The sequence below is a fragment of the Peromyscus leucopus genome, chromosome 3 (genome assembly GCF_004664715.2).
Source record: "Peromyscus leucopus breed LL Stock chromosome 3, UCI_PerLeu_2.1, whole genome shotgun sequence".
In the NCBI taxonomy this organism is placed as follows: Eukaryota; Metazoa; Chordata; class Mammalia; order Rodentia; family Cricetidae; genus Peromyscus; species Peromyscus leucopus.
The window spans coordinates 34,749,963-34,987,869 of record NC_051065.1 but is presented as its reverse complement, the minus strand read 5'-3'; the positions used below and the strand labels follow the sequence as shown (position 1 = coordinate 34,987,869).

The 237,907-nt window shown below is 37.7% G+C and overlaps 1 protein-coding gene across 1 annotated transcript; it reads right to left on the bottom strand.

Moving 5' to 3' along the window:
- Window positions 1-62,778: 62,778 nt before the first annotated feature.
- Window positions 62,779-218,331, bottom strand: Sema3c (semaphorin 3C). The gene is made up of 18 exons (XM_028891324.2): window positions 218,009-218,331; window positions 215,954-216,094; window positions 142,348-142,508; window positions 141,229-141,291; window positions 131,577-131,696; window positions 124,079-124,169; window positions 121,815-121,934; window positions 119,637-119,779; window positions 118,317-118,431; window positions 116,765-116,834; window positions 114,220-114,364; window positions 103,827-104,049; window positions 83,530-83,618; window positions 80,354-80,395; window positions 76,609-76,766; window positions 70,851-70,918; window positions 68,570-68,700; window positions 62,779-65,405 (listed from the first exon to the last, which is right to left on the bottom strand). The coding sequence occupies exons 2-18, from the start codon at window positions 216,054-216,056 to the stop codon at window positions 64,992-64,994; spliced, it is 2,256 nt and encodes a 751-aa protein (XP_028747157.1). The 5' UTR covers window positions 216,057-216,094; window positions 218,009-218,331; the 3' UTR covers window positions 62,779-64,991.
- Between the last annotated feature and the right edge of the window lie 19,576 nt (window positions 218,332-237,907).

Sequence of the window (237,907 nt, the reverse complement as noted above, 5' to 3'; positions counted from 1 at the left end):
AACTCCAGAGAGGCTAGCTAACAGGGAAAGACCCTGAGAGAGACACATGGATGACCCCGTGAAGGAGAGTTGGATGGGATCTGCATGAGTGGACTGTGTGTGTGTGGGGGGTGCCCGAGGGCAAGGATTGGGGGATGAGAGCATGGGGAGGTGGGGGGGTCAGGCTGGAGCAGGGATGGGGTGGGAGGGCAGGGAGGAAGATACCAGGATAGATGAGGACATCTTGGGAGTGGGGGGAGGCAAGGTGCTGGGGAGGCTCTCAGGAATCCACGAGTTTGACCCCACCTTGGTCTGCTGGCAGTGGTCTGGAGGGTGCCTAGGCTAGTCTACTCTGGTGACCAGCCTGGCAGATAACCTAGCTGTCATCATAGAGCCTTTGTCCAGTGACAGATGGAGGCTGATACAGAGATCCACGGCCAGGCACCAGGCTGAGTTCCGGGAATCCAATTGATGAGAGAGAGGAGAGATACTGCAGGCAAGGGACATAGAGATCATGATGGGAGGATGTGCAGAGATGACCAGCCACACTAGTGGAAGCCCATGAACTGTGGACTGGTGGCTGTGGAGCCCCCATGGGACTGTACTAGGCCCTCTGGCCACGGAAGACAGTTGTTTGGCTCGAGCTGTTTGGGGGACACCCAGGCAGGGGATTCAGGATCTGTCCCTGGTGCATGGGCAGGCTTTTGGGAATCAGGTGCCTGTGGTGTGACACCTTGCACATCCCTGGACCTGCCTAGGCTCAGTGAGCCGGGCTCTGCTGACTCCCCATGGGAGACCTCGATTTAGGGGATGTGGGGTGGCCTGGGAAAGAGGGCTGGCGGGTGGGAGGAGGGGGGGGACTGTGGATAGCGCTAGGAGTGAGTAGAAAGTTTCTTAATAAAGAAAGAACGAAAGAAAGACCACCACTGTATTATCAAAGTTGTGGATATTACTCATTAAAGATAAGCTAGCAGGATACAAAATGAGTGCACAAAAGGATGAAAGATATTTTCAATAAGTATATTAAACAAAAAGAAATAAATTGTTATTTTGCTTGTCTAGTAACTTAATTTTCATGTGTAATCTAGGTATGGTTGTAAAAAAAAAATAAAGGATGAATGAAATGAGGGGGCGGGAAAACACGTCATGTTCCTCCAGAAGACCTGGGCTTGGTTCCCAGCACCTACATATTTTCTTACAACTTTATAAAACTCCTGTTATAGTAGATGAAATACTCTCTTCTCTCCTCTGCAGACTCCTGTATGCATGTGGTGAACTCATGCAAATAGATAGACATGGATTTGAAAAAGATCGAGAAAGAGTATATGAGAGGATTTAAGGGAGAAAGGAGAATGGGAAAATGATGTGATTATACTGTAAATATCAAAAATAAAAGAAACAAATAAATAAATAAATGGCAAAATTTAAAGATGTTTTAAAATAATAACCGCAGATGCAAGTTTTCAGGTTAATTTTTTAAATTCTACTTAAAAACTCAAATTAAGCTAGCACCTTTTAGGAAGAATGTCTCATATCTCTGAGGATACTCAAAGCATAAAGTTCAGGATCTCTTCTTTTAATTTGGATAGAAAATAATAACTCTTAAGATATTGACAAAAGCACCTTCACCAGAGTTTAGGAAAAGATGAGCTCATGGCACATGGCTGCAGGGTTGATGGGTGATGACTGGATCTCCCAGGGAATGGGAGATAGAAGAGATTTCATGACTGGACCGAGAGCAGGTGGCGATGGCAACATGAGGTAGCAGGGTGCAATGGGAGAGTACTGAAAAAGACTATTGGAAAGGGGGTGGCATTTCAGGGTCAAGTAAAAGCCTGGTGCAGGAGAATCTCCCATGAATCTACAAGGATGACCCCAGCTAAGAGTCCTAGCAACAGCAGATACATAGCCTGAACTGACCATCTCCTGTGACCAGATTGGTGCCTAGCCCAATTGTCATCAGAGAGGTTTCAGCCAGCAACTGATGGAAACAGATGGGAAGACCCACAGTGGAGTTCAGGGAAATCATGCAGAAAAGGAGAAAGGACTGTTGGAACCAGAGGGGTCAAAGACTCCAAAAGAAAACTCACAGAATCTACTAACCTGGACTCATTGGTGTTTACAGGCACTGAACCAACAACCAGGAAGTCTGCATGGGACTGACCTAGGCACTCTGCATATATGTGACAGTTGTGTAGCTCTGTCCTCATGTGTGACTCCTAACAGTGGTGATAGGGGCTGTCACCAACTCTTTTACTGGCTTTTGGGATCCTTTCCTCATACTAGGTCACCTTGCCCTGCCTTAATACATGGGGAGGTGTTTAGTCCTACTGCAACTTGATATTCCATGTTTTATTGACATGCATGAAAGACCTGTCCATTCATAAACAGAAATGGAGGAAGAATGGATCCCTATCCCCTGGTTGGAAGCAGAGCAGGGTGGAGGAAGGACTGGGAGGAGAGGAGGGAGTAGAAACTGCTGCCAGGATGTAAAATAAATAAATAAACAAATTTATTAAAAAAGATAAAGATGCATTGAATAGAAAAGAAAGAACAGTTCATTACCCACATCCCTTTATCTTCACATCCAGTGAGACTAGCCTGGAAAGAGAGAATTTTAACCTGTGTGAGAGAGAAACATGAGCTTTAGACTTTGCTGTAGACTTTAACATCAGATGTGCCACAATAAATCTAACATTGAGAGAACCCTACCTCCCATATCCCTATGCTGATACAGTCTCCAAGAATAATCAGTGACCAGTCAGGCACCCAAATCCATCAAGGTGAACTCCTCTACAGCCTGTATCAATACTAGGAAAGCATAGTGGCTTTAGACTTCAGGAGAAACTCGGGGATTGGTGATTTCCATGGCTGTGAACTTCAGACATGTCCCAGTGTGCTCTTGCCAGTGATCACACAGGCCTTCTCTGCAGTTTTATGGGGCTGAAGCATCTAGGAACACTGAAACAGGCAAAGTGGCCCAAATATAGGTAGTCAGCTCTGCACTGATTCTTGGGACAGCATTTAATGACATTTTTACACAGAGGAAGTCTATAAAGAATAGAAAGAGTGCTTCCTCAGGTGTGCAAACATTAATGTAGGATCATAACCTTAAAACTGGTAGGAATAAGACCAGATTGCTTGGTAAGAATTCAAAATAACTGACCTACAGATGTTGTAGCAACTTAAAAATGTAGGGAAACAATTGAACTCAATAAGAAAAAACTATGTGAACAGACAAAAATATTGACAGAGATTGAAATATCAATAACATTACAAAATTCTTGGAGCTAAAAAATAGAACATATTAAAATTTTCATTCAAATGCATCAAGATCAGACTTGCTAAGGCTAAAAAGAAATATAAAATCTCAGTTACAAGTTATTAGAAAATACAAAACTTTTTCTACACTGAGGGGTTCTACTTCTGTGAATCAAAAATATGAAAGGAAATATAATACCTATATTGAAAATACACATATTTTTATTATTATACCTTAAACAATGCAATAACTATATCTTATATAATAAGTATTCTAAAAGTACCTTACAATCTATGAAAAGAAGTGATTAGCTTATAAGCAGATGACAAGCAATTTTACATAAGGGATTTAAGCACCTGCAGATTTGGTATCACATGAAGTCCCAAAATCTGTACACATATATATGAAGAACCCTCCAATCTAATTAAACAAAAAGAAAATATTAAAAATCCATGAAGGAAATGAAGGTATTTAAGATAATAGATAAATAAGAAAATACATTCTCAAATCAAATTTAAAAAAGAGAAAATTAAAGGGATAGTACACTTGCTTAAAGAAACAGTAACATAAAGCATTTTAAACAACTCAGACCTTAGAAGCTGGCAGGCTAGCCTTAAATCTTTACCTCTCCTCCATTCTTCCAAATCCAATCCCAGTCTAATCCCTAGATCTGTAACAGACCTTTTAGTTAACACTTTCTACCCCCATTCCCAGAGCACTAAGCAGATCCCAGTGGAACATCCTGTTTTCTTCCCACCTGTGGACACTCTCAAAATCCAGCCTCCTAGCCCATCCCCATCCTCTCAGCCACCAATACCTAGAAACACATTTTCCCTGGAATCCTCAGAGGCCACATCCATCAGCTTCCATGAAGAATTTCCTACCAGCCTACACATAGCCACTATATATACACAGTAAGCCACGGAGTAGGAGTAAGATTTACAGAAGTAAGAGAAAAGGAAAAGCCCAGAGTCAAAAGGTAAAGAGGATAATTTAAGGAAAGCTGGCAAGAAACAAGCCAAGCTGAGGTGAAGCATTTATAAGCAAGAACAAGCTTCCATGTAATGTATTTGGGAGCTGGGTGGCGGGCCGCTCAAAAGAGCCAAAACAAACAACAACTTTTTGGCATAGTGCCCGAGAAAGCTTTAAAAAAAATGACTCCTTTAAGAGTTTCTGTAGGTTTTCTGTGGGCCTCTTTAGCTCTTTGTTTCTTCCTTTTCTCATGTGGTCTTCATCTACCATGGTCTCCTATTCCTTGTTCTCCCTCTCTTTTCTTGATCCAGCTAGGATCTCCCGCTCTCTTTCCCTCAACCCTCGCCCTTCATTGCTCCCACTCATGTCCAGGCTGTTCATGTAGATCTCATCCATTTCTCTGTGTCTTTCTTGGGGTCCCGTTTTCCAGGTAGCCTCACTGGTGATGTGAGTAGCAGTCCAGTCATCCTTGTTCCACATCTAGCATCTTCCTATGAGTGAGTACATACCATATTTGTCTTTACCCCCACAAAAGACTGCTGGCAATGGTCGAGAGACAGCCGGGACTGACCTACTCTGGTGATGGAATGGCCAAACACCCTAATAGTTGTGCCATAAACCCCATCCCAGGACTGAGAAATCTGGATGCAGACATTCATGGCTAGGCCCCTGGTGGAGCGCTGGGAGTCTAATTAGTGAGAAAGAAGAGGGTTTATATGAACGAGAATTGTTGAAACCAAGGTTAAATAAAGCATAGGGAAAATAACCAAATGAATGGAAACACATGAACTATGAACCAAAGGCTGAGGGGCCCCCAACTGGATCAGGCCCTCTGAATAGGTGAGAAAGTCGATTGGCTTGATCTGTTTGGGAGACATCTAGGCAGTGGTACCAGGTCCTGGGCTCGTTGCATGAGTTAGCTGTTTGAAACCTGGGACTTATGCAGGGACTCTTGGCTCAATCTGGGAGGAGGGGACTGGACCCGCCTGGACTGAGTCTATCAGGTTGATCCCAGTCCTTGGGGGAGACCTTAATCTGGAGGGGGTGGTAATGGGGGGGTGCTGGGGGAAGAGGAGGGGGGCAGGAAGGGAGAGAACAAGGGAATCTGTGGCTATTATGTAGAACTGAATAGTATTGTAAAAAAAATAAATAAAATAAAATAAAGTGAATCTGCAAGCATAAAAAAAAAAAGAGTTTCTGTAAGACATTTCTGCCAGACAATGAGCCCTTGAGCAGCTAGTAAATTAAGCAGGAACAAAAAAGTAAGTGAAAACACCTGCCACAGTGCAAGCATTGGCATTCCAGAACTCTAAGAAGATTGAATGCAGTTCTTAGTTATGAACCTCCAATTGTGCCATGAGGTTTTAGGCTTGACTTTCATGACCCAAGAAGTGGGTGGAGTATCCACGTATAGGTTAACAATTTAAAGGTTTGCTCACATGGTCAAAGAAAATAAAGACTAAAAGATATGCAGTAAAAGAGGTTCAGATGGAAAAAAAAAAAAAACTCTAAACATGTTCCAGTGTGTTTTACAATGTATGTAGGCTTAAGAAAGAAAGAATATGGGTATACACAGTCATAGAAAGAAAGAAATAGTTTAAAAATAAAGTATTTAATGAGAGAGTAAAGGAAATATAAAAGGCAAATGCTACATAAGATGGGAAACACAAAGGGAGTCTGCATCCTGTATAGTATTATGCTGATTTTGAATGTTTTGATTGTTAATAAGCAAACAACAGCTGCTAAAAGACATGGGATTGAAACAGGGACTGATGAAATAAACTAACCTATATACTTTAGGAATGCCTTAAGTTTAAAAAAGTAAAAAAAAAAAAAAAAACATATTTGTCAAATGGAAGTCAAAAATGTTTTTGAGTTTTGTTCCCACAGGATACAAGAGGTTGTGAATGCCTTCAGGAATAATATGGATCAGGTTTGCTCAGGGTAGACCTCCTGAACCTTGATAGGTATATCTATCAATAAAGGTTACAGCTGGTCTTTCCAGGACTTTTTCATTATCTCAAAATTTTTTCAGAGACCCCTAAAGATGCCTCTGCCCATAGCCAGCAGGATATAGTTTAGAGAAAATTATGCCCACATTCCCAAGAGTTGGAGGGTGGTGGTTTTTGGTTATTTGGTGGGTTATGAATGTTTGTTATCATTTAGGGGAATATAGAATATTGATACAAATTTAAAGTTATTTTTGTTACACTGTATATATGTTTCACACTTTTTAAAAGGATTTTTGTATATTGATAAATTTTAAGATTGTTTTTGTTACAATATATTGTGTGTATGTTTGTATTTTTGTTACAATATATTGTGTGTATGTTTGTATTTTGACATCATGGAATTTGCAGACAGAGGTATTGTGACTATGCAGTTCATTTGTAAATGTAGGGTAAAGTTCTAATTTTTGAAAGCTATTATTATAAATTATATGGAATAATCAGGAACATAGGTTAGTAGTCAGTCATGATTGTTATAACAATCAAAATTGTAGATATGTTAGGTGTGCTTTCCAGATCATATAGATAGATATTTTAGGTAGATGGACTCAAACCTTTCAAAGACCTACAGAATATGGCATTTAAAATTTACCTCAAGACTCAGCTATATCAATATTGGACATATACCCAAAGTATGCTGAATAATACCACAAGGACACTTGTTCACCTATGTTCCTAGAAACATTATATGTAATAGCCAGAAACTGGAAACAATCTAAATGGCCTTCAACTGAAGAATGGATAAAGAAAATGTGATACATTTATAAAATGGAGCTATTACTCAGCTGAAAAAAAAAATGACATCATGAAATTTGAAAAAAAAAATTGATGAAAATAGGAAAAAAACATCCTGAGTAAAGTAATAAAGGTGCAGAAAGAAAAACATGATACGTATTCACTTATAAGTTGATATTAGGTATAAAATAAAGGGTAACCAGCTACATCTCATGGAAGCAGATGCAGAGATCCACAGCCAAGTATTGGGCTGAGCTCCAGGAGACCTGTTGTAGAGAGAGAGAAGGGATTGTATGAGCCAGGGAAGGCAGGGTCATTATGGTGGGGTGGGGATGGGGGTGGGGACACAGATACAACTGACCTGAGCTTGTGGATGCTCATGGACTCTAGACTAACAGCTAGATAGCCAGTGTGGGACTTACCTAGACCCCCTCAATATATGTGACAGTTGTGTTGCCTGGTCTGTTTGTGGGGCTCCAAGCTGTGGGATTAAGACCTGTCCCTAGAACTTGAGCTGGCTTTTTGGAACCTATTCTCTGTGTTGTATTGCATTGCCCAGATTTGATTCAGAGTGGAGCTTGGTCCTAGCTCAACTTGATGTGCCAATGCTTTGTTGAGGCCCATGGGAGGCCTGCCACTTTCTGAATGGAGACAGAGAAGGAGTGGATGGGGGGAAGTTGGGGGTGGGGACCAGAGGAGAGGAGGGAAGGGATACTGTGGTTAGGATGTAAAATAAATAAAAAAATTTTAATTAAAAAATTGAAACAACAACAACAACAAAAAAAAACAAAGAGATTAACCAGAGCAAAGAACATATGCAGTAAATAATCCAGAAATAGCAGAGAGTTTACATACTCAAGAAAAGAACAATTCACTACTGAATGAAAATGGGTCAAGACAGAAATTAAGAAAAGGATAAAGGCTTTCTAGAATTGAATAAAAATGAAAACACAACATGCTCAAACTTGTCAGACACAATGGAGACAGTAGTAAGAGGCAAGTTCATAACATGATGTGCCTTTCTTAAAATAATGGGAGAGATTTCATTATAATAATTTATCTATATGCCCGAAAGTTCTAAAACAAAAAGAAGAAATCACATCCAAAGGAAGCATAGATTGCAAGAAATAATCAAACTCAGTACTGAAATCAATAAAATAGAAACAAAAAACAAATAACCCAAAAACCAGTACAAAAAAATCAAGGAAACAAAAAGTTGGTTCTTTGAGAACATTACTAAGATTGACAAAACCTTATCCAAACTAACTAAAATGTGGAGAGAAAATATCCAAATAAACAAAACTAGAAATGAAAACAGAAACGTAACAATAGACAGTGAGGAAATCTAGGGATCATAAGGACATATTTTAAAAATCTGTACTCCACAAGAGTGGAAAATCTAAAAGAAATGGATGATTTTCTCAATATATATCATTTAGTAAAGTTGAACAAATGTGGTCAGATAAGCAATTTAAACACACCTAAAACCCCTAGTGAAATAGAATCAGTAATTAAAAGTCTCCCCACCAAAAAGGAAAAACAAACAAACAAACAAAACAAAACAAAACAAAACAAAACAACAACAACAAAAAAAAACAGCAGCCTGAGACCAGATGGTTTTATCACAGAATTCTACTTGACTTTCAAATTAAGAGTTAATCTCAATACCCCTCACATTCTTCATTAAAATAGGAACAAAAGGAACATTGCACAATTCAATTTACAAGACCAATGTTACCCTGACTGTTAGTATTCTGCTGCCGCTCCAGCTGCATGACTGCACATGCACAGTTCTGGAGCTAAGCAAGGGGTCTTGTGTCTTATGTAATCCGTGTGCTGAGTGATTGCACAAATGCATACAGTGTGGTCATGCAATCAGTGCATGCGTGGTGTAGCTCCATAAGACCACCTGCGCATGTGCATGGGAATCCTTAAAAAGCCGGACACTGACTCCTCTCTTTTTTCTCTGTTCTCTCCTCCCCCCTCTTTGTTCTCTGCACATACTTCTTGCCAGGCCTGGTCCTTTTGTCCCCACCCCAATAAAGCTCTGATATTGGGTTTTGTTGTGGCTTGTGACCTTTCTCGAACAGTAACCAGTGCCGCTTATCACTTTTAAAACAACATTGTGACGAGACAGGCTCTCTTGGTGCTCTGCATCTGGGTCTCTGCGTCCGGGACCCTGTACTGAGGTTTCTTGGACTGGCGCCTGCCTGCTCCGCTTTTTTCATTTGCTCAGCAGTCAGACCACCCCGCAAAACACACCTGCTAACCATATTGGTGAGTTTTCCTTTTCCAATCCCTCGCCATTTCCCATGACTGTATCCTGATACATATTCTTTGCCCCTGACCCCCAGGGGGTCCTCAGCTGTGTACCATGTCACATTCTCTCTTGACAAAGTATTGAATGATGTCTGAACTCCCGGGGAGTCCTCCAGTATGTGTGTCCCCCAGTCCTTGCCCCTCTTGTGAAGATGGGTGAGGTAACTTGTGCTGTTAATTTATGCCAGTCCACAGACTACCTATCCTCAGGGATGTTTGAGATGGGAGTCAGGCTCCTGTTTGTTATTTTAATTTTTTATTTTTTTCTCTCTGCTGCAGTCATGGGACATGAAGTCTTCCTCCTCTTGGTTCCGCCCCTCCTTTGAAAAATGCCTTAAATATCCCCAGATAGATACCAGTAAATTTGGCTGCATAATGACTGCTTCGACCCTAATATTTCACAGGAATTATCTAACTTCTGCCAGTGAATGGGCAAATGAAAAGAGTTACCTTATCCCCACACTTTTACCTAAGCTCTAAACCCTCCCTTTCTGATTCCCTCTCTCCTGCCCACTTGCATTCCTGAACCTAAGGAATCTCTGACTCCAACGAATCTTATCTTATCTATTCTCCACTCTGTTCTCCGGTACCAGGTGGGCCAGTAAGCACGGGCATGTCTGGAAGCAGGCTAGGATGCATGCAAATAAGTTTATGATCAGGACCCAGAGATCAGTTGACAGCCTGCCTCCTGGTGGGTCTTCCTAAAGCTCTCCTCAAACCATTGGGATCACAATAATCTGGATGGTTCTCTAGCCAGAGATCAGTTTATATCCTGCCTCCTGGCAGGCCTTTCTAAAGCTGTCCTCAAGCCAGCAAACTATCAAAAAAAAAAAAAAATTCAACCCATCTACTTCAAGATAAGTGCCAAACCAAAACTTTCCTGGTCTTGGGGCCCCCTCTACCACCCTGGGAAACCCCAAAAGGAAAAAATAAAAATAATAATAATTCTTTCTTCTAAACTTTTCTTCATCTCACCAGCATCCTGTCAGACACAAGCAGCCAGAGTGCCAAGCCAAGAAAGATGAACAGCTCCAAGGCAGCAGACGACAGTCCACCATCCCAGGAGACCTGTCTACCTCAAATGCCCCCTTCCCTGCCCCTGAGAGTCAACCGAAAACCACCAAGTCAGCTGAAAGCAGGTTTTTTCTGGGAGAAATGATGCCCCTATTCCTCTTCACCCACTTGTTTATAATAAGCAAAAAGTCAATGTTAGGATTCTGCCGCCACTCCAGCTGCATGACTGCACATAGTTCAGGAGCTAAGTAAGGGATCTTGCATCTTATGTCATCTGTGTGCTGCATGATTTCACAAATGCACGCAGAGCAGTCACACGATCAGCGCATGTGTGGTGTAGCTCCATAAGATCACCTACACATGTGCAGGGAAATCCTTCAAAAGCTGGACACAGACCCCTCTTCTCTCCTCTGTGTTCTCTCCTCCCCCCACCTCTCTGTCTCTCTCTCTCTCTCTCTCTCTCTCTCTCTCTCTCTCTCTCTCTCTCTGTCTGTCTCTCTCTCTCTCTCTCCCCTCTGGTCTCTGGTCTCTGCAATGCTTCTTCCCTGGCCTGGTTCTTTTGTCTCCCCCCAGTAAATCTCTGATACTGGGTTTTGTTGTGGCTTGTGACCTTTCTCAAATGGTAACCAGTGCCTGCTGCTTATCATTTTTAAAACAACTCAGATACACAAAACTCACAGAGACCCAACAAAGAAAGAGAATTATAGACAAATTTCTCTTGTGAATACATATGTAAAAATCTCAGGAAAATACTTGCAAACCAAATCCAAGAATACATAAAAAGATCATCTACCATGATAATATAGGCTTTATTCTGGAGATACAGGGATGATTTAACACATAAAAATCAATACATGTAATCTCCCATATAAACAAACTGAAGGACATAAATTACATGATCATTTCAATAAATGCAGAAAAGGTCTTTGGCAAAATCCAGTTTCCCTTCATGATGAAGTTCTGGAGAGATTAGGCATACAATGGGTATTCCTTGAAATAATAAAGCTAGTTTACAGTGAGCCCATAGCCAAATCTCTTAAAATGGGAGAAACTCAAAGCAATTCCGCTAAAATCAGGAACAAAACAAGGCTGTCTACTTTCTCCATATCTATTCAAGAAAGTTCTAGGAGTTCTAGATATAGCAATAAGACAACTGAAGGAGAACAAGGGGATGGAAATTGGAAAGGAAGTCAAAGTGTCCTTATTTGCAGATACTATGTTAATATACATAAGTGACCTTAAATATTCTGCTAGAGAGAAATCCTGCAGCTGATAAACACTTTCAGCAAAGTGTCTGGATACAAAATTGCTTCAGAAAAAAAAAATCAATAGCTCTCCTGTATACAAATGGCAAATGGACTGAAAAAAAAATCAGAGAAAAAAAACACCTTTTACAATAGCCTCAAATAATATAAAATATCTTGAGGTAACTCTAACAAAGCAAGTGAAAGACATATGTTATAAAAACTTCAAGTCATTGAAAAAAGAAATAGAAGAAGCTATCAGAAGATGGAAAAATCTCCCATGCTCATGGATTGGTAGGATTAACATAGTAAAACTGATCATCTTACTATAAGCAATCTACAGATTCAATACAATGCCCATCAAAATTCTAATGCAATTTTTTACAGACCTTAAAGGAACAATTCTCAATTTCAAATGGAAAGGCAAAAGTCCTCAGCATAGTTAAAACAATATTAAACAATAAAAGAACTGCTGGGGGTCTCACCATTCCAGATTTCAACTTGCAGTTTAAAGCTGTAATAATAAAAACAGCATGGTATTGGCATAAAAAATGGACTTGCTGATCAATGGAATCTAGTTGAAGACCCAGACATAAATCCAAACAGATACTGAGACATAATTTTTGAGAAAAAGAAGCCAGAGACACACATAGAAAAAAAGACAATATCTTCAACAAATGGTGCTGGTCTACTGGAAGCTTGCATATAGAAGAATGTAAATAATCCATACTTATCATCTGGCTTACAACTCAAATCCAAATGGAGCAAAGATCTCAACATAAAACTAGATACACCGAACCTCATTGAAAAGTAGAGAACAGCCTTGAACTCATTAGCATAGGAGATAAGTTCCTGACCAGAACACCAATAGCATAGACACTGAGATCAACAATTAATAAATGGGACCTCATAAAACTGAAAAGCTTCTATAAGGCAAAGGACACCATCAAAAGACAAAATGGTAGCCTACAAAAGGGGAAAAGATTTTTACCAACTCTGATAGAGGACTAATATCTAAAATATATAAAGAACTCAAGAAACTAGATATAAAAAAAACAAATGATCCAATTTTAAAAATGGGATATAGATCTGAACAGAGAATTCTCAATACAGGAATCTTGGGTGGGTGAGAAACATGTAAAGAAATGTTCTACATCCTTAGCAATCAGGAAATGCAAACAAAAACTACTTTGAGATTCCATAGTATACCTGTCAGACTGGCTAAGATCTGTAGCTGGAAGTTTTCTTTGGTCCTGCCTGGCTTCCATGGTCCAATGGTCCCATAGCTGCTCAGACCCAAATAAATATATAGAGGATTATATTATTTACAAATTATATGGTCTAATGGCTCAGGCTTCTCATTATCTAGGTTTTATATTTTAAATTAACCCATTTTTATAAATCTGTACTTTGCCACGTGGCTTGTGGCTTATCCATACCTTTACATCTTGTTTCTCATAGTGGCAGCTGACAGTATCTCTTTTATTCTGTCTTTTTTCTTCCTCTCTCTCTCTCTAGTTAGAATGTCCTGCCTAACCTTATTCTACCTCACCATTGGCCAAACAGCTTTATTTATCAACCAATCTGAGCAACACATATTCACGGCATACAAAATGACATCATCCATCCATCAGTAATACAAATGACAGCTCATGCTGACAAGGATGTGAAGGGAGACAATCTCCCATTGCTGACTGGAGTGCAAACTGAACAGCCTCTGTGGAAATCAGTATGACAGTTTCTCAGAAAGATGGCAATCAATCTAAATCAAGCTATACCACTCTTGGACAAATATTCCAAGGACTCTAAATCCCATCACAAGGACACTCACTCCACCATGTTCAGCTTTATTCATAATAGTCAGAAACTGGAAATAATGTAGATGTCTCTAAATAGAAGAACGGATAAAGAACGTGTGGTACATTTACACAATGGTGTGTTGCTCAGCTTTTAAAAGCAATGATATCATGACATTTGCAAATGAGTATAACGAGAAAAAAATCATCCTGAGTGAGGCAACCTAGACAAAGAAATGTAATGTGTTCACTTATAAGTGAATATTAGCCATTAAGTAAATGACAATCAAGCTACAACCCATAGACCCAGAGAGGTTAGATAAAGAGAAGAGATCTAGAGGGAATATAGGAAATCTCCTGGGGAAGTTGAAATACAATAGATTTTACAGGCAGACTAGGGACAGGTAGGAATGGGAGGAAGGGGTGAATTAGGTGAGGGGAGATGGGGTAAAGGGAGAAGTTTCAGGGAGAAACAGCTGGAACTGGGGAGCACTTGGAGGGTGTGGAAACCTAGTACATTGGAAACTTCCTAGAATTGATAAAGGTTATCCTAACGAGGACATCTAGTGATAGGGGATACAGAGTCTCAACTCACTATTCCTTGTAGCCAGGCAATGCTGTGGGATGATCCTTCTGTCCAGTGTGAATATCTATTTCTCTCATTGGTTGATAATAAAGCTGTTTTGGCCTATGTCAAGGCAGGATAAAGTTATGGAGAACAATCAAACTGAGGAATTAGAGGAAGAAAGACATGAGCCAGTCACCCAAGGAGTAAGATGCCAGAGGACCTGTAAAGCCACGACCACATAGCAATACATAGATTAACAGAAATGGGTTAATTTAAATGTAAGAACTAGTTAGTGATAAACCTGAGAAATTAGCCAAACATTTATAATCAATATAAGCCTCTGTGTGGTAATTTGGGAAGTGACTGTTGGGTATTTGGGAACAGGTTAGCAGGAGAGAAGGCTCTGTTTACATATGGCAACCCAACTCATGGCAGGAATTTCCACATAAAACTTGAGAAAGCTTAAAAACAGGATTCTAGACATGCAAAAATGGAGCCATGAGCAGCTTCATAGTTCATGTCTTTCATGCACGACATGGTACAGAGACATGCCTGGCCGTGGCAGGTAGACTTAAGGCACAGTGTGGCAGGCTTCCACACTTGTACAGAGAATCATCTCTCAGCTGCTGCCTGTGGGCTTGAGAGCTCCACCAGCATGCTGCACAGTGGATTTAAGGTTTTTCCTCAGACTGACAAAAAAAACGTCAAAGATACACAGTAAGGACAAATTCAGAAAAATGGTCTCTAAATGGGTCACAGCAAGTTTAAAAAATGTGCATAAGCTTAGGAGAGAGAAGAGAAAGGGTAGAAACAGTCATAGATTAAAAAAAGATTTAAAAATAATAAAGTAAAATGCTTAAAAAGGCATAGAGTAATGAAAAAAATATGGTAGGCCATGTAAAGATGGAAAATACACAGTCTGGAAACTATATTTTATTGTGTTTTCTTTAGAGTTTTTGACTGCTAATGGGAAAATGATAACTGCTGAGAGGCTTTTGATTGTGAAAATTACTAAATTAAACCAATCTATGTATTTTAAAATTATCTTGACTTCAAAATTTAAGTCAAAAGATATGTCACTTTGTGGGAGAGGTTGTGGTTTTGTTTCCATAAAAAAAATGAGAGGGTATGAATTCACTCTGGGTTAAGAAAAATCAGGTTTAATCAAGAAAGACCTTCCAAAAAATCTCCAAAAGGAACCAATGGCCCAGATGATCCATCATCCAGAACAGCTTCCAGGCTGCTGATTGAGACGATCCAGCCTCACAAAATACTCTAGTCAGGACTTGATCATAATCCTGGTTTTCTCAGGGTTCCTCAAAGTTTACCAGTGCCCTCAATCAGAAAGAAGTAGTTTAGAAACCTATGTCCACATTCCCAAAATATTGGTTATAAATGTTTGTTTTCATTTAAGGGGGGTTGGTTACAAATTGTTATTGGTCACAATCAATCTCTTTCTAAAAGCAGAAACAGGGATATGATATAGAAATGATGGATGAATGGAGTAGATTATTATGATGGGAAAAATGGTAGATTATTGAGTCTACTTCAATCTAAAAAAGCAACTGTTAATCTTACATATTTTACATTGGTATGGATTTTAGTTTATTGATATAAATTTAAAGTTATTTCTGTTATACTATATTATGTTTTTACTCTTGTTAAAGGTATTGTATTTATGCAGCTCAATTTAAAATGTAATGTATAATTAAGAAGTATAGATTAATAGTCATCTACACTAGTCAAACTTATAGTCATGTTAGTTAAGTTTCCTAAGTATAGAAAGATATATTTCAAATAGGTAGTCTTCAAACACTTCAAAGACTTATAGAATGTGGCATTTAAAATGTTTTAATGACTTAGACTTTTCATGGCAGAGACACATCTGCTCCTGGAATTAAAGAAACTCCACATGGAGTTTGTTTTCTTCAAGGCAAAAGATAGCCATATAGGTAAAGAAATTGCCCTTGCCTTGATTGCTGACAGTTTCTATCCAAACTGACCAGCCAAACTCAAGAAAAGTGACTGCTGAACTTTGCCAAGACAAAGTAGGACAGTCCTTCAAAATTACATGCTTCACAAAAAAAAGTCTATGGGCCAAAGATGGATGTCCCAATATTGCAGAAGAATCTTGGGTAACTATCTAGGCAGCCAGCTGTTTCTGTCATTTCTCACATTTTTTGGAAGTCTCTTGCCTGTACTTCCTGCTTATTCAGCTAATACTATTTTCTTCTCAGGTCTTTGATTGAGTTAAAGATTAAATAGTTATAATTATAGTTTTCCTTTGTTATAATAAAAGGTAAATTAGATTATGAAACTTTAGACTCACCAAAATAAGATAGCTAATTGAGTGTTATCTCTGATTTTGTCAAATACAAATGGACTAGATATTGTAACTATAACTCTTGATTGATAACTGTTTTGTTGTATGTAATTTTACTATGTTAAAGTTAAGACCCTCCTTTTTGATTAGACAGAAAGGAAGAAATGCTGTGGGATGATCCTTCTGTCCACTGTGAATATGTATTTCTCTCACTGGCTGATAATAAAGCTGTTTGGTCTGTGGCAAAGCAGGATAAAGTTAGGCAGAACATCCAAACTGAGGACTTGGAGGAAGAGGGGCGGAGTCAAGAGAGATAAAGTGAGGCTTCCAGAGGCAGGACCAGGATAAATTGTATTGAGTTGTTGGCCAAGGAGGGCCCTCGGAAATCCCAAAATAACCCAGGCTGTTGCTAAGATCAAAGTTTACTCTCTGAAATCTAATAGCAGGCCCCATTGCCGAGAACAACACTCACACAGCTCAATGTGCAGAAGTCACCTGGTATCTATCTGGAGCTCTCACCCCTATGTTCTAGTTTCTTTAGTGTAGGAAGGTATTCTGCAGGCTGTGGATAGAGAAACATGGGCACTAACACACCGACAAAACCTTTAACCTACAATCTGTCCTGCTTGCAAAATATGCTAGGTCAATGGTGGCACAGAAGTTGTGAGAGTGGCTACCAATGTCTGACTTGACCCAATGTCCACTCCATGAGAAGGAACTCATACCCAACACACTTGAGTAACCAAAAACCAGAGACTAGATAGCCCAGAGACATAAACAAACACTGCTGGCTAAAAAACAAAAAACAAACAAACAAACAAAAACTATGATTGATTTCTAATGAAATGCTGTTCTACTCAGATCAGTGCCTTATTCAGCCATCAGAAGTTTCATCCTGTAGCCTCTCTGCAGGGAACAGATACAGAGACCCACAGCCAGACATTATATGGAGAGAGAGTCTAAATTGGAGGTCTCCATTGAGTCCTTCCTCTCAGAACTCAAGGAATCCTGTTAAAGGGGAAGTGGAAAGATTCTAAGAGTCAGAGGGGATGGAGGACACCAAGGGAACAAGGCCTCTGAATCAACTAAGCAAGGCACATATGAGCTCACAGAGACTGAAGCAGCAAGCACAGGGCCTGCTTGCTGTGGAGGGGTCTGCTGCATGTGCTTTGAGTATATATTATAGCTATTAGCTTAGAATTTCTATGGGACTCCTGACTGTGAGAACAAGTGGGTCTCTAACTCTTGTGCCAGCTCTGGGAACTCTTTTCCTCCTGTTCACGTGTGTTCAACTCCTGAGTCCAACTTGTATATGATAATTTTTTCTTCATTGTACTCTATTTGATTTTGCATGTTGGGTTGTTATCTCTTAGAAGCCTATTCCTTTCTAATAAGAGATAGAAAAAAGTGAATCATAGGGGAGGGTAGATGGGGAGGGACTGGAGAAGTAGAGGGAACAGAAAGAATCTGAATATATTGTTTGTGAAAATTATCTATCTCCAATAAAAGAGAAAATTTTCAATCATAGAAGAAAAATGCATACTTACACTTAAATGGTAAAAAATATATTGACATTTTTCTAAGTTTTCCATAGGAAAAAATACAGTGAGGTAAGGCAGACATAATTGAGCTATAGGTCTGTTCAATAATATACATGTACACCTACATTCACACATTCACACAAATGTGAAATTTTCTGTAAAATTCACAGAAATTTTTCTGTAAACTATATAAGCTTAGAATACATTCCTGCATTTTCAGTACTCAATATTGGAAGCAGGAGAGTGATAAGTAGAAGGCCTGTTTGGACTAACAGTGAGACACTATCTCAAAAAATTAAATGAATAAAAGAAACACTTAAATATCCCATGCTTGATAATGTCTGTTTATTGTACTGGCAGGTAGAAGGTTTACAGAACATACTAAATTATTTTCCTAGTGAAAGTAAATGGTATTCAGAGAAGGTATTTGTATATTGGTGTTTGTTCATTAATTATGTTTTATTCCATACAAAAACAGTGTTTGCTCATAAATTAATTTGTGTTTTATTCTACACAAAACAGTATTGTATTCAATCAAGAGAAACTTTAAAAACAAAATCGCAATTATGTTTATCTATTAAATTTAGTTGCTGTTTATAAGTTGCCTAAAATTCAATCCCATCTGCAAATGGGCTTAGAAATTAGTAGCCTTTGAGAATAGGTCCATGCATATTGCTGCTTTACATGCATGGAGGATTAGAATTGCAGGCTATCTCTGAAGTCATCAGTACAAATACTGACTCCTTAAATTCAGATGAACTCATGTACAACTTCCTGCCCTTTAACTTGTGATGATCACTGTCTGAGCTGTGTCATACTCTTTCTGGCTAGAGTTCATTTTAGGAGTGTTCCAAGCACAGATCAGTGTTTTTGAATGAAGTCATGTGTACTTGGGATAATGAGGCCATTCTTGTGTGGCCTGCCTTTTTTAACTGAACTGCTGTCCACTGTCCTTTTCTTCTTCAGTGAACAAAATCTCTGGTCTTTGTTGTTGTTATTCATATATTATGGAATGAGCTTTGCTAATGACCTAAGAGTAAGTTACATTAACGTGTATCTAATAAACACAGTTATGTTTTGCAGGGTTTGGTTTTTTTTTTTTTTTTTAATTTTGGGGGGGGGTGCGGCTTCAAGATAACACAGTTTTCAAAATGTAAAGCATTGCTCTTATTAATGTGATCTTACCTGTTATTTGTTTTCACTTTTTATTGATTCTTTGTAGATTTCACATCATGCTTCCCCATCTTACTCATCTCTCTGTCCCCTCATCTCCACCCTCCGAACTCCCAACCTCCCACCAAAAAGCAAATCAAACTTTGAAAGTATAGCCAAAAGCCATAAAAACAAACAAACAAATCTTGGTATGGAAGCTGTAGTGTGACCCAGTGAGTCACACAGTAAACCCTTTAGTACACATATCTTTACTTCTAAGTGTCTGGCTTGAGACCTCTGGCTTCTGCTACACCCTAGGTCCCAGGCCCTCATGGGGACTCCTCCTGGACACCTTGGTGTTCCTCATGTCACAGAGATCCTACAGCTGTGGATCTGCAGGTCTGGCACCTCCTGTTATTGTTTTATAAATGCATTTGACCTCCAAGCATTTTGAAGTCGCTATTTTAATTTTATAATGTCTATTTAGGATTTATTTCCAGCTTCTTTCTCCACTGTTCTAAGACAGTCTTTAATGTCTTCTGCTTCCCTTGTGAAGGGAAACTGCTGTATAGCCAGGACAGGTATAAATATTTTGAGCTATTGTTGAATTATGTGAATTCTAGGATTGTAGCAGCCTCCAAATCTTCTGGGAACTTGTTAAAAATGCAGATGTTCAGGTCCTGTACCAATCCGAGCTAGTAGTATAGTGTAGTATATGACTGACTCACACATGCCAAAGGCCTTTAAAAAGTGAGGGTTGAGATCAGCTTGTGCTGGATTACCTGTTTCTGGTATTAACTTGATTTATGTTAAGAAAGACATAAGAGATCAAAGCTGGATAAGCATACTGAGCTGAAAGGAAATCCATCAGACTTGAGAATGTCACTATAAATATTCTGTTTGTCATTTACTCTGTTCAGCTGGTAAAATGATATTTGCAGGCATCAATAAAGCTAATCTAGATGGCAGACTGGAGGGTGGAATGGTACTAACTCTGTGTCCCTGGGTTTGCTAGAATGTGTTATGTGATTTGCTCGACAATGTGCATGACAAATAGTCATATTTACTGCACATAAAGTAGAGGGCAGGTGAGGAGGGGGTTATAGGCACTGAGGGTTGCTGAGACAGATCGTTTGGAAAGGAAAGATTACAGGATCCAGTAGTTTCATATAGAACATAGTATACAGAGCTTTAATGTAGGGAAACCTGGGCTGGATCACATAGTCACTGTATGTCTATACTAGAGGAGTGAGCAGGAAGGACAGAGAAAGAACAAGAAAAATACTGTGGTCTGCTGAGTTGTGTTGCACAGCAATGTGAACTTGAATGTGCACAGCTGAGCTTATCTGTATCACGGCTCAAGGTGTCAAGTTAAAAGCTGTAGCTTTTCTTCATTCTAAACAGCTGAGGACTAAGGCATTTGAGGAAAACTACGTCCATAAGACTGGGAGAGGGATGAGGTGTAGAAGGTAGTTCCACATATTCTCACTTCTGCAAAGTAAAGAAGATAATTTAATTTTTAGTGATTTCCATGCATATCAAAAAAATGGAACTAGACAGAAGAAAGTCTTACCTATCTCCTGATACACACTAGGAAACAGAATTATGAACACTTTTTTTTTTTTTGCTGGGATCTATTTGAAATGTTGGGACATAGCAATGTTACATATTTTCCCATAGATATCTCTGAAACACCTGAACAAGTTTCCAGCTTATAAGTTTGCATCCCTGTTCACCTAGTATACATGGACATTGTCTGGGAGAGTACAGGGGAATTTGAGGCAAAACTAAATGCTGTTAGAAATTTCTCATGTGAATAACCTCTTGTCAGAATATATAGTGCTCCTTTTGTGTATTATCTTTTCTGTTTTATTTAAGACAACTGTATTAATAAGAAGAGGCAATAGTAGATGAAAATGTGGAAAAAACGAGATAGGTTAACATGTGAGATGTCAAATACAGTTTTTTGTTAAAAACAGCCAGAGATAGAACAAGAAAATGAACATGAAACCTGAAATGTGCAGTATACCTGTATCCACATGTGTCAAGGATGTGCCACAATTGCCCCCTGCTGGTAACATGCACATTACAAACAAACATCAAATATGTTTGGTCCTGGGTTCTCTCCAGATGTGGCCAGATGTACCCGACTGTGCTATCTTTACTTAAACAGTATTTTCTACTTTTTATACTTACTTTCTCAAACCCAAACTCTTGTTTTAATATTCTTTAATTATAAGACAAATCCAATGAGATACACACACACACACACACACACACACACACACACACACACACACACACACACAAGCACAGTGATAGAGAGGTAGGGGATGTCTGTGCTCTGTCCCATATTTATAAACTACTTCGGTCCACCCTATCATCTCACTGAATCTTCTATGTTGATTAGAACATTGTTTTAATATTTGAGTTATTCTTTTCTGAAACCTCTGAAACTAATGGTATACCAGTAAGGTGCTATTGAATCAAGTTAATTTTGTACTCAATATTATGACACACATTGAGATTTAAAATAAGTTTCTCTTTACTCAGAGTAAATAAGCATGCAGAATATGAAGAAAATTCAATAAGTTGAGCAAAATGTAAGTGTCATATACAGGCAAAGGCTTGAATGTTGAATAAGATTTTGAAAAGGACTTTAGTTACTTACAAAAGATATGCAGATGCTACTGAAATATGTGTGGAGAAGGAGGTGTTAAATCAATCCACATGAATCTATTTAATGGGTAATAGGGATTTATTAAGATAAAAATTGAGGAAATTGACTTATAAATACAGAAACAAGTCATCCTCTATTCTGTTTGGGAGCAAATGCACCTGGCTGTCTGGTCATGCCAGGAAGAAGAAAGCATGTGACCCCCTCACTTTCCTTTTAAGAGGTCATGTACAACAGCAAGAAGCACCATCTCCTTCAGGCTGCATAGCCCAAGGTCATGGGCAGAGCAAATACCACTATATTTCCCCCTTTTGTCTAAACAAGAAGGTTCTAAATCTAATACAAACTATATACAATAAGAATGATTATCAAGTAATGTTCAGGAGAAACAAAGGGTAATAACATAAACAAAAATGGAACTACAACTAACAAGAACAGTGTCAAGTAAGAAATACACTAAATGTTTAGATCATAGGTAAATGGCAAATTACAAAAGTTACTCCAAATGCTGTCCTATCCAGAAAAATTTGAATCCATTACCTAGATTCAAATTAGCCTTATTAGTTCTTAGCTAAGATATGAGAGGGTTGTGACTATAACTATCTAGTCTTCAACCCCATCAAAGACCTGAGAAGGAAAATATTTCCTGAGTAAACAGAAAGTGCAAGTGAGCAATTTCCAAAAAATGCAAGAATTGACAGAGACAGCTGGCAGCCTGGACAGTCACCTAATGTTTCTCAGCTCCATTAGGTCATCCATTGTTGGCTTCAGGCCAGGATATCTGACAGACCATTTTCAGAAGCAGGAATTTTGAAAGACAGATTTACCTTGTTGTAGCAAGTTTCAGTAGTCGCCTTTCTCTGTGTCCTGTAGATTGTCTGGCAGCTTCTTCTGTGAAGCAGGAACCTGAAGGACCATCTCGCCTTATTTTGGCAAAGTTCAGTGGTCACCTTTCAATGGGTCCTGTATGTCCAGTTTATACAACATATTGTTCAGCAGTCTAGGAAAGAGCAATTTCTTGCCCAAATGACTAGCCTTTTCTACATTGTAAGCAAACTCCATAATGAGTTTCTTCAATGCCCATCATCCTTTTCAAAGCAATTGGTGCTACCAGGAACAGATGTGTCTCACTGTCCAGAAAAGTCTAAGTTATTAAAACATTTTAAATGCTATATTCTGTCTGTAGGTCTTTGAAGTGTTTGACCATTACCTATCCATCTGACATATATCTCTGCATATCTATAAAACCTAACAAACATGACTATAAGTTTGACTATTGTAGATAACTATTAATTTGTACTTCTTAACTATACATTACATTTTTAAATGAGCTACATAAATATAATATCATAAACAAGAGTATAAATATACATACAGTATAACAAAATTGACCTTAAATTTGTATCAATAGCCCAAAATCCTTAACAATGTAAAGTATTTGAGAGTAACAATTGTTTTTTTGGATTAAAGTAGATTCAATAATCTACATTTCTTTTATCATTTCTATATCATATCCCCCTTTTTTCTTTAGAGATTGAATATGACCATTAAACATTTTGTTTTTGTTTTTTAAGACAGGGTTCCTCTTTTTTGGAGCCTGTCCAGGAACTCACTTTGTAGACCAGACCAGCCTCAAACTCACAGAGATTTGCCTGTCTCTGCCTCCCCGAGTGCTGGGATTAAAGGCATGTGCCAACCACCACCCAGCTAACCATTTATAATCAACCCCCTTTAAATAAAAACAAACATTTATTGGTGGAAATATTAAGGCAACTCCACATAGTTAAAAGGAAGGTTTATTTGGGGGGGGGGGTAACTTACAAGTAAAGGGATAGGTTACAGGGTCTGGGAGAGTTGGAGTTCAGTCAAGCGGTGTTCTCTGGAGAACACTTCTCGGTCTAACATCCAGCATCCAAGATTACCAGGAACCAAGAGACCTGGCACATTTGGATCTTGGTCTTAAGGGCTCCCATCTCAGCCCCTCCCCAGGGGCAGGCCACAGGTAGGCATGACAGTTACCAGAAGCCTCAATGGTAGTACTTCCAGGTCAAAGCTGGAACAGCTACCCATTACAAACATTCAAAAAATATTTTGGGAATTTGGGTGTAGGTTCACATACTACTCCCTGCTAATTGGGAGTGCTGGCAATCCTGAGAACAAATTTGGGATTATGGTCAAGTCCTGATTGGAGTAGTCTGTGAGGCTGCATCATCTTAGCCAGTTGCCTTGAAGCTGTTCTGGATCACCTGGAGACCTCTCAGGGGGTCTTTCTTGATGGAACCATGTTAACCTGGAAGGAATCTGCAGCTTCTCTTCTACTGTGGAAACAAAACCAGGACCTTTTTTATAAAGCAACATATCCTTAGACCCAAATTTTGAAGTCAAGATACCTTTAAGATACATATGTTGGTTAACTTAGCAGCCCCTAAAGTCAAATGTCTCTTTGTAGTTAAAAAAAATCCCAAAGACAACACAATAATATACAGTATTCAAACTCTGTGTATTTTCCACCATTATGTGGCTTTTTTAATTACTTTATTTCTTCTTAAGGACTTTATCTACCCATTTCTTCCTTCTCTCAAGCCTACAAATATTTCTAAACACACTGTAACCCACTTAGAGTTTTTTTTTTTTTTTCATCTGATTTTGTTTTATTATGTATCTGTAATCATGGTCTGACCATTGCTTTAAACTGCAGCGTGGCTAGGACCAAAGCAGCAGTCCTGGCTGCTAGCTCTGCCCTGCTTAGCTTTCCAACACGGTGCAGGTACTAATGAGTCACGCTTACCTCCCCAATTCTGGGAAGCAATATTAAGTAGGATGTAGCTGTGTTTTTAAACCCCGAGGCTGTGTTCCCAATCCCACAGTTAGTGGCTGGAATAAGCCTCTTTGTACCAGGCCCCTGGGAGAGACTACGAAATCCACCAAGCTGCTTAGCTCATGGCGGCTGGTGGACAGTTCCACCTCATAGGCAGCTATTGGGAGACCTGTCTCTGCACTGCGGCTGGCATGAGATTGTGAGACTAGGAAGCCCAGTGTGGCTCCATTTCTGTGCATTCAGAATCTTTTTTAAGCTTTCTTTAAAAAGGTCTATGTAAATTAATGTTTGAAAGTGGATGGCAAATGTTAAGATCAATCCATGTGAGTCTATTTAATGGGTAATAGGGATTTACTAAGACATAAATTGAGGAAATACACTCACAAATACAGAACCAAGTGAACAGCTGAAGTCGTCCTCTGTTCTGTCTGGAAGGGAATGCACCTGGTCTGATCATGCCAGGAAGAAGGAAGAACATGACCCCTCTCTCTTTCCTTTTAAGAGGTCACATATGAAGGAGAGAGGCATTGCATTCTTCAGGCCCTATAGCCCAAGGTCACAGGCAGAGCAAATGCCAGTGAGGGGTGGGGGGCATGTCACAGAGATAATCAGGTGTATACAGGAAATGAGACAAAATCCTGGAGTCCTAAGGTAAAAGAAATATCTCCAAGAATGGCCATAGAATGCACAGAATAATGTTCAGTTTTAATCATTAGGAACAGTAAGTGGTGAAAACTTTATAATAAACAATTTAGCTCATTGTGACATTGGAAAATTTTATAGGCAAAATTCAGTGTTCAATGGATATTATGGGAGCTCTGACTTCTAAATATTAAAAGTACATTTAACTTAGTTTTATATGCATGCTAAGTAAGATATTTATCCCTATTGAAACATACTTTAGCTTCCCTAAATAGGAATCAGAGATGTTTTTCTTATCAAGAACCAGCTAGAAAAATATAGATTCTGATTATTTAACTTGTGCATGATTTTATGATGTCTAGCATATCAAAGGGTCCCTATGAAGTGTTTAGTATTTGAAATGTCTGTTGGCTCCTTATTCTCAACTTTCCCCTGTCACATCATTCATCACATCCCAATAGTGACTTTATGGTTTTCCTTCACACTAGATGCCACATTTCCTGAATCCTGAGCTATCATTTAGAAGACCATCACCAAATTTTCCTTAAAGTTCTTGCCATAACTTTGTGAAATTTTCTCTTACAACTCAAAAAGGTTTGTAATTATCAAATCTTCCTTTAAATTCTTCACTCTGTAGCCAACTTTAGTCACCATCTTATAATACTTCTATTAATCTATCCTGGCTTTCCAGAGCCATCACTGTGAGCCTCGGCTCGTAGGCTGGACACTTGATTTACAAAGAGAAGTTAGGAAACATTACTTACTATGGCAGAGACAGTGACGTTCCCTAAATGGCTGGTCTGCACCCATGTTGTTCAGATCTCAATAATTAGGATGAAAACTGCTATAGATTCTCACCATTTGTTTGAGGAAGGAAGTGTCATGCAGTTGTCCAATAATCCTTGGAAGCACGGAGAGGCTTTCAGACCCATGTCAACTGTTAGGACACCTGATAACAGCACAGAGGAGATGTGAAGCTGTAAGCAGCCTGCTTCCTTGATTGGCTGCAGAGAAACTTCAGGAATGTGACTGGAATGTCGAGGTTTTGTGAAGAAACATGATTGTAAATGTATATATTTTAAATAGCAGTTTAACAAATTGAAGATTCTCTCAAAGCCAAAAGCATTTCAGGTTGTCTGTTGAGATACCAATAGCTACAAAAATCCTGTTCTAGCCACACTTCCTGTAACACTATCACATCCATGTGTCTTGTAGCACACAATACACAATAGACAAGTTATGGAATCAAGCTTAGTTTTCATCACCAGAAGAATAGATAAAGAAAATATGACATATACTACATCTATTATCCTATGTGTATATATAAAATGGAGTTTTATTCAGGTATAAAGAATGAAATTATTCTGTTGGCAGAAAAGTAGATGTAACCATAGATACTCACAGCTGCTGGGAGATATCTTTCTATATGCTGTGAATATATGTTGTTCCCATTGATTAATAAATAAGCTGCTTTCACCTATGGCAAGGAAGCTTAGAGGCAAATGGGAAAGGAGAGAGACAGGAAAGAGAAAGGTGGAGTCTGAAGAGATGCTGTGAGCCGCAGCCAGGAGAAGCAAGATTTGAAAGTACCGATAAGCCACGGACCCACGTGGCAGTACATAGATTAATAGAAATGGGCTGAGTTAAGTTGTAAGAGCCAGCTAGTGAGAAGCCTAAGCCAATAGAATTGGTAATTAATATAAGCCTCAGTGTAATTATTTTATAAGCAGCTGCAGGAACACAGGACCTGTCAGTACTAGAGAAACTTCCAGCTACATACAGCTCCAAAGGATGATACCATCTTATGGCCTTCATGGGCACCTATACTCACAAACACACACACACACACACACACACACACACACACACACACATACACACACACACTTAAAATAAATAAAATAAATCTTTCCTTAAAGAAGAAAAATAGTATATTTTTCTCACTGATGAATCCATATATATATGTGTGTGTGTGTGTGTGTGTGTGTGTGTGTGTGTGTATGTATGTATGTCTCAGACACACAAACACACAAATGCATATATTCATATGTACACACATACAAAAGGGGTTTGGGCATATCGTCTGTGTTCTTTTCTCTCACACTTTCACTGACACAGTTCTCGTCAGACACTGGTAATGACTGCATAGTTTTCTCTCTGTACTGCATGCCACATTCCTGGATTTCACATCTATGGAAAGAGGAAGGGGTAGACACACAAGGGCAGATATGGTGAAATTACAGGAAACACTTGAAAATGAAAATGTCTTATGAAGCTCATCACTATGATCAGTGCATGCCAACAAAAATTACAAAAAATATAAAAGAACCAAGTGTTTGATATGTTGACATAACAAAATCCTTACATTTAAGAACTGAAGAGCCCACACATGCTGTTTCCTAGCATATTTAGCTGTATGATCACAGACACTTTGTGGAAAAATGTCATTATAATGTTTGGGAAAATTACACACTTTATAGAACTGTTGAGCATTCACCAGACAAAAAAAGCAAGATGGATGTTCTTGGACACCATAATTCTTAATTCAGTATTTTTTCAAATGTAAGTATGAAACACATTTTATCTCTAGCAGATGTCTGTAGTAGTGATTTATACAATCACTATTGTGCAAATATCAACACAGAGGGAATACAGCACTTCAGGACTTCTGTGTTACACCAGTCATGCATATTCTTCAGAGCTAACAGCACCACACAAAAAGTACAATATCTGAAAAAGTTACTTCAACTTTAACTTTCTGACTCATAGCAAAATTTTCTCATTACATACAAAATTGTGAAGTATAAAATGGCTTAGAAATGCAGAATGCTTTGGATATGTGCATACACTGACATATATATTTACATATGTATTGTGCAGAGATGTGTTTATATAAGAGAATAAAAGGCCTTGCTTCATTGAATGTTAGGTTTCTCATGTGAACATGTACATGTACAATCGTCTTATAAACCTAAAGGATTAAACAAAATTCAGTATCATTATTTGCCTTGTATCTATTTTGCAAGAAATTCCAATATCATCAAATCTGAGTTTTTTATTTTCCTTGAATTATAGTATGTGATATGAAATTTTTAAAACTGCAGTCATCACTAAATTATAATGGTATCTTGAGGTAGCTGAGACACTCCTTGTGTGGCTTTTGTAAGTATGTGCACTGTGGTAAGAAAGGTGGCCCTTTTATTTTAAAAGTTTCATTTCCAGACACCCATTGTGAACAATGAGGAATTTCAAGATTACTACAAACTGCAAATGTGTATTGCTCCATGAAAAGGACTTTGGAAATATAATAAAAGTTTCAGTTTGTTAGGGTTTGAAACTCTAATGTCTTCTTCAGGTTCCTGTTTAAAATACTTGGTCCCTAGCTGGTGGCTCTGTAAAAAGAAGTTCTGACATCTTTGAGAAGAAGAGCTAGTTGGAGGAATTGGGTCTTGGGGCTGGGTGTTTATAAGTATGTTTTCCCTAGCTCCGTCAAGTCTTGCTCTCTACTTTCTTTCTCACAATGAACTTCTCCATCACATCTTTCCCTTCATGATGGATGGAACCCTCTGAAACCGTGAGTTCAAACAAGTCTTTCCTCTTTTGAGTTTTCCATGTCTTATGTTTGGGTCAATAGCTATGGAAGTAACTGGTACACAGGTCTCATAGCAGGGAGATTATCCAGGACTGTTTAGGATGGCTAACCAGAAATTCTCAGTGTTCGTACGTACGTACACACACACACACACACACACACACACACACACACACACACGCACGCACTACATACATGCATACATGCATACATAAATAAATGTGTAGAGAAGAAAAAACAGAGTTACATGAAACTAGAGACCAAGTAGACTCTTGGGGACATCTGCATAATATTCCATTCAGCTGCCTCAGACTATACGCTCTTCTAAGTCTACAGAATGCTCTACAGAGTGTAACAAATTTTACATGGTAAAATTAAAATAATTTGCATATTTTACAGATAAAATAGGAATAAAAGGAATTCACAAAGGAATAAACTAGAAACTAATCACTATTGAGCCATGGAAGACAGCCAAACCAGTGGAATCAATGAACCACTGAATGATCAGTGAGCCAAGAGGAAAATTAACAAAAATGAAAACAGAAAAAAAAAAAAAACTCTCAACAGCAGCAACAACAACTCTCCAGTTAGATGAAAGTGAAAGCATAAATCATTAGTTACTGAACTATAATGAAAGCTATCCAGCCAGGCAGTGGTGGCATATGCCTTTAATCTCAGGACTTGGGAGGCAGAGGCAGGCGGATCTTTGTGAGTTCGAGGCCAGCCTGGTCTACAGAGCGAGTTCCAGGAAAGGTGCAAAGCTACACAGAGAAACCCTGTCTCGAAAAAAAACAAAAAGAAAAAAAATTAAAAACGTTAAAACAAATTATCAGATGAATCAACTCAAGGTTTTAGAAAAGCAAGAACAAGACAAATCCTAATTTAGCAGAACATAGAAACAATAATGGAACATAAGAGAGCAATAAAGTTAATCAGTAAAACAAGAATTTGAGTTTTTAAAAAAGATTGGACAAGGTCAGTCAGTGATGGCAATGCCTTTAATCCCAGAACTTGGGAGGCAGAGGCAAGTGGATCTCTGTGAGTCCAAGACCAGTCTGGTCTGCAAAACAAGATCCAGGACAGCCAGTGCTACACAGAGAAACTCTTTCTGGGAAAAAAAAGAAGAAGAAGGATTAGGAGGAAAAGGAGGAGGAGGAGAAGGAGAGGAGGAGGAGAAGGAGAATAATAATAATAAGATGATGATGATAATGATGATGACTGGGTAAGATGGACAAGCAACCAAACTAAGGAGAGGAAATGAAAGAGGAGGAATTGAGTGGGGGGTAGAAATATATATATAATTATTATTTTTATTATATTTATATATAAATATAAAAATAGAGGTTAGTGATACACCATTTGAAAATAGATACATAATAAACTATATTATCTAAAAGAAATTAATAAATTTCTAAACAAATAATGTAACAAGTTTGAACAAAGATGAAAACTTACTATACTGTAGACAAGTGGGTTTGAACACTAATGCAAGGATGATTTTGTTAATTTTTGGATGTTATTTGTCAATATTCCACTAGATGGCAGACAAAATCTAAGGTTAACTAGATGAGAAAGGAAAATGAAAAAAAAGCAAGTTATTTTATCTTCAGGACAGGCTTCTCCAACAAATTTATTCAATTTATTTACATAAATTCTAGCACTAATTGAACATATGTACATGAACTTCATAGAACGTACTTTGTTAACACCTTTTAATCAATTTCATGGCATGCCTTATATATGTAAACAGGAGGTTATTTGGTATACCTGATAAGGAATAAAATAAAACTTCTTGGGTACTGGTATAATGCCCTTCTCTCTCTTTCTTTTTTTCTTCAACACAGAATCTTACTATATTACTCTGATTGGCTTGGAACTCACTGTGTTGACCAATATGACCTCTCTAAGTTATAGTCATTTTTCTGCCTCTAGCTACCAAATACTATGATTATAGGTAGGCACCACCTCTTCCACCTTACATTTGAATTGCCATTGAAGGTCCCTAAAAATCTTTACCCAACTAAGTTCCCCTGGAATCTTTTAATCATCTGGAAAAATACATAAGATTTTTGTCTTTTGTTAATAAATGGAGAGAGTCAGGGAAGAAACAAACTGATAGGCGATTTTCAGAAAGAGTTGTAGCTAGAGTTTTCCTGCCTGGCTCACAGTCAGAACAAATCTCTGTCACCCGCCAGTCCCACAGCTGCTCAGACCCAACCAAGTAAACACAGAGACTTACATTGCTTACAAACTGTATGGCCGTGGCAGGCTTCTTGCTAACTGTTCTTATATCTTAAATTAATCCATTTCTATAAATCTATACCTTGCCACATGGCTCGTGGCTTACCGACATCTTCACATGCTGCTTGTCATGGCGGCGGCTGGCAGTGTCTTCCCCTCTCCTTCCTGTTCTCTCAATTCTTCTCTCTGTTAGTCCCGTCTATACTTTCTGCCTGGCCACTGGCCAGTGTTTTATTTATTGACCAATCAGAGCACATACAGACCATCCCACAGCAAAGAGTTGCCTCTAAGCAGGTTCCTAAGTATATAAAATTGGCTTTGGTGCCTCCAGCAGCACATCTTACATCTATAAGTAACTGCTCCATGGAGCAGAGACTTCTGGAGTTCAAATGAAGATCATCACCCAGACACCTAGCATCCTGTACACATTAGGACACTTCATATGGAAAACCTAGCAACTAATGATGGTTGATCTTGGCTAGACTGGGGAACATCTAGGTGATTAGGAAAGAACTTCTCTGGGTATGTCTGTGAGAATATTACCAAAGAGGATGAGATAAGATGGGGTGTACTTCCTCAATATATGTAGCACTGTCCCATAGGCTGTAAGAGAAAGGAGAGATAAGCCTATCCAGGCATTTTGTTTTGGCATCCAATCCACAGCATTAAAACAGCTCCTCTTTTCATTCATTCATCCACTGCACCAATGCTCTGCTGGAGCATCTAGAGACTGACTAGCTGAAACTGCGAGCACTTCTCAGCTGTTTCTGTCATGTATTTGGTCACAGCCGTAAGAAAGCTAACTAGCCTAGTATTTTATGTGAGAAACCCCAAAATTTAGAATGATAATGACAGGTCCTGCAAAACATGGTGCTAATGTTTAGATAGACAGCTTTTTTACCTTCATAGTTCTAGAATGAGTGGCAGCAGATTTGGCTGCATAGACGGAACAATGTGAAAGAGCTCAGGGGATATATACCTTTCCCCCATGGGAATGGGACAAGCGTTCCTCAAAAGTTCAAAGAAGAAGGAATGTCATCTGTTTTGTGCACTGACGAAGACTTCAGCTTCTTCAACACACCATGAAGAAGCAAACACATAAACCCGGGAGAGGGAGAGTAAGGACAAAATGGCAGCAGAAAAAGACACTCTTCCTGACACTAGAGCCAGAAGTGAATCATGCAGAAGGTGCAGTAGATGTCGTGAGGAATACAGCACTGGTGCTCTCTATAATTCAACAATGCTGCCATCACTTTCACTGTGTCTTATTAGATAAGCTTCCTTAAACCTCCTCTCCCAATTAACACCATGCAAACATATGCAGATGATTTCCCACAGGTGCATGTGGTGGCTTTAAAAGATGTACAAGTTTCCTGCTATGTCCATCCATGAAGAGTATGGTGATATTTTATTTGTGCTGAAATGTGGTGACATTTTATTTGTGCTTTAATAAATAAAGCTTGCCTGGAGATCAGAGGAAAAAGCAAGCCATTATAAGTAAACAATGGGGTCAGGCAGCGGTAGCACATGCCTTTAATCCTATCACTTGGCAGGCAGAGATCTCTCTGGATCGCTGTGAGTTCAAGGCCACACTAGAAACAGCCAGGTGTGGTGGTACACACCTTAAATTCCAACACTAGTTAACCATGAAGGTCTGGAGGTCTGTACAGACAGACAGGAAGTGACAGAGCTGGGCAGGAAGAGGAAGTGATGTAGTTGGACAGAGAGCAAATCAAATAGCAGAATAGCAAGGCATATAGGCATGGGTAGATAGGAAGTATCTCAAATTTGCAAGCTGTGGAGTTGGTGAGGTAAGGTTATTTTATGGCTGTTCCTATTCCTCAGAACTCTCTCAGGCTTTAAACCCTATATCTGGCTCCATGTTTTTTATTTAATAAGACTGTTTACAAATTCATCTACAGAAGGAATCATGGTTCTCCTTTCTGTATGAGTTGGCTTCAATGACTAATTTCTAGCTAATAGCATGTGCTGGAAATGATGCTGTTTCTCATGGGTAAGAAACTATAAAGTGGTTTTGTCTTCCTGTTTGTTGAAACATGCCATTCTGGACCATGAGGACCTCATGAGATCAGCTTGGATACACTGTGTAAATGACAACATAGAGAGAGGGAAGTAGCTATAAATTCCTGGCACAGCCATTCTCTAATGAAGAGGTAAATTCTCCATCTTCCTCAATGTGCAATGGAAAGGGGGCTTTTTTGATGGCTCTAGTCTCAACCATCATCCTGCTGTAACAGAGATATGAAGTAGTCAGCAAAACTGGGCAGACATGATCAAATGTCACAGACAGCCAAGCTTGAACAACTGCATTTATTCACTGTTCTGAAGGCTGGAGGCCTGAGTTTTCAAGGTATCAGCATAGTCACATTCTGCTGAGGACTGTTTCCTGAATTATAGTCATCTCCCTTCTTGTGGTAGCTTCACATGATAGGCAGTAGGCAAAGAATGTCTGGTGTTTCTTCATACAAACAGACTGAATCCGTTAGACTAGCTTCCAATCCTCAAGAATTCATCGCATCCTAATTCCTTCCCAAGGCCCCATGCCTATGTGCCATCACATTGGAATTTAAAGTTTCAACATAAGAATTGGGGGCACAGTAGTGATAGCTGACAGTGACTTGGGGTCATCTGACACAAGATTTGTGAGAAATAATAAATGGCTGTGGTTGTTTTGTTTTATGGATTAAACTGAGACATGATTAAATTTGAGACATGATTTAAAAAAACCAAACCTCAGGTGACTTCATTTCATATTTCAGGTTCCTGTTATTTCTTCAGAAATGAGTCGTCTGATTTGCCTGTCCCCATTTCTTCCAGAGAGATGTAAGGTAGACATTCCTTCTGTATCATTATTTCAAAGATTTTGCTTCAATGAAACATTTATCACATAAAAATACGGGTTATGTTCTCACTATAAAATGATCTCTGAAACATAACACCCTAGAAGTTCTTTTTCAAAAGTCTACTAAAAGTTTAAACATTTAAAACCTCTTATAGCATTCCCAACGAGCAGAGTTGTTAGTAAATGACATGGGGACACTTGTTTTAGGACTATAAATTGTACTAAATAAAAGTTTGCCTCTTATATTTATCACCCCATGATAGTATAAGTCAGCAAGAGAACACTATGACAGGAGAGAACACAAAGAAAATCTGATCTATGAGCCTCCATTAATCTGTAGACTTCACAGACATGCTTGGTTTGTATGTAATTATAGAATAGTTCAACAGAGCCACAGATGGTGATTAATACTGTAAACATTAAACAGAAGAGAGATTCCAAATGCACTCAATTAATCAAAGCACATTTATTGAGTATCTGCTGGGTCTGGATTCATCACATTTGCTGTGGAAGAAATAAGAGGCACATAATAATGCTTTCTAGGAAGCAGAGTACTAGGCAGTACGATAAGAAAATTACCTTCACATTAAGCAGTCATGGCTCGGGCCTTAAAATCCCAGCACTGGGGAGACAGAGGCAGGTAGATTTTTGTGAGTTTGAGGCCAGATTCATCCACAGGGCAAGTTCCAGGATAGCAGATACAGAAAGAATCTCTGTCTCAAAAAAAAAAAAAAAGAATTACCAAAGAAACTCTGGAGAGGCCATAAATAGTTGTTGTGTAATACTCCAACCATTCTTTCACTAGTGGTTGTCTTGGATGGTAAGAGGAGGAATGGGGAGACAGAATGCACAGTATCAGAATATAGGATGGAAAAATCTAGAACCTAATATGCAATCTGAGAACTATAGTGACTGATGTATGGATATTTTTTGCTAAGATTTTAGCTGCTCTTGCCTTTAACAAAATGGCAGCCATGTGAGCTAGTCAAGGAGTGGCTTGTTTCCTGTCTGCCTGCACTCTGTGGCATCGTGCCACATACCTTAAATAACATTCATTAACAAATACTTATAAAAGCTTGGCAATTATGATTGGGCAGTCATTGATAACTATGCCGACGTGAAATGCAAAGAGACTCTATTTTTACATCTTAATATAAGAATTATATACAAATAAGTATTCCCTGATTTTTGAACAAAAGTACCAGGTTGTTAAACTTATGAGGATTAACAGTAAACATTTATTTATTGATTTCCCTTTTTCGAATTTTCATTTAAAGGACATTTATATAATATTGCTCCTTGGTGTTTTTGAAGCTCTGACTTTTAACCTTTTCCCATTGGTCTATAGAAAAAACACTATATTAAGTTTGATTCGAGACATCAAGTAAATTATGAGTGAGAATTATTTTGTTTTCATTTTTACCTCAAGGCTCAACTTGGTAATTTCATTTGATGAAAATTTAAGGTTTTTTTCTTTCAAATAAAAGGAAGTTAATATAACGGCAGAAGTAGAAAGATACCTAGGGGGTGTGGCAGGACAAATAATTAGTTTAGCACATTTATCCAACTGCCCATCCTGTGTTTTCCTTTTTTTCTTGATAGGAGTGAATGAGTCCTTCACTTAGCCTGTGGTGAGGAAGATCAGTGCATGGAGTGCTCATTTCATGGGCATGCAAACAAAGGAAGAGGACATAGCAATATATCGTTACCTCCTATAACAAAGGCAGGATGGAAGCCTATGGGTCCAACCAATGGAAGAACCAAGAAGTAGAAAAACATAGCTACGGATGAAATCAAATCAGGGTCAGTTCTGGGAAGAATTAAAATCATATGCTGATTCACAGGACAGAGGATGATAATTCAGCCAAGCCAAGCTCATGTGCTCTAATGTTAAAGACAAACTGGAGACTGACCAGAGCTGGGCTGCTAGTAGGGAAAATGTGTGAACTGGGAAGGCACCAAGCTGTAGGCTAATGCCTGCTGGACTTTCTGAGGGCACTATGGAGATACAGGTTTTAAAAAGAAGATTGACACCATGAATAATATTTTAGAAATATTCTACTGTAAATAATTAAATGATGTTTTAACGAGTTTGACGTAAGAGACTAGCCATCTGAACTGCTATAGTGAAGTTTGAAATTGAGGTAAATTCTGTTCAAGAAATAGCAAGAAAATTGAGTTAAGATTTATAGAGATTTTTTTAAAGTAGACCTGTGTAAATTTATGAATAGACTGATATGCTAATCACTTACATAGCCATCATAGAAGTAAAACTAATTGGAAATGAATAACGTAGATGACCTATGCTTTTCCTTTGAAGTGCTGATATTTCTAAGGTGTATATAGAAGTTGTGATGAGAAGGGAGTAGAGAGGGGGAAGTAATGGGAAGTGGCCATGTTCACATAACTCATTAGATAGAGTAATTAAAGCCGTGGATTTGAATGAAATTACTCAAGACATGAGAATCAGTAAAATTATAAAGTAGTCTAAACAGAAATCTGAGGAGCACTGACTTTAACGATGGGCTGGAAGAGGAAGTACTCTGACAGAAACTGAAAGGAATGCTAGAACCACAGAAGCCAGGGAAAATGGCCTTTAGAAGGGAGGCTTGATGGTTAGCGGCCTCCATCCTTCGGGGGACATTTCTATTGTTCATATATATATAATATATATTACATATATATGTAATTCTCTCTTATATCCCATCCCTGCCACATGTTCTTCTCCCTTCTCTCCTCTCAGTCCCTCCCCCTACCACATCCCCCCTCCCCCATCTACTCCTCCTTTCTCTTCAGAAAACAGCAGACCTCCCAGGGATATCAACTCTGCATATATGTTATGGTTGTGTAGGTTGGTGTTCCTGTGGGACTACTAACAGTGGGAGCAGGGGTGTTTCTATTTTGACTGCTTTTGAGACCCTTCCCTCCTACTGGGTTGCCTTGTCCAGCCTTATATGAGAGGATGTGTCGATTTATTATAATTTGATGTGACGTTTGGTTGATATCCCTATGAGAGACCTGTAGTAGTCTGTGACAGTGGTAAGCAGAGGCAGAGGCCAAAGAATGATTGGAGTACTAAGTGTAGGAGAGAAAATACGTCATTCTTTCCAGATTTTGGATAAATCTCATCATATACACTAGTCAAAATTATCAGGTCTGCAGGATGGATCAGTGGGTATTTGTCCTTGCCCAACCAATTGAGTTTAATTCCTAGAACCTACATGGTGGAAGAAGACAACGAAATCCTGCAAGTTGTCTTCTGACCTCCACATGCTACATGCTGCACTAAAACACACACAAATAATATAATTTTTTTTTTTCCTTTAACAACTTCTTGCCGTCAAAATCTTAACCACAAGTACCTAGGATTTATGACAGTTCCTCTACTGCTACTCTTTCAATGCTGCCTAAGTGATGCATTGTACCAACATCCCTTGACAATTTTAGAAAGCTCATACATTCCAACTCACCATTAATGTCTCAGTGAGTACCCACATAAGATCTGGTCTCTTTCACCCCTGCCCAGTTATGTTAAAGTTCTAACATCTTTGCTTTTCTTCTTATTCAAAATCAAAGACCAGAATTTTCTGCTGTTTGAGGAATGGAGTTGCTTCAGTAGAAGAATGTCAAGAGCTTCGCTTTTGTCCCAGATAGGAATAATATAGGCTTGAACAATGTCTCCATCAATCTTTAGGAACTATTATCAAAATTTGATCTCAACTAGGTCCTGCCTATTATGGCATTTCAGACTTCAGTACTCTGAAAGCTTCTACCAGGAAGGCATTGTTTGTTTGTTTGTTTCCTTTTAATGATTTTCAAGACTTGTTTTCTAGATAGTTTGAGTTCTTTTTTATCATGCTGACATCAAAAGCCACACATATCTCCATAAGAACTGCCCTGGCAGCATATTCTTCCCATACCTACTCCTCTGCTAGATTTCCTGAAGATGCTGCATTACTATAAGAACTCTGCATAAGCTATCATCAAATTAAAGCTGGGAAGCAAATCTGCTTTTGATGAGATTGTGTAGACTCGGATGCCTGTCTGCCAAGGGTATTTCAACCAAATAATGTAAAAGAATACAAACAATAAACTTGGCTCAAAACAATCAGTCTGTTAGCAGATAACAGAATTTTGATACTCCAAGAAAAGGAAAAATGAGTTGAGCTGGAGGTTGTTAGAGAATCTCAGTTTCCTCAACAATTGTTTCAACTCCTTGACTGTAGACATTCCATGTAATTTTATATATAACTAGGCTAGCATGAATGCTCCTTACACCACATGAAATTGTTCTGGCTTGTCTATGTTGCTAGAATTGACATATTCTTGACATCTTTTTTGTGAATATCAGAACAATCTTGATCCAAAGTGCTTGCATTCAAACCCTATATCCATCTTTTGATAGATTTGTGAGAGTGGGAAAATAGATCAATCATTCTGTCTTCAGCTTGCACATCGCTAACATGTTGATACTCATGGAATCTGATCCATTGGGGTAAGATTTAGTGAGTTGACATTTCAAAATCTTAGACTGGGCATAGTACATAAAACCACATACTCTGCCTCACACATAGCACATAGTAAAACAGAGTGGAAGGAAGATTTCCAAACTCTTTTGTGAAGCTAAAGTTACACTGATATCAAAGCCAGACAGAGACACCACAAGAACAATCACTATGATGACCTTGAGACCAAGTGTTCCCAATAAAATGTTATGAGCAAAATCTAACACATCTAGAAGATCATATAACATGAACAACTTGGATACCAAAGCAAATCAGTCAACTACCAGCAGATTGATTGATAATCCCATATAATTGTATTTGACAAAATTTAGCAGTGTTTTAAGTAAAAACTTAGAGGGAAAAAAATCTTCAAACTCATAAAAGCCAGTTTTGCAAATCCCATAGTTAACATCATAGTCCATTATGATCAAACCACGTGAGTTTTTAATGGTTAATCGGATTTATTAATATATAAGTTGAGGAAATATACTCACTAATTCAGAACAGAGTAGACAGCTGAAGTTGTCCTCTGACCTGACTAAGAGAGAATCCATCTCACAGGCAGCAGGGAGAAAGGTCCTATGATCTTTCTCCCTTTCCTTATAAGAGATCACATACAATGGCAAGAAGCACCGCCTCCTTTGGGCCCTATAGCCCACAGTCATGGGCAGAGCAAATACCACTACATTAGTTGAATGGGGGAAATGCCTGAAAATATTCTTCTAAGATCTAGTAAAGGCAAAGATGTCTACTCTAGCTACTTTGTCAACATAATTATAATAAGCTCTGTAAAAAATGGAGATCAGGTAAGAGATAAAAGGCCTCCAAATCAGAAAAAAAAGTAAAATTATCCCAGTTAATATATTATGCAATCTCACACATCAAAAGCCTGAAGACCTCACCAAAAATGTTGGAACTAATCAATATATTCAATAAAGCTGAAGAATACAGAAATCACCATAAAAATCATTTATATTTCTCTTCTTAACCAAACTCATATAGGCAATTTAATGTATTTTATACATAGGCTTTAAAAATAGTTAAAATATTGTATACATTTGTGAATTACAGTGTGATATTTTGATATATATCCATTAAATCAAGCTATTGAATAGAGAGATCAAGCTAATTAAAATATTTCTCCCGCCGGGCGGTGGTGGCGCACGCCTTTAATCCCAGCACTCGGGAGGCAGAGCCAGGCGGATCTCTGTGAGTTCGAGGCCAGCCTGGGCTACCAAGTGAGCTCCAGGAAAGGCGCAAAACTACGCAGAGAAACCCTGTCTCAAAAAAACAAAAAAAAAAAAATATTTCTCCCAAGAGGAAATTAACATCTGCACCCTCATGTTCTTTCCCACACTATTTTAGAAGACAAGAAATACAAACAATATAAATGTTCTATCAACAAATACATAGAGAATATGGTATCAACCACAATAGAATTTTATTCTCTATAATTGAAGAGGTCCTGTCATTTGCAACAATATAGATATAGCTGAAAATCATCATGTTAAATAAAATGTGACATGTATAGAAGAGATTCATGGTCACATATATTATTTTTTCTACCTTGATCACAGTGAGGCTGAGAATAGAATTAATAATGGATGAAGAGACTAGGACTAGAGAAAGTTTGATCAATGCATGATAATAAAAAGGAAGACATTTTGGCATGCTATTGGATAACACGTGGATCAAATAATGACATAGTCATAGTCTATATTTCACGGTTATAGGAAATGGTTCTAAACGGAACCATTATCATAATAATAATTAATATTTGAAGAGTCAGACATGTTTAAAATGTTTTAAGCTTTAAATAATGAATACATGGATTAAAACATCACAAGATTCCTGTTAAGTGGGTGTAAATTCTGATGTTTCCAAGATGATTCCTTTGGGAGAACAGTAAAGTTAATTACATCCAATTTAATATTTTAGACAGTTAAAAGAATTGAATTTGAATTAAACATAAACAGTAATTTTGTTTTTTGCAATGTTGCTCACAAGAACAATGATAAGGAAATAACCTGAATACCTGGAGGTGTGAACAATACAACAGCTCTGGGCCTTACCAAAAGGACATACTGCCATTTGCAACATTGTAGACAAACCTGGAAGACATTGTCTTAAGTGAATAAGCCAAATGCTGTGATTTAACTCAGAGGTGCAATCTTAACAGTTGAGCACACAGAAGCAAAGAGAAGAGAAATTTTTACTCTAGGCAAAGAACTGGGATAAACAGGAATATTTTGAATAAAATGCACAACTTCAAAGCAATATAGGTTGATTTATGACAGTCAGTGATGCACAGCATCATGATCAATGCTAACACTATCCTGTGTCAGAAGCTCACTAAGTGTACTTCAAGGGACCTTCCTGGGGATAATTCACTTACTGCATAGTAACTTAATGTGTTACCAGTCTTAAACATCTTATTATTTTTAATTAAAATATTTTTAGATGATATAAATCACTTTAGTACCTCAGTTGGTATCAGTCACATGTATATTGCAGATTGCTGAGTCTAAATTCTTGAGGCAGAGTTTTCTATGTATTATTACCTGTGTTGCCCTGAACAATGTTATTTTAAAGTGACATTTTATTGATTTCAATTTCATCTCTATGAATAAAAGCCTACATAACATTGAAGAATTAGAACCAGGGGATGTTCCAACTGCATGCCAAAAAGAAGACAGAGCTCTGGGAAGTATTGCAACAACATGAGTGTACCATATGCACACAGTGGGATTTCTTGGTCAGAGCTGTAATATTCATGCTAATAGTAAACATTTCCAAATGCTGAAAGTGTGATAAATGCTGCTGTCATGCCTGTTATGAATTTATATTTATTACTATCAAGCAGCTCTGGCTCACATTTGAATTCTCCTTGACCTAACTGTCTTCTTCTCTGTGCATACGTGACTCAGCTTGATGCCTCAGGTCTCAAGGGATCCTTTGGATCTACTCTCTCAAGCTATCTGTGGTGCATTCAACACAGCACACACCTCATCATCGGGCACACCCACCTGAATCCTCTTTCCCCTGGCTGAACGTGATCGGGATCCTGCCAACCTCTTCATCATCTTCTTGAGTCACTATTCCTTGGTGGCCTTGCATCAGGCTAAGGGACTTGGAGAATTATAAGTCCAGTCCAGAATTCCTGCACACTTCTCACTGCCAACAGGGATTAACATCTGTTCTGGACAGGAAAACCTTTCAGCTTTTCTGAACTAAGGAGTGCAGTGGGCTAAGGGTGTCTGGGATGACAGCCATCACATCCCAAATCCCTAAGCTTTCTGTACACAGCCAGTACTTAGAATTCCTCATTCCTATCTCATTCTGTTGTACAAGATCACACCCTCATTCTTTCTCACTTTAGCCATTGCTCAGTGAGAATCACCCTAAATGAAACTCAAAGAGCTATCTTTCCATGGAATTAAGAAGCAAGGAACAGTATTTAAAGGTGATAAAGGAGCTTTCTTACTTGGCAAGGCTCATTTTATTTTGGCCATGAATGAAATTTAAATTGTTAAAGGCACTATGCTCTGTACCAGGCTTTTTCTTTTGGGCCCCCAACCAACTCTGCAGTCATGACATGGAGACTTACTATTAGTTTTGAATGCTTGGCCTACCTTAAGTTCATTACTGGCTATCTCTTTTAACTTAAATTAACCTGTTTCTCTTTATCTACATTTTACCTCATGCCCTATTATCTTTTCTTTCTGTATAACATACTTTCACTATATCTCATGCCTGTCTGTTGGGCAGCACCCTAGCTTCTTGCCCTCATTCTCTCTGCCTTCTTCTCTCCTTCTTCCCCTCACTGGAGCGTAGATTTCTCCTCCTATTTAATCTGTCTGCTTGCAAACCCCGCCTATCCTTTCCCTGCCTAGCTATTGGCCATTCAGCTTTTTATTATACAAATCAGTTGCCTTAGGCAGGCAAGGTAAAACAAATACAGTATGTCTTTACATAATTAAACAAGTGCAGCATAAACAAATGGAACACATCTTTGCCCAATTACTATAATATTCCACAGCAATTCTACTTATGGTCTGAGTACTATTTCCAAAGATAATTAATGGTAGTTATCAAAGAAAGAAGGAAAAAAGGGTTGGCCTTGGCTATGAAAATGCTGAAATATGCTGAATTGAGAGCATGGAATTGAATGTTATTTTGCTGCAAGATTCTTCTGCCATTAGTAAATGTCAGCATAGCTGGAAGATTTCCTGTGTCCTGCCTGGTCTGCAGCCACTCAGACCCCAATAAACACACAGAGGCTCATATTAATTACAAACTGTATGGCCTCTAGCTCAGGCTTATTACTGACTGGCTCTTACACTTAAATTAACCCATAATTCTTATTTTTGTTTAGCCATGTGGCTTGGTACCTTTTCTCAGTTCTGCCTTCACAGCTTGCTTCCTCTGTGTCTCGCTGGTGATTTATGACTCAGTCTTCCTCTTACCAAAATTCTCCTTGTTTGCTTTTCCAGCCTGTACTTGCTGCCTGGCTACTGGCCAATCAGCATTTTATTTATTAACCAATCAGAGCAACATATATTCACAGCATACAGAATGATACTGCACAACATATCAGTGTAGTATGCAGAAAATATTCCTCTAAGGACATTGCTACTGACAGGCTCACACAAGTCATATGCATGCATCAATTATGAAATTGCTGATCATTTGACTTGTATTAGTATGTGTATCTATCATCAGCCATATTTTGTACTGATTTCCTCATGGACTTAACTCAGCAGAATCTGTGTTTGATTGACTTAAGTTACAGGTTAATCAGCTGAATACACTAATATCAATTTCAACTCAGTTTCTTTATTCAGACTGAAAGCACAATTAACTTGTTTGCTTGACATAATCACTAAACAGCCCACATAATTGGAAAAGTTGCAAGGTAACAAACACCTGAGAAAGGTATAATTTCCTTTTAAAAAGAAAATTAAAAGCTGGTCTGATTACCTAGTGACCAAATTTTCTCTTTGTATTTCTACACTTAACAAAAACCTCAAGGAAGTATAAAAGTACAAGTTAAGAGTCTGGTGAATTCTGAGAATGACTCATTCTTGGAAGACACAAAAAGAAGAAAATTTCTACTGTCATACTGTAGTCAGAGGGGGAGGGCTGGCATGGAGAGCCAGAAAGTGATGTGTCCAGAAGTCTTCAGTGCTGTGCCCCAAAAGAATTCTGAGTGCTTTTATCTCTGCGTAGAAGGGCTTTGAGTTCTTAGAAAGGAGGAAACAGGAATGTGAGGACTGTGCACTATGGCAATACCAATATTGTGTTTAAACGATGTTGACAGAGATCTTATATAATGTGCATTAAAACACTACACTTAGATAGTAAGCTGTATTTTATAAAATATGTATAAAAATATATATAACTAGTGTTGTAGTTTGTGGCAGGAATGAGAATCACATCATGCAACAAAATTCACATAGGAGGTTTGTTAGAGGGAAGGGAGACAAGGGGGCACTCTGGGAGAAACAACAGAGAAAAGGGATGAGAGGTGGGTGGGGTGTGGTGGTATTCTAATTGTGCTGAAATGTGATTTTGATTGTATGTTAATAAATAAAGTTGCCCGGGGGTCAGAGCTATTAGAGCCATAGCAAGAGTGTGGCAGTGGTGGCACACGCCTTTAATCCCAACACTTGGTAGAAGAGCTAGGTAGATCTGTGTGTTCAGGGATACAGCCAGCATTGGAGACATATGCCTTTAAGACCTGGGGGGCTGTACATATAGACAGTGACGAGGCAGTCACGTGTTTGGGTTTACAACCAATGAGAAGGCAGAACAAAAAGACTATGAAAAGACATACACACAGGAAGTAGCTCTCTTTCGGGAAGCTAGGAGCATGCAGGAGGAAAGGTAAGATTTTAGCTCTGAGCTCTGACCTCTTGGCTTTCTCTTTTACATTGTTTCTGTGTTTCTTATTTAATAAGACAGTTGGTTACATCTACAATGGGGCCCACCTTTTATAAGGGAACATAGAACATGCACACAGGGACTACACAGGCGATGTAGGATCCTGAGCTGACCAGCATACCTGCCTGAATACTGAAGAGTGCATGCACATAGGGAGTACTCTTAGTGGCTGCAGCTGAGGACCCTGGGGGCAGGCCGTGTAATGCCTGACTGTTAGCAAGCATGTGATCACAGGGAGTGGCTGTAGTTGATGACATATTCTGCCAGGACCCTGAGAAGGTCAGCATAATGACTGAATGCTAACAATTAGTAAGATGGAAATTTGAATACAATTTTATAGTAAAATATTTGGGAAATAAACTACACTTAGTAAATAAAGATAACATGAGCCTGTAATGATCATGGTAAAGGGATTCATTTTATATGCACATATATTCATAATTTATATATTTATATATATATATATATATATATATATATATATATATATATATGGAGTGGGAAGAGCTCAAATGTCCATCAGTTAATAGGTGGAAAAACAACAAATGGTGGCATACCCATACAATAGGAATATTATAAAAATAAGAGAGGGATGAAGTAATGAATCCACTCTTACAGCATTCAGTATCTTTTGAGGTTATAAGAATGCACCAGATTGTGATGACGGTTGTAGAACTCTGGATGAGTGGATTGGGTAGTATACCTACAGTATATTGAAAAAGTCATGCATGTAGTGGAGTGTTCTTATGTCATAGGATCATTTTGAACAATTGTTATATGATGATTCAAATGTCTTTATGTGTATAGCAGCTGAAGGGCAAGTGCCGAGATATTTTAAACTAACTCTAAGTATTTTTCTTCACTTCTTCAGTCTTCAAATAATTCCAACTTTCCTTTGATAATCTTGGGAACCCCCCCCCCTCTCAATAAGTTCTATGACGATTTTGTTGACAGGAGCTGTACTTTGTTTTTGATATAGAACTATATGAAACAGTTTCTGCCATGCTAAAATTCTGCTGTTTTGAAAAATGTAAATTAGAAGATTTTTTTTTATTTCCTTATATTGGAAGTAACTCAATATGACAGCGTGCTGTAATTCACTCAAGTGATATCTGCCTAGAACTGTGGGCTGTGGTTTAGTATCAAAAATGAAGAAAACAGAGTAAGAAACCCATTTATGATGTCAAGGAATACAAGTCAGATTTCTGAATTTCAAAATCCCCACAAACAAGTTATAGCTCACTTAGTAACTAGAAGTTTTAGAAACTATTTTTTTTTTTAACACCACCGACAGTTTGGTTGGTGCTGGCCTGGCAGCCTCAACTCCTGCAGCGTTGTCCAAGAATAAGGATGAGGGTCCTTGTGGATAATGCTGGGACCCAAAACTGCAGCTTTGATCAAATAAGGTCTTCATCTGAAAAGTCTGCCACCTTCCAGGTGCCTATCATATCTCCAGGAACCAAGATGTCCCCTGCGAATGATTTTCCTCCCTTTCCCCTTTCTAGAAACTCCTTTCTCCTTCCTCCCACTATTATTCCTATCTAGTGTTCCAGCATGATTTCCTCAAAGAGTTGAGGCTTTCTTTCAGAAAACTAAAGCCAGACTTCTCCAAGGCAACATACCTTTGAATCAAGCTTTGCTAATCTCACCAGGTGACAGGGGACGCCATGGTTTAGGAGTGGGGAGATGCAGTGTATACAAATTAACTGTGTTTAATCCGTTCTACCCAGTTTGAATCTCTAACACCACACTCTTAATCCGTCTGTGGTTACATGAAACAAGCAGTGTTGTGCCATTTGCCGGGCTGACCACTCACATCCGTGATCTCCATGAGGAGGTGGCGCATCCTGCTGACGATGCTTAGCTGCTTAGTGGGCTCCTTTGCTGTGTTTTTCAGCCATGGTACCACTCTGAGCTATTTTCGCTTGTGCCAATGCTGCCCCATCGCACCCCACATGGTGCTTTCATTTTAGTCTTCTGGGCCACCAGGCTTCTTGTTGACAAACGTGCATCTCACACAGCACATTTCCCCAGTCTGGAATTTACTGGGTCTTTTTTGTATTGTTTGTTTGTTTATTACTGTTTTCCCATGGATCTGTTGCTTTTCTAGTTTATTTTTATTCTTTTAATTTATAGATTCTACGATAATAATGACTACCATACATGTTTGTAATTTCATCGTAGCTTCTTCAACATTGTAGCTACCATGCTAATTCTGATGTTTAAAACTAAAGATTATTAAATTATTGTTATTTAAATGAGATTATTTCTTTAGTCCACTTGCATACCAGCTGGTGTGTGTGTGTGTGTGTGTGTGTGTGTGTGTGTGTGTGTGTGTGTTCTTCCCTGTGTATGTCACGGAAGCAAAGAATGAATAAAATTTTTACCAAAAGAGAAGAAAAACTAAATCCTTCCTCTTGATAAATAGTTTTAACGTCTCAGAAAGCTCCAGTGAAATCCCTGAGTTAGTCTGCTTTGCTGTGAGGTAGAACATTTAATTCTTGTCCAGGCAGGAAACAGATGAGTCTGTATTTCAGAAGCTCTTTCTTTTTCTTCTCTTATTCTGTTTAAGCTAATGATGAACAAGTGATGTGTCTTCTAGTAAAAGCCGTTGGCTGTAAAGATGGAGACAGAAGAGGACCTTTTCTAGTAGCTCACCCATGTCGCCTTACCTTTTCCTTAGTCACCTGATGTGACACTTCCACACAAATAAGAACAAAGCAGGTAGCAGTGACCTCTCAAATGTCCAGAGGTAGCATTTTTTTTTTTTTTCAGATAACATATTCTGGGTACTAAGTATTCTTTTCTAAAACTTTAAGAAAAGCCAGAAGTTATACAGGAAACTGACAGTTTATTAGGCTCTCTGTTTTTTTGTTTGTTTGTTTTTGTATGGTTATTTGTTTGTTTTCTCGAAGCCAATCTTACAGATAAACTTCAGGGCTAAAACTGAGAGATGACATTTAAAAATACGATTGAAAAAAGAAGAACCAGAGAAAATTCAGAAAGAAAAAAAGAACAATGTAGAGTTGAAAAGAAGTGGCCGATATAAAAGCAAGGCAGGAAGAGGTCACTGATGCCCCCATGACTCAATTGCACCTGTGAGGAATCCTCTGCGCAGTGGGAGGGTGTGGATGCCCTGGAAGTCAAATCCATGTGAGCACATCACTCAGTTCACCTTAGTCTTCTTTTTCTTTTGGAAAAGGGTAAACCCCATGCTGGTGATCACCAAGTTTCCTTGTTACTGGGAACTCCATCAAAGGTCACATACTAAGCCAGGTGGCAGCTGGGCAGCTCCAGCAAATGTTTACATTCCAAACATACTCCAAAAGCACCCCATGGAGCTTGAACAGACTTCTGAATGTGCTCTTAAAAAAAAAAAAAGGAAAAGAAAAAATTTTAAATATGAACTGCTCTTTGGAATTGACTGAAGTGTTCTTTCATTCGTTTCTAAGAGAGTTCTGTCTGAAGGAGCCTTCTGGGAAATGTTCAGCTCACATTTTCCTGGGGTAGTGGTGTGGTGGTAACACTACTGCATGCTGAGTGTACAAACCAATGTACACGCTAAATCACTTTCAGCAGGGAGGAGACATAGTGTTGGGATGGATCCCATTTAATTAGTCTGTTATAGCTGAACTCCAGAGTGAATCAGGCTTAAGCCAACTCTTAACAAATACACCAGATTTTAGCATCTGGAAAGAAGGCCATCCAAAACAAATGATATGATCTACATAGAATGCAGCTCTGGTGGGGTCATCTGATCCTGAGCAGTGGCCTACCCTGGTTGTATAGGATGAACTTTTAACCCAAGAAATGACAATTTAGCAAACAACAGCTGTACAGCCCTTTGCCAATGGAACTATAAAAATTCAGATAAAATAATTTGTGTTTACAGAGGTATTAGCACTTCAGAAATGACTATTTCTTTCAGACTGAGAAAATGAGAAAACTTGGGGGCTTCTCTCCAGGAGATAAACTGTAGCTTAGAAGGACAAGTAGGATTATTATTTTTCCTACCCCGAATCAACTGCATTTTTTTCATTGTTTGTTCTCTCTTACATCTGAAAATTGCATGGTGGTACCACAAATTAAATTGTCCCCACCCCCATGGGGTCCTCCCCCACTGACTCAGTATGGGATTCCTCATTGCTGCCGCTCTGGGCACTTTCAGGTCCTCCTTGATTGAATCCACAGATTCAGTTGCAGCTCATGACATTTTGTTGTATGTCTCTTAATTACTTAATGTAGTCGCTACTGATCATGACAATATGTACAATAAAGGGGTGTTATAAATAGAGTGGGAATGAAATGTGCTAAGGCAATCTTTATAAAAGCTCCTTCACCTAAATGGGAGGCATCATCACAAATTCAGTTAGATGAAGAGTTTCAGCAAATGAGATGCATTATCTTAAAAGCCATTTAAATGATGATACATGTTATGGACAAAGTGACCAAATTAAAAAATACACACACACACACACACACACACACACACACACACACACACCTGGATGCTAAGGTTATCTGGGAAGTGCTGCTTTCTTGGCAGTACATTTGCTTTTTCAGGCAAGAATAGGAAAACACTGTCCAGTCACTAAGCATAGTGCCAAGAGTTCACATCAAGGACTTGTACTGTGTCCTCAGCATCCATGAAGCTTCTCTAAGTGTGGACACTGAATACTCCACAGCAGGGCATCAGTTCACCTGTGTCATCTGGCAACTCTCGACAAGTTTTAAGAGGGAATCAAATAAATTCTCTTGTTATTCTCTATTCTTTCATAGATTGAAGGTAATTTGGTGATTATTAATATTTTCATTTTCTTCTTTTTTTTCTCCCTCTTTTTGGCTCTTTCTATTTTTTGAGAAATTTTATGATATTTAAAAATCCTTGCAGCATCTGAAACTTACATATATTTTCATATTGATTCATCATTACATGCATATGTTCCCATCATACGCATATATGCATTTTCATTAGGAACTTTACCAATTATAAATGTACCTTATTTTTGTAGAACTACTAAGACTGAAAGTCCAGAGTTGAAATGCTGTGCTATATGCTATACAGGATCCCATGTATGTGTTTGTGAATATGTATGATTTCATACATACAAACATACATACATACACATACATACACATACACAATCAATATTTAGATAATGATATAACTTTGAAAACTGCAAAGGAGATCAAGACTTTATCATCAAAGGGTTAATGCTTTTCGGACTGTTATAATTACTTTCAAATCCAGTTAATATCTTTTTTTTTATGAATTTTATTTTTATTTTAGTAGAATTTTTTTTTTTTTTTTTTTTTTTTTTTTTTTTTTTTTTTTTTTTTTTTTTTTTTTTTTTTTTTTTTTTTTTTTTTTTCTTTTTTTTTTTTTTTTTTTTTTTTTTTTTTTTTTTTTTTTTTTTTTTTTTTTTTTTTTTTTTTTTTTTTTTTTTTTTTTTTTTTTTTTTTTTTTTTTTTTTTTTTTTTTTTTTTTTTTTTTTTTTTTTTTTTTTTTTTTTTTTTTTTTTTTTTTTTTTTTTTTTTTTTTTTTTTTTTTTTTTTTTTTTTTTTTTTTTTTTTTTTTTTTTTTTATTAATCACTTCAAAATAAAAAATAAAAAAAAAATCCAGTTAAATCATCTGTTCAAAAGAATAATATACTCTACTGTAGAAATATTTCATACTGATTTTGTGATACAGGAAGGGCTGTGTTTTTGAGAAGACTAAGTTATTTTCTCACCTGGAAACCAATTCAATTTGTTAATAAGGATGGAGTAAACTTGTCAAAGAAATTAGGCTTTGACTAGGAACTTAATACATGCTGAGGACATAGGCAAATGTGCTGTGGATATTGGTTTTTGGAAAGTTCAATTGTTTGTTAGATTCATGTAGATATGCTATTTTTCTTATTTATTCATCAAACTCATGAACTCTGAGATTACAAAACTACAACATTTCTTTAAAATTAAGCGAACTTGAACAATTCTCATGTGACACACGTAAACTACAAGCCCTATGCAAGTTGAATTACGCTGTTGAGTAGTTTCATCATTAAAAGTAGTGATGGACAAGTTCCTTTTTGCTGACCCACTGACATCTGTCATCCTGTATTCCACTTACAGTACATTGTAGGAGCTATAGAAAACAGGTTTCTCTCTGGCAAGGTCATTGCCCAGCCAATGGGAGCTGACTGGGTCACTGAAAATATCCAAATTACTTCCAAATGGAGGTGCTGACAGATACTGTTAATGAGCATAGTTTTGTCAGATTATTGATGACCTTTGACAACATCTTTCTTCTAGACTGCCAAGGTTAGTCTAATTTCTCTTTCTCTCTGACATCTAGGTGGTACCTGATACTTAACTGCACATTTGAAAGTAATCTGCTCACAGTGTCTGAAGATGAATTTGCAGAAGTGATAAAACGGATGGCATCATTACCCATCCATTAGCTAAGAAAATGTTTTATTTGCTTATCTCAGTACAGATCTGAGCCTGTATCTCTGGATAACTGTTACTGAGGAAGTAGCTGTGAGGGAGGTACATGAGTTTGGATGTTTGTAAGCATAGTCCAGAAGAAACAATTCTCTTTCATGTTCCTCAGTTTTCCAATTGTGCTTTGCCTCTGTTGACAAGTATAGAACGCAGGATATTACAGATCAATGCTACACATTTTTATTCTTTTTTTTTTTTTTTTTGAGGGGGGCGTTTCGAGACAGAGTTTCTCTGTGTAGCTTTGCTCCTTTACTGGAACTCCCTTTGGAGATCAGGCTGACCTCGAACTCACTGAGATCCGCCTGCCTCTGCCTCCCAAGTGTTGCCTGTGGTGGTCTTGGGCTATTGACAAAACTGCCAGGCATAGCTTTCAAAACCCCCTTAGAGCATAAACTCCAATGAACAGTGTCTGTGCTTTCCTAAAAACACCTGACTTTAAATTATATGAGAGCCATATATCAAAATACACACACACACACACACACACACACACACACACACACACATGCACACGCACACGCACACGCACACACACACACACAATAAAATAGCAAACAAACAAAAACAAGACACATGGATGGATGAAATGAAATAGAAGAGAAGCCATGTAGATAAACCCATGAGTAAGACACTGAAATATGCTTTGGAGAAGACAGTCTCCTTAGCAAGTGGTGTTTTAGAAACTGGATATTCACATACAGAAGACTGATACTCCATTCTTGTCTCTCACCCTGTACAAAATTTAACCATTAAATCAATCAATATAAAACTTGAAACTTTGAAATTACTATAAAACCTTCAAGATACAAGTCTAGGAAATTAGCTTTCTGAAAAGGACTCCAATGTCTAAGAAGATAATAGCAAAAAAATGACAAATGGTATTTCAAAAATTAAACATTTTCTGAACAGCAAAGATACACTTATCAGAGTGAAGAGCAAGTGTATAAAATGGAACAAACTTTAACAGATATACATAGAAATTGGGATTAATAATAATGTGTAGAATATATAATGTATTAAAAAAGTCAACTATCCTAAACCAAAATTATTATATCAGTAAATGGGTAAATGAAATAAGTAGGTTAATTCCTGAAAGACAGAGTAAAATTTGTCAATAAACCCATTAAGAAATTCACAGCTTTTTTAGCCAACAGGGAAAAACAAATCAAAACTGCACTGAAAGCCCTTTTCACCCTAGGCTGATGCTGCTGATAAGCATCATCGTCATCGTCATCATCATCATCATCAATAATAATAATAACAATGATAATAATAATAACTATAACAACAAGTGCTAGCAAGGTATCATGGAAAGATTTATCTTTAAACACTGTTGATGAGAATATAGATTAGTTCACCCACTAAGGAAATCAGTATAGAAATTTCTAAAATTAAAACTACCTCTTAAATCTAGTTTCAACACTTTGGGGATTATACCTAAAAGAATCAAAATTATACCACAGAGATCCATGCACATCTATGTTTAAGGCTTCAGTAAGCACAGTAAACAAATAATGGAGTTAACTTTCATGTCTACTGATATAGAATGTGCAAAGATAATGTGTACAAATAGAGCGAAGTTTTGTTCTGTCATTAAAAATGAAATTTGGAAGGAAATGAATAAATCACCCTGTTAATCAGACTCTTGAAGACCTAAGCGTGTATGCTCTCTCTATCATGTGGGATCTATTTAGACTATTTGGGAAGAAGCCAGGGGCCCAGCAAGTGGGGTATGAAGAGCAAGAGAAGGTAATGGGGGTGAATATGGTCAAAGTATATTATGTAATCATATGAAAATACTATAATGAGAATCCATAATATATTAATATGAATATATGATCATAAATAAAGCATTACAAAGATGCTACTAATTAGAATGTATGGCAATGTTCTGGTAGGAACATTAGTGGAAACTAAGTGCTGAAAACTTAACAGTTCAAAAATGATAGATTTGACATGAAATTATGTTCCTTAATTTTAACACTGGAATGTCAGCAGCTTTCTGGTTTAGGGTATTTTCCCATGCAGGTGTCTGACTGAGTTCTAGTTAAACGATGCTCTATCCCAAACTTCCCTCTTTGCCTAGATGGCTGACAGACTGAAGTGACGTGAAGGGAATGCTTGACTCTATCCTTAGCCTGATAGCTATTTAGTCCTCAAAGGAAATTCTGTGATCCCTGTCCCCTCTTCGACTTGATCGCTCCCCATTCCTCAGAGTCATTTCTAATTGTCTGCTCTGTCAGGATTTTTGTCTACCCTTTAGCTCTGTTCCAGACTAAGTTTTAAAGGTTCCTTCCCCACTATGTCACCACTTCAGACATGTAGACATTTAACTCAGAAGATCCAATACTTTATAAAACTTTATTCATAAAATAAGGTCAAAGACATTCATTCTATCAACCATTCTATTTTCAATTAAAACTTTGTACATCAGATGCAGTTTTGTGAAAAGTAGTTTTATAGAGTCAACATCTATACTGCCTTTCATCTGCAATGCAATATCTATTTGTAAAAGCTATTTGCTATAAAGAACCACAGATTTTTATAAAAGTCCTATGATATAATGTCTGCAGAAAAAAATCTGAAAGTGATTGAGACATAAATAAATGAAATAGAAACTTTGATACAACAGGCATAAAGCTGTTGAGAATGATGGTATTGTCACTATTCTTTGTATTTTGTAGTTTTCTTCAGTCTTTTTTTTTTTCTTTCTTTCTTGTAGACTCATCTCTTTTTCATAGAGGGCAACAGTCCATTCTCCAAGCTAGAAGGCAAATTGAGTTGTTTTATTCCTATGTCCATGTTAAGTTATTCTACAGTCGATGCTTTGGCCTTGGTCATGTAGGTGATATAATCATCATGAAGGCAAGCAAATGCTATCTTTGACAGTTCTGTCCCCAGAGAGAGAGAGAGAGAGCAATGAAAGAGATACCACAATAAAAGAAAACATCATGAAAATAGGGAGAAACAGGGTGCTATGGAATTTCCCAGGAATCCACAAGGATGACCCCACCTTAGACTACTAGCAATAGTTGAGAGGGTGCCTGAAGTGGCCTGCTCCAGTAATCACATTAGTGAATATCCTAACTGTCATTATAGAGTCATCCAGTCATCATAGGCATCCAGTGACTGATGGAATCAGATGCAGAGATCCATGGCTGGCACCAGGCCAAGCTCCAGAAGTCTAATTGATGAGAGAGAGGAGGGATTCTGTGAGCAAGGGACATCAAGATGGGAAAACATACAGAGACGGCCAGCCAAACTAGTGAAAACTCATGAACTGTGGACCAATAACTGTGGAGCCCCCATGGTACTGGACTAGACCCTCTGGATAGTCAAGACAGTTGTTTACCTTGAACTGTTTGCCCCTTCCCCAGGTAGTGGGATCAGGATTCATCCCTGGTGCAGGCTTTTTGGAACCCAGTGCCTATGACAGGACACCTTGGGTAGCCTTGGTGAAGGTGGGCAGAGGCGGGAGGGGGTGGGTAGTGGGGGTGGGGTTGGACCTGCTTCACCTGAATGTACCAGGCCTGCTGACTCCCCCTAGGAGACCTTGACTTGGAGGAGGTGGGAATGGGAGTGGATTGGTGGGGGAGGCTGGGGGTCAGGAGGAGGAGGAGAAAGGGATCTGTGGTTGGTATGTAAAATGAATAGAAAATTTCTTAATATTAAAAATTAAAAAACAAAACAAAACAATGCCACAATGGAAAAGAGAAAGAAAGAAAGCTTTGTCTCCTTATTCACAAATGTTCACAGTCCTACCCTTCAATTCAGATAATGTCCTGGTGAAAATGACTATATTTGGCAATGGGCATATCAAAATAATATTAATTTACTGAGTGATTGCTAAGAAAAGTAAGCAAATTTGAGTGTTTCGGCAAAATCGTTACTGTATGATATTCCAAGAGATGCCAGGACTTGAGTGACAAAGAGAATTCTATTTCTGTTCTCAGACATTGCTATTCAGGTTTGCAGAGAAATAAATGTATATCACTTTGCTGTGAAAGTGCAAGGAAGAAAAGAAAAAAGAGATGAACTTTGTCTCCTTGTGCAATTTCCCTTCATTCTCTCTATCACCAATTATAAAAGTAAGAGTCTTGTCACTTCAGGTTTGTCCTGAAGGTCAGCAGCTTGAGCATCTCAGAGGATGGTCAATGGCCTGAGCATCTCAGAGGATGGTCAATGGCCTGAGCATCTCAGAGGATGGTCAATGGCCTGAGCATCTCAGAGGATGGTCAATGGCCTGAGCATCTCAGAAGATGGTATTAGAAGTGGAGAATCTCCTTCAGAGTTTCAGAACTTTTGCATGAAATTCTACCTTTCAACAAAGCTCACAAGTAATTCATGGTTACACTCAGCTTTCAGAAGCAATATAATTAAGATAGATGGGAGAGGAGGTGGGAGAGGAAGAGATAGGGAAGAGTAAGGTGACATCACGTGTTTGATACACTGCCTTTTCTGCAAAGACAAGACAGAAAGGAGGACTCCCTTGGCTCTTTAAATGACTCTTCCAGATGACTTTTCTATCTCAAACAGCAGTGACTGCTCATCTCCCTCTTGGCATCAGTTAAAAATGAAGGTGATGCTGACAAGATAATCCTTAACTACTGGTGAGGAATCTAGAGAAAGTTACTAATTTGACCTGAAGACTGAGGCCCTTAAATTCTTCCCCAGATGTGCATCCATGATAAATAACATTCTCTTGTAACTTTGGCCTCTTTCACACTAAAGCCCATGTGTAGCTGAGCAAAGCAGAAGGAGACTGACAAAAAAAAAAAAAAAAAAATCTGGTCTAGTTATACAGGGCAACTGAACAGCTGCCAGACCATGAACTTGGAATTCCAGGAATTTAAGCCCTTTCTTAATATGATGCTGACAGCCCAGAAGAATAACTGTTTGGTCGTGTGTGTATATTTTCTGCTACATAACCATGTCTCTGGGTCACTCGTGTGTATGGAAAAAGCACTACATGGAGACATTGATGACCTGGCTTTGTTGCAAAATGTGTGGGCTCTTTCTATGCCTCAGCTTTAGCATCTGCATATTGCTCGCCCTTGACAGCTCTGGGGACCACCTTGGTTTTCCCACCTGCCCTCACACATCCCACTGCAGAGTATTCTGTTCTGTGAGAACCACTTAACTAAAAACAAATTGTTCCCTGGCCCCAGATGTTTTATCACATCCTGATAATGTATTTGCTTTGCCTTTATGGATTTTTTTAAAGAATTTTAAAGCCTTACATTAAATTTGTCTCAAAAATTTTCTCAAGTAAAATGTGTACAGATTTACAGATTTCCCAAATAAATGTGTAAGTGTAAACTTCATCTTATTTATTGATTTTCTTGTGACAAACTGATATTAAAAAATTTAAAAATTAGTTTTCCGTACTAGCAGTAGTCTAAGATCAAATGAGAAAATCATTATATACCAAGGTGAACTTATATAGATAGAAAAAGCCAGAAGTCCTCATTTATGCAAATCACACTGAGACTTCCTGTCTTATCACCAGCATTAAAGATTGCCAGAGTTAAGCCGGGCTTTGGTGTCACACGCCATTAATCCCAGCACTTGGGAGGCAGAGCCAGGCAGATCTCTGTGAATTCAAGACCAGCCTGATTTACAGAGCGAGTTCCAGCAGGACAGGCACCAAAACTACATAAAGAAACCCTGTCTCAAAAAACCAAAAAAAAAAAAAAAAAAAAAAGATTGCCAGAGTCTCAAGGGAATGAATGTAATAGTTATGCATAATGAAATAGATCACCAACATTTAGGATATTCTGCTCTTTCTCTTGTCAATTTGGCTTCTTAATATCTTTATGCTTCTGCACTTGTGAAATGCAAATAGTAGCAATAGCTCCTTACTTTTGAGCATGAGAACTAAACAAGATCATGGGATAGACTACAACCCCAGAAATCAATCAGATTTCTTATCATTTCTTACTTTTAAAACCTATTCCTTTAAAAATATTGTCAAAATTCTGCAAAATTCAAATGCATTCAACAATTATTCATTTAACCAAAATCTAACATTTGTGTTTTGGTAATATATGTACTAAAAGAATAGTTTCAGTGTGCCTGATGAATTGTTGGAAAAGTTAAACTGTTGTTATTAGCATTATTTCCACCATTGTGATTTCTTTATAATTTGGTCTTGAGGTCTTAAGATCACCAAACCCCAGAAAGCCCCTTTGGGAGAGACCAGGTCAGAGAAAGGTAGGATTTCTGCATGGAATGATTGCTGATGTGAGAGCCAATGAGATAGCAAAGCTCAACATGCTGGAACATAGGTAACCATTTACTTGTTTAACAGAGGTGGGATGTGAACAGAAGACCATGTGTAATCTTGCTGTGGTGTGTAGTTCAGCCAACCGGGAAGCGCTAGTGTTAGTTATGCCAGGGCGTTGCCCCTCCTGGCTGGTCGTTATGCCGCCCTCGTGGCTGGTCGCCGCCCGCAGCAACCATGCTGTCCAAGCAGCATGCTGATTAAAAGAATCATAGCCATGGTTACCTTTTTAAAGCTTTATTGGTGGGGGGAGGGAGAAAGAGAGAGAGAGAGAGAGAGAGAGAGAGAGAGAGAGAGAGAGAGAGAGAGAAGAGAGAGAGAGAGAGAGAAAGAGAGGAACAGAGACAGAGAGACACAAAAGGGGGGAGGGAGAGAGGGGAGCCGACGGGAGGAAGGAGCAGAGAGGAGAGGGGACAGAGAGAGCCCACAGAGGGCTCACCCTCTTTTTAGGCTGGGAAGCCGGCGAAGGCTGATGACATAATTAAGGATCAAATCCTTACAGCTAGAGCCCCTGGGCATACCGCTTTTGTTTACGTGAAGGATGTGTAAAGGGAAGGCATTCTTTAGATGACTCTGGTGTTGACCATCAAGTGTTACTGTTGCATGAGTCTGTGGAATATGTTGATTTTCACAGTGAAATGAATAACAAATAGACCATAGAGCACCAACCACCAAACAAGGTTCCACCAGGCCAAAGATGATATAAGTCATGAGGGGTTTCAGACAAACTGACAAGCCTAAAAGTGGATGCCATGGTAACTTTAGTAAATGAATGTATGATAAGATTACTAATCTTCATTGACCTCTTGGGCTCATTGACTCTTGTTTCTCCTAACTTATGTTCCAGCCTGGACAACAAGCAATTAATTCATCACTCATGGTAAATGTTTGCCTCTCATGTTTTTTTCTAAATATGAGTCTAGGACTTCCTACACTGATCAACTTTTCTTTAAAAAGTCATTTTTACTTCCCCCCTGTCTATACAGACTGTAATACCGTTCATGGTGCCAGCTCCTAGTTTTGGGTTGATGACAATGGAGGCTAACATCAAAAGGCAGGCAAACACGTATTTCTGCCGTTGGTTCTTTCTCATCCTCAGATTAAGTTTTTTCATCTCCAAGTGTTCATAACGATTCTGTCACAGAGAAGGAAAATAGATTTTTTTTCCAGCTTCTATCCTCAATGCCAACTACTGGTGCAAGCATCTCAAGGGAGTCTGGAAACCATTTTTCTAGAAATTGGTCCCCTTCATTGATGTGGTAAAGAAGAGTAGCCATTTGTGGAACAGGTGACAGTCCCTGCTTCAGTGCTGACCTCTGATCCTTAATTAAAGGTTGAGGTCCCAAATAAAGCATGTTGCTTTTCTATAAAGGGATATTTTACCCAAACTCCATTGTATTAATGTCCTTTCAGTTAGCTTCTTTCCAAATCCTAGAATAAAATGCATCCTTTCCCTGTAAATAATGTCAGGATTAAGTAATAGGATATTGAGGCATAAGTCCTTACTGTTCCAGCTTTGACCTTGAAGCACTGCTTGCAGTGAGATAGCAGATAACTGTCACACCTGCCCATGGCCTGCCCCTGGGGCATGGCCAATGCAAGACCAGTTAAGATCTGAGATGCCTACTTGTGGCCTCTCTTGGCTCCTCCTGATCCTGGATGCTGGATTGCAGACCAAGTCAGAGTTCTCCAGAAAACCACTGGACTGCACCTCATTTCTCCCAGATCCTGTAACCGATCCCTTATTGGCTGTAAGTTATCCTTGAAATAAACTTCTTTTAATTACCAGATAAACTATGTGGAATTACCTAGTTAATTGCTGCTATACCTTACAGTGAGTTGATGAGCTGATCTTCCCTACTGTATCTTCAGCGAGTGTTTATTTGGCCTGTTTCCCAGAGATGGGACCGCAGCCTTTGATGTTTAGAGCCACTGCACATGGGACACACCTGGTCTTAGACATTAATGTGCATACAGCAACATTGTTGTTTGGTTTTCCCATACTGAACCCTGAGACATTTATTCTTCTGGATATTATGGATAATAAATCCCCCTGAGAGTTTCTGCCTATCATAGTTCCAGGATCATGGCTAGAGCTCTCTTTACCTCTTTCTGATGCTGGTGTTTCCCCAGAGCAACTTCCTGATCCTCATGGGATGACATCAGTATATTTCACCCCTTCTCTCTATTTCAAAGACACATCCCAGAAGAGACTACTAGGATACTTTTTATCTTGGTATGGATGGAAGACAACACTTGGATGTGTCAACTGTCTTAGACCCTAGTTGGTTGTCCTGTTTTCTTTTTTTTTTTTTTCATTTCCACAGACCTCTAAACAGAGCCAGCTGTATATTCCATAGAGCATAAATCCTTCCTTGACTTTTGTAAGCTTAGAAACAAACATAGGTGGCTCATTGTGGTCACCTGACCCTGCTGGCTTGGCTGATTGACCTATGGAATGTGTCTTAGCCACAATTTTTTTTGTTTGTTTGTTTAAATGAAATCTTCTTGAATTGTCTCTAACTTACTAGTTTGCTCCTCTCTATGGAATGCCCCTTGATTTACACAGGATCCCCACACCTTCCTTTCTTTCCTTTAATACACTTAGCTTAACTTATGGGATACTTGCTTGCTTCACTGTCCACTTACTTCTGCCTGTGGAAAGCTTCACACCAACGGGGTTATTACTGTATTCTCTATTAGAAAGCACATGCTGCTGGGCAGTGGTGGTGGTGGTGGTGGTGCACGCCTTTAATCCCTGGAGAGGCAGGTGGATCTCTGTGAGTTTGAGGCCAGCCTGGTCTACAGAGTGAAATCCACGAAAGGCGCAAAGCTACAAAGAGAAGCCCTGTCTCCGGGGGAAAAAAAAAAAGGCCAAAACATATGATATTATTTTTATATCAGGTAACTACTACCCATTCTATGTGAATAATCTCAGTTAAGCTTGAGCACAGGACCATGGGATTCGTGTTTTGACAACTGTAGCTCTGCATAGTGAGTTAGAAAGACGGAGCCAGCCTAGGCATTTTTAGTTCCTCAAGTGTCTTTCTAATCAAATGACAAAGCCTGCCAGATACAAAACCGGAGCAAATAAGCTTGTTTTCTAATGAATATTGCTAAAGACAGAAGATGCTTAAGGGCTATAACCACACATTTCATTTTCCACATTTGTAAAACCAAAAAAAAAAAAAAAAAAAAACAAAAAACAACAAAACAAAAAAAACCTTTAAATGCATCAGACACATCTAAACACATCAAATATAAATTTGCCATTTATAGAACAGACTACTTATTGATATTTCAGGACATCTTGAGAAAGAAATAGACACTTATGCACATCATGAACTCCACATGGAAATGGGCACAGAAAGTATTCCATAAGTGGACATTAGTAAGAAGACTGGAAATTCTTAGGCTGCTGTAACTGCGGTCATAGTAAGATCTCCATCGTGGTGTTTAGATTCGTTACCTGGGTGAAGTCAGACTGATGCTGCAGGAGATCTAGGTAATTATAAGGACAAACCTTCATGAAGCTTTAGAATGGAGCACAGAACTGTGTCATCCTCAGCTGTGGGGCCTGAGGAGAGAGCTTAATGGTTCAAAGCACTCTTTGCTCTTCTAGAAAACTCTGGTTTGAATCCCAGAAACTGCAGGTTGGCTAACAACTGTCTGTATGTAACCCCAGTTTCATGGGATCAAATGGCCTATATCACACTCCTCATGTGCCAGGAATTCACATGTTGCACATACATACATTCAGGAGAAACACTCATCCAAAAACAATAATAATAAAATTAGGTCTAAAAAACATTCAATAATTTATTGAGAGTGCTTTTGAAACATTTCTAAGTGTAGAAGATGGAATAGAAATTTGAAGTAGAAACTGAAATTTATTCTGGAATAGTTAATAAATTAAATCTGGCTTGTCTGTGAATATAAGTACATAATACATAGATCCACATACCATATAAGCATATAAAGAAATCACTAGGACTGTCTGACGTTTGTGGGTCTCTGTTACATTGTGTTTCCTGTGGCCATTTTCCCTTGTCCATGAAACAAACTGTTGGCATCACATCATACCTATAACTGCCAGTTCCTATTGCTTCAAAACAAGTTACCTCATCAGTCTGCATTCTGTGCCCCCGTATGTGAGATGTGAATGCTTAGTAAAGAAGATTATGATTTATCCTCAAAATGAACACAAAGAAAGTTAGAAGGTGTAACTTGTTTGTCTCATTTCAAATTGTAGGAGTGAAATTATGACAAGACCTGAGAAAATAGAAGGTTTTTCATGTCACAAGCCATGGGGTCACATGCACACTGGAAGGTATCCAGAGAAGCAATGGTGGTGACTCATTTTCATAACAATTCATCAAATAGTCATTGTGTCTTGCCAAAATAATTCAGTTTTGATCTCATAAACTCTTTTGATGGCATTTTTGCATGGATAACTCAGAAGGAAAAAAAAAAACACTTGAAGAATAAAAACTTACTCTTTTTGTTCTTTGAGTAGAGAGGTAACCTTACATAGAATAAACAGTTTTAATGTGTTTATTATAATGTCATTCTTTAATAGCGTTTTATGTAAGGAACACTCAGGCATGGCAACATAATAGCCCTGAGAAATACACAATCCTAACTATTTGGAAAGTGGAATTTTATGAGGTGAATCAATAAATGCATTCGAGTCACTCGAAGGAAGACGACACTTGTTACATCATGAAGCTTGCTCTTCTGTCTCCCGATGCCTGTATGCAGAATGTTGTTGTGGATCCATGAAAACAGGACTGTACGTCAGAGGTCACCTATGTGACAACTTGCTGGTGGTGAAATTCACCAGTTGTCATACACTTGCTATGATTGGTTTTGTTTTTGCAGAAGGGTTTAGATTCCTGTGCAGAATTTTGTCATTTGAAAGGATGGTAGATAAACTCTTACAAAAAAAAATAATAAAACATTTTCCACAATGATCTTCTACTACTTTATTGTCATGCATAGAATTCAGCAAAACTCTGAATATTTAATAAAATGAACACTGTGGTTTACTTGGTCTGGTTATGTCTTCTTTTAAACTTCAGATTTTTAACAGACTTAAATACACGGCACAGCAAGACAGAAGAAAGCTGCGGTGGTCCTGTCACTCTGATGTGTCATGTGAGCTCATCTGTGGCTTCCTCCTCTCAAGTTTATAAAGGGCTCTCTCTACTTGGTTAGGTACCAGCTGATCCTTTGACCACAGGCTTCCTACCTGGATGACTGATGCTGAATTTGACAGAGAATACAGATGAAGGACTCCTTCCTACTCTAGAAAAGCTGGGCAATGTCATAACATTTTTGAACATGTGAATATATGATGTGTTCTGTCCAATGAAGAATATGAGGTAGAGAGAAATATAAAGTCTTTCCCAAAATAAAATCACAAACTTGGACTTAAATGTAGATAGAGTGAATCCAGTCATTTACATTTCCAAACTATAATTATTTAAAATTATAGACATGATATATTATGAATAACTTAGATAGGCATGGGTAAATGTAAAATACTGAGGCTAAAAATGTACTGATTTGCATATGCTAATGCGCTTATGTAAATATACATAGAAGGTAGTTGTTAGTAGATGGATTCAAGTTTGAACTTGAATGAATGCTACTAGTATAAGAGTTATATGTATTCTGGAATTCTTAAATTCTAAAATATTTAATGGTTTGTTTTCACAAAATCAGATAACAATTTTTAAATGATAATAACAATTCAGTAGTTTCTATCACATTAACACATACTATGCTAAAAAGAAAAGTGAAAGACATCCTCCAGGGAGTTCAATGTTTTATTTGCCAAATGATTTCTTCAACATCTAATTAAATTTTCATGTAACTACATTGAGTTTTCTTTCTCTAAACAGGGTGATCATTCACTGTAGTGACAGCTTCATCATGCTAAGTCTATTTACAAACCTACACTTTGAGGGGGAAAGTGCATACCTGGGTAATTTTATATACAATACAAATGAAAAACATGTTAAATCATCAAACTGCCCAAGCACATACAAAAACAAAAACAAAAACAAAAACAAACCAAAAAAAACAACTAGTCACCCATAGTCAATATGTATTAATTATGTTTTTTAGAAATACATATATTTTACATTTGGCAGGGTTATGTTGAAGAGTAATTTCTGTATCTTTAAAAGGAAAGAAATGAGCATGTAATTAAGGTAAAAACAGGAGGTATTAAATAAGACAAATAGTAGCATAGAATTAAACATCACCATTTAGCAGTTTGAAGTTATGTGGAGCAAGGGGACAGTGCTTTGGAAGTCATTTTACTTTAAATGTTCATACAATAGATGAATCACAAACACAGAGGACTGTGTTAGCACTGCATGTAAACACACTGTAATTTTTGCATGTATAAAAAAAATAAAATGTGACTGTTTTAAGCACGAAAACTATTTGCGCATGGGAACACTATCAATTATTGTAGCACATACACATTTGGAACAATAGTTTAAAAACAAAATTGGATGATATTTATGTGCTCTGCTTTAAATGTTTTCTATAACACTGAGGTGCCCTCTTAGAACATCAAAATTTACCATTACTTAACTAAACACATTTTCATCTTCTGGTAATGGATATAATCCCTCCGTCTTCCCTTCCCTCTTTTCCTCCTTCCTGACCTTCCTTCTTTCATGTCTGTCTATCCTTCTTTCCTGCCTGCTTCCCTTCCTCCCTCTCTCTTTTCCTTTCTTTACATTTAAGCCCAGGTCCTTGTGCATGCCAAACATGTAATCTACCACCAACTCACACCCTACACATGGTTTTCCTTCTGGAGTTTTGTTTAAAATTCTCAAAAAGGAAGCAGATCCCCCTTCATTACCTTGTTTATGACTGTTAAAAAGAGGTGTGTTTCAATAGTGTTGGGTACAATTTCTGTTTCTCTCTGGAAATATAAACGTATTAAAATAAGTTTAAATTTAAAAATTGAAGTTCTATCATTAAAAGAAGTATGAGGAAATTTCCCATAATTTATCCATTTAGTTTTTAAATTGGAGAAAATAATTTTAGTATACTTTTTTCACAAAACAATCCAAACATTTTGATAGCTGCACTCTGCATGGAGAAGTTGGATGTTTTAACAATGTTTCCTCCTTGTTTTGTTTGCCAAGCAGACTAGGAAATTTAAATCAAGCAGTAAATCAATTAAATAATGTAAGAGTATATGTAAGTCTATAATAACTTAAATAACTTCCAAAAAACAAAGTGCTTTTATTTGGAAGATGATAACCTAACAGTAGAAATATCAATGCCTTACTGAGACATCTCCCATCAAAGGCCTAGACAGCACAGGCTATTCATTTTGTCTTCCTGAAACAAGAGAACAGAGACTAATGGCAGATCTCAGTAACTGACACATATTATAATCTTAAACAAAGGAACAAGCAAGATCATAATTCACTGGAAGCATGTGAACTCATCACATTCTCTTTATGAGTCACACTTACTTTTAAGTAACATCTGGATGCTCCCTTCCCAGTCATTTGTCTAACCTACATGACTTTGGATGGTTATTCTGTCACAGGCATTTATATGACATTTACTATGTGAAAATTGTGAATTGGAATTCGTTTTCATGTAAATAAACCACTGACAATTAAAAAGATAAACCCCTAGAGCAGGGAAGGAACAGCACAGGGTAATTTATGGCCCTCGCTCAACTGAGGGTGTAACAGTTCTGCTTCTGTTGCTGCATTGATGCTGAAGAAAAGACACATAAAGATATAAATAAAATCTGGGATAAGTTAAATATTTCTATGCACCATGAGGACCATGACATGTCTAGTGCTAGTCTGTATCATACAAGAAGATGCATGCTCATTTAAGTTCATAGAGAACACACTTGAGAGCGAGTCTCCAGCTTTTGTTAGGAATTTCTCATGGGTAAAGCACAAGACTTTGCTCAGTAGTTGACCAGTGAAGACAGAGCATTTGTTACTGGAAGCAAAGCCCCACAGATGAGCATTTATGACTCTGGAAGCTGATTCCTCCTGTTCCTACTTTTCCTGCTGTTGATGAGAGCCTTCAGCTTGCCATAGTCCCCCCTCATCTTCTGTGGCTCTTCTCCCAGCTGCTGTTGCTGCCGGGTGTCTTTACAGTACTGGTTGATGAGCTGCATTTCAGAGTGGCTGAATGCCCCCAGGATGTCCTTTGGATGGAAGGGTAGAGCCCTCACAGAGCCAGCCCATGTCCATGGGGACCACTTGTCTGTCACAACGGCCACCATTTCTGAATCTAAAACTTTGAAGTTAATCTTGGCTATGGTCTGCTTGAAGCTGTTCTCAGTGGCAATGCAGTGGTAGAGCCCTTGGTCAGAATCCTGAACAGAGCGAATCAGTAGTCCTTGGGAAGTGGCTATAATTCGCTCATTGAGCTTAACCTAAGAGAGAAACACCATGAATGTCCCAAATGGAAGACTACAATTTCTAAAATAATACACTCAATATAAAAAAAAAAAAAAGTTGACTTTCACAACTAGGCAGAAGCATTGAGGATCTTCTGTCTCAGAGTATGCAACATTATGGTTAGTTTCACTATACACATACACTCTTTTGTCTACAATGTGCAATCTTGTCTCTTGAACTACCAAAAGAGATAATAAAGGTACCACTCACACAGGAAAATCTGAAGTGGGTTCCTGTGATGGCTAGTTTTATATCAAATTGACACAATCTATAGTTATCTGAAAGGAGAATTTGAGAAGATGCCTCCAGTCTCAATTGAGAAGATACCTCCATAAGATTCTGCTGTATATCATTTTCTTAATTAGTGATTGGCATGGGTGAGCCCTGCCCACTGTGGGTTGTACTGTCCTTGGGCTGATGGTCTATAGTTCTATAAGAAAGTAGGCTGAGGCAATCACAGAGCCTACATGGGTCTGTGATAGGCCCTCTGCATATATGTTGTGGTTGTTTTGCTTGAGGTTTTTGTGGGACTTCTAACAGTGTGAGTGGGGGTGTCTCTGACTCTTTTGCCTAGTATTGGTACCATTTTCCTCCTACTGGGTTGCCTCCTCCAGCCTTGATATAAGGATCTGTGCCTATTATTATTGCATCTTGATATACTATGTTCAGTTGATATAACTGGGAAGTCTGGTCTTTTCTGAAGAGAAACGCAGCAGCAGTGGACCTAGAAAGGAAACAAGTGGGGGGTGGTGGTGACTGGGAGGAGTGGAGGGAGGGGAGACCCCAGTCACAATGTATTGTATGAGAGAAGAATAAATAAACAGGGAAAATGCACCAAACTGAAGTGTTCACTCTTGGTTACATACTTTTATGAGATTTAAAAATAAAATAATACATAATCCCTGGTTAGAAAAGAAAGCTGGTTGAGCAAGCCAAGGGGAACAAGCCAGTAAGCAGCAACCATCAGCTTCTGCCTCCAGGCTTCTGCCCCGTTTGAGTTTCTGTCCTGACTTCTTTAAAGGACGAACAGCGATATGCGAGTGTAAGTCAAATAAACCCTGTGCTCCCCAAGTTGGTCATGGTGTTTTATCAAAGCAGCAGTAACCCTAACTAAGACAGTTCCCTTCAGACTAATGTAGTTTAACCCTACACAAACACAAGATTGGTAGTTATTTTGGCATCTGATAGGAAACAGTTTTATATTAATGAAATTCTTACATGATATCCATTAAGCCCTGAAATTATTTTAATTTTTATTTTTATGAAACTACTCACTTGTAAAAGCAGAAAACAACTATTATGGGGTTCATTTCTTTCTGTTTTTTAACAATAAGTATTCTCAACACAGGCACACACACACACACACACACACACAGAATTTTGAATGTTTTCACGGATCTTGTCCAACTATCACACTACAGGATGCCTAAAAATAAGTTTCAAGGACATTACCTTACAAGACTTTCAAGAAAATTTATCTCCACATGGTAATAGAAACATGTGGTAGTGTTTAGTCACTATAAGGCTTATAATACAAAATGACCAATTGCTGGGTATTGGCTACACACATGAGATCCATTTGTTTTACAATTAATTGACTTACAATAGTAGCTATTGTATTATCAATGAAGATACTGAGAAATCATGTGGTGGGAAGTGTTCTGGTATTTATAATCTGGATTATCTCTCTTTGAGTAAAAACAGAAACAGGATCAAAAGCAAGAAAGGTAATACATGTGAATATTTTTACATTATCAAAGTTCTGCACAAAAGTACATTTCATTGTTAATAAAATCCAAATCAAAGATTGTATTTAGATTTAAAATGTGTAATCTTGAGTGAGTTAATATTCATCATGTACCTACAGGTGCCAGGCAGCAGAGGTCAGAGTGACTTGGATTCTCAGAAACTGTAGGTACAGAGGTTTGTGAGCTTCCTGGTGTGGGTATAGGGAACCTGAAACTGGGTCCTTTACAAGATGCCCTGGTCAAAAATTTAAAACTATCAATGGATTCAGAGGAAATAGGGATCTCCAAATCTTACCTGTTCGTTCTATTCTTACTGCCACACAATTCAATCTCCACTTATGCAAATGGTCAACCTATGATTTAATGTTTGAGCCTCATGGAATTCAGTTACTAAAGACCACGTAACACATTCGAATAAGCAAGTGTGAGAGTTGGACCTGTTTTTTCCTATGGAGCCAAGGTCCCAGTCACTTTGATACAGTGTCTGTGTTCTACTGCTTTCAGTCATGTGCACTTGCCTAGCCTTGATTAACACTACACCCAAACAAAAGCTCCTGCAACAGAACCTACACAAACGCAGGGAGTGCATCCAGTTTCTGCTCGGCACCATCAAAACTGAAGGCATAGTAATGACATGCATTATAGAATTCGAGGTTGCTTGTATGTGCATGTGATTTTTTCTTCTCATTTGTCAGGACAGTGTGACATCAGCATTAGGGAATTCAGGATTTATAATATGTCACTCTCTGCCAATTTGCAATGCCACTCTTTCCAAACAGTTCTTTATAATCAATAAAATTTCAGAGTAAGAATGTATTTATTTGCAAGTCTAGGGGTCTTTTTCCTTAACAATAAATAAACCTAGTGGCCCCATAAGCAATTATTGCATAAATTACCTGAGTGACATACAAGGGTCATGAATGCTAATGCAATGGAAATATGACCACACAGCAGAAAAATGCTCCTTGCTACGAAGGAAGGGTTAGAGTTCAACATAATTTCTTTCTGAGGAAAACGGAATGTTTTTAAAGCTCCTTTTATCTTGTGAGTCACACAGAGGTGCTGTTGTATGCAGTCTTAGCTGCTGGCTTTGCAGGCATTTTTTTTCTTTCACAAGTGCCTCCTTACATCACGACTCCGACTCCGTCCAGCACATGAGCTCTTGTTACAAACACTAAGGCTACAGAGGTGCCGGGCAGAGCAGATTTCTCATTAATCCCCCAGCTTGAAGACAAAGGATTTTAAAGATGACGGCAATGACTTGGCATTGACCTAAAAGGATGTTTCTATGTCCTCTCTTCCCAGTCTCATCTGTGCCTCCCTAAGAACTGGGATTTAGCGCTCCTCCCAGAGTCCTGATGGACAGCTGGGAGGTGGGGCAGGCCACTCACCTCTTTCCTCCGGTCTTTATCTTTCTGCAGCAGCCACTTGATAGATGCCTGTGGAGATTTGGGGGCACACTCAAGAAAAGTGCTGTTATTTCTTACTCCGTACTGAACAATTTCAGCTGCATTTCTGTATGCTGAAAAGCAGAAATCAGAGGAATGCGAGAGAAGAGATTTAGAGAGTACTCCTCTACGTGAAAGCTTCTCTCTCTAAAATTGTGCTCAGTATGGCTGTCACCATACGGTAGTAGGTATAACTTACGGGTCTAGCCATTTTCTTTTAATGTAAAGTAAAAGAGACACTAAAAGTTACCTAAGGTTTTATTGGTACACATTTATTACTCTGCACTGAGGACTGTAACAACTTTAAATAATTATTATAACAGCTTTTTAGTTAGATTTTTCTCAGTTGCACAAAGTGTGGTCATGAGTCATGAATGACATAGATACAGGATTACATATCTGCACATACGTAACATGTGTAATCTATGAAGGCATACCCTGTAAATGCAGTGTGAAGTGCCAGACAAAATGGGAGCTCGGTTTATGCCATTCACGAAATCATACTCAGTGTGAAATGGAAGAAACACAAACAGAAAGCATGGGATGTCCACTGTATGATACAGTGATCGGAAGCCAGGCTTGGAGTCAAAGGGCCATGGGATAAATTAATGCACGTCCACACCACTGGCTGTGTAACGTGAGACAGGTTTCTTGAACCATCTCTGTTTTCCCTTAGTCATTTCTAAAGCATAGATTATAATATTTTTAAACTTTTAGATAAAAATTTTATGGAAAAGAAAGCACTTAGTGAAACCAGGCAGAGGTTAAAACGGGACCGGAAGGCTTTCTTCCTAAATCAGGGATAAAAATCGATGTTGTGACAGGTTTTAAACAGTGGATGAGGTCATCACAAGAAAGCCCTGGAGCTCAGACCCAAAGTCATCGCGATACTGGACATTACCTCCACTGATACTCTCCTCACCACCGTGACAAGGGGGTCAGAAACAGGAACTGACATAAAGTTGTATGAAAATGCCCCAGGAATAGCAAGTGACAAAGCAGATGAATTCCCTGAATTAGATGTATGAAACAACAAAACAAAACATCTACCGCGGAGTTGTATTTTGGTTACCATAATAAGGAACAAGAATGTCATTCTTTACTAAATGGAGGCCCAGGCTCCAATGGGTGGTAAATGTAACTAACACCTGCTCTAGCCTAGGTATAGTGAACATGGGGCTTGCTGCCTCATAGACCTGAGTGCTGTGGTTACTCTTCATTCCAGTTTTTTTTTTTTTTAATTTATAAACTTTATTTTATAAAAATTTGCACATAGTTTCATCTTTAAAATAATATGCCTGCAGCACCAGGTGAGTCAGGAGAAAGGGCTGTTTGAGGTGGAGGGAAGTGATCCATGAATAGCTTAACAACAAGGCATCTCTTTGTCAGGACAAAGAGGAAGGGGTTGGGTTAACTGTAAAACGGGGCAGGCCTGTAGTTGAGTCTCAGCCTGGATCTCTGAAGGATTATTCTCTGCATCTGTAGCACTGGGAGCAGTACATGCCTCTAGAAAGGGATGAGTTAGTAAACAAAATGTGCTAGGAACACATAATGAATTTTATAACTATGAGAAAATCACACTCACATTAAAGAGTAAAGGGACTCTGGCAGCAAGAGCAGCGCTATGCGGAGCATCACAGAGTCTGTGGGATCCCACCCCACACAGTCTACAAGAGTCCAATTCTAAAGAAAGCCGGCCGTTACTGGCAGGCACTAGGGGAAAGGAGATGCTTAGTAAGTGTTTAATAAACGCAGTGGCTATGTTTGGGAAGACAGTAAGGACCCTAAGGTACCTGGTTGATAGTCACACAGTGAGAATGTGCTGAACAGTACAGAGGCCATGGTTCAAAATCATTAAAACCATTAATATTTTCTCATGTATATTTTCTTCAGTAAAATAGTGTTTATTGTGTTATTTGTTAGTAAAGTTTAAAGTAAAACTTTTGCTTCAGAAAGAAATAAGCAACTAAGAGAATCTGTGTTTGCCATCTGTGTGAGGGACCTACTGGCTCACACACTGGCTGCCACGTACTCCAGAACATGTGGTTTTGTGGCTCTCCATAGTCACACAAAGAGCACTTAAGTTTAATCGCCAGTAACAAATATTTTACAAACTCATGATGACACGTTCTTAAGTGAGTGACTTGAGTGAAGATTCCTTATTAAAGGAGATGCAGAATGTTGGCGTTGTTCGGCATGACTAACACCTGCCCACTTCTGATACCTTTTAGATTGAACCCTCGGCATTGTGTCAGTGGGTTCCCGTGTCTCACGTCCTGCCTTCGGCTCCTCCTGCAAGTGCAGAAAAATATTAAAGGGATTTGACATTGCTGGCAGTTATGCTACATTAAAAAGCACCCCATTTTAAACTTTGCAGCATTTTGCTTGTCTAAGCTTTAATTTAGAAAGCGAATAGAGGAAGTCTCATTATTTCACGCAGCACTCTGACCATTCATGGTGCGTGAGTGACAGGTCAGGTGGAACCCAACCTTCCTCTACATCTAGTCAGTCCTCTCACTCTATCATCAGTGATGGACAGCCAAAAAATTACTATATGCATCACTCCCAAGTGGATGCTGGGTTGTCTAAATAACTCTATCAAATTTTATTTCACAGATATTAACCCAAAGTGTCTTAAAAATGAAAACTGCTAAATGGTAAACTCAACAGCATTTTCTTCTTTTAAAAGTTTTGTTTAAATAAATACATTTTTGTTTAAAAGTCAGTACTTTATAGATGTTTTAAACTATTTTGAAACAAATAGGATTGCTGAATATAAAGAAAAACAAACTCTTTACTTCAATGGGTATATATGTACAATGAATTCTAGAATGCTTATATGCACAATTTTTTTCTATATTTGCTATATTTTCCTCTTATGCAAGTACATATGTATAATATAGCATAATAGTATATTTACTGTTATATAGACATATATGAAAACTTTTAGAAAATGAGATATAAATATAATGATTATGCTATAGACAACAATATTTATATGCTAAAAATACTAATATTTATTTAATAACATCATTGAGCATATAGGATATAATAGTTTCTCAGTCCCCTAAAATACTTATTAGGAGACTCTTTAAGGTTTATTCATCTCCAAGTCAAATAGTTTTGTTGCTTGGAACATACTAATGGAAAAAGCATTTCAAAAATGAGTTAAAAACCTTTGTAAGTTGGAAAGTAGTTATATAAAACTTTATGGTATTTTCTCATTAGTGATTTCTCTTCTTGAGTCTCAGGTTCATGAGGGCTATTAATTTTGACTTCATGATGGAAAAGCGAACAGTTGGATGCATACAGCCACCCCTAAAAGTCATATGGACTTTAAATATTGATAATACACAGCTAAATGATTTATGAATGAGAATATCATTTAGTTGGATTAAGTGTTAAGCCCTAACATTTTATCCTGATGATAAAATATTGAGCAAAATGAGCAGAAATAAAAATGTACACAGTGATTATTAAACATACAAAACAATATTAATGTCAAAGTCACTCATGATTTAAAAATCTCATTTTAAATTATAAGAAGTGGTTAATACTTTATGTTAACAAGTATATTTATAGAAATATTGGCATATAAACTGCACCATTCAATTGTATATGTGTATAGTATCACACACACTCAGTCACTGTCATGGAAGGAAACACGATCAGTGTCCTGTTCTAGAGCAGCACCATGCCTACTTTTACTGCCATGTATTTGCATTATTTACTACTGTTAACCTTGTGAATGTATACTAAAACAGCACTTTGTGAGTGTTCTTAGGGTTGAGCTGGTCATTTTCAGCCTTCCAGACACTCAGTGTCACTCACAATGTCTAAATGTATTGTCCTGTAGTCAGGACTATGGGGTGCTACTTGTGTACAGTACATAACTTCTCAAGCTGGACAAAGCGAACTTGCCACATCAGCTTCCAGACATTCAAATAGAAAACCATGTTGTAGCTCTTTTTAAATGATGAGATCAGCGAGAGCCTTTGGTATGTGTCACTTTCCTTGAATGAATTCCTGGAGCATAACAGAACCATGCTGGTAGGCAGCGTGATATTATATTACATGTAGGATTTGGCTTTGGCTGACTTTGCTGATGTTTCATCATTATTCTCAATTCTTTTGGATAAACAATGAAATCATTTTCTACTTTCACAGAAAAGATATTTATAAAGCTTGAACTGATTATCCCATCTTCCATTTTCCAACTATCTGCCTGAATTCAGGATAAATAACATTAGGAACTACGTGGCAGTATTAATACTCACAAATATTTCATATACTTCAAAACGGTGAGAAAAAAGTGCTTATTGTTTACTATATACCAAGTTATTTAAAATGAAAGGAGCTATTTAATACTGTGTGAATATGTTGATTCTACTATTTTCTGGCTGTGACTCTACCTCTCTGCTTCCATACAAAGGGTATATTTTTGCTTTAATAAAAATGAATTCATCTATGTAGTATTTGCTACAAACAGATAATTCAAGGAAAATAAAACCAGATAATACTAAAAGTGAACACCGGTGGGGTGGTGGTGGCACACGCCTTTAATCCCAGCACTCAGAAAACAGAGCCAGGTGGGCCTTTGTGAGTTGGAGGCCAGCCTGAGCTACAGAGCAGAATCTAGGACAGGTACCAAAACTACACAGAGAAACCTGTCTACCACCCCCCCCCACAAAGTGAATGCTGAAAATATTACAGATGGTCTTTTACACCACTACCTTTTAGTCTCTATAAGCAATAAGTAAGGAAAACTGTATCAATTCATTCTGCAAACACATTTTACATTCTCCATAGCATGCTTGAGTTGGAAATAATTTGCAATATTTAAACAGTATAGATATTTTTGGTGGAACGTCTATTGCACTAGCCAAAAAGAAATATGACTAAGCTCATCCTCTCTTCTCTCTTTCTTTCTTTTTTTTTTTTTCTCTTCTCTTCTCTCTGTGTGTGTGTGTGTGTGTGTGTGTGTGTGTGTGTGTGTGTGTTGCATTTTATAAGTTTTCATGATAGAATTAAGACACTGGTAGTGATATTGAAAACAGTTATTTAAACAGGTGATTCTTAGATTTCCAGCCCAGCATGCATGTTTTAATGCTAGGCATGATATTGGAATAGTGAACAGATGCAAGATAGCATAACAACTTTGTTTCTAAAGAGCCATGACTAAATTCATACTTTGTGGTAGTAAAATAGTGATGTGTAACCCATGTTTTAATATGAATCTTAAAAATGTAACTGGATTTGTAATAGGTGAGACAGTATGTGAACATACTCAAAGACTTCTAAAATGTACAATTAATCTCAAATATGCTATGATACCCCACACGTGGGATGAAACTTTACTTGAGAAGCATTGCTTGTGTGAAAATGAAAACTCCTGTGGGCTACGACAGTCTTTGCAAGGAAGGGCTTCTGCCCTTCCATTCTTTCACATTTAAGCAAGGGTCGGATTTATCTACAGGATGTGGTGGTGTTCCATTTATAATTCCCACTTCACTTTGCTCTTTAGAAAGTATCATGTATCAGTTTTGTTCTTCACTAAATCTGGTTAAAAGACCAAGGACTCTAACCCTGCTTCTGGAGATGCCATATTTTGCTCTAGACCTTTGACTGGAAAAATGTATTATCTGGCAAATATTTAGCTGTGGAAACACTTTCAAAACACTACTTTTACTATATTTAGAACTACATGACAAACACTTTTGAAAAATCCAATAGTAGCTACAAAAATAAAATTTATTCATGATTACGTTTGAAATTGGCATCCCTCACCCTCTGTGTCCAGGTTCTAATCTCTTCAGCCAGTACAAATACAAACTACTATATGGGAATGAGCATTCAAAAGTGAGGGAAAACTGACAGACGTGAAGGAGCTCCTGCTCAACTCCTGTGACAAATGTGGGAGAATACTGAGTCTTGCAAAGTTGATGAAAGATTCCTGCTTCAAAGACGAGGAGTCCTACTCATACCTGGTGCTTGTAAAGAAGGGGGATCCAGTCCAGGCTATTCGCTCTACCCAGACTCAAGTTTCTTTCTCTACTCAACACACTGGCTGGAGTATCTCATAGCCATGCTTGGCTTAATGTCTTCTGTCTCCCTCGCACATGCTCCTTCTACAGGGCTCATTCTGAGACAATGATGCCTATGTGTTTCCTAGTGCTCTCGTCTTAAGAACTTGGGAATTTGTTTACTCCTCCAGTTCTCTAAGCTCCCACACCAAACACTTCAGCAGGGTATTCGACCACTCCTCTATATGACCTAGATTATAACCCCGTTCTGTATCCTTTGTCCTCCTACTCTGTTCAAACTCTTCCAATGCCAATGCTCCAATAGAATCAACACCCAGCCAGTGACCTTTTAGAACAAGAGTCAGATGACTTCCATTCTAAACAAAAAGAATGAGTGCTGACAAAATACAGATGAAGTCCTGCCTCATCCGGCTTTGGGCATTTACTTCTTTCTTTCTAGCCTTCCCTCTCCTTTCATAGGCACCAGCATGAGCTTTGGTGTTCTCTCTTGAATTTTCCACAGCACACTTCCAGAGCGCTGTTCCCCCAGACGGTGCCTTGGAGCTACGTTTTTCACATTTTTCGCCTGGTTCACTCTTCTATGCACACCATGACCCTCTTTGACCATCCGTTCAGCCTCTCAAAAGCTGCTTCCCAGGTATCGTAACCCTCTTTTCCCTTTCACACCCAGAGACCTTGTGAGTATTTGACATGTTCACAGGCTCTTTTAAGTGTTGTCTGTCTTCTCTCTTCCATGCGTTTTATACCCAAACACGAATTTCTACCTTTTGTTGTTGTCTTCCATATTTTATATCCATTTTCTATAACAATGCCTGGAAAGTTTTTGTCTCAAGATAAATATTTGTTGAATTAACAGACAATATGGTCAAGAATGACATGAAAATTCAATGGCATGGGTCCTGTAAAGCTTAAAAACCATGTATAACAGACTCAAAAGATTTTGTGTTTGTTTTTATTTAGTTGAAGTTTTTTATGTTTATTTGTTTGTTTTCTTGGATTGGGGGGCTTTGCTGTATTGAGGTTTTGTTTTTTGAGAAAGAACTTAAAGGTGGATAAGGAGGGGCCAAAGATCTGGAGGGGTTTGAAGGAGGGGAAGAATATGATCAAAATACATTAAATTTACAAATATAGTATAATATAAGTTTATTATATTATACAAATATAATGTAACTAAAAAAATTTTAAAAATCAGCCAATGCTTTCCTAGACAGTTCATTGGTTCTTAAGACTGGAATCATTTGCTTCCTCCACTGACCCTAATTTTTAATAGGTTTTGATGCTCTTATTCATCATAACCTATATCCAAAAATTATTGCAAATATCACTTCTGCTGCATATTCTTTGCTATCTCATCAGTATTTCCACTGGAAATCTTTTCCAAATTGCTTTGAACTATCTGGGATTAAGACACCCATACTTAGGCTGTGCATCCTCTCCAGCAACCATGCTTTCACTACCCAAACAGTAAGAAGCATGTCCAGCTAGGTTGTCAAAGCAAGCCAAGTGGGTATCTTTTCCTAGAACAATTTTCTTGTGGCAAGAATAATGTAGGTAGTTCTACTCAAAATAATAACTTTTGAAATTAATCTATTTTTGTTAACTATATGAAGGACAAAAACTTTGTTATAATTAAGCAATGTAGCAACACATAGCAGTATGGTGTTTAAGGCTATAGTGATACAGAGCCACACATTAGCTAAATTAGTTAAATGCTGCCTAGTACATTGGTGGGTCCTAGAGCATAAATTCTCCATGAAGAAGAGAACAAAACCTCACATCATGAAGTACGGTATCTTCTTTACTGAAAGGCAGTATGTACTGATCAACATGGCCTCATTTTGCATTGTCTTTTTAAACAAAAACAGCCATAGAACTGATTCACATCTGCACTGTCCTGTGAAGTCCATTTGGATTTTCACATGAAAGTTTGGTACTCACCGCTTCCCAGTGGGGTAGAACCTGGAGCAAGAGTGGCCATCCCAGGCACAGTATGGGTCCCTAGCCAGGCAACAGTCTGCACAGGCTGTGCCATAGATGTGGCAGCGATGCAGAGACACTTGGGAAACCCCCTCATTGGAGCTCACATACAACTGTTGCTATAAGGAGAATCATGATGATTTATTTCAGATGTGGAAGTTAAAAGACTTTCAGCAGGAACACATTATTCTGTATGGCTACAAACCCATGGATTCATTTAGAAACAGACTCAAAACAAGAAGCAAAGAGGGTATAAAGCCAAAATAAATAGAATTTTCCTACCATTAATATGCCTATAATATTACCACTTTCTACTAAAAATAACACCTCCCAGTGTACCATACAGAATGCTAATCTGTTTTAAACATTGGGACCCATTGTTCTCTCAGACTTGAGCTAATACATTACATATTTAAATCGTGATGTTTTCTTTTTTCTTTGACTTCTGTCTCTTAGCAAATCACAAGGAGGCTTTCATATTTTTCAAGTCCAGCAGCACAAGTCAATTTTGAAATAGAAGACATTTTGTTTGGAACAAAAAGTACTAGATAACCAGTAATAGTTAAAGTGAAAACAGGTGAACACGTGTCTTTGAAAGTTATTAAAGCTATTTTAAGATTATTTGAAAACTTCCTATGTTTATTTTTATATGTGAGTGTGTATTTGGACTTGTATGCGGTATATGTGGCACACACATATTTGTGTACGCTTGCGTACTCATGCAGAGGGCAGAGAGGATACTGGGTGGTTTTTTTTTTTTTTTTTTTTTTTTTTGAGACAGGGTTTCTATGTGTAGCTTTGCTCCTTTCCTGGAACTCACTTTGTAGCCCAGGCTGACCTCGAACTCACAGAGATCTGCCTACCTCTGCCTCCCAAGTGCTGGGATTAAAGGCGTGTGCCACCATCTCTTGGCAAGTTATTTTTATATGTGAGTGTGTATTTGGGCATTTGGGCTTGTGTGTGTGTGTGTGTGTGTGTGTGTGTGTGTGTGTGTGTGTGTGTGTGATGTGCATATTTGTATATGTGTTTGTGTATTCATGCAGAGGCCAGAGAGGACACTGGGCATTCTGTTCTACCCCACTCTGTTACTCAGCCTGGAGACATGCTGGCTCCTAGCAAGCCCTGGCCATCCTCCTCTTCCTATGTGGTAAGGTAATGCTCATGGCCATTCCTTGCTGTTTAATGTGGATGCTGTGATGCAAACTCAGGTCCACATGTCTGAATAACAAGTATTCCTATTCACTAGGCCATCTCACCAGGCCAAATAGAAGAGTTACATTTAAACATGCCTCAAAATGTCTTCTTTGTCTACCAGTCTTCATTACTCTAACAAAAAATAGAGTTGGTTTCCTTCCTTTATTTGTAAAACATAGAGAAAAATTTAAAAACACATTACTTTTTAATCATTTAAGAATTTTATGTAATGTATGAAGCACTGTGCTGTTGTGTTGTGTTGTGACCCAAATGTCCCAAACCTAATAAAATTCCCAGAATACATACTGGGAAAAGAATTGACAATGAATATGAATTAATTACAAGAGTAGATCAAAATATTGATGAACAAACTATTATGAATTCCAATAACATGAATTATATCTCAGTCAGTCTGTTATGTCTGTTATAGCTATTTTATTCAAGTCAATTGAATTTTAAGAAATTGTCTGAAACTGATTGATTACCATATAGACATTGAAATACTTTTAAAAACAATGGCATGTTCTGTGTTCTGTCAATTATTCTTCACTTGAGAACACCAGATGTAATCTCTTGCCATCTGGCCCTGTGGCACAGATCTGTGAATACAGTTTCTTAGGAGGCTAGAGCAGGAGAGTGACAAGTTCAAGGCTTGCCTGGGCTACAGGGTAACTTCTCCAGGCCACACTGCGCACTTACTGAACCTTTGTCACAAAATGAAAGTGGAAAAAGAAGACTGGGGATGTAGCTCTGTGGAAGAACATGCTTGGGATTCAGGAGGCCTCCAGGTACGTTCCCAGTAAGCAGTTATAGAATAACTAAGTACTTATTTAAAGGAAACAGGCAAATGACAGTGTCCATTTAATTACAAATATTTTAAGAAAAGAGTTTATTTGAGAAAAAAGCAAAAGGTAGTTTTATTCTAAATACTTTTTAATTTTTTAGTAATGTCAATAATTTTGCAATTGTGTACAAGAGTAAATTGAAAGAAATAAGGTAAAAAAAAAAGTGTGATTAAGTAATGTGAGTACTAGGAAAGGTATCAAATTCATGATATTTAAACACCCTCACAAATTGTAGTTTTCCCACCTTGGGAAGTAATGCAGTGTTTAGTGAAGCCAAAGCGTTCCATAAATCAAGTCACTAGTCCAGCTGGGATGCTCACTGTTTCACTGAAACCATTAAACTCTCTGCACTATAAGATGTTGACAACCAACATAACATATGACCTATGAATATGTTGAGACATACATTTTATATATGAGTACTATGACACAAAAAATGACTGTGAAGATTTCAAATCTTGCTTCTACATCATCTCTTTCCATTGAGCCACCGTAAACAGAAGGCTTCCCTGCCGGCTTCAAAGACAACTCTGACTTGAGATCAGCTCCATAGGACATTAGCAAAATGACTAATGACTTCTTGTTACTTGGGAAAATGTTTGCTATGCTCCATGCAAACATTTTTACAGATGAGATCTTTAACTCCAATATGTCATATTTATTTGTTCTCATAAAATTTGGTCAAGGGAAAAGATCCCAAGACTGACTATGAATACCACATCATGTCTATCTAGAACGTTTGAATGTGGCAAAGAGCACCACAATTATAAAATCAGTTGTTCAAACATCTAAAATCTTTAATCTCTCTTCCAAGAAAAACAGAATCCAGATTCTTACAGACAGCACTATCTTTTGCCATTTTATCCTAGGCAATTTACATACATTATTTGTGAGAAAGGCCCTGTTTCTAGATGTAGAAACTTAGGTCACAGAAATTAAACAACTTGCTTATAATTTATAGTCAAGTGGGGATTCAAATACATGTGAAGCTGATTCAATTTGACTCTAGGGAAGCAGCTTTTAGGGCTTTGATTTAAGATAATGCCTTTGGGAATTGGAGCAGGGTGCATCATAGACAGGAAAATTAGAATTGCTATCTCCTGCTCATGATCATTGACTACTTGCATGTTTTGGAAAAATTAAATTAGCTAGTGCTTGATAATCACTATCACTCAGTCCTTCCTCAAATCTGCATCCCATAGATAGGGCACACTAAGGGTTTTGTAGACATATATAAATCCTAGGAAATAGCATTGCATGATTATTTCAAAGACATGACAGGAAAGTGGAAGTGTGTGGATCACTCCTAGCTAGTAAGAAAGCCTTGATTTTACAGTAGCCCAAACATTATGCTAAGTTCTATCTTTAGAATGTTGATTTCTATTATAGTGGATCTCACATGCCATAATAGTTGAGGTTACGGCACATACAAATCACTGGAATGCCTTTCTGCGTATATGGTTTGCTCTGATTAACTTTTATGCAAAACAAACCTATTCCATTTTCACTAATAGAAAATGAGTCTATATCAAAGCAGAGATGATTCTGTATGATTACTTACCAAAATAAAACTAGTTTTTCAGAAGTTAAAAAAACATTTTCCTGATGGTAAGACATCTTAACATGCATAGAACATAAAAAATGGCTTAACTCTTATTAGTTCTTACCTTCTTGGATGAGATTTTCATTGTTGTTATAGGAACATGATTCTGAAAGATTAGAAAATGTACATTAGTTGCGATTTTTTTTTTTTTTTTTTTTTTTTTTTTTTTTTTTTTTGGAGACAGGGTTTTCTGTGTAGCTTTGCACCCTTCCTGGAATTCACTCTTTAGTCCAGGCTGGCCTCGAACTCACAGAGATTCACCTGCCTCTGCTTCCCAAGTGCTGGGATTAAAGCATGCCCAATCACCTCCTGCTGCTCATACGATCTTTAAAAGCAGTTTTGGATATAAAAATTCAAGCTTTGTATATAAACTCAAAATATCATATTTTTTTCTCTCAGTGCATAATCTCTTTGTAAAGTACCTTTCTTCTTTAGGACTAAGACTAGACTTGCTGTGTAACATGTGCTTAAAACTGAAAGAAGTACAATTGTACCACACACTTATCACAACAGGCATTAAAATGAACTGGCAAGTGAGATCATTGAAAGAAGTATTTGGGACATTGAGTTGAGGGTTGGATCTAAGTGTGCAAGTTGGGCGAGGTGTGATAGGGGAACTTTCACAACACAAAAAGTCTGCAGAAGTGATTACTGTCCACCTAACAAAGGTTGTTCAGGAAATGTATTAGACCAGACCGTGCTATTGAGTTCTCTCTGGTGAAGCAAAGACACATAGAGGTAGAAAGGGTCTTTTTTTTGTGAAAGAATTCACTGCAAAAGCAATCCTTCTGAAAGCCACTTGATAACTTTACTTCCTGAGTACCATCAATTAGTTTTAAACTTAAAATTAAGTTTCTGATAACCTGATAATGATCCATTAAGACTTAAATAATTTAAGTAGGAGCAAGCTCTCAAATTAAACTATTCCCACCATTATAGGTTTTTTGTTTTGATTGCATAGATTTGTAAGCATTTAAGATGAAAAAAATGGTGACATCACTCTCAGTTGCAATGATTTTTATTATCCTTTATTAATACACACACATACACATGTGCAACAGACGTGACAATTTACAGTCACTGAATTAACTACTAAAGTTGTATCTCAATTCAATTTAAGCTTACAGAAACTAGACACCTTCAGAACACAACCCTGAATATAGGATTAAAGGAAGAGATTCTGCTTCTGTGCTGGGTAATAACTCTGCCTATTCTTTTAAAAGCTACACTGATGTTTCTGCAGTATTTCCATATGGCATGTAATTAAGGAATTTTTCCTACTTAAATCCATTATTTCCTTACATGACCATCACAATATATCATACACACCCAATTATTTTTACCTCACCTCAAAATTGTGACACAAACACATGCCAAAGACAGTTACTGCACTTGGCCAGAGTGTCTTTTGACTCTACTATATCAACAAACATACAGACATCAGTAAGGAAGCTCAAACATCTTATGAATGATGTCCCCCACATACATTGTGTCTGGGTGTGTATTTTCACTGAGAATTTCTTCTCCTTGATGATACAACAGAGCAAGTCATGTAACAGCTCATACATAGTTCTCACTTGATCAGAAAAATGTGCATGTCTTTACAGATTTGCCATAACATATGTGTTTAGACTTGTGTCAAGCTCACTTCATTAAACATTTCTTGATAACCAAAAAGATACTTCAGTATTAGAAATGAAGTGTTTGCACTATATAACTTTTTGTTATCTTCAGGAACCACCAACTTGTTCCTAGTTGGTTGCATGAAGGAAAAAAAGCATAATATGTAATACAATTTTAGTTAATGCAGTGAAACATTCAACTTCTTTACAAAACCAAGCATGCAAAACCTGCTGGGATAGATAGAGTTAACATTTATTAGATGGGCATAATTTAATGTGTTAGTCACAAGGAACCTAGTGCAAATTAGAGTTAAGTATTTCAAGTGCTAACTTTAATAACACACTGGAAAGTAGCTGGTGTGCCTCTAACTTATATTAGACTCCATTCTTTGTTATATTTTTAATTTTAAAATTTAATCATGAAATCTATCAGCATTGTATCTTAAGCAATTAAATGCTTATGAAACCAAGTCTTAGTAAACCCAATAATGATCTTAATGAGACAATAGGTATCAAGTCAAGCAAGACAGCCAACTGGACCAAAAGTGTTCTGCTTCTGGGAGTTCTAAGTGCTACTGAGTAAAATCCTCAGTCAGTGGCAGGCTGTGTGCTCCAGGAGCCATTGTGTCTTAATTGGCTTAGCTGTAAATAATGGTCTATGAAAGGATTGAATCCAGGCCAAAGTTTCCTTGCAGCTCTTTTGCTGTGTTTCCCTTAGTTTCCAAATGCAGATAAGAAGGATAAGTGTATACAGCAATGGCCATGCTACAGAGAAACCAGCAAGGTAGGACTATCAGACCGGTTCTGCTGGTTTGCAGATACTTGAAGAAATGGCAGCTGAGCTTGGTTACCTCGGTCTATAAATGTGCAACACTTGGAAAATTGAGGTAGGAAGGTTCCAAGCTGGAGTTCAGACTAGAGTGGCACACTCTATCTAAAAGTAAAAAGAAGGAAAAGGCCTCTGGGCCTGTGTCCTGACTGGCAGAGATCTTAGAGAAGTGAAGTTCTTTGTGAATACCTTTTGCTTTTGTTTTGTTGTTTTTCTTTTTTTTCTTTTTTTTTTTTTTTGGATCCCAAAGACAAGGAGAATAATACAGTGAAATCTCAAGTAAGGACAGAACAGAAGGCTTCAAGCACTAAGAAGGAACATTTGTTTTATTTATCCAGAGTGGCACTTCCATGGAAAGCAATCAAACGAGAACAGTTTTTCTTGAAATGACTGCTTGCAAAAATATGAGGAAGCTTATCTGCAATCAGTAATGTGAAGGCACTCTGGTTGCAGTGGTTTGTGAAGGGAATGATAAAACCCTGTTCATGACAAACCCTAGACTTGGCCATAGGGGCTCATTTTTTAAAAATAATGATGACCAAAGTTCTTTGAATTGTGATGATAGCTGGAAAAAATTTTGAGCCTTTTATGTTAAGATAACTTGAAGTATAAGAAAATACTTCACAAAAATATTTGTTCTCTATTTCTCCTTTTATCTGATGCTTTCCTACTCTTAAAATTTATTGCATTTGTTTATTTAATCTTTTATTGGATATTTTTACTGGCTAGAGGAGTAAAGGAATGATGTCATCATGCATGTGTTGAGATGAAGAGCAGTAGTGGGCAAACCTGAAAGACTTGCAGCTCCTCCAGAATGAGCTCCCCGCTGGCAGAGCTGTTGCTGGGAAGGACAACCACCTTCTGCACCGTGCCCCGATCTAGATAGGAGAGAGACAAGGAGATGCTGTCAGAATGCTGCTAATGAAAGAGCTCAGTCCTCAGACAGATTAAATGTCAAGCAACTACTATTTGTAACACATTGAATTTATGTCTAATCCCATATGCTTATATTGAGAATATATTCAACTGAAAGGAAAATATGGCAATCTTATATTTTGTCTAGTGTTGAATCATAGCTGTCCAAGAAGGATATCCATGTGTCTTAAGTCAAAAGTATGAGTCAAGAAGCCACATTCACACATGTGTGGGTGCACAATTATAAATAAAATAAGTCTGTAAAATAAGTTGTGAGCCAAGTATATATTCTTGAAATATAATAGAAAGTATTAAGTTCGGTTGGCTATCATAATAGCATAAAGTCTCTAGTCTTGAAGAATATTGAGTTTAGCTAGGGTAAAATATCTCACTCCTATTACAATATACAGTCAAAATAAATAAAATACATAAATGAGAAACATAAATAAACTGGCTTATCTCAGGTATGGATACCGCTTTTAGAATAATCATAGTGATATGATTTTACTTATCATTTGGCAATGTTTCTTTGGATGTCCTTAAAATATAGGGAAAGGTTTTGAAACTACATGGTCCAAAGTAACGTAAAATAAAAATGTTCTTGTATCACCTAGCCATATTGAATAATAACAGTACATATTAAATAATAACAGTACATAAAATGTTTTTTAGGCTGAGATTATATAATTCAGACTGTTTTATAAAGTCATATAGACACTTTCATGAATATGATTATTTTGTTTTATCAATTACATGAATTATACATCTAAGAAAACTAGTTGAGATTTAAAAATGAGAAGATGAAAAGTAAGTTGCTCTTAAAAAAATAGGACTCCAAGAGTCATCTACCCAGCTACACAGCAAGCCATGGGGTAAGAGTAAGATTTACAGAAGTTAGAGAAAAGGAAAAACCCAGAGGTTAAAGGTAGTCAGAATAATTTGAGATAAGGAAAGCTGGCTAGAAACTAAGCCAAGGTAAGGCTGGGCATTCCCAGTTAAAAAAAATTCATAAGCTGGATTATAATATCAGGTTATAAATGCTCTCAGTTGTGACTATGAACTTACAATTTATAATAATTCACCATCATCAACAGATAAGATGGCTTTTTTTTTTTAATTTGGCTGAGAAATGTCTATAGGAAAAGTTGTGTAGAAGTGAACTGTGCTGAACTTTCTAACTAAGAACCATTTTGGTACTGATACTGCAAATTATAACCTCAGCATCTAAAACTGGTTGTCAGTCTACAACCAAGAGTCACTTGGACATAAAATATCCTACTCATGCTTACAATTCATATTTTATGAACCTTACCAAAAGATTCTCCAAAGTTCTTATTTTTAAAAAAATCATGGCTTATAAAATGGTACAAACTGACAGGATGATTTTAAAAAGAAAGAAAACTAAGGGACATCTAGAAGAGTGAGACCTGGGACTTGCTAAACAATTGCTAGACTGTGAGGATGCAGTGTGTGAGAATTTGACAATGGAAGTGTTTTAAGTCCATCCTGTGGATACAATTCTCTGCTTAAACAAGCTGAAACGTATGGTGCTTCCACAGCATTGAAGACTCCAGGTGTGATTTACAAACTAAAATGATTTTGCTTCTCAGAGAAGCCTCCTGAAAATCAGCCTAGGTGATGATTTGGATATTTTTGTTCTAGAGGATAAGATCAATAAAAATTTGCAATAAGAAACCTCTTAGAGAAGCTATACAAATATGTCATAAAGGAAAATGGATGAATGTTCCTCATTTATGAATGACAACACATCAAAATGATCAGTGGAGACATCTAGAGGAATATCACACAACCACAAATCCTAATCCGAGAACCTTGAGATTATGACAGTTTAGAGAAACATGTGTGGTGTTCTTCCTCCCCAATCCATCTCTCATGTGTGTCTCTGTGTGTCTATGCCTTTGTGTATGTGTATGTGTATATGTATGCCAATGCTGCTGTTGAATATGTGAGTCTCTGGTCCTAAAGGCTTAAAGAGACCAGTACAGGATGAGAGCATCCAATTTGACTGACATCATGTTATGATAAAGGTTATACACTTTTCTGGCTCCTTACTCTAGTGTATAAGGACTGTTTGCATCCTAACCTTTCTATGGCAGTATCCTCCATGAGCACAGGATGAGAAACTTTGGATACCACAGCACAAAGATAATTATATTAAAGTATAACTTGATTGCAATGTCTCTCAAAGATACAACTTAGCTCTGAAAAGTTCAAATAGTTGGTTATTTTAGCCATTCCATAATGCATATACATATCAAATTGCCATGTTGTTTACATATGCACAATACCTGTTTTTCAATATAAAAGAAAAATATTTGCATGTTCTCAGATAAGTCAGGTGCCTCTTAATTTCTTTTTCTAATGTGTTAACATACAATGACAGGAAAATTTTTTATGAATCATCAATCTCTTCAAAAAGGTTTATGATAGAGATACTGTATTTATTCACTGATAAAATATGAAGAACTACAAAATTAGCTGATAAAATATGGTGAAGAGCATGTATTTGACTCACTCAAAATAAAAAGTAGAATATCACTTGTCTTTTGCTTTTCTTATTTTATATTTTTAAATATTTATCAGGCACACATGGAAAATATTTTACAGTATATCAGGCTGTATAACTCACTATAAAATAAAGTAAATTTGGGTTATCTGCCATCCATTTGAACTCACTGACTTGGTAAAAATTTTTGAGGTTCTCCACTGAGTCAGACAGAGATGAAAAGAAAAATAGACATGATACCCAAGTGTTCAGTCTAGAATTTATGGGTTTTTAAGTCATGTGCTCGCATTAAAATGTTAGTCATTGTGAAGTATACATTCCAGAGCGGTCATAAAGCTCCCTAGTACTGACACACTCATAAAGCCATCTCTGTACCATTTTGTTTGAAGAAGATATCTTCCTTTTCGGGATGCTCAGAATGGTTTTCTTTAGAAGTATGCACTATTATAAATCCTCTCCACGGTTCTCTTGTCTTTGGAGAAGACCTACACTAGCCCTACAGTGAAGCAGTCTCCCCGTGCTTTCTGCAGCTCCACTTGGCTTCTGGGTAAACAGAGTCAATAACTATACTTTTGCGATGGGTATCAGTTGCTATAGCATATGTCAAATCATTTTCCCTTCTTATGTTAATAATATCAGCAGGCAGCTTTTGAAAACAAAGTCTCTCCATTCTCAGTCTACATAATAAAGGATGTCTCTGCTCTTCACCAACTCCACAAAAAATATCCCATAACATCATCAGAGAAGTGGGCAAAAATCAAGTCAGGGCCACAGCATGAGTCTCCTTCATCAGGGTATTAAACTCTTCCACAGAGCTGTGCTGAAGTCCTTCCAGCTACCATACCAGAAACTCCCTTGAAGAGGTAGCAACACAGAAGGAAGAGCTGGAAGATGCTGCAGTGAAGGTCTGCCTTCTAAATTCCCAAATGGAAGTCGTTTGGGAATTTAATAAGCCTGGGTAAGGTATATGGCCGCTTTTAGTTGAGTTTTGACTAAGAAACAGCAATATAGAAACCATTTAAAACAGTGTCTGGTCTGCTATGTAGGTTACCCTCGGCAGGTGAAGCCACTTTGCCTCCCTGTATCTCACCTACTAAACTTGGTCATCACTGAAGCAGCTCTCTTCTATTGAACCTCAACTTCTTCATCTAGATGGTATAGGTAATAGATCCCTGGATAAATGAAATCACTGATGATATGCATGAGTAACCAAGACAAATCTTAGAATTGATTTCTGAATGATGTAAATCTAGGTATAAAGATAACAGCAGAATGATCAATACACATTGATGATTTAATTTCCTTTGTTTATTAAATATCTAAAGAAACTTCCCTAAATAAGCATCCTTTCTGATTCTTATTTTAAACTATCTAGATTTTTTTGAGATGTAATATAAGTGATCACAGCAATCATTGTTCAAGTGCTCTTCTGTCCTTAACCTAGAGAGCAGCCTGCATGTATTGCACAGTAGGTGTTGGAGTTTAAAGCAAGTGATGAAGCATAGCTCATTACTCAGCAGGTCACTGGAGTCAGGATTGGTATTTATCCCCTGGTTGCATTTTAACTGGAGTCCTCAGGTTTCCCTGGAAACAAGCTGTGTTTCCCATTGGAACAGAGGCACACTGCCACCTTAATCAGATCCTGGCCCTTCCCTCTCAGTGGTTACTAACTCATGAAAGAATTCTAGTCAGGGTGGCTTCCTCCATGTGTCACCGACACAACCACAGAGGCACCTATGCTCTGGGAGGTGACAAGTTTGATTTAATGCCCTTTTATCGCCTCTTTAAAAGTCTTCATTTTTTTAAGGGACACTGAGTTCATTTTATACCATGCCCTACAAATTGTGCTCACAGTTGTGATCTGAGAGCATGCTAATCAATAATCATTCACATCAAGGAAGAAGCAGCCTTACTCACTTAAGAAAAGACACACAATCCCGAATCACATACTAATCTTTCTCCTTTTTTTCTTTTCAGCTCAGTGACCCAGGGTGTCAAACACTGCAGTGTAGTACATGACTTTAAGATAACTGTCATGTAAGTTCTAGTATTTATTTTTAAAGCCAAACATTACAAAACAATAAACAAATGTGTTAAATGCCCACATTCCCTCATTATATTTTTTAAGGTCAATTCATTTATGGAAGGAACAACAGGGTAAAGCCCAGCAAAAGCTGAAAATCACAGGCAAGTGGAGGCTTTGCAGACAGTAAGGAAATGTGATGAGGATTCCATCACCGGCAGTTTCAAAAGCCACTGGATCTAATTGAGTGGCTACGTCATAAAGCCAGGCTAAACACCCTTCCCCAGTGGAAGTCATCTTCCTGTTTGGTTAGCAAACCACTGCTGCTGTAGTCTTTTATTGCTACCTTTATAATTTGAAAATAAAATGGAAAAACAAGCAGCACTCTCACACACTCCTGGCAGATAACTGAACCACTGTGTTGTTGACATTCTCATTAGCCCCTGTCACAGGGCTGACTCTACCATATCCTCAGCCATAAGTAGCATCTTAAGTGTCTCCATTTAAGGGGACACACTTGGGGAGGCAGCACACGTCAAAGCTAAGTGCACGGTCTTCTCCAAAGTTTGCTGACTCGAGAGTTTATAAGGTCACATAACTGTGAATGTATTGAGTGCGCCTAAGTTAAAAAGGTTTCATTGGGAGAAGAACTTTTCAGAAAGCTAAAATACTCTGCATTGTAAGAAAAATAATTAAATAGGATTTGTTAGTTTTCAGTTCCACTTGCTGATAGCATTGAATTTTACCTGGTTCCTTAGTACCTCTAGTCATGTTCAGTTACATAAACTTTCAAGCACGTGGCCTTCAAAGTACCTCAGTCAAAGTCACCCATGAGTTTACCAAAAATTCAGATGTTGTTTCCCATGTTAAATCACAGAAGGAATTTTTAGAAGTATTGCTTATGTATTAAGCTTTACTGAGACACATACGCCTGCTCAAATATTTGAGACTCCCAAGTGACAAACAGTATAATTGTCATAAATGTATTCTTTGTAGTTGTCTATATTGATCATAGTAGGACCACCAAATCAATTTTGATATAGATTTGTGAAACTTTATTTCCATTTTTGTATAAATTAAGCTGAAATAACGCATTAGTAATTTATGTATGAAATAGCATATGTACTCTATAATACAAAAAAATTAGGTAAAAATTCTGTGAAAAATTGTAATCAATAAATTTCAGATACTTCAAAATCAGACAGACATATGACTTATGAAATTTCATAAGAATACTCAGTCTGCGAAGTTACTGTTTTTGATGGAAGTTGGAGGGAACATGACAGTAAGGAAAGAGGGATTGCAAATACTTTTGAAAGAAATATGAGGAAAATCTTTCTGGAAGGCACTTATGGCCATTGGACAATGGAATCAGGGATGCTGGAGAAGTTTCCCACAGTGAACAATGTAAGAATGGTAAACTATATGAAGAAATCTTTCTAACTAGCTAATTAGTTATGTGCATGTGTGAGCATTCAGCATGCACACTTGTCATGTGTGAGTGAGGAGGTCCGAAGACAACCTGCAGAAGGAGACTTTCTCTGATTATCATGTGCTTTATATGAATCTAACTTGGGTCCTCTGGCTTGGACACACATGCCTTTTCCTGCTGAATCATTTTGCCAGACACAGTGGCAACTCTTTTTGTACATCATATGGCACAGGATCCTCACATGCTAACCTTCAGGAACACTCTACTCCCTGCCTGGGGACAATTTCCTGAAAGAGGTTCTGGGAGTTCAAGTGCAGCATGGATGTCATATTGAGATGAGGAGCAGATAACAGAATTTGGAGCAGCAGAACAGGGGATAGGCTGTCCTTCAGGGTAGCTGGGCAAGATCTGGGTGGGATCAGATGAGTGGGAATGGGACTATGAGGCGAGTCAGGGGGATATATTGGAGGTTCTGCAGATGTTGGGAGAGAAGAAGGGAAGCAATGTTGTTGGAAGCCAAAATGTTAACCTCACTCAGATTTCACTAACACATTGAAAATTCTTGGTCTCCCCAAAGACTGAGGTTTATGTAGATCATATATTTGAATGTTAAGACCTTGTTTAGATCTAACCTTAAAAAAAAAAAAAAAAAAAAAAAAAAAAAAAAAAAAAAAAAAAAAAAAAAAAAAAACTAAACAGTAACCCTTAATAAGACTAAGGATAGAACTTGCAGCTGGTTTTCTACAAAACCTGGTTAGTTTACACAAAGCATATAAACCCAGCAACCAGAAGAGCAAGACCTACTGTGGTCAAAGTCAAAGCAATACCATGCTCCTCACAATAACGAGTTCTATTTAGGAGAAGGTACCAGATCCAAGGGTAAGACATGCTGACATGGGGTGCAGCCCATCAATTCCCCAGGCTAAGGAGAACAGTGCTAACAATGCCTAAGAAAGATTCTAGGGACCTCCTCGGACCATACTGAAGACATACCACACTATCTTCTCTTCCTGTTGTAGGGGCCATTAAACCCCGACTAAGTAAATGCACAAGCAACGGTACTTATTCAGGATTCAGCAACAGTAAAACATGATATGCAACCCTCGCCCCCGAGAAATAGTCAAACTTCTCTATTTGCAATAGCTGACCTTGTAAGACAAATTTGCATTTATAACACAACAACCAGCTTGTGAGTTGAGGATCACACACCATTTTTTGTTTGTTTGTTTGTTCGTTTGTTTTTCGAGACAGGGTTTCTCTGTGTAGCTTTGTGCCTTTCCTGGAACTCACTTGGTAGCCCAGGCTGGCCTCGAACTCGCAGAGATCTGCCTGGTTCTGCCTTCCAAGTGCTGGGATTAAAGGCGTGCTCCACCACCGCCCAGCCGCACACTCCATTTTTATTATGAGACCATTTGTTAACTCTATACACAGCCCTAAATTTCAAGCATTGTGATGTTTTTGTCTATTTAAAATATATCTCTTATGGTGATAAAATCTGTCCTTGAACCAATTTATTATAAAGCCTGACTTGTGTGGATATGAAGTTATTTACTTTGCTTGGGTCGAAGTGCTGTAGATATCATTCTATATAAATAAAACACTGATGGCCAGACAGGAAGTGTAGGCAGGACAAGGAGAGAGGAGAATTGGGGAAACAGGAAGAAAGAGGGAGAGACACTGCAGCCACCGCCAGAACAAGCAACATGTAAAGACGCCGGTAAGCCACCAGCCATGTGGCAAGGTATAGATTTATAGAAATGGGTTAATTTAAGATATAAGACCAGTTAGCAAGAAGCCTGCCACAGCCATACAGTTTATAAGTAATATAAGTGTTTGAGTGATTATTTTATACGTGGATTGTGGGACTGTGGGGCTTGGTGGAACGGAGAGAAGCCCTCCAGCAACATTGAAGATTTCTATGTAGAAAACAGTACTGTATGCTATTATGAGGTATGGTCAAGGCCTTGCAAGACATCTTATATATGAATACCTTGATATTTCCTCTTCAAAATTTTCTGAATTTTAAAGTACATTCTTAGGGAGTAGGGGTTTAAATAGATTACTAGTAGGCAAACATGTCAAGAGAGGGACCACACATAGGCAATAAAATAGTGCACTTTCCAGCTTCTGCCTCATAGTTCCAACCTGAGAAAAAGGCCTAAAGGTCTGGCAGGCTTTATCTCATGTCAGTAGTCCTTTCTTGCCAGTGGGCCAGTTTGCTAAGTTCAAGACTGGACCAGGTTATGCTTACCTCCAAATTATGACCCTCTCATCCTTCCTGTCTTGTTCAAACTGAACAACCCTAAGTTAGCGGGGAAAGACCCATGTAAAGAACCTTCAAACCTCCAGAAGAGTCCAGGGCTCAGGCTTCCCAGGGCTCCGTGTGCTTGAAAGGGCTTTTCTCTCTACGTGCTTGCTGCCTCTTTGTTTCTTCCTGTCTTTCTGGGCCTCTCTGCTTTTCTGACGCTGTCTGTCTGTCTGTTTGTCTGTCTCTCTCTGTGTATGTGTGTGTGTGTGTGTGTGTGTGTGTGTGTGTGTGTGTGTGTGTGTGTTTCCACAACCCTCATAAAAGCATTTCTTTATCAGCTGATTCTGTCTGCTGTGTCTGATACTTCCCCTGAGAGTTTCCCCGCCTTTTAATTCTTTAACTGGCAGAAAAGAAAAGCTAGATTGAGATGTCTAGATGTTAACAGTTTGGTTTGAAATAAGGGATGGTAAACTACAATTTATTTTTCTTCTTTTGTAAACAGTTCTTTACAATAAACATTTGCAACTTAAACAAAATTTTTAAAAAATTAAGAGATTGATTCAAGTAAAACTATAAAGTGAAATCATGTCATGTTTTAAAGTAAACAGTTTGTAAATCCCCAGAAGAAGAATGGCTTAAGGTACCCTGCTAATTAAGGACACCACAGTTGTGTTTCCTAACAGCAGTTGTTAGAAAGGATGCTTCCCACAATGGCGTCCTGTGATGAGCACAGCTCTACCCTGTAATGGTGTTTGCAGTAAGCACTGGGTGGTGAAAAGCTGCTTGCCCCAAGTAGCACAGTTAACAGCACATTCAGAACTGCTGCTCGGTAAATCATGTCCCTACACATGCAACTCAAAATTGTGACCCGTCAATTTGCCTTTGTCTATAAAATATGGATATTGCATTTTCCTTACACAGCTGACAGGCTGCTCAAGATCAAAGGAGACAAGCTGTGAACATTCCCTTTAAACTCGAGAGACTGTGTCTAACTGAGTTTACTTTCCTTGGCCACTTCTTCCTACTCTCCACGTGTTACAACACCACCCAAGCTTCTTATAAAACCAGCGCTTTGCTCTGTAATTTCCCAAATGCCACCACCAGCTCTAGCTGGGATTTATCACTAAAGTTATTCTCTCTCTCTCTCTCTCTCTCTCTCTCTCTCTCTCTCTCTCTCTCTCTCTCTCTCTCCCTCTTCTTCCCTTCTCTTTCTTTTCTTTGTTCTCTTCTCCTCTCTTGTCCTTCCTTTTATTTTCACATCTCTGCCCTTGCTTCCCTAGCCTCTTTTGCCTGGTGCTGAGCATCTATAACTCTAGCTTGGAGGTGAGGTGGGACAGATGGATTCTCAAAGCTCACAGGCCACATTCTAGCCATCTAGTAATTTTTTAATTCAGTGAGAGACTGTCTCACATAAAAAGTGTGATAGAGGACAACACATGACATCTACATCTGGTGCACACACATATATTTTACACACATATGTACACATTAAAAACAAAACAAAACAAAAAGCTTCAAGTTTGTAATCCAGCTGTACTATGTAGGGTTCTTCTGTTCTTGTTCAGAATGCAACAATAAATTTCAAACCCAGAGCTGTGCTCAGCCTTTCTACTATGCAGGGAAAGAACTACTCTTTTGAAACTAATGAATTGTATTATCATGAATGAACATCTTCTCCAGCATCATTTTCATCATATGATGAGCTCTTCTGCATTAGCTTTGACATTCAAATCATTTGGCCCAAATGGCTTGGAACATCCTTGTATCTGGATTTTCAGATAAGGAAGCTCATTCCCCTGTGGTCACATCCAGACCCACCATTCGCTTGTCCTTGTTGGCCTTTCCCTTCCCTCTGCATACATCTACACACATGGAGAGGATATGCTTTCCTCAATGCCACTAGTACATAGGAAGACAGTATAATGTGGGAAGCAGCACGTAACAAGGACATTCAAATATAATGATCTCGTCCGTTGCTTCTTCCTGCCTGCCCTGTCTTATTTTCATAAATTGTCCTCACTCTTATTAGAAAATACTTCTAATTTTCTTACTCATTCAAGGAACTCTCAGAGTTAAATCTTTATCATTCTAATTCCCTAGACTGGCCTCCTCACTGTCAAGGACTCACCTAACACACACTCGGCTAATGAGGCTCCTCTCTCTATCTCTAGCACAACACTCTCGACTGAAGGACATCTGTAGTAACACCCTCTTTGACTTATCCATCTGGAGAGTCCACCAAAACTTCAATCCAATGGGATACAGACTTTGGCTTCATTTCAATGCTGCTTCCAATGGCACTGCAATCCTAAATAAGCCATTTAGTTCATCACATTCTTAGTTCATTCACTTAGAAAGGGAATGAGAATTTCAATTTGTTGCCTCTGTGTTATTTTAATGAAACATTGAAATTTATATTATTTGCTAAATATAAATTAAGTACATATTATATTGTAAATTAAACTTTATATTTGCACTTTTGATGAAAACAGCCACTGTTTCAAAACAGATGCATAAAAGATCAAAGAAAAAGCATATTTTCTAATATTCATGTTAATACATATAAACCATGTGATATATTCATTCTAATATATATAAATCATATAATCAGTTATATATATATATATATATATATATATATATCATGATAACAGCAAATTTGTTATCACCTCATCTCTTTCTCTGTATAATTCTTGATTGAGATAATCCCTTTGAACCTTCAACGTTCAATTCCTATTTTATATGGGCATCATTTCCTGCCTTTGATACACAAACGCTATCTTTCTTTTGGCCATTTTAATGTACCTTCTTCGTTAATATCACAGGGTAGATGAGATGGCTGAGTGGGCAAGGGCAAGTGCCTACCTGAGCTCGTTTCCACGTGGTGCAAGAGACAACCTCCCAAATCTTTCCTCTGCCCTCCACATACATGCCATCTCATGAAAGCGCATGTATACATGCATGCATGCATTCAAAATAAACATTAAAACAAAACAAAAATGCTTTAAAGTGAATATAATTGTGGTTGTCATATTCTAAGTTAATTCCTAATAAGGCACAACAAGGAACATGTGACTTGCTTGTAGGCAATAGTGAAATGCAAGCTGATAGGACCTCAGTGTCATGGTTCAATCTGGTCTTACCAGATTGAGAAAGTGACTCTGCCAACCTTAGAGTAAGCAAGCATTGCGACGACAAGGCATTGCCGTTGCTGTGGTTTCTTACTGCAGTGCCCCTTGGCAATTGAGAAAGAAGAGTAGTCTGAAATGTGGTATCACCTTTATGCATTAGTTAGCACTGACTTTCCTTTCAGAGTGTAAAAACAGAGAATGTGATTGATAATTATTTTTAAGTTCTTTATATTTATCAATTAAGCCAGAACTCAAAAGCTGATTGAATTAGTTTTAAATTGCTACATAAATGTTAGTAATTTAGTGTTTTTGAAGAACACACATTGTTCCTCTTAGCATTGTGGGGACTAGAAATTCAACATGGGTCTCAGTATGCCAAAATCAATATTTTGAGCATGACAACGTATGTTCCAGGGAAAACTGGTTTTCTGTGGTTTAAAAATTTTAGAGACGTCTTATCTTCCTCCACATAGGATTGTTTTCTTCCATCTAAGGGACACCAGGGTGACATTCTGACATTGCTTTCACTGTCTCTCATCTTTCTGACTACAGCAAAGACAAACCGTCTTTTTCTTTTCTTTTTTAAGAGCTACATGTTTGTGTTGAGCACATCCACACAGTTCAGAAAAAAATGCCCCTTTCTCGAGGAGGTCAGGAACATTAAACACACCTGGGAGAGCCTTTTGCTAATTAAGTACTATATCTCCAGTTCCAGGAACTATGAGAAAGATATTTGAATGCTCAGTATTCTGCTACTACATCAGTGGAAAAGTAAACCAAGTATTACATGTTAAGAACACACTTGTCATGCCATATACTTAGCTCAGAAGTTCTGCCTTAAAACTTTTCTATTCAAATTTCTCCTGAGTTTCACATTCTAAATAAAACACTTCCTCTAATTTTCTAAAATTTAAGCTGTTCCCTGTGCAATTATTTTTTTTTTCTTCAGAGCTGGTCTCCACACAAACAGTTACCACAAACAGCCAGCTAGGGACCTATGGGGAGTCACAGGAGGCCCAGCCTGGGAGCAGGAGGCTGTGCATTCTTCTCTGAGGACAGGGGCTGCAAAGGCTGTCACCAGGAAGCTGGCAGTACTGGAAGAGCAAAACCCAGCACAGTGATTTCCACCCCACACTCAGCCAACAGACCTCAGCAATCAGCATCGGAAGGGGCAAAAACATCCTTCTAGTCCTATGAGAAGAGGACTGAACAAAGACACCCCAGAGATGGGGTTTGACTATAGCTGTCCTCCCACAAGTGAGAAAAATGTTGTGATAGAGTGGAAAGTGGGCCAACATTATGGAGCAAAGCACTCTGCCTCTTGCTGAGAGTACTACACACTTGCAGAGTTAGAAACCCTTCAGTGTATCAATCCGTTGTATAAAATCCATTTGAGTTAAACAAGGAGAAGCATATCAGGGTTTCCTATGTGTCTTGATAAATGTGTCAAACATTCTGGATACAGGTATAATTTCAATTCTAAAAAAAAATAATAAAATCTGTAAATTCCGAATTTTCTATATTCCAAAAACTCTGGTGAAGTCATTCCAAAAACTCAGGCAAAGCCCTACTTTCTTATGTATCCATCCCCTGTCACAAAAAAAAGGTGTACTTCCATGTCAGAATGTAATATAACTGGCAAGAAGGCATCAAACTCTCAGGTTAAATTTTAGAACAGTTAGTCTATACACAAAAATTCAGTCTGCTTCATGGAAAAGACTTTGGCATTTGTCTTTGTCTTCTCTGTCACCTTGTTAGATACATCTGCCTCACATGCAGGACTTGGTGACAATGTTTAGATGAGGTTAAGTGTGTGATATTGTTCACACAAAGGAATGCCAGAGCCAGTGTCCTGTCAACTCATCAAAACATCCGTTGGACATGTGTGAATAAAACATGTTGTTCAGAGTCAAATGGGAAATTGAAAATGAAATTAACTTCAGTATAAGGAAAATGTAAATGGCCTATGCTAAAAAAAAGTAGGAATTTGAAGAGAAATGTTTAGAATGTGAAATTGGTTTGCAGGTATCTGCATTCTGAATCTTTTATAGTCAATATAGAAATGACTTTACATGATCTAGAACGAGTGCTGGATAATACATGAAACCCATTCTCTCATTCACCCAAATAATTCCTTCAGAGCAGCTACTCCGAGTGACATATTAGTCCAGGAACCAGGTTTTCACTAATACCAGATCAAGTCTCCTGAACCCATGAGGCCCACCTTCTTGATGTTTTGGGTGAGACCAGTCTTTAGTACCTGAGCCATCTCTCCAGCACTATGGAGCGTTTTGTTTCTTTGTTGTTCTATTCTTCTCTGTATGTTATATCCTGACCTTAGTTTTCCTTCCCTACACTCCTCCTAGACCCTGGCCCTCCCTTGCTCCCCTCTCCCCCAGATCCACCCTTTGTTTCCCTTCAGAAAAAGAGCAGGCCTCCCAGGGATATCAACCAAAAACAGCATAACAAGTTACAATGAGACCAGGCACACACCCTCATATCAAGGCTGGAGGAGGCAACCCAGGAGGAGGGCAAGTTTCCCAAGAGCGTGCAAAAGAATCAGAGACATCCCCCACGGCCACTGTTAGGAATCTCACAAGAAAACCAGGCTAAACCACCACAGCACGTATGTAGAGGACCTAGCACAGACCCATGCAGAAAACCTAGCTCAGGCCCATACAGGGTCCTTCAGTCTCTGTGAGCTCCTTTGACTCAAGCTTAGTTAATTCTGTGGGCTGACCTCTTGTGGTGTCCTTGACTCCTTTGGCTCCTACAATCTTTCCTCTCCATTCTCCTCTGCATTGCCCAGGCCTGCCTAATGTTTGGGTGTGGGTCTCTGCATCTATTTCCATCAGCTGCTGGATGAAGCCTCTGACGAAGATTGTGCTAGGCTGTGGTCCATGAGTAGAGCAGAATTATCATATCATTTCATTGACTTTTGTTTGCTTGTTTGTTTGCTAGTCCTGTTTGATTCTACCCTAGATATCTAGTCTTTGGCTCTTGGCACTCCAGGCAGTGTCGGGGGTGGGCTCAATCTCTTGGCATGGGCATCAAATTGGACCAGCCATTGGTTGGCTACTCCTACACGTTCCGTGCCTCCATTACCCCAGCACATCTTGCAGGCAGGATAAATTGTAGGTTGAAGACTTTGTGGCTGGGTTGGTGTCCCTGTCCCACCACTGGAAGCCTTGCCTGGTTACAAAAGATGGCCAGTTCAGGAAGCCTACATACGTTCTTATAATTACTCATGAGGTTACTCAAAGACTATTATGAGGCTTAGATAAAATTACTCATGTACCCAGTAAAAGCAAGCATCATTGTAATAATAATAAGACATTTCAGAAATTTTAGTATTTATTTACTTACTGAAATACAATGATAAGCAATCTAAATGATAATTATATGAGACTTCTGCCTTTCAAAGAACATATTTCCAAGGAATCGCTTATTAGAAGATTTTCTATTTTTTGAGACAATTATTTTCAGAGATTAAAAATATATTTTAGTTTCAGTAAATTATCATTTTATGGTATAATTTATTTTCTATTATTTTAAATAGATGTATGTGTGTGTGTGTGTGAGAGAGAGAGAGAGAGAGAGAGAGAGAGAGAGAGAGAGAGAGAGAGAGAGAGGGAGAGAGAGAGAGAGAGAGAGAGAGAGAGAGAGAGAGAGAGAGAGAGAGTTATGAGGGTGTGTGCATGTATGTGGGCTTGCATGTGTATGAATGAGTGCTGGCAAGTATGCCCTGCTTCCTGTGTCAGTCAATAAACAAAACCACCTTCATTTAGACATTCTCTCTTCCTGTTCACTGCTGGTATGCTGTGCTAACTGGCCTACAGACTGCCAAGGAGTGCCATTATTCCACATCCTGTCTCCCCTTGCACCGGCTGGGATGACAAACACACATGCTACTGCCTCTGGCTTTTAAGTGGGTTCTGCAGATTCACACTCAAGTTGTCAGGTTTACATACTAAGTCTATACCCACTGCGTCAAGTCCGCATCTTACAAGGCGCAGTTCATGGGAGAGCACTTGTCTTTGGACAGAGGGTCATTTTCTGATTTCTCTTCATCACTCTCCTCTTCACTACTCTTCACATGATAAAGAAGCCATGGCAACACGGATTATCATCTTCCTCCCCTCAGCTCAGCCATGATTCTACTGTGTCCTATCAGTCCTGACTGCTGAGAAAATCCCTGCAGAACTGATGATAAACTTTCAGAAGTTTCAGATCCTGTCCTTGCAGGAAGTGACCCATACAGTCATAAAATCCAAGTGATTTTAAAGAGATTTGTTCTCCACTCCTAAATGAGGGAGAAATGTGTACATCATCCTTAGAGGATTTTTATGAGTAGTTCCCAAATGATGGTAGTCTTTTCCCAAATCAAACACATTTCTGCAGCTATCAAATTTTGCACAAGTATTTTAGAGAGTTCTTTAAAAACTCAGAATTCCTGGCACAGCAGCTCATTCAGGATGCCATTTCAAGAGCAGCAACTGCCAACACCTCTCGTTATGAAGGAAGCAGTTATTCTCCAGTGTTGCCAGACAGGCATTTTCAGGCTCTGCTCACACATGTGCACATACTTCAGAATTCTGCATACTGGGAAGACTTCCTGGAGCCAATACCCCGACTCTGTGCTCATCCAGTTAAACAGAAGCTAATTAGAAGCATGAAATGGTAGAGTCCATAAAAGAGTTGTGGTGGAGGACCACTCACACTGATCCTACCTTAAAAAACCACAATGCTATTAAATCATCCTAAATCTTTAACACCCATTCACAAGAACATTTACCCTTTCATCAAAAGTCACATGTAGTGCTAAAAATGTGGACTTGACATAATGTGTCTGAACCTTACCCAGACGCTAAAATATTTTCATAACTCCAGAAGCAAAGGGAAAAGAGGCTGCAATCTCTTGACTGTGTTACAGAGTCTGCTCTGGGCCAATGGCCTGGAGATAAGTGGTAGATGGCAAAGCTAAAAGAGAGATAGTAATCCCATGATAGCTTTTGCCTGCATGTTAAAACCTTCCTAAAGAATAAGAAAAAATTGAATATTGGTGATTAAAACAAATAGTTGATTTTATATACACACAAAATGAGGTTTTAAGGGGTAGTAGCAGGAATTATATGAAAATAATTAAGTAGACTTAGCTTAAATTTTAACAAAATAGCATGTAATATACAAAAGAAATTTTTATTTGGGGAAACATGAATACCTATACAGCCTCCATGGACTAGAAAACAGCTTCTTTATCTTTATGAAAATTCTGTATTTATCAACCTAAATAAGCAGAAGTAATCTTTCTGTAACTTTATGAAAATTCTGTATTTATCAGCCTAAATAAGCAGAAGTAATCTTTTTCTGTAAGAGACCAAGGAATCTCCATAGGCTTTGCTGGCTGAAGCGATGTCTGTCTGTCTGTCCCCTCCCTGTCTGACCCTCTTTATTCTCCCTTCCTACTCCCCTGTCTTGCCTTTCACTTACTTACTTATTATGCTTCCAACTTCATGGCACAAAAAGGAAAGCTTAATCTTAGCTTTTGTAATTTGGGCTGTAAGCTTTAGCCTTTAAATAATGAGCCACCTCTTCGGCCTGATAATTTACTTGGCTGTCTGGTGATCAGGTTGGAAGGTTAGATCATCAGCATCTAAGACTCAATTGAATTCTATAATGATAATGAGTTGCTATAATAACACTTTCATTCACAATATTCACATTGGGTAAACTTATATAATTACATAATATCATATTTGAATTCAAACGACCTGTCACACCATTTTCCTCTATGGAAACTTTCTTGACAACTGCTGCTTTCATTGAATTCCCTTGAAGGTTTCAAGATAGCAGAGAAGAAGGGAAGCCATGATAATAGCTTTCTCTGTTGTCACCATAATTGGTGAACCATTATTCATCCATGACAGTAGAAATACTCTCCTGTATTTAGAAATTTGTCAACATCTAAAAAAATTTGATACTCTCCCACTTACTTACAGAATTAGTCATGCATAGGACAATGGTGCATGATTCTCCCAAAAGCCATTTCAGAAAAAGTTAAATGGTGTTCTGATAATGATATACAGAGAATATCTTTTTTAAAGAAATTTCATTTTATATCAGTGTACTAGTTATTCCAGTTTCATGAATGTTGAAACATTTGTTCAGAAATTATAGTGCAGTCTAGTGGGACAATATGGACAAGGGTCAGTGGTTAAGTCAGTGACCATCTTTCCAGAAAGATGCTGTGGGCAGAGACCTTGCCACAACATGCACTTTCCTACTTGGACAGAATCCTTAAGACACTCCTGAGGTTTTGCAAGCAATCTTTAGTGAAGCCTCCACTACAATTAAAAGCCTTTGCCCAAAGACAGCTTTTGAAATGACACACATGTTTACATACACATACAAAAAATCCATGTCAAGGTGCCAAAACTTCTGTGGGAAGAAAAGCTGAAGCATCTTTGCAGGACTATGCTACTTGCTGTCTTCTACTTAAATAAACACTGCTTAACATTTTTAAAAGACTAAAATTCCACCCATGAAATCTACATATATTACATAGATTTCAAAAGAAAACAACCTCAAGTGACATCAACACCCAGCTTCTAAACAGGCTTCAAGTCAAGCAAGCAGAAAACAATCACCCAGCCAACATGAAACATTGAGAAAAGTAGGGCTCCAAATTGCCACTTTCTTTCAAGAAATACAGGGTTTTTTCAATGCAAACTCCATCTTGAGTATTCTGTTGATTTAAATACAACTCTTTGTAGTAGTTTAGGAATCATCTATGAAAGTATATGTACATGCAATTGAAGATTGTCTTTTGGGGGCATGCATGAATTAATTTTATTGCCTGGGTAACAGTGGATACACTCACGCTTTTCAGTTCAGCCTGACAAATATTTATTGGGCTATCAAAACCCTGTGATATGCCTATAGAGAAATTATAGACTACAAAGAGATCAAAGCATGAGAAGAATGTACCACAGTGAATACAATATGGGGGAGTGTATAAGTATTAGTTAGAAAGTTTTGGAAGAGTATAAATGGAGTTTGCACAACAGTGTTTGAAATGCTAATTCAACTATTGAGTTGCCAAGGATTAATGACACACTTTATAACTGTGTTTTCACATGATACATAATTAAAGCAAAACAAATAAACAAGGTGGTCAAAAGAATGTATATGAATAGGAGGACATGGAAAAAGCCTGCAGATATACCAACATACAGGAAGAATGAGGGGAAGAACTGTATGCCACATGGCTGAACCAACAGACAAAGAGAGATTCTGAAATGCCACATGATACAAGAGCAGGGAGGTAGTTTAGTGATTATAGGATGAGAACATTCAAGGCCCTGGTGAAATCTGCCATGAAATAGAATTGGCGGTGGGGGGAATACTCACTCATGTTCTGTGTGTGGCGAAGCTTCCTAAGTCAAAGTTGGTACAGGATAAAATGAAAGAAACCTAGGGATTAGGATTATAATTGGCAACAAACGTCCTGGAGGTGGCAGGATAGTTGAGATATAAGGAATGATTAGATCAGGAAGGAAGGATTTTATGCTTCAGAAGCCAGGCAAGTGAAGTGGGAGCAGGGAAATCCCAGGCTCTTCCAGGCATGCCAAAGAATACATTTTAGAAGATTCTCTGTCTCTAGGATTTCAAACAAAAATTATGTGTGAATGAAAGCTCCAGATCCGAGGTTTTAGCTGCAAGAAGGGATAAAATAAGAACTTCATGAGAAGAGCAGGGTGGAAGTTTTATTTAGCCAAGAAAAAGTAACCACATTTTGAAGCTGATTGAAATCTGAGTGCAACTCCTTCAACTCAGAGGACATATTCCACAACCACCACGTTTTACAATGGCTTTCGCAGGCCTGTTTTATATCTGTTTCCTTAATTAGAAGACACACTGTGTACTTCATGGAGTTGTTTTTACATTCTAGAAGGACAACTGATGAGATCTGTATCACTTCCTGCAAGGCAGTAAGTGTGTGGAATTTTTCCTGCTTGGGCAATATGGAGGAACCTAGCAGACACTGTGTAAATGGAGTCAAGCAAGAATGGAATTTGTAATCCTGTCTGCCCAGCAGGCCAAGGCTCCTTTCTCCCTTCTAGTGATTTGCAAACACAGAGTGCATTAGAAGCAGCAGAAGGGCTTGCTACAGTACAGATGGCTGGTTTTCAGATCTGGCATTCTTGGAGGAGGGCCTACAAATGTATTTCTAACAAGGTCTGGGTGATATTGATCTTGCTGGTCTGAGGACCACACTGTGAGAACCAGTGCTATAAAACACTTTAAACTCATTGTCCCCAGTAAGGCAAGTCTGTGGAAATAAGACTATTTTTTACTGAATTTCTGGTAAAAGAAATAGAAAATTTAGGAATTGCGGGCTCTATTAACATAGCAACTATGATATTTTCTAAATAGCTATTTATACTTAAGTCCACTTGCCAATGTTACAGAGAACATCTTATCTATCACTATCACTCTGGAATATTTAAAACTTCATTCTAACCCCCAATTTAGCTGATTAGTTTTCCTTTTCACTTTAATATGGATGAGGGACTGTTTTGGATGCTTTGAATATATGAACTTCTGTTGTTTCTCACAACCACATAAGTAATTTATTTTATTAAGTCTATTTACAGTAGTAAAATATGAGGCAAGGGAGGTTAAAGCTCCCACTAATAGCTAAACAAAAGGAAATGTTGGTATCCTTTTAGGCTCAATATTTTGGTTTTACCTTTCTACCTAAATTACCGAGCATTCTGTTACAGTACACCATGAGCATGGACACCTACCTGTTCCCAGAAACAGGACATGGTATCGCCCATCGGCAGCGCTCACCCGGTCCACAGCTATCTTTGTATACTTGTAGTCAGTGCCTATGCGGACGAGCAGGGGCCTTCTGTGGATGGGGTAGATGGAATTGTACATGAGAGGATGGTTCCTAATAAACGTGACAACATCATCGGGGAAGTCCTTGGTGGTCCTCATATTGGGTGTAAATGCCCCTCCTGGACACTGAAAAACAAAACGAAAAGAAAAGAAATTAATAAAATGCTTTCTTTGTCTTAATTATAATCATTTTCAAAACACTTAAAAAGTCAGTTTGTTGTAAGTACATTGGAGATCCAGTGAGAAGAAAATGAATATTCTGACACTATAGATAGAGATCACTATCTATAGAAAGTTAATACATGAGATGCATTTAATTGGATAATTGAAAGACATATCTCCTTATTCTAGAGTGTTTTCACAGAGAGGTTGATGTACCTTTGAACATGTTCCAACTTTTCCCTCTTCTCATCCATTTCCTATTCTGTACCAAGAAGTTTATTGCTAGCAAAAACACCCATGGACACAATTCAATGCTGCTATGGCTTTAAAACAAATGAGATGGCCATTATTATCACATTCAATTAGAATTCTAATTTAAAGAGTCTCTTCCCATATGACCTCCTTTTCCTGAAGTTGAAGCTCAGCTCAGTGTGGGGGTTAGCTCTGATAACTCTCCTCTGGAAGAGAGTTCTATCAAGTCCAATAGCTTTAGAGCAAAACACCAGCAGCTTAGGCTGGCTTACCAGCTCCTATCTGCAAAGTCAAACTTGTAGCTAGTGCTATCCCTGAGTGTCATCTTTAGGTTTTGGCATGTGCAGTGCCCATTTGATTTTCTCTGCTCCAGGCCCTGGCTTCCTGTTTCCTCATTCAGTTCTCAGTTGAAAAGTTACTTCCTCCAGTGTGATCACACCGGAAAACCTACACCTCTCCTCTGTCTCCTCAGCTGGGTTTCACTTCACAGCCCTTTATGAAATAGTACTTTACATACTGATTGCTTTCATCTTTACTGCATATCTGTTGCCTAGGTCATAATTGTGTTAGTAAGAATTGGATCTGCCGGGCAGGGCTGCAGTGGCGCACTCCTTTAATCCCAGCACTCAGGAAGCAGAGGCAGGCGGATCTCTATGAGTTGGAGGCCAGCCTGGGCTACCAAGTGAGTTCCAGGAAAGGCACAAAGCAACACAGAGAAACCCTGTCTCAAAAAACCAAAGAATTAGAACTTCCTATTTTGCCTATTATTTTATCATATAAGAAAACTGGCAGTAGTTGATGTCTGGTGAATGTAGTTATGGGAGTGATTATATTCTTCATTAGATGATTTGGCCTGAAATTTAGTGTAAGGACAGATGAAATAAGAGATTTGCTTCTGTCCTGAAGAGGAATAATTAGAGCCTCGAGATTTCAGGGCAGATAGAAAGTAACAATGACATGAGGAAAATAGACAACTACAAAGCTTCCACAGTTCTGGAAGGAGGACCAACAGAACTTCTGAGGAGGAAGGGTTACTCTGATACCCAGGACCAAAGTTCAGGTAAAACAGAACCGCTGAAGCTTGGAGCTCAAACTCACTCACTAATAGCACCTTAGTGTTAAGTTCTGTGAACCAAATGGTCTAATACGATATATCAGCATGCGCAAACAGTATGTGCCTAAATTTATTAAATACTTCATAACATTACTCTCCGAAACAAAAGTGAGTTTCATATTTTTCTTTAAATAAAATGCTTCTGCTTTAGTTTTTATTTAGACTTTCAGGGAGTTTTACATAAAACAAACGAAGCCAAATTGCTCTTTTTACCATCTAGGTAAGTGTGGTATGCTATAAGGACTGTGACCCACTAGGAAGTTATACTTCAATCAAGCTGATAGTGACCTCTCATAATCAACTCTTTATTCCCACAAGGAATATAGGGTGAACATTGTGAGATTTTAACAGAAGATAGAAATGGAGAATTTTGTGTGAAATCTGTCAAATCATTACTGTCAATTTTGTTAAGAAAGAGAAACGGCATTGGAAACCAAGCAAGATGTGTGGTGAATCCTTACTATATATAGCCAATGACATCAGTGCCTTTGGGTCAGCATGGACAAACATTTGCACAAACCTCTCAGCAGAACTCAAATGCAAACACATTATCATGAATGTAAGTTTTAGACTGAGACCAATTTAGTCAAGAACTTTTTTGTAACACACACACACAACACACACACACACACACACACACACACACACACAAATATAAGAAAAAAACAAGAACAATTAAATGACTGACGGAATAAATAATAAAACACAGCCTATCACTGCATATTCCCATGACTTGGGAATATGACTTCATTATAAGAAAAAGCATTATATTTAAATATTCCTGTTTATAAATTTCCCAAAATGAAGACCAAATGGGGACAAAGAATTTAATTTGTGGTTGTTCAAAGCTGACAGTTGTGTTCCATACTTCTTCAAAGTATGGGTTATGGGTGTTTTCAGCCCTCATTTTTCACACAAAGTGGAAAAAGCATGCTGCCCACTGAATGAAAATATGGAAAGAACAATGTAAGGGCAATTTCAGCAGCTCCAGACTCTCTGAAGACACCACTAATTATGGCTTGCCTTGGCGATCCATCTCCTTAAGTGTTTGTAAGCATTTTCGTTGGTACATTCTAAAGAAGTGCAAAGTTGACTTACATTACTAGGCAATTTGTATAATTCCTAGTCAGTTTAGTAGTTTGATGTGTGATTACCTTTAAAAATTATTTCTTTTATTTTTTGAGATTATAATATAATTACATAGTTCACTCCTCCCCCTTTCCTCCTTCAAACTCTCCCACATATTTCTTTTTGCTTTCTTTCAAATTCATGCCTTCTCATTAAATATTCTTTTATATATATGTATATATGTGATGACCTTATTAAATTATCAGAGCCCTATTTAGAAGTTTTACTTAAAGATGAAAATCTTAATGAAAGCTTTGTTAAAGCTGCTCAAAATCATGCTGGTTAAATACGTAACACAAACCAGTATTTTAAAAAATTATTATTATTATTACAATTATTATTGTGGTTGGTGGTGATATGCGAGAGTGTGTGTGTGTGTGTGTGTGTGTGTGTGTGTGTGTGTGTGTGTGTGTTGTTTAAGGACAGCTTTGTGGAGTCAGTTCTCTGTTTCCACTTTTACAAAGGTTCCAGGAATCGAATTCAGGTCATACGGCTTGCATAGCAAGTTCCTTTATCTGCTAAGCTATCTCGCCAGCCCCAAACTAGGGATCTTTACATTTCTTCCCTCAATAACTCCTCTCACACTTTTGTTATGTATGCACAATGTACTCCTACCTTAGAAATAAGTCTCCTCATATGGCATCATTTTCAAATTTAGAAAAGAAGTAATCCTGATTATGAATCATTCTGCTGATTCATGCCATAGGATTTGCAGTCAAGACAAACTGAGTTGGAAAAATGGTAACAAGATAAAATTTGACTTCCACCTCTCAATTCATACTGGTGATTTTCCTCATTGTAAACCTGGCAAGGGCATTTCGTGTGTGACAGCTCTCTCATCGTCATCTGGTACAGGGAAGCATGTATATTGGGACCTTGGGATAATATAAACCATATTTTATTCTACAAATTTCAGCAGTTCAAATTTCACTCTGAGGCCTTTTATCTCTTCAGAGTTGATTATTGTTCAGACAAATAGACACGTGTTCAAATTTAGCTATTTAATTAGACATAAGGGTCTGTAAATTAGACTGGAAACATTGCTGTAATATATACCAAACCACCTGTAGCTGGAGGGACCATAGAGCCTAAGGGGGAACCTCCTATTGTGATACTTTCCTAGAGCAACAGAATTTCTAACTGCACTGGAAATGTGTATCTTTATACCTATAGATAAATGTAGCTTTCACTTCTCATCAATGAAGCTTCTTTTTGTTGCAAATGGAGACTATTATAGAGAATCACAATTGGTTAAAATGCACATAGGCGGCTGTGGGGTATCCAATTGAAGTCAGTGTACAACTATCTACAATATAATCCCTACACCTAAGAATGGAAGAACAACCCTAGAAGAAGGGGTAAAAGTTTGTAAGAGTAAGAGAATGAGAACATGTTACTAGCTAGTGTCCCCTAGATATGACCAGATAACTACTCCATGGGATCTCAGCATAAAAAAGACCTGCCTAGGGCTAGAGAGATGGCTCAGAGGTTAAGAGCACTGGCTGCTCTTCCAGAGGGCTTGAGTTCAATTCCCACCAGTGACACGGTGGCTCACAACCATCAATAATGAGATCTGGTACAGGCAGAACACTGAATATATAATAAATTTTAGAAAAAAAGACCTGCCTATTGACTACCAGTTCACATGTCAACATGAATGTGGAAATTTTCACAAGGTCCCACCAGTAGAAGAAGAGCTCCCAAGAGTGAGAACCAGTTTTATCTAATTTTATCAGGCCCCTCCTAATAGGTCAGGCAATCCAATGTGGTCACCCCTAATCACATGTACACAAGAGCAACATTAAATAAACCCAGAAGTTGTGTATATATGTTTTATGTGTAATAATAATTATAAAAACAAGAATAATTACAGAAAAGGTGATGAATTTGAGAATGCTGGGGTATGGGAGAATTTGGAGGGATAAAAGAAGGGTGGAAATGATGTAAATACAAAAAGAAGATGGCATAATCACTATGCACCATCATAAAACATCGACATTCTGTAGGTTAATTTTATTATACAGATCATCATTAAATCATTTCAGTTAAACTCCTAAAAGATTTGTTTTCCCCAGTTACTTTATCCCACTCTTATGAAGCAGTGGTAAACACCCCTTTTTGAGACATTTTGACTGAAGTGCCAATGGAAAGGCTGGAAACAAAGACTGTCGTGGAAAAGGGAGATGAACAGTTGTGCCGCTAACTCCTGAGCTACGCTCACGTTCATAAGCACCACCACCTCTTATCTTCCTATGCTCTCCTCCCCAGAGCTGGGATGAAAGTCTTCAAAGTCAATACAGGTCTTAACTAATATGTGTATGTACCTCCTTTGAGCATTTATTTTATCCAAATACCATTTGATGAGTCCTGTAGTGAATATTACAATGAGAAATTACTGTGACTTTCTCGATACAAGCACACTAATAATGTAGATAAACATTCTGGTTTTGACAACAAAGTAATGACTGGAGACACACATAAAATATAAATGACAGAGCATGGTGCAGGACCGATTGTCATGCACGTGAAAGTGTCAGTATTTAAAAAAATGAACTTATAGGGCTGATGAGGGCTCAGCAGGTAAAGACATTTACTGTCAAACTTGATTACTTGAGTCCTATCACTGATACATACATACATACATGGTGGAAGGTGCAAATTGACGTCTACACACACACACACACACACACACACACACACACACACACCCTTCACTGAAATAAATGCACAAGAAACATTATAGGACTGAACAGGTAATATTAAGGAATATATATTTATAAATATATGCATGAAACAACAATTGGTGAAATAAGAGGCCATGAATTTGAAGGATGGTAGGGAGTGGTATGTGGGAGGTTTTGGAGGGAGTAGAGGGAAGGGAGAAATGTAATGAATTTATAATCTCAGAAATAAAGACAGAAAACAAACTCAGGAGAGCAGATGAACATGACTGCTAGGAGCTGTGCAGAAGAGCAGCAGAGGCTGTGCTCTTCAAGGAACTGCCTCCTTGCAATACTGGGGGATGCAGTGCTGATACACTTCGAAATGGGAGTTAAAAATGATCACTTTGTTGGTTCTGCTTCGGCAGCATGTGCAGGCTATACAAAAAGTCTACAGAAGCCTCACCCTTGCTGTGATAGGAGAAGGTGATTCATTAGCTCAGCCACAGAGAGCCTGCAGTCTCGCATGCCCTTTGCAACATCCCAAAGGTGTCTTGTTTCTTCCACAAACTGAGATGCTTATGGGAAAACATCATGACACACTTGGCCACCCTCCCAGCACCTACATGGACTCGCTGGTTGGGCTGTTTGCTAGCACAGCTCCGTCCGTACCCTGCTTCGAAGGAAGCACTACTGGGAACATGAGAATGAGGGTATAGGATTTCTGCCAGTGTCACTGATTTAAAAACACAGTTATATATTTATGAGGTTGACCCAGCAACCAGACTACTGTGTGGAGAAATAAAGAATGACAATCACAGTTGATCCCTGGTTGGGACGACTTCAGAGACAGAGGGAGCATTCTTGACCTAGAGGAAAAGCACTGTTGAGTTCACTTGGCTGCAGATCTGGCTGCAGAAGCAGGAAGCACAGGGTTGAGGCAGCCACTGGCAACTGAGCTAGAAAGCTGACTTCATGCTGTTTTGCTGGGCTCAGGGTGGAGTGACCAGATCTTTGGGTCATTCCTCCACCCTGCCTCGTTGATTCCCCAAGGATCACTCATCTGACAATTTCTGGATTTAAAGGAGCTGTTGTGGTCTCAATACCAGATGTAAGAAACCACATTATAGAAAAATGTCTTAAGTACTGACTACTCCCTTTTTGCACGGACTCTGTTCCAGATGTGTGTCACTAAGTCCTGGCTGATTCCACACTGTTTTAGGACAGAGGAAAATGCTTATTCTTAAGAGCTTTAAAAAAAATGGACTGTTAGCAGAATTTTCTAATTTAGCATTGGTTTATTTGTGGAAAAGGGTTGGTCTCTTCCCACAGTGTACACAATTATTGCTTTTCAGCAGAGTGGTTTTCTATGTTCTACTCAAAGCCCCGTGTCCATGTCAAGGTTACTTTTAAGGTGCTACTTGGGTGAAGAGCCATAGGTGGAATGAGGCTGATTTCAGCTGCAAAAATATCCCCACCATGGTTAATTTCACGTTACTGCTGGGATGTCTTTGGTTGAGAAAAGGCACCAATAATATACTCCAGGCAGGAGCAAGCTGGCTTCAGAGCCTTCTTCATGAGATTCTCAGGCTCCACTTGAACAAATGCAACTGTATGCTACAGGAGGGAGGATGCGGAACTTTTTGGAGTTTGCAAGCCAGTTGCCCCTGTACTATCTGTACGTACTGCAGAAAATATGCCAAACCACAACCACCTGTCACTCAATTAGGCCTACTTTTCCTCCTTTAAAAAAAAAGCCTAATTGACCTTTGAATCAGTTAGTAGTTAGGCTTCTGGACATGCATGAAGGAATTTGAGTGGAGTAAAGAGAGACTCTTCCTCACATGCAATTTTCTCAGCCTGCCCCTCCCTTCTCTGTCCCTAGGTAATCTGTGCTCCAAATCTACCATTGGATGTGAAGTACCCTGAGATGACTGTATCTGGTGATTGTTTTTCTTGGTTGTAAAAGCAATTACTCAGGGCTCTGCCCATGTTATCTTGAGCTGTGAGCATTAAGGAGGCACCATTTAAAAGGGACTTGTGGATTCTATGATCAAGTTAGTTGTTAGACATGATTAATTGTAACATTTTAACTACAGTGTTGTTAGGAATCAATAATAATTCTCATAGTTTTCAAAAGTAACTAAAAGTTATTTCTCCTATATAAAAATGTATCAATATTCAATCTTTAAGTTTCTTATCCAGAGAATCAAACACATCTTTTTTTAATTTTCAGGAGATAGAGAGTCCATTTATGCTTAGTGTATGATTAAAAAACCTTGATGGTAGAATAATTTAAGATGTTTAGAAAACAAAGGACTGGACAATATAATAAATACCCTGTAATGACATAAAAATAAAGTGAGCCAACATTAGAAATCTTCTGTGGGATTCACATCTTGAATACGGTTTATTAAGAATATTTGTATCCACTGGGAAGAGAGGGAGGAAGGATGGTAAGAGTCACTGTGGTCAAGGACACCAAAAGAACCTGGCCCACAGAATCAACTAAGCAGGACTCATAGGGGCTCACAGAGACTGAAGTGGCATTCAAGGAGTCTGCATGGGTCTGTGCTAGGTTCTTTGCATACATGCTGTGGTTGTATAGCTTGGTGTCTTTGTGGGACTCCCACTGTGGAAATAGGGGTGTCTTTGACTCTTTTGCCTGCTCCTTGGACCCTTTTCCTCCTACTGGATTGCCTCCTCCAGCCTTCATATGAGAGTTTGTGCCTGGTCTCATTGCAGCTCGTTATGCCAAGCTCAGCTGATATCCTTGGGAGACTTTTTTTTTTTTTTTTTCTGAAGGGAAACAGAAAAGGAGTTAATATGGAAGAAAGGGGTGATGGGGGACTGGGAGGAGTAGAAGCAGGGGATGCTGTGGTCAGGATGTATTATATGAGAGAAAAATAAAGAAAAAGAAAAAAAGAATATTTTTATCTGTGTTCATCAGAAGGAGCAGCCCACAAGTTTTGTTTCATTTTGTTGTGTTTTTGTCTGGAGTTAGCTTCAAGAGAATAACTGCTTTAGTGGAATTACTTTGGTAGTGTTCCTTATTTTATTTTAATTTTATGAACGGCTTGATCAGTACTCTCGCCAGCTCTTCTACACAAGTTTGGTAGATCAGAGCAGTGAACACATCTGGTCCTTCTCTCCTCAGGGAGATTTTTTTTTATTGCTGCTTTAGTCTCCTGTGTTAGGGCTGGTTTAAGCTGTTTGTGTTTTCTTCACTTAACTCTGGTAGATCATATATACTTAATAATTTATCAAATTCTTCTGGATTTATCAAGATTTCTGGGGTACAACAGTATTCTCTAATAAGTATGTGTATTTTATTGGTGTACTCTCTAATTTTATTATTTTGAGTCTTCCTTTTCTTTTTGTCAGCTAAGCTAGGAGTCAGTCAATCTCATGTATCTATTGACTGTATTCTGCTTGATTGATTGTATGTCTTGTTCTTTACATGTACGTTTCAATAATATCTGCCATGACGCTGGGTAGTGATGGTACACGCCTTTAATCTTAGCATTTGTGAGGCAAAGGCAGGTGGATCTCTGAGTTCGAGGTCAGCCTGGTCTATAGAGTGAGTTCCAGGACAGCCAGGACTGCACAGAGAAACCCTGTCTTGAAAATCAAAACAAAACAAAATAAAACAAAACCATATGTCCTGACCTTCCTTACCTTGACACCTGCCGTTTCTGAACTTGCCTTTGTCTTACTTTTCTAAGACGTTTAAGCACATTGTAGGTTATTTGAGGTATTTTGATATTTTATTCCATTTATTTTATTTGATCTGTCAGTGTTTTGCCCGCATGTATGTGTGTATGTGCAGCATGTGTGTGCTTAGTCCCTGCAAAGGCCACAAAAGGGCCTTGGAGCCCCTAGAACTGGAGGTATGGATGGTTGTGAACCTCCATGTGGGTGCTGACATCAAACCTGGGTCCCCTGAAAGAGCAACAAATGCTAGAAAGTGCTGAGCCTTATTTCCAGCCCATTTTTAGAAATTAGATTTATTAATTTTATTTTATATGTTTTACCTGTATGTGTGCATGTCTGTGCATATGTGCATACTTGGTATCTACAAAGGTAAGTAGAGGGAATTGGTATACTGGAACTGGAGTTATCGATGATTGCGAACCACCACATGGGTGCTGGGAACGGAACCTGGATCCTTTGGAAGAGCAAGAGGCGATCTTGACAACCAAGCCATCTCTCCATGTCCATTTTGACATTTTAATATAAACATTTATAGTCATAAATTTTCCTTTTAGAACTCACTAAGCAATACCCCCAAAGGTTCTGGAACGTTCTTTTTTCATTTTTATTAGGTTCAAGGATTTAAAAACTTTCCTCCCTAATATTTTCAATTAACTGCTGGTCATTCAAGCAGACACAGAAGTCAAAAAAGAAGTAACATGACTTATCCCTAAATTCATATTCATGTGAGTATCATGATATATGGTGAAATTTCTTAATGTAAAAATGTAAAGAAGTATTATTTAAAAAAAAAAAAAAAACAGCTAGCAGGCTGGGCTTTTGAAAATCAGAGACAGGTGGATCTCTCTGAGTTCAAGACCAGCCTGGTCTACTTAATGATTTCTGGCCAGGGATACATAGTAAAACCCTGTCAACAAAAGAAAGGAAAAGATGGAAGTGGGGTGGGGTAAGCACTAGTGTTAACATATTTAGTCTTTTTCTGAAATTTCAAAGTGAGAATTTTAAAATTGGGGGAAAGTCTACCATATTTAAGTAAGTTGTTTTGGAATTTCGATGAGATTTTGTTCATAACTGTAGCACTTATAAAATTGCATCTTCTATAACATACATGCTATATTAGCAAATCTCAAACCAGGCAAGGATTAAGCTAGATCCATGATGCTGAAAACTTATAATGAGCATACCCAGAGGACCATAGTTATATTTAATAAATGTAAATGTAACATTTGTTTAAATAAGATAAAAGTAAATTCCATGGATACTTACAGTTCCAGGTCGAGGATATGGAATTCTTCCTTGATAGGATATCAGCTGGTGATTGGGCCCTTCTTTGTGGGCAAAAGGCCCGTTGAATACAGTCTGTATATCAGATAAATGATACACACACACTGCAGATCCTTTAAAAACAGAGCTGAAAATGAAAACAAAGAATCTGTTTTACTTTTCTTAAAATATATTCCATTTGTGCTAGTGAGAATTTGAGCACTCTGGCTAGGGAAGCAGATCATCCAGCAGTGGAGATGTTTCTTCCTACAGCAGAAGGGAACCAAGGAGGAGATCAACAGCCAGATATGCAGAGTGAAAGACACTGCAGCATTCTGCCCTAATCCTAATCTGGATGTCTCCATCAAATCCACAGGCTAAGGGGATCCTGTGGAAGGTGAAAGAGGAGGCAGAAAGCTCGTAAGAGCCAGAGGTGAAGAAGAAGGCCAAGGAAACAAGGCCCACTAAATCAGCATTATCAAAGCACATATGAACTCACAGAGACTGAGTGAGGCACGGGTCTGCACCAGATGGGGACCAAGAGTTGAAAGAAGTAGACATCCATGCCTATCCCTAACCCAGAGGCAATCTCCAACTGATAACCACCTGCAAATGAAAATCTACTTTCCTCTAAGGGAGTCTCACTGGGAAAACAAACTACTCTCAAGGGCAGGCTGCATGGCAGCAGTAGACGCCAACAGAGGACAAACTCAAGGGCATCTTGGGAGTTTCCTTGTCTCAGAATGTTGTGCCAGGACTTCTCCTTCTAAAAACAAAATTTCTATATTTTTTTTCACTTTTATTTTTATTTACATATATATGTATATATTCTTTCTTTCTTCTTCTCTCTTTTCACCCTACGTTAGGGCTTCCAGCTTAATGTTTTTGTGGGATTCCTAAGGATGCAAATGAGTGGGTCGCTGGCTTTTGTGCCTTCTCTTGGGCTCTTTTCTTCAGTTTGTTTGTGTTGCCAATTCCGATGTGTTAGTTTCATTGTACCTTTATATTTTATATAATACATATAAAAATTATAATTATATAAAAATATATTTGTACCTATATTATATTTTATTATTATTCCTTAGGAGCCTGTTTGTTGTCTATTGAGAGACAGAGAGGGGATAGATCCATATGGGACAGGAGATGGGGAGGAACTGAGAGGGGTAGAGGAAGGGAAACCATAATCAGGATATATTATGTGAGAAAAAAAATCTATTTTCAATAAAAGGAAAAAAAACAAAAACATAAACAAAAAATATTAATTTTAATTCTAAACAACCATGAACAGAATTATGATTTTATTCTGAAATAATTTCCATTAATATGTGAACATCATGTCTTTTTATAATAATATTATCATAACTTCAGAGTTCTTCCATGATATTCTTATTAGCGACTGGAGAAATCTATTTTGCCATTGTTTATGTATTTTCTATTTTAATCATGCCATGAAAAATGATCCAGGCATGGAGAGAGAGCTCAATTGGAAAATGCTGACCTTGCCAGTATGAGGGCCTGAGTTCAGTCCCCAATATCCATGTAACAAAAAGCAACAAAAACAACAGATAATTAGTGAAGTATGGTAAGAACCCCACCAAGGGCGAGAGGAGAGGGGGAGACTGGTCTTGCCACCTAGCCTGCCTGGCCTCCTCAGTGAGCTGCAGGCCTCTGAAAGCCACCACCACACTGGGCATTTGCATAGGTGTCTGGGATCAAACTCAGGGCCTCATGCATGGACAACAAGATCTATTTCTCACTGAGGCATCTCCCCCGGCTCTTATGCCACATTTAAAACTCGCTTAGAAAAGAACGTTTTCAATCACTATTTTGCAGTTTTCTAATAACTGAAAAGAAACCAATACATCCTCCCTTTTGGTCCAGTAGACTTGGATGGAGTACGAGCTTGAATTCACAGTAACTCCAGTACAGAATTCATTGACAGAAATGTGCACAGAAACTTTCAAGTATCTGGGAAATGCACTGAAAAACACAATAAAGTTGCTGTTGGACTCCAAGAAAGGTTAGAAAATATTAAACCTATTTTGAAAGGCAAAAATAGAGTCATATTACAGAGTAACAGAATCAGTCCAATTTTTGTTAGCTTCTCATAGTCATCATGTTAGATTAGTGAAGAAGTGAAAGTTATTTAAAGCAGTTTTTTTTTAGTTTTAATAGTGCATACTTGTTATAAAATTTAAATAATTAAATATATACACTCCTATGACTTGTCTATGTATGCTTGTGCTACCACTGCCAAAAGGCAGGAGAGAAACATATTCATCATAACTAAAATCTTGCATTCTGATTTGATTAGAATCATTAGTCTTTACTTTTATTATTTAAACAAAATACTTCAAGCATTTTTACTTCTACAATTTAATTCACACTTTAGTTTCTCCTGGAGAACAACATGTAATTGTTTAAGATGTCTTTGTAAACTATTTTGGAAATATTTGCTGAGGTCAAATATATTTTAGTAATCTGGCAAAAGCAAATAAAATGGGAGCATTTGTTGTTAAGGGAAAAGCTGCAGCTGTTTAATAACTACCTGGACGTGGTGAAGATGCCGTACACAAGGGTTGTCCTCGGATTGTCAGTTTCTAGCAGAAACACATCCTCTAGAAAAAGGAAAAGCACATTCTTTTAAAGTTTCCAAAATTTTAACTGGTAATTTTGAATTGCCCTAAGACAATAATTTCAACTATGAAAAGTAGTCCTCAGGAAGGTATTACTGGAAAATTGCTCCAATTTGGTATAATGTGATGATAAGCATTTTGTAACTTAAATAAAATGTTAGCCTGGCACTGAGGATATTCATGAAGATTGGATCTCTATGTAAACAAAGGTGTGTGTATAAGCACTGAGTGGAAGACCCGGAGTGGGGATAATATAGACTAGAACTTTGAAAAGTCTGCCGAGAAGACAAAGCTTGACCATGGTGTTCATGGTAGGAATGCCACAGATATTTCCCTGTTGCTGGTTTCTATGTCTCCTCAAAATCCTCTATTGGTGATACATTAATTGTAATTTAAAAAATAATTCAGCTCTCAATTTCCTTTCAACCTATCATTTAAAGTTGTAATGTTGAAGAAAATTTTTCATATTGGGCCCTTCCTTCATAAAAAATATAAAACCTTATTTAGGCTTGTGGTCAAAATTTCTAAGACTACTTCACCTAACAATTCCTCTAACAACAAAACTTTAATGTATGTTATAAGACAGAGACAGATATATTTATAATACAGCAAATTAAAACATGAATCTTGAGTCGAAGAACCAAAGACCATCTGATAGAAAATGCCCTTTAAGGTGAGCAACAGCCTCCTTTGGATTTATAACTCTTAGAGTCAATATATTTTTGCGTTTTGTAATAGTTATGTGTTCTTTACCTCATTACATGCCTCAAAATCCAAGATAATGTCCAAAATGTTTCTAAATGGAGCTAAGTTACTGCAACATTATGATGTATAACAGAGTACTTCAACTACAGAAAACTATTCCTTGCTAGGCTATTAGTTATTATTTAATCTGGAAATCATAAGCCTCCTGTCATAGGAGGAACACTTAGTCTGAGTCATCAAAAAGAACTAAGCTAGGAGCATAACTCTTGCAATTTATAATTGAACATTTTTTCTTAAATTCTACTAAATATTCTATTTAATGCAATAGTTATATAAATATGTATGTATATATGTGTGTTCATATATACATTACTTTAAATCAAAATATATCAGAATTTTTTAAAAATTACATGATATTCTGATTTAGTTATGTAAATTTAAATTTATTTAGATCAGAATATTATAAATATATAATATATATAATAAATTCATTTATAAAGAATCAAACATACCATTATGTATATATAAATTACAGAAGTACTTCTACCCAACCCTCATTCATATCCTAGCATTTCAGTAGTGCATTCAACGATGAGAGAAATTACTAAAATATTTAAGGACACCGATGAGCAGTTCATGATTCCCCTCCAAGATGAAACAGCATTTAACCTGTTAATATCTAGAGAAGATGCATCCTCTCTGAGATTTTGTTAAACTACATGATCCTTAGAAACAATGCTCATTCTCACATCCACATACCTAATTCGTCAAAATGTGTCTCTGGGCCATCTTCATCTGTGACTGAGCACACAAGTCTTGCCTTCAAGAATGTGGTCCACTTGTTGACAAGACTACGTTGTCCACCAGTGTCATTCTGAAACCATTTTGTAAACACAATTCAGATGATTGAAGTAACAATTGTGTATAAAAAATTCAACTAGGACTTTGATTTTTAATTTATTGTTATCTAAAGATTAGAAAGGGTTATCATCAATTTTAAAAAAAGCCCCTGATCTATAGTATTTTGTGGTTGATCTTTCGCAGTATAACATCAACCAGAAGTGGACTACGTGGAAATATAATTATATGGCTCAATTTTTACAATATATAACACAAACATTTATATGTAGTGAATAAATAACTGTTTTCCTCTTGCCGAGGCAAGTATTCATTCTCTTAGATGTGAATGAATTTTGCTGCATATAGTTATGGCTTTCAGAGCTCACTGTGTCCAGCAAAATAGGTATATCCCACATTAGAAGGCTCTAGATAGTTCTATTTTTATCTCAAACTCCTAAGCATTTCCACTTTAATATTTAGTATTTTTGAGTGGATGGTTTATTACATACATTTTCCCAGACAATGCGCAGGGCATGGCATTTTGTTCTTTTGTAGAGTCTACTGATGACTTTTGTCCTCCTCTGTGTCCAACAGCCTTTGCTTTTCTCCTAGGTTTGCTATATTGACCCAAATTATTGAGAAATAGCTGAGTTCTAGTCAATACAATATTGCAATATTTGAAGATAAATAGACACTGGATACTTTAATAAATATATCTCACAAAGAAAATTTTCACAAATAAGCCAACAAAAGTCTACGAAGAGCCTACAGAAGATTGCATCATCAATTTTATTCAATGTTTTTATATGTACTACTAATACACTGACACCTTGTTCTTTAAAATTAGAATGGTAAAAGAATTTCTTAGTTTTCCACTATTGCATGAGGCTCCACCATAATTATGTTTTATTGAGATTCAGATGTATTTTATTTACAAGAATTATTTTGTTTTCTTTGGTAATTTACACTTGCCCATTTGTTTGAATGCAACACAGTAAATGGAATTGCAAAATTAGCCAAAACTAGTTCTATGTTTAAAAGAACACCCAAAATATTTCCCTGAATATTTTTACTGAAATGCAGTATAATTGTCTCATAAACTGTGAAATGCATGTTGTCCTAAAAATATTTTTTCTATATTTTATTCATTGATAATAGTAAATGATAAAAACCACAGAAGTACTGGAAAATACATTACATAATCTGAATTACTTTAACTAGAAATTCCAGTGCACTTACAGGACATATTCTGGCAATCATGGAATGGATCTGTTTCGTGCTCCTATTGTTGTCCGTCAGTTTTTCTTTGAAGAAGAAATACACCTTAGCGTCGTTTGGATCAGTGCCGTCTGGGATAACATGCGCATCCACAAACATAGGTTCTGCAAAAGAAATATGAAGACTATGTTCTCATGAAAAAAATCCACCTACCATTCTTTGAAATAGATGACAGATGCATTCCTTTCCCAACAGTGAATAATTCACTGTTCATAGGCAAAATTTTAAAAAGCAGTGGTTGTATACCAACATACCCCATGGAGAGTATCAAACAGAACAAATTATAGCTCTAGTGTGACAGACCAAAGCTTGTCTTTCTGAAGGACATTTAAGAAATATATGTAAAAATTCTTTGCATGTAAACGAGTTTTAATATTATTTTAGCAGTTATTTCCCATGGAATTTAATGCTTGTTTTTATGTTGGATTTTAAATGTGGTGTTTGCAATCAAGTGTATATAAGTCTAATTGATTGACACAGAATAAGAAGATGGGGTCCATTCCTAACCAAGAAGCTATCTTCATTGGATAAGTACTTGCAAATGAAAAATTAGTTTTCTTCAAGGAAGTCTCACTAGAGAAGTAAACCACTCTTAGGGGCAGGCCCTATGCCTAGCAGTCCATGGTCAAACAAAATGAACTCAGCAGCATCTTTGGAGGGTCTTTGTCTCCTAATATTAAGTCAAGGAGTTGTTTGTTTTTTGTTCTCTTTCAGGTCCTTTGCATATGTATCATGTCTTCTGGTTTCATATTTTTATGGGACTCCTCTGTGTGTGAATTTGTGTGTATCTGCCTCTATATGAGTTTCTTGTGCTTTTTCTTTGGTTCTTTTTCATGATTGGTTCTTTTGTCCTATTCCAATTTGTTCATCTTTCCTTTATCTTACAGTATTTTAGTTTATTACTGTTCCTTATAGACCTGTTTGTCTTCTTGCAAGAGACAAAAGGGTGTGGATCTGGATGGGAGAGGAGGTGGAAAGGATCTGGAGGAGTGGGGGAGGGCAAACTGCAATCAGAATATAGTGCATGAACAAAATCGATGTTCAGTAAAAGGAAAAAGAAGTAACTTTAAGCAGGAAAGAAGGAGGAGGGGGAGAAGAAGGAGGAAGACAAAGAGGAAGGCAAAGAGGAGAAGGAGGAGGGGGAGGAGGGTAAGGAGGAGGAGGAAGAAGGAGGCGGAAGGGGAGGGGAGAACAAACAGCGGCAGCTGTTGACGCGGTATTAAAACTCTGACTCTGTTTTCCCTTATAAAGTACAGCAAATGAAATGAAGAGGAAATGATTTAAGGAAAAAATGTAGTCAGTGTAGACACAGAGGGTTTCCTTATTTCAGGAACAAAACAACTTTTAAGAATATTCTGTTTCCAGATACACTGGTGGAATAATTTGAAGAAGCAAAATACAATCAATGCTTTCATATGTTAAATGCTTAATTGTGGTAATTCTTGCTAAACTGCATCATTAACTTAGGCGATTTAGAGTGAGCTTGCAAGTTTCCTGAGGGCAGAATGGCAAGTGCTTGTGGCTTCCTCCCCATCCACAAGTCAGAAACTGACTGGAATCCTAACAGTAAAATCAGCCTCCTTTCAGGGTGTGAATTCCTATGACCTTGAGAATTTGAAACATCAAGGATTATCATGAAGTCATAACACCTTCATACATTTAACATCAGTCAATTTTTGAAAAAGTAATATGTAGTATAATACAATTTCAGATCCTTAGTGTAAACAAACACAAAAAGTTTCTGTGTATGATCTATTTATTGTATTTTAAGTTGTGAATTTGGTAGAATTCTTCAATTTAGAAGTATGGAAATATAAAAGCAATTAAAAGAAGTAAAACCATATTTAATCAGAATATTTTGCCATTTAACAAGTGGAGGCATCCATGATGGGTACCACTTATATTTGTATATACCTAGTTCTATGACAATTATATCATCATTAATAAATCAAACAATTACAATAAGAATGATGGGCATTTATTTGTCTTAAATATTTGGCACATAGAGTATAGAATTATGACTACTCATGTCAAAGGCTGATACATTATTTTTTAACTACTTTCCCTATTATCAGCATAGAATTAAATTAGTTTATGGAAAAGAGATCAAAGGGGGAAATGCAATAAATATTTTCTTACCACTCAGCCATTTTGAATTGTGCTGATCAGTTCGGACTGCATTTCTCTTGGTTAAACTTCGAAAAATAGCAGCATCTGTTCCCATGAAATCTATGTACATTCCCGAGAATAGTTCCTCATCTATGAAAAAGGAACCATGGTCAGAGATACTCTAATGCCTTTTAAACTTATTTTAAAGTTCAAGGAGATTTAACCTAATACATCATCCCAATTATTTGGATTATTTGGGAAGAGGTTTGTAGTTATAAATTAGTTTCTGTTGCTCACCAAATTTACAAAGGACTAATTTTAATATGTTCAGATTGTGATGATTCTGTAGTTATAAAACCAAATCCAAGAACTATTTGTTCTAATTTTAGGAAGCAAGCAAGTAATAAACTTTGATTTAGTGTGATGTCATTCAACACACTGAATCTTGGTATTTTCATTCATAAATTATAAGAAATAAGCTATGATCCTAATAGTACTCATTATATATTAAACATTTAAGATTTTATCTAATAGGATGGACATACTACTATTATTATTTTTATTACTTGATGACATAGAAACTACATTGATGTGTAAACTAATCATTCAAACTCTACATTTGAATCTTTAGGGCTACAAGTTTCCTAATAACAAACACAGCCCACTTTTCCCACAGTAACTCTGTTGTAAAAGATAAAGTGACAGGAAAGAAACTATGTCGAAAATTAAACAAGTTGTCCAATTTGTCATAAGTGAACTATTTAAATATTTAACCTGTACGTGTGCATCTGCTCCATGAAATCTATGTATCTTTATAATAATATCTGCTGGACAGGGCAGACTGCAGATGAAACACCTCTAAAATGAGCTCATCAGGTTCTGAACTAGACCCCTATCAGTTAAAGAGCTGGTATGACAGACACAATTTCTCCTTCCCAGGAAGCACACAAAGCCCACAGCAACATTTAAGACAGTGATAACAAAGATAAGAATGAGTCATTTTTTAACAGTTCAGCTGTTTAAACATTTGTTTAAATATCTGTTGTGTACATACATGCATAGATTTGGTTATTAAAATCAATATGACACCTAATTATTCCACATGGCTCAATAGTCATAAAACCATGGATTATAAATCCTCATTGCCCAATATCATTGATGAGCACAGCTTTCAATTATATATATTTACAAGAAGCATGGACGAGTAAGACACTCAAGTTGACTTAGAGCTTTCTAACTCTATTGTACATCATAAAATCAATTATAGCTTAAACCTTATAAGAGCCTGCATATCAAACTGATTTCATTTCTTACTCCATATTCTGAGTGCTTCTAATAGCATATAGGAAAATTCCTACTTCATTTTGGATAAGTAATCAATTCTTAAATAATAACACCTTGGGAAGAATTTTAAGAGAGAAGTGTTTTCAAGAGAGTTTTATGGAAATAGAAATCTGTGTCTTTTACTTTATTCAAAAAATATTTTGCTAATCGTACTATCACACATTCAAAAAGCTTCAAGAACTCTGTGGGAAGTTCTTTAAAAGATAGCATCTGGGAGCCAGGCGGTGGTGGCACACAACTTTAATCCCAGCACTTGGGAGGCAGAGCCAGGCAGATCTCTGTGAGTTTGAGTCCAGCCTGGTCTACAGTGCGAGGGGCAGCACAGGCACCAAAACAACATGGAGAAACCCTGTCTTGGGAAAAGCAAAAAAGATAGCATCTGGGATATGGCTCAGAGGTTAGAAGAACTGGCTCTTCTTCCAGAGGTCCTGAGTTCAAATCCCAAGAACCACATGGTGGCTCACCACCATCTGTAATGAGAGATCTTGTGCCTTCTTCTGGCCTGCAGGGATACATGCAGGCAGAACACTGTATACATACTAAATAAATCTAAAAAAGATAGCATCTGACTTCTTCATAGTACCACAATGAGCACCCTAAACAGCAAATGACCATTGGACTTGCCAGTAGATCAGATGTTGTGACTGTGATGTAAAATACTGAGCTCTTCTAATTCATAATGTTTCTTGGCATTTCATTGCTACAAGTATTGAAATATCTGCATTATTTAGTGATCAAATAGAAATGGCTAACCCTTAGAAGACAGTGACCCACACAAACTATGAGAGGTAATTTTAGGGTTATAATTCTTTGGAAAGGAAAGAAAGTACACACTTACATAGAGTCATGATCTCATGGATATCTTTAAAATTTTTGATTACGTTAACTAATTTATAAGCGGTGTGGGTTCTTTATTATTTAGACCACCCCCCCTTTCATTTTCTACTTACTGATCATAACAGACACAGTGTTCACATTGGGGTTGAAGGAGCATCGTCCTTTTCCAGATTCACACTTAGAGTCAATCATGAAAACTTGGTCCTTTGTAGTAGAAAAATGTAAAAGATGATAATGATACAGTATAATATATACAATGAAATATAATTACAACTAATTTATTTAAAATGATTGTTATTGAACAAAACAGGATATCTTCATAAATACTTTCTACTCTTATATCTCCAATATGTATATTAAGATTCAGTTGTCCTATAAGAATAATTCATCGCCGGACGGTGGTGGCGCACGCCTTTAATCCCAGCACTCGGGAGGCAGAGGCAGGCGGATCTCTGTGAGTTCGAGGCCAGCCTGGCTACAAGTGAGCTCAGAAAGGCAAAAACACAAGAAAACCTGTCGAAAAAAAAAAAAAAAAAAAAAAAAAAAAAGAATAATTCATCTGTGAATTAGGCTCTAACTTCAGCCGAGCTAACTCTTATACCATTTTACAGTCCCAAGAACTGATCCAAGCATGAGTTCTCTTTAAATCACATCATCAAAAGTCGTTGGAAATCTAAAATCATACAATTAATTGGATGTGTTGCAGAACCTAGCAAAGAAGAAATAACAGTAGTGCACTAATGCATGCAATGACTACATGTTTCTAAAGGAAATTTTTTTTTTTTTTTTTTGGTTTTTCGAGACAGGGTTTCTCTGGTAGTTTTGCGCCTTTCCTGGAGCTCACTTGGTAGCCAGGCTGGCCTCGAACTCACAGCGATCCGCCTGGCTCTGCCTTCCGAGTGCTGGATTAAAGGCGTGCGCCACCACCGCCCGGCTTTTTTTTTTTTTTTTTTTTTTTTTTTGGGTAAAAGAAATTTTTAAAAAATTAAAATTCTATGTTACTACTTAATTTTTGTGTAACACATTGTACAAGTTTTAAAATATTAACTTATATTAAAATATCATCTGTTTGCCAGGTGGTGGTGGCGCACGCTTTGATCCCAGCACTTGGGAGGCAGAGCCAGGCAGACCTTTGTGAGTTCAAGGCCAGCCTGGTCTACAGAGCAAGATCCAGGAGAGGCACCAAAACTACATAGAAAATCCCTATCTCAAAAACAAAAAACAAAACAAAAAATTCATCTGTTTAATTATCTGTTCATTAAAATATATGGTCATCTCTGTGTACCTGAAGATTAACTAAACACTGATGATACAATAAACAAAAACTATAGAAAACAATAAATAAAATTACAGAAATCTTGGGCATTGAGTCATTTATATTCAAATGAGAAAGATGGAAACTAAAGAGAAGAAAATACAAATTTTGGTATTGTAAGATTCTGCTCAATGCTTAATAGAAAAAATATGCAGAGAGATGAAGTAGGAACAACTTGAGATTATGATGCAGTAAAATCAGTTGTGCTGAACTGGTGCTCAGTGAGCAGCATTAGGGGGTGATTTTACAAGTAGAGATACTGACATTTTTCATATATCAACTTAGTACAAACTATTACTAAATTACAAGGGCAAAAAATGAACACTTTTATGGATTACATCAGATGATGGAGAACTGTAATCATCAAGTTAAAGTTTGAAAACTATCCTGAATAAATATAGCATCTTAATATTTTTAATGTAGAGATAAAATAACCAGAACTCTGCTCCAGAAATGATTGATTATATTTCTGCTTTAGGAAGATTTGGAAAGGAATATATAAAATAACATACTTGACTCAAGAAAATAGGCTGTTCTTATTAAACCTATGTATACATACATACATATATATCATACACACATATATGTATATATATACATACATGCATACAAATACACACACATATATGTACATATATATACACATATACATATATATATATATGTATGTATGTATGGAGACAGAGAGAGATTGAATAAATTTACTTCTCTTGGGGTGATAATACTCCCAAAACAATCATAGACTATCTAACAAAGCCCCAATATGAGGAATTAGAAACAGTCTTTTGAGTCATTGGTCAGGAAGCTCCAAGACACTCCCCAAACAACATAGGCCATTGCTATTGCCCCTGGTTGCTTCTCAGAAGTTGGAGGTAAGCCTTTATTATTGAAGATACAACATGCTTAATTGACCCAAAAGCCTTCTCCCTAAGAACTTGCTTTCATAGAAAGTGATTTGCAAACTTCTAAGAGAGGAAAGCAATCATCAGTCCTAGATAGTTGTAATTCTTATGAACCATAACAATGACCATGGTTGCAAACATCCCTAAAGGTCAAATAGTGGCACTTATATCTTTGAGGTAATCAACAGCTGTATAATTGGACTCAATGTTAGCCATCTTAACATGAGGAAAATCATGCGTAGACAACTGCACATGGCTAGTGTGGTCATGGCTTTTAGAGGAGAGCCCATGACCCCACTTTCCTAACCCAGTATAATTCCTATCTGCATTCTAAGTACTTATCCTTATACCCATGGACAAGTGTGGGGCACACCCCTCATCAAAGAAGCAACTGTTTGCAGTAGAAGATCATTACAGAAAGTCACAACTAGTCACAAAGCACAGAGAACTGATCATGGCCTACAACATAGACCTACATATCATAGACCTACAATATAACTCCTGAATGAATAGTATGGAAGAGGGAGCAGAAAGATTATAAGGGCCAGAAGACTGGGAGCTCTGCTATGTTATTGTGACTCCTTGCTATGATAGACAAGCTTTACCCATCAAATATCTCCAACATAACTGCCTAACAATATATGAAAATTTCCAACAACAGCTGACTTTCCAATGTATATAGAATAAATTTCATAGGCCTCACCTTAAATGAAGAACTACAAGTGATTTACAGCTACTGAGAGATGGAGAACTTGTTTTTCCCTGACATGAGATCTTCTGATTGCTTATCTAATACCAAGTAGGAAGCCCTAGAAACATGTACATGCAAACAACACTGAAGGGACCCAGCAAGCTGCATATATGTGTTCATTCATTTATATGTATATGTAATAACAATAGTTAAAGAAGAGAGGTCCATAAATTTGAGAGGTAGTAGCAGAGCTGGACATGGGAGGAATATCAGGGAGAAGAGGAAGGGGAAAATCATGTAAGTATATCTTAGTATTGAAAGGTCTGGGTACTAGTTGACAATCATGTGACCTGTGATCTCAATGGTCATAGTGAAAGTAATTACAATATAAGAGAATTTGTCTGGTGATGATCAGAGTTTAGAGACCAGTGAGAAATGGCTGTGACTCAATAGAGAAGAAAAGTCACACGTAAAAAAATAAAAGTAGTCTGTTTTTGATAGATAAGTCTGATGTAGTGAAGTATATTACCAAGGCAATCATAGCTAAGTGGAGTTCAAAACAGAATCCAAAATTCAGCCTCCTGACACCTAGTACATCTGCTTTCCAAAGAAAATAATTATAAAGACGAAGGAAAAGAAGAAAATTTAATAATCTTGGTTGCAGTCCTAGAGCCAGGAACAGATTTCCCTAGATAAGCCCATGCTGGCACTGGAGGAATTGATGAAAATAGGTACCAGGTGTTCTCAACTGGCCCACTTCTCTGTTACTCAGCCTCCTCTTCTCTACGTGCTCTTAATCACAGTCTAGTTATAGTCAACACTGGAAACATGGTGAAAAATATTAATAATCTATTTCAAGCAGAAATAAGACTCCAACTTATTTCCTAAGAACTCAGCCCTATTTTTCCCCAGATCATCATTCTTCCTTCTTTTTTATCTTTTTCCTTGCGACTTTATAATATTAGACTCAATAGCTTCAATTTTAGTAACTTTTGAATGAGTTTTATTATGGCACTTCAGTACATACTTTGTCAACCCTGCTTTGACTCCCTTCACCTGTTCCCATGCCCCTCAGCCATGGGGCACTCTCTTCCCCTCCTGCTTTCTTTTCTCAGGTATTCCATTACCATCCATGTCTCTTTCCCCTCTCACGATCTATTTTCATTTTCAATACCCATTGGCCCCCAATGCATATAAAGTTTAAACTGTATGATCTGCATGTGAGATAAACCATGCCGCATTTGTGCCTCTTCCTTTGATTTCAAACTTAACCCGACTAGCTGCTTCAAGGTACTGCTGGTATGATTTTCCTACCACAGTGGACTATAACCTGAACTAAAAGATAACTAAACCCTTTCTCTATTAAGTTGTTTTGGTAGGGTATTTTTTTTTCACAGCAACAGAAAAGAAACTAAGATAGAGTCCTCTGGGTATATACCCAGAAGTAGAATAGCTGAGTCATAGGTAGCTCTACTTTTAGTGCTTTGAGAAACTTCCATGCTGATCTCTCCAAGTGGTTAAGCAAGTAGTGAGTAGGACTACATTTCCATCATGTCCTCACCAGTATTATTTCTAAGTACAGATAGCAACCTCCTGAGAAAGAAATTAGGAGAAATATCCCATTCACAAAAGCTTAAAACATATCTAAGGGATAAACTTAACCCTGGAGTTGAACAACCTCTACGATGAAGTCTGGGATACTGGGGAAAGAATTTGGCAAAGACACTCGGGAATGGGAAGACCTCATGTGCTCATCAACTAGCAGAATTAACAATGTTTAAATGGCTTTACATCTGAACATGGACTGCAAATTCAACAAAATTAAAAATCAAAATTTCAATGATGCATTTTGCTGAATTAGGAAAAATGAACTTAAAATTCCCATCGAAACCCAAAGGTCTTGAATAACCAGTGCAAACTTGAGCAGAATGAACAATGCTGGAGGCGCACAATTGCTGACATCCGCTTACTCGTGGAGTCACAGTGACAAATACAGAAACTTGAGTGTCAATGCGGTCGTTCATTAGTGTGAGCTACTGTGTGGAAGTAAAAGTTATGTTTAAAATGCTTAATAAAGTCTTGGAAGATGGGAGTGAAAGCTGTTAGGAAAAGTTAATCATCTGAATAGCAAGAGAAACATGAAAACTTACAGAACTAACATAACTTTAAGGTAAAGGAATAATTCTTTTAAAATGGAAATCAAAGGGAATGCAGAGACAGGGGATGGACCATATGAAACAGGAGATGGGTGGCTCTTGATCAGATAACTTATTGACAACAAAACAAAGCTACAAAAGGCTGCTGGAATGGAGTAACCATGTGGGATTTGCTTTGAGAGCACAGGAATCATGTGGACACCTGGGATGTTCACTGTCATCTGTGAGGATGATGACGAGTCAATGGGAGAGGCATCTGCTGATGAGTGGTGGATCGGGCCTTAAACATCATGGAGTTGTGTGGAAAGGTGATATAGGAGCAGTCCATGTAACCAATAGCAGACACAGTTGCCAAACTTTCCAGAGGTTACAGCAACACTACCCAAGCGCATTTTCCTGATGGTGTCTTCATCCCTGGGAATCGTGCTTTACTGATGCCACTCTGTGCTTTACCCAGAACAGAAGTTAGCAGATGGAAGATGGAGTACAGAAGAGAAGAGGTCAGATTTCAGTTTCATAAGTTTTGCTTTTCAGATGACCAGTATTGCAATGCTCTGCTAGTGCATTCACCCACACTCACATGTTAATGGAAGAGTGGTCAGGCTTCACAAAGGTGCGTGATGCTCAGACATGAAATATTCTCCTAGAACCAATGAATTTCTATGAAGGTACATGGTTGAAAATGAGACAATGTCTCAAAATAAAGCATTAAAAACTATGCCAACTCAACTGGCTCACATTTAATTTGCTTTTAAATTTAGGAAAAGGTTATGACTTAACAGTTGTAGGGTATCAGCAAAAGTCCTATGCTCTGGTCATTACAAAGTACAAATTTAGTGATAAAAGTAGAGTATTCTCTCAAAACAACACAGTTGCAATACACTGGCATTTCATGCTAAGGTGTCCTTTGTTTCCGACTAAAGGAATGGGAACATTTACATTGTGTTTTATATGCTGAGGATGTCTAAAATAATGTCGTTTAAAATCTTTGACCTAGATTGATTATCAAGATAAAGATAAACATTACAAATTATAATGCCTTCACACTTGAATTATTTGCTAAGATGTCCCCATGTTATGTAAAAGACTGAAATAATGGGAAGGCCGTATGGCTGTGAAAGATATCTTTTGAAGTGAAACTAGTGTGTTTTCAGTTTCCCAAGGTGATAAAAATTAGGTCATGCTAGTTTTCCAAAGGGGATAATTTTTAGAAAGACTTCCTGATTGAGGTTTGGAGAAATTAGTGGGTAACTTTGAAATGGGAAAGGGATTTTATTTGAAACCTGTCTTGCTGTTGTTGACCTGCACAGTGATGGTGTGGACTTCAGGACAGTGTCTGGCAGATTCCAGATGTCTACAGCATGAGTTTATTTAATCAATTGATCATAGGTGTGTGGTCCTAAGGCTCAGCTCAGCTCATCTGACGGCATTCTCTCTAAATACCAAACTTTCCCTTCAGAATGTTAATATTTCAGCAGCATTTTGAACCTCATTTAGAAAAAAGAAAAAAAAACTGAGGTCCAATGATAAGTATTTAGTTAATATTTAATGGCTTTTATTCATCTAACTATATATGTGTATATATAAATTATATGTATAAAATGCAATTCAATAAAATGGAGTACAGAAGAATCTTTGTCCAACTACATTAGCAGTAAAGTACATTGGCTCTTACTGAAGAAAATTTTATAAAGAATATTAATATAGATATTTATGGGTTTTCCCCATAATTCTGATCTTTAAAAGCCAATAAAGACATGACTTAAGAACTGGACTTTCTAAATTTAAGTTAAATAATGAACTAAAAGTAGTTTCAAATAATTCAGTTTCTAAAATAACCATATTAGGTGAAATGATGCAGGTGATTGAAAGAAAGAAAAATGGGAAAGGCTTCTTGGGTTTTCTGCACAGCATGAGCGTCAGCAGCTGTACTGGGATAACAGGGCAGTCTTTGATATCACATTTAAAACCCAGCCAGCCTTATGTTTGACTGTATAGCAGCTGGCTGTTTGACTAATGTTTAGCAAACACCATACCATAACAACTCATATCACTTCAAGCAATAACAGAGTAAGGTGAGAATGAACTAGCATAGGTAATGTTAGTTTTAAATGGAAGCATGGTTCGTCAATTTATAATTTTATTTCAACAAAATATTTCATAGCCTGCTTTAAACACATCTTAAAGTATATATGATATATTGAAATTAAAACCTAAGTAAGAATAAATACATATTTATGAAAGTAATTGTAAACATAGTATTTCTGTATTTTAGTGCTTTATATTTAATATAATTATAAATTTGCAGTTTTCCTTCATTTTACAACTTGTATGTTTAGAAACAAGTAAACATATGTTTAATTTGAAAGCGAAAAGAGTATAATTTAGCTTGCCTTGGCAGACAAAATCAAAATGAAATATATTCATGTGTTTATAAAAACATGAAAATATTTTACAGTTATTGCATTCCCAAGTTTGTAACTCTAAAATACCATCAAATTTCAGACACTAACACCCAAATGGACAAAGAAAACCAGTCAGACTTACCTCGGATCTCCTTCCCCTGTTCAAATACGTGCACACTGGACTGAAAGCTCCGCTGCCGCAGACATACAGGTGAGTACGGTTGAAGGCCTGAATAACACGGATGAAATTCCCACAGCCATGCTGGCAAAAGAAAGTAACAGTGAGGCCGTGTCCTAATGCCACCTCCAGCAACTCCAGCAATACCCTGAGATATCATGTGGGAGGTGAAAAGGTGGTGACATTTGCCCTTGCCCGTATCTTGGAGAAACTGTATACAACTTGTAAATGCCATCTGGAAACACTCACTTAACTTATGGAAATAGGAAATCAAATGTTGAAACTGGGCATCAGAAAAAATCCAGCTGTTCAGCAATACTTACAACACCGTTCCAGAAAGAGTGCCTCAACTGAGATTTGCCAAACATAATCCGGGTGATTTCAGAACTCTGGGCATTTTCAGTGAACAGAACAGACAAAACCTTCTATTCTTACAGAGTTCGGATTGGACAAACATTGCTGTTTCTATTTAATCTCTTGTAACTCTAAGACGTCATGAAAATGCTCTCAACACATCCATACACCCAATTTAGACATGTTGATTTGCACATTTTCTTTCTAACTTTTCATTGTTATTGTTAAGAGACATCATTGAAGATACAATGAGAGAACAGCTTGGTTTATTCCATTCATCTGTCTTGGGAACAAGCAGCCTACCTCGTGCATCAATTAAAATGATTTTTTTCTCATATGGAAATGTTTCATATGTTGTTTGAGTTTTGTTGTTAGTTTTCATGTGTATGTGTGGGCTTGTGCTTGTGTGTATACATGTCCACACATATGTGCTGGTGTATGGAGACTTGATATTGATGTCAGGAGTCTTCCGGACATCAGTCTCCACATTATTTACAGAGGCAAAGCCCTGCAATAGAAATCAGAATTCACTGATATAGATAAGCTATCTCGATCATCTGGGAGGTTCATGTCTACCATCTGAGCACTAAAATAACAAGTGGCCAGGTTTAAAGACCATGCATCCTAGCATTCACATGGCTTCTCTGTGTTTGAGTGCTGGTCCTCACACTTGCTGCTTGCATCAAAAGTGCTTTAACTGTTCAGCTATCATCCAAGCCAACCCTGTATAAGTTTTTATGTCCTGACCTTTAGAGCTTGTAAAACAAGCTTAATCTTTTATGTGATTGAGATCAGAAGTACAGTCATACAGAGTCCAGCTAGCACAGTGGATCAATGGTTAAAGTTGATTGTCACCAAGCCTGGAGACTGTTTCATCCCCAGAATCCACGGTTAAAAGAGAAAACACCTCTGAAAACTTGTTCTCAGACCTCTACTTGTGTATGCATGTGCTCACACAAGTACATACACACAATAAAAACAAAGAAATAAAAATGCAAAAAAGCAACAGACATACCACTAGTTGTCTGCTCTAGTTTATTTTTAAATATCACACACACACACAACACACACACACACACACACACACACACACACACACACACACACACACTATACATAAATGTTTGTGCTCATTACATTCCATGTTATCGTCAGTTCCCCATGGTAACCAGGGCTAGCCTATCCAACTGAGAGATGAAAGTCACCTTAGAATATCTGAATAGCTGCTGTTTCTGTGAAGAATGGTGGAATCGTTCTCTCTACCCAGGGTCCCCACCAAATTCATTTTTCATTTTTCCCAAACCTGTTTTTCACCTGGCTCCAGTTAAACTAAACAGGCCAGGGTGTCATTGCTGTACTTCTAAATTAACTGTGACCTTGCAGGAGTTTGTAAGTTCTCTGTGGCCGAGTTAATCGTCCCCAAACTCTACTGCTGGCATGCTCATTACTTTTGCTGATTATAAATTAATCAAGCCTGAGACAGAATGATGTTCCCTTATGAAGTCATTTTTCTCTCAAGGAATTTTATTGAAAATAAATTTATCATTTGAGGTGTAATTTGTCTAATAAAAGCTATAAACTATATCAAATTTAACAGTAGTGTCTCCCTGGATAGTCTATAATACACTTTTCTTTTTCATGGTTTCTAGGTATATTGCATATCTAGTATTTATGTTATTACAAAGTAGAATAAAATAAAATGCAAAAATAGGAGCTAAATTTTATTGAAAATTTTATATTATTTTATATATTCCATCATTTTTGTTTGATATTCATTTTTACTTGTCAGCAAATGTATATTTCTTTTTGTGATGGGAGTTTTAAGCAGATGTTTCTACTATGCATTGTTAATCAGTCTTTAATTCTAATGTCAAATTAATCCTTAAAGTCTAGACTATACACTTTATTTTAATGATCTTTGTTAAATATACAGTGTTGTGTTTTTAAAGGTGCCTGGAGATTAATTATAGCTAGAAGTGATAACATAATATCTTGGAGAAAATGCAGAACTGAAGGGTAGTGTGTATGTAACACATCTTTGCTAAGATTTGTGAGCAAACAGACCCACACTTACTTTTTTTCTCATTCATGATCAGCCATTCTGGAATTATGTACTAATTACCTTCTGATAAAACATGAACTCAATGCAAATTCAGAAAGAAAAGTTACATCTGCCTTATCTTGGGCTCTGTGGACAATTTACTCTGATAAATTATTGCTGTAGTTAAAGGAAAAAGTCAACATGTTACATATTTTCATATTGGAGATAAAGCTATCATTTTAAATATCTTCATATATCTATTTATTATGGATAATATTTTTGTTCTCTATGTGATAGAAGACATACAAATAACTGTTTTATATATTTGACCATTAATACCTCCTAAGATGCTCAGTTTAACTTTATAACTGATATGTGTTGAATACTCAGTGTATGATTCTTAATGACTTCACATGAATTTATTAATTGTGTCTTTTAGAAACTCAGTCCCCTTCAGAAAAATAAACATAGAGGCTCTTATTGTTTTTAATTTGCCTACATTCACACAGGTAACTACTATATAAGGAAGATTTCCAACCACATGTGTAATAATTAACCCATACTTTTCTGTACATTATCATATAACCATGCATTAAGAACCCATACTTTCCAGTAATTAATACTTATACAAATAGTATTTTTATGTTAGTAAGATTTTTCAGGCTTCTCCATCCATATATATACATATTGGAATATATAGGAATATATAGGATATATATATATATATATATATATATATATATATATATATATATATATTGCCTTAACTCTCACAGCAATGTGTCAAATTAAGTAGCTGAATTTCAGCTTAGTAATAAGGAAGTTTATCTCCAATACGGATAGTTTCCTACCTCAGACAGAAACTTCGGCCACTACCACTGTCTAGATTTCCTCTAGCATTTTAACTATCAGTAGACAATTCCTACCCTGTCGTACTCAGTACACCTCCCACCTCTTCCTCCACAGAACACAAAAGTGAAGCTGAACAGTTGAGTTCATCACTGCCCACCATTATCTTTGAGTTCTGCTTTTCCATTGCAGAGCATCAGTTTCTGACCTTATTATGTCTGATCTAAACTGTTGGGTAAATTCCTTGCAGCAAATGTTTGTTAAGGCACAGTTGGCAACACCTGAGTGCCTGGATAACTTTCTCCTTTCAAAGAAAGGAGAGGAGCATATGTATCAAGCTATGATAGGATTCATGAAGTCACCATAGGGTTATATACTCATATATACATACATGAACACATTCATACATGAACTCAGTATAACGCTTTAACAGAAGAAGTATAATTTCATCTGGGTCTTGCAGAATAATCTTGACAATAAAGATGCATAAAGAAAGAATTTTCCAAATAAAAATTACATAATCAGCAAACAAAGGTATGGGGCTGGGAAGACAGTGCCATGGCTTTTCCAGAAGACTTGAGTTTGGTTTCCAGTACCCGCACTGGGTGGCTCACAACTCACATCAACATAACCACACACTGACCTACACACATCCATATAATTAAAATTAAATAAAAAGAGAAAGAAACACAAGCACATGAGTCAGTGGGATTCTTCTTTTTTTTCTTGGAGTGAATGTCCTAGACTGGTGAGTGTAATACAGAATGCCGTATCATGAAACAGGAGGCGACTGGAGTTGGTCTGTCATCATGCTATCGCCATTGTTTCAAAGGCAGGAGAGATGCTGATGGGGATAAGGAATAAGCAAATATGCACTTCACAGAGCTCAGTGACTGGGATTCAAACCTGGGTTTCAGTTTTGCTGGATGTTATTAAGTCATCTATATAGGTTTTCTGTGATTCAAATTTTGCATTAGTCAAAGGGCAGTAATAACATTTGTTTTCAGCAATATATTAATAAAGCTGTAGGGAGACTTTGATTTGGGTAGGCCATCTGTCTTTCCCAGGTTAGTACTGGTCCTGTTCATAATACTAATGTGTAAAAGATTTGTTATTGGGGACTTTAGTAGAATAAATACCAAAGATGCCTTTTTAATTTTTTGAGACTATGATTACATTATTTCCTCCTTCCCTTTGTTCCCTTCAATCTTTCTGATACACCTCTACCTTCACTATCTTTCAAATTCATGAATTTTTTCTCTAATTGTTGTTATGAATGTGTGTGTATGCATGGGAGTGTGTGTATGTGTGTGTTTACTTGTATGTACATGTTTTTAAGATGGCCATTTGGTATTTAATAATCATGTGATGTGTTCTTTGGCTAGGGTTGTGATCTCAAGAGCATTCCCCTATCTGCATGAGTTGTTGGTCAAGGATGTCCAAGAGACTCCCAAAACATTGTGGGATATATATATATATATAATAATTTATATATATATAAATATTTCAGCCCACCATGGTATGGAAAACATGGAAGAGTGGCTTTGTGGTTGTGGGAGCTTGTAGACTCAAGTGTTCATACAGCAAGGACCAAGAATCAGAGAAGTCTAGAACCAAAGATGGGTACAGTTTTCAAAGGCAAGTTTCTAGTGACCTATTATGTCAGGTGGGCCCACCACCTAAAAGCATCATAACCTTCAAAATAATGGCACAAAAAATGAAGAGTGAGCCATCCAAACATAAGCTTGTTAAGGGTATTTTAGAGCCAGACCATAATGCCAGTAATGTTATCCTGGTTCTTTCCAGGTAATGAAAAGTATCACTTCCATCCTTAACCAATGAGAAGGCCATCATCTATGCTGAGCCAATTCAAGCACTGTGCCCACAGTCTCCAAGTTGTACGTTTAAATACACCTATCCGATTGCTTTATAAAGTTAACTTCTGTCAGTTAAAATATTAAAATAAAATAGCTTGTGTCCTCTTTAATTGAGCAGAAAAACATTGCTATATTTCCAACATGGTGATTTATTCTCAATAAAAGTAATTATTGTAGAAAATATTTACTACCGGTATAACATTTAAAATGCTACTGGATTTAACTCTCCTGCTCCTTGTCTTGGGAAAATGTCTCCTGTAGGACTGGAAGGCCTTCATGTTGCTCCTTTGCTGATGATAGCTTTGTGCCTCTGATCCAAGGGCAGAGATTAAGGGTGGGTGCCACCATGCTGTGCTTACATGGTGTTGGGACTGGACACAAAGGATGGCTTACATGCTAGGCATGCATTCATGAACTGAGCTACATTCCTATCCCCTCATTAAAAGATAGATTTACTTACAATTTTCTGTAGATTTCATTTACAAATGAAATTTCTGAAATACAAATTCTGGTTTCTTTCTGTTGTTATAATTGGATTTCTACTTCCACTTTCTGTTTTACTTAAGAGAAGATAATTTAAAAGAAAAAGAATAACAAGAATTTTTTCTGAAATATTTGCTAGAGACATTGTTAATCTAAGAGCCTTAGCAAACTCATCATCTTCCACGTCACATTGCCGGTGCCTAATAAACTCTGAACAGATTCCCTTGCTTAATTGCTTTCCTCGCTATTAAATCAGAACTTGTTTAAATTTGATGAAGCTTCTAGATACAAATCTGGTCATAGTGGATAATGACATTTGCCACACAGCATTTCCAATTAGTGCAGAGAGACACACAATTAAGAATCGATGAAATAAGTGGTAAGAACACACACAGAAGGGGCCCCAAGCCCAGGACTGGTGGGGAGGTCTTCCCAGAGAAGTAGCCAGTATATCATGACCAGAAAGGCTCAAAAGATGACTTAAAAACCAAAACTCCAAAGTAATTGGAGTTAATACTCAGATGCAGCATAAAAGATGGGGAAAAAAGAGGGTTCAGCTTATGTGAATCTTCCTATCGATATAAAACCTGGGGTAATGTTAACAGATCTGGCTAATATGGTTTCTGCCAAAACTATCACAGCAAGCTTTGCAAAGCATCCCAGTTCCACTGTTGTCCTTTGACTTGTGTCTTCTTAACCCCACTGCTCTCTCCTAGGAGACATGCAATGTCAGGATCTGGGACTCTGCCCTCCACCAGACAAAGGCCATGCCACTCACAACAGTAAAACTCGGGACAAGTTTCTTATTCTCCTTATGCGTTCAGTTTCTTAATCTTTAAATCACGGCTGTTTTCAATTTCTAGCTGGCATAGCTGCATAGCTTTCAAGATTAGAATGGAACACTTAGAACAGAGCCTGGTTTGTCCCACTACATTTGAATACTGTGTCACATAACTGTTACATATATGTCTCATGTTCTAGTCCTGGGAAGCGATTTACACATACTGCCTTCACCTAATGACATCTACGTTCATCACAGTCAGTGGTTTACACAACTTTAAAAAGTCAACAGGTGTGAATTGGGGGAAGATCTGTGGCAGGAGGGTGAATACAATCAGAATGTGTAAAGCTTGCAAAGGACTAGTAAAAAGTAGTCAGTTCCTATGTTTTAAAAAATGAAATGTTATGTTATTGAGTGGCAACTACTTCAATAGTGTGAAGACATGTGAAAACACTTGGTATCAATGAAAAGGAAAATAAAATATATTGTCTATAGAATGTTCAAAGATCCATTTCTCATTGGTTTGTTCCCACTGGCCCTTTCTCCTAAAGTCAGATTAACAGGATGTCTCTGTAAGGGCTTCACATGTAGGATAGAAACATATTTGTTAGGTAGTCTCTTCTACACAGATAGAGTAGGTAGTTGAAAGAATTTCATAGATTATTATTTCCCAGAACTCAACATTTTTATCTGGAAAAGCAAAGCCTGTCCCACTTAGTCATAAAAATGCATAGAACAGATCTCTTCATGGATGAGTTCTCAAGTGTGTAGCTATTGGCCATACAGAAGAATTAACAATGCCCATGGTTGATATTAGAGCATAATAACATTATGGGGAAATGTAAGCATGTATTGAAGATTTTATCCAATAAGTTTTAATTATCACAAGGCAAATAACAATAGGTTTCTATTTCACCAAAGAGAGACGGGGGGGGGGGTCAAGTGACTTGACTAGACACTTTAGAAGCACCAGGCTCACATTTTGGAAAGTGAATATGCAAACATATCTGCAAGCTGCATACTCTCCCTGTAGCAATTGCTGTGAATTAGAAATGCAAACCTTCCTGAACAAAGCACCAGGAAACTCATTGCCATGGGTATTATTGTGGGAAAAAGCAAGACATCATCAGACTTGCATCAGTGGGAAATGTCTTCATTAGGAGATGAAGGAGAATTATGAAATTCATGCCCAATTATTGAAAGAATAGCCTAAGGAAACCATCACTTTCCACAGCACTACTCCCCACGTTTTTCCTTGGAAGGCCATCAAAATGTAGATTTTTTTTTCTGAATTTCCACCCTCTAGATGTCCTTTAGATTGTAATTATGCTTTGTCATGTTTCTTTTCCCTCTTTTAAGTTCTGTTAACTGGATGAAATATAAAATTGAAAATTTAAGACTTAGAACTGAGTTACTCCTGGTAATGGTTTCCAAGAATGCTTGTGGAATAATACACAGAGATCTTTCCCTCTAGAACAGTGGTTGATAACCTTCCTAATACTGTGACCTTTTAATACAGTTCCGCATGTTGCAGTGACCCCAACCATAAAATTATTCACCTTACTACCTCATAATCATAATTTTGCAACTGTTATAAATCGTAATGTGAATATCTATGTTTTCCTGTGGACTTAGGTGACCTTTGTAAAATGTTTGTTGATCCCCAAAGGGGTGATGACCCACAGGTTGAAACTGCTGCTCTAGAGTCTTCTGTTGCCATGACTTTCCCCAGTGTGTATGGAAGTTTATATCTGAGACTGTCTTGAGAGACAGTCATACTGAAAAATTTCATTTCATTATGAATTAGTCTATCCATGACTAACTTGTCCCAGTGCCTCTCCAGATCATGTATTCTCACAGTTCTATATGGACATCAATCTTTTCAAACCTCTTGTTTCTACTGAAATGTGCTCAGTCAAATTTTTCTGAACATGAAGTTGAGGCTACTACTTCATATGATCTCCTCAAAGCTGGATGCATATGTGGAAACATACTAGATTTTCTACACAGTAACCATGTTTCTATTGCATTCCTTAATTTAAATCTATTTTCTTGCTCACTTAAAGCAAGTTAATTTTTTCAACTAGGTATGGTTAAGGAAAGCAAAATTAAGTCTGTGTTTACACAAATTATATCTTAGTAACTAGAATTACACTATGTATGCAATTGATGTTGAATGCTCTTTATGAAATGAATAATTGAAAGCAAGACAAGTGAACAGAGGAATCTTTTACTAAATTACTTGTGACAGTGCAGTTTGATATTTAGTTCCATTGTGATATTTTTCATGATTTGAGGCAAAAAATGATTGATGTATATGCATGATTGTGTTCATCAAAAATCAGCTCCATGCATTTCTTATGTAATATTAAAGGATGATTTAATGTCAATAACAGAAAGTCATTCATAGAAACCAGTGCAGGTTCCTTGCTTTACTCTTTCCACTGAAGTCCATTTAAGGGACTCCAATTTGCAAAAGTGTGGCACTTCACCTTTGTCTATTTGTATATCTGTTCTGATTGCAGTTTGTGACTATTTTAATTAGCAAATGTACTCTTCATCACTGTTGATTTATTTATCTGGAATGTGCAGGCTCATGACTATTTTTTCAACAAGAATTTTAGGAATTGTTCCCATGGTATCTGGGAGTTACTCCAGACACTCATATTATCATTATTTTAGCAGCCTGCTGAGAATTCTGCAGGTCGGAGTCACTTGGAACAAGGTTTATTGGTGAAATCAATCATGAAAAGTGTCTGTATTAAATAGTAAAAGCAAGGCAGGCAAGTTTAACCAGTCAGGAATTCTAAAGTTACATAAGGTCCGAGAATTCCAATCCATCACATATACCTGTCCTGCCAAGGATCTCCAACACCACTAATCCCAGTCTGCTCTCAAGCCACATACACATGACTAAGTAATTGGTGCATGTGTGTGTGTGTGTGTGTGTGTGTGTGTGTGTGTGTGTGTGTAGTATGAATGTGTGTGTGTGTGTGGGGTCCGTTTGTATGTATGTGATGTGTGTAAGTAGGATGCTGTGTGTATATGCATCATGTGTTTGTATGTGGTGTGTGTGTGTGTGTGTGTGTGTGTGTGTGTGTGTGTGGTATGAATGCTTGCGGGGATGGGTGCATTTTTCATGTATGTTATGTGTGTAAGTAGGGTGCTGTGTATATTTGTATAGTGTGTGTTTGTATGCGGTGGGTGTGTATGTGCTCTTCAACTACTTACTGTAGGGTCTTTGCCAGCCATTTTGCACTCTTCAACTTTGATTGTTGATGCTGGCCAGAAAACCTGCTCGGGAAGAAAAATGAAGTTTGTATAATCTCATTCAGGTACACAGCAACTCAATATTCTTCTTTTGCTTTTGACTACCTGATTTCTTTAAGGTGTTACTATGTTTGATTTTCAAAATTCTACTTTTACCTCCTGAATTCAAGTATTGGGCTATTGTGTTATTTTATCATTCACTTTTTGTTCATCCAATCAGTTTTTTCTTTAACAAATCCTGTTCAGTTGTTCAGTAACACACACAAATTTATAATTGTGTATTTAAAAGTCATTATAAAGATAAATGTACAGAACACAACACACATTTTATCCTTTGGACTTATACTCTTACCACCTGTTTATTTCATTATGAATTGTGTTTATGTGTCTATCTTAGTTGGATATTGTCTTTGGTAAACAACACAGCCAGACTGAGATTTACTTAAAGTGGGCCTCCATGTAACTCAACAATGTAACACATGAAATGAAACCAGTCTCCCTGAAGCACTGCTGGCATTCTAAGTCACTGCTGTTTTGGGTCACTTCTGGCAGAAAAGAACAGATTGTCAGCCTTTAATATAATAATGTAAAGTGTACTGCTTATAACAAACTTAGATCCTTAACACAGCTTTACTCTTTTACTCTATTGATACTTAATTTTGCTTTTTTACTGTAAAAGAATGATACATACAGGTTATGATTATTCAAATATCCATGCAGCTAATAGCCGTATTCCTCACACTCTGTAGATTACTTATAGAAGACATGGTTCATCTTACTTTTCTAACCAGGATTTTCATGGTAAACTTCCCCCACTCACTTCTTTTTCATTTCAATAGATGAGTATACAAGGATTGTTTTTTCGTTCATTTTCAGAGTTTCAATTGATTTTTAAAACTTTTGAAACCAAATAGGAGGAATTAGACTAAATATATTTTTCAGCTGTGAAGTAAAAAGTAACTTTTGTGTGTTTGTTTCCAGTATTTTCTGTTTTTCTATCCTATATATTTTATTTTCAGTGTATGAATTCTTTGAATACCTATAATGTCAAGGTTTCCCTCATGAAAGTGGCAAACTTACACTTAGAGGTTCTTGGCTGATGTTGTTGATGTTCAAGGACAAGATGTGGTCTTTGCTCCCCACATATATGCGGTCTTGGTCTTCATCCATTAGTAATATCCTGTAGTCTAACTGGTGGTGGGACAGACTGAAATATTCAGAGGTCTTGGTTTCTCGGAGCTCTGAAATAGTGAACAAGAAATGTTAAACAGAGTGGGTTGGTACTATAATTTCATGATTTTACAGAAAGATTTACCAAAAGAGCAAAACTAAAATTATAAACCTTTCTTCTATGATAATAATGTTTCCACAGTGCTTCTTATATCTTTAGTATAACCAACAGCTTAAACGTGAAGGTCCACTCAATAAAAGGAAACTCACACCTGGTACTGTGAACTTTGCTACCTACTTGTGGCTTCACAAGTTGCAGATTCTAGAGGAGAACCTACTAATGTCCTTTCCCTAAACTAATGCAATTTCTAACTGTATTGTAAGTACTTAGTATAGTCTCTCTCTCCTTTTCAAATAAGCCTTTGCAAGAGATAGAGACTACCACATAGATCCACAACTGGTCAAAATGCAGAGAGTAAGTGTCCATGGGGTGTCTAACTCTAATTAATACATCAGCAGTGCAACTTCTCAACCTAAGGCACAGAAAGCGTTAGAGAAGAGGAGGAAGGATGGCAGTACCCAGTGGATCAGGATGCCGGTTGCTAGACAGTGCAGCCTAGAGCAGGGAAAATGCACCCTTGAGCTCCCAACAGCGTAGCTGCCTGAACAGGAGTGGCAAAATGGAAACACTGACTGACTTTCCAACATGAACTGAGGAAACTACACAAAGTCCTGCTGCCAGATGAACAGCGACTGGTAGTCAATGGCCGCCAAGAAAGGAAGAGTCAATCTTCTCTAGGGACAAGCTCCCACACAGAGTGTCCAATACAAAGTAGTCATCCCTCCCTGGACATGTATATACAGGCAACGATAAACTCTATAGGTTATGTATATGTGTATGTGCACACATGCGTGCATGAGTGCATGCACATACCTGTGTATGTGCATGTGTTTGTGTATATATGTATATGTGTGTAGTTATATTAAAATATTAATTAAATATGATGAGACTATGAATTTAGAAGTAGAGGACATTGGAGGAGTTAGAGAGTGAGGGGGTAGGGAAAGAAGTGATGTAAATGAAATATTCATATATGAACTTCTTTAAAAATTAGATTTAAAAAATTAATCAATTTTAAAATAATGTTTGTTAAGATATATATTTAATTATTGGCTTTCTGTTGAAATGAATCAGAAAGTTAAAGTTCATGCTGACTTTATATGATTCAAAAATAATTCACAATTTCAGTAATCATAAATTTATTAATGAAAGTCATTAGCCAGTACAGTGAGTAGAAAGAGAAATCAATGGTATGGAGACTGTCTTCTTGTCAATGTCTTATTCTCAGAGTTAGTACATTCACCATTTTAGGATCATCTCCAAATAACTCTAAACCACTGATACATTTCCTCTATGTAATTTCCACTACCTTAATATGCTTTGCTTCAAGTCACCTGAAAACAGTTATTGCATTATTTGTCCTTCAGGAGGCAGCACCATTGGATGACAGCATGCCCGTGAATATGGCAGAAGCAAGGCCATATTTATTTATGTCCTCAGAGTTGTGACCTCTCAGTGATCAGTGACTCCTGTTCATTCAGCCTCTTTTAAGTTGAGTGTTCGAACTTTGAGAGCCAGGAAGACACCAGGACAATAAGAAAAGTCAACAGTCACAATGTATGTACCTTCCTCTGCAGGTAAAAGCTCCTCTGCAAAACTTAAGACCTCTATGCAGATAGTCCTAAATTCCACTGATCTTGTGACAATGATTTTAAACAGTGACAAGCTTTGAAAGTGCATGGTTTCTAAGGTTTCTGACTTCATGATATATTGATTCTAAATTTGTAGGCAAAGAACCCAAGTCATATCTCTAGAACACTTGTTAATGGCCATGGTTTGGCTTATAGCAAAATAAAAACGATAAAGATTCTTACAGGAAGTCAAGAATGCCATTTGTGACCACCTGGACACACTTCATGTGAACACAAAGCACACACAGATCTGTGATCGCCTAGACACACTTCATGTGAACACAAAGCACACACAGCTTTAGCAAGTGTGTTCAGTTCTCCACTTTAGAACGTCCTCCATAATATAGTTCAATAGTTTTAGCCAATGATATGGAATGATAGCAAAATAGCACATTTGGCTGTGTTTAAAAATAAACAAACTAACCTTCCTGTCTCCATTTCTTTTTCAGTATAAGCAGCAGTTTAGTTTTTATGATTTGTGTGTGTGTGTGTGTGTGTAGAAAATCAATTATTTCATCTTATGCTTCCATGTGATGATCCATCATCATCAAGAGAAGCGAAAGCAGGAACATAGGCAAGACCTGAGGCAGAGGCCATGAAGGAATGCTGCTCCTTGACTAATGCTCCCTGGCTTGCTCAGCTACCTTCTTTTTGTATTTTTACATCTTAATTAAATATAATTACATCACTTCCACATTCCTTCTCTCCACCTCCTCTATTTCCCCTTCCAACCTCTCCCATGCACATCCAAATGAAAGCCTCTATGTCTTTGATTTTATATATATATATATATATATATATATATATATATATATAATTATAAGTATAATTATAAACATGTATACCCACACATATTGCAACAATAGTTTCTAATGAACAGCTTCTAATGAATGTTCCCATGGAATGAATTAATATATGGAGATATTTAAAATGAATGAGAATGTTAAAATTCATTGGAATTTAGTAATAGTAATATTCAGTTTGGACCAATAATTATAGGAAAAACATGGAATAGCACAGTCATAGGCCTACCTCACAACCAAAACATCTCTAGAATTTTAGAAGCCTTGATGTGAGGCTTTCTTACTAACTGTCCTGTCTTTTGTATTTACAGCCCCTAACTGTCACCTCCTCACCCTGCCTAAGGTAGTTTATGTGGACAGTTTCTCAAATTCCTCCCCATTCTCCCTCCTTCCCTCTCACTTCCCTCCCTCCTTAGATTCTGTCACCATTTTGTTCCCTGATCTGCATGAAAATAAAGCCAGGCATGTGGTCTTAGCTGGGAAATAAAAACACTGAAATTGATTTGCAGTTTTCCTCTACCTGTGTCTTCAGAAAGCCATCCCAGTCCTGAATTAGCCCCAGTGCCAGAGAGGGCAGTAACCACATCAACCTAAAGGCCTTTCTGCTCCAAGGGTTTTAGCTGTCTTCTCTGGCCATAAAGCATCTTCAAATTTAATTATGTGTAGCCCACTGACAGCTGACAGCTGTTAACCAGGAAGATTTACTTCACAACTACCACTTTTGTGAAAGAAGCCTAGGGTATTTTGTTCAAATGCTACTTAAATTACTGTGAGTAGTGATAATTGAGCTTTGGAGCTGTGGGGGGGGGGAAGGAGCGAGCTTTCAAAGCAATGGGAATTTTATTCATAAAAAGAACAATCCAAGACTCCATCGTTTCCTTCAATGGAGATTCCACTTGAAAGGCTGTAGTCTGGAGGCTTTGTCACACTCACAGGAAATGAATGATCTAATGATCTGACTGCAGTGAGGGAAGAACTCCCTGTTTTTAGTAAGAATTGCCTCTAAACAAGACAAAGACTTGCATTTCTTTTAAATGCCAGTGGTGATAACATGCTATTTTACAGCATCAGGGGTACAGCATTGTTTCTCAGGCCACACTGAAATGATTGGGAATTAACTTGGCTAAGGATACTGTACGCATGCGTTAGAAAGCTCAGTGGCTCCACAAAGGGCAACATAGGTCTCCAAGTTCCTGGGAAAAATCTCCTGGGAAAAAACATTAAAAAACACATATTTCTGCCCTGATAGCCACATTATAGTAGATGTCCACGATGGAAAATTACTGTAATGCCTTTACGCCAAGGTTCTTTCAGGGGAAATTTCCAGAATAATATGCTTACCTAAGGTTTGCATGCTCAGATGAACATTTCTGCATTAGAGAAGCCATTGTGAGCCTTAAGAAATTAAACAAAACTGGGAGGACAACAGGGTCCCCAGCAAGCTAAGCTCCCCTGTCTGCAGCAGTTAATGCATCATTAAAGCACTGAGAACATGGATCAGTACATGGTGTCGTATGGCTGTCAGTAATGCAATATTCCTAACACATGAATCTTAATAATGGAGTGTTGACGGGGCCTTACAACTATATTGTTAAGAATCTCCTTCACTGAAACTTTCATTCATATGATCAGAGATGTGATCTTGGTAGAATGCATGGGGAACCTTTCATGAATGATAACCATTAGTCTTACTTCCTTAGTAAGGGAGATCATTTACTCAGAATACCACTTTGGTCTTTTATAAAGGTCCTGATTAGGTAAAGAATTACTGCACTGAGAATCAATTCCCAGGACACTCTCAGTTAGAAGCAGATATAATGGTTACTCCTTAATTACATTTCAAGCACAGTCTGTGCTATCAGTTTATTTATTCAGCACATTGTTATGGCTTGGTTAGCACCGTAGGCTTGACGCTTCACTCAGATAGATGATGCAGGTGAGAAGATAAGCTTTTGTGACAATTTAAAACCTCTCCTTTGCTCTATTCTTTTATGGAGCTAGCCTGCAGAAACATCTTGGAAGAAGACTCTATTGAGCCTTAGGCAGAAAGCACAGGGTAAATTTCAAAGCCTTGGTTGCTTTTGACCTTAGAGACAGTGATTCTGACAGGATAATGTCCTCTCCTGGATGTCTTATCTTAGAAAAATTTTAAGTAGAGAGGGTTTCATGATTCATCCTTTCCTGGAGGCTCAGTGTTTTAAAACAGGGCTACAAACTGAATTTTACCTGTCCCTTTAGGAAAAACCAGTAGATAAGGAGCTGAAAGGGCACCCCAGCAAAATTATAGTTCTTAATTCCTAATGTAAACAGAGAACAGCAGGCAGGTTGTTAAAACCACATTTGCTCAAAATTAACAGCCCTAAAGAGTAGCCATCTGTGAGCTCATCAGTAGAGTAAGAACTCAGCCTTAAACACTCTCTGGATTCCTACTCAATGCTTCTGTATTCAGCCTTGATATGATTCTAGGACCTCTGCAAAACCATTAACATTCAGCGAAGTTCGATGGTCATCTCAAACAAGGTCACAAGGTCACTAGTGGAAATTTTTCAAAGCAAGGACGGTTCTTAATCTGTGAGCAGAACCAGGTAGCCTTAACTTTCTGAAGCATAAAGACATGCCACATTTGCAGTTCTGGCATGTGCTTGCCCTGCACTGGGGTCTGTGCAGAATCTACAAAAGCAGTAGAAATGCATCAGCGTCTTGAATTTCCTTTGCTACTTTGGAAAAGGCAGAGGACCAGACTGCAGGCAACTGCACCCAAATCTGTCACAGCTTAGTGACACGGTTCTCCTTCCCCTGTGCCAGGCCCAGAGGCCTGATGCAGACGGTATGACAGGCACGGTTCATGCAGAAGATAAATGGGTCTCTCATCTTCGTTCTTTGATGGATGAGGAAGATTAGAGCAGAGCCACTAAAGTGGCGCATGGATGAGAAAGGGACGAAGGGACACAGCTCTATTCAGTGAGCCTGGCCAGGGAAAGAAAGGCAACCGTGACGCAAAATGGATTTCCCGGGCACTGCATAAGGGAGGAGGCTAACAAACATACAGGAGCCTTTATGAAGCAGGACTCTCACTCCAGTTTGCCACAGACAGACCCAGTCTGTGCCTGTTCTCCGAGCGTAATTACCAAGAATGCCCCTTTGATTCTCAAAACACTGCCATCGGCCAGTTCTATGCTCACTGTGTCTCAAAGCTCCCACTTCATAACTGACTCAAATGCCATTCTGTTACATCTGGAAAAAAGGCCTCCAAGGCCTGGTGTGAGATAACTAGCTTACCTCACTGAAAACCTCAGTCAGCACGACCGTGTCTCTTCTTTGTATTCTGGCCCTTCTGGCCATCTATTTTTTATTTTTTATTTTTTCACATCTTCAAACTGGCCTTACTCGTTTGTGTCTCAAGGCCAAACGTCTCAAGATACGCTATTCTGCTTGATCACAAGATTTTCCTGCTATTTTCTAACTGCATAACTCCAATAAGAATTTGAAGATAATTTAAGCAGGGCAGAGTTACTAAAACTGACTTGACACCAAGAAACCCTGTCTTGAAAAAAAAAAAAAGCTGCCTTGAATTTTCAGATCAGGACTGTCTTTAGTTGCTTGTATTTCTCTCTTTCCCTCCTGGGCTTTCTCTCTTGCAGAACATTTGCGTAGTTTCAGAATACCGTGTTTGGAAGTTAGAAGATGACACAACACCAACTGTTAAAATAGACTTTGTCTTCCGGATGTAAGATTCTGAATATGAGACAAAGTCTTTGCCCATTCACATTATTTGTTTCTGCTAATCAATCTAAGCTATTTTAATTTCTGTAATCGACTCCTTTGGTCATGAATCATTAAAATGAGAAAATACCATCATGTTTTAGAAAGTGGAGGTTTTCGCTAAAGAAGTTATGAAGAGGCAAAGTGTGTCTGTGGAACAGCATGGGGAGTATCAACTTTGCAGTCAGTTGCTGGTGCTGAAGGGTTTTCACAGATCACACCCACCACTTTACCCCTATGCCTTCAAAGCAGCCTCTAGAAAATTCAAGAGAGACCGGGCGGTGGTGGCGCACTCGGGAGGCAGAGGCAGGCAGATCTCTTGAGTTCGAGGCCAGCCTGGGCTACCAAGTGAGTTCCAGGAAAGGCACAAAGCTACACAGAGAAACCCTGTCTTGAAAAAAAAAAAAAAAAAAAAAAAGAAAGAAAATTCAAGAGAGAATGGTGTCATTTAGTGGGAGGGTTGAGACTGTCAGCTTTCCACAATCTAGAATCATGGAGAAGACAAGCCCCTCAGAACAGGTTAGCACTGAGCATGGCCATGAAGGGTCATCTAGATTAGGTTAGTTGAGCTAACTGGGCTGATTTGTGCTGAATAGGCAGAACCTTACTAGGGCCTGTGTTTCCCCGCTGAATTAAAGGAGAAAGACAGTTAGTTCAGCAGGAACAGCCATCATTCCACCTCCCAGATAGGGGTGAGCTGGGACTAGAAGCCTCCTCCTGTTGCCTTGCCTTTCCTGCAACAATGGCATATTTTCATTTAAACTGTAAGTCAAGGTATTTCTTTTTTCCTTTAATTTGCTCTTTTGCATTAAAAGTAATACAAATAACTAAGACATTTAGTAGCCAGAATGAACTCTTATGCTCCCTGCATCAATAAAATAACTATGAAAACAATTCATTCTACACTGATTGCAAGTATCACCCATTACAAATATTTATTTTCATCACTATGGAATATCTGGAAGTCTAGTATACTTTTTATTTTTATTTTTTCAGTCTCATAGGAATGAGAAATATTTCTAAAACCTTTTCTTAGAAATATATATGTATATAAATCTAATTAAAACTGTATTTTCTTCAAAATAAATGAGGCTAAAACAAAGAACAAGACTTTATTTTCCTACCTAAACCATATTGTATTTCTGCTGTCTGCTTCAATTCAATAGGAAATCTTAACTCTGATTTTTTTTCCTTCTAAGCTCAGTTGGAGGTTTGAAAGATATTTAGGTACAAATTTTAGGTTCCTCATTGGGGAGTCAATGGTAAGGATCACTGGAGGTAAAGAAGATGCATTTCTCAACATGCCTTCAGAGACTCTGAGCTAGCAGGAAATGACTTCTGGGAAGGAGATTCAAATCTGAACCTGTCTCTAAACTGTGGAAGGATAGCATGTAGATACCGAGCCATCAACACACATCAAGCTTCTCAGTGAGAAGACACCTTTCTCAGAGTACCTATTCAAGACATAAATATAGAAACAAACTTGTAAATGAGTAAGGACCTCCCCATGACACCTGCTTCTTGCTATTCTAGACACCTCTTGGAATGGTGCCAGAGCAAGATGTTCAGCAACAGTGGTCCCAAGGTGGTCATCAAAGAAGAAGCATGATAACAAAGACAAAAAGAAGGTTATACAATTACAATTAGAAATTGCTTTAATGAGTTGACCTCATTGGATATAATAAACTTACTATATTGGCTTATATACAATCTTAAAGGTTTGTAACACATTTATTTATGCTGTTATTTTTAAAAGGAATTAATGAACAATTACTAATAAGATCATGAAGGAAATAGTGTAAAATATGAATATTCAAAGTTCTTGAGTGGGACAAACTCAGTGACAGAGGAAAATAGTTCAAGCAGTGTGTGTGCACTAGGCAGGAATGAGGACTGGACCTGGGTTTTCTGGTGAACAAATACCTAGAAAAGAAACATGATGATCCCCTCCCATGTTCCACTGTAACAACATCTGCAAAGATTCTTAGTGCATCATTTATCATTTGTCTGTTATAAATTTCCCCATATTTGTTGTTTTCTGTGACTTAAGTTGGACCTCCTTGGACACATGGCAACTTTTGAGTGGGAACTTCTAGGGAGAAGACTTCCTAGCTGTAAAAGTAAGAGGTCTTACATTCGGGTGAGGTCTCACATTTGGGTGAGGTCTGCCCAGTTTACTTTTACAAAAGCCTTTCATAGTTTTTGCCACAGATTTCTGCACAAAGCCTGTATTTACACATAATGCATCTGGCTCTCTACTCAATAACTTATTGCTTAAAGCACATCCATTTCATCTTTCAACAGATTGATTATTGAGTCTATGGATTAGCACAAAATATCTAAAAAAAAAAAAAAGTCTTGGTGTCTGCAAAGAAGGCATTCTAGGGGTGAACCACAAACAGTGTGAACAAGATGATTCAGGAATATGAGTGAACAAAGACTAAGACTTCCTGATTAGACAGGAAGAAATATTTGACTTTTCTTCATTCAACAAGTATTGCTGAGCCATTCTCAACACTAAGGCCCTCACTATTAAACACATAAAATGGAGTAAAAGACAAAGAAGTTTAAAGGCAAGGATAGCTGCTTTTTATGAGGGCTCAGGAAGTGTCTGGCAAACCATGACCTGAAGACAAATATGAGTCAATAAAGTGAAAAGCTTTTCCTAGAGAGCACTCAGCACTTGGGTAAAAACCTTGACTAGATGAGGAAGAGTCAAACAATGGTCAAGTGTGTTTAGGGTTGACAGACAATTTGGGTTGGATGTTCTAGTCAGAAGAATGGACCCAACAACATGCAAAAGAAAATCTACACTTTTCTGGACTGTCAAAAACAGCCTGTAAAGATGCAAACTCCTAAATGCCAAACCCAGGTTGCTGGATTGTTCCCATGTCACTTACCATATTAACAACAGCAAAAACTGTGAGAAAGTGTAGGATAACCATGTATGAAGTTCTAGAAAGGCAGTTTTAACTAATAAAGAGGTTGGGAGAGAATGCTTTTGATGCAATATTAAGAGGATAGAGAAGAGTGAGAGTATGTGTATGCCACGATTATTGAACATCAGCAGAGAAATAAATATACTTTGGAAATTTTTGACCTATTAATAACTTGCTTAATGATTTGCTCAACTGCAAATGAGGGCTAATTAAGAGGTCTTCCAGTGTTCTGCAAGCTCGCAGATGTGTTATTAATCTCCGAGTAAGGCTCAGGATGTGTGAGCTTTCTGTACAAACTACTGGGCTGTACATATAATCTCAAGCAAGCTCTGCATGCACGGCACCTAAGAAACAATTGAACTACATGAAGAAGGAAATGCAAATTACTAACTGGAAAGAAGCTACACTGCCAAAAGTTCTCTATCTCTAATTCCTTCAGAATGATGGCGGACCACCCAGTTTTTAGTAAGTTTGATTACTCAGGACTCAATGGCCTAGCTCTCCCAACCACTGCGAATTCTTGAACTACTGTTTCATTTGATGTCTTTTAAAGCCCATTTTTAGCTTGAGTATGGGAAAAAATATAATAAACTGTATATTGTACCACCTAAAATTTAAAGGACCAGACATTATGAACAAAGATATGTGGAGATATTTTTCCTAAAGTGACAGCAATTTTATCTAAATATTATTTAGTTCAGTGTGACTCATTGTTTAACCAAGTTATTGCACTTGGCTTCAAAACAAGACCCAAGTTTGGAGAGCCGCAGAGAAGCAGTTCACTTTATCTGAAACACATTGGTCAGTCTACAGTGCACAGCCCTGTTCTCCTGCTGGCTTCTGTCTGTCTCTCCTGACACAGGAGAAAAGAGAAGATCAGTAACTACTGTTCATCCTTGGGAGTGTGCTTCACAGTCCTGAGACTGCCTTTGGATTCAAGAGAACAGCAAAGTATCCACATACATCTCCTGTGATTTAAAGCCTCATTATCACATGTATGCCCCCCATATCGCAGCTCTTCATGCTCTTCATGCTGCCTTGAGCTTTCCCTTTCCTCCGTGCTACACTGGGAAACCATTTGGTTTTTCCTGTCATGGGTTGGCATTTGAGATGGTACCACTTAGTGTCTCACAAAAGGACATCAGTGTTGCACTTCTTTGTTTTTGTTCAAGAAACATAATATTTATAATTTTTGCATGTGCGTCAAGGAGAAAAGCAGAAAACTTGACTCAAAGTTTATTTTACAAAATGCTGGCACCTTCATGATATAAACATTAGCCATGACTGTCTTTTAATTTTCAACATACAAGTGGGAATAAAGCACAACTCAAAAGTGGTAGAAATAAAGCATACACAAAAGAGGATATGACAAGTACCAGAAATTATAACTTTAATCTGAATATTAATGAAGTAGGGTCATACTTTTAACATGTGGAGATGTTTTATTCCATTTACTTATAGTCATATTAATCCACGAATCTCAAAAGGCAAAACGAATTTTATTAATCAAAACAGTGGGTTTAAATAGCTGAGATGGGGTGGGTTGCTTTGTATCGACCCTTAGGTGAATTAATGGGAAGAAGTCGAGCAAGCCACCTCTGTACTGCCGGAGGAACAGGCAGATGCAAGTCTAGTAAGGTGTTTGCCTCTGGTTTATTTTCATCAAAGACAAACATTGTACTTCCCTAATTTAAAATACACTGCAAGCTTTGTTATTTTAGAAAAAAAATATAAAAATAACAAAGACTGCTTTTTAAAAAACATCATGGAAAATTAAGTTTTAGACAATCCAAGTTTAAAATCAACTTATTAAAAAACATACAGATAAATGGATTTTGTTTCTAATCTAATGCATTTTCCTGGAACAAAGTCTGGCTTATGAAGACAGATCTATCCACAGATCTTGGCTCTGCATTTGGCTAGCTAGCTATGTGACTTTAGGCAAGTTATTTAAACTGTGGGTGCTTAAGCATCCCTACCTGAAAGATGGAGATAATGCCTGTCTTCTGGAACCATGGAACTAATTGAGTGAGAAAATAAGTGTGAAGGACCAAAGCCTTGTAGTTGTGGATCATACTTAGCTGGGGGGGTCTTCACATTAAGATGGGAGTTTGAGTTTTAAATAAGATATTTCTGCACAGTTTGGGATTTAAAGTATTTACCTAGAGTTGTTTTAGTATTCATCATACTAAAAAAAACTGGTGTAATAATGTCTTATTTTTTATTAAGGTACAGCCCAGCAATATAAATAATTATAACACCTCAAAATTTTAACAAAAATAGTTCTTAATTCCAACATAAAAATAAATGAGAAAAATAAAAACTGTTTCCCTTGATTTTACACAATTTCCCTGTGTTGAACTACCACTCATCTGACCAAATTTGTATTAGCAATCTATCCAATCAAAATACCTATATTCTCTAATAACGTTTGACATGCAGTGTCTTGTCTAACCTCCACAATAATCCTATTAATTTGATGTTAGAAAGTGCGGGGAATCTTGGGAAAATATTCTCTTGTTCTCTGTGGAAGTTGAGAACATGCTGGGCCAAGGACCTTCACCTCCTTCACTGTCCTGAGTTTAACTTTGGTTTTCAGATTTCAATGCACATGAGATACCCAAATTTCTTACAAAAATACAATAAAATGTCTTAGGGATGAAAACAGCTCTTTCCAGAAAGAGTTACTTACAGGATCTTTTCAGAGCTGTTTGCTGACCTTATCAAACTAGCTTGAGTATCAAGGCCACTCTCAAGTCTGCCTAGGTCTTCCCAGGGTTGTTTCCTTTACTGCATTCAGAGCTCAGCGCTATCTACTTGAGGAGACCTGGCAAAGTCTCAGCAACATGCAAGATGGAAATGAGGCAGCATCAGAAGCTCTGTGGACAGAGCAGACTCCTTCACTGACAAGCTCCTTCCTCTGGGTTGTTCATAAGAGCTCTGTATAGAAAAGTGATTGAAAAGTTCATGATATAATCAGTGATCTAAGTTTCAAAACTGTTTTCCTGCAGAACATCCAGTGTTTATATTTTATTTTTTAAAATAATTTATTTATTTTATGTGCATTGGTGTTTTTGCCTGCATGTCTGTAGAAGGGTATCTAATCCTCTGGAATTGGAGTCATAGACAGTTTTGAGCTGCCATGTGGGTGATGGGAATTGAATCCTAGTCCTTTGGAAGGGCAGTCAGTGAACCTAATCACCGAGCCATCTCTCCAGCTCCTATATTTTATAATCCTAAGACTCTCAGCTCTCTTTACAAAGCTCACCTGACAAATTTTTCTATAATACTACCAATAACATTAGTGGACAAAATATTTCCCATATATTGCTTTGGAAGACTCTATATGAAATATCATTTATCTTTGTTATACTCTTTGAAGATATAGAATAGTCTACAATGTGGGCCTGTGATCAAGGTGTACTTGCTTGTGTAACTAGCAGTTACTTCCGTCTTGGGAGCTGAATTTGCATATTGATTAAGTAGGGATAGTGACATTACCCATCTCTCACGCTTGCCCCCTTATAAAGTAAGTAACCAAATTAAAGCGGAGCTGGTGCAGTTGCCCCACATTTTTCAGAACAGTGTAACCACTGTCTTTATCTTTATTCAAGCGACACTTAATGCTCCTCAGAGAGGTCAAAAATCGGCTCGGTCATACACCAGGAAAACACTGTTGAGGAAAGAAAACGGAAAGACGATCTTTGTAACACATGTGGCCCTCGAACATACCACTCGGATATTCTAGAAGGGCTGTGCAAATCCATTCTGACCTCTTCCCATTGCAGCACACGCCTACCAAACCCCTATACCTGGAGTAAAAGACACACTCATGTCCATATTAGGCAAAATAGATTCATTTATCTACACCTGTGGGTAGACATTAAAATGTTACTGCATTTATCTTAGAAAGTCTCAAATACTTTAAGAGACTGAATGATTATATCTGTTTAATGAAAATTACTTAAACTGGCCTTGATAAAGTCTTTAATTTTCTGTTCTATTTGGGAATGGGAAAGGAAACGAGAACAGAAAGAGCAATTTGTCTCTAGCCTCAGTGCTGTCTGGCTAAGGATTTTTCACTTTCCAGGCAGGAAATTTAAGGCCAAAGCAGCATAAACTACTCTCCGATGATCTGTGGTGAAGGGTAAATGTTTTAGGGCCTTTGTTTCAATTCTGTAGCACACACTAAAAGTACATTTTTAGGTCAATGAAAAATTTAACATTCAGCCATCCAAATACAAGCCCAAATTTCTTAACTTTGGAGTTTGTATTTTTGCTAAACTATCATTCTGAAGAAATACTCTCCTTGTCTGTACTTACTGTCTATGAACTGGTAACAACAGTGGTACTCTGTCAATTATAGAGAACCACTAACCTCGGCATAAAAGGTTTGGGGTTGTCTTTCTCTTTCCAAAAGTTTTAAAAGCAACCTCACTTAGAACCCACTTTTCACTTTTCAATAATTTAGGACATATATTCAGCACTGTTTTCAGCTAAAAAAAATCTCATACTGAGAAGTCTACACAAAGGCTTAAAGAGCCAATGGGAGAAACATGGGCCAGTGACAGCCAATGGCCAGTGACAGCCAATGCACTCCTGCATGGTGCCGAGGTTGATCGGATGTGGAGAGGCCATGCTCCGCCCTCCTAAACCCTGGGCACACCCATTCAAGACACGTGCAGCACAGGTGTAACGCCCACCTTGGGGTTAGAGCCAGCTTTTCCCCTTCGGTCATGTCATCTAAGCCTCGATTTTAGTTATATTTAAATGAAGGGGCCTGACATAAATAACAAAGTAATGTAAATACCAAAGTTTCTATGATTTTAGAAACTTTAAATCTTTCTTTAAACTTACTATAATGTAAATGTTGAGTTCTTTCTATAATTTTATTCATATTGTACTCTTTGTTTCTGATATTATTGTCTTTCCTATACATGGTATTAACTTTGGTATCTAAGGCAGTTACATGATTCTTGAGTGATGGTTATTATGTTAATGCAGCTAAATCTAAATATATGTATTTCTAGTTACTTTGATTTGATATTAAGTATAAAAACTAACCCAAATAACTAAACTATAGAATGATAAATATCAAAATATTTCAAGCTACTTGCCTTGTACATTTGACAGGGACTATGCTCTTTCTAGTACCTTCATAACTGGAATTGCAACATTAAGTTTGAACTTGACAAAATTACATATTCCTGACTACAATTTTCTACATACAAAGAGTGCAATATTTCATAAGTTGCTCCACTACTCACTCTGCCACAGTGCGGAACGCCAAATGGTTTAAAAGTTGATTATTCAATGATAACTTTATTACCTTCTTGCCTCCATAGATACTGAATAAAATCAAGCTCAGTCATGTCAGTGGGCAGGCACTATGCTCCACCCTGCCAAATATTCATTTCCTTAACATATCTGTGGAAAAATTCAGTTTCTTCTTGTATTAGACTAAAATAAATTCTCAGTCCCCTCTGTTTTTATAGTTAATGACATTTTATTTGTCAAAGTATGAAGATTTTATTTCTTTGAAATATCTTTAGAAACAGACAAAGCCAGCGGAGTCTGTTTTCCTGTAAGTAGGCTTTCTTTCTCCAGCCTTCTCTTTATCTCATTCTTGATTTAGTGTCTCTTTCCATTTGTAAAATTTATGCAGCCATGTACTCCATAGAGGATTGTCATTTTACATGCAGGTCTGTTGACAATTTTTGTTGTAGAATGTAGATCAAGGAGGTCTGTCTTTTTCTAAATCTGGAAGTTCTCTCTTAAAACTAAATCAGGCTTTTACGCCGGAGTTGATAAGTTCACTCAAAACCCCACTTCAACACCCTTCCCTCCTCATGTTTCACAGCAACACGTTTCTTAATGCAAGAGATATTACTGCCTTGTAATCCAGCTTTTTGAATGTCATCTGAAACATCATTTTGCAGCTAAGCTTCTAAATTTAGCCTTGAGTTTGTCTACTTAATTTTACCTTGAGTGGATAATTGCCCAATCTTCTATACTAATCTTCTTTACTATTCTTCAGGAAAATTAATCCAAGATTATTTATTTGACCTTCATTGTATATCACTTACAATGAGATTTTTCCACTTAGAATTTCACACCACAGAAGTTGTATCACCAACTTTTCATAACTGCTGAAATTAATTAAACTTCATGCCTTTGCTGAGTAGAGACATAAAAATTACCATTGATGAAAAATATTTTCCTTGATTTTAAAGGTTTAGTATTTTATTTTTAAATGGGTAGACAGTATGATATTTGATTGCAACTTCTTCCTGATGAATAATAAAATTTATTATCATAATGATGGATGCTGTTAAATGCAGCAGAAATTACTCCACCTTTTCAAGAAAGATGCTCAAGACAAGGAAGATACACAGATGTGAGGCTGCATGTGAAACATGCTGAGTTGGTGAAAATACAGATTAGAATTTTGTTTTGGAAAGACAAGTATGATAGACTGAAATGTGAAAATTTATACGACAAAGTAAAGCATGATATGGAAGATCATTTCCATGGTCTTGAGATGTGTGAAAACATTGCATATAGACAGAACATGAGACAGAGGTAAAGCCTGTCTACTTCAGCTTGGTGTGGCTTGCTTTTCCACACCTCTGAACCCTAAATTCTTCTTCTTACCACTCAAGTAGAGTTGCTGGAACAGCTAATCCGAGCACAAGGGACAGTGTTTGCCAGAGTGGAGCATTTCTTCTTCACTCAGCCACTAACAGATTCAGACACATTATTTTGGCAGCAGATGAGCTCCTTCATCAGAGCCCTTGACTGGGTGTCTGCAAGAAGGTCTCATCAAGTCAAGACCCTATCCTTCACCTGCTCTCCACAGCACTGTTACAAAATGATAGCTTAATCCCTGACCTTATTCTTGGTACTGGTTGGAAATGCTGTGTCTTATCCTTCTGTACAGTAGCTGGTACCAATTGCTATCCACACATATATTCTGGAGGAAGTGGGAACTAGAGAAAAAACTTGTTTCTGATATCCTGTCGGTGAAAATAATGTTTTATTACCTATAATAAAAACTCAAGTGTGCTTTGAAGAAATTATTTTGCTCTAATTCATATGGTCTGGTAATAACTGCGAAATTACAAAGAATAATCCTGGACAAACATGCGTGATTCTTTTTGATTAAACTCTCTTTCTCTCTCTGTCTCTCTGTCTCTGTCTCTGTCTCTCTCTGTGTGTGTCTCTGTCTCTGTCTCTGTCTCTGTCTCTCTCTCTCTCTGTCTCTCATCACTCTCGTTATTATGGAACATTGCATCAGCCCAAACTAAAACAACAAAAAGCCATTCAAGAGTTTCCATCTGTCTGTCTCTGGCTGAGGTGATCATTGGAGCAAACCTCACATGAACTTGAGCAGAAAGGTAGATTATGGGTATGCATAAAAAGGCAGCGCTTACATCCCTTCCTATGACCATGCTTTAGAGAGCAGCTATTCCCTATGCTACATTCATGGGATGATGTCCAAGAATGGGATAGGATCTCCCCTGAGAAAGCCTGCAGCCCTGAGTTGTAGCTGAGTTCCAAGACCCATGCTAAGCTAGAAATGAACCTCTTAGGTGTCAGCTACTGTATTAATGCAAAGTTCTTGGCTATGGCTGGGGGGCACCAATGTTGGAAAGAGTCACCTAGTGTTTTCATAAATGGTTGCTGCTATCTGGTAGTTCAAACCCTAGCAATAGAAACATTTCCTATTTTCATATTTTATTATTGTAGTGCTTTGAATTTTTTTGGAATGTGGGCTCACTGGTAGTCTTTGAATGTAGATAAGTATGAGACATTATCAGACATTCTGTAGACATTTTGAATGCCTCTCAGATGCTCATGTCTTCCCATTGCTTGTTATGTCTACTGCAGGGACATGTGACTCGGGAACTTCGCAAGTAACTTCTATTTCTTTGCACTGGAATTATAACAAATATGCCATGTAATTAACATGTGTTTATTAACAATATTTCTGTATTACCTGTTTGTGAATCATCTCATTTAACCCTCACATTAACATGTAAGTAAAGACTGTATACATCATCATCAATAGACGACAACAAATGGAACACTTCCAAGTGTGTAGGGGCAGAGTTAGCAACAATGCCCTCCCAACTAGTATAACTAGGGACTGACTCTTCTTGACAAACTATGATGACCGGTTAGTCTCAAAGAGTTACTCTTATCTCCATACAAGTTAAGAAGGCTGGAGCACAGAGGTTTCGATAATGTATCCACATTCAGAGAGAGGCACACCCAACTCCTAAGAAACCTGCCTCCCCAACCCTTGTTCCTCACTATGAGGCAGAAAGACCCAGCAGAGGCACCACAGTGCATAGACAGGCTTCCACAGTTTATCTTCTGTGAGACACTCAGTTAAGCACCACTTTGAACCAACACTACAATATTTTTTCTTTGCTTGTGTAAAATTTCACTTCAACATAAAAGTATTGAAAAAAACATCCAATCAATCATGTTAAACTTTAACTAGACTTGTTACTTACTTAGAAGTCTCATTACCATGTATATGTGTACAAGATAAGATTTCATTAATCTATTCCTTGCTTCTTAAAAGAGGGAACATGTAGAGGGATATCTGGACCATACCTAATCAGATAACACAGCCTTTGTAGTCTTCCATTAGTCAGCAAAGGAAAAAAGAATTTCCATCGAGTATGGTCATTTAAATTTGAGCTGTTTTTAAAAATTACTTTTATTATTTCTTAACAAGGTCATCATAAGTATTCAGGGAAAACTCACTGTTGTAATTTCATAAAGATGTCAGGATACAATGGCTTTCAGAGGGCACTGAATTTTACAGTGAACTTTTCAAAGCTGCATTTTGGGACATTTGTTGGTTTTTATCCATTTTCTTCTATGAAGAGCAGGTGACACATTTTTACTTTTGAGACAAGAAAATACACCAACACATGAACAAAAAGGACAAAGAAGATTAACTAATCATCAACTAACAAAATGATGACCCATGGGGATTAGTGAAGGCAGAGAGGTTAGCACTGCTAGGATGCACAGAATCAGAAAACGGCGACAGCCTAGCCGCGGGTTTGCAAAGGGCCAGCAACCCCAGCCATGGTGAAAGCAGGTCAGAAGAGGAATTTATGCTGAAAACAGTCTTTGTACTTCAAGCTTAGTGTTTAAAGGATTAATAAACAAGGGGGCATTGTGAATGTAATTTTTTTCTATAAAAATGTTACAACAACCTCCTCTTACTATCTTCCTGGCGCTTATGTTCCCAGACAAAACTCTTCTGGCACCTGACTGTGCTGCCGTCAAGAATTTGTTCTGACCATTTATCTGACTCAGGCCCCAGCATGGTGGTGAGTACAAGGAGCGATTCTGCCCCTTATCACCATGGCTAAGCTTGAGGTGTTATCATTCTAAATGGTCATTCCATTTGCCTCCCTTACATTGTGGAATGAAAATCACTGCCCATGGGATGGAGTTTCTTGCAAAAATCAACATCATCTCCACCCTTGAGTTCCTCCCTTCTTCTCCCTTACCTCATTCTAACCACCACATGCCACCGAGCAGTGGGAGGCACCTTCACTTTGGTGAGCCTCACCTCACACATTTCACCCCATCTGTGTTAAGGAGAATATCTCTGCACCTCCACTTCCTTTCCACCTATTGCTCCTGTAATGGAAGATATCCTTATTTTGTTTTGCCTCATTCTGTTTGTGTACTTCTCCCTTAAGGTCAAATTCTCGTCAAAAACAGCACTTCTTCGAAAAGTTTGTAAATGCTTCAGGCTTTGTGGGTTCTACATTAGTGACACAGGGGATTGGAATTATCAGGACAGTCCCAGGGATCATATATTATTAGTCTTTGAGAAGAGAATTTCTGAAGGATTTTACAGGTAAAAGATTCTGTTAAGGGAAGCAACAAACAAACAAACAAACAAACCTTCTCTACAATCCAGGGTTTAAATTGCATGGCTCTTGGCTAATTTATCCAGGCTATCTTAAAATGACATATAAAAAAAGTTTGCATCAGGCACTGTACACCAGGATTGCTTTTTTGGTTTTGGGCTGAGGACTGGACCCAGGGCTTTCTGCATGTTAGGTCAGAACTCTATCACTAAGCCACACACCACTCCAGGACTGGTGGCTTTGGTTAATAGCTACAGCCTGATATTAAGCTCTCTATTCAAGAGGTTTTAAGAATATAATATTATAAACATTTAGATCAACCAGAAAATAGTTTTAGGAAGAACAGGTCTAAATTCTTAATCAATTATCGATATTTGAAGAAAATGTTTAGTGTATAAACAGAAGCCAACTTGAAGAGAATAATAAGGAACTCAAAATTCATTAACTGGACCAAGGTTTTTCACTAACTCAAAAGTTTGTTAAAGAATTATAGAGCCTTAACTACATTAATATCTATTTATTAGATGACATTTGAAATTGTAGGTAAGCATAGTTCATGGTCACAATGTATAAGTTTCAATTAAATTGGTATTTTTTTATTCAGTTCAAAATGTCCATAATGTTTTTAAACTGAACCAATAATATGGAAAGTTTTGATGTGTTACCTAATGTTGCTTTTACCTTAAAATATCTAAAAGATTCAGCCACATTTACAATACTGCCATAATGAGGGAAAAAACTGCATTGCATATTTGTTACTCAAGATGAGATATACATCTAAAGTAACTTCATATGAGGAGGGCTTGCAGATGAATCTTATGTGGGTAGATACCTAGACCCTCCATAAAAAATAGAGTCCCAATTCTTCTGTGTGGAGCTCTGAAGAGTGTGCTTTAAGCACATCTTCCAGATGGTATCGAGACACTGGTCTGCACAGTGAATGGAATAGGGGTATTCCTTTGCAGAGCTTCCACCAGGTTTGAATTATGATAACGCAACCAGACTCCATAGGAAAAAAAACAGTTATGTGGACATATATGTAGACATATTCCAAATTGAACATTTCTTTGAATAACATATAGAAAAACAGTGTATTTCTCTTAAAATAGCTTAACATTGGGGGTTCAGGTTGCAAATTCATAAACCCAGATAATTTTGAATAGAGGAAATCCCTGTTTTTATATATGAGGAAAGCATTAAATAATGATGGAAATAGTCTATCAGTATTTACAAATCGTCCATGCTCAAAAGAAGGTGTACGAATCAAAGCAAATAAAAGACAAAGGGACATAAGAAGGTAGAGCTGGAGAGCTTCCGCTTATGCTTTGGAAAAGATCCTTGCAATGGTCATCTCCTGAAGCCCAGGACCATTACTTAGAAAAAGCATTTCAGCTCTGCCTGCCTGCAGCTCTCCACAGTGTAAGCATGAGAAAGGTGCAGCACTCTATTCTCCATTCTCTCTCCATTCTCCACTTCTAGTTCTTTTCAAAGTCCTATTGTGGAGAGAGAACAAGCCTTTCCACTCTACAGTTTTAGACGAGTTTCTAGACAGGTAGAATAGGATGGTGCCTATTAAAGAAAATGCAATTTGGACTCCTCAGAATTGGTTCTTCACTCCCACACCAAACATGGAAAAAGTTTTTAGTACTCAGGTTTTCAAATTCACCTTTTGCCACTTTTCATCATTTTAAAATTACATGCCAAGTTCCTTCTTGATAGAATCATTCATCATACTTTATTTTTGATCATATTTTCCTTTCCCCCAACTCCTCTGAGAACTTCCCTATCTACTCTATGTTATACTTTCTCTCTTTCAAAAACCCACAGAAACAAAATCGTACCAAGCAAGCAAAAGACAAATGAGACAAAGAAGCCAAAATAAAAGAAAGGTCATACACACACACAAATGAAAACTAATGGCACACTGTTAGACCATAGATCAAGCCTCAGTCAGCCTTCACTCGAGAAGCTTATCCTCCCAATAGACTAGAATTAACACAGAGACACACAAAAGGACATTATGCATAGTCCAAGACTTTGGAACACTTATTCCTAGGTAGAATATGCTCATTAACCCCATCTCCCACGACTTAGGGAATCGATGCAGTAGTGGAGGGAGAATTCGGAAGAACCAGAGGTGATGAATGACTCTAAGGAAACAGGGTCTTTTATTCATCATACTTTAATTTTTGATGAATAATAAAAAGAAATGGGTAAAAGAGAAGGAAAAATTTTATATGTGAAAAGAAGCATATTGATTTTAACTGTGAAATTAGACATAATAATGGGTTATCGTGTGCTCAGCATACACATTCAGGCATGTTTCCGCCTTAATGTTTTGAGTTGGAGCAAGCATTTCCTGCAGTGACTAAGTTTGGTTATACCCATGGCAGCCTTTAGGAGTGTTTTTGGAAAATACTCAATAAATTTCCTTTAGAGGACACCACATCTGTCCTGTCATTTCCAAATCCATCCTGGATATTTGCTTCAAAAGACAGGGAATATGGGGCAAATGACCCCATGGATGCTCAGAAGAGCCTGTCTGAGATGGGGGAGTAGCTCAGCATCTTAGTCAGGCCTTTGTAACAGCAAAACAGCCTCAAAAACTGTCTTCTGTAAGTAGAAAATTAGGAAATCAAAAGGGAGGTGCATCAAAAACGAAGCTCCGTGGCTGTTGGTGTGAGTATTTGTATTTTCAGACACAGCCCCAGCTCCTGGCACGGTGTTGATAGCCTTCATTTAGCTATTTCATGGTAGGCTCCCCTCTGTCACAAGGCAAGAGCTGAGCCCCTTATTTGGTGATGAGAGCTGAGTCTCAGCTCTGTGGCTGGCACAGAGAATGTTCCTCCATGAGACTGCAATGGAGAAATCCGCAACACCTCTCACATCTGTTTTGGTTTAAGGGTCCTTTGTATGTCTGCCAGACATAAATTATTATTTTTTTAATAATCCGGTTTCAAGAACACTTCACCCATTGGGCTACAAATCTATATTTAACTTGGTAAACAATACTCGTAAGTATAAGACACAATGGTCTATTTATGGGGCACCACTTAGTTTTCACTTGAATACCTTAATTCTGCTTACATTCTCGTTGAATTACTATGTGAATATAAATTATAGTGTTTTTAACCCAATTGCACTCACTAATCATTCCATTTCCTAGGACATATTAACTGTTACTTAGTGTTTACTTCATAAACCATGGTCATTGTCTGACTGCATAAATTTATATCCATAGGATAATTTTTATAAAATTGATTATGAGAATTTGGGATATAGTTCAATAGTGGAGTACTTGGCTGCCATTCCCAAGTCCTGGATTAAATCCCAGCACCCCCACACAGGATTATGGATCTTTCCCTGCATGCTATTTCTGACTACTTCATTTTGGTTTTGGAGAATGTATAATACACTTTAATTTCTTCCCCCAAATATATCACCTTCTGTATTATATCCGCTTTTCAGGGAAGCACAACACTATATATTTGATGCCACACCTGAAGTGCTGCATCCGTGACCATAAAAAGCTGCTACAACCAGGAAAGACAGCAGTGTAGCGTGGTGAAATCTGCAGCACTAGTTCTGCTAAGTAGCCACTGAGGCATTACCCTGTGTCCACCTGATGGTTTTGAAATAACCTCAGTCAGAGTGAAAGAAGGGGAGGAAGGAGGAGGCCAGCAAGTTTAACTTGCAGAAGTCCAGATTAGATGTTTCAGAGTCAGAACTCCAGAGGTCAAGGGTCCATGTCCATCATTCTTCTGCAGTGGCAGCAACAAAAAAGGCCAGTGAGCTTAATCAAAATAGCGGATGAGCAAAGACAAGGCCACCCATGTGAACACTGGTTTGCTTATTTGGTTCTTTTCATAAGATACAATAAAGAGGTGTTGTGTGGCTTGAAAATTCTATTGGAGAGATCCATTGGCTTGGCGACTGCTTTCTTCTGGGGTACCATGGAAGCATGGTTTTCTTATTTCTTCTTTAAGAGACATTTATTTTTACATCAGTTAGGCTGATATAGTGTTACATGTGACTTTTAATCAAAGGCACTCTGAATGTAATACAGATTTTCATTTAATTCACAAGGTTTTATCACATTGACTGAATGACTTCATGAGAACATGAAAACATACAAATAGCAACATTCCTTTGCCATTTTCTTTCTGGACATCAGCACTACAGAACAGATTTTAGTACAATTTGCATAAGAACAGAATTTTTTTCTTTTGTGTATAAGATAACTTTATTTTTAAAATCTATTAATAAACCATTATCTCTAAATTACCAGAATGCCTATCCTTGAAATGGATCAATCTATCTGTCTGTCCATCTGTCTAATTCTTTCAACAGTTAGCTGCTTCAAAATCAGTGGAGTTTGAAACCTTGTTGGCTATCCAGTAGAATGTAAGAATGTATGTTTCAGCTAAATTTGTCACTCAATATCATGATTTTTCTATACTTATGCTCAATGAATTTCAATGTTCTAGATCATGATTTGATCACACATTACAACAACAAATTTTAAGGTTATTTTATTTCATGTCTGCATCATATTTTACAAAAAGTATGTATGTATACAAAAACTATAAAGTTAAACATATAACCAGCCAAATTAAAAACAAAACCTTGCTATAGTTTCACATATTAAGTAGCTATAAATTTAAAGAACAAGCTACCTTAGAAAGCAGGTCTACAAAGTTATAAGATAGAACTATTATTGATATAGCAGAAGTCATTATTTCAAAGACTATTCTTGGGTGTATTATTTGTCAACTACTATACTATGGTCTGAGAATATTGCATTGAACTAAGCTATGTGTCCTTTTCCTAGGGAAATTGTACTCAGGGCTTAGTTAAATGATTCAGGGCTATTATGGTGCTGCTAACATAATGTTCAATTAGAGAAGTATATTGAGGAAGATAAGACATAGTACAGGAGGGAAATGAACATCAAAGAATCAGAACACCTTTGACAGCATCCACCAAGCACAGTCACACAAGACTGCTTTCATTCCCATTGGTTTATGTAGATAAGAGCACTCTGGACTCCTTCTTCTGAGATATTTAGTTCTCATGCTCCAAGTGCCTACTAGGGATGTTTTTCCTTATTTTTATAGACGTAATTTCAAATCAGTGTATGGCGGCCAGATCACATTATCTTACCTTTAATGTTTCACATCTCTACTCTTATATTTTGGTTGTGAGCCTAGCTTCTAATGGTTGAAACATGTTTCCAATCTCACATCTCTACTCTTAAATGAGCCTTAATTTTTTTGTATAGAATCAGTCATATCACTAATGGGAGGCAATCTTATTACATGAGTTATCCCTATTTATTCATGGACACTGCAGTTTTAGCAGCTACTTCTGGAAGGAAAATTAATGAAGATATGAACTTTCCATGGAAGCAAACCTTGCTTTATGCAGTTGTTAGAGAAAGTTCAGGAAGCTATGTGAGGTTGAAATGCTAGAAAGAGTGGACTGTATAAAGGTAGAATTTTGAGCAGGTTTCAGATAACAGAAAATATGAGAGAAAAATTTAGAGAAGAGAACACGCTGTTGTATCCATTGGGGCAATCTTGTATTTTGAAAATATTCATTCTTTATTATATGTGGCACAACAAAATCACAAATTTAACATGCTATTATGAGATTCATAGGGCTGGAAGAGATGGCTCAGCCATTAAAGGCTAGGCTCACAACCAAAAATATAAGAGATTCATAATAATATACTTAATGTTCTATAAAATATTTTAAATAAAGCATATCTTTTATAACAGAGACTCACTTAATTGGAATACACATAAAATATATTTCTTGATTCTACTGAGACCCATGCATTAAACAAATATTTCAAAACATTACATTGTGGAAAGCACTGATAGAGCTGATGTTAACTGTCCTCATATCTTTCTATGGTGTTTAATCCTTGACCCTTCTATAGTAGTCTGTCTTGCTGTCCAAAGAGTTCTATGAACTTTAGCACTAGATGGTTTCACTGGTGAATGCTGGGAGGGAATTGAGCCGCAGTGTAGTGATACAATAACAAAAACAATTTTATCATATCTCTGTATATCATACGTAGACAACTGATAGATAGATACCACTATGCACATGTAAATGGACATATACATTGTCTGTTCCCTGATGAAAAAATCAAGAAAATGAATCATTCTTTACTCTCTTTTTTCATCGTTGACAATTTTTATTATTTACTTTTTTCATACAAAAGTAAATGTTTTGTATGAAACAGTTTGATTATAATCTTTTTTATCCCCCAACTCCTCCCAGAATCTCCCCATCTCTCTACCCATCTAACTTCATGTTATTCCTAAAAATAATACCAAAACCTGTGGAAATCAAAACAACAACAAAAAACTTGAGCAAAACAAAACAATATCAAACAAAATCAAGAAAAAAACCACCACAAAATCATGGAGTATTGTTTTGTGTTAGCCAACAATTCCCAGGCATGCAGTCTGCTCCGGAGTGTGACTGATGTCATTTTGGAGGAAACCAGTCTCTTTCCCAGAAGGTGTCATTTGCAAAAATCTTCTAAGTTAAGGAACAACTTTTGAATCAAAGTAAAGACATACGTATTTCTTGTACTTTTCCTGTAATTTTGCAATTTCTCAAAAAAGATGCAAAATTATCATAGTTGACAAAACTGTAAAAGATCTCACCCATGTCTGTTCTACTCTGCCCTGGTGTGACCTTGGACCAATAGACCTGTGGTACCTTAAGGTCTCCATCTGTAGAACAGTGTGTCTACAGCAGGAAATCATGAGGATTAAATTAATGTAATCCTCATATGCAATACATAGAAAAGTACAACAGTATCTGACATACAGTGTCCACTTCGTGTTGTTATAGTAACAACTGGCCTGTTACTCAAAGAGGAGAAAGTCTATTATCTGTCCACTGCTGTCCTTTTGTAATTAGTGCCTTATTGCTTCAGACACTGAACAAGTCTCTCAGAAACCATGCAACCTCCAAGCAGAGCTGGAGGAAATTGGTCTCCAGTGCACAGGTCTTACCACCCCACTCCTGGTTCTGGTTCCAGGTTCTCTGCCTCCTGGGTGTGGATGAGGTGCCTCATGGCCCCTCTCCTCTCACGCCTGTGCCTCTCAGATCGAGCCAGAGTCAACCCTTCCTATGTTCCCCTTTGTCAGTGTGTACCATGATGAGAAAGGTGACACAGGCCCTCCTCTGTCTTCAGAATCAGCAATGGCTGGCCAAGGCTTCCTCACACCTCACCGTTCTGAAACTTCCTCCATTCTTCTTACATCTTAATATCCTGTGATGACTTGGGAACACCCAAATAATACAGGATGTCACAATTCTGTGGACCTGATTAGCATTTTAATTTCATCCCAAACCTTAACCCCCCACATACAAACCTTGCTGTCTCATATGACATGTCCAGATTCTGAAGAAGCTGTTATCACTTTTAGGAAATATTATTCTGCCTATGATATTGCTAAGAACCTCTTCCATGCTGAATCCAAATATCTGTTTTTTTTCAGTTTTAATTTTCCCCACTTTTTTTAAAACAAATTTTTCAAGAAACGTTTTCCTTAGATTTGAAAATGCCATTTCTATTTCTGATTTCTCTTGTTGGTCCCTTGCCAATCTTTTGTTTTCATTTTCTCCTGCCTGATCTCCAATGTAATTTGCATCGGATTCACTCCTCTGCTCTTCCCTCAGTCAATAAACTGTTTTGGAAAGGAACAACCTATTTCCTATCTTCCCAAATCTACATCTTTGGCCAGATGTGCCATGACTTTAGTGTATAATTACTACTCCATATTCTTGTTGCTATTGCTTTAATTTCAGCATTTGCCAAACAGACAATAACTGCACCCACTCTGGTGTTCCTCGATGCCATATCACGTGAGCGGTTTCATTGACATAGGTTAAGCAAGTCAAGGGAAGGTACAACTCATGATAAATAGGGGGTGACTTACTGTTTAGAAAATGGCAGAGATGCCAATGAGATAGTAGAACTCAGAAAGTATTTCTTATCAAAGAGGAGTAATCACTTCTCAGTTGCTAGATTTTCCAAGGAAAAACACAACTTATTTTTCACTATGAACTCTTTATCACTTAAAACCACTGACAACTAAACCATTGGCTTTATCCTGTGTGGGCCGTGGTGCACATGTCTATGTGTCAGTCTGAAGAATTTGGACTTCCAGGCTAGACGTGTCTACACATTCTTCTCTCTCAGTAACAGTACAAGAAATGGCAGACTTAGGACAGCAGCAAAGCAAAGGATTCTTCCCTGTATTAGCTTCCTGTCTATATTACAAAATACAGTTTTGATTTATTAATATATCCATTAATTATATGTTTATAACCAGATGATGACCACATACTTTCTCTGAAAGTAAAGACTATTCATAAAACTTCAGCAAACCCTGTTGTTTGGAGCGTGAGGAAGGGAGGAACTGAATCTGAGGAAATCCCCTAAGTAGCAGCCACAGCTGAGAGCAAAGAGGTTTCAGAACCTGCCACTGTGAATACACCAGAGCCATAAAAGGTACTGGAGCAAACAGCCAAAACATTCTGGAAAATCACTCATCTATAAGTCAGGAATTACCCTTATGGAACTCACAGCAAGTTCTTTTATCAAAGCAAAAACCTTAGTGTAAGTAAAATGTACTCTTAAAACCAAACATATTGGAAAAAAATGGCTGATGATTCCTAAAAGCCAAGTTAATTTTATATTTAAGGATGCAACATATCTTGTACATTTTAATGAAATAATTTACAAATAACTACAATTTAATTATAATGAGGGTAATGGCAATTTTTCAAAAGTGTACTTAAAAAAAAATACAAAGCTCTAGTGTTCCAAACCTTTACTGCTCACTCACAGGCTCCTTCTTCTTTTTCCACACATACTAATTTGGCAGTGCTACAAGTAATCACATGTGAATTTAATGTTTGCAATTAACTGTAATTAGCTAGCAAATGTTAATGAAAGCATATCAGGCACAGACACTTTCAGCATCTCATTAAGAGGGTAGTTTGATATGTACACCTACAAGTTCACAGCTCAGTTCTTACATATGAAAAGCTCACATTTGCTGTATCTCTGGACAGATTTATGGCCACACCTCACCACACAGAAGAAATAACGTGGAGTTGGAGATAGGACATATTTTTATATGTAGCTTTGTTTCCATTTCTATATTCTGGGTCTTCACAGAATCCACAAACCAGAGCCATCAGGATTAAAGGGAAAATAATTCTTGATTAGTGTTCTTCCCCTCACTAAACACTGTGGTAGATGGGTCAGCCAGAAGAGCCTGGGTCAATCCAGTGTTGCTTGACTGAGGGTTTTCTTCCAGTGTTTTTAGCATGAAATAAAATTAAAAAAAATAATAATATACGTGCTGTTTCCTTTTCCTCACGGCAGCTCCCCGGTTTCTGGAATTCATATCTTAGTCTCATCTTTAACACCCTCCCCCACTTTTTTTTTCAAACTCTAAGGGCCTGTATCTTGCAGGCTCTAATTTGGCATGCTCCATCATTAGTGGCCACTCCAGGAGTTTGCTCCCATCTAATTTCTCAGGGGGTGCCTTTTCTTCTTCCTAGGTCTTCCTTTATTTTCTCATATGACAAAATATCAAAACTTTCACACTTAAAAGTTTTCAGCATCTTCTTCCTCTTGTAGAATAAAAGCCAAGCCTATAATGTGCAGAGTCAGAAGTTCTAATACTTTCTCCATGTATGTCTCTCTCCTCTGTGTGGCTTCTTAGCATAAGCTCCGGCTGCTTATGCTAAAGACTCAATCATTCTTTGCTGTCCTGTTTGGAATTACCCCCATGAGCAAGGGCAGAGCACTTCTTATGTGTCCAAAGTCCATCTGAAATGTGCTTTCTCTGTCATGTTCTGTCTGATTCCACTAATGGAAATCATTATGTTCTCTTCCAGGACATCTTATCACTGCTTCTTGGAGAACTCTGAAGAATGAGTACACTCTCTTAGGCTATATTAGTTTCTTCTCTACAGGATTAGGAACTGCCTAAAACCAAGAACCCTATTACCTCATGCAAAGAATCTCTCTGACAAATGGATTTTCTCCTTTTAAGCACAATAACCGTACATTTCTTCACTGCTCTTATTTTTATACAGAGACCAAAGCTCAGACACACCCACTGAGTTATTCAGGGTCCCTTGGCCATTGAGATGTAAAACTAGCAATCCTTGACACCCAGTACCTTCTGCTTCCTTACCTTGTTGTGAGGGGAACCACTAACACTGAAGGTCACATGTTATTTACTTGTTAAATCTCCATGTTACTTATTTTTCACAAAGACCTGTAGACATTGCCCAAGACCATGGAGCCAGTTAAATAGAGTCTCTTGGCACCAGATTCCAAATTCTTAATGCCCTCCTTTATGGGATTTGTCTTTTAAAAGCAGAGCGGAGAAAGGCATTTTGAAGAATTGTTCACTAACGACATTCTAAACTTTCTAGTGAGTTTAGACACTTCTTCCCCTGGGTGGGAAGCAGAAAGACCTCCACAGAGCAATTCACCCCAGGGTCCAGGCACCTCACCTCCTGGCTTTACAGTAAGGGCTTGCCTTGGAAGGATATGTGTAATTATGCCTCAGTGAGCTCAGACTTTAATATTGGGTGTCCGAACAAGATTTGGCCACCTTGAATTTATGTTCTCCTGTAAAAGTCAATCCGATTCTCTGGCTATAAATTTGTCGTGCTCAACTAATGAGCTAAATTGTGTTTTCTGTCAGCATTCCACTTAAATTGATGTGACCTCATTCCTTAGCACATAATGTATTTATAGTTGGAAAAAAAGCACGAAGATTTTGGTAACGTCTGTCTGCTCAGAGAGTCCAAGAGAAAGAGGGTGATGACGAGTGTGAAAGCAGGGAAAGGAGACTTTCTGTCGCCGACTTCCACTTTAAACTAATGTTTCTTATATACCATTTCGATCCTGCACCTTGCCTGTTTGGAGACCTTTAATTTTTCTGATGTCAGTTCCATGTTTGCTGTTGTGAATTCAAAGCTTCCTACACAGCCAGCTCAAAGTATGTTGCTCATTAAAGGTCCCATCCAGATGTTTTGATTCACTGGCTCTCATGTCCTCCCTGCTGCTCATGGGTGCTAAGGTGGCAATGAGCACCCCACAAACTCTTCCTTCATAAATTTTAGGGAAATAAATGAGTTTAAAATGGAAATGATTTTAGCATTTGATATATTTCCATAAAATAATTTTCAAAATTTCTATTCTCAAGCCTGTTTGTAGTCTGAAAAAGTGGTAAAAAAAATATGAACAACCACATTTGTTGAATATTTTAACCATAATAAAAATTAAATGAGTTTAATTGAACTTAAAATAGCCATATTACATAAAAGTAAAATTTTATGAAAACTGAATTTTCATGTTTCATGTTTTCATGAATCTCTTCAGTGCTTGGCTTAATAGAAGACTGAAATCCTCATCATGTCTTGAGTCTGACTCAGGGTCAAGTTTGTATCTTTTCTGGACAATTATGTATTCGTAACAGAAGGAAAGGAAAAAGGAGAAAGCGGTATCTCCCTCCCTCATGAAACTTGTGTTGGTGTTTTCCATCTCTAAGGATCGGGGTTCCCCAAAGCACAATTGCAAACCCCAATAGGTGTTCGAGAGACTGAAAACAAGGGTGGGAGTCATACTGGATGAGGGTCCTGCAAGTATCTGAAAAACGAAAGCTGAGCTGAGATCTGAGGATTGCAAAGGCCTCAAATCTCATCATGGAAAACAAAGAGCAGGCAGGACCTAAAGTGTCAGGGGCTTTCGACATGTGAGAACATGGAGAGCAGGGCAAGGCCAGCGAGGGCTGAGGTCACAGAGCAAGCGGAGCCAGGCTGCACAGGGCAGCGGTCACAGGCGGCAGCCTGCGGTGCTCACTCAACATCTGCTGCACGTGTGGGGTGCAGAGTAGACACAGCATGTTGCTACTATTTTTATAATGATGGTATGAACCAACTTTCAAACATTTTTGCACAGAAATCTGGATTCTTTTAAACAAATTAGAACGTCAGGCAATGTTAGTCCCACTTTTACATGCAGCAAGAGCATGGCTCAGCAGCGCCTACTGCATAGGAAGGAGCTCCACAGCTCCACCACGCCTTACTGCCTAGTCCAAGCCAAGCTCTCTCTCCATGGCTGTTATCCCTGGAGGCCTTCCTCACAAGCGGAAGGCTGCATGGAGGAGGGTGTGTTGTAGCATTTGGCTTTTGATTCCAGTGCAAAATCCTTGAATTATGGTGTTGCAGGGAATGATACACTCTCTGTTGTGTATTCAAGACTACCAGTAGTAGGAAAAGTGGACAGAACAGACTCACAGGAACTATCAGTTATTCGACTAAGAAGCAGTGTTCCCAAGTACAGGTTCTACCTTGTGCTACGTGCTGGTAACTCCCTCACACACACTTGTCTTTCTCTCTCATCATGTGTAATTGTGTCACAGTAAATACCAATCATTATGGGATGCTGTAAGATTAAGTGAGGTAATTCATAGAAACTACAAAGTTCTTGTTGACTGGATAGCCTGTAAGTGCTAGTTTTCACCAGCAGCCTCTTGGGTATTTGTCCCACATACATCAGTAATGATAGCCATCCATATTATTCAAAATTAGCAAAATCCTATGAGATTGTCAAAAATTTACTCTCCACTAAAGGTCACATGGAGCTATATCTTCTTTTATATTTATTTTTAGTAATAAAACATTTCTAACACACATATTGAAACTAAATATACACAAATATATATGAAGGAAGCACAAGCTATTAATTCATATATTATTAATGTATTATATATAGCAATTTTTGGTGAGCAATATCTTTCTTCAAACTTTTTTTGAATTGTTTTATTTAATTTTTTTCCATTTTACATAACAACCCCTTTTCCCCCTACCTCTCCCTTTTCCACTCCCCCCATCTCCCCTCATCTCATCCCACCCCTATCCCCTCCTTATAGACCCCTATGATAAGGCCTCCCATGGGTAGTCAACTCAGGCTGGCATACCAAGTTGGAACAGAACCAAGTCTCCCACACCTGCATCACAGCTGAGTAAGGCTTTGCACCATTGGGAATGGGCTCTAAAAAGCCAGTTTGTGTACCTGGGATAAGTCTTGGTCTCATTGCTAGGGGACCCACAAACATATCAACTGTCACCTACATATCTTAGTAACTTTGAAAATTTGGATTCTGCACATGGGGTTTCAAGACTCATAATCTACCCTGGTGCTTCCATGATGAGCAAATAGGCTGAGCTTTCAAAGATTGTATAGGACAACCTGGGGAGAAGTGGAAAGACTAAGGATGGAGGCTGGAGACAAATGGATTGGTTTAGTCCCTGAAACATTTCCCATTTGTTTTGTGTAAGAACCTCTGCATAGCCTCCTTGGGGTTGACCTCTCAGCCTCAGTCACTATATTCATTTGTGTATGTGGGAAGTAATGAGATTATCTAACTTACTATTTTTTAAATTAATGAATTCTGGAGATGCATTCTAATTTATGCTGTAAATTATAAAATGTTCAACTTAATTATTTAGAAAATTATTAAAATATAATCAGTGTTGCTTTCTAATCATTGAAATACATGTTCAAACTTATTTTGATTATGAAATGGCTTCCTTTACAGTATAAATTAAAACCTTTTGATAATAACTAAATTAGGCTACACAAAGTCACATTCATTTTTCAATTCCCTTGACACTTTGATCTATCATTTGGAAAATCCCCATTCTTAAAGTGTGAAAACTCTTCTCAGTAATGTGCACGCTCTTGTCCTCTAAATCACTCCTTAGTGATTGCTGTTAGCATCCTTGCACTTCTGCCCACAATTCCTGGGAAATGGCTTTGGGCTGATGTGAACCTGGACCTAACAGACTACAATAATTGTATCCCACTGTTGCTGATAGTCAGCTTTATCCACTGAGGACAGGCAGGGTGCCATCTGTCAGGTCAGGCGGCACCAGTTAGCTAGAAATGAAACACGTGACCTCCAGTCATTCCACAGTTGGTGGCTGCGTGAACCGAAGTAAAAGAGCTCTTGAAAAACTCCACATGGAACACTTAATTACATACAAACTTTCTCTACAGTGGTGACCGTGAATTTTCAACAAGACTCCCAATTTATTATGTTTGCCCGGATTGGATATGTGTGAATTATACTTACTAAATTCTTTCTCCAATCTAAACGTTTGGTTCACCCTGTCCCAATTTCAGAGCTCTTTAGAATCTAAGGTTCTCCAGCTTTGACAGACACTTTACAGGGAGAAACGATGCTTGCACTCTTGTAATGAAGAATGTAAAGAGAAATTTTAATTACCAATGCTCCTCGTCTAATCTGGTGTTACATCATCTGCATATTCTCTCTCACATGCAGAGTATAGCATATATATATACACATATAGACATATATATGTAAATTAACGTATATATGGTTATAGTATAACACAAAGAAATGAGAACAAGAAAGGATACATATAAGGAGATGAGAAAGGATTGAAGTAAAATGGGAACAAGATACGAAAAGGAAATAGAGTTCATTGCTTTTCTAGCTCTAATCCTGTCTGTGTTGTGTTAATGCATAAAATATATTCAATACTAAAAGCATCAAACCTATGTGAAGCGCCACAGCTTCTGTGCCAAACGGCATTTTCTAAATGTGAAAACCATCAGTGAGATGTGTAGATTTTGTGACTGGTTAATTTGGGTGTGTGATTTTTTAAAATTTATCTGCAACAATTTTTATAACACAGTTCATAAAACATTAATTAACCTGAATGTGGGTTTTCATACTATTTGGCTATAGTGAGCATTGATGTTTCATATAGTGTTTGAACTCTTATTAAATGCAAATATTAGTTGACAGTTGAAACAAAAAAGATATATTTCTCTGTACATAAACACTATATTTATAGATATTTAATAATTTCACAATTATTTTCCCATCTAGATCATTATGCATTGATAAAATTTCCTCAACGTGTCTTCTTGAAAATTAGAAGAATACACGTTGAGGAAATTTTATCAATGCAGACAGAGCTGTTGATAGTTTGGTGAGGGGAGAGGGGTGTCAAGAAAGGCATCCAGAGGGTGAGGGTGACAGTGTGTCTGCCCATGTTCACAACAGTCATCAGCACAGGGTTAAGTATGAGAACATTGTATATAACAAAGACTTGGACTGGAGTTTCAATATGGTCAGAGGGGCCATAGCCATGCTGCCCAGAAGATACAGCGTAACTCCTAAGGACACCAAGCTCAAATTAAAGGAGCTAAAAGATTATTTGGAAAAGACCTGTAAGAACACTTAAAAGCAAGGTATGGTGATGCATGTCTGTAATCCCATCACTTGGGTGGCAGAGGCAAGAAAACAGCCAATTTCAAGCCAGTCTAAGTGTCATAGTGTTACCTTAACACTCATGAGCTCTAAAATATTCACAAAGGTAAGGAATGATGTGAAGTAAAACACCATCAAAGCTCTGAAGAAGATTTTTCAGTGTTAAATGTTATAAAGAAGTCAAATCAGATGAATGGGGGAAGAATTGTAAGGAGGCCCTTGACCCTTCCATGAGCTATGCAGAGAAAGACCTGTAATTACCAAGGACTGAAAATCAACCAGCAAAAGAAAGGACCTAAAAACAGCAAATACTAAAATGTATACAAAGAATTTGTGTTGATCAAAATGCAAACCAGCTGGAAACATGGGCCTAGGAGGGCTTCTTTCTAAGAGATGGGTGATATCTGAACACACATAAATGAAAATGGTCCTTTGAGCAGATCTATTTGAAGACCCAGGAAAAGACAATAAATGATGGAAGATGTTTCCTTTAAGACCAAAATGCAAGTTGTCAAGGCACAAGTAATCAAGCACCTTAAGCAAGGAGAAGACATGATGTATCTCACCAGGAAAGCCAGCAAACAGAAATGAAAGTAGGGGAACTATAGACATCTGATTGTCCTGTCCAAGATGATGTAGAGACGGGAGTGATGGAACAGATTCCAGTCGCATAAAACACTGAGAAGTCCTTCTACAGGAAGTCCACAGCATAAACCCAGGCAATAAGTCACTAAACTTCATGAGTAATTCAATTCATGGCCTACTTTTAATATTGTAGACTTCCTTCTCCCATCCGTGTTGAACACTATTATCCTACTCATGTTCCTCTCTCTACCTCTCTTTCCCTGTGTTTTTGTATGTGTATGTGTGTGTGTGTGTGTGTGTGTGTGTGTGTGTGTAGAGAGAGGGGGAGAGAGAGAGAGAGAGAGAGAGAGAGAGAGAGAGAGAGAGAGAGAGAGAGAGATTAGAAATTTGTTATTGCCTGAAATACAAAATCATTTTCTATATTTTATATGCTTATTGTTATATAGCCATCTGATTTCATAAAAGCATAAGTTCATCTATGATAGTAGTAGTTCTTCTGAGCATTAGTGTTTTCCAAGTCCATACAAACACCACTAGGACATGGTGCTAAACAATAAGCATTTGTTAAATGAGTGCTGTGACACTGTGCTGAGTTGCTGTGTTTAAAATCAGAGCAGTTGCTTAGGTTAGAAATTCATGCTACACAATTTGCAAACTCTTCAAAATATCCAAGCTCTTCAGTGGTTTATACTTTAGATCAAAACTACAGTCTCACACTTATCTCCACCTATACACTGTTCTATTACAGAAAGAAAAAATTCTCCATCATGTTTTTTTTTTTTTTTTAAGGATATTCTTTGCACTGAAAAATGCTCTATAGTAATCATTCTTGCAGAGTTATTACTAATGGCATTCCCTGAATATAAATTGGTTCCTAGGAAGTACCACCATGTTTCTGATAAGTAATGATCTATGGGTATCAGAAGATGGCTCAATGTGTAACAGGCTTGTCATACAAGGATAAGGACCTGAGTTTAGATGTCTCCATCATTCTTATGAAGAGGAGGCATGGAAGTAATAGTCTATAATCCCAAGGATGGGGAGGCAGAAACAGGTGGATTTCTGTAGCTCATTGGCCAACCAGACAAACTGATTTTGTGAGTTCTAACTTCAGTGAAAGACTATACCTCAAAAATATAAGATGGTGAACAATTGAGGAAGACAAGTCAACATCAACCCTTAGGGGACACACACACACACACACACACACACACACACACACACACACGGGAGGGGGGTTATTTCCTACCCAAAATTTTCATACCTACTAGTTTTGTTGTCTGAAGAAGAAAACATACACAAATTCTTTCTAGTTTTTTCGACTGTTTCAACCAAGAAATTGATAAGAATGACATAAATCATCTTTACAAATGAACCTCAAATACAGCTCTGCCTATAGATTCACTGCTAGTCTTCTATCATTACATTTGAAAACGGTTGGAAGAAAGGAGGTGATTTGAATGCACATTAAGTTGAAGTCATTTTTACTACTAGCATTGCCCCACCAGCTTCCAAGAAAATCTAATTGATACATCCTCTGAGTGCACTCTGTGATTTTCACAATCCCTACAAAAAATAATGGACAATTTTTGGCACTGCTAAAGGACTTTGCATGTGTAATTGATTAGGAGAGTGAAGGCCAGGATTGCTACATTCACCCTGAGCTTATCTTTTGTAGTGTGGAAAAACCAAGCCTCTTTCTCCTACATGTGATGTTTATCTTAGCAATCATGGGAACAATTAACTGCATTTGCAACTGGCTGCATAGCAGCAGCAGTGAGTTGAAATAAGGTTAGAGAATTATATTCACTTCGTCCCTTGTGCGGATAATCAATTAGTCAGGCTAAAAACCTCTAATCAGCCATCGCAGGAAAATGAAGACAGCGTGAGGGGCAAGATGTCAAGCCATGAAACATTTGCCATGGAAAGAATGGTTTCTAAGTATCTTAACAGCCCCAGGATGTCTATTTATGTGTGGATCTGCTGCCACATGTGCATACAAATATGACCTAAAGAGAAAATAGGGATGAATTAAACTATCCATGTAATTGTAATTTAATTTAATACAACATATTTTAGAATATGTTATAACTTACCGAAATGAAGATATTCTAATAAATAAAAAGCACTGTAGCATACAGATTATTAAGGTACAGAAGAAGTAGCCATGCTCTATATATGCAGTGCAAAATTTCCTCTGATCATTCATGAAAGAACCATAATAAATGCTAACTTTGATCAGCACAATTGGTAATACATCTATGATACCCATGCCCTAAAATGCTATTGATGCCAGTGTGTGCATTAAATCACTGAAATGGCTCTCTCCAAACTTTAAATAATCTGCATTAAAGAAATGGGCTCTATTAACCATGTCTTTCCTGGGAGGCAACTTGTAATATATATGCATTTTTTGCATTTATTTGAGGCTATATTAAAGCAAAACTTTGGATTGTTATATAATAGCCCTCCATTGACTGTAGCTTTGCATTTCAAGGTTTTAGTTACAGGCAGTCAACCAGAGTTGGAACCTTTTAAATTTAGAATTCCACAAGAAATAATTCTTGTTTTAAATTACATGCTGTTCTAAGAAGCATGATGAAATCTCTCATTATACCTATTTTATCTTTCCCAAGATATGAATTATCCTTTTGTCCATAGTATCCGTGTTGTAAATACATATGCTACCTTCCCTTTAGTGACTAAATAGCTAACTGAGTCATTGTGCTGGCTGGTTTTGTGTCAACTTGATACAAGCTAGAGTCTCAATGGGAGCCTCCATTGAGAAAGAAAGCCTCAAAAATATCAGGCTGCCAGGTGGTGGTGTCATATGCCTTTATTCCCAACATTCAAGAAGCAGAGGCAGGCAGATCTCTGTGAGTTCAAGGCTAGTCTAATCTACAGAGTGAGTTCCAGGACAGGTTCCAAAGCTACACAGAGAAACCCTGCCTAGGAAAATTAAAAAAGATAAATAAATAAATTAATTAATTAATTAAAAATCAGGCTATAGGCACACCTGTAGGGCATTTTCATAATTAGAGATGGGCATGGTAGAGCCCAGTCCATTGTGGGTGGGGCAGCTCCTGGGGAAATGGTCCTAGGTTCTATGAGAAAGCAGGCTGAGCAAGTTATGGGGAGCAAACCAGTACGCAGCACATGTATATACACACACACACCACCACCACCACCACCACCACCATGGCCTCTGAATCAGCTCCTTCCTTCAGACTCCTGTTCTGTTTGAGTTCCTGTCCTGACTTCCTTCAATGATGGACTATGATGTGGAAGGGTAAGCCAAATAAACCTTTTCCTCCCCAACTTGCTTTTGGTAATGGTGTTTCATCACAGCAATAATAACCCTAACTAAGACAGTTATTTTTTTATTGTATCACAATGTTTGTGTTCAGGTAAGTATAACTCTTACTTACTCTTGATAATAGTCCCAAAGTGCAAGGGTTATGTGATGTAAATGAGGAGCCTGAGCATAGAAAAAAGAGCTAGAGATTTACTCGACTCTTGTGGGGCAAGACCGCAGGAAACAGAACATAATCATATAGTGTTCATTGAAAAGGTAGTTTCAGGCATGGAAATAGGTAAGTGGGAGCTACATTCTAGAATTTTTAAGGAGTACATTTTTCTTATATTTCACATGGTAAGCTACACCGCATATAATTCATACGTCCATTACAACGATTATAAAATGCCACTCAATAGAGTTCTTGGTGCAGAGAAGTGGACATTTAATGATCAGCTAAGCACCAATGTCAGTGAAAATTTTCATCTCAGGAGCTATGCTAGTGCAGATTAGTATTGGCGTTCCCCTGTAAGAGTCACAATTACCTCATGTCTCACTTCAAACAATTTATTTTTCTTCTGTGCATGGCTAGGTTCAAGAGTTCTTTTCTTGTTTTAATTGGATATATTCTTTATTCTTTTTGTCTCAATCCTTGAATAGTGTAAAGGCATCCAATAGAACTCTGAGTGTTATCTGGATAACTTTTATACATCAGTGTTTAATCTGGATGCATTCCACATTAAAAGACATATACCGATGAAATTTCTTCTAAAAAAATAAAAGGTGCAAAGGAAAGACTCAGACAAGGAAGTGACATTGACCTAACTCTTTTATGCAACAAAGAAATCTGAAAAGATAAATAAATCTACAGGAATGGAGTAAGGATGCATGGCACAAACAGGGTGGCCCAATGAACCAGGATTCTTTCTTCATAATGTGAACTGCTTGGGATACTTTCTTCTATTACAGTGTTAGATTTTCCCTCAGTCACTTATTATGTCTCATGTCACTTTACAAGTTCATCATTTTATTTAGTAATAAATCCAAAATGCACAATTAACAAAAGTCATTTCTGATGAAATCAGTCTCCTTCCAAAAGTTTAAAAAAAAAAAGGTCTTATTCTGGGGTGACACAGATGGCTGAAGGACTAAGAATACTTGCTGCTTTTCCCAGTACCCCACTTCAGGCGGCTTACAACCACAGCTACTCCAGTTTCAGGGTTGTGATACCTGTTTCTGGCTTCCTCAGGTGCCTGCACTCACATGCACATATCCCTACACAAATAGACACATACATGGAATTAAAACAAAGTACATCCTAAATTAATAAAAAAGAAAATAGTTGATTCTCAGTACCCCAGTACATGAATGTGGAGTTTAGACTCTGCTACAGGTCTTAACACAGAGGTACATACATGGAAAAGCCCAGATCTAGGAAGGGCTGTGCTTGGTGTCTGCCAGAATGAAACCGTTACAAACTGAATCAGAGTCAAGTCACTTGAATTGTCAAGTGAAATTAATTTTATATTCACTCAGTATAAGCTTCTAAGGGAAAATTTTGACTCAGGCCTTACATGCACCTCTTGGCCAGTCTCTCACTCCCTCCACGTAACCGTTGGCACGAGACATAAGCTTGCCACCCTGTTTGGAACAGAATTTGTGTTTTGTCTTAGGACTCATACATCCTTCTCGTTCTTCCCACAGAGGACACCCGCACAGGGTCAGTGTGCCCTCAGGACTGTTCAGCCGGACCTTTGCAGGTGTTTCAGCTCTGGAGTCCTTCTCAACAACCAAATACATCCTTAAACCATGAGGAAATGGTACAAGATGTCAACCCGTCCTTCATACCATCAGTCATCCCTAATTTGGAGGATCACCACTTGCTCTTTTTTTACTTAGGCATCATTATTTCCCTCAAGAAAAGTTTCTAAAGTCCACAGTATCAAAGCGTCACTGTGACAAATATAGCCAGGAGTCTCTTCCCTGACCTCTGGTCACTGCCCTGGATTGTGAGGCCATTTGGGAACAGAAGTTTTATTTCACTGAAAATGGTGTTAGGCTTAGTATGTCTGGCTTAAATTTTATTAGTAATGGATTAGAATAAAAATAAAAATCTAAAAATGTTATTTTTATCATTCTTACATAATGGAAGAAATTTATCCCCAATTTTATGTATAGGCAAACACAAGTAGAGTTCATATATTTAATCAAACTATTAATCTCAAAAGAAATGAACTATTTCAGTTTTAAGTCTATATTTGAGTTGCCCTGCTTTATGGATAAGATGATTGAGAGTAATCTCAAACTCTAGGATCAAGATAAAATGTTGATTTCATCTATTTCACCAGAGTCTTTTTTACCTGAGAAAGTAGTCCTTAGTTGCCACAAAAATTTTAGACCTTAGGTGTAGCACAAAAAAAGACTATTTTGTGGCAACATGGCAAATAATAGATCCCATGTGTCACAGACTTGTGCCTGACAATTGTATGATGAAGATAAGCAGAGAGTATTTTCCGTCCATGTAAACAGGAAGGCCAGGCAGAATGAAACTGGCTTGGGGGGAACGTGCTGATGCGAGAATATAAGCATTCCACCCCGTACAAATGGCAACACTGTTTTCCAAATAAACCAGAGGGAGGTAGTGCAGATGTAACCCGGCCACATGTCTGAGAGCAGTAGTGAAGGGACCGCTTTCCGTGGAGGGAGTGCGTTTATGTGTTTACGACGGCTTTGATGGCCGCCATCAATTTCTGCTTAAAGGTCACCAGACTGTGATGACACATCAGAAGCCAGGTTGTGATGATGTTGATGATGCAGGAAAATGTCTGAGGCACTGGAGAATAACAAACATCAGGACCAGCATATGCACCAACAAAACACAGGAAAAAAAAAAAAAGAAAGAAAAAAAAAACCCTTAAAAGAGCTTTAAGGAAATATGTGTTCCCAGGAAGTGTCAGCCTGATGTTTTATGTTGAGTTGGAGTTATCCTTTCCATGAGATCCTTTCCACAGAAGACATCCTTAAACTACACTTCTGTGAAAGCATTTCCTTTACAATCAGGCTATCATCACTGGAGGCAATTCTCAAGATTAGATCTGGCAACAGGCTTATATCTTTGCAATTCAGGATTCTTGCCTGTATTGTTTCTGAAAGAGAATCCTATCTGGTGCCTGGAATTGAATCGTAATGTCTTTTTATCATTCTGTGCATTTGGTACCTTACCTCCCATTTTTTTCTCTATATATATCCACTAGGTAAACAAGAAAGAGGATTATACCAGCCTTATTAAAATCTCTAAATATTGGTGCATTGCTATGAAAAACTACTGCTTACAGTGAAAAATGAAGTTTTGTTGATAAGAGAAGTAAACATATGTCAATTCACAGTGATTGCTCCATCCACATGCATTTGTTATATTACAATCCATTTTGAATATTACATTAAGCAGAGGTAACCATGCCCTCTATTCTGCCCTTCCAGGCAGCTCAATTTGCTTACAACAGGATACATGTGTTCATTTGCCCCAGACCAGGGAGTCTGCTGTCCAGTCTTCTAATCTATCCTGACTTCGCCCAGGGTGCCATTGGTTTACACAGACCTGCTGAGCAGAGCATCTACTCCAACAAACTGCGGGGAACAGCTTGCTTTTGCTGTTCACTTGTCTCCCTTGAGACTGAGCAGCTGTATGCTTGTAAGATTCTATGAAATCCATCACATGCTGAGATTACAGGGCTCCTTCAGAAGGAGGGGACCAGCATCCCCAGTGAATGCCTCTGCTGTCAAATCAAAGATTTGTACAGTAAAGACCAACCAGAATATTAGCCATTTGAACTTCAAGACTGTTTCCTTTTCTTTTCTGGGTTTATTCCTAATATTTGATGCTATGTTTATTGTACATTGCATGTTCAACCAATATACACACAATATATTTTTTATGTATCCACACAATAATGAGAGAAAATGGCTTGGCTGGGTGTTTTTCATCTCAAAACTGAGTATCTTTTTTAAAAAATATGTTACTTTATTTATTTGTATATGTGAGTGTGTGTGTGAGTAGAGGTCAGAGGACAACTTGTGAGTATAAATTCCTGCCTCCCACAGTTTGGGTTCTGGGAACAAAACTAAGATCATCAGGCTTGGTGACAAGGGCCTTTACCCACTGATGCATCTCAACATCCTCTTGAAATTTGATTCCTTAAAGAGCTCTGGCGTCCACTAGTCTTATCATGCATGGCAAATGACTTAGAAGCATGGTGAGTATGGGTTCCGATAGCTAAAGTTCAAGTAGTTACAGGTAATGTCATAACTTTTATGAAATTTACCTTATGCTAAATAGCTACCAGTTTGTGTTGAGTCCCTAATAACAAATATTAGTATACTATTTACATTATTGTATAATATAATAATATAAGGAAGTAATAATAAAAATGGTAATGGAATTTGTATGTGGGACTAAATAAATGGAATTCATTAATTCCATGAAATAAATACTTTATAATAACAAAGCCTGAAAGAAAGTCATGTATTGTTGAGTAATAAATACTGGTTAGTAGTTCTCTCATTCCAATGTTGACCACATGACTCTTCAGATGTTCGCATAGAGGTTTAAAATCAACAGCAAGTTACTTTAATTAATCAAGGCATGTGTTTCTTTAATATATACATTCAGGGCTTATACATATAGCTCCCAGAGAGTTAAATGAAAGGACTCCATGACAAAATTCTACTGTAATACACTGTTATTTTACAGAGAGTATCCAAAATTTAAGGTATGATAGATCAAGTTAATTTAAAATATCTTGTGCTAAACATGTACTTAAAATATCCAGTGTTTCTAATTTTGTTGTTAAATTGTTACTAAACAAATCATCACCAGTTGTCAGATGTCATTTAAACCATTTCAATATGATATGATAGAAATAGAGAGACTAAGAGGAGGTGAGTAATCCATGAGAAAATGTGTCTCATCATGACTCTACCTTTAGAAACTGAATTTAAAATAAGGCAGAAAGATTAAACTGATGATTCAGTCTCTAATCCAAGATTAAGTGGATGAATCAAATCCCCAAATCAACACACTGTATGGCGTCTAACAAATTATAGTATTAACTAATACAGTAACCTGGGGGCAAAGGTTAAAGACTGTTACCTTCAGTCTGTCAAATTGCTTATTAAGATGTTGGTTGTGGGTTTTTGCTTGTCTTAGAGGTAATTAGAACACCAGAACATTGAATTACTTGAAAGTGCTGCTTACCTCAAATACGAAGTTCACTTCACACTGGATACTAGCCATTACATGTCACAGAGAAAAAAAAATCTAAAAAGCCTCCATATATATTCGACTCTTTAAGGCAATAGTCTAGTGTTTAACATGATATAATACATAGAATTTTAAACAATGTGTGATAGATGTACATCTGGTATATGCATACATATGTGTGTCTGTACACATGTTAGATACCAAAAGAAGTGTTCTAATGTTCTTCTCTATCATTCTGTGTCCTATTCCCTCAAGACAAGGTCTCTCTTTTAACCTGGATCCAGTGACAGTGGTGTTCTTGTTCCACCACACACATTGCTGAGGACACAGGCGTACAGCATGGTGTCCAGTTTGTTACCTGGTTGCTGGACTCTAAGCAGAGGACTTCCTCACTGCACAGCAAGTGCTATCACCACCCAGCCACCTCTCTAGCCCCAATCTATCAATTTTAAAGTACTGAGTTTACATTATTCTAGATAACCCATGTTTAATTTTTTTAGATTTTTTTCTGTGTGTGTGTCTGTGAGATTATGTGAGTTCATGTGCACCACATGTGTGCAAGAACTTGTGGAAGACAGAGCTTGTGTTAGATCCCCTAGAACTAGAGCTCCAGAGGCTTGTAAGCAATCGTGTGAGTTCTAGGAAGCAAACTTGGGACTTCTGTAAGAGCAGTTCTACTCAGAACAGCGGAGCCCTTATCTCGCCTCTTGGGCTTATAATTTGAAGCCAGTTGATAAATAGTACATAGTCTATATGAAGAATGCAATTAAAAGAAACAAAGCACATATTAAGGCTACTACTCATCTGAAAGACTTTTTTGCACATATTTTAAAGAGTAGATATTATTTACTCTTTAAATGATATTTACTCTTTAAAGTACTAAAGCCATAAAGTTTTCTTGAGCTCTGATAAAATTTAAAGCTAGATATGATTCATGAGTGGACCTCTAATAAACATACAAATAAGTAATTTTGAGGAGGACGTGGGATTGCTGATATGAACCCTGCTTTCAAAATTAATAATTGCGGCAACCAGACAGCTGAAGTGAAAGGACCATACAGAGGACACTACCAAGAGTGTAGCTGACAAAGACTGAGCGGGAAGTTCAGCTGTGACTCTTAAGAATAGGAATTTGTACCTGTCACTGCTTGTACTTCGTGTTTCAAAATATAAAACCAGTTTAAAGCTTTAATTTCAATAACTAAAGTTACTAAGTCTAATTCAGAAGAATCAGCATGCTGCAGTTTTACTTCATAAATTCATGCTAAGATATGCTTTGGTTTGATCTTTTGTTTAAAATGAATTTTCAATTTTGTTTCTGTTTGTTTTGTTTTGTTTTGTGAGGTAAGCTCTCACCATGTAGCTCTGGCTGTCCTGAAATCTCTATGCAGACCAGACTGGTCTCAAACTCACAGAGCTTTCCCTGCCTCTGTCTCCCAAGGGCTGGGATTAAAGGAATGTGACACCACACCCAGCTACGTTTTATACTCATAGACAGGAATCCTTTTCATCATTTAGGCTCACAGTAAACCTACTTAGAAATAACAGCCATTTTGTGCATCTAGGTATAAATTAGGTGAGGATGATGGTGTTTAGAGGAGTAAGATGGGACAATTAAAATTAGAATGCAGGTGTCTGTTTTGTAATCTTACGGAGTTTCTATTATGTACTATCACCTTTTAGTGTTATAAACAAATTGACAAGGAGCTAGTTTTTACACATGACTATACCCTTAGCCTCATTCATGCATTAAATTCTGTGACAGATTTGAAGCCATCCACAATAGAGGCTTTAAATTGTAGTTTAATCTTTAAAATGTATTTTTTCAAAGAAGTATGGGTACTAATTTCTTGTAACAGTGCTTATTATCTTGTCTGTCATAAATTCAAACCAGAGTGTGTACATATTTTTCTGAGAAAATGCTATATTTTGAAAACAGAAATGTAGCTCCTCTAAGCATCATTATGATAGTAGGCACAACAATAGCCCACATATTGTCAATACAAAAAGGGATTCATTTGTAGAACCCTCACAAGTAAGACCCTATAATAGCAATATTTTTCACTCAGGATAACTTTTAATAGTAGATTAACAAATATCTAATTGAGTTAATTATATAAAATTGTGCGGGCCAGACATTTAAATTATATATTTGAAACTTGTAGAAAAATTTTTAATGAAAAATTCAGGTTTGAAATGATAATTTTCATAGGTATAGTTTATTAGTCTTATAATTGGAAAAACTAATTAAACCATGAGATGAACCAAAGTAGTACATATTAATAGAAAACATTGGTTTTCATATATGAGAAGAACCAAACTTTGTGCTAAAAATCTACTATCTGATAATCTTGCCCTTCTCCAATTTAAGGTATTAAATTTCCCTTTGTATAAATCTTTAACATTGGTTGTCTTCACTTTTTGAAGACTGTTCTCATTAAGAAATTAAAAGTAGAAAAATAATAACTTTGAAGAATCTCTCTTGAGTTTTTGGGCTCTCACAAGACTCCAAAGCTTGCCCAAGATCCCCTCCTTTACATCCAGATTATTTTCTCACTCAGTCCTTGGTTCTTAACAGAAAGTCTAATGTTAGGGTTAAAAGTATGTGAAAGAAAAGGAAAACAACTCAGCAAACAGATAGTCTTCTAGAAGAATCTGAGAGAGCTCTGGACAGCCCAGTGTTCAGGGTGAGCTGTGCTTCTTACTAGGTCAGGCTAAATTACTTTATTAGATATACTTTCTACTTAAAATCTGCTGGTCTGAAAGCTGAAATGATTAAGGTGTGTGGGGACTGAACTTGCCCCAACTCTATTGGCACACGAGAAGATAGGAAGTTTGTGGCGTTCCAGAGACACCAAAGCAGAACCCACACCTTAGAGCATGTTTTTCAGAGAAATTGCAGACTGGCAAGATCCTAAAACATTGTGTCCTAGGTCATGTAATATTGGTAGCACAACATTAGTTTCCTCCAAAAACTAAAAACAAAACAAAACAAAAAACCAAAAAACAAAACAAAACAAGGCAAAGTACACATCAAATGACTTCACCATCCAATGTGATGCCATTACTTCACAACTCCGCAGCTCTGTCCTTTACAGTGGAACCTCTGTTAGAGAGGAAGTCCCACTCCACTAACCTTACCCATCCAGGTCCATGGGTTCATGGGATTTTTCCTGCTTCCCTCGTAGGTACAAGCCAGAGAAACAGCACATATTCTCCATCCCCTGTTAAAATCTACTAAATGGAGTGCTTTCATCAAACACTTCCATTATGTGGAAAACTTGAGGAGAGATGGGGGAAAAAAAGAACAAGGAAAGCAAGGGAAAGGGGAAAATGGCATGTATATTCTTCATTCACATTAATTTCTCATTTTATGTGATAAAATACAAGAGTGACATTGAATGTGGTGGCCCATGCCTGTAATCCTAGGCCTCATCAGGCGGAGGTACAGACATAGCAAATCTGAACTAGCCCAAAATACATAGCAAATTCGAAGGCAAGCCTGCACTCTACAATGAGATCCTACCTGAAAAATGCAAAACAAACAAAACCCATGAATAAAGGAAGATGTCAATTAATCAAAAAGTTATTTTAAAAGGTAACTGTTAACTCTAAAGAGGAAAGCAAAGTAGAAATATCTCGAGTTCTAACAGAGAAGATTGTGCTCTTCTTGTAGAACTGGATAGTTACGATCAGTCTTGGAGTAATGAAATCATAATCTTCACAGATTATGAAATAAGCAATAAGTTGATTCATTTGAAACATCAGTCTTGGAGTAATTTTTATCAATGTTAGAATTTAAGGATCATATATAAAATGAGAAATTACACATAAAATAGAATATGATAAACTATTGCTTTTCAAATTGACTATATCATTTTGACATTTGTATTTCAGCCAACACCATCAAATTCGTTGTATGTTTGCCTTAGATACTAGACAGATTAAAGAAGGGGATGGTCTAAAGCTTTGCTTACCAAAGATATGCTGTTTCTTCTTTTTTGAATGTGTTTTCCTAAATTGTATCTTTCTCCAGTATAGTTCGGAGATTAAATTTTCTCTTATATTTTTTTCCCATATCTGTCTAGCATTTAACACTAAATGTTAAGAGTGCCATCTGTTGTACGGTTCTTGTGTCCCTATAGGATTATAAATGTGATGGAAGCAAAAAATAGACGATTTATGAATGTTCTTTTTTTTTCTTTAAAGATTTATTTATTTATTATGTATACAGCATGTATGACCAGAAGAGGGCACCAGACCTTATTACAGGTGGTTGTGAGCCACTATGTGGTTGCTGGGAATTGAACTCAGGACCTCTGGAAGAGCAGTCAGTACTCTTAACCTCTAAGCCATTTCTCCAGCCCTTATGAATGTTCTTAATCCAAAGCCTTAAGCACAGGGGTAGATGCTTCGCCTAACTTCCAGTTATTTTAAGGAAAAATATATTATATTAGGTCATAATAGGATTATGAAGATTTTGATGTTACAACAATAATTCAAATGATATGTTAAGGATATTCCAAACAGTATAAAGAGTTACTTGAAGAGAGAATAAAGACCACTTTATCAATCAGAAAATTGCTTAAAAACAATTTTAAACAAATTTTAAAAGTTGAATCTTTAAAAGTTGTATACAATTAGCCGGGTGGTGGTGGCACACGCCTTTAATCCCAGCACTCGGGAGACAGAGCCAGGTGGATCTCTTTGAGTTTGAGGCCAGCCTTGTCTCCAAAGCGAGTTCCAGGAAGGGCGCAAAGCTACACAGAGAAACCCTGTCTTGGAAAAAAAAAATTGTATACAATTGTATATTGTAATATATATATATATATATATATATATATATATATATATATAATATATGTAACTAAAAATTCTTCTAGATCTTAAATACAATTGGTGTGAATCACTGAATTTTAACCTTTGCCACAAATAAATACTGGAACAACTAGACAGCTCTCCAAGAAAAATTTATTTTCCCATTATTTTTAGAAGGAGAATGCCTGTAAGTATCCATTTCCTTATTGACAACACAAACTACTAAAGATGATTTCTGAACATCGTGAAATAATTTTAATTACCACAAGAAGCAAGGAGATGTATTAGAATATACAGTTTTGTTTCTCAGTTAAATATTGTGACAACTTTTTATACAAAATATTATGAAACAACACTAAATTCAATTTATGGGCTGACGATTTGTGCCTCCCCAGTCAAGCAGAATAGTATTATTTCTCTTGGTTGCTCAGTTGTTTAAAACTTCATTTTAATAGACTGTTTATTAAAATCGAATGTTACATGTTTTAAATCTTCATCTATTTTCTCAACCCAGTGATTAAAGAAAAAACTGTAATGTAGCTATCACAGATGCATGCATCTATGGCTCAGTTAAAAAAGACCACATTTTCTTCCTCAGTAGAATAGTGTCAAAGTAGAGGAACTAGGATCCTGTCTGATCTGTGTAAAATGCACATGGTGATTTGGAGCAAAGATGACTTTGGTCTGTTTTCATTCTTCGGTTTTGGATAGCAACTTTAATAGTGTTCATTTTAAGTAGTCAGCTTTTGTTTGATTTCAGTTCCCAGTCCTGGGTCACTATGCCTGTCTCCTTATAGCCTCACCATGCCCACTCTTTGGCCCTCTTTATCCTCCACACTGTACGTCTTCCCATTATCTGTTTGCTTCTTAAGTAGTTAAGTAAAACCTCGCACGGACAGGTAACCATTGTAGGCCACTTTTACTGTCTTGCCTAGAGGCCAAGTTTCTTAGTCTCTTTGTGTCTCCATCAGCCATAATATAAAAGGGCTAAATTAGAGGACATCCAGTATTTCTCTCAGCATCAAAATGTTGGTTCTAGATATAGGAAAGTGGTGCATATCTGGATACCAGGATATTGCTTAGGGTGTTGCCTCATTTAAACTGTTAGAAGTAAGGCCATAACATAAAACATGTTCAATCATTGGTGATATCCATCTAATGCCAGGTTACTGATTTGTCTCAATAGTCCATAAACAAACCTGGACTCCATTAATCCATGTTCTCTTTGAAAGTACCATTTATTTTAGTTAAAAATTTTCCTACCCTATTCTTTACAAATAGAGCTTAAACTCTATGTGGTTTAAAGTAATGGACTAAGGAGTGTGTGTGGTATGCTTGTGGTCATGAATAAAAGAAAATCTAAATTCCAGCAGCAGAAAGCAAGGGGAAGTAGGTGCCAACTGTTTTCTTAGCTGTTACACTGGCAAAGAAAATCTAATAAAACAGCTTTGTTTACTGCCTCCTTAGGCCCTCTGTTTATATGGACAATGCGGGGCTCTAGGAGCTGTGTCCTCTGCACATGCACAGTGACTTTTCAATTTTTATAACACATACCTTGGCACCAGGATTTTAATAAGTGGGAAAATTCCACACACATGTTAAAATATGCAGAAATTCTAACCTCTGATATACAAGTCACATTCAGATTCTTCAATATACAGATCAAACTATACAATTAGCACAGAAAAACATCACCAAATTTTAGTGATTATGAACTGTAAGCATAACAAGGCTTTAAAAACATGCAGTCCATGACTAGGTGACCAGAATGGACTTTCAAAACAAAACAAAACAAAACAAAACAAAACAAAACAAAAAACAAACAAACAAACAAAAAAAAACCACAGGAGACAATGCAAAAAAAAAAAAAAATGACAGTGGTTTCTTCAATCACAAATATATCTCTAGGATGTGGAAAAGTAAAAATGATGTTTCAACTTGAGGCTCAATAAGAGAAAATATGTTGCATCCTCATGCTACAGTTGGCATCATATCAGAGGTGTAATTCACACCTCAGTGGTTTTTATGCGCTTGACTTTTCAAGTCCCCCAGTAGAACAAATCCTTTTCTTTTAAATGTCCCTCCAACAATAAATATGAGATATACATACCATTCTTTAATAACCTGATCCAGTCATAGAAAACTTAAAAAGTTTTGAGTCTCATAGACCAATGACCCTAGCTGCCTCTTCATATAGTCATTTGTGTCAAATCCAGGTTATAGTAAAAACTTTAAAGTCTAGATACATCCATTACTAAAGCTATGAAAATTCTCACTCATTTCACTATCCTTGTTCAGTACCAGTTTCCGAGGTCTCTGCGTGTGTGTGTGTGTGTGTGTGTGTGTGTGTGTGTGTGTGTGTGTTGTATGTATGTATGTATGTATGTATGTATGTATGTGTATGAAGTAAAACAAATCACAAAACCATTTCCACAGCATCTTGGGGCAGCTGGCACTCAGCTAGACTAAGCTCTAGTAGGCAGAAAGTATCTTGGGGCTCCCTCTCCACCTTACTTGTTAGTTTTCAAAAGTGGTTCTTACAGAATTTTTTGCTAGATATTAGCCTCTGGCATCCTGTAATACACTTAGCCCACACCTTAGCCTGTCTGCCAACTTTTCTCACTCTTCTCAAAAGGAGCTTTCCATAGCGTCTAAGGCTAGTTTTAAGTATTTATCAAGGTATGCAAATTTCTCTATCCTTACCAGTGCTACAACTTTCAAATGAGGAAACCCAAGGAGCCTATGTGTAGCTAGTAGGAAGGCTCTGTGTGGTATGAGTACACATGCTGAGGGTGCACACACTTCTCAGTGCAGCATGGGCTCTGAGATTGACCGGAGCTTTCCTGTAAGGCTAGGCTAAACCCACTCTGAAATCAGCAGCATTCAAATCTAGGCTACACCCTTGACTCACACTGTGTGAAATTGAAAAGCCTATTTTACTTTTCCACCTATGAGCTCCCTTTAATAACTATTAGAAAAAAATCACAGTCTCACTCTACTAGAAATAGATAAAATTATTACATTTAATGCTGGTTTTAGGCACTGTATGGAAACAATAAATGGAAGATTTCTATAAGAATTTTAAATGTAAGACAAATAAGAAATAAGACAATTTAAGAAAATCAATGCTTTTTTCCTTTTTTCTGGTTGAAATTTATGGATCCCCAGTGGGAGTGATGTCTCTATTTGAGGATGAGAACTGCAGGAACCATGTAGTAGTAAAAGGCTACTGATGTAAGCTCTAACTAATGGTCTTTCACTTGACAACATGCCTCAGCCAATTTTAGCCTCCTTCATGGAGCCCAGAAAAGCAAATGATAAATAAAATGAAAGGTGGCGTAAATAACCAAGGACATAGAAAATGTCTGCCCATGTGTAAAGAGGGAAGGAAGGAAGAATGCAAATCCAAGAGCCATATCTCTCGGAAGGAAACTGATGATAATCCCAGTCTGACACTGCAGTGGGTTCCTCTCTATCTCTGGACACCAGGAAGAAGGCACACTTACCAGAGCTATCAATTTATTAACTTTCCATTAATGTGAGTCACTCTAAAGAGCAGAACCTCGAAGCTGCAGGATTTAGAGAGGGGCTAGAAGCACTGCTTGACCCCTCACTAGCACAACTATCCACTGACTTTTGACGAAAATGAGAAACCAAGGTTGTCACTAAAACTCCAGCCTTTTTAGTCTGCAGTTAACTCAGTTTTACAGAGTATGCAAGCCAAGAACTTTCTCTCAAGATGAGCAACCAGTGGGTCTTCCCTTTCCACTTTCATGTCCCCAACACATCTAGGCAAAATACTTCTTTTAATTTCCTTACTTTATATCATTAATTATATTCAGCATTTGTATGTCACTACCTCATTTAAATATTCACAGCAACACTATCAGAATACAACTAATATAATCTTCATTTTATAGCCTGGTCAATAAGCTTAGGAGAGTTACATGCTTTTATGTGGCAGTGGAGAAATCTGAGCCGGTGTAGCCTTCCTGTGCTTGTCTTAGCTAGTAAAGGTTGTGCAAAGCAGAATTAATTGTTTGTGTTCTGAATTACATAAAGCAAGTTAATTTTGTGAGGACCCATTTCCTACAGCTTTATAAACCATCTATTAAATACAAATAAGTCAAGTTTCTCTATGCAACAAATGAAGATATGAATATAACCATTTTATTAATTCTTTGTGTTGCACCATAAACACTTGATTGGGTTTTGTTTTGTTTTTTTGAGGGGGGCTTTTTGTTTGTTTATTTAGTTAGGTTTCCCCCTTATTGCTGAGATGACATGGAGAAAAAAAATGCAGTATTCATCTATGTGTAATTTGTGTTTCGGGGCGTGTTGCCTAGGACAGAAGATGATGTATAAACAGTTGACTGAGTGACTTAAAGACAAACTGGGAGATACTGCAGTAACACCTCATTTGTACTTGGCACTTAACAGTTCTGCTGTAATTGGGTGGGGAAAATGAGTCATAGATTTGCCTACTTAGAGGGTGGTACGGGGAATTACCACATCTAATTTAGATGGATGAACTCCAGAAATAAAAGGAGAACAGGGAGATTATAAGAAAGCCAAGTAATTTTCCAAACTGCCAAGTTAGAATTAAAGCTGATTTAGGTTGGTCAACAATGTTCCAATCAGCAAATAAGTCAAATATTTTGTGAAACATTGTAACTGTCCTTATCTACAGGACTGTAATTTACTAATATGGCTATTTTACTATTGAGCAGAGTAACTTCTGCTGAGAAAGTTAATTTCCCTATGGACCACTCAGGAAAATATATTTATTCAACTCACATTTTGATTGTTATAGTCATAATAGAGTTTATCAGGTCAGATATTGACATTTTACTCCTGGATATGTCTTAAGAATTTCTTAGTCAGTTGCTTCTCTTTGGCCATGGACTGTGTAAAGCCTCTTGCAAAGTGTGTGTCTTTCGAAGGCAAGGCATACATTGTTTTATTGACTATTCCAGTACTGAATTCATAGATGGAGTCTTAGAAACAAGATTGTTTTATGTGACTGTAATCTCAAAAATGTAGTGTCCTAGAATATCACCCACTGTAAATTTAATAAAATAGCTGTCTGGTTATCTTTTCCCAACTACACTACATACATACAATGTGCAATAAGCTGCCGCTGACTTTGTGAGAGATGTTGAAGATTACAAATCATTAAATTTATGTCATCCACTAAAAGGGTATTTTAGCTCTTTTTAATAATTAGAAACATTATATATATGTTAATTTTGATGATATAATGCTCAAGAATGGTATAAGTTCTTGAGAAAAACATGCAAATTTGAATTTATGTTGTTCAAAAGTTAAAGATGATGCATCTGCCATAGTGAACACTGGTATTGTCAGAGGCTCAAATCCTCAATTTGCACGGAGCTGTGTGTTAGACTGCTTTAAACAAACCTTGACCTGCCTAATATACTGCATAAGTAATCCCATCTCATAACTCTTTTTGTCGAAGTTATATAAGTAGGATTCATAAGCTGATGAAAACACCTAAATGTATATTTCAATGAATTAATTTCTCATCAAATTATATGAAGCATGCTTTTGAGAAAGTCCACATGACAAACTGATCATACAAACAACTATAAACTCTTTATTCTAAACTGTTTTTGTACAACCCAACACACAATTTCAACATTGTTGATTCTTCACAAAGAACATGCAGTAATGACATCACAATAACAGAGAAAAATTATATATATTATAATAGTGAGGAAAATCTTCCTTTTTAGTGAAGCTTTTTTGTATATTTTTAATAGAATCCCAGACCAAGTTCCCACAGATCTATGGACACTTATTCTACACTCCACAGTACAGAATCTACTATGGAAGAAATCCAGTCTATTATCCTAGGAATCTCTGCCTCCATGGCAGTAGCAGTATTAAAGAAGTGACCTAAGGCACATTACAATCATTAGTAAAATGATCAAGTTTTTAGACTTAAATCTAAAAGATAGTTTTAAAACTACCTTTTAAAGATAGTCTACTAAAAAGGGTAACAGCTTATTAGGACAGACTTTGGAATCACTGGCACTTTATGACCCTGTAAGAAAAGCCAAGGTAAGATGTAATCTACTGCTTTTCTCCTTCCTAACTCTGAGCAATTTCATGCTGGCATAGCACAATAGCTAAGCCTGAGTAACTTTTAAATTGCAGAAATGTACTGCCTGTTCCATGGTGGAAAGGGGGAGGGGGATGGGTGCCAGATAGGGATGGAAGAGGAGGGAGGAGAGAGAGAAAAAAGGGAGCTCACAGCAATGAGACTTTTTCCAATGGGAACAAATCACTGGTTAGTCTGAGGTGGATCCTGGCATCAGAATTTTCAACAACCTCTAGGTGACTGCAGTCTGTATCCATGGTTGGAAATTGCTGCCCTAAAGTCACAGTTAAAGACTACCTGTCATTTGCAAAATTCACAATTACAGAGTTTTTTCCGGATTAGTGTCTACTTTTCTTCTAAGTCCAAGTCTGATGTTCTTGTAGTGAGGGCAAAGGACCAATGAGAACGAAGCCCACAGAAAGGAACTTCTGAACTCTGGGCACAGAATTGTCATCAAGCATGAAAGATATTTCAGTTCATTTTGACAAACTTATTTTGGGTACCTGATATTCAAAGTAAGTTCCCCCAAGTAATCCTCATACTCTGAAGGAGGCTAAGGCAGGAAGTTGTAAGTTTGTGCAACATTCTAAATGAAAACGAGCAGAGAGAGGTTAGGCACTAGGTAAGTGTTAGAGAGCTGGCCTACCAAGCACAGCCCCGGAATCAGATCCTCGGCTCTGAAGAAGAAAAAACAAAAAACAAAAACAAAAACAACAGGTAAATGACCAGATGCTCTTTTTGATTCTATAGAAAAAGAAAAGCAGTGGATACCACCACTGGAGGTGGTTACGATTTTAAATTATCTGGGCATCCAGAGTCAACTTTGTGACCAGCAGTCAACCTTCTTGTCAAGGATGAACCATGCAGCCTTGACGACTAAAGTTACAGGCACTGCTAGAAATTTGGAAGTAAAAACAGAACAAAGCAAAGCCCACCGAGAGTACTTTGGCTCAGAATTTCGGGACCTGTAGGGTAAGGGCAATGGCTTCATCCTTGGTACGCCAGTCTAGTTTACTCTTAATTCTGTTTACAGCGGAGGTGTAGCTGCAGTGAGTGATGAGAGATGATTAATGCTTGCCAGGGGCTTAAAGCTAAGATTCTGGATTCATTTAAGGCATACTTTTTAAATAAATCACCTTCCCTGTAAGGCCTTGGTGTCCCTTTTACGGTACACACCAGGCGTTGGCTGCTGTAATGGTTATTTATGTGGCTGACTTATTCTGTTTACTCTGCTAGGAGGCCCCTGAAGATGGGACACATGCTTTGTTGTTTCTTTGTGTATACAGATGCAAAACATGGCATTGCATAGGGCAGGTTCTAAAACACCTGCAGAACTGCATGTGGTCCCCTGGGTCTTCTTTTGAAATAATTACTGGACTGTCTCCACACAGAGTAGGTGGGAGACTGAGTGGGAAAGAAAAGAATGGCACAGGTGGACATACAGTTCCTCATAAAAGACTCCAGCTTCTCTTCTCACATTGATCTTTAATTTTCTTTTTTTTTTTTTTTTTTCCTGGAGCTGAGGACCGAACCCAGGGCCTTGTGCTTGCTCTACCACTGAGCTAAATCCTCAACCTCTGATCTTTAATTTTCTGACAGTCTATTCTAATTATATTTTCCAGCTTCCAGTTTGAAGTGAATGAGATCTGGAAGGCTTTAGCTGAATACCAATGCATACCTTGAAAATGTACAATGAATTTCAGTGAAGTTACATTCAGTTATTAAAACTCTAATATTCTTTTTATTTTTGCTCAGAAGCTGCATTAGAAAGTGTTTTAAATTCTGCCTTAGTTGCATATATTGACTGTGAAATTTGGAAACCAGTCATTGTAGGAGAAATTTCACTGAAATGCCACTTGGCACTGGATTTGAGTTCCAAATGTGAATAAATAGCACATCTTAACACATAGCTTCTTCTAACTCCATTCCTGCTAAGCATCCTAGAACCTGGGGGCTGTGGTTTTTACCATCTTGAAAATAATACTATGATCAGCATGATCGGCTTTCTTCTCACATCACGAAAACCCCCATAAACACAAAACAAAAGGCCGCAGCAAAGCAAGTGTCAGGAGATTCATTACATGAGCAAGTATGTGTTACACTTTAAATTTTAGTTTTTTACAGCTTTTGCAGGTATATGTGTACATGTATGTGCATGCATGCTCCCATGTGCATAGGTACATCTGTGTGTCCGGTTGCACATGCCTATATATGTATGTGTTTGTGTATGTCAGAAGTGGATGTCAGTCCTCCGTCACTCTCCACTTTATATATGAGGGCGGGTCTCCAGCAGAACAAGTTGTTAGTGTGGCTAGCTTGCTACTGGAGGCCATCCCTGGCCTTTATGTCCAGAATGGAATGCCGGAGTGACAATCTGGCCCTTCTATCTATGCAGCACTCACACGGGGGTTAGGGAAACCTTCCTAATACCCGTATGGTAAGCTCTACTCACTGTGCCGTCTTCTCAGCACTGACACTGGAAATGGACAGTGTGATGGCTGATATCGTTGTAGGCAATTAGTCATACAAAAAGCATCAAATACATGTTAGAGTATGGGGGTACATAGAAGATGAAGGAAACAAAATGTGAGTTGTGACAAAATTTTCTAGAAAGCAAACTTGAAGACAAGCAGATCTAAAGATGACACAGACCTTATGGAGAGAGTCAGAAGGAAGGACATCATTGACTTTAGCCCCAAATCTCAGTGTTTTAATAGCTTGCAGCTAAGCCATGTGGACCATTTTTATGTGCCCAAACGGAGCCACCAAGGGCATGTTTCCTTTTGTAGCAGAGAAGTCTTTACACCATTGCAGTCAAGATAACTAAGTGAATAACAAGGGATACAAAAATGGCAACAAAGTAATTGTTTGTTTATCCTGTTTCATATATCAAAATTTAAAAAAGCATATCTATATTATGGACACTAGCAGACTGCCTTGAAAAAGTTTTTGCATAATTAGATTTTCACATGGAGGCCTTACCACTCCAGCAGCAGCAGGTTTGCTGGACTAATGGAAACTGGAATTGAGGCAATTATGTAGAACAGTGGCAGGAAGCATGGCTTTTAAGAGAATCAGCTTAAAGAATAAAAGCCCAGTGGCATGTGCATTAATGCTGTCAAAACTCTAAGCAAGATTGGCTCTCTATGCCAGCTAAGCCCCTGCCTGACTCTGGAAAGTAATTTTCTGAAGCCATGCCAAGCTCTTTGCTTGAAAATAACATCTTAATTGGTTCCTTCTAATAAATTCAAAATGCTCTTTTGGTGATGATAATACACTCGTTGTTTTATTCCAGCGCAAAGTCCTGGTCTCCTGAAAAGTTCCCAGTATTACTGTTCAGGGGAAGGAAAAGAGCTCATATGCTTATATTTATAGAGCGACAATCTGGCTGGAAGGATCAACCAAGTTGGAGGCTCTCGCGGCCAGAGAGAGTGCGTCTACAAAGACTGGTTATTTTTAAATTCACATTCCTGTAAAATGGCAAGGAGACTCCAGTTTCTTCCCATTTAGATATAGATACATAATGACAGTGCTCAGAGAATAATGAGGTATTGTCCACCGACACAAATTAAATCATCCAGTACTTATTTCATATTGAAGAATTATTTTTGCCATTTTCCTCCCTTAGGCTTCCTGGGACTAGTAGCTATCTAAGCAGTTGGAAGAGTTATAAAGAGACTTTCATAATCTTCATCACTCCAAATTAAAATGAATAGGCCTAGTCCTCTACTTATGTCTCTTTATTAAGAGTTATACAATTAAAAAATTTGCTGTGATATTGTTGCTCCTAGAATCATCAGAAGCTACACCCACGAAGTCTTACCAACATGGTTGCCTAAGCAGGACCTGAAGATTGATGACGCAATAGACGAGACAATTGTAGAATGGGAAATCTTTTGAGACCTCAACCGTAGACAAAGAACTGTAGGCAACTAAGGAATACTGAGAGAAGGAGAAATTATATTTCCCAGATCAGAGCACACTGATTGGTTTTCTATTACCAAATGGTCAGCCCTGAAGACATACATACAATTAACATTATACAGATTGAGCAGGTTGTATTTACATGTATAGGTATACACACACACACACACACACACACACACACACACACACACATGCTAATTAAAGAAAAAGAAGTCGAAAAGAGAGCACGGTGGAGTAGTACATGGGAAGAGTTTGAGGAAGGGAAAATGATGTAATTATATTACAATATCAAAATATATTTTGAATATCATTCAATTTAGAAGTGAGTGTAGTGGTGTTTGTCTATAATCTCAGCATGAGAGTGATGGAAACAGGAAGATCAAGAGAGCCAGGCAGGGAGTCTAAGGCCGTTATGGACTTCATTATACCTGTCTCAGAGACCTGATAAGGTTTTCCAATTCAGTCTACATATGCATACATAAAAAAATAACTCTGTTATAGATTGAAATTAACTAAAGATGCTTTGTCTTTTGTACAAATTTATTTTGTAATTAATTTGCTACAATTAATTTATTTGATTCAAGCGGTCCTTAAAGTACAAAGTGCAGTTTGTACTTTGCAATTATCACCCTGCCTTTTGTAAGCCATATAAATCAGAGTTTTCAACTGCCTTCCATTAGAAGCCTCAGTTTCCAGTTTGTTTTTAGTGCTGTTGTGAAATCTCCAGTCTTGTTAGGCTCATTAGAAATCTTAAAATGAATGAAGTACCGGCTGATGTACTTGCCACAGTCTGTTCCAAGTTACACTTATTTTAGAAGGAGCAACCGTATTTTTCTGGTCTAGGTTTGTGAAATGAAGATTGTATAAAACAAAAGCACCTCATTATATTCCATCATTTATATTGAGACTCTGTTCACTGTTTGTCAAGCTGACTATAGCAACATTAAACTGTACATAGGAGCACTGGCAACATGGGCTGAAGAGCTCATGAGCCAAATCAGCAAGCAGAGATGCAATGACCAGCTCTTTATCTTACAGAGTCACTCCCTCCCTCCTGTCCCTGCGACCCGTGCAAGGGTAAGTTTCCTCCTTCCTGCAGGTGGCTGTTCAACAAACCAATTTGTTCTGTCACTAACCAGTGATCATAGGAAGGGGACAGAGTTTAAATCTGCAAGTCACGGTGTCCTTTCCTCCACCCATTTATGCTAAGTTGTTACTACAAAACTAAATATATTGCATTTTAAGTGGTAAGTTGCAAGATGAGTCAATCCTCCAATTATTCAATTATTATAAACCTGTGAGAAAAGACAAGAGCACATTTAAAATGATGCCAGAGATGTTGTGAGGTTTTTTTTTTTTTTTTTTGATTGTCAGGTTTTGTTCTATGCCTCTTTTCAACAGCACATTATTTTTATATAAAGATTTTGTATTTACATGTGTGTGTGTGTGTGTGTGTGTGTGTGTGTGTGTGTGTGTGAGAGAGAGAGAGAGAGAGAGAGAGAGAGAGAGAGAGAGAGAGAGAGAGAGAGAGAGACTGGGACAGCACTGAGTGTGGAGGTCAGAGCATAACTTGTGGAAGTCACTTCTCTCTTTCTATCCTGTAAGTTCAAGGGATTGCGTGTCTGGCTTGACAGCAAGTGTCTTTACCTGGCAAGCCAGCTCCCGAACCAACAGTGTTACTGGGTGCTAAACTCAATGTGACTTTACTCACACTCTTCATGTAAAACATACTTCTTATATTCAGATACAGATCAATTCTCTAAGATTCATTCACTTTTTAAAAAGTATACATTTGATCTTGGGAAAGTTGTTTTATGAATGAATCTGGCAGAAGCTTTGTTATCATGGTTAATCTGACACTGAGTCAAAGTTTTACACTGATAGGTCAACATTCTGCTCTTCCTCATAGATAACAGATATTGTCTTCTGCAAAGTTATATCCCTTTAACTTCTTTAATCTATCTAAACCATAAAGACCTGACATTTGATATTGGCCACTGCTTTATACAAGACTGACTGTAAGAGCAACATTCTAAAAAGAACAGTTTCAGTGAATAATGAGGTAGCCATTTTTATACTTTCATTATCAAGCACCTCGACTGCCAGTCCACGTTAAATTCAAGGAAGGCAATAATTTTTAGCACTTTTACTGGCATCACTTCAAATCAAGACAGAAGACACATTTACTATGCAGAGTAGAATAATCTAGGGACTGAAGATGGGGGAGCTGAATTCTGATGCATGCAGCACATCAGGTTAACGTGATTCCAAGAGCAGCAACATGGAAAAGGCAAGAGGAGCATGCTAATTAATTTCCATGATTACAGGGTATAAGCACAAGTAATTAGCATGTGTAAGGTTGAGGCCTACATAACACTATACAGACTGAACATGTACTTAAGAATTTAGGGATACACATACATACATACATACATACACAATATGTGTGTGTGTGAGTGTGTATGAGCGTGTGTGAGTATGTGTGGGTGAGTGTGTGTGTGTGCGCACGCGTGTGCGTGCGTGCGTGTGTGCGTGTGTGCGTGTGTGGAGGATGTTAAAACAATTAATAAAAGAAGACCATAAATCTGAAAAAGAGCAAGGAGAGGTATACGGGAGGGATTGGTAGGAGGAAAGGAAACGGGAAAATGATGTAACTATACCATCTCAAAAATTCAAATAATTGAAAAAGAGACTTCTCATTTAAAAGTATGATCATTTTTTAAAGTAATGAATATGACTATTGATCAGTCTCAGATTTCGAGCATTTTTAAGACAAATATATTTGTGTTGTAAAATTAGTTAAATTCTGTTATTTCCCTGGGCATATGGGTATATAGTTCAGTTGTGGAGTGCTTGTCCAGTACATCTGAGACTGTGGATTTTTATTTTAGTACTGTAAATAAATTAATTAGATAAATAAAAAACTCTGTTGTATAATTGCCTTTAAATATTGTAACAACCAAAATCTAATTAACATTTTAAGACATTAAAGCTAACAAAAATTAAGGCATGTTGAAGCTAAGTCTTATATATACTTTAGAGAAAATATAATGATTTACCGTTTGTTAATATTCATATTCATGGCCTGATATTTCCTAGGATTTAGTGCTCTGATTTGTAGAGTGTTTCTGGCTTGACACAAGATCTGTTCATTATTAATCCTCCTCTTATGCTTTCCTGTCCTCTAGTGTTGTCAAGGCCACCACCAAGCTGTGGGAGGTGAGCAAAGACTCAGTCTCTTAGGGCCTTTGTCCTGAGAAATTCTGTAACAGATGAGATAGCAAGAAATTCTTCAAAAAGGAAAATGCACTCTGCAGAAAGAATGTATTAACCTTGAGCTTCCAAGGCAGTAAATTCCTGCTGGATGAGAAGGGAGGCTTGAATGATGGCTGGGGAAGCCTGCCCCTTGGACGAGCTGAGAGGCCTTGCCATTTTTACAGCTCAGCACATTTCTTCCTGGCCTAAAATAGCACAGCTAACCCCTGGGCTCTGCCTGTCCTGGCCCTCTCTTGCCAGTTCAGACTCTGTGCTAGCGAGAGTCCCACCTTCCTTTTCATTGTGTTTTCTTTGACAAGCAAAGCAACCCACAGTCCAGATATGAAAATGCAGAATGCAAAGGAGTGTTGGGATCTTCCCAGAGACTGAAGTATTCTCTCCCAATGCTTTTATATTTCATTTATGTTCATAGGAACAGAAGTCAAACCAAAAGCATAATTTTCTTGGGCCTCCTCAAATAAAAGAGGCTGAAGAAATGGAAAAGTTGAGTTAATTGTGGTTCTATATTTCAGCAATACTTCAGGGCTGTGAAAAAGAGCGTGTAAATCACCATTTCTTTAAGAGAAAGCACAGGATACATGATCCCATGGAATGTTCCTTGATCACTGTGCATGAGAACTGATGAGAGCAAATGGTGTGTTCTCCCACAGTGTGCTTTCACCTGAGCTCGGCCTGCTGCTACCATCACAGTATCAGACCTCACCTGCAGAAGCCAAACATCTATGTTCTGGGGAGATTCTCCTCAGATTCCTGATGGTGGATTGCCATTTCCAGGAATATTGAAACACTCCCCATCCTTCTTTTTCTGGCTTCTTTTCTATTTTTAAATTCTCTTTTGAATCTAAATAAAATAAGTGCATATTTATGGACTACAGAGTAATATTCCAATGCATGCTTATAATATTCAATGACTAGAAAAGCCAGCATCTCCATTTCTTTAAGCAGTTATTCTAGATATTTTTTTTTAAGTGCAGGGTCATTTGACTTGGTGCTACAAATTGGACTCAGGGCCTTGGACACATGCTTTTCACTGAACTATACCGCTGGCCCATCATGTCTTTTGTAATGGAATACTTTAAATGCCTCCTATCTAGATCTTTACAAATCACATACTAGGCTATTGTGATCTGTGTTACCCACCATGCTGTGTAGAGCACTGGGGCATTTTGGTCCCACTTAACCAGACTCTGCCCATTCCTGTCTGCTTCTTAGTCTCAGAGTCCACTGTAGAATTCTCTGCTGTGACATGGGAGAATGAGTTTATGAAATGCCTTCTCGAGAAAATATCTTCTTTAACTTTGATTTGTGAAGGTCCAAAAACTAATCCTACAAGTGTTCGTAAAAATGGCTCCAGCTCTGGAGTCTAACATGACAACTGGTCTTTTAATATTTCCACTTCGTATAGTTGTGACATCAAACCAGTTATTTAATTTTCTCATCTGCACTTTGGGGCTAGAAATAGTGCTTACCCACAATGTTGTTCGAGTTACATGAAGCAGGGTGAGCTGTTGAAGATAGTCCCTGCCACATAACCATGCTAATGATAACTACTATAAAATAAATACAAATTATCTAACATACTTTATAAACATAGAAGACAAAAAAGCACTATATAGCTAAGAAGGAAAGAGACAAAATTTTACCTCTCTATATATATATTTCCTTGGTCAAAATTGCAAATTAAACTTGTATAAACTGTAAACAACAGCAGATCAACACTTCCAACCAACAAGAGAAAAAAATTACAATGAATTCCCCTGCATCACTTACCATTTTCACTGACAGAGTCCAAACTAATTAAAATAAACATAATATATGTTTCTCTTTGGTAAATCCATGAACCATGCTACATTTTCTCATGAAAATATTTGACTGGAGTACATAAGAATCATGGTAATAAGTTCACCCTTTGGACTAAGACATTCCCTCTTTGTTCCCCTTTTCAGGCATCTTGTACTTTTATACTGGCATAATATCATAAACTCATATTTTAGTATCAGAACAAAGTTTAATAGAATCCAAGGTAACCAATCAAGAGTAATAATAATTGTTTAAAGAGTAATACACAGACTTTCAAATTCTTTCTAAGGATTTCTGAGAATATATAAACAGCATATCACAGAAATAATTTCAGTTCTCATATTTTTCAAGTCCTTTTTGAAAAACCTGAAGTAAAATTTCTGTTCCCCAGTCCAAGTTTATGAATGAGATTTGGCTTGGCAGACTCCTGCAGTAGTGTAGCAGGGAAAGCTGCCTTTCCTTTCTTCCTCTCATCTCCTAATGTCTGCATTGTTTTCAATGTGCTGGTGTACATTAAATCCTAGTGTTAGCCAACTCAATGCTCTGTTTTAGTAACATCTGACCCTCATTTGCATAACCCTGTCTCAAAGAAAGAGTTAAAAGCTTCTGATTTGCACCGGGCCCCTTGTTGACTTTAGGTTCATTAAAAAATGCAGGTGAGCAAATCTTTAAGTGGCATTTAACTTAGACCACTGTAAGGGGGCTTCAAAGGACCATAATTCCCTGGCTTTTGTGAGAACTAAAGACTTCAGAAGATTTATCTCATCTGCAGTGGGCATGCTTCAAATGAATGGAGAAATCAGGCACAACAGGCTGTATTTTTATCTCTTGGGGTAACCACAAGACAATCTGTTTTCAGCAACTTTGCCTGCTAATGTCAATGTTAGCAGAGTTAATAAAGAACTAATTCATTATTTTCAGTTTATTATCCAATAACAATGCAACAGGTTTTGCATGTGGCTCACTAATTCTCTCGGGTTCTTTTAATGTGTTGCTTAATTAACTAAGGTGCTTGTCAAACTAGGCAGATATTACAAGATAAAAGATGTTTTGTCTTTGTTAATCTGAAATGAAATTCTCTCATTTGCATACTATCCATGCCCTGAGGACTTTCACAGCTTGTTACTGAATATTCAGCAGTGAAAAAAGGCGAAAGGAAAGACAAAGTAAAGGGAAAACTGATGGGCCTATGACAGTGTAGTCCCTATTCTTAACACTCCTGCTTCCCAATCAGAACTTGCCTTTAATCACGTCTATGCATTTAAGCCAGTTGCATTCATATCTAGTGGTGAAACTTGAGCTGGAAGATTGGTTAGTTTTAGCAAAGAAAAATATCAAGCTAGAAATCCTCAGGGAGTTTTAATCCAGTGTCATTTTCCTTCTGAGTTCCATGTAACCTAATCAGTGGCTGATGGTTAGAAAACAGTCTTCCAAGAGGATGTCTTTACTATTCCAGTGAGCCCAGGTCAACAATGAATTGGAAACTCTTGTAGCTAACTTCTCTACCATGCATTTTCCATTAGTACCTTGATAGTTATGAATTTTAAACCAAAATAAAATGTGAATAGAGAGCTAAACTTTAGTGTGTTGAATGAGATGACCATCAGAATGATATAATTTTCTTGATAAGAATACATTAAACAAAATTGATAGCTCAGCACTTTATATTATTTTTAGGTAGCATTTGTTAATTTATATGATTTTAGAACAGATAAAACTTCCACATGAGTAACCTACTTTTCTAAGTTTTACAAGACAGGGTCTCACCATTATAGATCAGGCTGGCCTTGAATTCCCACAGATCTGCCAGCCTCTGATCCTAGAGTGCTAGGATTAAAGGTGTGGATCACCATGTCAGGCATAAAGATCTCTTTAGTAACAGATTGTCTCTGATGTCTAACCAACTGTCACTCAGTCATAAAACACAGCTACTCAATGTTTGTTATTTGGATAACCATAATTCATGTTCTCATAAATTCACATAAAACTATTTATTCTAAATACTAGACCTCAGTAAAAAGCTAGAGCTGGATTCCTTTTAATTTCTGCACACTGAAAGTATTTCAAAGGGTGTTTGTTTCTGAATTTCAATTTATTCACCTTTGGTATGAAAAAAATCTAAAACTTTAAAACCTCTTTCAAAAGATATACAAGCACACCTACATAGATATGTATCTAACAATAAATAAATTTATGCAAATTTACTAATATTTTTCTTATGGACAATTATCATAGGTATAGTTCATATCATCATGATGTAAGGGAATGGAAATAATCCCACATGCTCTTCTTCCTGAGGTTTCCTGTCACCATTAACTAGAGCAGAACATTTCAAGACATACTGCTGTGGGATGGTCTGTATGTCAAATTGCTCTGATTGGTCAATAAATAAAACACTGATTGGCCAGTGGCCAGGCAGGAAGTAGGTGGGACAAGGAGAGAGGAGAATTCTGGGAAGCAGAAGGCTGAGGTAGAGAGACACTGCAGCCGCCGCCATGACCAGCAGCATGTGAAGATTCCGGTAAGCCACCAGCCACGTGGAAAGGCATAGATTTATGGAAATGGATTAATTTAAGCTATAAGAACAGTTAGCAAGAAGCCTGCCACGGCCATACAGTTTGTAAGCAATATAAGTCTCTGTGTTTACTTGGTTGGGTCTGAGTGGCTGTGGGACTGGCGGGTGACAAAGATTTGTCCTGACTGTGGGCAAGGCAGGAAAACTCTAGCTACAACATACACTGTACCGTGATGATCAGAGCAACAAACAAAGGACAATGTGTTCTCATTAAGTCCAAGTTCATCACACAAGAAAATAGATTTTTAAGAGAATTTAAAAAAGAGTAAAGACTTTGGAAGCAGTAAGTACATAAAAGTCTAAACATTTCTAGAGATGGTTGCATATATGGAATTCATTCAAGACCACCAACCAAGATCCTATACAGGCCCAAGAATATATAATACTTTTTCATTACTGAAAAAGTCACAGAGCCAAAGGTCTATTATAAAAGAAATACAATAATTAGGAAGATTTTTGTGAATTAGTATGAAATACTCACATAAAATCTCAATATTTGGAATATGTAAACATTTTAAGGTTGGAGAAGAACAGGCTTGATAGATTTTTAAGCATCAATCATTAGGTATGTATCAAGGGACGAATCCACAGGTGTCTGTACAAAGCAATAAAATTCTCCGTGCTACTTGCCTTCTGCTAGTGTGACAGATAAATGAGAATCTATTGCATTTTGTGTGGGATTTATCATTGTTTCAGTGAAACCAAATTCCCTGCAGGATGCCTGTGGTTTAAGGTTATTATAACTAAGGTAGTGTAGGATTGGGAAATATCAAAACTTATTTTAATTCAAGATTTATTAAGTAACTATGAATGTCAGTTTCTAGAACAGTGCTTCTCAAACTGTAGGTCACAGGGGTTGCCTAAGACCATCATAAAACATGGATATTTATATTACGATTCATAATAATAGCAAAGTCACAGTTGTGAAATAGCAATGAAAATAATTTTGTGGTTAGGGGCACCACAACGTGATAACTGTATTAAAGGGTCACAGCATTAGCAAGGTTGAGATCCACTGTTCTAGAGCAAGTAGAAAAGACGTCATCATAACACAAATAAAGACCACATTTCTAAATTAAGGATATTTACAAATGCTAATTATCACAGAAGCACCCAGGTATTAAAACATATCCATTATATACTATACTCAACATAATTCATTTAATTTTCAGAACACTCATAAAGCATTACTATCTTTATCTTACAGGGTATATATAACATCTGGATGAGGGACATTAAGCAGCTTCTCAATATACCACACTTAGAAAGTATCACACAGCCAAAACATGGATTTTTAAGATCATTTACCTTTTTCATCTTCTTATCTTCTTATCCAACTCCTTTATACAAAATATTCTTTAAAACATTGTCAGACAGATTATGTTGGAGAGGATGTGGAGCGAGGGGAACACTCCTCCACTGTTGGTGGGAATGCAAACTTATACAGCCACTTTGAAAATCAGTATGGCGGTTTCTTAGAAAATCAGAAATAAGTCTACCTCAAGACCCAGCTATACCACTCTTGGGCATATACCCAAGGAATGATCAATCATACCAAAAGGACACATACTCAACTATGTTCATAGCAGCATTATTTGTAACAGCTAGAACCTGGAAACAACCTAGATGCCCCCTCAACCAAAGAATGGATAAAGAAAATGTGGCACATATACACAATGAAGTACTACTCTGCAGTAAAAAAACAATGATTCCATGAAATTTGCAGGCAAATGGATGGAACTAGAAAATGCCATCCTGAGTGAGGTAACCTAGACTCAGAAGAACAAACACAGTATGTACTCATTCATAAGTGGATACTAGATGTAAAGCAAAGCATAAACAGACCACAACCCACAGCTCCAGAGAAGCTAGCTAACAAGGAGTACCCTAAGAGGGACACAAAGATCGCCCAACAAAGGAGAAATAGATGAGATCTAGATGAGCAAACTGGGGGTGGAGGGTAATGGAGGGCAAGGGATGGGGGATGAGAACATAATGGAACAGGAGGTTTGAGCTGGAACAGGGACAGAGTGGGATAGCTAGGCAAGAGATACCATGATAAATGAAACATCATGGGAATAGGGAGAAACAGAGGACTAGGTAAGTTCCTAGGAATCCACAAGAATGACCCCTACCTTAGACTACTAGCAATAGTCGAGAGGGTGCCTGAACTGGTCTACTCCAATAATTAGATTAGTGAATACCCTAACTGTTATCATAGAACCTTCATCCAGTAACTGATGGAGGCAGATGCAGAGATCCACAACCAGGTACCAGCCCAAGCTCCAGGAGTCCATACGATGAGAGAGAGGACGGATTCTACGAGCAAGGGACATTGAGATCATGATGGGGAAATGTACAGAGACGACCAGCCAAACTAGTGGAAATGCATGGACTGTGGACCAATAGCTGTGGAACCCCCATAGGACTGGACTAGACCTTTTGGATAGATGAGACAGTGGGATAGAGATCTGTCCCTGAGTGCATGAGTCGGCTTTTTGGAGCCCAGGGCCTAAGGTGGGACATCTTACACAGCCTTGGAGCAGAGGGGAGGGGCTTGGACCTGTCTCAACTGAATGTACCAGGCTCTGCTGACTCCCCATGGGAGACTTTGCTTTGGAGGAGGTGGGAATGGACGTGGGTGGGTTGGGGGGAAGGTCAGGGACAGGCAGAGGGAGGAGAGTGGGATCTGTGGTTGGTATATAAAATGAATAGAAAATTTCTTAATAATAAAAGTAAAAAAAAACATCAGATATTATTAAGATTTCCTCAAAAAAATCTGAACTCATAAAATAATAACTGTACTTAAATTTCATTTCAGGATATTGAAGAGAATAAGGAGACCATTTAGTTCTAGTTATTTTCAAGTGATCAGGGGAACTCAGGTCCTGAAAAGGAATCATAGTTACGGATCAAGAGCACACACCTTGATGTTCTTTATTTCAGGGAAATCTAGAACTTACTCTGCCATCCACTAGCGATACATGCCTGTTTGACATATATGCCTATTTAAATGTATGTCCTATGTTTTCACAGTCTTAAATCATGGAATTTGTAATAAACACCCCTCAATTATAAATACATTTTAATATTTTTACTACAAAAAGTTAAGTGTCACATACATCAAAATGCATGCGATACTTTTTATCAGAACTGATCAGAGATATTTCATAATGCAGAGGTATTCAATAGTTGAGGAATATAGTACTTCAAATATATCAGCATATAAATGAAAACTAAAAACATGAAACAAAACCTGATAGAATATAAATAGAAACACACAAATACATAGTTTAGGAGTCCAACCACTTCTACCAGCAATTGAAAAAACAAATAGATAGAAAATAAATAAGTATATAAAAACATTATTAACCATATAGATCTACTTGCCTTTCCTCATACACTCTGTACAATAAAAGTAGAATATACATTATTTTCAATATATAGCAACTTCTGTGTAATAAAATATGTTTAAATAAATTTTACATAATTGTGACCACACAATATGTCAATATGTGTTCTTTCGGGAAAGTAAGTCAGAAATCTACAAAAAATAAATGTATTTTTTAATGCAAATACTGATGGGTCACCAAAATACAGGTAAAAGGAAGAACTAGCAAAGCAAATCAGAAAAAAAGGATAAACTGATTAAATAAATGATCTTTAACAACATTTGTGTTAAAGTACATATGTGAGAAAAATCTATAGCATAAATAATTATATTAGAAAAAAGAACTAAAATCCATTAGCTAAGCTTCTATTAAAGGAATTTTCGAATAGAAAAACTTATCAAACACCAAACAAGAAGAAATTAGATATTTTAGTGAATTTTAGTACATAAATTAATAAATATTTAACAGAAAACACAGGGAAAAATGAAAAAAAAAATCTGAATATCTTAAGAGATTGCTAAAATTGAATAATCCACTAACAAGAACAGCTAAAACACAAAGGGGGTAGGTACACAGTACTGGTCTCAAAATTGAAATAGAGAACATTACTACAGACCCTACAGATTTAGGAAAGATAAAAAGGAAAGTTGATGAATAACTGTATTTCAATCAGTTGAATATTTAACAGTCACAATCTAAGTGGTCAACTAAGGGAAATATTATTTTTAAGAATGTATTTCATTTTAAAAGAGAAATAATATTTAAACTATTTAATTTTATATAAATTCCATATTGATAATATTTTGTGTAGTGAAGAAACATTTTCTCAAACTTGTACAGACCACTGACTCGTTTTATCAAATCACAGATCACTGATTCCTAATCTTGCAAGGCAGTACATGAAACAGTATATGCTAGAATATCTGTGGGGAAAGATGGAGTTTTTCAACAAGGCTTTGCCTAGTATACCAGCAAGTAAAACATACCTTTCTCCTTGAACATAGGTAGCCATCTCTTTCCTTACAATCCTTACAGATTCTAAAGTTTTCAATGTGGAAAAAAGAATCAATGTAAATAATGCAATAAAATCTGCATCTGTGAATCTACTGGCTTTTAAGGCAACAAATACTTAATCCAAATTGCACTAATACAAAGTTTTTATTTGTTTGAAAGCTATTTGGAATAAAATAAGAATTGTAAAACTTACGAAATATCTAATAATATGAAAGACTCAGCTAGTAGGAATGTTAACTAATTAATATCATCTGAGGTACAATCCCAGGTAGGACTGATAGCCATCTGCTTGACCTTGCACTAGATCAACGCGGAAGGGTAGCCGTAAATCACTGTTTCCCAAATGTTATCGCTCCATCAAGCCACAGAGAGAAGGCCGGAATGTGGATGACGAAGGTACTTCTTTTTCACACACCTTTACATTGACAGCAGTGTTTACTTGGGCTTTAAGTAAGACAAGTCTGAACAGTTTTAATAATGTTCTACACAGAAAGAGACAGAAAGGAGACCCAGGCTCAGTGAGGGAGATTTCAAGACAAAAGAGCGAGTAGGCAAAGTACTGAAGGGGGCACACAGAGGCAGAGACATGACAGGTGAAGCAACTGACCTCTGTCTAATGCAACAAGAATTTCCTCAAATTTCTTCAAATTCCCAATTCTAGGTTTAGAAACAACGCCATAAATTTAAATATAAAATAAGACCCAGATCTATGTTTAAATAAAAATGCAACCATATTTCCATAAACCCTGTGTGTAGATTTTTACTTATATGTTAAGAATAAATCTTTTTAAGTTGGGGATGGTAGCTTGAGGCTGGACTCAAAATATTCATAATGCTGCATCAGGAGAATTGTCAGAATTTCAAGGCTAGCCTGGGCTACACAAAAGGTTCGAAGCCCTCTTAAGCCACAGTGTTAAACAATGTCTCAAAACATACAGAAAATACACATCTTGGAGGAAACTTAGTAACCTTTTCTGGAAAGCTTAAATCATAAGAAATTTGTCCATGTTAAGTAGGTAAATGGTAAAATACCTTAACAATATGATCTTGAATTAATTATTGAAACTTGTACATTTTAACTATTTTTCTCATGTGATTTTTTTTCCTATAGCATATTGATTAATATGTGCTACTTTACTGTAGAAATGTCTAGCTATTAACCTATAAATTAAGAATTTAATTTAGATTATTCTTGTGGATACACCTCTTAAAATTAGTATTAGAGTTACAGAGATGGCTCTGTGATGAGTGATAGTCTATTATAACTCTAGAGTACTAATAATTGTGGGAAGAACAAAAGTCAGGAACTATTGATAGGTAGATTATTTTATCATGTCATAGTCTACATAAACTACACATTAGGACAACCTGTTCTTTGTGGATCTGTTTTGATTTGAAAGCATTTAAACACTAGACATACAGTAATATAAAAATCTATGGTAACTTCCACTCTATATGGTACAACAACCACTCTCCTCCAAAGTACTGACACTTAGTTCTAAAAGATGGAACTTCTGGAATACATAGATTATAATTTTCCTTTCCAAGACAGATATACTGAATGATCCTAAGTGACCAATCACTTGTAAGCATTTACATAGAAAGTCTGGTTAGTGCTGATGCAATAGCAGGGATGAGACTTAGATGTCTGGACTATGGGGCCACCTCACTTCCTCACACAGTAAGAAAAATATAGGTAATTATACTTTTCCTTGAGGTTTTCTTTTGCTTGTTTGCTTTTCTTTCTTGTTCTGATTTGATAACTTCAACTTGGGAGACAAAGTGAGAGCAACTGTAAAATACTTTTGTAATTCAGGAGAAGTAGAAGAATTTCAAAGCGGTTCTTGTGTCCCCTGCCTCTCCCCTTCATTTCTTCACATTTAAGTTGCATGGATATGGCTTTAGGAGGAAGTGCCAGGCACAACAGTTAAGTGTGCAATTAGAAGCTCACACTTAATAACCTCTAAACTTGGCTTCTTCAGTGCTCAAGTAACCTTGGGGAAAGCACTTAATAACTTAAAAAGAAAGGGCTGACCAGTGTTAACCAATGTGCTGTTTTCAATTCCTATGTGAATGCCTTAGAGTAATTTCATTATCAAAAGCAACTAAACACATATGCAACCACAGAGTTCATGTAAAAATTAGAAATATAATATACACACGAATAGTCCTGAAGGCAAGATGATGTTTCTCATCTGGTTCATATTTCATCTGTCCAGTTAGTAAGGGTTACATGACTGACCCAACCACCCAACTAGAATTGATGTGAACAGTGTACATTAGCTCCATGAACACATTTGATAACCACACCCTCAGAAGACCTTATGGCATTTTATATAAATCAAAAATTGAAATCGTAGCATTTCTAAGCTTGAGAAAACAATATTTTATACAACAATAATCAATGCATTGTCCCAAATATTTTTAGGTCATTTTCACCTCATTAGAAAAACACACCAACCATGGGAAACACTTTTGGAATAGAAAAACATACCATAAGAACAACTCCAGTTTTGAAGCTAATACTTGGAACTTACTGGAGTTATTATAGTGACTAAACTCCCGTAGTCCTTTCTAATCCTAAAGTTTGGCCTGAAGGGGCTGCTCCCCAGCACAGCCAGCTGACAGAAGATCTACATTTGGAGCTCTTAATTGTGTCCCTGGAATATACACTCAACCGAGAAGAAACTTAAGTGGGGAAATGGCAGCAAATACCTCAAGCGTTTTCGTAGACATTCCCTCCAATGCAAACATTAACCAATCATAAATAACCATCCCATTCAAAAAGTAGCCTGTAACGCTTTAAGAGCCAAATAATGATATTGCATTTTAACTAATATGTTAAGTTTTCATCTGGATAAGAAAGAAAAAACAAGACCTCAAAAACATTTTTTCATAAGTTTTATCAAATTTCTTACCATCAAATGTTAAATAAACTCTTGCTTGGGGCTGGGATGATCCTCTGACAGAAATAGAGCAAATAAATACTCCAACCAACACACAAATCTCCTGGAACGCCATTTCTTCTTATTGAAAAATTAATATCCAAGGGAAAATACCTTTAAAAGAGAGACGAGAGATTTGTGAAATATCCTTTCACATTTTGGCAGACCAGAACGATAGCAATGTGGACAGAGCTTTGAGAAGCGCAGCTTAGGGGCGCAGCCGGCAGTAGGAGGTGCTGCGACCTTGCTTCTCCCATGGGAACATTTGCATTTTTCTGTGTATGGAAATCTTTGCAACAAGAATTGCTTTATCTTCCCATAAAACAATGCTGTTATCAAAGCAGAACAAAGCATCAAGGGACAAACGTAATTGATTCCCCCAGAGAAATCCAATAGCTCAGCTCTCCAAGATCCATGCCATTTTAATGATTGAGTATTGATGAATAAAGAACTCTCCCTAATAAATACAGTAGTAGAGACATTCCACTTTCCCATTCATGGGTCCCATTCATCCCATGCTCATTAACTCTTCTGAATTAATTGTCTCTGAAATAGTGTTTCCATACATAAATCTACCTGTGCTCCATCCCGAATTAGTAAATTACTTCAATCAGTTATCTGCCAATGCATTCAGATGACCAGGCAGCGGTTAAATGATGCAGATGAGGTAACCATGGACTCATGCCAAATTTAAACCGATGACCAAGTGGTGAGTAATCCACAGGAACCTCCTATCCACCAATGCATATTTTACATAAATCAACCAGAGAGTGGGCTGTCAAAACTCCAAACATTAAATCAAAGAGACAATATTCTTGCTTGAAAATTGTAGCTATAAAACTTATATAAGCTATTAACTAATGTCTAAATACAAAGGGAGGCCAGGTACTGTCAGAACAAACCTATCTGAGCCCCACCGGCCACAGCATGCTAGCGAACTCAGGATCATGAAAGGAAAAATCCCATCACTTCTTCTCTAGTGCAATTGTACAGTAAAATGACAAGCACATTTAATCTGGAGATGCATCTTTACAGATCTTATGTTATATGGCTTTTTAAATTGAAACTGCATTATTGATCCTATTCAATAAGGAAGTTCAGTCAAAAATTGAAGAGCCTGTTTTCACTGACACAGAAGGAAAAGAACAATTAAACAGAGCATGCAATCTCAAATAAACATCTAAACTGGTCTCATTGGTAGCACACACGCTGCAAGAGTCAGACATGAAACTCTATGCCTCTGCCACACAGACGGAGGAATCCCTAGAGATGTTTGTGTTGGTAATTTTCAAAAGACACAGTTTCTTCCTGCTTCCACAACCTCTTCACCCTGTCATCCCTAAATTAACTCAGAAGAAAATTGATTTTTATGGGTGACTTTCCCTTAGTAGTTTACCCCTGGGACTTGTTGACTTAGTAGTTAGAGCTAGGCAGAGGAGAGTACTATTAATATGTCCAACTTTAGTCTGTTTATTAACCAGATTGGAAACATTCATATACTTTTACATATTGATATTACCAGTATATAATCTGATATGCGACCCTACAGAAAACATACTGTATAAATTGCAAAGCCTAATACTGTCTGTAAGACTTGGTAGATCAGACAGCGCTGATCTATCTAGCAGAACAACCTGGTTTCAATCCCACCTACTGAATGCCTAATGTCTCTCTTCCCATCTCCCCACCTAAGTGCTTTACAACTTCGTTCCTTTTAACTCACACAGTTAAATGTGCTTGCTGGTGCTTGGTCTTCTACTATCAGCAAATATGAGTATATAAGAGTTATTTTATGTTATTTCCACCCATTTTGTTTTCCTTAGAAGGCATTGGAATACCCAACTTAAACTCTTGGCAGGTGCCACAGCTCCAGCGAGGCTCAGCTCCGGGAGCGCTTTCCTCCTAAGCCGCGTGGGCTCCTAAGAAAATGCCCAGACTTGAGCACACCGATGAGAAAAGTCAGTACACAGACCCAGAAAAGTTCGATTTCGCTAACCGAGCAAGGCTGAAAATCTGAGTCAGGCTTACCGAGGTGGAAAGAGATCCACGAGACGTCAGCCACTTGCTCCAGGCTGGGAGTCCCAGTCCCCTAGGTCCTTTCCCCCAGAAGACCTTCAATGACTTAGAGAGTCCCGAGGGTGGGATTCTTGCTGGCTGGGGCTGAGTTTCTTTGTAGAAGAATCCCGGGCTGGAGAGCCGCGGCACCCGGAGCCCTTCTCCACGTCGCTCAACTCCGCACCTCGGAGTGAATGGCAAGTGGCCGGGCGCCGGGGGCGAGCGCTCGGTGTCCGATTACAGCGACGCGGCGCGCGGCTGAGGCTGCCCGGGCGCACCGCCCAGCCGGCTGCAGCAGCGGCCCCGCGTGGCCCGTCGCATCTGCACGGGCCGCCGCCCCACCCAGGGAGCGCCGGGCCGCCGGTGGCAGGGAGCCGGAGGGAGGGCGGAGCACAGGCTGGCTCTGCGCGGGAAGGCGCTGCAGCAGGCTAGACTCTGCCCGGCAATACTGCCTTTCGCAATGAACACTCGCTGGGCGCACTCAGAAGGTCTGGCTACGCTCGGCTCACGGCAAGCATGCAGGCTTGGCTAGGCTGTAAATATCCAAGTGCAAAGCAGTATTTTTGCCAGATGAAAGATCCCTGCATCCTTTTAAGGCAAAGAGTTACCGTTTTAAAAGGGCACGGATCTTGTCTTTACCCTGAGGCAACATTTCTAAAGCCAGCCTAGAGAAACCAACTCCCTCCTCTCTGAAGTGTATAACCTTCTATGAGTATTGTTTCCTATTGTGTTTCGCTAATGTCCTGAAGTCAGTAATTATGCTGACCTTTCTCCTCTGAATCATATCTAGCACCTTCCTCTCCCGGACACTCCCAAAACATCGTTTTTAAAAAAAATTCATCTTTCTTTTTTGGTTGTTTGTCGTTCTTTGTTTTGTGTTCAAGAATGCTGCTTTCAATCGTGCCAACACCGGGGTTCATAAATCTACGCACCAGCGAGTTATTTCCAGCCCTGCTTTCAGGAAAACTCGTTAAGCTGTGAAACTGACTTTGATGGGGGGTGGGTAGTCATTTCCACTGACCACACTGAATTAAAGGAACATCAAAAGAAAAGACTTTCACTCCCTGTAAAATGAGCAGAGCTTGGTTACAAGTCACTGTGCACTTCGGCCCAGTAGGTGTCACTGTGTGAGGGAACCGTGGGCAATTTGTTTGCTGTGTACTTGGCAATTGCCTTACAAAATGAAGTAGACTCTAAGTTCTTACCAAAGCTGTTACGGGGAAACACCTCTAAGATTACCAAAGAGACTCACTGCTCAGTAGGGCCTAGGAATGGGACTTTGTCAGAGTGAGTGATGACAAGGAATGTCTTCCTTGTGTCTACTTAGACACCACCTCTAATGTCCAGTAGATAGAAACGTCTGATTTTCACTGTATACTTGAGAGATGTGGAAATTAGGTAAAAGAAGTTTTACAATTTGAGTTAACGTTTCACGGCAGGGATTGATTCATTCTGAGGGCGCGCTATCTCTGTATCCACTGGACCAGGGACTGGAGTAGATTGCCTCAGACGTACATGTATGAATGGGCAAGAGATGCCGGGAAGTGCTCCGTATCACTCATCACTTGATCCAGCCAAATGAAAAGCTAGGAGATATCATTTCACAGCTGAAGGTTAATCCCAAGAAGACAGGAGGGGAGACTTCCCCTCCAGGATGCACACTTGGGAGAAATGAAATTAGTGCAATCATTCTGGAAAACAGTATGAAACGTCTTTAAAAAACTAAAAGTAGAACTAGCATCTAACCCAGAAATCCCTCTCTGAACATTTACCTGAAATATCCGAGGTCAGGCGGTCTACATGTCTACCTTCCCATAGCCCTTGCATCAGTAGTCACAGTAGTCAAGTCATCACAGGTGTCAGCCACAGTCGTAACAAACCAAACAAGAAGCTGTGTGTGTTTGGGACACCACATCACAAATTCCACTGTGCAAACTTCCCAGATTTACAGAGGAGGAAAAGTCTTTTGTACAAACATGGTTGAACTGGAGAGTGAGAGAAACAGTCCAAAAGCAAAAAGACAAGCCAAGGACAAATATCCTATGACTTTATTTATCTGTGAAAATGGAAACGGTTTTCTCAGAGGAGCAGAGATAAGAAAGGTGGTTACTAGAGACTGAGAGGTGATGGAAATCGATCAAACTGGATGGATGCTTTGACTATTGTTTTAAATTCAATACCACAATGTGGTGAGGATAGATAATACCTGAATTCTATGCATTTGATATTTGGTAAGAGGATAAATTTCTAACATTGTCACCTCAAAATATTAAATGATATTTAGCAATTGCTCCTTATTGTGTTCAGAAGTCATAGTACTACACTGGCCAGTAAATACAACTCTCATATGACAATATAATAAAATTATTTAAGCATACTTCTTTACACATTGAAAATTGAACTCAAGAAGTCAAAAATAATATTCCAAGAATTATTTTAAAATTTATATGAGATTGTTTTGAGAAAAGCTTCTATTTAATAGATGCATTATTTCAAAAACCATTATAGAAAGGATTAAGCTCACTTTAGAACATAAATATAACAAAAATATGAGCAGCTCCTTGACTGAGGTTTATAAAACATGGAGACAAGCCAGAAACATCTGCCTGTATTAAAAAGCAATCGAAATAAACACTATGCTTACTTGATGTACTTTTCAAACTAAGATCACAGTTACATCCAGGCCAGTTGTTTTCATATGGATATAAAGCAAAACTGAATCAATGTCTTCAAATGTTTGTAAGTGCAAATTGAATCACTAGAAAGATAATTGAATTATCAATCGAGAAATGTGAAGCTATTTGACACCAATTAATATACAAACTCATATAAAGTAGAATCTTCTTACACATTTTATCTCTAAGTTTCAAGGAATCGAGACAAACCACAAGGTGAATGAGTGTCCTACAGTGACTTAGCAGGGAGCTTAGTTCAGAACTGGATTTACAAAATCCCAGAGAATTGTGTCTTTCAGTCCTACTCATGAGGCTTTGGAGAGTGTGAGAAATGCTCACTTGTAATCCCAGCCTATGAAACTTGCACCAAGATCCTCTTTACTCAGCCTGGGTAAATGTTTTCAATGTGTTCCTGAGATTTAATGCTATTTACTCAGCCCTAGGACATTTGCAATTTAGCCACACCTCTAAATGAGTCATAAAATACTGATAGGCATTAGCCAAGAAAAGTTCAAGGACATAATCAGTGCTTAGGCTTACCTGAACATGAAACAATGGAGTAAAATGTTTGGCATCACGTTAGACGTATCATAGATTTTCCCCAAACTGCTCAGGAGCCTGAAACACTTTGATAAAGCAGGATACAGGTGAGAACCTGAGAACTGTTTTTGACAAGGCAGGATCCAGGTGAAAACCTGAGAATCTTTTTTTAAGGCATTGTCTTGACTCTTTGCTTACAGATGGGAAATAACATCAACTAATTTTGAAAGCTGTTAGGAGAAAGTAGTCAATGAATGGACAAGTGGCAGCAATAATTCCCTACAGTTTTCACATTAAAACGTCCTAGAGAAAACACCCCCAATTTGGAGTCCTGAGAATCACTAGCTTCAGGAAGTCTGCACTTGCAATGGGTATTTCTTTGTCTGAATCACCCCTGTGTCTCCTTGGCTTAGGTTAGTTGTTTGGAGACCAGGCCAGTCAGATAAGTCTGCCCTAGAAATCTGTATGTGGAGTTGCTCTCTGAGGGGCTTTGTAGGTCCTCTATCAAAATCATTCCTGATTTTTTTTAAAAGACAATGAGTGTATCCCCATTTTCTTTCTCAATTCACTCTCATTCTCTATTGATTTTTCCTTTCTTCCTTCCTTCCTTTTGTTATTGTTGCTGCTGCTATTTGTTTTTCAAGACAGGGTTTCTCTGTGTAGCCCAGGCACCCTAGGATTTGAGGTAGGAAGGAGAAGAGGAGGAGGAGGAGGAGGAGGAGGAGGAGGAGGAGGAGAAATAGCAGCAGTTTTCTATTGGAATAGACTCACCAAAAAAGAAAACTTTGATTGTTGACATTATAATTAGAAATAAGATATATGTATATATGGAATTTAAAGTTTAGCACAGGGGAGACAGCTCAGTGGCAGAGTGCTTGCCTAACATGCCTGAGGCTCTAGGTTCAATCTCCAACAAACACGTAAATAAATATTTACTAAAAAATATCAAGCCCAGGTTTTCAATATTTCTTTAAACACTATTAAAAGTCTTAAATGCCATTCAGTGTGTGTATCTAAAGCACAGCAGTAGTCTACTGCCTACAATGTTTATGTATTAGAGTATTTCACTTGTAAAACAGAATGAGAAAGAATGTCAGTAGTATGACTGTTAGGTTTTTTTTCCCCTTTTTTTGCAAAAATGTCATGTGTGTCTGACAGCAGTGGTAAAAGAATGTGGCAAGCATTCACACTTTCATCATAGGGTGAAATGTGAACTCTTCATCCTTATGATGTCTACGAGGCAGAATCCCAGTGAGACTGAAGTTTGTGTGTAATCTGGGATTAACTGGATACAACTGCAGTTACAGGTGTCTCCATAAATAATGTTTCTCCCTTAAATATATGCACACATAGTCAGGGTCTTAGTCATTTGAGGAAAACAACTGCTTTTATACAACTATTGTAGCTAAGGCCTTTACCTCACCCTTTCTCATATGGATCTCCCTTGAGTAGCTATGGAGGCCTGTGGAAATGCCTCTGAATGTCAGCTGTGAGGAATGAGACCTAGGAATAGCTGAAGAAGTAAAAGCTCAACTGTTATGGCTAGCTGCGTCCCATCTCCAGGCCACCAACATCTTCCAAAGCCTTGTCCATGAAATCTTCAGAATTTACTAATTTCCTACTCTTCTTGAACTTTGAATGGTTGACTAGAAAGGAGTATTAAGTTGCATAAACAACTCCTTTGCCCTGGCAGACGCATTCTTATAATGAATGGCATATGATTCTCTCGAAGCAATTTCCACTAGACAGAGTGGTGAGTGCAGGAAGCGTGAAGTTCTGAAGCATTGACGGTTTAATTGGTCTACTTTTAGTCACAATACTTAAGGATCTGGAATTCAGGTGACACTCATCAGCTCTGTAGACATGTGCAAAGATCACCTTTAATCTCCAGAACATATAACAAGAAGATGTAAGTACATCCACTCTGCAAAAAGAAACCTAGTTCAGAGACTTAAGCAAATTTCCTCCACCTGGGCCCCAGATAACGAATTCGGTTGTGCTGTACCAAAACCAATATGCTTCCTGCTTTCAGCATCCATGATGCCTATATTTCATTAAAAATCCAATACATAGATTGGAGGCCTCTGCTTTCCACTTAGCTTATTAACGTTTTGGAGAACTTGTGCTTATTTTCGATGCTTATCCTAGTGTCTCTCATACTACAGTAGCAAATACAGTGCATCTTTGCTATAAAAGAACAGACAGCTTGAGAGAAAAATCTGTTGTCTCATTCTACCCTGGATTTGTTAGCAATACCTAAAAGAGACATGGTAAATGGGAAGCCAGAGATGCAAGAAACATGTTTAGAAGAGGAGAGGATATCACTGAGTACGATGTTCCCAGGTAAAAGACCGCACACGTATAAAATAAAATAATACAAATAATTTCATTATCCATTCAATCCATTCATAGTTACATAAATATACCATATTCCTTTCAAACATCTAATTTGTTGCTTGGGAAGATGGAATTGCAGTCCAGAAACAGGCTCGCATGGTCCATTCAGGCCTCTGGTTCATCACTATCAATGAAAGACTGACTTAAAACTGCAGTCTGAATGTACCCAGTTTGCAAACTGCCAACAGGGTCGCCTGAAGCCCTGGTGCTCACCCACTGGAGGGGGATTGTTCATACAAGCCTTCACACTCTCCTCCCACCTCTGTTCCTGCTCCCTCTCACTCACCCTTTCTCTGCCACCTTTAAACTCCAGATGCATCCAGTGCCTCTCCCTCCAGGTCTTGCCTCCATCAATCCTCCTCACACCTCCATGACTTCACACATGCTCTTTCCTCTCTCCTGGAACCATCCTCAGGCAAACCCCTCAAATATGGCTCTCTAGGAAGTCCTTTCCTGTAATCCTCAGCAAAAGAAATCACTTGGTATTATTTATATAAGAATAACTATATCACTTCTGATGTCAAGTATATATGATTTTTATCTCTAATTCTTAAACTACTAATTTTTATGTATTTGGGGAATCTCTTGATACTATGTTTTATTTGAAAATATGAATTAAAACTATTGTTAGGTATATTGGTTAATTAAATACAATAATGTGTCAACAGTTTTTGTTTTCTTCCTTATTCCTATAACATTTGTACTTTTCCCATGCCCATTGTTACTTTTGTGTGAAACTTTTCCATTTGAGCTCTGAATCCTCTAGAACAGAATATAAGTCTTGGACATTTCACAGCCAGCAGCAGAGTGAAGTCGGCACATATCACCACCTGGTAGCTGGCTGCTAAATTAAACTAAACATTTGTTTTAAGGATGTTTTGTGGACTTTTAAAACCTAAATAAAATATTTTGATGTCTTTTATAGTACAAATTTCAACACATTCGGATTAGCAGTGACATCTTAGGTAATCTGTTTTTGGAGGCTCACAATTTTACCACCAAAGGTATTTAGTTTGTATTTCTTCCTTTAGAACACACTTGAATTTTATACTGATTTTATAAAAACTTCAGAAACTTCTGAACTGCCTTTAATAGCCAGCAAACAATTACCAAAGAAACAAGTAGCATAAATTAATTTCAGATTATTTTCTTAATTTTTTTCTAAATTTAAAATTCTTAAAATATTCTTAATTTCTCTGTATAAAATTTTAAGAAGATTTTGTGAAAATTATATAATGTTAAAAATAAAGCAAGATTTTTTTTCAAAACTTAGTAGCAATTCTTGGGATAGAAAGGAAAGAAATTATCTATTCTAGAAATTGAATTTGTTTTTATTTCTTCCTATATGTGCCAGTTTGCTTCATTTTAGAGTTTTTCTACTAAAGTCTTAAAAAGACACAATCTTTTGACTTAAAATTGTATTAATTTTATGTTTATATTTAATTGATAAGTCATAAAGATCACTATTTCAGTTCTTTACTTAATTTTAAGATTTGTGTTACTCAAAATAACTTATACAAATCTATAATTATATAATATATTAATAATTCATGATTTTAGCTGGGCGGTGGTGGCACACACCTTTAATTCGAGCACTCGGGAGGCAGAGGCAGGCAGATTTCTGTGAGTTTGAGGCCCGCCTAATCTCCAAATCGAGTTCCAGGAAAGGCGCAAAGCTACACAGAGAAACCCTGTCTCAAAAAACAAAAAACAAATACAAACAAAAAAAAATTCATGATTTTAAGTCTTCCTTTAAGAATTCTTCAGTCTGTTCAACCAAACCAAGCTAGTGAGCACTCAGGAAATTTAGACCAACACTTGTGGAGCCCCCATGGGACTAGACTAGGCCCTCTGCATAAGCAAGACAGTTGTATAGCTTGATCTGCTCAAGGGGTCCCCTGGCAGTAGAATCAGGATCCATCTCTGGTGTATGAGCTGGCTTTTTGGAGCCCACTACCTATGGTGGGACACCTTGCGCAGCCTTGAGGCAGGGGGAAGAGGCTTTGATCTGCCTCTACCAAATGAGCCAGGTTCTGCTGACTCCCCATGGGAGGCCTTAACTTCTTGTATAAGGGAATAGGGCATGGGTGGGTAGGGGTTGGCTAGAGGGGTGAAGGAGGAAAGAGTGGGATCTGTGATTGGTATGTAAAATGAATAAAAAATTTCTTAATAAAAAAATTACCTAGTTAAAAAAAGAGCTATTTGGTAAATAACAGTAGCTGGGGTTAAGAAAGGCCAAGGTTAATAAGGTAAGTATATTCATGCCAAGTCAAACAAGACATCAGCAAAACTATGTCACAAGTTTCTTCACAGGCAACCACTAGGACACTGCTTTACAAGAGTAGCATCTAAAACTATGAAATACAGATTTCTAAATCGATGAATGAACTCACACTTAGAAGTGACATAATAATACTAAGACTATATATTTGATCTTTTGTATTCTTGGAAGAAGAAGCACTAGATAAATTATATACTAACATTATATCTATAATTTTAAACTTCTCTTATCCTCTTATGCTAAATTGTTTCTAAACTATGTGGCAACTAGAATTAAGAAAAACAAAGGACTCTTGTTTGAATGAATTTGGAGATTAGAGTGTGCCATATTTCAATTTTCTTTCATTTATGAAAGTGTTTTCTTTGAAATTGCAAAATTACCCACTCTAAAAAAGGCATGAAATATTAAACAGCCCTGGGATGGTTCTATTGTTTCCTCGATTCTAAAACATTCACATTTCTAATAATGAATCCAAGTATTCTATATGTATCCTGGGTCAAATGAGGCTCCCAGGAAATCTCAGTTCATTCCTTGATCATGAAAATAAGGAGTACAGTGGGAAGAATTCTCAACAGCCATGTGATCTGATAAGGGGTAATTCATACTGAGTCAAATCTAGCTGAACACGCTTTCTCAGACACTTAGCTCTCTAACACTCAGCAAGAAGGAATGGCTTAGAGGCAACAAAAATGACATTGGTAAAGCCCCACTATCTTGCAGGCAAGGTGGCAGGTACACAAGGATTCAATGTTTCCGAAATGTCAGCCCTTCCAACCTCATCATCACATCTCTGATCATTCTGTGCACCTGAGAGGAGGAGCCACATGAATATGTTTCCATTTTAATTAAGTATTATCTGAAGCTTTTTCCCATGCATGCAGTTCTGAAGCATATAGTTCAACAAATAAATAATATGTATTAATAAATCAATTCTCCTTGAACTAAAAAAAAATTTCAATCTGTTCAAAAGATTCCAAGTGGAAACTTGTCACAATGCACCCAACTTAAACATTTTCAACAATTTTCAGAAACTATCTATGATTTAAAATAGAAAAGATCTACAAGAAAAAATATTAATAATACCAATTTCTCCATGTCCAAAAAGATGTGGAAAGAATAATTTAAAATATCGGCATTCTTAGTATATTCCTTCAATATAGTGTGTTGTATTTTATGTTTTTGTGTTTAGACAATGTGTATCAAGTAAAAAAGATATTGTTAGTGCATTATGACTGTGGGAAACATGCCATTTGTCATTTCACAAGAGCAAACCCTGATGAGAGTCACTGTTCTGTGGCCATAGAGTCAAATACTATTGTTGCATTTTTCCTTCCTGGTCCCTTAGGGTAAATGTGCACACCTATGACCCCAGAAGTTTCACGTTTTAACTGCTCCATTGGGGTAATATTTTAGCTAGAGAACTTCCCTTTTCAAAACTAATTTTGTTTTGTCTTTAAAAAATCACAGTCTTCACACCCTTAAATACATTTTCAAGATTTTAAAGAAAATTTCTCTTTGAAATCAAAGTGGTTAAAAACATTAAAATCTTCTGTGTTTTCTACTACATCATAGGCACATCAAAGTCTTGAATGTAATTGTACAGTATGCACTAGCTAGGTGAACCCATTTATTTATCAGTGTTAGCATTTGCCATGTGTTCATAAAGGATTATAAAGTGCTGCAGACTTCAGCATTAGGAACTATCTAGTTCTTTCATTTTCTATTTTAAATCTCTGATGTGTGTGTAAGCTGTTTGCTTATGCTGTGTTCATTCTTCAAGGAAATGTATGTCCTTTATATGCTCTATCTTTACACACACACACACACACACACACACACACACACACACACACACCCTCATGCATTCCTGGAATATGGAAGGTTTAGATGAATGAAATACTTATATCAAACATGAAGAATGGTTTGTTTAATATTTCATTTTTACTTACAGGACTTTGATTGCACACCCATGCATTGTATTCATTTCCTCTTTTACTAGTGTTTTCTTAAATTTAGGGTATTAATTTGAGTGATCCCAAAATATGAGGAGAATGTCTTCAAACTAAAATGTAGGAAATTACTTATATCAAAGAATGTAGGCATTGGTGACATTTTTGAACAATGACAGGTTGAGCTATGAGCTACAATCTGAAGCTTTAAATCACCCGTTCATATACTGCTGAACTTCATATATTGTGAAGCAAAAACAAATGTCCTCTGCTTTGAAAGATGAACATTTCTTCTTATATGTAGCCAAGAAAAAAAATCAAATGATTTCATTGCCCAATTTCACCATAGTAAAATACAGATCCCAAATTATACATTTACATAGGAATCTGCTTCTACAGGTGTGAAAACCCTCATCAAGAACCAATACTGTCTCAGTGTTGTTGAACCTGCTAGTTCACAGGGCAGCCAACACAAAAAACTTCTTTATTATTGTGGTAACAGTTCCAGTGTTTCTGACATGTATTGTCAACAGGTATAGTCAGCAGTCACTGACTCTCTCCTCTTTCAGTGCTCTACCTCCACTCTTACCTCTGGCCTACAACCTTCATCCTGATGTATGGATGCCTTTTCAAGGATCAAAGTTCTGTTTCCTATGATGGAAACTGGGGTAGAGGTGAAAGGAGATACTGCACATCTTACTTGAGTTACTTCCAAACACAGAGCTGTATTTGGCCATCTTTGTCCTTGTGACTTAAGGAGTCACTGAAGGATTGCTCAATATTTACAGCTTGTGATTGTAAGTATTTCCTATCTCACACTGCTCAACCAGGATTTGAAGAAAACAAAGCCACAGGGAAGGACACAGAGATGAAACATGGGAAAGACAGCAGACAGCATGCTGTGCTGAGGAACCCCACACTTTCTTTCCCATTCACACTAAGGAATCTAGCGGAGGGCATGGGTCCCAGGCCATTGCTGTAGCCCTGCTGCACACCTGCTATCTACATGTAGGCCAAGGACCCATTGTCTTGACAGAGAATTCAATGGCCTTTGGACGATGTCTACATTCCTCAAAGGACCTTCTGGGATGAGATGTCTACACCCAGAAAAAAAAATGGCTGAACTCCTAACCACTTTGTAACTCTGATCTTATAGGGGAAATAGGGTCTTTGTATATAATCAAGTTAAAATTTCTCAATAGATAGGGACCTTAATGCAACATGACTAGTATCTTAAAAGAAGATGAAGAAAGAACCAATAAATGTAGACTGTCAGTGTTAGAATTCCTAGCTACTCCCTCAGCTACATGACCACACCTGCACTGTCCAGTAGCCAGGCAAGATGCTCAGTCATCTTATGGTCTTATGTCCTGTGTAATCCATGTGCTGTGTGATCATGTAATCTATCTGCATGCATGGCATAGCCACGTAAACCCATATGCGCATGTGTGTGTGGGAAGGGCTATAAAAGTAGGTTCTGCCTACCCACACCCCATTCCTGCATGGTCATTCCAAAGGTCTATGTACATCCCTTCTGTTCCCTCCCCTTAATAAACTCTTACAGTAGGTTTTGTTGTACCTTGTGGCTTTTTTTCGCACAGTAAACAGTGCCACTTAATGAATAACATTGCGCCACTTAATAAATAACAGTCAGAAGCAAAGGAACCACTGGGGTTACTCTAGCTAGTTTAAACAAGCATACAGCCTCTGCTCAACATGAGGGAACACAGCCTGTTCTCACCCTGGATAGACTTCTAACCTAAGGCATGAAGAGAATATGCTTCTACTGTTGAAACCAGTAATTCGGTGGTGTGTTATCACAGAAGCTGGAAACATTTACTTAATGTTAATTCTGTGGCTTTAACTTCTGAAATAATCTTCTTTCTTCTGAAACATACTCCTTATTGTAAAGTAATATTCTTTGAGAACTTGGACAAGTTCTTCATTGTCTCTAAGCCACAGACCTCTGGATTCTCAAATGTTATTGAGTGTGTATACAAGTGTGTATATACAAGTGTGTGCATATGTGTATGTTTCGTTGTTTCTATTTTTTTGGAGAACCCCATATAGTATTTATACACAGGTTTATACAGCTATATACATTATCTAATTCTATCAATTGCATAGTTATAGACACCAACACACCACAGTAACAATAGACAGTCCCAACACTCACAACATTGATTTATACATATACATACATATATGTATATATATATATGTACATATAAAACAACTTGCTGAATCCATTTAGTATTGTTATATATGTATGTTTATAGGTCTGATCACTTTATTTTGAATAACCTGTGGGGAGGCTCTTTCCTGGAGGAAAATTATTTGCACTACGTAATCAGCTATTGAGTGTTTATAGTTCTTCACCTTTTGAGATTTCCCTCATCCACAATTCATGCCAACTGGTGTTGTCATTATATGGGTTTTGTTTAGACAACCATATTGTTAAGATTTCATTCGTGCAGCTTCCTGTCATATCTTTCCCGCCCTGTCCCTCTTCATCTCCTTCCTCCTGTTCTTTCCATTTCTTCTTTTCTCCTCTTCTTCTTCTACCTCTTTCTTTTCCTCCTCACCTTCCTCACATTCTTTGTATTTCTTCCAAATTATTTCATCATTCTTTTTTAGTAGTGTCTGAAATTCCAGCAAGTGGAAAGTGATGGCAGGAAAGTTATAAGGTCAAGATCATCCTTTAGAATATACTGAATTCAAGGTCAGGCTACCTTACATGAAACTCAGTCTCAAAACATTGTTTTGAAATGTAAAAGCCTATGCTCTATTTGTGGGTATTTTCTCCTGTTTCATGAACTAGGTTTCTACTAGGTAATTTATTTATGTATGTTGGGTTTTTCTTGTTTCTAAGTTGCCTAAGTTGTCCAATGGAGTTACATATTGGTCCATGACTGTGTGTTCTGCAGTATTCAATCACCAGGTTTTGCTCCAGGATAAAATTAGTGGACTTGAAGGCTGAACAATTGGTTTCTTTTTAATACCAGGGCAAGAGTTGATGCTATGTGGGTGGCTACATACACAACTTCCATTAATGATGGTCTGTAGGGTTAAAAGTTTGACTCCCCAAAGACTTCTTCCAAAGTAGTAGGCTGGGATATGGAGCCCAGGGGTGGGGGTGCAGTCTGGGCTTGTTGGACAGGCTTAAATGGGTTTAATGGGTGGTGGATGGTGTCCTCCCTGGGGTCCCTAGGACCACTCTGGCATCCAATAGAGCTTCCAGGGCTGTGGACTCTAGTGTGGAGCCCAGGAGGTGGTGGTGGTGGGGTTACACAATGGAGTACAACTCAGCTGTTAAAAAGGACACCAGGAAATTTGAAGACAAATGGATGGATACAGAAAAAAAATCATCCTAAATGAGGTAACCAGACTAAGAAAGACAAACATGATATGTACTCATTCATAAGTGAATACTAGCTGTAAAATAAAGGATAACCATGGTACAATCCACAGACCCAGAGAGACTAGGTAACAAGACTTCGTGTGGGGAGACACCTGGATCTCGCTGAGAGGGGAGATAGAAAAGATTTTGTGAGTGGACTGTGGGAAAGTGGGGATGGGACCATGAGCTTTCAGGTTGGGGACACAGAGGTGAAGAATACTGAAAGAGACTACTGGGAAGGGCCAGGGATTTCTGGATCAGGTAAAAACCTGGCACAAGGGAATCTCCCGGGAATCTATAAGGATGATCACAGCTTAGACTCCTAGCTATATTGGACATGCAACCTGAATTGGCCATCTCCTGTGACCAGATTGGGGCCCAGCCCAATTGTCATCAGAGAGGCTTCATCTAGCAACTGATGGAAACCCACAGCCAAACCTTAGCTGGAGCTAAGGGAATCCTGCATACGAGGGTGAGAAAGGATTGTAGGAGTCAGAGGGGTCAACCACACCACAAGAAAACTCATAGAATCAACTAACCTGGCTCCTAGGGGCTCACAGAGACTGAGCTGATAACCAGGGAGTCTGCATGGGACAGACCTAGGCATCTACATATATGTGACAGTTGTGTAGCTTGGTCCTCTTGTGGGACTCCTAACAGTGGCATCAGGGGCTGTCTCTGGTTATTTTGCTGGCTTGTGGGGCCCTACTCCTCATTCTGCATTGCCTTGCCTAGCTCTTAATACATTGGGAGGTGTCTAGTCTTACTGAAACTTGATATGCCATGCTTTGTTGATACTCCTCATGGGAGACTTGTCCTTTCCTAAACACAAAAGGAGAAGGAGTCATTAGGGAGGAGTGGTAGGGGGACTGGGAGGAGAGGAGGGAGGGGAAACTGTAGCTGGGATGTAAAACAAATACATTTGTTTTTTTAAAAAAGGCTGACTGGCAAATGTTCTGTAATCAATTATGGGAAGGGATAGATTAATAAATAAGTCCTTCATGTTTTGCAGTGAAGGGTGTTTGCAGGCTTGAACCTCTCTGTAGTTCGGGAGCGTTTTTGACCCTCCTCCCAGGTTCTGGCTTCTTCTCTACTCATACCCACGCATTCTCTGTCTACCGATTCTTGTCTTCTGAATATGTCGAAAGCCTTTGAGTAGCTCTATGTGATTTATCTTATTGTTATATATTTAAACTCTTCAACAGTAATTTAGGGTGATGCTCAGTTATAAAACAACAGCAACAAACTTTATTCAAATGTTCTGTCAATAATTTTACAAGTGTCCCTCCTGCTCCCACTTGCTGCTTTCTAGTTGTTTTTTGTTTGTTTTTTCACTAGGATGATTTACCCATTAAGAAAAACAGGTGCTCATCCACAAGTTCTCAGCAGACCTCACTTAAATTGTGAATGTTCTAAGAGGTTACCACACACGAGAAACTTGAAAATTCCTAGACATTAACAGCATTGTTTGTGGTATACAAAAGCCTGCCAGCCACTCATTTAACTCTGGGCCCTCATTCCTTATCTATACAGAATGAAAAAAATAAAAATTTAATTTTCTCTCTCATTTTTGAATTTTAAAATTATTTTGTTTGTTTCGGAGGAATGGTCTTTCAATATAACCCAGGATGGCCTAGCATTATAGATTACTAAGTCCAGCTTGAAGATCCTGTTTAAATGGACGAATTCAATTTTACACATCACTCTCTTCTAGTATTTTGAATTTATTCATTTATATAAATATTACAAGAAGGAAACATTTAAAAACATGTTTATGATATACTACAAAATACTTCCATAAGTGATTTTGTTAAGTCAATTGAATGAATATCCCAGTATTTGTTTACACAATTCTATTTAATGTCACTCGCGGTCTCATTATACACTGTGCTCTGTCAGTCAAGAATGTAGGTGTTCACTATTAAAACTTCTCAATCATTCGCCACTCGACCTTTAAGTCAACCAGCTTCTTTAGGAATATATTTCTTTATCACCAGGAGGTACAATTACCTCTCAAGTGGAGTGGATCAGTGGCTTCAAATGACATTTTAATGGGTTTAAGTGGATCCCGACCCTGACCTTATCTTATTTGTATGTGAATTTCCACAAACCATTAGGCCTACATTCTTCATTCAGTGGAATTCTGTGGAAAAGCGTTGGTTCATTATTCAACCGCCTTTCATTGCTTTTGCGATATGATAAAATAGTATTTGTAAGTCTCCTTAAATCCAATTATAATTTATTGTGAATATTAGACACTTATTTTCAATTATGGCATAAAAATAGTGGTGAGTCCATTTTAGAATCTTGCATTTGAACATTCCATTTCCAGTTCCAGAAGTGGTCTCTGTCTAATGTATGGTCATTTCAGTGGGGGTGTAGGCCACCTTATCTTCTCTACTGGAAGTATTTATAGTCTACTTATGTGGTGGCTGATGGCTGTGAATGACTTATTATAAATCCCTGCCCATCTTAATTTCTGTATGTATAGTAAAAGCTAAATTCAAGGCAAGTGCACTGGAGCAGAGGGTTTGTATTCATTATTTTTGTGGTGATAATCAACAACTTGGCAAAATTATAAACATGTCTTTTCCTTACTTCAGAAAGTATCCTTAATTTTCTTCTGGGTCAAAACAATATTATCTTCTAATTATGGTTTTATTTGATTAAGTTGAAATCTGGTTGACTAATTCTTTACTTCAAAATTATGTTAATATTTATAATTCTAGAATTGGAAGAGGGCTTTGGGTTCACAAGCTCATCCTGGTGAATTGTAAGTACAATAAACTTAATGTTCATCAGAGTCTCAGAGAGCACCTATATGAGTCAGAGTGGCAGTTCATAGCTCTGTTCATTGTTACTTTGGGTCTGTCTTCATCCCACATCTCAGTGAACAAAATGAGGCGGCCTCTTTTCCTATCATCTATCTGTTTTCTCTTTTTATTTTATTCTACTGGAATGTTATGCAAAGAATACATATTTGTCTGTTTCTCTTTTATGATTTCTAGTCATATAACTATTGATTGAATGAATAAATAAATGTACATAATTTTAAAGACTGTCAGCATATTCTGTATAGTTTTAATCTCATCATACATGTCAATAAATATTTTAAATAATGTATTTTCAGTTGTAGTATATATTGTTAGGAGATGAATTACAAATTATTGCATAATGTTCTATCTTTTAAAACAATTTTTCTTTGCTTGAAGGTTTGGTTGGGTTATATTTAAGTTTCTTGACTGAATGCCATTGACATTTTTGTGTGGATATTTCTTTATTGGGTGTCAGGCTACTGTTTTGTGCCATGTAGGATTTATAGTACTCTCTCAAGTCTGAATGTGCTGCTCAAACATTTTTTCCTAATAGCTGAACTTGGGAACTATATCTCTAAGTCAACTCCACAATAAATAATTTTAGATATGAAATTTATTCTTGTACATGGCAGTGTGTCTAAGGGTTAACATTTTGGACTCATTTTTCAGATAGAAAAGTGGTGTTTATGGAGGGAACACTTTAATCTGGACTACAACGCTATGCACTTAACGAAATTTAAGAATCGAATTTGTTCCACAGTGAGCCTGAGTTCAAGGCTTGTACTTCAGTGGTTTCAGGACCCACCCCCTACTGTGGCCCCAGATTTCACTATTGTCCTTGATCCTGGCCTCCACCTACTCCGGGCCTTCTGTCCAGATCAGGTTTTCTTCTAACCTGTTTCTCAATACTCTGCTTTTCCTTCTTGTACTATTCGTTGTGATTTTCTCTACCTGTTTCCTGTTTTTACTCACTTCTCCCTGGTCTTTGTCCAATTCAGCAGAAGTCAATGGTGTCAGGTTCATTAAAGAAGGCCTCCAGGGGCCACTGTTCAGGGAGTTGGAGGGAGTGTGAAGGGGCAGAAAGGGAGTCAAGCCACGGTGCCGGTGCATTCCATTCTCCAGCTTAAGACAGAAAAGTTAGCTGTAGTTTGATGGCAGTGGGCGCTGGAGTGTATGATGTGCCTTAGAACTGCTAGAACCAGAGAGAAGAGAGCTAATTCACAGGGAAGCCAAGTCTTTCCACACTGTTACGTGATAGTAGATAGACTCTATTCCAAGCCCTTAAAACTCTCCCCTCCATTCCCAGAATTTTTTTCTATCAAAAAGGATCTGTTAGAGGTTCCTATATTGCACCCTACAGGTATTTAATGTACTGAGTACAGACTCTTCTCTACTACCACAGTTTCCATTTGCTCTCTTTCTGTTGCTATAACCACCTAACTGTTAGGAAAGGAACACTTAAGCTTGATGTGAATAATGTGGGAACCAGAATGCCAAGACAGCCTCCTTGAAAATGGAAAACTAGATCAGAGCCGGTTCATACATGTGGAAACACTGACTGATACTTGGATGAGAAATCTCTCGGTCCAAAGTGACTTCTAGAACACTGCCCATTTCAAAACTTATGGAAACTTATGTAGAACTGAACTTTTGACCCGATGAAATGACAGTTCCCAGTCTCAGTAGCAGACATTTGACACCCTTGTGAGGATGTAAATTTATATTTTCCATTAGCCACTGACCATCTTCAGCTTCAAGAACATGGACACTTGCAGTAAGGAGTTACAAGCAGCAGAAGCAGAGACCCAGAAAACACATTTATAGTCTTGTTTCAGAGTTATAGTGAAATTGTCCTGTGAATCTTGACACACGAATTCCCACAACTGAAGACAATGTAGCTATAGCTCCATAAAGTAAATACAGAGATTGCACTTCGCCTTAATTGCCCATTTTCCATTATAAAAGAAAGGTGGTGAGTAGCACAGACATGCATATCCGAGAAAGTTTAAAATCTACTTACATCAGAGACTATGCACACGAGCCACAGATAAATGTCAAAATTTCAAACCTCCACTTGAACTACAGATCTACTGTCACTTGTGAGGAAAACATCAGTGTCAGCTAGATGCTCTGCGGCCTGTTGACTTGGAGAACTGTACTTGTCTTCTCCCTCTTTTACCCCATTTTTCCATGTCCAATTTAGTGTTTACTTCCACAGAAACAGTTTAACTTGTCTCTTAAGTAGACCTGCCAACAGACCTCTCCTCGCTTTTCACCTGGAAAAAAAAATCCCATTATTTTACTGAGCATTCAATCCAAAGAGGAGTGCTAATGCCCACAGATAAATAGTTGTTCTCAAGGCATTTTAAATGAATGGGCAGTGTTGGAGAAAGCTGTAAGCAGAAAGCAGATGCGTCCTCATTTTAACTCTGTTATATGGACAAAAATCCAAGCATTTGTAATCACATTGCTCCCTATGAACCCTGGTTCTAAATAACAGACTCATTTTTCTCTTCCCAAGCTAGCAAGCACTTGCTGTTCCTCTCAGCCTGTTTGCTTTTTCCTAGCTGCCCCAGACAGCCCATTGCAGAAACTGGCTGAGTCATGTCTCTCAGCAGCTATTCCGTAATGAGCCATCTCTAGGGACGTTGCGAAGACATGCCAGAGATGTGTTTTTGATCTCCACCTAGTTTTTAGTCATGCCTCAGGCTGTGCCCACATTACTGAAATTTCCAGGGCATTGCCATGCTCGGTAGGACAAAGGGAAATTCTACAGAGTTGTTACTTAATGTTACTCAATAAATCAGTAACAGAAGCAATGAATGGAATGAAATGAGAAATTCTTGGCTCTGAGCCTTAGAACCACTTCCTTCCTGCAATCAAAGAGTGGTTAGTAAGGTGGCTTGCAGGGGCCGTGGCCAAAGGACAGTTTTAAGTCATTAATTCCACTATGAAAAATGCAAGATATACTTAGAGTTTTCAAGAGAAGAAACTACAACTTTTCCCTTCCTTGGAGTATCTATTATCTATCTACCCAGAACCATCTACCCACTGACCAAATACCTGCCTTAAATAAAACAGTTAGTGAAAATATAATTGGAGACAATTACTAACATAATGATTTACATATGAAACACATTTGTTAACATCTATAATATTATAATCATTTATTTTAAATATTATTATACATTTTCTCCCTGTGAAAGCTTTGAAGACAAAATTACTAGGGCCAATTTAGAAACATTAATAAATGCCTTCTGGAAACATTAATAAAATAATAACACAAAGCTGTAGATTTTATGGAAAATGAAGAATCAATTATTGTATCCTCTCTTTTGCTAATGACTCCTACCTATTCATCTAGCAGATATCGTTAATGGATCACCAGGGTTTTTTGTTTGTTTGTTTTTGTTTTTGCTAGAATAATCAGCAAGCGATGGTTCATAGGGAACAGTGAGAAAGCTCTAGTCTCTTCTACTTTGTAGATACTCAACTTACTCCATCAGTGTTCCTTTGAATAATGTATTTCACCCCCCTATTTAAATGTTGAGTGACTGTTTATTCCCAATAGCATAAGAGGCAAGCCTCTCAGTACAGCAATGTGCTTTCCAATGTGACCTTAGTTATCCAGTTTTTTCTGGGCTCCAGGCTCAGGGCATTGCATAGCTCTGGGCACATGATGCCTTCTCACACCTTAGTTCCATCCCTTTGTTTTATTGGTTCACTAAAGTCACTCTCTTCTTGACTAACTGCTGTGGGAAATGTGTTGCTATGATTGGTTAATAAGTAAAACACTGATTGGCCAGCGGCCAGG

Coding starts and splice junctions, on each gene's coding strand:
- Sema3c (XM_028891324.2), bottom strand. CDS start 216,056: ATGGCGTTCCAGGAGATTTGTGTGTTGGTTGGAGTATTTATTTGCTCT. Junction 142,509..215,953: donor AGTTTATTTAACATTTGATG/GTAAGAAATTTG, acceptor TCACTATTTCAG/AGCTCCGAGAAACCAAGACC. Junction 80,396..83,529: donor AGGAGCTGCAAGTCTTTCAG/GTTTGCCCACTA, acceptor CTAATCTTTCAG/AATCATGTTCCTATAACAAC.